Source organism: Xenopus tropicalis, chromosome 6 (genome assembly GCF_000004195.4).
Source record: "Xenopus tropicalis strain Nigerian chromosome 6, UCB_Xtro_10.0, whole genome shotgun sequence".
Lineage (NCBI taxonomy): Eukaryota > Metazoa > Chordata > Amphibia > Anura > Pipidae > Xenopus > Xenopus tropicalis.
The window spans coordinates 35,713,474-36,001,831 of NC_030682.2; the positions used below are offsets into that span (position 1 = coordinate 35,713,474).

The 288,358-nt window shown below is 39.3% G+C and overlaps 6 protein-coding genes across 10 annotated transcripts; 5 read left to right on the forward strand and 1 right to left on the reverse strand.

Moving 5' to 3' along the window:
• Nucleotides 1-292: 292 nt before the first annotated feature.
• tmem106b (transmembrane protein 106B) lies at nucleotides 293-15,171 on the forward strand. 2 transcript variants are annotated; one of them, XM_031903393.1, is made up of 8 exons: nucleotides 293-349; nucleotides 4,335-4,552; nucleotides 5,532-5,595; nucleotides 7,402-7,561; nucleotides 8,897-9,037; nucleotides 9,134-9,183; nucleotides 10,518-10,571; nucleotides 11,001-15,171. In XM_031903393.1, the coding sequence occupies exons 2-8, from the start codon at nucleotides 4,339-4,341 to the stop codon at nucleotides 11,131-11,133; spliced, it is 816 nt and encodes a 271-aa protein (XP_031759253.1). In that variant the 5' UTR covers nucleotides 293-349; nucleotides 4,335-4,338; the 3' UTR covers nucleotides 11,134-15,171.
• Nucleotides 15,172-18,466: 3,295 nt separating this feature from the next.
• vwde (von Willebrand factor D and EGF domains) lies at nucleotides 18,467-88,689 on the reverse strand. Of its 4 annotated transcripts, XM_002939011.5 has the most exons (31): nucleotides 88,370-88,688; nucleotides 74,464-74,642; nucleotides 71,135-71,366; nucleotides 68,386-68,448; nucleotides 67,162-67,412; nucleotides 63,771-63,860; nucleotides 62,360-62,504; nucleotides 60,691-60,905; nucleotides 59,643-59,716; nucleotides 58,469-58,742; nucleotides 55,233-55,441; nucleotides 53,707-54,671; nucleotides 52,938-53,074; nucleotides 51,486-51,641; nucleotides 50,350-50,454; nucleotides 49,124-49,238; nucleotides 48,621-48,871; nucleotides 47,217-47,436; nucleotides 45,830-45,964; nucleotides 45,023-45,115; nucleotides 28,120-28,653; nucleotides 25,491-25,586; nucleotides 25,306-25,401; nucleotides 24,266-24,361; nucleotides 23,483-23,578; nucleotides 22,531-22,626; nucleotides 21,340-21,435; nucleotides 20,572-20,667; nucleotides 19,917-20,012; nucleotides 19,722-19,825; nucleotides 18,467-18,953 (listed from the first exon to the last, which is right to left on the reverse strand). In XM_002939011.5, the coding sequence occupies exons 1-31, from the start codon at nucleotides 88,446-88,448 to the stop codon at nucleotides 18,939-18,941; spliced, it is 5,409 nt and encodes a 1,802-aa protein (XP_002939057.3). In that variant the 5' UTR covers nucleotides 88,449-88,688; the 3' UTR covers nucleotides 18,467-18,938. The 4 variants fall into 4 exon arrangements, with proteins under 4 accessions (XP_002939057.3, XP_031759788.1, XP_012821046.2 ...); XM_031903928.1 differs by lacking the exon at nucleotides 28,120-28,653 and having other exon boundaries at nucleotides 88,370-88,689; XM_012965592.3 differs by lacking the exon at nucleotides 19,722-19,825 and having other exon boundaries at nucleotides 88,370-88,689.
• A 30,535-nt stretch (nucleotides 88,690-119,224) lies between these two features.
• On the forward strand, nucleotides 119,225-129,748 carry LOC100495274. Its single transcript, XM_002939010.5, has 6 exons — nucleotides 119,225-119,416; nucleotides 121,283-121,761; nucleotides 123,284-123,368; nucleotides 126,649-126,785; nucleotides 128,435-128,512; nucleotides 129,211-129,748. The coding sequence occupies exons 2-6, from the start codon at nucleotides 121,300-121,302 to the stop codon at nucleotides 129,220-129,222; spliced, it is 774 nt and encodes a 257-aa protein (XP_002939056.1). The 5' UTR covers nucleotides 119,225-119,416; nucleotides 121,283-121,299; the 3' UTR covers nucleotides 129,223-129,748.
• Nucleotides 129,749-133,401: 3,653 nt separating this feature from the next.
• On the forward strand, nucleotides 133,402-156,460 carry LOC100496020 (adseverin). The gene is made up of 16 exons (XM_018094926.2): nucleotides 133,402-133,675; nucleotides 135,520-135,674; nucleotides 136,729-136,890; nucleotides 138,742-138,891; nucleotides 139,888-139,980; nucleotides 142,190-142,319; nucleotides 143,345-143,433; nucleotides 144,646-144,861; nucleotides 145,386-145,510; nucleotides 147,044-147,134; nucleotides 147,244-147,414; nucleotides 148,697-148,874; nucleotides 150,107-150,228; nucleotides 153,531-153,608; nucleotides 154,203-154,263; nucleotides 155,026-156,460. The coding sequence occupies exons 1-16, from the start codon at nucleotides 133,483-133,485 to the stop codon at nucleotides 155,157-155,159; spliced, it is 2,148 nt and encodes a 715-aa protein (XP_017950415.2). The 5' UTR covers nucleotides 133,402-133,482; the 3' UTR covers nucleotides 155,160-156,460.
• Nucleotides 156,461-169,646: 13,186 nt separating this feature from the next.
• On the forward strand, nucleotides 169,647-232,928 carry scin (scinderin). The gene is made up of 16 exons (XM_002939013.5): nucleotides 169,647-169,923; nucleotides 178,535-178,689; nucleotides 181,565-181,726; nucleotides 190,922-191,071; nucleotides 197,857-197,946; nucleotides 201,192-201,324; nucleotides 207,147-207,235; nucleotides 208,106-208,321; nucleotides 208,844-208,965; nucleotides 210,020-210,110; nucleotides 220,018-220,188; nucleotides 222,238-222,415; nucleotides 224,894-225,015; nucleotides 226,085-226,162; nucleotides 230,110-230,170; nucleotides 231,445-232,928. Exons 1-16 carry the CDS (start codon nucleotides 169,731-169,733, stop codon nucleotides 231,576-231,578), a joined length of 2,145 nt encoding a protein of 714 aa, XP_002939059.1. The 5' UTR covers nucleotides 169,647-169,730; the 3' UTR covers nucleotides 231,579-232,928.
• A 26,740-nt stretch (nucleotides 232,929-259,668) lies between these two features.
• arl4a (ADP ribosylation factor like GTPase 4A) lies at nucleotides 259,669-264,235 on the forward strand. The gene is made up of 2 exons (NM_001006710.1): nucleotides 259,669-259,737; nucleotides 261,545-264,235. The coding sequence occupies exon 2, from the start codon at nucleotides 261,635-261,637 to the stop codon at nucleotides 262,235-262,237; it is 603 nt and encodes a 200-aa protein (NP_001006711.1). The 5' UTR covers nucleotides 259,669-259,737; nucleotides 261,545-261,634; the 3' UTR covers nucleotides 262,238-264,235.
• Nucleotides 264,236-288,358: the final 24,123 nt, after the last annotated feature.

Genomic DNA, 288,358 nt, shown 5'->3' on the forward strand with positions numbered 1-288,358 from the left:
CGTTACTCTGCGACTGTAAGAGAAATTCAGTATTAAAGAAGCGTTGTCTGCAACTTTCTAAATACGTGACATAGGTAAAGGCACTGGTTAAAAGTACCGTTCTAGGTCACAGATACCAAAATGTTGGCTGGGTTGTTTCTACACTGCCTTTCTGGCAAATGAGTCGAACCCAGGGCTCACTTCCGAAAATTAAATGTTTGTACGCCGAGTTGTACAACGCGATCTAACTGTGATTGTCCTATGTCCCCTCCTGTAGTTCCTATTCTCTTAGGGTCACATGATCGGTTGCGGGCCTGTCAATAGGTTCCCGTGTTTTGTAGCTAAACATTGGCAGTAAAAGGAGAAGAAAGTGAGTGTGAGGTTCCTGCGGCTGCCTGTGTGAGTTCAATAATCTGCGTAGCCTGAGTACAGTGACTCTTATTACCGGGGCACATGCTAAGGGTATATAGGAACTCGCAAGGTTCCGGCCGCACGTCTTGTGTTATGCAGGCATGGCAACTTTTCCGTATGGGGAGAGGTTGGGACTGGGACCGAGCTGTGCCTACATGGGCTGCCAGACAGGGAGAGGTGGAAGGCTTCAGATAAACCAGTGGTGCCCTGCTTATTGCTAATGGTGGTGCCGTGCTGCCAGGACCTAATACTGCTATTGCTGTTATATAAAATCAAGCTGGAAGTGGGGAGCACAGGCCTGTGTTGGTATATCAGCTACAGAAATGAATTGCGCAGCTGTGCATGTACAGTGTTCCTATGCATGTATAGTGCGCCCTGGCACCATTTCTAAACTGAATTGCTGTTAAAAAAAACAATGTTTCTGTCTCTTACTACCTCTGCACTACTGGTTCTGACTGTTCAACAAAAAACACCCAAGGCCTGAAGCCTCCTTATCTTTGTCTATTCTGCCAGCATGGTTTTATGCGTAACAGATCTTGCCAGACTCATTTAGTCGCCTTTTATGAGGAGGTGAGCAGGAACCTCGATGCTGGAATGGCAGTGGATGTCATCTACTTGGACTTTGCTAAAGCGTTTGATCAGGGCCGGATTTAAGTTCTTGGCGCCCCGAGGCCGCCCCCCCCCACAAGTGCGCAGCGCAATCGCGCGGCGCCCTCTCCTCCCGAGCGCGCATGCGCGATCAATGCACATGCGCAATCGCACATTTAAACTCCCATACGGAGCAGTGGGGAGAGGTCCCGTGTAATTGGGCCAGTGTTGTTAGTGGAGTACCGCAGGGGTCAGTCAATGGTCCTTTGCTTTTTAACTTGTTTATTAATGACCTGGAGGATGCTGCCGCTTTACAGGGCGATGTGACAAAATTGGAAAACTGGGCAGCAAAATGGAAAATGAGGTTCAGTGTTGAGTGCAAAATTTTGCTCTTTGGTAGTTCGCGTTTATATTATTTCTATCTACTGAATGGTAGTGTGTTGGGGGTATCTTTATTTGAGAAGGATCTGTGGGTTTTTGTAGATAACAAGTTGTCTAAGGGCAGTGGTACATGGGGAGATTAGTCGCCCTGCGATAAATCTTTGTTACCACGGGCAACTTATCTCCTTGACATGCCATCCCACCAGCAAGAATGTAAATGGAATGGCATAGGTGTAGCTTCAGAGGCAACTTGGGGTACATTCCCGAGAGGCAACTTCGGGTACATTCTTGCCGGTGGGATGGCATGTCAAGGAGACTAGTTGCCCGCGGTAATTGAGATTTATCACGGGCGACTAATCTCCACGTGTGCCACTGCCCTAATTCCAGGCAGTGTCATTCAGTGGCTACTAAAGCAAATAAAGTGCTTGTATAAAAAAGGCATTGATTAAATGGATAAGAACATAATTTTCCTTATTTATAGGTCTCTGATAAGGCCTCACCAGTCTCACCAGGCCTCGAGTCCCTAAGAAGGATATTAAAGGAACAGTAACACCAAAAAATTCAAGTGTATAAAAGAAATTCCAATATAATGTACTGCTGCCCTGCACTGGTACAACTGGGTTGTTTGCCTCAGAAATACTACTGTGGTTTATATAAAGAATGCAGCTGTGTAGCCACGGGGGCAGCCATTCAAAGGAGAAAAGGCACAGGTTACATAGCAGATAACAGATAAAACACTATTGTATTCTACAGAGCTTATCCGTTATCTGCTATGTAACCTGTGCCTTTTCTTCTTTTTTCCAGCTTGAATGGCTGCCCCCCAGGGCTACACAGCAGCTTATTTATATAAACTATAGTAGAGTTACTGTAGCAAACATACAACTTTTACCAGTGCAGGGCAACAGTACATTATATTTCTTTTACTTTAAAACTCTTTAATTTTTTAGTGTTACTGTTCCTTTAAAGGAAAAGTAACATTAAAACTTTTTAAGTAAAAAAGCTATTCTACCCTGCACCAATAACTGCCCTATCCTGCAAACCGCTTTGTATTTTGAATGCTTTAATAGAAAATACCTTCTAAAACTTGGCTTCCTGTCAATTGAAATACGGCGATACGGCGAAGGAAGAAGCAGCATCCACTATGTGATGATCGATTGATCGAGTCTAGCCTGCTTCCTTCCTATACAGAAGGAAGTATTTCAATTGACAGGAAGCCAAGTTTTAGCAGGTATTTTCTATTAAAGCATTCAAAATACTAAGTGGTTTGCAGGATAGGGCAGTTATTGGTGCAGGGTAGAATAGCTTTTTTACTTTAAAAATTTTAGTGTTACTTTTCCTTTAATGAGCTGGAGAGCAGAGAGGTGCAACTAAACTGGTAAAGGGGATGGAAGATTTAAACTATGAGGTTAGACTGTCGAGGTTGGGGTTGTTTTCTCTGGGAAAAAAGGCGCTTGCGAGGGGACATGATTACTCTGTACAAGTACATTAGAGGGGTTTATAGGCAGATGGGGGATGTTCTTTTTTCCCATGAAAAATGATCAGTGCACCAGAGGCCCCCCCCCCTTTAGATTAGAGGAATGGAAACCTTCATTTCAAGCTGTGCTGGTGGTTTTTCAGGGTGAGGGCAGTGATGTTGTAATGGCAGATTCTGTTAATGCCTATAAGAGGGGCCTGGATGAGTTCTTGAACAAGCATAGTACCCAAGGCTATTGTGATACTAAAATCTACAGTTAGTATTGATGTTAATATATGGTAATATGGTTTATGTATGAAAGTGTATAGATTTGTGTGTGCTTGGAAGGGTTGAACTTGATAGACTGTGGTCTGTTTTTCAACCCTATGTAACTATTCAAATATGGCACTTTATTTTAAATGTCATTTTTGTGTATATATTTTGTCTTTCTATTGCTTCCCTTCCTTTATTTTAAGGTATATCTTATTGTATAGCTCTGTGTATAAAAGTAGTAAAACATAAATAAAAATATGCACAAATAGGACAATTTTGTACTTTTAGACTGAAATGATTCAACCCCTCAGGCATGAGTTTTGGGATTCAGTTTTGACCAGTGTGTTGCATGCTGTTATCCAGATCAAGGCTGTTGTTGAAGGAGGGGCTTCTGTGGGACTGGAGGAAGTTAATCCTGCTGCATGGAGTTTAAAGATATGATTGACTTATAGAGTGGGGGGTATTATTATTCCTTTTTATTCTGGCTAAAGAGAGAGACTGCATTGGGTCCCAAGCTACTACATGAACTCAGTTATAAAAAGAAAAGAGTCCTGCTGCCTTTTGGCAGGTTCAGAACTGCAGGTTGTTGTAATTGGATTGAAGGGTCTTTGTAAATGAAAAAACCTGGTTTGGAGATTGGTATCCAGACTCGGTTCTCTCATTACTTAAATTACACTTTTACATAGCAAATAATTAATTCTACTATTTAAAATGTTGTTCTTAAACCAGCAAATGTATTATTGGTGTGTAGGCGCCATCTCTGTGCATTGTGCCTGAGTCTGAGCTTTCAGAAGGAGCCAGCGCTGCACATTAGAACTGCTTTCAGGTAACCTATTGTTTCTCCTACTCCCATGTAACTGGAGGAGTCCCAAGCTGGACTTGGATTTCTTACTATTGAGTGCTATTCTGATATTTACTGTGAGCTGCTATCTTGCTACCTTCTCTTTGTTTTGCTGATGCGCTGCTGGGGGGGTAAAAGGAAGGGGGTTGATATCACTCCAACCTGCAGCGCAGTTGTAAAATGTGACTGCAGTTTATTAGAGCTCAAGTCACTGTGGCACCCTGGGAAATGAAGAATATGGCTAACCCCATGTGAAATTTCAAAATAAAAATAAAATGAAATATAAAAAAATGTATTTCAATGCAGGATTCTGCTGGAGAAGCTCTATTAGCTGATGCGTTTTGAAAAAAAAGTTTTCCCATAACAGTATTCCTTTTAAGTAATGTATTTCTCCTTTATTTAATACAGAATCATGGGGAAAGGGTTTTCACACATGCCTCAAAATGCCTCAAAGGATGGAACAAATGATCCTTGTTCACCCTCTGATGACACAAACTCACTGATACCACCAGATGGCAATGATAAGAACAGGGGTGGAGATGTATCCCATTTCCCATATGTAGAATTTACCGGGAAAGACAGTGTTACTTGTGCCACCTGCCAAGGAACCGGTCGAATTCCAAGAGGTAAGGATGGAAGATAGCTTCTATACGTATTGGAACGAAATGTTTTTTGTTGGAAAAAAACTATGTAAATCTGTAGTAGTTGTGCAAGTCTGATTCTTTAGAAGAGTTAAATACACAGAAAAACACTTAAAGAACCAGTCAGTCGCGATTCACAGGGGACTGACAATATATCGGGCACTGCCAAGTGATTTCAATTGAATTGCTACATTCATTAATGCACAGTGAACAAACATGAAGGACTAAAATGCAATAAAATCACAAAAATGAAATTACAAAATATCTTATGCAACAGCATAATTAGTGGTCAAAATACCCATTCCAATAGTCCATGCTGTGAATCAAACAGTTTTTTAGTTAAAAAACAAAAGAAGTATTTGCAAGTGTTTGCAAGCTTTAGTGTAACGTGGGCAGGGGGTGATGGGTGTCAAACAGCAGGAAGTGTGGGGGTGGCACTGGGGGCTATAGTAGAGGCGGAAACAGCAGACACATAGTTGCTCATTGTCTAGAGGGCTGTCTTCGCTCCTAACCCTCTGCACTGGCGGAAACACTCTCACTTTGAAGAAAGCATTTAATACGTTTTTGGCAGTTAGAGCCTTTTTCTTTTAATGCATATAGGAAATGTGTTTGGCAGGCAAAGCATTAAAGTTACATGACATTAAGGGCTTGGATTCAAGTTCAGCCTGGAACTCTGGATTTCTTCAAATCCTTCAAAAGATGCTTGGGTTCGTCTGAATCCTAGTATAAATTAAAGTGTTTTCAGATAAAATTCCGCGCTTGTATTACATTGTGGCTCCATACTGTACAGTTTGCTTATATGAGATGACCACTGGTTTTATCCAGTTATAATATTGTGGTTTAAAAAAATAAGAATAACTCTAAAAAACAGAGTTGAATTATATATATATTATATATAGATAAATTATGAGCAATTAGTCATATATATTAGTTGTATAGTATAAATGAACACTGTAATTTATAGGTCGAGAAAACCAACTTGTGGCATTGATACCATACAGCGATCAAAGACTACGGCCAAGACGAACGTAAGTTTACTTGTTTAGATTTAAATATTGTATTTTAGCACACACTTTCTACATGCCTTTACGTCCACACAAACAAGTACAACACTGATAAGACAATTAAGCTGGCCATATTGGCTGGCCACCTAAAGATCCACTTGTTTGGTTGGGTTAATCAGATTGTTGGTCTCCCTATTGGGAGAGGACTGCACTTGTCTATTGTTGTGGTCCTCATCCAACTTGATTTTTAGAACTGCCAGATATTCTTTGGGCAGACTGTGTTTGCAACTGAGGAAGGCTGGTTAGCCAAAATATGTTGTGCCACAAGTTCAAAATAAAAATAACACTTTATTACTAAAGCACACTTTCTGGGCAGTTTGTGTTTTTGACCTATAGACAGACCAATAAGTTGTTAAAAAAAAAAAAGCAAATGTCGCCATTTCTACCTTAAATGAGCTCCTTAGCTGAACAAGCAAGCAACAGAAGGGATTTATAATTTAAACAAGAGGAGCGATGGGAAAACCAGAATTGGAAAAAGGGGCAAGAGGTAAAAGAAGAGAGAAATTAAAAATAAGCAAAGAAGGGGGCACTGGAGAGGATAGAAAGGAACACATGGAAAAGACTAAACAATTAGGGCATGGCGCACATCGCAGTTCCTGGAGTTTTGTCACCCAACTGAATTGCCCTTCTGTTGGGCAGGTACCCCTGTATAAATGCCTTGACTGATCAGGTCCTCATGTGACCGGTCCCGTTGGCCTACAGTATGACCCAGTTGTTGGCCCTCAATCTTCTTAAAGGTTAATTGCATGTCAGGGCTTTTGTTGTATTCTCATACCCTTAGATCAGATCCTGTCAAGTCAGAGTCTCTTACACTGAATTTATTAGCATGTCCCAACATTCCCAATTTTTTGATATGCCCGAGCCATAAATTATCATCACTGTTTTAGACAGAGATTATTATTATCCTTTACCTACAACTGACATATCCAACAGTACTTTTAAAAGCTTATACATAATTCACATCAGTCCACCCCAAATCCGTAACATTTTTAGATACATCTAAATACCAAATCCCTCATATAAGATTTTACCGAATACTGAACTGAGTCCAAACCGTAATTTGCATATACAATATTCAAATATTGCTTATTTGGTTATTTAATATTATCAACTGGTATGGAAATTTGTTAAAAGCCAACAATACACTGACAATTAACAGATTTTAACCTTTATTTTTTAAGTGATGGATGGGAGGTGAAAGATATTTTTTTTTTTTACTTAAAGAGATACTGACACCAGAAATGAAACCTTTTTTTACGTCTTTCATAACATTGTCTTCGCATGAGCTTTATAATTTTGCCATAAACTTATTTCCTGAGGCTTTTACATTGCCTACCTGATTCCCCATGTTCCTCTATGAGGGTGCTGCCATATTTGTGCAGCAGGAGTCCGTATACATTAGAAGCTATAACTGAGAGGTTGGGAAGGGACAGTCAGGTTGGAAAAACAATCAGGTTTAGGAACTTCAAGTAACAATTACTTACAAAAGCAGCCCTATCAATGAAAAATGATCAACATGACCTATAAGTAAATTTTTATATAGATTAATATTTTAAAAAGTAGTTTTTTCGTGTCAGTATCACTTTAAAATTATGAACGATTTAGCAATTATTTGTGAGATATATAATATATGAACTTATGAAGTAATAACCATTTATGTATATGTGACCTATTAACATTGATAAATCCTCCGTCAAAGAATGTCCCCTTTAACTTTGACTGTTCCTTGTTCATAGACGGTTTATTCATTTTTTGTATCTGTTTTTGCAGAAAACTTTATGTCACCATTTCTGTCATAGTTTGCTTGCTCCTTTCATGCCTGGCTGTATTTTTCCTCTTTCCACGATCTGTTGATGTAAATTATGTTGGAGTTAAATCCGTTCTTGTCAGTTATGATGAAAAAATGCAGTTCGTCTATTTAAACATCACAGTGAGTATTTACTAAAAACAGTATTGATATGTTTAGAGTACTGATGGGCTCCAATACATGCATTATCTTTGTCAAGATGGAATTATGGTATATATTACGGTAAATATTATACATGGGATCAGAGTAAAGGCCCATAGATATCCCTTGTCTCTGCCTGTAAAACTCTCCTGAAAACTGGAAATAGTTTTTTCTATAAAAATAGCTGCTGATGTAGTCCGTTTTAAGCAGGGCCTCTTCCCTTCCCCATAACAAATCCCGCCTCCTGTGTTATATCGCCTTGCATTTATGAATAGTTTTTGAATTATTTTCTGACTTTTAAATAGGGGCCGCAGATCCCAGCAGCCAAACAGCTATTGCTCTCTGAAGCAATTTTATTGTGTTGTTACTTTTTATTACTTATCTTTCAGTTTAGGCCCTCCTCTGTTCTTATTTCTGTCTTTTTTTTCACACTAGAGGGCTGCTGAACAGAAAACTTGCTAATACTAATAGTTAATTTAAAGCAGAACAACACATACTATGTATGGACTCACGGTGATATGGTGGATTGTCACACTGAGACACTCCGATACATCACTTTTTTGTGCACCTATGTTTATTATTACACTTGAAAAGAGGCATGAAGCCTGAGACATGTTGTGTACATAAACACTGATTTGCAGAAAGTCCTGTTGTGCGGCACCTGCATCATAGGCTGATGGCCCGCTGTAAAAATCTCTGCTGCTGTGGGCGACTAATCTCCCTGAGATGCCTTTTCACTGGCAATAAAGTGAAGGGCATATGCATTGCTTCTTTTCCGAAGTGATTCAAAGTTTCCCTACTGCAGGAAACTGTGGAAAATGAAGCAACGCATATGCCTTTCCACCGGCGATTTACTTTATTGCTGATGGAAAGCCATTTCATGGAGATAAGTTACCCACGTTAGCATAGATTATCTGTGGGCGACTCATTTTTCTGTGGACCATTAGCCTTATAGTAACTCAGAGTGGCCTAAAAGTGCTGCTCTATTGCCCGCAATGGTAGTTGTCTCTAAGTGCTTGCATGTAACAGCACTTTAAATTAAAGAGTTTTATACATAAAAGGCCAATATGCTTTTGTTTTCTTACCCTAGCAACAACTTGTTTGAACTCACCAGCCCCCCCCCATACACTCTGTGCAATATGCTCTTATCCCAAAATATTACTTTTTAAAAATATTTATATTTAATTGCTATTATTGTGATATGTTGTATCCTTCGTGCTAAATGTTTGCAAGCACAAATTGTAACATTTTCAGTTGTCGCCTTATTGTTTAAGCATTTACATTCATAACACTCAGTTTGTGTTTCTTTTCTGCCAGAACACCATAAATATAACCAATAACAACTTTTATTCTATCGAAGTTGAAAATGTTACTGAACAAGTTCAGTTCTCTAAAACGGTCATTGGGAAGGCAAAACTGAACAATGTTATGAGAATTGGACCACTTGACAATAAACAGGTAAATATATTGCAGTTTTCTAAAATATTTCCATTGTTACTTTCAAAAATGTATTTGATTCATTCACTGATTATGCGGCATTTCCTTATTGTACAGATCGACTACACAGTACCTACCAGCATTGGGAATGAACTTAGCTACATGTAGTAAGTAAAATGCTATATTTGCAATGTAAATGTATGAATTATTTGTTCTTTTTAAGGTAATTCCTGTTAACCCATACTGGCATTACTTTAACTACAGTTATGGGGATTAATCTCCGTTCATTCTTTTCACTAGAAGAGCCGAATCATGCAGAATATCCAGAAATCTTTACTGGAGGTCATCGGGCTGGGTATGGACCTCCAAGAAAGTTTTATGGTCCCCAACCTGCCTGTGAACTACCTAGATGCATTTTGGCATGACATAACCATTTTAAAGGGAACTCAAAATCCCCCTAATCTTGTAGGCAGTAATATATACTAAATTGTGCCAGTTTCAGTCTGGGCTAATAACGATCATTATCTTTAAAAAATGATTTATTTATTTGAGCTACCCACAGATACTCTCGGGTCACTGTCTGAGTTTCGAATGAGTGGAGGGTGTGTTTTAATGGTCCTTGCCAGAAGCATACATGGTAGCCAGTCACAGCCCTGTACCAACACAATCAAAGATAGGCCACAGTTCTCTGTCCGCCTATCTGCTTATTGGCTGGCATCCTACAGTTTAAAATACTCAGAGCCCTTGGCACAACTGTACAGCCTGATAGAGCAGGAGATGGAACAGTTTGAAGGTGTTGGTACAGTTTTTGGAGACATTTTAAATAAAGCAGCACAAAGTACAATGTTTTTAGGGACATATACCATACATTTTGAGTATACTACAACGGCACATTCTTGTTTTTTTACACAATATCTCCCCTATTATAATGTCAGCACTGCCCTTCTTTTCAGTTCCTAACATTAACATTGGGGGCTGCACTGTCCCCCCCCCCATGGAGAATTTGTTGAAGAAGTAAAGCATACCTTAGTTTGCTGTTTTACCTGGGATACATTAAAATAGCCCCTTATACTGAAACAAACTATTTCCTTCTGGAACTTTAGTTCTCCCTTATCAAGTGTTTTCTGCAAAATCTAAATAACATGGCGCTAGTGGGGGTGGGGATAAGACACCTGTGTAAGCCATGGTACATACCATTACATTTGATGGTAATGTATCATTCACTTGCCCACTCTGTTTTGCATTGACTGATGGCTCACGTAAAGCAGAACTGGGAGAGATCCATTCACTTCCAATTCACCCCATATACATTGGAGACTGGAGATCCGTTGGTAATGCACGATAGTCTTTGAAAGGACTACATTCTCCATTGCCCGAGTTTCACCTTCACCATATAGGCCTTTTTCCTTCAAAAGTGGTTTGCTTCTTTTTCTCTTGTTGCTAGGCATTTTTGCATTGGTCCATAATTAACTGTGAATTAAAACTGTCTCTCATTCTACAGTTCCTTTTGCACATTATCAACTATAAAGGTTCACAACATAGTGATGGAGATGCAGTAAGTATTGTTTTTCCTATATGTATGTAGTGCATGAATATTATTTCTATGTGGTGCTCGTAAAGCTTGTCCAGTAATTACTGTGAAGCCCTTTCCAATTCTATAAATATATTTGATTGTATCGTAGGTGCTATATGCCCACGTTTGTAACTTGGATACAATAATCTGGACTTGTTTAGTAACACATTGTTTATATATGTTGTCCAAATATTTCACAGTGTACAACAGTGTAGTAAAAGCCATTAAAGGGTAGCACCCCTGTCATTGTTATAGACGTTGCACGGCAAACCCCTCTGCACAGGGTGCAAAGTGAAACCCCCCCCTTTATTTTCTCATGCTCTGTTATTACCTCGCCTGCTATACTATATATAATATAATAATAATAATTTATATAATCTGAGTATTATCTGATTCTCTTTAATATTTCAGAGTCACTGTCACTATTTCCTACTTGGGACACCCTGAGCAGTTATCTCAAGAAGTGTATCAGTATGTAGACTGTGGCGCAAATGCAACTTATCATCATGGCCAATCAGACCTAACCATTTTCAAACAACCATGATCAAAGTAATGTGGATTTCCTGTTAACCACTCGCTGTAAAGGTTTGCCTCTAAAAGTATTGCGCTTACAATTCTGAACAGAAATGTGTTCAGCCACAACCACTAATATGTTAAGAAAAAAAAGGGTAGCTAAGGCTCTGTTCCACCAACTCATTTTAATTTTTCTGGCATTTTAGTATTTTACCATTTGATTATGTAAAAATGATTGTAAATGTATCACTTTTTTTCTTAGAAGTGCATATTTTCTCATGTACATCTACATATGATTTTAATAGTATTAATAATTCAGGATTTTTCTGGATTTTGTAATGAGTGTTTTTTTTGTTTTAATTTATTCATAAATTGATAGTGATAGTGCAACTGTTTTGAAATGTTTTTGTTTTATGTTCTTTAGAACAGGTTTAATAATATGTTTATGGAAGCTTTATGATATGCAAGTCTAATGACAAATTAAATATATATTATATTTTTTTTTTTTCTTCAAGCATTTTGCTTGCCAGTAATCTATCTACAAAGATGTTTATCCACTTACCTAAATGTCACGTTTTAAACATAACAGCTCCTGTTTAGATAGATAGACAAATGTCTCTTGGGCTAGGCGTTTAGAAACCCGTGGCGCTTCCCAGTGATATCAGTAGGAAGCAGCTTATGGCAAGTAGTAGGCATTTTGACCACAACTGCATAGGGCAACAATAAAAAGCTGTATGTGCTATAACCTAAAACCAGCCAAATACAGTAAAGTACATGTCTGCCAAGGCCTCCGAACAAACAGATATTTTGTATTTGGCCAAATTATTTGAACCCAAGGCATTCAATAGGGGCCTGTGCAAGCCCATTAAGAGAGGATCACATCAGGTGCTATGCTGACTGGAGAGGATTGAATCAGTAAGTAGCCTGATATGGTCATTATGTGACCTGGTATAGATATTTGATTTATCTCCAAGCAGGTTGGTTGCTGAGACTAGAGACTCTGGCAACCAACTCTAGAGGAGCTAGAGTCGGCCTTTATGGTATATAAAGACCAAATAAGCATGTCCCTAATTGTCATTAGATAGGACACGTTTAGGATACATTTTTGTTAGTGCTGATGGGGCTTACTTCTAAAGGGAAAAGATACCCGGCAAAAGTATTCATTGCATCAGTAATCCCCAACCAGTGGCTCATGAGCAACATTGGCCTCAAAGTAGGTGCCCATTTATACATTTCTGGCTTGGGGGCAAGTTTTGGAAGCACAGAGACAGTTTTACTCCAAGTGGAGCCTTCTGCCTGCTAGCAGTTCACAAAATTTTCAATGTTCCAACTGGTTTCAGAATTGTAATACTGATTCAATCACCAAGTGCCACTGTGCAGACACAATAGTATTGTAAAGGTAAAACGTTATAAAAGCATAAAGCAGTCGTTTTTACTTGCAACCCATTATTGGGTAAATTTCTGCAGGCTAGCAGCCCTTTTTTGGCATCGCCAAAGGACTTTTTTCATGCATGTGTGGGCTCACCAACATTTTTTACAACTAGGCATAGCTCACAAATAAAAAAGGTGGGCAATCCCTGGTCTGCATAAATATATCTTAGTAAAAGCAGTTTATAACAAACACTCTTTAACCAGAATGCTTCTGGTCTGGGCGTTTTTGCATATGGGGATCCTTTCATAATATAGAGGAAGACATAGCTTAGATACCATCAGGTAAAATGTACTGTTTTTTTTAGAGAGAACGGCAAATCAATTTAACTACACTATGGAAAATGGGCATATATTAAAGCTTCCTGATTGTTAAGTTTCTTGATAATGTATCCCATTCCTCATTGTTTCTGCCATTGCACTAATTGGAATTTTACCCCATTTCTCTGACGTGTAGAAGTCACTGTGTTTCCATTATATAATAATATATATTATATAATAATAATTGTATTGCAATTAAGAGTGAGTGGTTTGATTCCTGTGTGCTGCTTAATGCTCCTCTGTTGTCAGAAAATGACCACAAAAATGCCTATGGGGGGCGGGGGTCTGCTCACTGCATTCTTTGTCTCCCCAACACCTCTTTTACCTTCTCTTCTCTGTATTTACATGTAAGAAAACTGAAACGCACATCCCAGTGTAAGTACTGTACATAGCTGTAGAAGGAAACCTGACTTTGTGTCTTGAGTTTTTTCAGCATTTTTTTTATCCAGTTGACTGATGATTTGTATGATATTGCACTACAAGTCCAAATTCAAAGTTTTTTATTATTATAGGGTAAAATTCTTTTCCCTGGCTATACTGCACTTTATAAAAAAGTTTGACATTTCGGTGCCATGTAGGGACACTTTGATTAAGATATACCAGACAGTTGTTGAAACCCCCTTTGCCTAAAATTTTAGGCAAATTTATATAGTATAAATTTGAAGCAAAATTGCACTGGAGAAATGCAAGTGTTTGTATTTTAGCACTTTAGATGCAGATTTATCAAAGGTGTACAAAATTCTGAAGGGGAAAATAGTCAAAGTCAAGTTGTCAAGAATTTACCCTAAATTATTTTTCCTAGAATCTAATAATGAGTGAATTCTTGAAAAAAGAAATGTTTCGGGCTTGCAAGTATCTTTGCTCAGCAGATAGAATGGTTTTTGCTAAGTAGACCGGAACTGAGATGAATGATACATAATCTCTGTAAAGCTCTGCGGAATTTGGTGGCACAATACAAATTAAGGATGGTGGTAACAATAAGTCGGGATACACCAAATCTACTATTTTGGGCTTTGGCCAAACCACAAATCCTTTGTGAAAGATTTGGACGAATACGAAACTGAATCCTAATTTGCAAATGCAAATAGGGCCATGGAATGGTTAAAGAGAAAAGGTGAAAGAGATGAAAAATGTTCAACTTCCGTGTTTATGTGACAAAAACTCAAGTGATTTTAAGCATTCGGTTTGGCCAGGAGTGTGGATTTGGCTGAATCCGAATCCTGCTGAAAAAGGCCCAATCTTGGCTGAATCACAAACCAAATCCTGGATTTGGTACATCACTAATTTTGTGGCTACTGAAGGATTTTTAAACTTTGTATTATTTTTGTTGTCGTCATGGTCTTCACTTAATTTTGCTGTTTTCCCATAAGGGGTCACTGTTTGTTCTATATTCACTGCCTGGTCTTGTTCTGCCATCTGTGCAGAGCTGTAGTGTCGCCTGTACCACCTGGTTATGGTGTCGGTGAGTTTGCCCCAGAGGAGCCAGTTGGGGAATCTTGCTGACACCAGGGAAAGGAAGGGTTACAGCCTACCATTTTTTTCTCCTTACTGAAGTACAAGAAAAGTGATATAGTGGCCCTCTTAGACTGTTAAATCTTCCTGGTTATTGTGTGTTTTTTTTATAACTTATAAAGCATTTGGCATCAAGGAAATGTTAAGGGATTATAAGCACTTTAAAGGTCTATAAATTCCTGACTATTAGGGCTAGAACTGGGGTAGGCAGAAGAAGCAAGTGCCTGTGGTGCAATTGTTGGTGGGGCACTGGGCAAATGCCTTTTCTGCCTACCTTCTCATAGTTCAGCTTTATGTAACTGGCTGGCAGCTGATGTAGCCCCCCCCTTGTTACACCCCTTTCCTGCCCACTGAGGGTTGGCGGGAATCCTTGCCAGCACTACCCACTATATAGAGTGGTGCAGCCTTCTCCTCCGTTGTAAATGTGTGGATGGCAGCGTTTATGTTATTATAATTAAGGCTTCTAATACCTTGAATTGGTAGCAGCAATGATTTTAAGGTAACCACAGACATTTTATCTGAAAATGGTACAGAAGATCTGTATCTGACCTGCATTCTGTTTAGAATAGGCAAAGATTGTAATATGTGTACATATTTAAATGTTCTAATTATTTTTTATAATAAAGCTAATGACTCACTTGTGGCAAATTCAGTACATTAACATCTGTGTTATGCCTAATCCTCTGCTATATCGCTTGAATTTCAATGAATAAATGTTATTTACTACAGTAGTTGTCTAACTGTAATAAAGTGTAGAATGTGTATTGTTCTGATTCATGTGTGTGTCATTAAAGTTTATTTAAGAGCACCTTTGCATCCCAGCACTCTCTTTTGTGTCAAAGAAATCCCTTTTATTGGTATAAAGTATTAAACTCCCTTATGATCATCATGTTATTTCTATAGAGAGCCAGCACTGCAGACAGCACTTATCCCAATAATGAATCCCACATTAAATGAATAAGGATTTATTATTATATACAGTCCCTGGATGTTAAGATTTACTGGGAATGACTGGATATATTTGCGCCCCCGTAGACTGCAATTTTTTCTTTTAATGTAAAAACTAGGTTTTAATGTATTCTATGTAACACACCATTGGTGTTCCAGCCTATGAAATAGTGTCCCCACTATCACATCAATTCTCCCAGTGATATGTCCACCATGTAAATTTCTGGTCTTCCACTGCTAAATACTGGTACATGGCAACCTCTGGTCAGTTGCCTAACTACACACATCTTGCACTAAGGGGCCCATTTGCTCATTTTCTTAATTTTTATTTTTCCCCACAATTCATGTTTTCTGCACAAAAAACATTTTCTTGGTGTAAAAAAAACAAAAACCTTTTCATTATGAAAACTGTCCATGTATGAGTCAATGGGAGCTGTCCCAGGCAAATTGTAACAATCTTTATTTATATTGTGGTTTTAGAGGTTTAGTTTTTTTTTTCTTTTGTAAAAACACATAGGGGGAGATTCACCAAGACACAAACGCTCGGATCGTTCATGCGAACGCTCTGAGTGTATTCTCGCCGTTTTTTTCTCGCAAAAAATTTGTAAAGGTTTTGGCGCTGTTCACCGATTCGGATCGGCAATATGATATTATCGTGACTAATACAATTTTTTCGGAAACATTTTCAGGATAGTAAATCTGCCCCTTAATCTTATGAAAATGAAAAATTTTAGGTTTTTGTGTTCTTCTTTCGTTCCGCATTTTAATTCGTTTGTGCTTTTTATATTTGCTTCCATTCATGGTTTCAGTGGAAGTGAATTTTATTTGTGGTTTCAAAAACCTCTGAAACAACAAACAAAAATCATAATGTTGATAAATCTGCCTCCACAAAGCTGATATATTATTGCTCTAACAATCAGTTACTTAAACTCACATGGGGTTTCTGTATCCGATTTCCTCAGCTTGGAGCCGAACAGGTTTTTATTTTTTCCACAAGTGGGTTAAATAAAAAGATAGGCAGGTTTTAGGTGGCCAAGCCATAATCAATCAGCCCCTAAGCAACATGAATTCTTTAACTACAAACCCTGCAGCATAATCATTTCCCAGTATTGCAAGGCAGCGACATTAGCCACTTTGTTACAATGCGTGCTATTGTCATCTAAACCACTGTAATGATAAGTACTGATATACAGCAGGCAAAAAAGGCAACTTTAAACCTTTTTGTCAAAAGACAAAACAATCTGCGTATTTAAAATTTAATAATCATTAATTTACTCCTGAAATTTATACAGAGATAAGGCCACTGACAAAAATACATAAGACAGATTGTTTATTTACCCCTTAATAGACAAGCACAGACATTTTACCAGGTCTAAAAATGACAAAATTCCCATTACTTGGTTTTTTTTTTTTTTGCTTTTTTTATTTTTGGAGTAATGGGAGTACTCATTAAATAACAAAGTTCTAGTTTTACTTTTCAAAAATAATATAAACTATAAAATTAGCTATGGAAGCTTTTATTATAAACCACCAGGCTGTACAACACAGGGTGTATATCCTATAAAAACATCTGCATTGTAAAATGTCCTTTTTCTGTATAAATATTTGCTATAATACAAAAAAGTGTACAATACAAAAATACCTAAACAATACAGGATGTTCACCATAAAAATAACATTTAGGCAATATAAATTCCAAAACTGTAGTACAATATCTTAAATCAACAATTCACAAGATTTTTTTTTTTCTGAAATAGGGTGGGGGTTTAATTTACTATTTGGTATCTCCAAGTGAGTTTTCATGTCCTCTTACACACTGGGCTCTTACACATTGGCGCTTCATCCCATATTTCCCCTGTGGTGAATTTTCTGTGCGTTCCCTGCAGAAAGAGATGCAGCCCATTCTTCCAGATCACTTTGTACTCACTGAGACACAGGCAAGCGCTAAATGCAGGTGGAAAACATCTTGCTTTGTGCCAACTGCATTCAGCGATTGAATGCGCCATAAAAGGTCCATGGAAGGGGAAGGCAGTATGAATTGCCTGTGTGTAAGAGCCCTTAGGCTAATACTTGCATATAAATGTCAAAAAAATGTATAGGATTGTTTTGCCTCCAATATGGATTCATGGCTCTTAGTTACCATCAAGTACCATGTATTGGACCTGTTAGCTAGAATGCTGGGACCAGGACCTGGGATTTTCCAGATAAGGGGTCTTTCTGTAATTTTAATCACTATACTTGTACTTTAATTCTACTAAAAAAATAATTTAAATATTAAGGGGGCCATTTACTAACATTCATATGTTATTTTTTTCATGGTTGGTTTTTTTTTTATGCCAAAACTTTGTTTTTTTTGTGAAAAAGCACAAATTATTCACCATTTATTACATCTCAGAAACCACTAATAAAAAAACTTTGCCATCTAAAAGCTGTCTAGGTCATGTAGAAGTCAATGGGAGTTGTCCTGGGCAAATTGTAACAATCTTTACTTAATTCGTAATTTTTATTTTCTTTCCGCAATTAAATGCTTTTTCAATTCAGATCTTTTAATAAATGACTAGACGTGTGGTTTCAAAAACCTCTAAAACCATGTAAATGAGTTTAATATATTAGGGATGCACCAAATCCACTTTTTTGGATTCTGCCGAACCCCCAAATCCTTCATAAAGGATTTGGCAAATACCAACCCAATCATAATTAGGTTTTGGAAAGGTTAAATATAGCGCGTGTTTACATGACAAAAAGTCATGTGATTTTTCGGATTCGGTTTGGGCCAGAACCGTGAATTCAGCCGAATCCGAATCCTGCCGACAAAGGCAGAATCTTAGCCGAATACCGAACCGAATCGGCGCACAAATGGGCATCTAAGTAAACCCAATAGGATTTTTTTGTCCCTAATAAGGATTAATCAAATCTTATTTGGAATCAGGTACAAGGTACTATTTTATAAATACAGAAAAACAAGAAATATGTTTGAAAATGTTGAAAATGTTATTTGGAACTTTCTGGACACTAGGTTTCCAGATAACAGATTGAATATTTTTGTAATTTTTTACAGATAAAAAGCAAATCTATGTAGTGGGACTTTCTGGATAACGGGTTTTTGGATAGTTGATGTTATATGGTACTAAAATGGAATTCTACAGGAGCACCCTATTTAAATAAACATAATCTTTATTGTATTTTATTATAAACAGAACCATTATATTTCAGTGTAAAGCACCGGATCTAAAAACAGTATAAATTATATATATCGGTGCCAAGGTGTGTGGGTACTCATATTCTTGTACAGGTGTGGGATCTATCATCCAGAATGCTCTGGGGTTTTCTGGATACCGGGGCTTTCTGTAATTTTGATCTTCCTATCCTTAAGCCTACTAAAAAAATAATTTAAACATTAATTAAATCCAATAGGATTGTTTTGATCTTTAGGATCAAGTACAAGGTTCTGCTTTATTATTACAGAGACAAAATGTTTCTGTAACGCCGCTCCATCTGGCCCGTCTTCTGCCATATCTTTTAAAGTCTTAGAGCTTTATAGGAAAATATTTTCTTCTCCATGCCATTCTTTTTATTTTGTCCATCCGTGCTTCCTAGATTCTAGCCCCTTCACACTAGGAAACCTCTCTCAACCACGAAACCCCTGTAAATTGAAAAAAAACAAAAGCAAGATTTAAAGGGGGTGGTCGCCCTTCAATCAACTTTATGTATGATGTAGACATTGATATTCAGAAGAAATAATGATAACAAACAACATAAGCTCACAGAGCAATTGTTATTTGGCTGGTAGGGTTGGTGACCCCCATTTAAAAGCTGGAAAGATATAGGGAAATAATTAAAAAACTATATGAAAAAATAAAGAAAAACACATTGTATATACTAAAACGTAAAGGTAAACCACCCCTTTAATCAGGTCTTGTTATTCAGTGGAAGGTAGTTTAGGGTATTTATTTTATTGTTTTTTTCTCTAGGAATGCTGTGACTAATTGTTATACTATCACATGGGAATATAGTGTTCCTTTAAAAAGAACACAATGGGGGGAATTCACAAAACTGTAGATAGCCCTTTTTTTTGGAGTAAAAGTAGTGGAAAAATTGGTGGAAAACCCTTTCTCCAGATTCACAAACAGAAATCTAAATTCCAACTCAACCGCCACTTTTCCATTTTTGGTGAAAGAAAGACAGTTTACCGCTTTGGGCTAGTGAGTACATAGAGCTGCAATGTATAGTAGCTTATAGGGGGCTAAATACCAGTACTTAGTAACACAGTCACTTGTATGTAGTGCACTCCCATTGCATTTGTCTGAGCATTCCCTGCCCTAGCACTTAATAGTTGTGTATTAGGTTTAAATATCATGGTTTATATGCATATACATTTGTGACTATCCAACAGCAATGCAGTAAACTTAACCTGTACTCTCTGGTTACAAGTTGTTCCAGTGTATCCTGCGCGACATGAGCATACATTGGGCAGTACACAGCGGCCTCCATATAAACATTTGTAGTTGCAGACAGCTGAACAAAACGAGAGGGAGATAATATAAACCCACCACATGAACACATGAATTTAGGAATGAAAGCATAGAAAATGTGTAGCCAAACTTACCAGTCTGGCACTGGCTTCCTTCCCACTCTGCTGGACAGTGGCAGGTATTGGGTCCCACACACTCACCTCCATTCTTACATTTTTCAAGGCATATAGCTGTTCAATGAAATTCTTGGTTTAAATCATGTGCAGTGACTTCTGATGTTTCCCATTCCTTCAATTTATTTTTAGGATCAAGGGCTTATTTCCAAACTGGATCCTTTTTTTTTCCAAAATGTTTTCCAGGATGAGAAATAGTGGTAGCAAAGCGCAAAGAGAGCACTGGTGTTTAAGGCTGCCACCTTGCCAGGCTGGGGCTAGTATTGCAGATTTACCGGTAATATAGTTGCCAGTAAATGTGTAATACCCTTAAGATTGGCCCCTGGCCCACCCCAATCTGCCTAGAACTTACTTTCCCTCTGGGTGTCACCATGTCATAGCTCTGCCTATTTTTCATCAAAACCCTGCCCATTTGATATGTTTGTCCCACCCCTTTTGTGACCTCCCCCAGCTACTTGTAAAATATCAGAAAGACGGCAACCCTACTGGTGTGACATGCAACAGTGCACTGACTGCTAGTAAAGCCAATCACAAAAACTAGACATGTCTTCTTTAAAGCAACTGGCAGCGTTTCTTTATCAGAAAATCCATGCATTTCCCCAGCCAATAGTCTTACGTGTATTGCATTGCTTCCCTTTCCATCCTGATGGGCAAGAACAAATATTGGGCCCCACACATTTCCCTCCATTCATGCACATTGGATTGCAGACACCTGTAAAGGAATGCAACAGTTTTTATATGGAAACAGCTTACCGTTCCAAAAGGCCTGATCATTTAAGGCCCAGGCACAGTTTAGATTTGCAGACCTTTATTATTTATGTCCAAAATACATTTAATAGCATGTAGCCTAAAGTATTGGCCAGCTTGATAGGAAAATAATTTTCTTCAATTTCTGCCAATAGCTGGAATAAGTTTGCATTGTTTTATAGGTGGCATTTCCAGGGACTCTTGTAATGTTTGTGTGAGTGATTTTCAATATAGAGCAGAATCTTGGTGGAAAGGCACAAAAGAGGTACAGGTATGGGATCCATTATCCCGAATGCTCGGGACCTGGGTTTTTCCGGTTAAGGGGTCTTTCTGTAATTCAGATCTCTTACCTTAAGTCTGCTCATAAAATTATTAAAACAGTAATGAAACCCACTAGGATTGTTTTGGCTCCAATAAGGATTAATTATATCTTAGTTGGGATCAAGTACAAGGTACTGTTTTATTATTACAGAGAAAAAGGAAATCGTTTTTAAAAATGTTTGATTAAAATGGAGTCTATGGGAGATGGCCTTTCCATAATTTGGAACTATCTGGATAATGAGTTTCCGGATAAGGGGTCCAATATCTGTACCTCTGTACACCCTCTCTTCTAAATGAAAGTCAAATAAGAACTTACTTTTCTGGCATCTTATTCCAGTGTATCCATCTGGGCACGTGCAAATGTTATTTCTCATGCACTGGCCGCCATTTTTGCAAGGAGGGCTACAGACCGCTAAAACAATAGAATATAAATCACCGTTATTTTTCAAAGGAGAGTTGTTCCGAGCGATCTTTCTTTCTCTTCTTTTCGCCAGGGCACTGGCATGCACATGTGCACTTGAGTGAAAAAGCCAGTGTTTCGTCTCTAAGTTCAGCTTTCACTCTTCTGTGCATGTGCCTGCCCGGACCGGAACAAAAAGGAAGACAAAGGAGTGCGAAGAAGATGGTATTGAGCTTCTTCTGCCAAAACACCCTGGGCCGGTGCAGATTTTAGCGAGACTTTAATCACTGGGGGGGGTGCCTTACTATAGTTGTCCTGTAAATATTGTTGCATTCATTTCCAAACAACAATTGTTTACTAGGTTTTATTTAGCTGTCCTAAATTATTTATCATTATCTTGCAGGGCCAAAGTTTGAATATAGAATTTTTTTTTTTACTATCCCTCCAAGAAAAAATACTTTAAATAAAGCCTTACACAAGAGCTAAAGCTCAAGAAAAAAATGATGCATGTTATGTCAAGGCAACCCCAGCCCTTTAGAAGGGAAGATCTGTCCCTCCAAAGATGCCCCAGTAGCTCCCCATCTTCTTTTCTGCTGATTCACTGCACATGCTCTGTGCTGCTGTCACTTACTGAGCTTAGGGACCGACGCACAATATACTGTATATATATATATATATATAATATAAATGTCCCTATACATGGATGATTAGTAATTAAGATTCACATTACATAGCAGAATATAAATCAAAGTATTTTCATTCAGAATGGATTAATAACCTGCCCTAAAGCATCAGCTTCTCTGACAGATGTAACCTCACTTTCTGGCAATATTTTTGATAATTTCCGATGCCCCTTAAGCTCAGCTTCTAAACTGCAGCCCAAAGCAGAGAGTGCATGTGCACTGAGCACTGACACCTAACAATATCCCAACATAGGGACAACTTACATTGGCATTGATCATTACAGTTATATGGCTGTTCAACGTCAACATAGCATTTCTAGCCGTATTCTTGTTTAACTGGTGATTTAAAGCTGCTCAGCCTGAGGCAAGCAACCATTCGAAGTATTGTATTCTACAAATGCAGGTTTAGAGGAAGAGAACTTACCATTCTGACACTGGGCACCATAGAATCCTTTGGGACACAGACAAATATTGGATTTCATGCAAGTGCCGCCATTAAGACAAACTGGATGACACATGGCTTGTGTGAAAAAAAGACATGTATTATTAGTAAGTGATATTAAATTAAATATATTATAAGTGTATTATATACCCCAGTACCCGCATAGATATACAGTAAATATCGATAAACATGCATGCATGAAACAATCTTAAATGGCATGTAAGCCCAATAATTACAATGTTGCCTGGTAAAAGAAGGGTTAATTGTAAACAACACATTCATTACACATATGTCTTTAAAGTCAAAACCACCAGGACAGGGAATGGAAAGGGAAAAGTGATAATGATATGATGTTTTCAATTGTAACTGCATTTACAAATTACTTTAAAACCACTGAAAATTTGTAATAAAGGGATTTCAAAAAGTTGCTCAGAATTGCCTTTTTTTTAATATTCCCTTGTTTTTCATGCACAAAATGTTGGTATTGGTTGGTATTACATAAGGAATAATAATAATCTACCTCCCAAGTTGGTTTTATATTCTAGTTTAATGCTCAGGTAAACTGGACAAACCCATGGATATAATGTTACGTTTATTGTAGCGAATACAATAAAATATGTATTCTGTACATTAAACTCAATATTATAAAATCCACCAAGCCATTTTAAAATACAGTTTGCTCTTAAAAATGGATATGGCTTTTAACTCTTTTTATGGTGTATGGTCTAATAGGGTTATGTAATAAAAGGCACTAAGTTTGCCCAGGAGCGTAACCCATAGCAACCAATCAGAAGGTAGCATTCACTAGTAACCTTAACCTTTGTTTAAAAAACAAACATCTAATTGGTTGCTATGGCTTTCTTCTCATGGGCAAACGTAGTGGCTTTCATAACATATGGGGGGAAGTCTCAATTCATTGCAGAACTGCAGTTACCTGTGCTGCATGTTGGGCCGTACCACCCAGGTTTGCACTTGCACACATCTGGAGCGACACACTCGCCACCATTTTCACAGTGCCGATTACAGACCACTGCAAGCAGAAGAGAGCATATTACCACACGTATTCATGATCAGAATCCATTCAGCAATGCACAAAGGTGTAGGAAAAATAACATGCAGATAGGTGCCCCTTATCTGAGGAACGAGAGGATTATGCAAACCTACGATTTTTATAGATAAGAAATTGCCCCATGGCCTTCAGTATACAGAGGGTGTTGGAAAATGCAGTTCAACAACAGCTTGGAGGGGGCTGCAGGGACATATCCCTAATGCATATAATGAATATGTGCTTGTTTCTCTGTTTCTCTCCAAATGGGAGCCCGGGGCAAGTGGTCCTTCCTATAATTCTTTACCAGCCAGATCCACCCATATAACCTAGAATAAAACCTGAAACCAAATGGCTGCATCATAGATTTTATAATCCTTGGCACTTAATCAAGCTCCATACAACAAATATGCGAGCAGACAGGGGTCCGGTTAGAAGCCACTGGAAATACTCTCACCTACAAGGTACACAATGAGGACTGCGTTGCTCACGCAGTGGAGTCACACACTACACATATACTGTGTACACAATGAATAGCTTAAGTAAATCCCCCTGAATTTTAAAAGACACACTAGTTACCTCTGTTGCTTAGATGTGATAACAATACCCCAGCGATCACTCTGCTATATACAAAATAACCAGTAGTGCTAGATACACTTCATGCATTCTTACTTGTTTCACATCTGGGTCCAACATAACCAAATGGGCAGGTGCAGACATTTCTTGCCTGGCAGGTCCCTCCATTTTCACATGGTTGGTCACAGTAGGCTGAAAAATGTCCAGACTTTTTTTTAAAAAAAAATTCCCTCTTGTATATTCATCTGCTTTACCTCATAGACATGTCATTATATTCACAAAATCCTACTGTATAAATCTCAATATTAATAAATAAAATGACCAATGAGAACAATTTCTATTAACTTAGCTACACATTGTGAATATCATATTGTAAGTACAGGTATATTTTTATTAAATACACCTTGGGTGGATTCTTTTGATTGCGCTCTACTGGGGTTATGTAATTAAAGGCACTAAGAGTGGCCAGGAGCAGTAACCCATAACAACCAATAAGCAGGTAGCATTTGCTGGTAACCTCTTTAAAAGCAAACATGTTATTGGTTGCTATGGGTTACTGCTACTGAGTGTCTTTTATTAAATATGGGAGTACAACCCAATTGTGTGCCACACAGATAACCTAGGAGACACAAACCAACTTCTGACTGTAAACTTGGTACAGGCATGGGATCTCTTATTTAAAAGCCTGATATTCCGAAAGCTCTGAAAGGCGATCTCCCATACAGTTTATATTAAATAAATACATGATCACGATTAAAAAAATGCACTTCATTTATAAAAGGGTGATTGTGAAAAACATCCTGATCAGGGTTTTTGTTTTTAATTGAGATTAGAAAAATTGTGCTTGATTTATCTTTTGATAAAGGACACAAATAAGATTTTTAAACATGATTTGCCCGATTCTCCATGGTTGAGTATTAATAAATCGTCCCATTTTTCTTGGCTGTAGCATGGCCAGGCCCACAAAAAAGTTTTCATTCAAATATTTTTGTCTCTTTTCCCCAAGTCTCATTCTCTGTAGGTGCGGAAGAGACTATTTTTGTATTTATATGTATTTATTAAAACACAGACATATTGGCATAGTTTCAGGTACATACAATAGTAGTAAGATGGCTCAGCAAGCAAAAAGTGCTCACCTTCTTCACATGTTTCTCCACCATATCCTGGGGCGCATACACAAACATTGGGTCTCACACATTTCCCACGATTCTTACAGTCAGGACGACACACAGCTGCAAAAGATCGGGATTAATTACAAGGAAGGTTTTATATTTGGCTGTAAACATTTACTGTATTTGGGCAAATTAGCAGGGACACTCACCAGTCTGGCAGTTGTATCCAGAGTAGCCATTTCTACATCTGCAAACATTTGGAGCAGCGCATACCATATTCTTTCCACATGGATGCCGGCAAATTGCTACACCGAAGACAAGCAAGTCAAGTTATAAAAGGATAAATAAAAATCCAAAACATTAACTAGTGGCTTACATGTGTGAGGAAGAGAGAAGTTATGTCTCAGATATCTTAAATACAATGGTATTCAAGGGGTGGTTCACCTTTTAAAGTGATACTGACACCTAAAATTAAACTGTTTTTTAGATATATAATAACATTGTCTTTGTGTGAGCTTTATAATTTTTCCAAACAAGTACTTCCTGGTGCTTTTACATTAGCTAACAGTTCCTTTTTGCATTAGAATTAGCATTAGAAGCCATAACTGACAGGTTGAAAAACAACGGTCAGGTTGGCAAAACAGTCAGGTTTAGGAACTTCAAGTAACATTACTTACAAAAGCAGCCCTATCAGAGAAAAATGATCAACATGAACTATAGGGAACGTTTAATGTACATTCATGTTTTAAAATAATTTTTGTGTCAGTATCACTTTATGTTTAGTACGTTATCAAATGCCCTATTCCTATCAAACTTGCATTAGGTCTTCATTATTTATTTTGTATAGTTTTTGAATTATTTCCAGGTTTCAAATAGGGGTCACTGACCCCGGCAACCAAAAAACTATTGCTCTAAAAGCTTTCAATTTTATTATTATTATTATTTTTACCCTTTACTCCTTATCTTTCTAGTCAGTCACTCTCCTATTCATATCCCAGTCTTTCATTCAAACCACAGTCTGGTTGCTAAGTTAAGCAAGACCCTAGCAAACAGATAGCTGCTGACATTTGAAACTGGAGAGCAGCTTAACAAAAAGCTAAATAACTGAAAAACAAGAAAAAAACAGAAAACAAAAACCAATTGCAAATTGTCTTAGAATATTAATGTCTATGTCACACTAAGGGGCACATTTACTAATCCACGAACGTCCGAAAAGCGTCCGAATGCGTTTTTTTCGTAATGATCGGTATTTTGCGATTTTTTTCGTAAATTGTCGCGACTTTTTCGTAGCGTTACGACTTGCGTGAATTGTCGCAACTTTTTCGTAGCCGTCACGCCGAGTACGAAAGTTTCGGATTCATTCAAGCTTCAGTATCGTGACTTTTCTTGGGCCAGGTTGGAGCTGCAGAGTGCCATTGAGCCCTATGGGAGACTTTCCTTGGGCTGGGTTGGAGCTGCAGAGTGCCATTGAGTCCTATGGGAGACTTTCCTTGGGCCGGGTTGGAGCTGCAGAGTGCCATTGAGTCCTATGGGAGACTTTCCTTGGGCCGGGTTGGAGCTGCAGAGTGCCATTGAGCCCTATGGGAGACTTTCCTTGGGCCGGGTTGGAGCTGCAGAGTGCCATTGAGCCCTATGGGAGGCTTTCCTTGGGCCGGGTTGGAGTTGCAGAGTGCCATTGAGCCCTATGGGAGACTTTCCTTGGGCCGGGTTGGAGTTGCAGAGTGCCATTGAGCCCTATGGGAGACTTTCCTTGGGCCAGGTTGGAGCTGCAGAGTGCCATTGAGCCCTATGGGAGACTTTCCTTGGGCTGGGTTGGAGTTGCAGAGTGCCATTGAGGCCTATGGGAGGCTTTCCTTGGGTCAGGTTGGAGCTGCAGAGTGCCATTGAGCCCTATGGGAGACTTTCCTTGGGCCGGGTTGGAGCTGCAGAGTGCCATTGAGTCCTATGGGAAGCTTCCAAAATCATGCAAAGTCTGAAAGGTTTGCCCGCCATTTACGAGCGCTCAATACGAAAAAGTTGCGACAATATACGAGCAAATCGTAACGGCTACGAAAAAGTCGTAACGGCGACGAAAAAAACGCAAAAAATACGAAAAAAGTAGCAAAATGTTCGTTTCCAATCCGAATTTTTCCCATTCAGATTCGTGGATTAGTAAATGTGCATCTAAAAGTTAATTTCATGGGGAACAAGCCCTTTTTGCTTTCCAATATTTGGCCATACATAAAGTGAACTTTGAGCAACATAAGTCATCAAGTTCATTGAGTAACTAACTATGAAACTAACTAACTAACTATGTAACTGGTTGTGCTGGTCCCTTTAAAAGTTACAAGATGCCATACTACTAGTATATAATGGCTGTTTAAAACACAGCAAAATTATGTTGAAGTAACAATAAGGGGCACATTTACTAATCCTCGAATCCGAATCCCAAATGGGAAAAAATCGAATTGGAAACAAAAATGTAGCGACTTTTTCGTCACTGTCGCGTTTTTTTCGTATTTTGCCCGACTTTTTCGTCACTGTCACGACTTTATTGTATTTTGCATGATTTTTTCATCACCGTCGCGATTTTTTCGTATTGAGCAATTGTAAACGGCAGAAAAACCAATCCGAATTTTTCGTGACGGTGACGAAAAAGTCAAGCAAAATACGAAAAATTAGCGACGGCGACGAAAAAGTCGCAAAAATACCGATCATTACGAAAAAAAAGTCATTCGGACGCTTTCGGACGTTCGTGGATTAGTAAATGTGCCCCTTAGTGTTTCTGTTCGACGAGAAAGAAACAAAATTCTTAAATCCACTACTTTATAAACAAAGTAGTTACTATTTAGACTGTACCCTTGCATGTTACACCATCTCCGTAGTAGCCAAAAGGACATCGTCCACATTTAAAGCCTCCGCTGATGGTTGGTTCACAAATAACTCCAGGATAACAGGGTGAATCAGCACATGTCCGTTTCGCAGACGCCATGGTAACTGCCTGATCTGTTCCATTCAATGTCGGTAAATAGTTATCTGTATGTTTTGTAAATGGCCATTCATCAGTCTTGTTCTTTGCTGGGCTTCCTGAAGTAACAGAGTGATGCTTTGAGCTGTTAGTCACTGTTGGTGCAGTAGGATATATATTAGTACTGTTCCCTCTGGAACTTGGCTTTATTGCATGACTGGCAAACAAAGCTGAGCGAGATAGGTTGGAGGTGGTCCTTCGACCATTTAGTAGCTTAGAAATAGTCGTTCTTCTTGCGGTACTGGTTGTTAAGCTTGATGAAAGACTCCGAGTTGTTTGGAAGGAGCGGCTGTCTGTTTGCCTGCTATATACTGTTGGACTTGGAACAGCAAAACTTGACTGGCCTACTGACTTTAATGCTGAACCTAAAATAAGAGCATAAAGTAAAAAAATTATTTTAAAAAATGGGCATACATTATTAATTCAGCGTTAGGCGATGTGGACATTCTAGGGGTCCAATTCACTAATGGTCGATCAAACGAGCGCTATTTATAGCATGCGTTAAAAACTGTAGCACTTCTTATTTTTTGCGAGTTAACGCTCGATTCACTAAAAGGACACTTGTCATAATTAAGAATCGACGCTCTTGGCGTTATTTATCTCGCGGTGACCGTTTTTTAAGCGATATTTCGCCTCGTGGGATATATTATGCAGCGCTCGCTATAACACACATAACCATTACTTTCTGAAAACTACTGTTCTGAAAATGCCTATTTCCCTGCAAACTGGAGGCTGCATCGCTCTAGGGCAGGGGTAGGGAACCTGTGGCTCGGGAGCCAGATGTGGCTCTTTTGATGGCTGTATCTGGCTCGCTGCCAAATCTTTAATAAAAAAAAAAATAACGAGGGCGTGGCCTGCGCACGGAGTATAGAAGACGTGTTCTAAGCCTTAGAACACATCTTGTATCCGCTGAGCGCAGGCCACGCCCTCCTCTGCATCGCATTCGCATCCGGCATCCTTGGGACCCACCCTAGCTTGCCCTGCCGCACCCGAGGCCAAACATATTGTATGGCTCTCACGGAATTACATTTTAAAATATGTGGTGTTTATGGCTCTCTCAGCCAAAAAGGTTCCCGACCCCTGGGTTAGAGCATGTTGGGTTGTATTCTTAAAGCAAATGTGTTCAATAACAATTCAAGCTCAGCTCTCTAGTGCCCACAGCTGTATTAATGGACAATAGTGCTCCAATGAGAATCCCAGCTAATCTGTGTAAATCTGGCTCCATGTTCTTTGTTGCTGTATTTGTAGCATTAAGCGCAGCCTTCCCAACATTAAACAAGTCTGTCCTTTATCCCCAAGTCTAGTTACAGTGTAATATAATATAGCTAATATTTGCCAAGTGAGGAAAGTTGCGGTCATGCAAAAAAATATTGCATGTGTTAAGAAAGTCACACACACACAAGTAGCCACATTTCACAATTTTTTTCGGCATTTCACGAAATTTTTCAGCATTTTCGCAAATTTATAGGCAAAGCGAAACAGGACAGATTCGCCCAATGTTAGAATTTACATATAAACCTACTGCATACTAATTAAAATGTACATTGTAAGAAGAACAGCATGTTTGATGCTTCATAGCTTTTTTCCACTTATTTGACGAGACTGTGACTTTTTGCCGGGCCAAATTTTTGCAGCAATGAAGGAGCTGCAGTTCAGCTCTTCCTATTGTTGAGAATGCCGATTCCAAACACTGTGTCAGGCATCTCTCTGCTACCTTACATACAGAGATTATTCTGGCATTTTGGCTCCATTATATGACACTGGAATCAGACATGGGGAGAAAAGACAGACTTGTTCAGGGCTGGGGAAACTGTGCTTAATGCTTCCATCAAATACAGATGAAAAGTGCATGGAGGCAGATTTATACAGGTCAGGTGGGATTCTCATTGTAGCATTTTATTGCAGCCGCTGGCTGTAGAGAGCTGGGGGCTGGGTTTTATTCAGAAATATTGCTTTAAGAAAACAGTCCTAATGGTGCTAGACTACAGCTCCCAGCATGCTTTACCCTTGAATATATGTTATATATAGAGAGAGAGAACAGAGAGGAGCACACCGTAAAAAGTCCAAATGCCCTGGGTGCAGGTTAACTGGGAAAATATATAGAAAGGGTACCGCACACACAGGGGCTTGATGCATAAGAAAAATGTATTTATTGAAAAAATTCCAATGTTTCGAGCACGACCGTTGTTCTTCCTCAGGGACAAAAAAATCCTCCCATGCCTGAGGAAGAGCACTGGTCATGCATCAAGCCCCTGTGTGTGCGGTACCCTTTCAATAAAATGATACTTTTAGGTAGAGAATTCTCCCATGCTCCTTATTATTCATTCTTTTACACATACTGATCACTTTCTTTATTTTAAGGAGAAGGAAAGGCTAGTAAAGAGTTAATCTCAAGCTGCAGGCATACCTTCAGTTCTCTCAATAATGCCCTTAAGACTCCCCATATTTCTCCTGTTCAGAGGACCAGAAGCCTCATAGGAAAAAAAACACTAAGCTGTGTAAAGAAAGTTCCCATAATGCCTCACTCCTGCACCAAGACCAAGACCCATGAACATGCTCAGTTGGTTAGACTATGGGGCTGATTTACTAAGACACGAATTCGAATCCGAATTGGAAAATTTTCGATTGGAAAACGAACATTTTGCAACTTTTTCGTATTTTTTGCGATTTTTTCGGCGCCTTTACGACTTTTCGGAAATTGTCATGACTTTATCGTTACCAATATGATTTTCGCGAAAAAACGCAAGTTTTTCGTAGCCATTACGATTCGCTCGTATCTTTTCGCGACTTTTTCGTATTGAGCGCTCGTAAGCGGCGGGCGAAACTTTCAGACGTAGCATGATTTTGGAAGCCTCCCATAGGACTCAATGGCACCCTGCAGCTCCAACCTGGCCCAAGGAAAGTCACCATACTGAAGCTTGAATGAATCCGAACGCTACGAAAAAATCGCAACATTTTGCGCAACTTTCGGAATGGCTACGAAAAAGGCACGACTTTTCGCGCAAGTTTTAACGCTATGAAAAAATCGTCAGATTTTGCGCAACATTCGGAATGGCAACGAAAATTCGCGATAATTTTCCGAAAAATCACCAAATACCGATCATTACGAAAAAAACGCAATCGGACGCATTCGGCCCGTTCGTGGGTAAGTAAATGTGCCCCTATGAGTCAGCTTCCTGCTGATTGGCTCAGATCCACATTCCTAGGGGGGGAGGGAGTTCTTAGCATTCTTGAGGGAGGGGGGAGCAGGAGAGAGGAGAGTGCTGCGTGTCTCTGGCACAGGGAAACAAAGAGGCAACAAATCCTGTTTCTTTTGACAGAGAAGTCAGTGCAGCGTTTCTGTGAGTGCTTATGGCTGTATTTACAGAGACCTTACTTGGTTTTTAAATTTCCTTCTCCTTTAAAGGGGTAGTTCACCTATAAATTAACTTTTAGTATAAAAACGACATTTATATTCTAAGACAATTTGCAATTGACCTTCATTTTTTATGGTTTTTCAGCAATTTGGGGTTTTGTTCCCAGCTCTCCAGTTTGGTATCTTAGCAGCTATCTGGTTACTATGCTGCAATTTACCCTAGCAACAGGCAGTTTGAACAAGAGTTGGGAATATGAATAGAGGAGGACCTAAATAGAAAGATAAGTAATACAAAGTAACAATAACAATGAATGTAGCCTCACAGAGTAATAGTTTTAGCTGCTGGGGTAAATCCCCTATGTAAAAGCTGGAAAGATTTAGAAGAGAATGGCAAATAATTCAAAAACTATAAAAAAAAATAATTATCAAGGTAAAACTGTAGTTTAGTAAAGGTATTGCAGGTTTTGAGGTTTCTAAAATAAAAGACTAGCCAACCATACAGCATAAGGGAACACTGCAAATGCTCTTCATGATACAAAATCTAGAGACAGATACAGACTTTACCTATTGAATTCTTTTGGTTTAAATTTAAAATGCTGCCTTTCTCACACTATTTATGTCAGGGTTCCCAAACTATGCACAGTCAGTCACTGGTTGACTACGTATTCAGGGTTAGAAAAGTGGGTGGAGCCACAACAGCCAACTACATTTCACCTATTTACTTTCCATTGTAAAGTGTAAAATGCTGAAGTGTTTATCCCTGAGTTCCCAAACTTTGCATAGTTGGTCACTAGGGGACTGCAGTTCAAAAATAGTAAAAGTGGGTGGAGCCACCAACTGCCAATCAGATGTCAATCTTTGACATTTAAATTGCTGCCATTCCGTCACTATTAAAACCAAGGTCCCCAAACTTTGCACAGTGGTTTTTACTGTATAACTGTGGTCCAAGGTTAGAAAATGTGGGCGGCATCAACAGCAGATCAGATTTAATTCAGTGACTTCACGTTTTTCAACCCAACATAAAGTTTGTTCTCAAACTTCCCTTTCTAGTTCAAGATTGCAGTCTCTAATTTACAAATTCAGCTTTGCCAAACTCAAATTTTCAAGATTTATCAGTAAAACATTCTTGAAAATTCGAATAAAGAAATGACTCATAACACATAAATTTGTATTTTTTCAGTTTTTACAGATGTCTTGTAAATGAATGGAACAATATGATCTTTGGTTTTGGCTCAGGGTCAGATTGGCCCACCCGAAAACTAAGAAAAATCCCAGTGAATCCCGGTCCCAATGAACCCTTCTTACTACACAGAGCCCGTCTCCCTAACTTGAACATCATTTAGAAACCCAAGTTATGGTGGCAGACCCAGGCTGCAATAGATCCCTGTACTTACCACCTTATGGCTCTTACGCCCTTAGTGCTATTGCACTTTTATCTGGGTCTTTGTAAATGATCCTCGTGTTGTTGATCTGAACATACAGTTAATCAAGTGTTAAAGCATGTTCAGGACTAGAAGTCCACAAAATGATCAAAGCATATTCCTTGTTCCCAGGTTTTGTTAGCAATTTATTCTTTGCAGTTTACCCATAAGAGTTGCTTCTAGACCACAGTGACATACAGTATAAACAACTGAATGACAGGTAACTAGGTAAGCAGCAAAGGTAGAAAAGGTACAGGGAGTCAAAATTCTGTTGTATCTCTGGATTCATAAAGCAGCGCCATGTTCTCCCTAATATTAATTTTATATTAACTTGATCCAAAGATGAAGCGTTTTTACATTACAGCATTGGCTTGTCAGATTAGCCCCATGTAAAAATGTTTGTCTACTTGCTCTAAAACTCAAGTAACCTCTTATATACATATCTTTAAGTATATACACACAGTTATACAACTTACAATTAATGTTGAACTACACCTCTCTAAATTGAGCAACTGTAGCTGGCAAGCATATATGAACTCCATATGTAGTCTCATATCACCCCTTCAGCCTTAGTCCAGACAGGTAAATGTGCTCACATCTGAATATGTTAAAAAAGGTTCTGGCTAAGTATGTAACACGCCTGCGCCATATGTAAACTATATGGGCCTCAATGTTCTCACTTCGAGTGTGAATCTGTATGCTGGGATGTAGATTGCACATGATGTGGTACAGATACATATAATGTACTAATGATAACTGAGATATGTTAACCCTTTGTAAGGAACAATTTCACCTCCAATGTATTCTTAAATGTATTTGTTTGCCAATTATGGAGTAAAACATCAGCGGCCTGAATTGATATTGATTTAACCATCTGGATTCAAGTGCAGCCCATAACCATAGTGGGATGTACATCATTTTAAAAATGATCAGTTTGGGTAAAAACAAGGGGCCCCTCACCAATCTATGACCCCATGCTTTGTGTTTTTAGGTTAGGGCACATCTAATGTTTATTTGTTTATGAATAAAGATGTACATTTATGATTTTTAACTATTGCTACACATTTGTATCTAATCAGATTTAAGCACATCCAGCTGTCTGGATTAGGTCTGAGGGGGTGGTATGAAAGTATACACAATTACACTGCCTGGCAATACAGTTCATACAGGTGTACAAGTATATGGTCACAGTAAAATAAACACACACTTGGCAATATCTGAGTCAAAACTATGTTTTTAACTAATGGCTTTTAGTCTGCATCAATTAGCTTTCATCATTTTATTATTTGGCACTGTAACAGTTATAAGATATTTATACACCCCAATAAATAAAGAATAACAAGTATGGGTACTTCTGAATTAAAGGCTGTGTTAATGTATCAGAATCAGTCACTGCAGCTAAAAATACTTGACTGTTCTCAAACATGATTTTCTGTTACATTGTCTTGTTTTAATTAATATATTTAAATATAAATTTTATAACAAATTTGAAGAGCTGAAGTCCATATACAGTTTATATTTGTATCCATGGCAACTGTTGACACATTTTGCTTGAGTACTGGATACACTAGAGAGGTATGCTTGGTCATGTGACATGATACAGACATTGCAACATCACATTATGACATCACAATGCCCAAGAAGGGTTACACACATCCCAGGCGCAGTGTGATCAGTCTATACTCAGACTTGGTGACTGGCAGAGGTGAGTACAAGTTGGTCAAATATGTTTATGTTTAATTTATTAGAAAGTATGTTGTTCCTATATAAATGAGCAAGCCTATGTAAACTAACCTAAATTGTGTTAACAAAGATTATTCTAAAAGATGTGTATAAACATTATAAAAATATATATAAACCTCAAACAATGAATAATAACAAAAGCACTTTCAATGTGAATTAAAGTCTGTATTAACACATACAGTATCAGAATTAGTCGCTGCAGCTAAAATTACTTGATGCTTCCCAAACCTGCCATTGTTGTACAGTCTTGTTTTAATATACTTCAATACAGCAATCCATATACATTTTATATTTGTATCTATTGCAGTTGTTCAGTTGTTCAATACATTTCACTTGAGTATTAGTTACACTAGAGGTATTTATATATATATATATATATATATGTGCCTATTATATATGCAATTGCATGTAATTTAGTTAAACATCATAAAGAGTCTTATAATTGTTACGATGACAAAACTGAAATTTCAGTTTTAGATTTTAATACTGTAACATTTATATGACTCGTTATGATGTTTATCTCTAGTACCACAATGCTTGGTCATGTGACATGATACAGACATTGTGACATCACAATGCCCAAGAAGGGTTACACACATCACAGGCACAGTGTGATCAGTCTTTACTCAGACTCAGTGACTGGCAGAGGTGAGTACAAATTGTGGCCAAATGTGTTTATTTTAATTTATTACAGTTTGCAAATCTGTATACACTGGCAGAGATGAACAAAAGTTTTAGAAAAGTTGTGTTTCAGAACTGATCGTTCTCTTTATTGCTTATTAGAAAGTATGTTATTTATACATAAATAAAGAAAGTCTACCATGAAATTACTATAAATAAATGTGTAATGACAAAAGGGCTTACAATTTGCATTAAAAGCTGCATTAACACATATTAGAATTAGACACTTCTGCAACAAATACACAGGGATTGACAAGTTCCAGCTACAAGTTCTAATATGCTTAAATATAGAATTGAATGCAATTTAGTACAGGTATAGGACCTGTTATCCGTAGTGCTTAGGATTTGGGGGTTTTCTGAAAAAGGAGTCTTTCCCTAATTTGGATCTCCATACCTTAAGTCTACTAATAAATAATTTCAACATTAACTCAGCCCAATAGGATTGCTCTACTTCCAAGATAGATTAATGATATCTTAGTTGGGATTAAATACAAGGTACTGTTTTATTATTAGAGAAAAAAAAGGGAATCATTTTTAAATATTAGAATGATATGGTTAAAATTGAGTCTATAGAAGGTGGCTGTACTGTAATTTGGAGCTCTCTTGATAATGGGTTTCCATAACTGTAGTGTTACACTTCTTTTGCATTTTATATTTATATTCATAGGAATTGTTTAACACATTTCACTTATTATTCTTAAGTCCTGATTACACAAGAGATTTTTCTGTATGTGTGTGTGTGTGTGTACATAAACACGTACAAAAAATTATAAATGCATTTGTATGTAAAAGTTAAAGATCTTAAAGAATCTTATAAATATTATAGCGACAAAATTTGCTTTAACCTGAACCTGATATTCCAATTGTAATTCTGATCTTTAATTCCAGTACCTAAATGCCTTGTCATGTGACATTATCATGACATGACTGTCTGTTTCTATAAATCCAGTATACACTAGCAGCATAAGGTTTTAGAAAAGTTGCGCTAAAGAACTTATATATAGTAATGAGCTAATTTTTTCAGCAGGCATGGATTCGCAGCAAATTTTGCCAATGGCAAATTGTTACGCAAAACTTCTGCTAAAATTAGGCGCAGTTGTGTCAAAATGGACATGACGGGTCAAAATAGATAATTTACATCACTATTCTTTATATTTAGATTTGGTGACAGTCTAAGAGGAGCAGAGGGTCAGAAATCCCAAGTTACTGTCATTTTTGTGTTGGATTAATTGTGCACCAGCTGTGTATGAGTGCATGATAGTTATTGTTACATTACACTAGTGATCATGAGAATTAGTAGACTTTGTAAGAACTTGCTTTTATAACATAATTACTAATTATAATTTATCTTTTCCACTTTAGACTGTGGTTATACCATGGCCTCTGTTAGGCGCTTTGGCTGTATCAGACGACTTTTTAAACTTTTTCAACTGTGTTCTATAAAAAATATAAGCAAAAATTCAACAAAAAATGTATGTAGTGCAGAAGATAAAGCAAAGACAAAAAAGCGTTCTGGATGTTTTTCAAAGTTTTGTTTTTTTAAGAAAACAAACAAATTAGAAGAACCGCAAACCTGCACCGATAATGTTGAACTAAACACTGCCTTATGCACCTGCATAACAGTGAGAAACGAGCTCCCCGTCCCCTGCAAAGCAGAGCAAGAAAGAAGCACAGACTTCAGTGCCTGCGCAGATGAGGAACAGATATGTGAGCTTCCCACCCTCTGCTTAATAGAGGAAAGCACCAAAGAGGTAGCAATTGTGGAATCTGTAGAAACCACAGAATCCAAATGTGAAGATGAAAAGAATCTCTCAAATTTGGAACCTGAAGAAACAACAGAATCTGAATGCAAAGATGAAAAGGAACAGAATCTCTCAACCAACAGCCTAGAGGAAGAGAGACCTGAGACATGCAATGAAAATCAAGATGATTCCACCACTTGCAAAAAGGAGGAACAGAAACCTGAACCTGATCCCCCTCTTTGCAAAATAGAGGAACATCAAAGCAAAACGCAGAAAAAGACCAGAAAGGTTACAAAGAAAGGAAAGAAAAATAAGAAACAGACCATCAAGGTGGAATTAGAAGAAAAACCCTCCACTATCTGCCTAACGGAGGGAAATAGCAAAACGATGGCCAGAAAAGAGAGGAAAGCTAAGAAACGCCTTATCAAGGCAGAAATACAGAAACAACCAGAATGGGACTCTGTGGGCTTATACAGACCCCTGTATGCCTGCACAAATGAGCCATCCACTGACAAATGGAAAACTGATCCAGATTTCACTCCTTGGATGAATAAGGAGCATGAAATCACACCCTTCTCACATGAGAGAAGGGACAAAAAGGAGGCAAGGAAAGGAAGAAAGTACAGCAGACAGACTATCAAGGCCGAGGAAAAGAATAAGAGAGAAAAGATAACGGATGAATACAAATCACGCTTCAGATTCTATGCAGATGAAGAGAATGAATTCTCTGATGATTCTTGCAAGTACATTGGAGTTCCAGGCCAGCCCTTCCCTGAGGGGACTGATGCCTGGATCCCTGAACTGAACCTGACACAAGAGCATAAAATGGCCCTGCGAGGCAGGGAATGTCTGGACGACAGAATCATTGATGCAGCTCAGTCCTTGCTGAAAATCCAGTTTGAGGCAGAGGGGCTTCAAAGCTGCCTCCTTTCCCAAATTGGATTTCATGCAGTTAAAGGACCATCAGTACAGATACATTATGACAGTGTAGAGAGACATTGGTTGACAAGCTGCTTTAAAATGGATCATGTGGAGATTGCAGACAGCGCTGTGACTAAACACCACGGTACCTTACTGAGGAAACAGATAAATGAATGCTATAGTGAACTAGTGAATGATCCTGAAGGAACTATGGAAATACTGGATGTTGATGAACAAGAAAACACTCATGACTGTGGGGTTTATGCTATTGCTAATGCATTTGAGTTCCTGTCCGGCGGAACCCCTATCTGCAAGTACGAGAGCAAGAAAATGAGAAGACATCTCATTGGTTGCTTTGAGAGAAGGAAGTTTACTGAATTTCCTAAAAAAGTAGATGCCTGTGTGGTTGAATTGGAACCCAAACTAAACATTACATGGCTGGATAGAAAATAAGCTGCAACATAATGAGAGAATCAGCTTCTGAATCTAATCTGCCAAAAGATGGAGATACTGTAAGTTACTTCTACTCATTCAAAAAAGGAAGGCAATATAATGGGAAAGGCCAGCCAAACGATATATTCTCCCAGCAACGTTAATCCTGGGATAATGAAGAGGCCGGAGAAGAGACTGACAAAACCCGCTCTGTAGTTGGGAATCTGATTGTTCTAATAAATTCATAATAAAAAAACACACAAATATTGTAGTATTGTATTAATAGAGTATTGTAGAAATGATACCTATATTGGCTAACAATAAAAATGCATTACAAGCTTTCGGAGCTCTAAGGCCCCTTCGTCAGGTAAAAGATTTTGTTCTTGGAAATACTTTTCCTTATGCGCCGGCTCCTATGAAAAATAACAGAATGCCCCATTTATTATTAAATACAGTTTTCGGAACGTATGGCAAAACAGGCTTTATATCTGTTATTTAAAGAAGTTCTAGTTATTTGCTAAATATGAGGTGCCGGAATGTGATCTGAATAATCAGGGGTGCATCTGAATCCTATGGGATAACATTGTTGGTAGCCAGGCTCCCACCTATCAGAGCAGAATTTTAATACTGACAAACATTTTCTTTAACATGAATCTGCCAAGGTCCCATGGGTTATGGGATGTCCCATACACTATGAATTCAACCTATGGTTTCCTTTATGTATTACTTCTATGAAATAACATAGGCTTACAAATAGGGATGCACCAAATCTAGTATCCAATTTGGATCCTAACTATTTGGTTGCTAATATCAAAATTACCTTAGCAACCAGGGTGTGATTTGTATAAAAAACTGATTTTAGTAGAGAACTTTAATAGAATAATAAGTACTAAAAAGTAACAATAACAATAAAGCTGTAGCCTCACAAAGCTATCATTTTTTGTCAGTGTCCCCTGCTTGAAAGGCAAATTATTCAAAAGCTTGTAAAAATAAATAATGAAGACCAATTGAAAAGTTGCTTAGAACTGGCCATTCGATAACATACTAAAAGTTAAACCACCCTTTTAAAATCAAGTGACTTTTTGTCAGAAACTGGGAAGCTGTTCGGGAAGTTGGACTTTTTCTCTGCACTGTGCATGTGATTCTCTTTAACCCTTCACAAATTATTTGGGGGTCTGGCCGAATCCCAAAATTGGGTGCATCCCTACTTACAAAGCGTTTTCTCATTTCCATGTTAGAATTTACTGCTGTTTGTATCCCCAAATCTCCATGAAGACCAGTTACAAATTTGTTTGGAATGGGACATTCTATAACATACTACTTAAAGGTGAACTGCCCTTAACACTCTCACAAATCTCACATATGATAAAGGGTTAGAGCAGGGGTAGGGAACCTGTGGCTGGGGAGCCAGATGTGGCTCTTTTGATGGCTGTATCTGGCTCGCTGCCAAATCTTTAATAAAAAGAAAATAACGAGGGCGTGGCCTGCGCACGGAGTATAGAAGACGTGTTCTAAGCCTTAGAACACGTCTTCTATCCGCTGAGCGCAGGCCACGCCCTCCTCTGCATCGCATCCGCATCCGGCATCCTTGGGACCCACCCTAGCTTGCCCTGCCGCATCCGAGGCCAAACATATTGTATGGCTCTCACGGAATTACATTTTAAAACATGTGGTGTTTATGGCTCTCTCAGCCAAAAAGGTTCCCGACCCCTGCACTAGGGCCAACACAGACTTGAATAAATCCCTCTGCAAAGTCCATATTGTGTTGCCAAAAGCTCACGAACCACAATTTTCTTTAAGTACCGCCTGCCCCAAGTAGGTGTTAATATTCGCACAGATAAATGCAATATTTTGCGCGTTTAATGCTTCATATGCTTTTGTGAATCATGCGTTAGTATTATTTCTATTCGCTAATTAACGCTTTGAGATTATGTGTTTTTTTTTGCACATGAGATATGCGGATTAACGCATGCGAAATGACTTTGATGAACCAGTACTTAATTATCACATTCTTTTTAACGCTAAAAAGCAATCGATAAGCGTTATCGACCTTTAGTGAATCGGCCCCTAAGACTAATACCATATAAAAAAAACTTTAATTACAATTTGTATGCAAAAACTTTATATTTGTTTTTTTAGGATAGATGATAGATAGACAGACAGACTGACAGATATCAGCTAGGCTGACCTAATAGGGAACTGAAGCCTGTCTTTGCTTGTTTGACTGCAGAGCTGTGATTGGCTCTCCCCCTCCTATTGCTTTTCTGGCAGGGGTTGTCCATTATGTCAAACAGGGGCAGGGATCTTAGCAGCTCTATAGGGAGCGCCTGTAAAGGGGTCATTTTTAAAGATAATAATATTTGTTAGCCCATTGCCTACAAGACTGGGAGGGGGGCTTCAGTTATGCTATATGCCTATTCTTTTATATTTTAGACTAAAAAGGTATTGACAAATATGATATGGTCTTTAAATTTGGGCCAGGCAAATTACCCCATCTGTTTCATGACAGTGGTGAGATAGGTAGTAAATTGCACACCATTGCCTCTTTATATTCACAAAGCATAAGCCCCATGCTATACTAGATGCTACTTTATATTTAGAATAATACAGCAATTTTCTGTTTAGGAGTACTGGCAACAGGGCATCTTAATGAGCAACGTCTAAAATAATAAAATCCCCTTTCAGATGTTATCTATGTCTGTAATTGAAATTTTGTACAAGAAATATATGAAATATAATGAATCTTCCATCTAAATATAATTAGTGTTATCATTATACAGGTTATTAATTATAAAAGATAACATGCATACTGTGTAACAAATCTATAATCTGTATTGTATTTTCTAAGTACAGACTTGTTGTGCCAGAGCCTATTTGTGATGGTCTGCAATGTCAGCCTCCATCTGTAATATGTTATCACAGGGAACTACTGACATCACTCTAAATTCCTACCATAGAGAGAGAATGTGTTTTGAATTTTCCCTTTCCAGTGGTGACACAGTCTTACCCCAGCCATCTGCAAAATGAATTCATATGTGATGATAGCCGAGAGCCAGCTTACGCAAACGTTTCTATCACAAACAGGATCCATATTTAGGTAAATAAAAAAGTGTATTAGGTCTCTATATCTCTCATGTTATTAGAATTATAATTAAAAAATTGAAAAGTGGGTTTATTTTGCTACAATATTCACCTTCATAGATGAACCAATCACAGGAGGATTCAGGGTCACAGCACAATAATAATTAAATAAAACTCGTCACATTAGTCCCTCATTAGACCATTAGGTTTTCAGAAATGACACATTTATTAAAAAAAAATCGTCAGACAAGCAGACAGGCTTCAGTTCCCTATTAGGTCAGCCTATCTGCTGTCTGTCAGTCTGTCCGTCTGTATATCTATCTATCTATCTATCTATCATCTATTTAAAAAAAAATAAATACAGGTATGGGATCCCTTATCCGGAAAACCATTATCCAGAAATCTCCAAATTACGGAAAGCTCGCCTCCCATAGACTCCATTTTAATCAAATAATACAGAATTTAAAAACTGATTTCCTTTTTTTCTGTAGTAATAAAACAGTACCTTGTAACTAATCCCCACTAAGATATAAATAATCCTTACTGGATGCAAAACAATCCTATTGGGTTTAATTAATGTTTTATTGAGTTTTTAGTAGACAAAGTATGGAGATCTAAATTACGGAAAAACCCCTTTTCTGGAATACCCTTGGTCCCGAGCATTCTGGATAACAGGTCCTATACCTGTATAAAGTTTTGCATACAATTAGTAATTAAATGACTGATGTAGGCAGTAGAACAAATGCATTTTCTTCGGGGTTGTAGTGTTTTGAGTAGTTCTGCAGCAGCACTGGTCAGTAATAGACATTCAAATCATTAATCCCAGGTGATAATGAGATTCCGGGATTAACAATCCAAACAATTATTTTCCATGCTAAAGCTAATTGTTCCCATGAGGAAAATAAATCGAAACCCTGGTACTGCTCAAAGGAACAATACAAACCAATACACTGGTCCCATAGACATACATTAGGGACAAACAGACCATAAAGTTTGCTACCGTTTTGCAGTTTTCATGTGATATTATGTGTTCCTCTATAGTTGTGGTGCTCAAACTGTGGTGCTGACCCCGCTCGGGGGGTACCTTGATCTGATGGCTAGTAAGGGAGAGATTTGGGGTGAATGTCTATTTGTCATTCTAGATACAAAAAGAGTGAGTGGGGTAAGCTCTTTTCAGTTCTGTACAGGCCCGGATTGGCAATCTGTAGATTGTGGCAAAAGCCAGAGGGGCTGCTGTAAGATACCACAGAGAGTCACTATTTATTGGGCTGGGGGGGAGCTGTGTGGGCCTCTGTGTACCTGAATTGCCAGGGCCTGTTTTGAATCCCAGTCTGGGCCTGGTTCTGTACTGTATATATTTTTGGAACATTGGCTGAAATGACCGATTTCACAATGCTTTTATATATCTGTAACCTTTTTATAAAATAATGGGGGGGTCTTCACCAAAAGTTAAAATTGGGGCTTCACATGGAAAAAAATTCTATATGTATCATTTCTCCTACATCACATTACTTACTTACATACACTCTCATATCAAACTCAAATACAGTTCTGTTGGGAAATGACAAAACTGTATGCAAAATCAGTTTATGTGTGACACTGGGCATATCAAAGACCATCTGGAAAAAAAGTTTTTTTTATATGAGGATCACTTTAACACATCTATGGCGTGCTATGAACACCATGATCCTGATAAAAACCAACTGCCCTGTAATGAAAGGCATGTGAAGTCTCCATATGAAGCATGGCTAATTCTTTAACACAGGAATTCCTTACCCGAGCTGAAAATGAATGGCTTGCTACTTGTACACTTGCACATCTGCTTTGAGCACAGTGACACTGAACAGAGGAACTATAATCATCTAATGGAAACTTTCTGTTCGGAGTTGCATTGGCACACAAAGATACCCTCTTCAAACTATACTTTTTACTTTTTTATTTTTGGTGGGGGTACATTCCAAAACACCTGTACATGTTTACAAGCTCCAAATCATTAGAGTTAGACATGATTATTCTATATCTTAGGGTTCAATCTATTTTATATTGTAAAACTATACCCCCAATCAATGTAGGTCTCTATAAAAATATAATGCATAAACAAGCTCATATGTAAAACCCTGCTTCATATAAATAAACCATTTTCATAAAAATATACTTTTTTTTAGTAGTATGTGCTATTGGGTAATCCTAAATAGAAAATTGCCATTTTAAAAATTAAGGGCCGCCTCCTGGGATCATAGGATTCCACAGTGCACACAAACAAGCCAAGGCACACATCCATGCTAGGTCAGCCAATGAATGGACAGAGTTCTGCCTTTTGCTCCCACACTACTTCCTGTTACAGTTAGAGCTGCATTATTTCTGGTCATGTGATCTCTGAGGGAGCACACAGCCCATCACCAAATGGTGGATCAAGGGAAAGGATGTAAAAGGGCAATATTTACTGATATATATAATACAGTTTGGTGAGATTCTTTAATAGGTCACTTAACATAATATAAACTATCTGTTGGTTAAGTATTCATTCTGGAGGTATAGTTTTCCTTTAACAAGGTGTAGAGGCTTTTTTATTTGAAAGCCAAGCATGCCTCTTAAATTGTATGTATTGTAAGCTATGGATCACATTTTGGAGTATGTTTAGCTGAGTGTAAAAAGATGTGTTTGCTTGGAAAAGCCTTTTTTATTTTTGACATTCTTTGGGAGACTACAATTTAATTGCTATTGTTACTTTGTTACTTAAATTTCTATTCAGGCCCTCCCTCCTCCTCCTGTTCATCTCTTGTTCAATCCACTGCCTGGTTGCTAGTGTAAATGGGACCCTAGCAACCAATTCCAATCTAGAAAGCTGCTAAACACATGGCTAAATAATTACCATTCAAGAATATAAAAAATTAAGATCAATTGCAAATTAATTTAGAATATAACTGTCTATATCATTTAATCCTATAAACCAAATATGTTTTATACAGTATATGACAAAGACATATTATCCAAAAAAAAAAAATTCCAGCTACATATGAGACACACTGGTTGCTAATTGCTAATGTTTTCGATATATAGGTAACAGCTTTGGCAATGTTGAGGGACTATAGGGATGGAGCCAATAGGCCTCCAACAAACCAGTCAGTGAGATATCAATACAAAACTCACTCCTCGGTGAACACTACATTTTGCTTTTGATATTGGGGATTGTTTATAGGACCTGATGCTCTATCTGTATAATGTTAGTCACAAAGGAAACTATACAATAAACTCGTGTATTGTTTTACTCATTCACTAAATAGTTGGCATATACTCCTGCAATATCTTTATCAGCTAGTTGTTGTGGCGTTTCAGTTTTGGTTCTTATGTCTTTTACCTCCAGGGAAGTAAAGTTCTTTTTTCCCAGCTTCTTTGGTAAAGATATCCGTTAACACCATTAGAGGCATCTGTGTTGTCAATAATATCTGTGCTGTATGACAGAAAAGAAAAAACTTGTTATCCAAATGTTATCCAAAATCATCCAGTCCGACAATTATGCAGTATACTCATCCTATTTTAAACTATTTTGCGCATGTTCTAATATGATATTTCGGGGTGGCAATATAATAGTGTGACATTGGCACAGTATATTTTAATACCAGCTGTTTTTCTCTCAGTATGTATACTGTACATATGCAGGACAAATGGCCACAATGAGAGCAGCTACATGGAGCTTTGCAAATAGGGTATCAAAGCTGTTACAGAAGAACACACAGAGGCCTAGTTATAAAAATTCCAGTTTATGATATTTTTTGTTATATTTTAATTTGAAAACATAAATGTAAAAACCATGAATATAAACAACTTGATTGAATTAAAGCATTAAAAAAAACTTGAATGCAGCAAATTCTCATTTTACTCATCGTTCAATGGGTCTGCAAACTCTCCCAAAAAACACGAATTGAAAATGATTGCTTACATTTTGCTAGGACAACTCCTATTGACTTCTGCATTACTTCAACCCGTAACCATTACAGTTAAGACTTAATAAAATAATGAACATTCAAGTTTTAGAAGCTCTAACTCGAATTCATGGGTTTTAGGTAAAAACTTTTTTGTATTATGATGATGGAAGGCAACAGTCTGGGAGTTGGTGTTTTCAAGATCTCGGAGCCCTATTAATAGGATACTACTAATTACTTACTACATATCTTTCCATCTCCTTGATAGCCATCTGGGCATTGCCCACATTCATATGATCCATAAGTATTTGTGCAAAATACACCAGAGTAACAAGGGCTGGATAAACACTCATCCAAATCTTCTTGGCATGTTATTCCTAAAAAAGAGTGTAGGAAATCTCAAGACAGCAGTTCCGCATTTCAGCAAGATATAAGCTTACTTAGAAGCTGCACTTTAAATCAGTTTCAGAAGCCATGAAGTTTGAGCTTTTTTATTTTGGAATTTTTTTTTTCATTTGCTTACAATGCATCAGCTTGTGTTTCATGTCAAAGTGATCTAGTTACTGTTTATATTCTAAGTCTAACACTAAGGGGAACATTTATGATTACCTACGCTTTCCTGTTCCTGTTATGTGGGTTTACTAATCACCCAATGTGAAAAAAGCTCATCAGTTTAAAATCTGCCAAAGTTTTTCTTCATAACAAAAGCCCAGGCAAACCCCAGTATTTTTCATTCGGTTTGGAAGGTACCATAGTTGTACTGCCAGAAGGTACATATTGAGATATAAAACATATTTTGATTTTACTTTTAGATAGTATTTTTACAGTTTGCAGGTTATGATAGGAAAAATAATTGGCTACAACCCTGTTCTTGATCTTCACAGGTTTCTCTATTCTGTGCCATATTCTGGTAGCATTCAGAATCCATTGATCAAAGAGAAGTAAATGTAGAATCTACCCAGCTGGCATGCTGGTATGTGATCCTTTATTGCCTGACCTTAAAAGTAAACTATACCTCTGAACAATGAAGGTCCCTATAAATATATATAATTTTATCTATATATATATATTGCATAAAACCCTGCTGCATCTAAATAAACCATGTTTTATATACCTTTTTAGTAGTGTATGCCATTGGGTAACCCTAAATACACTTTAGTGTATATAGTGGGTATATAGATAGGCTGTGAAAAATAAAAAATGTTTCTAATATAGTTAGTTAGGTAAAAATGTAATCTATAAAGGCTGGAGTGGGTGGATGTCTAGCATAATAGCCAGGATAATACTTCCTCCTTTCAGGTCTCTAACCTCTTAGTTAGTCAGCGACTTGGAAAAAAACATAAATTTTTACACTTAACAGTTCCTTTAAGTACTAAGGGCCACTCATTGTGATCATACAATTCCCCAGAGTTCTGCCTGTTGCCCCTACACTACTTCCTGTTACAATTAGAGCTGCATTATTTCCTGTCAGGTGATCTCTGAGGGAGCACACAGCCCACACAGCCACATCACTAAATGGTGGCTCAATGGAAAAGTGGTAAAAAGACAATATATAATTCATTATGGGCATATAGTTTTTCTTTAATGGTGGACTATTGCTCCCAAAAGCAGGAGAGGGCTGTTACTTACCTTTTAGCCCCAAAGGACATTCACAATGGTAGCCGTTCACTTCATCGGTACATTTACCAGGACCGCATGGATTAGACTTACATTCATCTATGTTTACTTGGCAGTTATCCCCCTCAAACCCATTTGGGCAAAGACACAGATATTCTCCTTGTCCAGGTGGAAAGTTAATGTTGGTTACACATGAGCCGCCATTAATGCAGCCACAGGGTTTTACTATGACCTGGAGGAGAAAGTAGAAAATGCATTCAATTATAACAATTTAATCCACAGTCAAAGAATATTAAAAAAAAAAACCCACAGTCTGATTGTTATATGTGTCATAAATGATAAAGTGAGTTCCTGCTGATGCCCAGTCCCTGGACTGGGATTAAAAACAGGCCCTGGTCCATACAGCCCCCCACCAGCCCAATAAATAGTGGCTGTCTATTGCATCTTACAGCAGCCCCTACAGATTTATTTTTTGCAAGTTCCAGATGTGCTTTCATATGGTTCTTTTGTGCCATCTGTCCATTCAGGTCAGTGTTATGAAGAGCTATTGATATGGTTGCCCTATACCTAAAATGCAGTGTGGTGGTGGTAAAAATTGGACTGTGGGGCTTATTTTCATAATAACGGACAGAGCATCTTGTTAAAATACAGGTAAGAATGGATTTTGTAAAATACAGGGGAAATATTGCGAGATGTGACCTAGTAATGCCCTAAAGCCGATCCTGGTGAAACACACCTTGGCGTTCTAAAATGTGGCTAATGGTGTGCTTGCAGAACCATGATCTATGGTGTCTGATTGGTCACAACAATGAGCAATAAACTTAAAGCCGAACAAAGAGCAGTGTATGTGATGAACTGAGTTTGCATGTTATGTGCTTGCACTTTGGTTTGTTACACCTATGGACAGCCCAATTCTTGAACTAAATAAGCCACTGAAAGGTCATGGTGCTTCTCAGTTGGTGTAGTTTATAGTAGTAATATCCAACTCATAAAGCATTGTTCCCGTATATGCAACTATGAATAGATTATTATTATTATTGAATACATTATTCATATTGCTCACCACCATCATAGACAAGTACACTGGTACTGTAATATTTCATTATATAGACTTTTGTAAATTTTAAGTATGACCAATAGTTCCAGCCTGCTGTGGATTGCTCTTTGCCCACATATCGCCACCAAACTGTACACAACACATATGTCACATATCTACCACAGTAACAACCTTACAAATCTAAACTGAACACAGAATCCCTCACTTGTGAAAATAGCAACTTGTGTGTTAATTGATCTACAGTAAACAAAAACGTCATTATAGATATACAATGTAATTACAGTGTAAAAGGCGTTCATTAGGGTGGGCATGTGTTAAAGGCAGTCAAAATGTTGATGAAAAAATAAAGGATACCATACCTCCACAATTACTTGAGTCTGAGCATTGCAGTCATCTGTTAGAGAAAACACAAATTCCTGCGTGACCGTCGACGTAACTTTCCATATGAGCAACCCTGCGGGGGATAAGCTGGAATTTTCAGGACCAGATTCAAAGGTAAAAAGGATGGCAGAACCTTCTGGATCTGCTCCCACAAATTGATACACAAAGTTTTCCCCATAGAAAGTTTGTAATTTATCTGGGAAAGAATCAATCACAGGAGGCTGGTTATCTGAAAAAAAACAATAGAAATCAGAAGGGAACTCAGCATTCTGTATTCATCACCAAAAATATTTTCCCCCTATTCTGTTTTTCATACTGGTAAAAACAACAATTATCAGCAGAAGGATTTTAGTAAATGCAACATTGTTGCATGAAAATAATTCTGATAATTCTACAAATATTTAGGGTATGCCTAAAACATTTGGAATTTATGATTTATATGCTAGCATACAGTATGAGCAAAGAAATGAAACCAACATACTTTCAGCAATAGACCATGTTAGCTTTGACACATCTGGTCTGCACAGTAAGCATGGGCTTGTAGGATTGGGATCACCCTCTCCGTAGCAGAGTCCATCTATATTACATGTTTTCTCCTGTAAGACAGCATAATGTAAATAAGAACTCATTTTTTTAGCATAATATAGGTTCAGGTCATTTGGAAATGTCATGTTGTACACCAGTGCTTCTACTTTTTACAAAATCACAATTTAATGTCAAAATATACACAGCGAGTTTTGTACAGCAGCTGTACTCTCTCACAGATCCACACCTGGGCTTCCATTATCCCACACAGACACTGAAGCTCTGATTTATGTCTGTGCAAAGCTCACATGGTATAAAATAAACAGAGGGTTTAATGTAGTCCATTATATACAGCTGTGGGTCCATAGTTCACCAGGGCTAATTACAACAACCGTAGGTGGGCAGACCAATCATACACTAGTGAAGCTTGATGTGTCTCAGTACTAAGTGCAAACAGCAGATATGGTAACAAAAAATATACATGGCCATTATGATTTTTCAATGGATGAGAGCGGCCTTCATAATAAGAGAAAAGAGTAATGAGTTTTAAGTTTACATCCATAATGTGGTATTTCCCAAAAGGTGAAAGGAGAAAAATAATTTTGGAGGGTATTTAAAATGTCGCTAGTTAGCACTGTCAATCACAATTTTATAGTTAACAAAACCATAGCAGACAGAGTGGATGTGTCTTGCCTTGGACTTTGGCCCTATAAACCAGTGGTTCCCAAACTGTGTGCTGCCCTCCCATGGTGCATGGAGTAGTAGGGATATACTGACTAAAGGTCAGTTAGGTGAGATATGGCGAGAATGACTAATTTTCTCACCTACCCTATTTTGAAGATCATTAAGTAGAGATTGGGGGGTCCAAATGTTTACTGACATAAATCATCTTGGAACTATGGTTGACTGATTAATATTATTGTAATATTTTTAGATATTTTAAACCTTATTATAAGTAAAGGCTTAAAGAGTGATTGGAGCCAAAAAGTCCAAAAACCCTGCTACAAAACACTGCTATATGCCAATATAACCATATCACATAATGCCGATTCTATTTCTTAAGTAATCCTTATAGTCTACAGAGTCAGGGGGTCACTCTATGGCATTATATGGATTGGAGGTATTTTTGTAAAGGGTGGCAGACAACAACAGTTTACACCATATGTAACACACACAACATACCTTTAATGTACACAGCACATCTGACAGCGCATCACAATTCTGGCATACTCCATCATATAAGGTCATTGTTTTAGCATTACTAAACATATAACCATCATTAGATACCTGTAGAAAATGTACAAATGTTAAAATACACTACATTAATATTATAATAAACATCTTTGATCTGTCTAAAGTGCTTGTTTTATTCCTCACCGGGGCACCCTAAGTTATGTGTGTAGTTTACTGCTTGGTAATTCACCACACCTTAGAGAGATACTGACACCAGAAATTAAACTAAACTAAATTTATAAATATATCATAACATTGGCTTTGCATAAGCTTTATAATTTTGACATAAAGGTGTTTCCTGAGGCTTTTACATTACCTATCTGATCCCCCATGTTCCGCTATGAGGGGGCTGCCATATTTGTGCAGCAGGAGTCCATTAGCATTAGAAGCTATAACTGACAGGTTGGGAAGGGACAGTCAGGTTGGCAAAACAGTCAGGTTTAGGAACTTCAAGTAACAATTACTTATAAAAGCAGCCATATCAGCGAAAAACAATCAACATGACCTATAGGTAACTTTTAATATACATTACTATTTTGAAAAGTCGTTTTTCGGGTCAGTATCTCTTTAATAAATCAATTCTTAGTACGCTGAGACAAGAAGGGGCAAAAACATCCCCTGAGAACTCAGAATTATAAAACTCAAACTAACACAATTGGTTGTTGAACCATAAATCCTGATTGATTCAAAGTCCAATTCCATGTGTCTTTCTCTTCACAATGCAAGTATTATGACTTGATTCCTGGCATTTCTATGTGAAAACAATGATGAACTTAGGAGGGACAGACATATGCCATTGAACTTTAAAACAAATAATATTCAACAAGAGACAGTGTTGGTTTGGGTTTGTCATCCTTAAACTGTACCCCCGGGCCAAAGATCTGATCATGCTGCGGTAATGACCCAGCAGAACGCATCAGCACAACAATGCAGTCCTCATTCAAAGGGATTTTCTACCCTGCCAAATTGATAGGTTGTTTCAGGAGTCAGAACCCAAAAAGCAGTGAAAATAAACAGCTAGACAGATTACTGTTTTTAATTGAAATTACATACTGAAAAATAAATAAAAACGATGTATACTTTACCTTAATTTGCCATTTAGCTATAGGTTTATCATCCACTGGCTCCATGCCATCAGACTGTTGCTCATCTACAGGCAATTGACAGTCTACAGTTCTAGGATTCCTGAAGGCAGCATCTGTTAGCACTGGCTCTGCAAAAATCCACTTTCCACCACTATACTGGGAGCATTGCAGGAGAGAACATCATACAGGAGTTGGTTAATAAAGGCAACACTTATAGCAGAGCAGAATATCTCATTGTAAGCTCCAACTATAAGACACACAACTCTCTTTAGCAAGGAGAGCTTTTTTAACATAACTTATAATAGGAGGGTATACTTTGTTCTTTAAATTTCAGCATCTGATAGAAATCCCCTTGTGCCTTACTGTGGATGACTGTAATTGCAGATAATAGATCCTATACTTGCAGAAATTAATTGTAACTTTTGTTCCTACTCTTGCCATAGTTCTGAGGAGCCCTAAATAAAGTAAATACTGATAAATGCTTCTTAGTGAGGTTGCTTGTGTCACATGACTTTGAAACTTTTGATATAATAAACTATATACAGGTAAGGGATCCCTTATCCGGAAACCCATTATCCAGAAAGATCCAAATTACGGAATGCCAGTCTCCCATAGACTCAATTTTAATCAAATAATTCAGAATTTTAAAACTGATTTCCTTTTTCTCTATAATAATAAAACAGTACCTTGTAATTAATCCCAATTAAGATATAATTAATCCTTATTGGATGCAAAACAATTGTATTGGGTTTAATTAATATTTTATTGATTTTTTAGTAGACTTAAGGTATGGAGATCCAAATTACGGAAAGATTCCCTTATCTGGAATACCCTTGGTCCCGAGCATTCTGGATAACGGGTCCTATACCTGTACTAAGCACTCAACCTGCTGCCTTGATACTTTATGTGGTCATAGTACTCCTTGGTAACTTATTTTTATATAGGGTCATTACATTATTTCTTATATATCAGAGATCTTGGATTATAATGTTAGATTTGTAATATCACTTAATATCACTTCATTACCAAAAATTAAAAATTCAAAACAGGACACATAACATTCCCATCTCTATGGCATATTAGCAATTGGTTGAGATAAATGCAATCCAGTGGGGTGTTGAGCATGCAGTTAATTTCTGCTTAACCCATTATTGGAGGATTCATAGGGGCTCTGTTATAAACAAAAGAGCTTTTCTTATGATATACACAATTCTAGATAAAGGTACCTCCAGCTCTAACTGAATGGCTAGAAGTGAGGAAGTGCGTGTGGCTAATATCTTTCCCGAGTCTTATAGTAGAAAAGTTCAGTATTATAGCATAAAACAACTTGGAGAATATAAAATCATACATTATACAGTAAATTAAAAATGCTTTTTAATAAACTGACTGCAATATTTTCTATTGAATCCATTAGCAAGTAAGATCAGTGATTCACATCACAGAAGAACATACCTGCTGCTTAGTAAATTCACACTTCAGGGTCGGTGTTTCTTTAAAGCCAAGACCGAATGCCCTTACAGAAGTGCAGGCATATTTTCGAATGTCACACAATCCCTTATTTTCAAGTTCCAAAATCTCAGGCACCTGATCTTTACAAGAGTAAAAGTAATTGTTTAGATGTTATTGGGAAGTGTAGCTTAGTTTGCAGGCTCTGTAGCAATAACAATGGAAAAAGGGGCACCACTGCACATATACATTCATTTAATATAAATAGCACTGCATGTTGCACTTTAGCAAAACATGGTTCATTAAAAGGCAAGTGATTACTTTATTAGATGTATTGCCCTTTCTTTAAAGCTATTTTATTCTCATATATTCCAATAAGTTGTGTCCCTTCCTCTAGTGTTTTAACTTCTAAATTGCATCATATTCTCACTTTTGCCTTCCACCATTGCCCTTGTCTTGTATTGTCTCTATAGATAGGTAGGTATTTTCATTTTCTTGTTGTTGTAATTGGTAGGGAGTGTAGGGGGATGGTGTACTGTGTAACCATGTACATATTAAAGAGGGCACTTCCATAAGCAAATGTTTTTAGCAGTAACTGGCAATTTGCCATTTTGTTTTAGTATCTAAATTTTTCCAACCTTCACAAATTTAGAAATTGTAACACAATTCAACCTATTGGCGAAGACATTAAAGCTTTAGCCTTTGTCTCTGGGTATGCTTCAGCACTGATACAAGAGCTATGTGTCTTACTACAGGTGGCCTTTGAGCTACTTACCTTCCAAAATGCTACAGTCGTAGGAACTGAAACCTTCGAAGCAAGCACATCCCCAGTCCATACATTGTCCATTACCACTGCAGTGATTAGGGCATGTCAGGGCTACCAAAATATCATTGATGGGTTGTTTGAAGAATTCTTCTCTGTGAAGTCCTAATTCTAGAACATTTCTTTCACATTCATTTTCCAGCAGGGCCACTCCAGCCTCTGCCCAGCTCAGGTCATCCTTTAACAGTACGTCCACAATGCACATCTGAACTACATCTTTGATATGTTTCTTTAGATAATCATTGCATATTTTTCCAATGGTTGAGTTGAAAACCGATTGATGGCAAAATTCGGAAACATACAAATGACTCAGGCCTGACGGTGTTGGCCAAGAAGGCAAAAATTTCTGAGGAACATCTGTGGAGTGGTCTTCAGGAAAAAAGTAGCTAAAACCTTCCAAGTCTGTTTGGCTAAGGCTTTGATATGGAAATGTTGAAATGTATTGATAATCTTGCCGCTTAAATCTGTTTTTAACAGCTTTCTTTTCAGGACTAAATCTATTGATGTGATTTGTATTGCCTTGGGTTTTTGTATCTCCATTATTTTTTGTGGAGATTGTGTTTTTTATTCTTCCATCAGTTTGCTCAGTAATGCTAACAGTTCTGATATTTTCATGCTGTTCAACTGCTGCAGGTAATGGTCCGTAGACAAGGCTATCAGCAACAGAACGCTTGCTTACGTCTCGGATTGTATCAAGGGCATTTATGTATTCAGATGTGATATCCAAACCTGGTATGAGTGCATGGAATCGAACGTTATCATTTCCATGGCAAGAAAACATATCAGTCTGAGGATTTAGAAGTTTGTTAGACTCAAATGCATCCAATCTGTCTGGATTGCAGTTGCAATACTGAGTGTTTTGTGACAATTGGGAAAATTGTGGGATTTTATCAAATAAACTTCCTCCAGCGGAAATTCTGTTAACAGAAAAATAACACATTATTACACTTTTAATAAGAAAGATATAACCAAAGTGCTATTTCGTTTGTTGGGGTTGTGCTCGGGACCAAGGGTATTCTGGATAAGGGGTCTTTCTGTAATTTGGATCTCCATACCTTAAGTATACTAAAGAATTAATAAAACATAGATTAAACCCAATAGGATTCTTTTGCACCCAATAAGGATTCATTATATCTTAGTTGGGATCAAATACAGGGTACTGTTTTATTATTACAGAGAAAAAGGAAATCAATTTTAAAAATCTGATTTATTTAATTAAAATGTCTATGGGAGACAGTTTATTTAATAATAAAACAGGCAAGCCTCAGCATATTGGACATGTCTGTTGGCAGAACAAAGGATAAATGATGGAACATGAAAGCATAGTTGACTGTTTATTTGATGTCGGAAGACAGTATAAGCAGACAAAGGAGTAAAGCTTGGGGATCTGTCTGCTATCAAGGACGATAAATATTTACTTAAAAAAAGAAGATAGAAAAGTGGTAACTTCTGATTAATGGGGATAAAAAGCATCTTACTTCCACTGGTTGATAAAATGAAGGTGGTTGTTTGAAATCCCTTCTAGTTGATCTCCTTTGCTGTTATGAAAATCATTGTCTGCATTTCCATCAAAGGTGCCACAAAGTCCCAATGTGTTCTGAAAATCTGAGCTTGGTGCCCTGAGAGTTAAACTCATTCCCCAGTCACTCACATCAGCTCGGATAAAAGATCCAGAGGAGAAAACCACCTAGAAGAAGCAAAATACCATGCATGGGGATTTAAAATCTATAATTCTTGGTTTTTAAAGCAATGCCATGTGTGTAGGAAGAGGCATGCATTTTAGGAATGCTTTTGTTGGATTTACTGCACAGTTGCGGCCATTTAAGGCTACTTTTGAACTTTCTGATGGTAAACATATTTAGTTTATCCCCAAGACTTAACTTTCAGCAGTTAATTTCCAATACTGTGCACTGATAAGATCAACACAGGCGGTCTATACGTTTGGATTTATGATTCTGAATTTCAAAGGACAATAAAAGGTAAAATCACTGCCAATTTGATAGGTCCCCATTGATTCCAGTCACTCACATATTAACATAGTTTGCCCAGGGCACTGTTTAATGCGTGCTGTACCGCTATCTTCATTCTGTTTTCCAGGCATCCTCCTTAGTAAGGATGGGTGGACAGTACAGAATTTTTTTTGCGTTCTACAGAATCATTGAGGAGGATGTCTGGGAGGAGAAGAAAATAGTGGTGAGGAGCTCTGCAAGCATGGCTCTGGGCTGATGCATTTTTTTGAATAAAAAGGGCAGAAGCCCAGGGAAAAGGTAAGCAACTATAACAAATTGGCAGCGACTATTGATTTCATTTTTTATTCTTCTTTAAGGCTGTATCCGGTCTATGATACCAGCAGTGCTGGATGCTCAAATGCTCAGTAATATGCATTGCTTCCTTAATAATGTAAGTGTAATCTGTATTTTTCTCATTTTTAAAGCAATGCTATATAACATGAGGGGGTATATTTATCAAAGAGTGAAGTCAGAGCTCACCACAGCCCATAAGAGTGAAATTCCTACACTCACCATTTCTTACTATGGGATTTTTAAATGAGTATTTATTAACAGATGAACATCAAACTTCATCCTTTGTTAAATATGCCTTTCAAAATGCCATAGAAATGAATAGAGAGTGGGGGAATTTCACTCTGTTGGACTGTGGTGAGCTCTGATTTCACATAAATATGCCCTATGGTGTGCACTGCATTTCTTGCTCAGTGGAGAACTTTACGGTTCCTTTGGCTTTCCTTACCCTAAGCTCACGTTTTTCATTCCCAAAAGCTATTACAGGTGTAGGATCTTTTATCCAGAATGCTTTTGACCTGGGATTTTCTGAATAAGAGATCTTTCCATAATTTGCATCATCATACCTTACGTCTGCTAAAAAACATTGGAACACTTAATAAAACTAATAGGGCTGTTTTGCTACCAATATGAATTCATGTGGCTTAGTTACCATCATGCACAAGGTACTGTTTTATTGTTACAGAGAAAAATGAAATCATTTTTATAAATAAGACTTATTTGCTCAAATGAACTCTACAGGAGATGGCCTTTGCGTAATTTTGAGCTTTCTGGATAATGAGTTTCTGAATAAGGGATCCCATACCCATTTTTTTTTATTAATCAGTTTGCTATTATTGCTTACTGTTAATATGCAGTGAACAGTTTTGGCCAAATACTAAACAGAATCCAAACCCTAATTTCCATTTGTTTAACATAAAAATAGCATCCATAAACTAAAAAATGGTGGGTTAACTTGTCCAAGTCACTTGACTTTGTGGGGGGGGGGGGGCAGATTCAGTTCACTTTATTAGTATTAGCACTACCATGTTCCACGGAGAGGTTCATTTTATTGTCTTTGAAATAAACATAGAAGAATACTGTTTATGTATTTCCATGATAAGAAAGAACATGTCTAGCCAGTCTAGACAGAAAAGAGCATGATAAGTAGACATCAGTTTGGATAACAATACCATATGTAGTTCTCATGTATGTTTACATACCTAATTACGTAATAATTTAGCTATAACATACAAACACTGTAAAAGAACTAACCCAAAATTGTGTTTTATTGCATTTCAAAAAATTGCTTCTAACTACGAATTAGCAGGGTGTGTTACACTGAAAGCCGAGAGCAGCGCACTCTGTATGTATAACTTTTAACCTTGGCCTCTCATTAGGAACAGTTAGGGAGTTTCTCTGCCATGACATACTAAAGACATCTGTTTCTAGCAAATAAATTCAGTCTTCCCACAGGCCATTATGTTAACCCCTGTATCCTCCAAGGTCATGAATCATATTACAAAGTGGTGTATTACCTTCAAGCAATAGACATGTTAATAATTCACGTGCAATTACTACCCAATATGAAACGTTTCTCCTCTTGATGAAACAATTAATACCCAGGTCATAAGTAGAGTTCCTTTAAACTATAATACACAAGAACCATAGATAAAAAATGTCCTTACAGCAGTTTCTTAGTGATATAATCAGCTATAATCTGTGCTATGTGATGTCACTGATGTCATAAAACATGAAATGTGTGCACTCTACGAAAAATGTTATTCCTTTGTTTAAAATATGATATTAGAAGTCACTTGATGCCTCATGCCTTTATTTGGTCATGGGACCACTTGGTGGCTTCTCATATGGATAGATATAACTAATAGGATGCACTATTCTCTACATAAATAAAGACAAAAGGGGATCGTTAACGTTACCCCAGGGGGAAATGTGCTCCCCATAGTGCTTACTTAAGAAGCTCAAAATGGTGCACAGGGGCCTGCAGCCATTCTTAAAGAGCAACACACAGTGAGTAAAATGCAAAAGAATGTCTGAACGCAGCCTTTTTTGTACACTGGATGGCAGGCCCACACTGGCAATCTAGGGATTGTGGCAAATGCCAGAGGGGCTGCTGTAAGATGCCAAAGACAGTCACTATTTATTGGGTTGTGGGGGCTTTTTGGGCCTCTGTGTACATGAAATGCCAGGGCCTGTTTTGAAACCCAGTCCAGACCTGTTGTATGGTGCATTGTAAATGATCCCTAATGGTTCACCCTCAATATAGGGAGTTTGTGTTCCCCAAACCCTCTCTACCCCACTGGTATAGGAAGTGCACCCTATACAGTTATATTTCTGTTAACTACCTATAAATACCTTGTCCATTTTAGGTTATATGTTTACCTGAGGTTGAACCAAAAAAAATCTGTACTTACTGTTAATTTCCTTCCATGATAAGATTCTGTAATTTTAAAATTAGTCGTTGTTTTATCTCGACTCTTTACTGACAAATGCGGCTGGGACTCGTGAAGCTGACCGCTGCACATATCAAAGGCAACAATGTCACCTCTTTCTTTAGCAACAAAGCCACAGTTGCACGAGGCTGGGTGATGAAGGCTCCCACAGTCCCACTGGCGCACATGGACTTCAAAATCACGAGATGCGCTTTTGTACAGCACAAAGGTTCCTGTATTAAAATTGTCATATGATCTGCACAGAAATAAATTGCAGTGCTGTACAATTTGTGCATTAAACATACACAACCACATTCACAGACAGATACATATCAGTGGGGCAATGGGGCAGGTATAGCTTGTGAAGCCACAGTTAAAGATATAATTACAATACAATGTTTGCTATAAATCGTTAGCAATGCTAGACAACGGAAGTGAAGGATGCAGAAGCTAGAGGCAGGGTTGTTTAGACTCAAACAATGGGCAGGGCTAGAGCACTGCAATGGCAGCTTACAATGAAACTGGAAACACAGGAGAACGCATATTAGTCAGCAAAAAAAGATAACGAGACATACTGTATTAGAATTGTCTGAAATACCCTTAAACATACAACATACACCTTTGTATACTGGGGAAATATTTCACTTCTGCTACCCTGAACAACAAACAATTGCCTCCAGAAAGGAATATTAAACTATATTAAAGAAAACTTTGTTTTGACATCACTCAGCTCACATGAAATGCCATGGCACAATATGTTTGGTTCAAGGGGAAAAGTAAAATAATGATCATTTAAATGGAGTGGCATGTGAGCCATCTGAGCCAAATGTCTAGATAAAGCTTGCTCTGTTTAAAGCCTTTATTGGAATCAAGATAAGCTTTTACATTGTTCATATTTCATGCACTTCATAGAACAGGCTAATAAAGAATTGCCTTCATAGTGCTGAAATTGCCATAAGCAGCAGTAGGGATGGCTCCGCTTTTACATTTTATCCAAACCCATCATCCAATACATATGAGAGATAATAGATACAAATTTAAAACTACCAAGCCAATTGACATGTGAATGCCTAATGGCACAGCATACCAAACCATATTCAATTAATATCCAGAACAAAATAGGTGTTGGAAATGGGATCATGACTGGGGGTGTTACCTTCCATCAAATGTGATTACATGTGGATCAGTAAAGGAATAGCAGTACGCAGTCGGGATATCCTTTACTGTAATCTAAATAAACACAAATGCAGTTGTTACATAACATTTCATAATTAACATGGTTCATTTCTGAACTATAACTGCCTGATAAACTGGTAATAGAAAGTCAATGGTTCCTAAGGGGCACATTTACTAATCCACGAACATCCGAAAAGCGTCCGAATGCGTTTTTTTCGTAATGATCGGTATTTTGCGACTTTTCTGAGCGCTCAATACGAAAAAGTCGCGACAATTCGCAAAAGTCATAATGGCTATGAAAAAGTCGCGACAATTCACGAAATTTGTAATGGCTATGAAAAAGTCGTGACAATTCACAAAAGTCATAATGGCTATGAAAAAGTTGCGACAATTCACGAAATTTGTAACGGCTACGAAAAATTCGCTAAAAATACGAAAAAGTCGCAAAATGTTCGTTTTCCAATCCGAATTTTTCCCATTCGGATTCATGGATTAGTAAATCAGCCCCTAAGGGGCTGATTTACTAAGACGCGATTTCAAATCCGAATTGGAAAAATTCCGATTGGAAACGAACATTTTGCGACTTTTTCGTATTTTTTGCGATTTTTTCGGCGTCTTTACGATTTTTGCGAAAAAACGCGAGTTTTTCGTAGCCATTACGAAAGTTGCGCAAAGTCGCAATTTTTTCGTAGCGTTAAAACTTGCGCGAAAAGTCGCGCCTTTTTCGTAGTGTTAAAACTTAAAAGGCGCGTTTTAAAGCTACGAAAAAATCGCGACTTTGCGCAACTTTCGTAATGGCTATGAAAAACTCGCGTTTTTTCGCAAAAATCGTAAAGACGTCGAAAAAATCGAAAAAAATACGAAAAAATCTCAAAATACCGATCATTACGAAAAAAACGCAATCGGACGCATTCGGCCCGTTCGTGGGTTAGTAAATGTGCCCCTAAGTGTTACTTTGCTAGCAGACAGATTAATTGCAAGAAAAGAGAAAATATGTTGGCACAATGGGAATGTAGTATCGTTCATACCTGCACACTCTGCGGAGAATACCCATTCCATAGGAAGTTAGTGCTCACAATAGGATCTACAACAATGTTTGTGAGTTTATCCCCATCCTCCATGAAATCTGTAACTGCTGTGTAATAAAGAGAAGTCTGGCTGCAGGAATGGTTTTGGCACGGAGATTGTAGGAGGTCCACTTGACAAGAAGAAAGAGCCAAATCTGAGTCACGATTTTCCTCAGCTGTTACAAAACAAAGCAGGGAATCATTATTGTGTAATGTTACCCTGGCTGTATATGTTAATACCACACATCAATTGTTTGCGGAAAAGCATGCAATCAAGGCTTCAGTTGGAACAATGTCTGCAGGTTCTTTGCACAGAACACACGGGGTCCCACAGTACAGTCTGCAGAACATACGCAAAACATCTAACATCCAACCAGAGATGGTTTTGTGAAGTTTTATGGTACGTTAGTGCAAACTTTGGTGCTCAGCAGGTAGGAAAACCATTCTGAAAGATAAATAGAATCCTGGGATACTTCACAACTTTATAAACAGTTTTAAAAGTGTCATTGTTAGCACAAAAACTGACATTTCAGGGTGACTTTGTACCCCTTTCTCAAAGTATCACAAAATGTTAGCTTTTTGCTACCAATAAAAGTTTATGAAGTCTTGGAATGCCCTGGGACTCTGTCATTTACTGGAAGTTTGAGGCTCCACCATCTGGTTTGCAAATAACAAAGTATGGAATTGCAGAGCAGTCAGCTGCACAAGTTATATAGTGTTGTGATGTGTGAGAGTTGCCTGGGTAAATGACGGCACTGGCTGAAAACAAGCCATCTATAATGCTGTGCTTCTGTTTAATGTACATATAGTATGCACAAAGAATTTTTAATGGCTGCATTAATGTAATGTTCTCTGTCACAGGTTAAAAGAACAGGGTGGAAAGTGGAATTTAGCTGTAGCATAATCAACATGCAGAAAAAATGATATCCAAGAAAGCTGTGTTAATTTATTAAGGAGACATAAAAAAGGTGATATGGGTAAAGCTGTCCAGGGTACCCCTTCTAACTGCCCCTATGTGTCACAAAAAGAAGTGCATGGCCCACTTGCACACATGCCAGATCACTGGTATTATCTTGCACAAAGTGTTTTTTGGTTTACTTTCCCTTAACTCATAATAAATTTACCGATATATACAATTACTGTAGTATCATCCATAAAAGACACTAACTAATTGATTCTAAATCCCACTAACTGAGCATAAGACTTGGCTTGTGGGAGTATCTAGCAGAGCAAATAGGCATTCCCACCAAAGCTCACCCTAGAAGGCCTTTAGGCAGGGCATTCCAACCATTGCTTCAGGACCAGCCAGGGGGGCCAGGCCCACAAATATAAACCTCTAATTTAAAGCTTAGCATATAAAGTATAGATTGATCATTTAGCATTCCATTCATAAACTAGGCTTACTTACTATATTTGTATGTATACTATTGTCTATTAGATTTTGTTAGTTGTCTTTTTATTGTGTTGCAATGCATTTCAGAATCTAACTTTTCCTTGCACAAGCATTGTGACAGTTTGTAATATTACAGTTTACTTAAAAAGCACCCACATAGTCTGCTGCACTGTACAAAATCATTTTCATATCATAACAAAATGCTAGAATGCACAGAACCACAACAAAATTGCTTACCTTCATTCACAGTGTGGAATTTCAATGTGACTTTACATTCACTCTGCAGCTGAATGGCCCCTAAGCACAGAACTGGCACTGTGCTCTCTACTGTCAGCTGGTATTGCCTGCCATCTTCCGTTATGGTGACAGACTCGGGGTATAGCTGGCAAAGAGTGAAAAAACAGTATTTCTTCATTGTAGAACATATACATTTGGTTTTTTTTTGCTTTCGCAGACAATTTACATCTAAATTTAAACAGTAGTAAGTCCTTGCCATAACATGTACAATAAACAAGATTTCACTGCTAGAATCTTCAGACCATAGTTAGTACAGGTATACTCTTTCTCTATACCTCAAAGTCAACACAGTAAAACAGAGTAAGATGAGGTGGGTCATTCCAAGTTCCTTTATAGACCTTGCATTGTCCTTCTAAAGTATATGGATTGGCATAGATTTGTGATATGTCCTAATGACAACACTAATATCTTAGAGATAGTGCAAGTAGGTTAGTAGACCTGGAATTTCGTCCATCACTAAAGATGATGATTTTATTTGATGGTTATTTTTTATATCAGGAATCCAAGACATCCATTGGTTTAGAATCACTGTAAAGCAGATTCTAAAGTGTTGATTGTATGTCAGATATTTTTACCTCATAGATTTACTAGGGTAAAGATAATAGTGCAAATGATGCATGAAAAACATCAAAGAATTTTTATTTTCTTGCACCTGTTCTTACCCATAATAGGAAAGAATCCATGAATAGTGATGAGCGAATTTTTTCGGCAGGCATGGTTTCACAGTGAAAGAAGCTTCAGCGAAAATTTGGTGTGAAAAAAATGTGTTGCCCATCAAAATAGTCGTGGTCACATTAAAATGGTTGCAATGGGGCACATGCGCATCAAAATGGGAGCAGTCGAGTAAAAAAGTCATGGAAGACAAATAAGTCGGGCGCGTCAAAATAGTTGTGTCAAAATGGTGTGTGGGCGCTTCAAATTAGGCGCGGACGCATTAAAAAAAGTTGCAAGCACCAAATAAGTAGTGCAACAAATGCGTTTTCAAATTTTTCAAATTTCGCGAATTTTTTTCCACGAAACGGGACAAAATTGCTCATCACTATCCATGAATAATGATTAAAAAATAGCAGAAAAAACTCATTGCTTTCTGCCAATATCAGAGAATATTGTTCCTCCAAGGAATGTGAAAAGTAAAAAGTTCTGTGTGCCAGTTCAACCCTAAACCGCTCATAGATACTAATCTGTTTAATTAGCATTTCTTCAATATTATTCTGCTTTGCAAAAGCCAAGCAGTATTTCTGAGAAGAAGGCATACTTCATTCACTAAGTCATTACTCAACAACAAAGTTTGCTCTGGTAACTATGCAATCTAGTAAAAAGAATTTATAAAAAAAAAAAATCAGCAAATTACCTTTATGCCAGTAAAAAATTCCTCGCTTTCTATTAGGGAGCTGTGAACATCTGGTTGTTCCAGAAAAAAGCTTGAAACACTGCAATATATCTGTTTGCACAATAAAATGGAAGAACGTTACAGAAGAGTACAGTTGCATGGCATCATATAATTAAGAGATGATTAATGTGAACATTTATCACTTTTTAAAGATTTGAGAGTTGGTTTCTTCAGGGGGATTGTGGCAATTAGTAAGTCATAACTCACTTATAGTAGTAAACAACTACACTAACTACAGGGCCTGCTTTCAGTGGATCATTGGCTTTATATAAAACCTTTTGACCCAATTTGTTGCCAAACCACAGCCACATTATTATTCTTCTACAAGTGTCTTAAATGGTTTGCATACATCTGATCAAACATATGGTCAAATATCTCATTACTTCATAAGAGATAAAAGATGGACTTGAAATTGTTTATGTACAATTGTGTCTAATCGCCCTAGGACCCTTCAGTGTTAACTTTTCCATTCAGTTTATTTATGAGACCACCCAATTTTCTATTGCATTTATTTATCAGTACTTCTACTAGCAATGTGGTTACAAGGCCTGTTTATTAAAATGTAATATCATTTTTTTTCAGTGATTCAGGGATATTGCAGTATCTTATAATGCAATATCTAATTTTTTTAAAGGGGACCTGTCACCCTAAGAAATAATTCTAAACTGATTTTCATTGTGTTTGTCAAGCAAAATAAACTTCACTTACACTATATAAATTATTTTAATCTTGTTTTCTTCAGTCCTGAAATTCAGAATTGCAGGCAGCAGGCAGGTGCCATTTTGTGAGCGCTGTTATTAAGGCAAGTTTTGCGTCCTGCCAAAATCTTGCTTCTGTTCCATTATGGGGGGACCTGATACCCATATCCATGCACTGGTTACACAATTAGATGGTAAGGAGAAAGAAAGAATTTGGGGAGTGCAGTTCTGAATGATAACTGAAATAAACTGTCTGATGTCAATCATATATTGCCTGCTCTGCATAGAGGCGGGGCAGGCAATATATAATTGACAGCTGGGATTTTTAAATGCTTTTATAATGGGTTTGGATGTGTTAATAAAAAAATGAATTTACGTTTAATTTGAAAAGGACTTTTAATAGACAGTTTTTATGTCTGGGTGACAGGTTCCTTTTACCGTATTTTTCGGACCATAAGACGCACTTTTTTTCCCCCAGAAGTGGGGGGGGAAAGTCCCTGCGTCTTATGGTCCAAATATAGCCTACAGATATACTTTAAAAAAAGGTTTTTTACTTGCCCTTGTGGTCTCTGTGCAGGGCCCTCCTCTATATACCGGCGCTTAGCTCTGGCGCTGTGCGCATGCACAATGACGCGCATGCCCATACGCATGCGCGTCATTCAAACTAAGGCAGCCAGAGGGACAGAGGCGCTGTGGTGCGGCACTGTGCGGCGGGGAAAACCATCCTGAGGCCTGAGCAGGTAGGCTGCTTTTACAGGAAATGGGGGCAATTCTTGATTGCTGCTGCTGGTACAGATGGGGGCAATATGTTGGGTGCTGCTGGTACAGATGGGGGGGCAATATGTTGGGTGCTGCTGGTACAGATGGGGGGGCAATATGTTGGGTGCTGCTGGTACAGGTGGGGGGCAATATGTTGGGTGCTGCTGGTACAGCATTTTAGGACACTATTTGTTTCAGAATCTTTTTTTCTTCATTTCCCTTCTCTAAAAACTGGTGCGTCTTATGGTCCGGTGCGTCTTATGGTCCGAAAAATACGGTAATTCAAGTTTTGCCTTAGAGAATTATCAATAAAAATTCCTTGAACATTAGAATAAAAAAAAATTCAATCTAGCGAGCATCTATATAAGTGAACAGGAGGTGTATTTTCAAGCTGTATTATTATTGAAGATTTATAAAACCTAATGAAACAATGCAATTTTCATTGCAATCAAGTTTTTCCTATTCATTTTTTTTGTAAATATTCTAGTAATAAAGAAAAAAATGTGACCAAATTTAACACAATTTTTTCCATGATCAAATTTAGAAAAAAACTTCAAAAATGAATATCTGACTCCCCATCCTGTTTGTTTTTGCAGAGGGTGGATACTCATAATACCCCACTAAATCTCCATCTTGTTTCCGCTAACCACCTTCAGCTGTGTCCATGTTTCATGTCTTGCCCACTGTTACATTTAGGCAGTTCTTTTCAGAATCATATCCCTTTCTATAGAGCTTATATTTTACCTTTTGATGTAGCTAACATATAAAATAATACTACATTTCATTAACTTGTGGTGACAATGATTTAATTAACAGGGTTCCAATCTACAATTCACTTAAAGTTGCTATTAAGCACATTTCCCTGACAAATTCCCAAGAACAAACAATTCACATGTTTAGCCTAATGAGTATTTGTGAGTGCAGGAGTCCCTTCTCATGGACCCTTCACTGAGGTCAGTGATAACTGAAACATAAGCCTGGTCTAAGGACAAATAATACATGAAGGTGCAACTTAGCCTGGCTATGAGGGTGATTGTCAGCCTGTAAATGACGTTGGCAGGCACATACCATAGAAAGTACAAAGCATCTGGTTATGTGTTCAGAAAGGCTTACTGGGGAACATTGGGAAAGGGCCAGAAGGGCGAGCAGGTGGAAAAGGGTGCACCATTTAAAGTTTATGGTAATAAATCATCTGAAATTAAACAACAGACATCTGATTGTATGTGGCTCACATTAGGCATGTCTAGTTAAAGGAGAAGTAAACCTTAACTAAAGAATAGGCTAGAAATTATGCATGTTATGTATGTTTTGGGTTTCTGTACCAGCCCAAGGAACCACAGCCCTTTAGCAGGGAAGATCTGTGCCCCCAAAGATGCCCCAGTAGCTCCCCATGTTCTTCTCTGCTGATTCACTGCACATGCTCTGTGCTGCTGTCACTTACCTGAGCTTAGGGATCAACTCACAATATACTGTATATATAGAATATAAATGTAAAAATATAAGGCTTATTAGTAGTCTATTCAAATTGACATAACATGGCAGCTCAGAAACCAATGCAATTAGCATCAGAATATAATAATCAGACCTGTAGCATCAGTCTATATGACAGACAAACCCTATTTTCTGCTTAATAAATTGGGACAACCCCTAAGTTTAGCTTCTCAACAGCTGCTCAGAGCCCACTGAGCATATACACTGCCCCAGATAGTTCTAACAGAATCCAAGATGAGGAGCTTCTGTGACAACTGTAAAGACCTATATCATTACTACTATAGAGACTTTAAGCTAGTGCAATCAGTTTAGTATATCAAATATGGCATTTCTAGCCATATTTGTCTTTAGGGTTTAGTTCTCCTTTAATGTTAATGAAAAGTTCCCATTTTTTTTATTCTTACTCGGTCTCCAAGTCTGACATTAATTCCATCCAGTTCTATAATGGAAAATGTCTGCACTGCAGCCTCTTGCCTCAGTTCCTCTTTGGCACCTTCTGCTGAGAGTCTTGACCATCCTATCACAAATCCCATGGTGCTGTTTGTAATGGGAGCTTTGAAGTCACATTTTAAAAGTACACTGTCTCCTGATATCTCAATGGAAATTTCTGGATTACTTGGAGGTTCCGGCTGCACAGGTTTGGCGATTACTTTACCTAAATGGATAAAATGAAAAAAAATGACTTCCCTGGCGATTTACTTTTCCAGACAAAGCTTAGAATAAGCCCTGTGTCAGCAATGGGGCCACCATTTGCAGAAAAATATACAAGTAGACCGGATTTTGCCTTAATAATGGAAATCAGTCAATGAGGAATAAGAATTATCTGTCTAGTGCTATTATTATTATTATAATGCAAGCAAATGCCAGATTACTTTATTGATTGTAGACTACTACTCTAGAGATAAAAAGGCATTTCTACATTTACCTTGATGCAATTATGCTATAGTGAAACTGCTTGCACTAATTAAAGATGTTCCCCATACGAACATATAGTAGTACAATTTTGAAGGCCCTAGTACAGAAGTATTTCAAATTAAATGGGCCTTTGCAGTAGAATTATTCATCGGGACCTTTTAGCTCACAAAGGTACAGAATCATAAAACATATAAGGGGTTGTGCAATAAAATGTGCAATGTTGCCTTGGGCTCTCATTAACTACAGCAACCAGCCAGTAGCTTTAACTGGTCATCTTATTGTTTGCTATGGTTTACTTCACTTGGGCAAACTTTGAGCCTTTTATTACATCTAGGGCAGTATAAATGTCACCATGTGTTAGTTTCAGGGGTTTTCAGAATAGCAAATACCACTATCCTAATAGTAAAAAGCCCAAACCAAACATGTAATAAAAAAGATTACCATTTGACCTCCACCCAGTCAGCTTGTTACAGTTCAGACAGATGTTTCATATCCATTCACTGTTGATACCAGAAGCCCATGTAGACTGATAAACACTGCAAGCAATTATAACTGTGTTCTGTGTTGGATTTTGGTGTCCACAGGATCTTCTCCTGGAGTCTGACTACATTTTGTTGGGTAATAGTGATGCCAAGGTTCCCTTGCTGTTACTACGGTATTGCAGCTTGGCTAATTCAACAAATATTGCAATATAAACTAGTTAGTGGACTTACTTGTACATTCATTGTTGGTGTCTATTTCTCCTCCATCACACTTTGATTTAGGCTCAGGGACAACTGAAAAATGTTTATTTTCGAGAGAAAAACAGATAATGTTTGTAATCTGCAAGATCCAGGGCCATAAATACAACATTTTATATTTTGATTTCATTGAAAACAGTGGTATAGCCCAACTAACTTACATATACATTATTATAAATATATCGAAGATTCTGATTGATTGTGCTCAGAGATTTGTGTGTTGCTCCTAGTAACTACAATATAAAACTATAACGCTGAAACAGCGTGAATTTATGCTGGATATCTCTGATATAAATGACTATAGCCAGCAAATTATGCCAGCATCAGTGTATATATAACCGGCCAATTTGTCTATGATAAGCCCAATCTGGCCAACAATTAAAGCCCAGCGAACCAATTATACAAATTAAGTTGAAAGGGAGAAATAAAAAAACAGATAAATACCAAATAATTGGTCTGACCCGGGTGTAAAGACCCCGAGTCAGTCTCTTGAGGTCTATATATGATAATAGACAAACGGTTCAAAGGCAGAGAATCCACAAATGCTCACCGAAGTTCTGTGATGGTCCGGGTGCCTGCAGCCCCGAACCCGCAGCTGAAGGGAGTTATCTCATAGATGTTGAAAGCGGACGACAAGCAATCCGGACTCAAAGGGATCTGTTAAAACTTGAACTTTATTCCAACATGCTTAAAAACTGCAAATGCCTGACGCGTTTCGTGCATAAGGAGCACTTAGTCATGAGCCTATGACTAAGTGCTCCTTATGCACGAAACGCGTCAGGCATTTGCAGTTTTTAAGCATGTTGGAATAAAGTTCAAGTTTTAACAGATCCCTTTGAGTCCGGATTGCTTGTCGTCCGCTTTCAACACCTAGTAACTACAAGGCTTGAGGAAGAATTTGTAAAATGTTGACCAGTAGCACCAATTGTTAGAACTCTGTACTCACTAGGACTACTGTACTTACATAATTCTCCATCATGTTCTAGGTTTTGTCCCAGAGGAACTTGCCAAAGCTCTGCCTAACATACCAATTCCCTTAACTTTAGTAATAGTCAACCATTCACCATATCTTCACCATAACATTGCCCTGAACTATTCTGGCCTCTTGATGTACCGCTCAAAAAGTAAAACAATATGACTCCCAAATTATCAACAATATCAACTAAGGGCCAATGTGATAACTTCTGAATACCAGACCCTTGTTTATATTTCCTATATATCCTAAGACCTACTGTGTATATGTTTAATGAGAAAATGTCATAGGCAGTTCACTCTTTAAGGGACCAGCCAAAGGCCACCTGCTTTGCTGAATATGAATTTGGTAGAAGAGAATAGGGATTTCAGTTGTTGCAGTACAGTGTTAAAGCAAGCAATTAGAAATAGCTAAGGAGGCCAGATACATTATAAATACTCTATATCAGTGCTGTCCAACTTCTGCGGTGCCGAGGGCCGGAATTTCTCGTGCGTACATGGTGGAGGGCCGCTAATGGAAGACAGTTTTGACCACTCCCCCTTTTAAACCACACCCACTTCAAACCACACCCATTTTATCACAATGGTGGTAGTGCAGCAAAAACCCAAATGCTTGGTTTTCAATGCAGGGATATCAACCATCATTCATATGTGAAAGAATTATATTATGTCATATTAAGACATACCCTAAAATCCATATGCCTCCTCCTCCCCTGTGGATAGCACAGCAACCCCCAGCATATAATTACACACCTTAGGGACCATTTAATGGCTATTTCCAACTGCTAACAAACTCCCAGAACAAACCCCTGCCAGGTTCACCTCTCACAGGCACCTACTTGTGTGTGCCATACTCTGCCTGCCCTATGATGCCTGTGTCTGCCATATGCTGCCTGTGTCTGCCATACTCTGCCTGCCCTATGCTGCCTGTGTGTGCCATACTTTTCCCTACCGTGCCTGTGTGTGCCATACTCTCCCTGCCCTATGCTGCCTGTTTGTGCCATACACTCCCTGCCCTATGCTGCCTGTTTGTGCCATACCCTCCCTGCCCTATGCTGCCTATATGCCATACTTTGCCTACCCTGTGCTGCCTACACACAGACAGCATAGTCCAGGCACTACATACAATGTATGAGGTGTGAACAGACAAACAATGTGGGTGATTACAGCCTGAGCCTGAGGTGTGAACAATGCAGGGGGTGAACAATGCAGAGATTAAAAGGTGTGAACAACACAGGGGATTACATATTTAAACAATACAGAGGGATTACAGCCTGAATCTGAGGTGATAACCATGCAGGGGGGCAGTTAATCTCAGTACTGAAACCATTTAAAGTTTACACAAGTGTAAACCATCAAAGCAGCCAGACAGGTGGAGGGCCACACAGAGGGCCGCCAGTTGGACAGCACTGCTCTATATAGTAATATTACATCATTTCTTTTATATATCTATTGAACCTTTAAAAGGAATTACCAAGGAAATAATCCACTGAATGTTTGAGCTGCACAGAATAAGAATTATTTGTCATATAAAGTCATATAAAATTAAGGTATTTTGAATAAAAGTTTAGAATATGATTATGGAGCACAAGGGCAGCATGGTGTTAATGAAAAGCATTTACAGTACAACTCTATCTAGCATTAGAATCAAAAGAATCTGCTTAGCTGCATTGGCAAACTCTATAATCAGACTGTATTGTAGATTTTTCATGATAGTAGAAAACACTTGCATTGCATGTTACTCTCATACCTTCTGCACAGTAGCCCATGCACCCCTGAGTAGGTTGCAACAGGTATACAAAGAAATCCCCGCAGTTTCTCACTGACACAGGGATGCGGAAGAGACAGCAATCTTTTGTGCTACTGAAGAAAAACTGCCAAGTCGCACAGGCGGTGAGATGTCGGATCTCCCCAGGTGGGGGCAGAGTCTCAGAGTCCCGTAATGACAGCCACACAGGGGCTTGTGTTCCGCAGTGATTCATCTGTGAAATGTGAGAATAAAAGAAAGATAGAACAACATTTTAAATTAAAAACAACATCATTATATAAGTGCACTTTAAAGCAATTCAATAGAATGCTATTAAAGGGGAACTCCAACCAAACACAACTTAAGCTTTTGAAAAGTAAACATAAGATCAAATAACTTTGCATTATAGATCCATGAAAAAATATGCAGCCTTTTCATGATTTTTAATGTAATCATTTGATTTGGAACAGTTACCTAAGCCTGGCCCCCTGTTCTCCTGCTGATCTGGCTGACTACTTGGAGACTCAAAAAAAAATCTAATAGTAGTCAACTGTTCTGAGCCTGCCTTCAGCCTGCATCCTCCAAATCCCACAATTCCCTGCACAGGTGATATCAATAAAGAAAGGAACATCACAGGACAGTGCATTGTGGGTTATGTAGTTCCTGCATGCTGTCTGTTGGCTGTGGAGAAGTAGTTACAATTTGCAACATCAATGTTTTAGTCCCTCCTCCCCTGCCAGGATTTCAAATAATGCAGAAAGAGAAGAACTGTTTTGCAGCTGGTTTTCAGCATATACAAATTGTATTTATTTTGATGAAATAGATGTTAGGTATATTAGGAGTTTCTGTGTTTTGTGGGGCTCTTTTACAAACTTTTTTACAAATTTTGGGTTAGGTGCCGGAGTTCTCCTTTAATGGTCTGCTAAGGGTGTGCTTATAACTCCTACTAGTTGAAGTGAATAAGAGAGGGACAGACAACTTTAGGATAGTGAGACACATGTAATCACTGTGTGTGTGTCCCTAAATAGACTTTAGTTAATAGACTTGGCAGCCGCCTCTATTCTACACAGCCTACCAGCCATTTAAAAAAGTCTAGAAAGCAAAATACTCTACAAACCAATGTATTGCTTCCACTTGTATCTGGTTACCAAGAGGTCTCACTGTTATAAAAATAGCATGCCTTAGTGAACTTCCATAGGAAGCAGTCAACCCACATACCATTTCCGAGCTTTCTCTATTTGGGCAAGGGGGATCAGGTTGGGCCACATAATATAAAAGCTAAAACAGCACAGTAACTCAAAATGATAGGTTAACCCTATTTTCAGTATTGGTCTATTCCCAGCATTTCCCATGTATTAGAAAATATTGCTGGGAAAGGATCCTTACATCACTCTCCACTGGGCGGTATCACTGCAGGTTGGAGGCTACTTGGGACAATGAACAACAATTTCAGCTACTTTCTTCACTACAGGTACGGGACCTGTTATCCAGAATGCTCGGGACCTGGGTTTTTTCGGATAAGGGATCTTTCCCTAATTTGGATCTCCATAACTTAAGTCTGCTAAAAATCATTTAAATATTGAATAAACCCAATAGGATTGTTTTGCCACCAATAAGGATTAATTATATCTTAGTTGGGAACAAGTGCAAGGTACTGTTTTATTATTACAGAGAAAAAGGAAATCACTTTTAAAAATTAGAATTAGAATTATAATGGAGTCTATGGGAGATGGCCTTTCCGTAATTTGGAACCTTCTGGATAAAGGGATCCCATTCCTGTACTACCTTGCAACTAGGCCATCTGCCTCTATGTTAAGAGTAATTGTTGCAGGCAGAATTCACTCTCAGCACCACACAGCCTACATTAGATGGCACACTATCCCTGTTTTATTCTATAGGTATGAATTTTATTACATACAAATCTCATTTTTTATTTTCCCAACCCATAACTTTTTACCCTACAACTAAAGGGCCAATTTATTAAAATGTGATATTACAGCTCACCACCGAAAAATTTACCTGCTTCCTATTCATTCCTATGAAATCTTTAGAAATGTATTTATCAATGGGTAAAAGTTCACCATTTGATAAACGCGCTTCTAAAATTCCCATAAGAATGAATAGAAAGTGGGTTCATTTTTCTGTGGTGAGCTGTAATATCACATTTTAATAAATCTGCCTCTTAGTTTCTTACAACCTCTTTTATAGGGCACTATTAGGAAATGTGTGAATTAGGAAGAAAACCTGCTGAAAATATTTGCAGGGTAAATCTGCCCAAAGCATTACATAGCACCTAACATGGCTTGTCTTGTTTGTCATAAATTCCAAATGTCTATGTGAAACACAAACATTCTGCATCCCATATATTTAGCTCAGAATGCAACTTATTCTTCTCTATGTAAGTCATTTAACGTACTTTTCTATTATCCTTCTAGTAAAAGCAGCCTACTATACACACGAAAGCTCATTTAGCATGTAATGGGACAGTGCAAAAATGTTTCACCTATTACTGCTCTTGTTCTTGTGCCTTGAGCTAAGCAATTTTATATTTGTGCTTACAATTTTGAAATTATACCAGAATGTCCATTTTAAATAACATGAGCATCTTTCTCTACCCAGTGCCCAGTCAGTTGAGGGACACACAAGAAAATAAATCCAATTTTAACCATTGGGGTTGTGGCCTTCCACATCTTATGCTCAATGATATAAAAGATATAAGAGATTATGTAATGAAAGGCATTGAGTTTCCCCCAGGCTTGAGCAATCATAAATCTGCCCCTTCATTTAAGTGTGTGTTAGTGAAAGGGCCCATTGCTACATCTTCTGAAGCAGCTGTTTGACTCCACATGCTCTTTGTATAATGCCAGTTTTTACAGTATTATTTCTAGATCATTGCCTATAATATAACTGGATTATATATATGAATGTAATGATTTTTTATTATGGTGTAATCACATACAGCAAAAACAAGTAAACTATCCCCTATATGTAATAAAGGGCACTAAGTTTGCCCAGGAAGTAACCCATAGCAATCTATAAGATGTTTGCTTTTAAATTGTAATCCAGTAATTGCTTCCCTGCTGATTGGTTGCTATAAGTTACTGCTCCTGGGCAAACTTGGAGCCAGATTTATAACTGCTCAAGACTTTAGGCTTGCGCAATCATAAGGAAACTGCACATGAATATGCTAACTCACTCTTGGTTTCGACTGTTTATCTAATTTTGGGATGTCTGATCCTGGACTTCCATCCAACTCACTTAACCCAAGCTTTTTAATATTTTTAATATGAGCAGCTCTAAATCATTGTTATCTAGATTAGTGGCACCAATACCTCCACGCACTTGGTTGGCATCTCAGCCGGCTTATCGAAGATCATGAAGCGATACCATCCAGGAGACAAGGAGTGGTCACAGATCACATCATGGATGGCTGACTGCTGCAGCTTCAGGGAGTCAAAATCCAGACTTCGGTATGAATTCTGCAGAATCTGATGCCCACTTGAGGAACATTCTGATCAAGATAAGCATTGTATTATTATACAGATCATAATCTTCAAATATGATGGATACAATGCGAGCAATAAAACAAAAAGCGGGGAATTGGTAACACTCAAAGTTAACTTTTTGTATAAGGTAAAACATCTGCAGCTGGTCTCCTCTTTATGTTTTTTTTCTGTTTTTTTTTTTTTCAATTATTTTCCTGTTTCTCTCTTCTGAAAGAAAGAGAAACAATTCTACTTGCCCTCTCTAATATAGTCCAGGGTTGATATGAAGGAATTAACATTAATGGAGACTAAAATCTACAAAACCCCCAGAGTGGATTAAGGGATTTACTAAAACCCAAACAGGGCAGCTGGGTAAGTCAGGGACTTTATATTTGTGCTAACAATTCAGCTTATGTCAATGTTCTCTATTATACCCAAACTTGTCAAATACCATATCTGTTAATGGCTTACATGAGAAAAGCAAATTGGCTCCAATAGTCAACAGCCGTCACTCGCTGATAAAATGTTGTGACAAGCGAGAACTCTAAAAGCAAGCCAAAATACAGCACTTAACAAGAGCACCCAAAAGAAAGGGCAGGCAAGGAGACACTATATGGTAAGTGAAGATAAAAAAGTGAAAGGTTCACTCAGTCCGAAACTATCTACTAAGCGACTCCTGAGGAGGTCAAACAAAACACCTCCTGGCCACAGAATAGCAATCAGGGATTTCCCTGTATTATGTCTCCTGATTTTGTGTTTTTATAGCCAAAAAGCTAGTAGATGACTTGACTGTGCTTAGCGTTCATACCAACAGCAAGACTTCTTTTTTGGGTCTTAGTGGTCACCAGTGTCTCTATAGCTGCATAGCTACAAAAGATCAATGGTCACTATTCTTTCATGTGTAGCTGTTCTTTAGGCCAACTTCACAGTAGATATTCTCAGGAACACAGTAAAAGACTTGTTTAAACATACCTTAAAGACCTCCACTGAAACCAAACCAAATCTGCTAAAATACTGATGAAAACACTTTCTGTTAATTTTGGTCAACCTGTGGCCCATAGGTCTTTTCTGTGGTTCAAAACAGCTGAAAGAATATGACACCCACACTTTCCTCCAACTCCCCACTCCTAGACATGTTCTGTTTTGTATCACGGTGTATATCTGAGTGTTTATCTTTAAGTTTACCCTCATTTTTTTTAAAAACATACATGACAAAAAAAGTCATGTCAAGGGATCATTCATTAACCCTAGAGTCAAAGCATTTAGGATGGAGCTTTCTTAGTAAGGAACCATATGAGATGCACCAAAAGAAGTTTCATTTCATTTTTCAACTAAAATGTGCAACGCTGCAATGTGGATGTGTAGATTTGACTGGTAAATGCTTTATTGTAATAGAATTGGTTAATGCTTCGATTGCAGCCATAACTTGCAGTCCCACTGACCATTTTCTTTTTTTTTTTCTTTATATTTGCACTTAGAAAAAAAATGAAGCAAGGGTTTTCAGCAGGGCCCTACAGGGCTGACATTCCAGCTCTTATAATAGCCCATTATCCCAATAATTTACAGTGTCTCCATAGGCAAATTATTTGGAAATGACCCATTATTTTACATAAGAAAATCAACCCTACAGTTGGGCAATGGCAATTTTTTGTAATTAAACTGCATTTAAGAGCAATTTGTGATCCTTCCAGGTCGTGCAATTATAAGAACACCATTAGAAGAACAAGAGCTTAACTTGGCAACATTTGCTATAACTGGCAGGGTACTACATTTTATTTGTAAATAGTCTTGAAACACACAGAAGCATAATTATAATTATCATGTAGTGCTCTAATGATCCACTCTCTTAGTTCCGCAAATACCACTAGCACTGCAATTTATCAGCCCTGGCCTGGCTCCAGGCATATTTATCTTTATTAGCCCTCAGCAGCAGGATTAACCCCAGATCCAAAAGCCATAGCTACCCTTATCAACCTCAAGCAATATTATCTTCTCCAGCTATAAAACAACTCCTTTTTATTCATCCCCAATAGTATTAAATCTCACATCCCCTTTTCAAACTTGTTCCTTGTTATCAAAATCTAGGAACTAGAACCGAGTCAGTATTAACCCTCATATCCATTCCCATTTAATATTATAAAAACTATTTCTTACTTTTTTCTTTTTTAGAACATTCTATTTATATTAAATCCCAATCCTTACATTTATTCTTGCGGTTATCATCAGACAATAGATCTGGAAATGGTTTAAACAAATGCTTTAAAGACCTTGTATCCCTTATCAAAAAGATTTTAGGGGTAAAGGTCAGATACTAGTTTAGTCTAATAATTCATTCCTCTGATGTTTTCGGCTTAATTGCACTGCAGGTTATCAAACACATCAACATTCTGAAGAAAATCAATTAGAATATAGTGTTACTTTTCAAACCTCTTTAAAAAATATAAAAGGTAACTGAAAACACGTGAAGATGACATCAAGACTCAAATCCCGACCTGATATCTTGGGGAGGAATCTGTTTTTAATAACTCCCAATAAAAGAAAGACCAGGACACATGGCTATTCCATTATATTGATACACTGTGAGGATTAGTGATCCCAGTGCAACTGGCATGCATTAATCTTTACAAAATAAATAGCTAGACAGAATGCACAGGATATCTGTTTCTTCTAAGAAAGTACCATAAAAATACAACTATTAAAGGCAGTGTTGTGCTTTAGGTCAGTGGTCCCCAACCTGTGCTTCGTGAGCAACATGCTGTTCCCCAACCCCTTGGATGTTGCTCTCAGTGGCCTCAAAGCAAGTGCTTATTTTTGAATTCCTGGATTGGAAGCAGCTTTGGTTGCATAAAAAACAGTGGTACTGCTTAACAGATACTCATTTAGGATTCCAGCCCACATAAGAGCTACCAAATAGCCAATCACAGCCCTTATTTGGCACCCTCATGAACATTTTTAATGCTTGTGTTGCTCCCTAACTCTTTTTACATTTGAGTATGGCTCACAGGTAAAAATTTTTGGGAATCACTGCTTTAGGTTATATCATATTGTGGACATCATAATTGGCAGCTACAAGTCCCTTCATTTGTTTGTCCTGCAATGCAGTGCTGCTATACAAGGGCCTTATACAGATTACAGTGATAACATAAAACCTTTGTCACTACACTAAAAAACTATGTCATGTGCTTGTTTTCAACTATGATCTAAAGCTATAATTGTTATACCAAGCAATCGTGGCACTCAGTTACATTAACACAACCTACTGCGGCACAAGTTACAGTAGCTGCCCTTAACTACCCTTTGAGATCCAAAGTTTTGCTTAAATATGCTAACAATAAAACCAGTAAGAAGACAGCAACAAAATTAACAGTTAACAAAATTTCTTCTTCTATACCAGTGGTTCTCAATCTTCTAATGCCGTGACCCTTTAATACAGTTCTTCATGTTGTTATGACCCCCAACCATAAAATTATTCCTAAGACCATTGGAAATATGTGTTTTCCGATGGTCTTTGGCGACCCCTGTGAAAGGGTCATTCGACCCCCAAAGGGGTCCTGACCCACAGGTTGAGAACCGCTGTTCTATACACAACCACTAAAATACTCTACTATCTAGATGTCTATTTGGGGAGACATATAATATGTCTTCTTATGAAATGCAAACCTTATGTTTTTAATATACAGTGTAAAGTTTCTAGTACATTTAGCCAAAGCATTCATGGCAATATATAACATCTCTTCTTTCTTCCACACTAATAACCCTTCAGTTCTTCAGTCCACCCACTCTTAAGTTAATTTACATGCTATTGATTTTTCACATTATTTCTCCCAGAATGATTTCATTGTCTAGCCTGAGAAAAGTCAAGAGCATCCTTCAATAAATGTTTTTGGTATCCCTTTATTTTGCCCCTGGTAATTACCCAACCAACAATACAGTTGATATATATAATGTCTTCTTCTGTACACAGTCGTTGCACTTCAATATTTTTAGGGATCAGACCAGGGTATGCAGACTTAACTGGCACATTATTCAGCCCACTGTCTCCTATCTATAACCTTCAAATTACATAAGAAGGGGTGGTGGGATCTTCTAAACAAATTGGACTAGTCAATGAGCCCTTAACCAACTTGCTAAAACTTTACTTCTTTCTCTCTTCCCTATTCCCCCACTTTAGGTGCTTACTGACCTGCAAGTATTGTGCTACTCAAGGCCCATATAAAAAAAATTACCAGTCATGAAAAGTCTCACTATCCAGGAGTCTAATCGGGGGTAATATGTCTTCTTATGAAATACAAGCCTTACATTATTATTGCACAGTTTACAGTTTCTAGTACATCTGCCTAAAGCATTCATGGCTATGTTTTACTTCTCTCCTTTCTTCCACACCGACCAAACTTCAGTTCTTCAGTCCACCCATTTAAACTCTATTTAAGTTCACCAACATCCAATTCTCTTTTCGCTTTATTTCTGCCAAAATTATTTCTTTGGCTGTCTGGCCTAAGAGAAGTTGATGGAGTAGGGACATCCCTCAATCCCTTTATCATACTTGCCAATATTCCTCAACTTAATCTCCAGTAATATTGTGTCCCATGTAATCACCCAACCAACACAACAGCACCTAAAGTTTTTTTCCCAAAGAAACGTAAGATAAACCCCTAAAACTATTATTTATTTCAACAGTGATCCTTGCAGCAACTCTTTACTTACATTATTCTGTTTGCATCTTTTCTAGCTGTAGAATGCTGGTTTCAAGTCATATGTAGTACCTGTTCCACAGTATATCAAACCAAGCACATACACTTCAGTTAAAAAGGTAACAGCGAACAAGAAGCACAGCTGTAATTTTACTACACTTAGGGGCTGATTTACTAAGACACGATTTCGAATCCGAATTGGAAAAATTCCGATTGGAAACGAACATTTTGCGACTTTTTCGTATTTTTTGCGATTTTTTCGGCGTCTTTACGATTTTTGCGTAAAAACGCGAGTTTTTCGGCGTCTTTACGATTTTTGCGTAAAAACGCGAGTTTTTCGTGGCCATTACGAAAGTTGCGCAAAGTCGCGATTTTTTCGTAGCGTTAACACTTGCGCGCAAAGTCGCGCCTTTTTCGTAGCGTTAAAACTTAAAAGGCGCAACGTTTCGCGCAAGTTTTAACGCTACGAAAAAATCGCGACTTTGCGCAACTTTCGTAATGGACACGAAAAACTCGCGTTTTTACGCAAAAATCGTAAAGATGCCGAAAAACTCGCGTTTTTACGCAAAAATCGTAAAGACGCCGAAAAACTCGCGTTTTTACGCAAAAATCGTAAAGACGCCGAAAAAATCGCAAAATTACCGATCATTACGAAAAAAACGCAATCGGACGCATTCGGCCCGTTCGTGGGTAATCCACGAACGTCCGGAAACCGTCCGAATGCGTTTTTTTCGTAATGATCGGTATTTTGCGTTTTTTTTCGCAACTTTTTCGTAGCCGTTATGACTTTTTCGGAAATTGTTGCGACTTTTTCGGAAATTGTCGTGACTTTTTCGTAGCGTTACGACTTGCGCGAATTGTCGCGACTTTTTCGAAGCCATCGTGCCAAGTATGAAAGTTTCGGATTCATTCAAGCTTCAGTATCGTGACTTTCCTTGGGCCAGGTTGAAACTGCAGAGTGCCATTGAGTCCTATGGGAGGCTTCCAAAATCATGCAAAGTCTGAAAGTTTTGGCCGCCGTTTACAAGCGCTCAATACGAAAAAGTCGCGACAATATACGAGCAAATCGTAACGGCTACAAAAAAGTTGCGACAATTCGCGCAAGTCGTAACGGCTACGAAAAAGTCGTAACGGCGACGAAAAAATCGCACAAAATACGAAAAAGTCGCAAACTGTTCGTTTCCAATCCAAATTTTTCCCATTTGGATTCGGATTTGTGGATTAGTAAATTAGCCCCTTAGGATCAGATTCAGTTCCATGACAAATCGTATGGTTTATCTCATGAAAGCTCAGTGGAAGTCTATAGGGATTTGGAATTGTATAAAAAGACAAGTTTTTCTTATTGAATTGAATCTGGCTCTAAGTTGGAATAAAACTTCATCTGTCCTGCGATTACAATCAGCAAGTCATTGCGACGGAATGTAAGCACACAATGGAAGCAGGAGACATGGCCAGTAAGCCGGGACTGTAAACATAAAAGAAGGAAACAAATACATTGCAGCAAACAGATGTAGCCGTATAAAATACACTAATGACCTACTCCTGCATTTGCAAATCCCATGCTTTTAAAAAATGCTGATTTAGTCAACAGAAACCAGGAAATAACAAAAGTAATTCTTTAGTATAATTAATAGGAATTCCTTCAGCTTAAGGGAGCACAAAGACTAAATACAAATATGTCAAATTATGTGCTATGTTTGTTTTAAATTCCTCCATTTTCTCTTAGTATGTGCTTTGAGAGCTCATTCTATTTTTCATTCTCGCTTAGATGATTTGAATGCTTTAAAATACATGTGACCGCAATTACAATACTATCAATCTAAAGACAAATCGACTGTAACAGAAGTAACAAAACCGAGACTCTTACATTATATTGTTTCTGTTACTGCCCCTTTCTACATGTGTACAACCAAAAAATTTGGTCAGGCAGTTTCGCTGACCATACTGCCAGTGTGGAAAGTCACCATTTATAATTATGAAGTCCTCATGCAATCCCGATTGAGGATTATTTGATGTGAACATTTCCCTTGGTCAGTCAGAAGTAAGTGAAGAGAAGCCACAGCTCTTCTTTCCTTCCTTCCATTCTGATCATTTGGGTGGTTAGCCCAACCGAGCAATATAATAAGGTGACCATATGTCCATTTATGTATGCTACAGAAGGGTACAGGTATGGGATCCGTTATCCGGAAACCCATTATCCAGACAGTTCTGAATTACGGAAGGCCATCTCCCATAGACTCCATTATAAGCAAATAATTCTAATTTTTAAAAATGATTTCCTTTTTCTCTGTAATAATAAAACAGTACCTTGTTAACTAAGATATAATCAATCCTTATTGGAGGTAAAACAATCCTTTTGGGTTTATTCAATTTTTAAATGATTTTTAGCAGACCTATAGTATGGAGCATGGAGATCCAAATCCCTTATCCAGAAAACCCCACATCCCGAACATTCTGGATAATAGGTCCCATACCTGTACAATGTACAAAGCACAAAAAACTCAACAAACTATATTTTGTCCCCAATTCTTCGTGTCCATTGCTATCAGACACAACTCTTTGGGGCACATTTACTAACCCACGAACGGGCGAATGTGTCCGATTGCGTTTTTTTCGTAATGATCGGTATTTTGCGATTTTTTCGGAAATTATCGCGACTTTTTCGTTACCAATACGATTTGCGCGTTTTTCGTAGCCATTACGACTTGCGCGAAAAAACGCGAGTTTTCCGTAGCCATTCCGAAAGTTGCGCAAAATCTGGCGATTTTTTCGTAGCGTTAAAACTTAAAAGGCGCAACGTTTTGCGCAAGTTTTAACTCTACGAAAAAATTGTGACTTTTCGCGCAAGTTTTAAATCGGCAGATTTTGCGCAACTTTCGGAATGGCTACAAAAAACTCGCGTTTTTTCGCGCAAATCGTATTGGTAACGAAAAAGTCGCGATAATTTCCGAAAAGTCGTAAAGGCGCCGAAAAAAATCGCAAAAAATACGAAAAAGTCGCAAAATGTTCGTTTTCCAATCGGAATTTTTCCAATTCGGATTCAAATTCGTGTCTTAGTAAATCAGCCCCTTTGTGTTTCAGCTATGGAGTGCAAAAAGTTGACTCTGAAAATGCCATGCTGGTGGGGTGCAAGTTGCACTCGATTTGGAAGGAATGTGGTTTTCTCCAGCCCCCTCCCTTTGTATAATTCACTTGTTGTACGTAGGAAAAGCCAAGGGACAAATTAAGAACTGTACTTACCACCTACTCAATGTTTGCATTATTTAAAGGGTGCCACTGCAACTCTTAGGCACTGTGCTCTGCACCTTGACTTGTATTTTCCATCCTATGTAAGGCATAGACCACAACAGAAGGGAACTCAGTAACACCAACCCCTACAGACCATTGGACTGGCAAATCTGCCTGACCAAATGTGGCCATGTATTTAATGGATTCAGATTGTAATAATCAGTCCTATGGAAAGAAATTATTTTATTCATTGTGCTTGTTCATTCAAGTGCGTGTCACCGTATAGATAACAATACAGGCAAGTTGCTGAAAACCTTCTCTAGCTGAAACTATATGAGATATAAAGCTTGCCTTTTCGTTCAAAATTATTTTTTTGTTTCCAAAACAAGTAACTAATATTAAAAAAAGACTCTACTGTAGTGATATTTTTATCCATTGCCTAAAGTTCCAAACACATGCCAATAACATGTGGCCAATAACTCTGGGATTCCGACAAATCATTTTGGAAAGACTTGAAGTTGTGCAAATCAGTTCCAAATGAATATGTCAGGTCACTTCCCAAGCCACCATTACATTAAATGATTAAATATACACACAGAAAGCCGGCTGAACATTTTAAAGAGCCAATATCACTAAAATAAATGTTTTTTTTTATTTAAGGGTTCATTTATGAAATTCCCTTCATATTTATACGGAAATATATAATTGTAGATCGTAAGCTCTTTTGGGCAGGGCTCTCTTCACCTCTTGTATCGGTTATTGATTGCTTTATATGTTACTCTGTATGTCCAATGTATGTAACCCACTTATTGTACAGCGCTGAGGAATATGTTGGCGCTTTATAAATAAATTTTAATATAAATAATATATATATATAGCATTATTATGCTATTAGTTAAGCCTCATCTTTAGATTCCTTTAATGAGGCTATGAGTTTTGGAGGCCAAGTTAATATGTAAAAAAAGGCTCAGCTAGGGGAGTTATATCATATGTGTAATGTTCAGACAGAAAGCCCTTTAAATCGCTGGGACATTGCATGGGTGTTTGACTGGTGGCACAGTATACATCGATGTGGGGAGTGAAAGGGTACTCGGTATATTATGGCACAGTGACTCTATCTACTATTGTACATTAACAGTAAGTAGTTCAATCCTGTAGACTCATCAAAAACTGTGGCATCTGGTGGCAAATTTGTCATGAAAAATCAAAGTCTTCAGCAAGTGAAATTATAATTTAGTGAATAGCGATTTGAGGCCCCACAAGGAAAATAAACACTATTAAAGCAAAACCTCTATATTGTGCTTTCTCTCTGGTTTTTCTGTTGGATTCTGCTATTTCTAGTCTTATTCTAGGGCGCCTCCTCACATTCCTTAGGGTAGTGGCTCTCAAACGGGGGGGCAGATTTGGAGCTGTTGCAGGAGGGTTTGACCTGAAGCCAACTTAGGGTAAGCCAACAATAATGCCAATTTGCTTTCCCAGATGTAACTATTCATAAGGTCAATTAGGGTGACGTTTGGGTTTAAAACGTATTTTTTACCCCCCTAGGTATGTAGGAACTAAGGCTGTAAGAGTTATAAAGTTATATATATACTGTCCCTATACCTGTATATCTTGTTATGAACTCAGGGCCCTAACCAAAGGCTGAACCCTCTGGAAGGCTTGAACTAAAGAAAGGCCAACAACCATTGCCTTAGGCCCAAAATAAGATAGTCATAACCCAATGCAGATCTACCAAACAGCTCCCAGTTATAGAAAAACAATTAAGGGGTAAGTGCAAGCAACTCTCACTATGCATCTACCCAGGGGAAAGTTAAAAGTACTGGGCTTTCATCAACACTTAAAAAAGGGACAAAAAAAGGGAAAGTAGACCCACTGACTACTGGAGACCCAGTGGAGCACTGAATTCTAAGCAAGTTCAATATAGAATTATGAAAAATGTCTTGTTCTCAAAGTTTGGGTGGGGGGTAAAATGATGGTTTTTTGGGGCCATCGTGCCACTACTTACTAAAGATTGATAATGTACCAGTTTTACCAGTACTCCTTACTAAACAGAAATATCCATAGGGATCTGTGTTTGTGCAGATATACTGGCCACTGGGTGTTTATAGACATCCAAACAATGACTCCTACCAGATGTGGTCAATTTATTAAAGTTAAAACACAAGCTGTGTATCTTCATGTTTATTTCTCTCAAGCTATCACTCACATATAGTCACAGCTTATGGGTGGGCTTATGGGTGGGCACTGGAACTGTACATTTCAGCTAGACAGAGGTTGCCCTCTTTGGTTTGCCTTCTTAATGGTTTAGACCATGTCACTTTGTATAAAGCAAAGTTGTACCATATTATTGTGCACTTCTATTCTCTATTACATGATTTCCTGGAGACAAACATTCGCTCACTCTGGTTCACTCTGCAGAAATGAACCCTACATGGGAAACATATGGCTTCTCTCAAGATTGCACAACTTGTCCTTTAGAATTTCAGCTCCCAGATGTGGATTAACGTGTATTCACATCTCCCTAAAGGGAAAAGGAACCATGATTTAAATACACAGCTTGGCAGACTTTTATCTTCTCCTAAGCAGACTGAAGGGCAAATTTATTCATTTTCAAGTGATGATTTTGCCAATTTTCTACAAAATCCCAATTGATTTTTTTTTCATTTGTAACCATGTTTTTAAAAATTTGTGTCTACTTTTTTTCTGTGATTTTTTTTTCCTGATCCAGTTTTTTCAAACTCCTGGCAAGTATTAGGTGGCGATTTTAGGTGGCAAACTGGATTTTATTTTTTTTATTAATAAACTTGATTACAAAAAAGGCTGTCAGCTAATACAAGAACAAATTCACAAACAAATGGGATCGGTAATAAATAAAGCTATTGAGATTTTGTTGAGAACATTAATACATTTGTCCCTAAGGGTGAAGACACACGGAGCAACTAGTAGCAGCTACTTGTCATGGCTACTAAAAAATACAATGCTAATCTTTTACTGCTAATTGTCTCTATGTGTGTTTTAGCAGAAGCAGTTCTCAGTATTGTCTATGGCAGGGTAATTTCTGGAGTTTAGTAGCCTTGAAACGTAGCTGCTACTAGTAGCCCAGTGTGTCTTCACCCTTAGGGCAAAGACACACAGAGGTACTCAGTAGCAGCTACTTGTCACAGCTGCTAAACGTCAGAAAACTCACCTTTTCACTCAAGCCGATAACCTAAACCCCCCCAAACATTCAATAACCACTAGTTTTCACCTCTCACTCCGGACTTACTGTCACTTTACACACCTACATGAACTGTAACACCATGCTAGTTACCCTGACCCTATGTCTCACCCCTCCCTTTTAGAATGTAAGCTCTTGTGAGCAGGGCCCTACCCCTAGTGTCTCTGATCCTTATCCAATGTAACTGCAAACCATTTTTGTGAATTGTTTATATGTACATATTAACTGTTATGTCTTTTGTACCCCTCTATTCTGTAAAGCACTGCGTAAATTGATGGCGCTATATAAATAATAATAATAAAGTACCCTGCAATAGACAATACTGAAATTGCCTCTGCTAAAACACACATGGTAACAGTTATCAATAAATGATCAGCATTGTCTGTTTTTGTAGCTGTGACAAGTAGCTGCTACTAGTAGCTCTGTGTGTCTTCACCCTTAGCATCTAAACACTGCATGTCAGTGGTGTACAGCACTACTCCCCCCCACAATAAAGCTATGGACCCACGGAGTGGTTCAGTCCCCCACAATAGATATCTGCTATCGTGGGCGACTAACTTCGGAATACCAAAGCGATGGCCTTTTCACCAGTGACTCCTATTGTTGCCAGTTGAAAAGCATTTTGGAGAGGTTAGTCGCCTGCTGAACTGCTCCATGGGTCCTTAGCCTTAGGCAGTACCCCCCAGCCACTAGTTTACCACAAATGACATCCCAAATAAAAACAATGTGAATGCTGTTTTGCTGGTTTCACATGAACTGCTGCAATACTAGATTTGCGTTAAAGCTCTGTGTATTGTGCGTACAGAATGATCCTACTCTGCCAATCAATATTCATGTGTAAAGCTGGCCATACACGCACCGATAATATCGTTTGAAACCTCGTTTCGTACAATATTCGGTGCGTGTATGGTAAGTTGGCGAGTCGACCGATATCGCAGGAGGCTGCTGATAATGGTCGACTCGCCGATCGGCCAGGTTAAAAGATTTTGATTTGGCGCCATAGAAGGCGCTTGATCAAAATCTGCCTTCAGGGCTGAATCGGCAGAAGGAGGTAGAAATCCTATTGTTTCTAACTCTTTATCTGCCGTTTCAGCCCTGAAGGTTAGTGGCCGATTGTACGAAAGATCGGAAATTGCCACGTGTGTGGCCACCTTAAGAGCTACAACATTCCTTATCCTTATCAACAGAGGTTTTTCTATATTATCTAAATAGACTATAACAACAGCAGCATCCCTAGTGCTTTTAAACAGTTTGTCTTTTGTAGTGCAAGGGAAATGATAGTTTTATCTCAGTATGGCAGCTCCCACATAAAAATATAAATGCAAATAAGAAGGACAGTGCAATCAATGGATTGTAGAAGCATATGTACATAAAGTGCCCCTGTATTCAAAGTTCTATTTACATGTAATATATGTTTCATTTAATGGAAAAACAAAGTTAGTTAAATCACATCATATTAATTAACAATTCTTTCTATTGACACATTATATATGTATTATATACTGCCCAATGTTTTTGCTGTGTGCCCATGTGTAATTAACTTGTACTTGGGAGGAACCTGAACCATCCTGGACAGACAACACTAGAAAATTCAGAAAACTTGATGTGGCCAGTCAGTACCATAAAATATAGTAGAACCCTGATTTTACATTTTCGGGAATTTATTTGCAAATGAATATATTCATTTTTCTGGCATTTTTTTTCACAGTCCCATATAGGCAAGCTGTTTGTCCTGTGTTGCTCCCCTGGGAAACATAAAATAGGGTTTCTACTGTATACATAATTCACCTAAACATAAGAACACCCACAAATTATGAACCCGAGTGTGTATGAAACAAATGTCACACATCAAGCTAGTCATATGGTGTTTCAGGGAGTCCTTGCTTTCTGCCATGTGTATATCAACAGTTGAAAACCCCAATCAGCTTAAAAAGATGCTATTTTTACAATAAGGGGCTGCTTGTATGTTACAGAATATATCTGCTCCCAAAAAATAGTCTTTTTTAAATGATTTGGTTAGAAAACATACAACTTCTCACAAATCTGATTGATCAGATGTTTCTTCACACTGTAAAATCAATTCCTTTGGACAGAGAAGGGGACTCTGCTTGAGGCAGGAGAGCCATGATGGATTGAGAGTGGCAGATAAAAGCTGGGCTGAGAGAGGATGTTCTCTACATCATTACCCTACAGACAGTCTGTGTAATGCACCCAGGGTGACTATAAACCTGACTTCATAAACATTCCCTGCTGTATCCTCACAGTTTGCTTGTACGTCCATGGGGCAGTGTCATAAATAACTTGCCCAGCAGTCTCTCTCTGCATCCCAGTGCTTACACCATGCCTATACTATATATACAATCACACAGATGTTAATGTTTCGTTTAACAGCAAACACTTGTATCTATATTTCTTTTGCTTTGCATGAAGTACAATACAAAGTAACTTAATTTACATTCTTTGTACTTGACCATTACTTGACTTACCCCCAAATGCACTTTACTTTTTTTAAATAAACTGAATTAACCCTGATATAAAAATATCTCTTTCTTACTCACCCCAGCAGCAGAAGGATAGATGAAAAAGACAGCAGAAGATAGTGTGGCCCCATGCTTACCTTGCTGAGCAGCGGCTGTTTGCAGAATAAGTAGCAGCACCCAGAGTGTGGCGCATCCCGGCTGTAAGTTCAGTGACATGGCTAGTGGTACTATAGGGAGACAGGTTGTGGCAATATAAAATAGCCCAGCTCCTGCACTTTCTCATAAGAAGATAAAATAAAAAGTTTCTGTTAGTTATATGTCCACTAAGTGATTCAGTGATGAGAAGCCTCCAGCTCGTCCCCCTCCCTGGGCTAAATCTCAGCCAAGTACATTGTCAGTATGTTCAGCCTTGTAACCACTCTCTGGCTCCTCCTGAACATTACAGTGAACTCACACTGTCCCCTTTGGTAATGATCTGTAATAGTAACCAGACCCGCCTCCAGCAACATGACAAACCAACAGCACAAGGCTTCTGGAAGATCTGACATGGATTCCTCTCTAGGTACTGGCTTAGCCATGGCCAGTTCAGTTCCCAAACCGACAACATGCATCTGTACTGAGCTTTAATAAACAAAGCATGTGCAATGTGGATATCATTGCTAAGTAAAACCAGGGGGAACACATGCCCGGGAGGAGATTAACTCAAAGGTTATTGCTTGCCAAAATCATCTACATTTTGAGATATTTACCTGTTTTAAAGGAATCTAGCAATAATACAATGAGACCTCTATAGTATAAGCTGTATGGCAGCTCCTATGTGTATTTCAGAAACAGAAAGCATAATTTACAAATGCAGCACAATTGCCAACAATGCATTAAAAGTATGTTTTGATGCATCGGAACTAAGGGGCCCATTTATTTTGGGTGTCTAAAATCACGATTGGAAAAAATTCGAAGTAACCACGATAATTTCTGATGTTCGAAAATTCTTTTCTCGGTCATATGAAAATATCATGGTTGCGTTCCGAAAGTCACAAAATTTTCGGATCCAAACATTTGTATGATTTTGGAAGCCTTCCATAGGACTCTACAGATCCAACCTGGCCAAAAAATAGTTACAATACCAAAGCTTGAATGAATTCTGAAATGGTCGTAGTCTTTGCGAAAAATACGACTTTTTCGTGGAAGTTAATGAAAACCACGAAAAAGTTGTGGAACTTCAACAATATTATTGGTTTAATGAATGGGCCCCTAAGGGACTCCAGGTTAAAGCAGCATTAGAGTGCCATTCTTTGCTGCACTTTTGGATACATCCTGCTGCAGCAACCCTAGAATTACCAACGCATTCAGGGTGGCGTCAGCTCCTGGGTTCCCTCAGCATCAATAAGCGACTCATCAGAAGAAGCAATGATGCTTAATGCAACTATACAGAAGTGCAAGGGGTGTGTTAGGACACAATAAATTTAATGAATAGTATAAAAAACTCCAACTAGGGCCAGGCCCGTATTTGTGGCGAGGCCACAAAGGGCCGGGCCTAAGGCGGCTGTGGCATGCCGGCCAGCCGAACCAGAATAAATTGCCCGCATGGAGTAATGGGGAGAAGAAGAGCGGAAACTTTAGCGCGTACTCTCCCAAATGAATGAAGGGGTGTGCATGCGCACCCGGGGGGAATTCGCATGCGTGAAGCTTGGGCGGCAAAAGGGGGTGGCCTCGGGGCGCCCTATAGGGAAATCCGGCTCTGGCTAGGGCTGTGTTAGTAAATAACTTCCGAAAGTATCAGCTCTCTGGATGCTGTCACTCAAGCTGTCTGAATCAGGACTACCCTCATTTGATAAATTCCAAGATAACTATGTAAAGTGTAAATGGATCTCGGACAGTACAGTGACATTAAACTATATATAAAACACATTAAACCTATAGCTTTATGTCTTTATATAGACATGGTGCTCTTCAGTATGTCACAACAGCAGTATACTTTACAACAGGCTCCTTTCCCTATTAGCTCATAGCAGGTAAATATGTAAAATATTCTCTCTTTTTGCTATAGCTGTAGCAATGCATGTGATACGGATACACCTGAAATCTCATTGTAATTGGCCTTCAGCCTAAGCCTCCCATTGACTGTCTGGGACCCCAGGAGTGTAGAGCTTTACTCTTTGGGAGTATGGCATGCCTTAGTCTGTGCAAATGAAAGACTGTGTAGCTGCATCCTAGTAGTAGCCTCAGCATGGTCATAGCAACAATCTGGAAGTAGCTATAGTGTAGTAGTAGCTACAGTGTGGTAGTAGCTGCTGTCTGATAATAGCAACAGTCTGGTAGTAGCTACAGTCTGGTAGAATCTGCAGTCTAGTATTAGCTACAAATTGGTAGTTGCTGCTGCCTGGTAGTAGCTGCAGTTTGTTAGTAGCTACAGTCAGGTAGTAGCCTCAGTCTGATAGTAGCTGCAGTCTGGAAGGAGTTAGCAGTAGCAGTAGCAGATGCAGTTTTGTAGTAGCAGATCCAGTTTTGTAGTAGCTACATTCTGGTAGTAGCTGCAGCCTAGTAGTAGATGCAGTTTGGTAGTAGCTGCAGTCTGTTAGTAGCTGCAGTTTGGTAGTTGCTGCAGTGTAGCAGGGATTACAGATATAAGTACATGGTAGCTGTGGTTTTTATATAACACCTCATAGACAGAACAGCAATGGAAACTACCGCAGGTAGATCAGTGAATCTTAAGCCTTCTGTGTTTTTTAATCACATAAAATATAATTGTGGAAAATTAATTAGTTCATTCTGCAACCCTCCCTAAAAAAATGAACGAATAAACAAACCAAATAAGATACTGAAATCTTATTCGCAGGTTCCCTGTTATAGTCCAGTTCAAGACAAAAGAAATATAAGCTCCTGCCATTCAAAGTTCCCTAAGCAGTGTAGCAAAAACCATGTAAAACATGTAGAGGCTACTGCTATAGGGTTTTTTAAAGGGATGGTATGAAACACCTTTTATATTTATACATCCTGTATATAGCCTTGATTGGCAGGGGTTACATCATTATCTGAATGTGACTACATGTACAGTACCACTGAAACAATGCTGCAGTAGTCAGATCTTCCCAACCAAGGCCGTAATAAATCTGGCATAAAGTTATGCAAAGTTTATATCTTCTTTAAAGCAATATGTATGTATACATTTATAGTTAAGTCACAACTGTACACAAGGCCCTTATTATCCTTATTATTCGCTAATACAACAGAATGTAGACTAGATTCAAGCCTATCAATTCAATAGGCAAATAGAAGGTGTTATTTTCTTAATTTTCTGGCCAATCAGACATGGCCCTTTTAGCTATACATTCAAGCACTAAGGGGGCCATTTACTAACAGTCGGATATTTGTTTTTAATCCAATTTTTTAGCGACAAAAGTCGCAACTTTTTCAAGATTTCAAATCCATGCCTGCCAGAAACCCCTTATCCAGAAAGCTTCTAATTATGGGAAGGCTATCTCCCATATCCCATAGACTTCATTTTAATCAAACATTCATTTTTAAGAATGATTCACTTTTTCTCTGTGATAATAAAACTATACCTTGTACCTGATACAAACTAAGATATAATTATTCCTTATCAGAGGCAAAACAAACATTTTGGGTTTATTTAATGTTTCAATTACTTTTTTGTAGATTTAGGGCTCTGGCACACGGGGAGATTAGTCGCCCGCGACAAAACTCCCTGTTCGCGGGCGACTAATCTCCCCGAGTTGCCTTCCCCTGCCATCCCACCGGCGAAAATGTAAGTCGCCGGTGGGATGGCACATGCTGCAGCGCGATTTCGCGCAAATCGCCGAAAAAGCCTCGCGAGGCAATTTCGGCGATAGGCGCAAAATCACGCCGCCGCATGTGCCATCCCACCGGCGACTTACATTTTCGCCGGTGGGATGGCAGGGGAACTCGTGGAGATTAGTCGCCCGCGAACAGGGAGTTTTGTCGCGGGCGACTAATCTCCCCGTGTGCCAGAGCCCTTAAGGTGTTTAGTAGATTAAGAATTCCTTATCCAAAAAAGCCCGGGTCCTGAGTGTTCTGGATAACAGATCCCATAATATTATATTATTATTATAGATGGCCTGTCCCTTCTGTAGTCTACATAGTTCTGTTTTGTCTTCTCACAATGTTAGCAACTCCTTTGCTATCCAAGATTCATTTCCCTGTGTCAGGTCTTTGGAATTGGCAAAGCTACGCTGGAACACCTGCCGCAACTTCATTTCTCAAAACTCTTCTTCATATTAAGTAATTTCTTGTTAAGGAATTGGCCATGCATTCTATGCAAGGAATTGGCAAGCAGTTACTAAATGAGTCAACCCCACGGGAGGCCATGATATGCTTGGGTTTACATTTCATTCTAAATACTTCACTGCATTTGTTTTGCAGATAAAAATTATGGATATTCAAAATACTCAAATGTGTTTCCTTTTTCCAAATATCCTCATGTAATACAATGACATGTGCTTTATTCATTTAATGTATATATTATAGTGTCAAAGCTTACTTTATTGAATATGCCCAGAAAGCTAAACACATTAAAATAAATGTACGGTAAATGCTGAGCATGTTCTTAGCTCTTCACACTTTCTATTCCTGTAAACTGAATGGCGAGAAAAAGTTATGGATGAAAGTCTGGATGCATGCTGGATTATTTCAGAGTGGAAAATAAATTGTCAAATATAGACTTACCAGTTATGTATAAGTGCAAGTAGAGATATTAAGGGGGACATTTATCAACTTTTTGATTTTCACACTACAGTTATGGGATCTGTAATCCAGAAACCCGGAAAGCTCAAAATTACAGAAAGCCCATCTCCCATAGACTTCATTTTAATCAAATAAGTCATATTTTTAAAAATAATTTCCTTTTTCTCTGTAATAATAAAACAGTCCCTTGGCAATACAATCCTATTGGGTTTATGTAATGTTTACAAGATTTTTTAGCAGACTAAGGGGCAAATTTATCAACATTCAGGTTTCCATGAATTTCAGTCATTTATCGAAAGATCCAAATGGCAAAAGTACGAACGAAAAAAGATGCAAAAAAAACGTAAAACTGTGACTTTTTTGTATTGTCACACAATGACAGGGTCAACCCCTCCCTCCAACAACCTCTAAAACCACAAAGCAAATAAAGATCTTCCACTTCTAAAAGGGCACCTGTCATTGACTTCTACATGATCTAGACAGCGTTTAGATGGCGTATAGCAAAATCATATATTGGCACAAAAAAATATGAAAACAAACATAAGTAACATTGGGCTTCCAACATATAGAAACTCTAGGAATGATGTTAAACAGATCACCTTCATATCCTTACCTTGCTCTTTGGTGTCTCTATTTATTAATACTTAGCATTGTTTGCTAGAAATAACTGCTACCAAATCAGTATATGGCCTTCACTGATCTTAAATAGAAAGAAGGAGATTGAACCTGAACCCTAGAGAAAGGAAAGCTATAAAGGATCATAGGCAGCATCAAGCAAAGGATGAACGCAGTTGATTCAGAAACAGCTGGAGAGAAGCAGTTTATGTGTTTCCCAGGGCTAATACATGCTAGTGATGGGCTATTAACTTTCAAATGACCTGGAGTCAAGTGAAAAACACTTTGAAATCCTATCACGGTGCCTTCCCCCTTACCAGTGCTCCAGACAAACCAAGGTGAAATATTTGGAGGTAAAAGAGTTCATCCTTCTCCAATGCTCATTGGTATCTAAAGGGATCCCCCAATGGTCTTTTTAGACCCTTCAAAACCTACTTCCTTGGTGGCTGTGGCCAACTTATGGCACTTTCTCTTGATATTGTGGAAAGCAGAGATAGAACTCTCCGTGTGCTATATGTAGTCAGTTACTGCAGTGCAGGGCCGGAACTAGGGGTAGGCAGAAGAGGCAGCTGCCTAGGGCGCAACGATTGAGGGGCGCCAGGCAGGAGCCTCTCCTGCCTACCCCTAGTGCTACTTTGTCATTGCCTCCGCCGCTTTTCATTAGCGGTGGAGGCAATGACCGATCTAATCGCACCACCCCCCTGCACCTCCTCCTGTGCTTTGGCACGCATGCGCCGTTCAGGGGGGTTGGGGAGGTGGGGGGATTTGGCCGACCAGGTTGCCTAGGGCGCCCGGTCGGCTTGGCCCGCCCCTGCTGCAGTGCTCCACATATTCTTTGTACCTACTATGGAAATATTACTGGTCATGGTTACTCCTGGAAAGCATTATGCAGAACATTCCTAGATCAGACCAAAGGAAGAAAAAAAAAGACAATGGAATCTTAACATCAAAACCGTCTTGTTTTACTGCTCTAGGTCATTAGCAGGGTACTGGTATTTAGCACAGTTTAACTTCTGCTAATTTTACGCTTTTAGGAGAGGTCAAAGTTGCTGAAGTTTATTGTAGTGTCTGGCACTAGGCTGAGTTATGTCTCCCATGTATAGTTTGTTAATATCTTTATTTCTGACTACTGGCACAGGTACTGTTACAGTTCATGATAACATATCTTGCTCATTTGTAGTGTAAATGGGATCTCTACACAAAAGTTGCATATTAAAAAGTAAATGCCAGTTTTAACAAATCTCTAATAAACATTTTTAAAAATGTTCAGTAGTTTCTAAGGTTATTTATAAATGAAATTGCAACTGAAAGCTGTTTCTATTTGGCTACTCATAGGGGAAGATTTATCAAAATCTGAATTTAGAATGGTATTCATCAAATGGTGAACTCTAACATTCACCCATTGATATGCTATTGAATTGAATATGCTATTAAAAATCCCATAGGAATGAATAGAATGCGGGTGAGTTTTTATGTATTAAGCTCTAAGATCTAAGCTCTAAATTTTGATAAATCTGCTCCATACTATTGCACCATTGTATTAGCAGCCAATTTTCCTCAAGCCAAGACTTTAATCCCACAATGCCTTGCATGTTCTGTGAAGGAGAATAACAGAAGTAATACATTTCATTATCTTATTGAAGTAGGGCAATACAAAAAAATGGACCAAATGCTTGTATATCTTTACAACAGTCTATCCTGTGAATATATAAAATGCCAGATAATTGGCCCACTACACGGCAAGCTGGATAACACTTAACAAACATGGGCCATTATGGGTCATTAATGGTAACCCTGCTGTTTGACACATCAAAAGACAACATTTTGGATTATCTCCATGCAGTGATGAATGTAGACCCAGAAAGTAATTGATTTTTATACTTCCAAACGGGAAGCCACTAATTACAGATTTCCTTCCGTAACTTTGTTGTTTCTTTAAGGTAATGACATCTGATAACATTTGGACTGGTGACTCATGGTGGATTAGGCAGATCGTTAGAAGGTTGCAGTTTAACTCTTGTCTTTTCTAATTATGGATAAATAGCTTTACATTCTCCTAGACACTGTTGGAAAGGGCACACACCATTTCTGACTTCTCTTTCACTCCAGTTTATTAGAATCAGTGAGACTTGGCATCAGTTGCAGTTAAATTTATTTCATTCCAAGGAAACAAGAAATATTTATAGAAATTGTGATCACATTTATTTGTTTAATATTCCCAATTCTCTATGAAACAGAAGAAACATAGAAAAAAGTTTGAAACTGTTTTATGTAAGCTACATGTATGGGTCCAGACCATTTTTTGGTTTGATTTGCTTACAGGTGATTATACAAATCTAGAGAATTCTAAAAATATAAATCTAATTTATAATTAACTCCAATAAAGTAATAATGTATTGTGTTATTCTTTTATATGTAATATGATATTTTTTAGCTGGTGTGTTACCCACTTCAGGTTTAATGTAACCCTCAATGGATGTCGCCTTCTTAATCCCCCAGTGCCACTGGTGTTTGACATGGCTCTGATGGACAGCGTCAAGTCTTGGCCCCAGTCCCCACCCAACCATTGACCCAACTCCTTGCTAAACACTCAAGCAGACACCTCTATGGGTTGAAAAGGCCGCAGCCAATTTCATCAAGCATAAAATAAATAATAACAATAACTAAATAAAGGGTGGGTGGAGCTGCAACGGTGAAATGGCACCTCCCCACAACCCATTTAAACCGATATTTTCCTGTTGCGACTACCTAACCCTGTCATGGGACCCATCCTTTCACGTTCATTTGGTCAACCATATCTATTTAACCTTTATTTTTCTGTTTGCAGCCATGTTATTTGTTTTGGTAAAATCAGGGATATACATTATACAATAATTAGACATACAGTCAACAGTAAAGAAAAGGATGAGCATCTCAAAGGTTCAGATTGCTTTGATGCAAATTTGAAGGATTTTTTTTCCCTTTGAAGCAAAGCTGTGGAAGAACTTAGACATTTAATAACCGCTGCTAATTTGTGCACTAATATTTGAGTTTACATTGCAATGCAGAATATGGTTATTTAAATCTGTAGTGCAGAAATGACTACATGTGATGAGTACTGAGGTTTAATACTATTTCATTCTAAGCTGGGATAGCTGGGCATGTACTTCCATTACAACATCACTCCGCTAAAGAGGAGGTAGATGTTAATCTGTGGATAGAGCCTATACTTTATTTTTATCATAGCTTAAATCCACATAGCTTTCTGCAATTCCTCTCACACCCCGTCCAGTCTGAAAACGACACCATTTGGCTCATAGAAAATACCTCCATAATCATCAGGCATTCTAATCCTAAAACATTCACCTGACTCAGACATTCCTTCACACTGACTTTTCTGAAAGAAGCAATGTATAATTCATTGAATTTTAAACAAATTCTAAAGCTGTTACAACTTATTCAGGATGAGAAGTTTAATAAACTAACAAAGCTAACTCCTTTTTAATTACTGGCTGAGGCCTAGTGACTGATGGTTTACTTGCACAGTAAATACACACTGGAGCAATGTACTTGTTCATATTACATTTGCAGCATAATATTGGCATTGTTACATGGAGCTGCTGAATATACACAATAATTTAGATTATAAGGGAGCTAAGATCCCTGTGAAGAGGCCCAGGGTAGTTATATAAATACAAGACCAAGATTTCTATACTGCGTCTCAGCTTTTCCCTATCAAGAAACCTACTACACTAATTAATGGACATAAAGTGCTTCACAGAAGCTTTCTTCCCCACTTGTTATTAGAAATAACCTACTGTTTACTGTGATGTCTTTTTAATACACACTCAACAATGGCTGTGCCTCGGTTTATGGGTTCTGTAAGGCTCCAAGGACAAAAACTCAGTTATTTGTGCTTCAAGGGGAAAAAACATGTTCCTTCTCGTCAAAGATGTTATTTAAGGACCGTAATGAGGGCCCTCAAACAGCAATAAAAGCTTTAGAGATATAATGCTCTGTTCTACAAAGACAAGGCAAAAAAATGTTGCTGTAGGGCTTCTAGCTTCCTGGCATAATTGGCTGCAAATAAGTGATCCTCATGACCAAAGGTTCTAAAAAAACTGATTATGTATATATATATTTGTTGTGCTAGTTTCCACAGGCATACAGCCCATACAGTCCCCTCATCTGTGTACACTTCCTTCCTAGGTTCCCCTGCCACTGCTGTCTTTATTTCTGGGACATGGTGTATGCATAGAAATCTGCCCAAGGGCTTGGTACCTTCACACCAGCACAAAAAGTACCCAGTGTGGCAGAACACAGAGCAGTAGGGCATGGAGGAGGACAGCTGCCCTAGAGGAACCATGAAAAAGCATATGGGTTATACCATTATATGGCAAGGCTCTCTGCTGGCTGTAAGAAGCGGCACAAAACTCCTAATAGGAATTAAAATAACCTTTCTTTATTGCAGGCTGCAGTTACCCTTTATAATACGTGGCTGTCTAAGTATGTTTCAGGAATAGCAGGAAACAGTGAGATTGCAATCTTGCCATTTAGAGATTAAAATACTTAAAAACAACTCCATAGCTCTGGGACCTCAATTAACTAAGACAGATGTTGAAAGTTAATTGTAAAACACAGCTGTGTTGTTGGCACCATTGCAGAATCCATGTTTTTTTGTAGAATTTCAGATACACACATATGCAGCCTGGTACATTTAGGGGCTGGTTTACCATCAGTAGTATATATTTGTATACTTTTCTATGTAACTTTTTATTTTCTGTGCTGGAATAAATTGGGAAATGATTGTCTGAATCATTATTTCCCACGAGCCCAAGGCAACCCCAGCCCTTTAGAAGGGAAGATCTGTGCCACCAAAGATGCCTCAGTAGCCCCCCATCTTCTTTTCTGCTGATTCCCTGCACATGCTCTGTGCTGCTCACTGTCACTTACTGTCACTTACCTGAGCTTAGGGACCGACTCACAATATACTGTTTATATAGAATATACAGTAAATGTAAAATATAAGGCTGATATATAAAAAAAATAGATTATTAGTACATGGCAGCTCAGAAATCAGTGCAATTTGTGTCAAAATTTGATAATCATCCCTGTAGGTTCAGCTTATATGACAGGCCAACCTTATTGTCTGCTTGATAATTTGAGATGACCCCTAAGCTTAGGTTCTCAACAGCTGCTCAGAGCGCACTGAGCTTGTTAGTGTCACTGAAACTTCTATCAGAATCCAAGATGGGGTGCTTCAGTAACAGCTGTGAAGGCCTGGATCATTACTACTATAGAAATGATGAACCTTCAGGCTGGTATATAAAATATGGCATTTCAAGCAATATTCATTTTTAGGGTTTAGTTCTCCTTTAAGACATGAAGTACTTCTTTTGGAAGTGTAGCTAGGTATGTACTGTTGGCTAGAGCCAGAAAAGCACATACGGAGCACAGAGTTTCCCTAGTAGTAGCAAGTACCATTAGGGAAATGCTTATTCCTTCAGGTTTGGTCAGATACATTTAGGTGATAGGTTGCACAGCATGCAGCTAGCTCTAGTATAGAAATTGTCATTGGGAGAAAACAGTATACAAGAGCAAAATGGTATATCAGTCTGCTTATGGTTCCAATATGGTTCCAAATTAACTGCATGTCTGCTATTATTTCTTTATTTCTTTAAGTTGGCCAGTGGGATGTTTTGGAATGGTTTGCACAACAAAAAACATCAGGGCTCATTTAGCAAGTGGAAGGCAGTGTGCACAAACTGGGTGCAATGAAAATGTTGCACCCTGTTTTGCATTGAATTGCTTTGGAGCACAGAGATCTGCTACAGCTAAATAAACATAGCACTGTTAATATAAGGGATGGGTGGGGGGAGGCATATAGGCTTTAAACCTCCTGCCCCCTACTCAGCCCCTAACTTGAACATCTAAATGAATGATGGTGAACTGAGGCAAAAAAAGGGGCTCTGTACTCCCTGTACTGCCATAGGGCAGGCGTTAAGGACATGGCTGGCCTGCACTGCTGGCTTTGTGCTCTGCATTTCACTGCATTTTTTTATTTAGCACAAGATGCAGAGCGCAGCCCTGGGCACAAGGAGAACACTCTTGCATCCCTTAATTCTCTTACATTTCTGCCCAGGGTCTTGGTTTTCTATAAGGCAATGCTGTGTTATATAGTATATTGTTGCCCAATTTTGTATAATACTTTTTAACCCCTTATTGAAATTGATGTTCAGTTTCAAAGGGCAGAAATAAAATATTAACCCACGTGATTGTGAGCTCCATTGAGCAAGACCTACTTTACCTCCTGTTTCGGTTGTATTTTTTGTATGTAATCTGTATTCTATTCTACAGTGCAGCAGAATATGTTGGCACTCTATAAATACATGTTAATAGTAACATGCTATTTCCAAACGAAATGTCATGTTGAATGAATGAAGCTTAGAAAATTTCTCATTTCATTTAGAAGTCATTGGCTATAAATTTCCTGTTCTTGTCAGTATAGTTTGTAGCAGTTTGACTGCTCATGGGAATACTGAGCTAACAGAAGGAACCAGCGGTATTTCTGCTCCCAACAGATGATCAAAGCGTTACCAAGTAGTAGGCAGCTCAAGATTTTGCGCAGCAGTAAAACCTTATTCTCTGCACTGTCATCAGGGATTTAAATACAGGTAATTTAAAACGGCTCACTGAGAAAAACATTCTCACTAGAGAAAAACATCAGGTCTGGATGTATTTCCTTTGGTGCCAAAAACAATTAGCTACTGCAATCACAGACCACTATATTCAGCATGCTTTTCACATACCATGCATTGTATATTGGTTGATATTTGCTTTAATTATATAAAACAGGACAAAATAGGGCTAACTTCTGGTAGAAGAGTGATTATTGTATCTTATAACAACTGTTTTATATTGTTTTCCTGCTGAGGAATGCAAAGGGCACTTTATATTTGAGAATTGCTGCATTCAATACTATATTTTGGCACCTTGCTTCCCATGAAAATCTGACCACTAGAGGTCACTGTCTATAGGTGAACGTCTTCTAATTGCTCTGATGTGCACTTGTTCCTAAAGCAGGCCCCATGTTAAAGGGGTTGTTCACCTTTGAGTTAACTTTAGTATGATGTAGAGAATAATATTCTGAGACAATTTGTAACTGGTCTTCATTTTTTTATTATTTGGTGTCCTTTTAATTATTTCACCTTTTGTTCATCAGCTCTCCAGTTTGGAAATTCAGCAGTTATCTGGTCGCTAGGGTTTCAGTTATTTTAGCAACCAGGGAGTGGTATAAATGAGAGATGATATATTAATTGGATATGACCTAAATAGAAAACTAAGTAATAAAAACAATAAAATTGTCAGAAGAGGAAAAAGGCAATTGACCAATAGAAAAGTTGCCTATTCTATAGCATACTAAAAGTTAACCACCCCTTTAAATCTCTTTTTCTACCATAACTTCACATTTGATTTCCCTACATTGGTTCAGCAGATTCATCCATTAATTACTGCCGATTTTACTGCAGATTTTAGCACTTTGTAGCAATGTATTTATCAGTGAGAGAGGAAGAGCAAATGATACTATTGAACTGCACACCCTATTGCTGTTTAGTTTTGTGGTTTGTGTGCTATGAAAGCCATTTGCTGCACTCAACTCACATTACAGTGGAGAAATAAGGCCCAGCTAGAATTGCAGTTTTATATTAATGTGCCTGCTCTATAAAATATATGGAAATGAAATGTCCTTATTCATGCCAAAGATTATCTTTGCAATGTTAAAACTCAGGCAGTTTGATCAATCAGATTTTCTGAATGGGTAATGCACAGGCCTACATGCTTTCCCGCAGTATTGTTCTGGAGCTTGCAGTAGCAGGGAAGGTGACAAAGGCCTGGGGTGGCAATAATAAAGTAAAAAAGTCAATCAAATTGATTATTTTAATCATGCTTATAAATTGGTTAAACCTTTACCATCTGTGGGTGGTTAAAGTAAATTTGCTTGTGTTAGAATAAAAATTTTATTTTCTGCAGCTGAGATACTGAGGGGGCCCATGGGTCATTTCAATATCTTCCTTGCTATAAATGCACAGTGACACCTAGGGACAGTCCCAGGTAGTGCAGCATGGCTTAAAGCAATGGTATGCTGATCACGGCAGGACCCCCAGCTCCATCTGTTTATTTGGGAGATGCTATCCAGATGTTCATTTATTTAAGCTGTACTATGCATGAAGTGAGTTAGAGATATGTACAGGTGTAGAAAAGCTATATTTCTCTTTCAGGAAGATACAAAATCATAAAACATGCACAGTATGAGCTACAGGGGTATGCTACAATACACAGGGAACTAATGTTTGCAATCTGTGTGTAATATGATGATGATGATGATGTGACTAATATGGATAACAGATGGTCAGCCATGTTTTCGTATAAAATAGCAGCACAGCCAAGTATAGCAGAAGTCACACTGCAATGTGCCTGAATGTGTCATTGTGTCCAGTAAAGGGCTGAATTAATATATAAATAACACAGGGCACAGACTACAGGCACATTAATGATCCAGTGCTTTAAAATAAACTGTCCAGAAATAGAAATGTGTAAGATATTGCACTGGGTGCAGACAGCAAGCTATTTATTTCATTTTGTATCCAAAGTGACCAAACGCAGCCTTTTCTAACCTACATAACGTTTGTGCTTTGAAAGAGGGAAGCATAACCTCATTTATTTAAAAATACAGGGCCCATTTACTACTGGGTACATGGTGTAAAGAATTAGCCAGGTTGTTACCCACAATGCAGCATTCCTTTTCTAGAAATTCAGCGCAGCCAGGGGCAAAATTATGTGCCAGATAGCCAAGAATTGGCCAGGGCATGGGTATGGGACTTGCACACACTTCAGTTGCATGCCCTTTAACTGGTATAACAGTGAGTAGTGATGGGCAAACATTTTCACCAGGTTTCCCTGAAAAAAATGCTCATAGACTCCAATGTAGTGTAAAAAAAAGTCACTTGACTTGGAAAAAAGGGAAAGATTTGCCTAACAGAGACCAAAGGCAGCCTTGTACCCACCGAGCTGAGGCAGGTATTAGGTCTCAGGCACAAAGTAGGCAGAACAGGCTCTTTTTCACATAACACTTGTATTTATTAGGACAAGTGAGCATTGACAATAGCATTTTAATGGGTAGAACTATATGTTCATTTTGCTGCCTAGAGCTGGTGATATATGTATCCTATAGAGGACTGATCAGGGAGTTGTAGTGTTTATACCCACACAGGAAGAATACCACCCCAAATATTAACTCCATCCCACCAAGCACACTTATTTTGTATAATATATAAAACTAGAAAGGGAAGTTTGAGAACAAACTTCATGTTGGGTTGAAAAACATGAAGTCACTTTCTCTGACCATGGACCACAGTTATATAGTAAAAACCACTGTGCAAAGTTTAGGGACCCTGGTTTTAATAGTGTCTGAATGGCAGCAACTTAAATTTCCCCACCGAATGTCAACGAGTGACAACAGTGATTGGCGGTTGGTGGCTCCACCCCCTTTTTCTAACCTGGAACTGCAGTTACCCAGTGACCAAGTGTAAAAAGTTTGGGGACCCCGGTGTTATTACTGTAAGAATGGCAGCAGGTTGAATTTCTGCCAAATTAATAGGTAAAATCTGATTGGCTGTTCACAGCTCCGCCCACTTTAAGGCATCCAACAATCTTCATATTTTCATTCAGACTGACCCCATGACTGTGTGATTCAAGTTTGGGGAGTGTAGCCTCAAAGCTGTAAGATTGGCAGCAGTTTCAATTTCCCCATTAAAGTCAACAGGTGAAATTTGATTGGCTGTTGTTGGCCCCTCCCACTTTGGGTCATCCAACAAATGTCGCTGTTTCATTCGGGGTGACCCCATGATTATGTTATTCAAGTTTGGGGGGTGCAGCTTCAAAGCTGTAAGTGTGGCAGCAGTTTGAAAATCTTCCCTGTCAAAGTCAATGGGAAAATTGGGGTTTGGGCGGCGCCACAAAAATACGGGGGGCCGGATCGCTTAGAAAAGCACAAGCAACCTGCTCCGCTATAGGGCGAAGATGTGTGGGGAGTTTGGGTGTTGTACCCCTAAAACTGTAGGAGGAGTAGCGTTTAGAAAATGAGGGGCGCTAAGAATAAGAAGGAGAAGCAGAAGAATAAGCCAAAGTGGAAGAACAGTCTGTGGGGTTTTCAACCCAACACAATTAGAGTGATAACTATTGAGGTACACCCCTCAGAAAAGTCATGGCACCCCATTCCCGAATAAGCCGCACAGTTTGACACCTCATTGCCCCCTGCTGGGGCAATTAACCGCCCACCCCTCAGAAAATTCATAGCACCCCATTCCCGAATAAGCCGCACGGTTTGACACCTCATTCATGGGTTACATAGTTAGTTACATAGTTACATAGTTACATAGGGTTGAAAAAAGACCAGTGTCCATCAAGTTCAACCCATCCAAGTAAACCCAGCACACATAACCCACACCTACCAATCTATACACTCACATACATACACTATATATACAACCACTAGTACTAACTGTAGATATTAGTATCACAATAGCCTTGGATATTCTGATTGATCAAGAACTCATCCAGGCCCCTCTTAAAGGCATTAACAGAATCTGCCATTACCACATCACTAGGAAGGGCATTCCATAACCTCACTGCCCTCACCGTGAAAAACCGCCTACGCTGCTTCAAATGGAAGCTCCTTTCCTCTAATCTAAAGGGGTGACCTCTGGTGCGCTGATTGTTTTTATGGGAAAAAAGAACATCCCCCAACTGCCTATAATCCCCTCTAATGTACTTGTACAGAGTAATCATGTCCCCTCGCAAGCGCCTCTTTTCCAGAGAGAACAACCCCAACCACGACAGTCTCACCTCATAGTTTAAATCTTCCATCCCCTTAACCAGTTTAGTTGCACGTCTCTGCACTCTCTCCAGCTCATTAATATCCTTCTTAAGGACTGGAGCCCAAAACTGCACTGCATACTCAAGGTGAGGCCTTACCAGGGACCTATAAAGGGGCAAAATTATGTTCTCATCCCTTGAGTCAATGCCTTTTTTTATACAAGACAGCACTTTATTTGCTTTAGTAGCCACAGAATGACACTGCCTGGCATTAGACAACTTGTTATCAACAAAAACCCCTAGATCCTTCTCCATTAAGGAAACCCCCAACACACTACCATTCAGTAGATAGTTTGCGTTTATATTATTTCTACCAAAGTGCATAACTTTGCACTTATCAACATTGAAGCTCATTTTCCAGTTTGCTGCCCAGTTATCTAATTTTGTCAAATCGCTCTGCAAAGCGGCAGCATCCTGCATGGAACTTATAGTTTTGCACAATTTAGTGTCATCAGCAAAAATAGAAACAGTACTGTCTATGCCCACCTCCAGGTCATTAATAAACAAGTTAAAAAGCAAAGGCCCAAGGACTGACCCCTGCGGTACTCCACTAACCACACTGGTCCAATTAGAAAATGTTCCATTTACAACCACTCTTTGTACTCTATCCTTCAGCCAGTTCTCTATCCAATTACAAATATTATGTTCTAGGCCAATATTCCTTAATTTGATCATTAACCTTCTGTGAGGTACTGTATCAAACGCTTTAGCAAAGTCCAAGTAGATGACATCAACTGCCATTCCAGCATCAAGGTTCCTGCTCACCTCCTCATAAAAGGCGACTAAATTAGTCTGGCAAGATCTGTTACGCATAAAACCATGCTGGCACAAACTAATAGTATTGTGAACTGCAATGTATTCAAGTACCCTATCCCTTATTACCCCTTCCAAAAGTTTTCCTACTACTGATGTCAGACTAACAGGCCTATAGTTTTCAGGCTGAGAAAGGGATCCCTTTTTAAATAACGGCACCACATTAGCAATCCGCCAGTCTCTTGGCACCATGCCAGACCTCAATGAATCCTGAAAAATTAAGTGAAGAGGTTTGGCAATCACAGCGCTCAGCTCATTTAATACCCTGGGATGAATCCCATCCGGCCCTGGACCTTTGTTTACCTTTACATGTTCAAGTCGCTTTTGAATTTCCTCCCGAGTGACCCAATTTCCTCCCGAGTGTCTACGACAAACGGTGGTTAATTGCCCCCTGCTGGGGCAATTAACCGCCCACCCCTCAGAAAAGTCATAGCACCCCATTCCCGAATAAGCTGCATGGTTTGACACCTCATTCGTGGGTCTACGACAAACGGTGGTTAATTGCCCCCTGCTGGGGCAATTAACCGCCCACCCCTCAGAAAAGTCATGGCACCCCATTCCCGAATAAGCCACACAGTTTGACACCTCATTCATGGGTCTACGACAAACGGTGGTTAATTGCCCCCTGCTGGGGCAATTAACCGCCCACCCCTCAGAAAAGTTATAGCACCCCATTCCCGAATAAGCCGCACGGTTTGACACCTCATTCATGGGTCTACGACAAACGGTGGTTAATTTCCCCCTGCTGGGGCAATTAACTGCCCACCCCTCAGAAAAGTTATAGCACCCCATTCCCGAATAAGCCACACAGTTTGACACCTAATTCATGGGTCTACGACAAACAAGTTATTTGCCAAAATCCCCATTATAAGTCAATGGGGCAAATTTGGGGAGCTCTCTTGCCCCGGGGGTAAAACTTATACCCTAGTGTGGGGTATCTTCAAACCTCTTCAAATGTGGTAAATTTCACGTTTCTAAAAAAATCCCTCTCTGCGCAACAATCCGTCAAATTTGGCCTCAATGTTAAGTTAATGGGATTTTTGGCCCCTGCGGGGGCAATTAACCGCCCACCCCTTAGGAAAGTCATAGCACCGCATTCCCGAATAGGCTGCACGATTTGACACCTCACTCATGGGTCTACGACAAACGGTGTGGGACTAGTTACGTACCGAACTTTTGTGCTGAAGAAGAAGAAGAAAAACTAGAGAGGTACATTTCCTGAAGAAAATGTGAGTGGTGCTTGCCGTGGCAAAACTCGTGCCCCAATATGTTTCCTTCAGTTCTCTGTGACAATAAGCCGCACGGTTTGACACCTCATTCATGGGTCTACGACAAACGGTGGTTAATTGCCCCCTGCTGGGGCAAGGGGCAAAAACGGTGGTTAATTGCCCCCTGCTGGGGCAATTAACTGCCCACCCCTCAGAAAAGTCATAGCACCCCATTCCCGAATAAGCCGCACAGTTTGACACCTCATTCATGGGTCTACGACAAATGGTGGTTAATTGCCCCCTGCTGGGGCAATTAACTGCCCACCCCTCAGAAAAGTCATAGCACCCCATTCCCGAATAAGCCGCACGGTTTGACACCTCATGCATGGGTCTACGACAAATGGTGGTTAATTGCCCCCTGCTGGGGCAAAAACGGTGGTTAATTGCTCCCTGCTGGGGCCCCCCCAGCCAAATAAATAGTGACTGTCTGTGGCACCTTACAGCCCCCCTGGCATTCCCAGTACCCAGAGGCACAAACAGCCCCCCCCCAGCCCAATAAATAGTGACTGTCTGTGGCACCTTACAGCCCCCTGGCATTCCCAGTACCCAGAGGCACAAACAGCCCCCCAGCCCAATAAATAGTGACTGTCTGTGGCACCTTACAGCCCCCCTGGCATTCCCAGTACCCAGAGGCACAAACAGCCCCCCCCCCAGCCCAATAAATAGTGACTGTCTGTGGCACCTTACAGCCCCCCTGGCATTCCCAGTACCCAGAGGCACAAACAGCCCCCCCAGCCCAATAAACAGTGACTGTCTGTGGCACCTTACAGCCCCCCCTATTCCCTGTTACTGGAAGCTGCCTGCCCAACACGGTGCTCGGACTTTGGCCATAAACTTCTTTAACCCCTTGGTGCCTGTACCCTGTACCCAGCTGCCCTGCCCCAGTCTGCTGTGCATGGGTGGAGGGTAAATTTGTTGTTTGGGGGCTAAAGTTGCCCATAGAGTGACTGAGATACAGGGGCTTCTGCCCAGCAACTAGGGGAATAGCACTTGTAGGGGATTCACATCCATAGAAACTGTTAACCCCAGAGGTAGGGCCTTCCTGTTTATGTTTTTCCCTATTAATAACATTGGCATCAAGCAACATGTTTTATTGTAAAATACCAGCCCTACCCGCGGGTCCCTACACCCCCTGAGCCTCTCCATCCACTTTTGTCCCCCTTAATTCCCCTTGATATTTTATGGGGTGTCGAGTTTTAAAAGGTGGGAGCTTGTTTGTTTACTGTTTGTGACTGGAAGCTGGTTGGTTTGTGTGGGAGCAAACTCTGCACTAATTACTGTATTTCCAATCCTGAAGGCTAAAATGATAAACTGAGGAAACATGAAGTCGAATCAGCTCTCAGTATTTAAGTCCCGGTACAGCTGAAAACTGATTGGATAGACTGGAAGCATTCACCCTGCAGCCCATCCAATCACTGTGCAGCTGTACCGGGACTTAATCTGAGGGGAGGCTGGGAATAAGGTACCGGTGCTTTATTCATTATCAGTCACGGCCCCTGATTTGAATTCCCTGTACCCCAATATCGCAGTTTGGGTGCCAGTGTGTATGTGCTGCTTGCTGATCCCCAAGGGGCTGCTGGGAACAGAAGGGGCACAGCTAAAGTTAGGGGGGGGCAATGCTGTCAGGCAGCTCTGTAGTTCTGCTATGGGGGGGGCACAGATAAGCTGGGGCGAGTGTCAGTGAAGGGATTAAAGAGGGGACACTGCTGCTAAAACGAAAAATTTAACTTTTAACAAAAATGTATAGAGGTATAGGACCCGTTATCCAGAATGCTCGGGACCAATGGTATTCTGAATAAGGGGTCTTTCCGTAATTTGGATCATCATACCTTAAGTCTACTAAGAAATCAAAAAACATTAATTAAACCCAATAGGATTATTTTCAATCCAGTAAGGATTAATTATATCTTAGTTGGGATCAAGTACAGGTACTGTTTTATTATTACAGAGAAAAGGGAATCATTTAACCATTAAATAAACCCAATAGGGCTGTTCTGCCCCCAATAAGGGGTAATTATATCCTAGTTGGGATCAAGTACAGGTACTGTTTTATTATTACAGAGAAAATGGAATCATTTAACCATTAAATAAACCCAATAGGGCTGTTCTGCCCCCAATAAGGGGTAATTATATCTTAGTTGGGATCAAGTACAGGTACTGTTTTATTATTACAGAGAAAAGGGAATCATTTAACCATTAAATAAACCCAATAGGGCTGTTCTGCCCCCAATAAGGGGTAATTATATCCTAGTTGGGATCAAGTACAGGTACTGTTTTATTATTACAGAGAAAATGGAATCATTTAACCATTAAATAAACCCAATAGGGCTGTTCTGCCCCCAATAAGGGGTAATTATATCTTAGTTGGGATCAAGTACAGGTACTGTTTTATTATTACAGAGAAAAGGGAATCATTTAACCATTAAATAAACCCAATAGGGCTGTTCTGCCCCCAATAAGGGGTAATTATATCCTAGTTGGGATCAAGTACAGGTACTGTTTTATTATTACAGAGAAAATGGAATCATTTAACCATTAAATAAACCCAATAGGGCTGTTCTGCCCCCAATAAGGGGTAATTATATCTTAGTTGGGATCAAGTACAGGTACTGTTTTATTATTACAGAGAAAAGGGAATCATTTAACCATTAAATAAACCCAATAGGGCTGTTCTGCCCCCAATAAGGGGTAATTATATCCTAGTTGGGATCAAGTACAGGTACTGTTTTATTATTACAGAGAAAATGGAATCATTTAACCATTAAATAAACCCAATAGGGCTGTTCTGCCCCCAATAAGGGGTAATTATATCCTAGTTGGGATCAAGTACAGGTACTGTTTTATTATTACAGAGAAAAGGGAATCATTTAACCATTAAATAAACCCAATAGGGCTGTTCTGCCCCCAATAAGGGGTAATTATATCTTATTTGGGATCAAGTACAGGTACTGTTTTATTATTACAGAGAAAAGGGAATCATTTAACCATTAAATAAACCCAATAGGACTGTTCTGCCTCCAATAAGGGGCAATTATATCTTAAGGTGGCCATACACGCACCGATAATATCGTACGAAACCTCGTTTCGTACGATATTCGGTGCGTGTATGGTATGTCGGCGAGTCGACCGATATCGCAGGAAGCTGCTGATATCGTCCGACTCGCCGATCGGACCAGTTTGGAAAATTTGATCGGGCGCCATAGAAGGCGTCTGACCAAAATCTCCCTTCAGCGCTGAATCGGCAGAAGGAGGTAGAAATCCTATTGTTTCTACCTCCTTACCTGCCCATTCAGCCCTGAATGGCCACGTGTATGGGCAGCTTTAGTTGGGATCAAGTACAGGTACTGTTTTATTATTACAGAGAAAAGGGAATCATTTAACCATTAAATAAACCCAATAGGGCTGTTCTGCCCCCAATAAGGGGTAATTATATCTTAGTTGGGATCAAGTACAGGTACTGTTTTATTATTACAGAGAAAAGGGAATCATTTAACCATTAAATAAACCCAATAGGGCTGTTCTGCCCCCAATAAGGGGTAATTATATCTTAGTTGGGATCAAGTACAGGTACTGTTTTATTATTACAGAGAAAAGGGAATCATTTAACCATTAAATAAACCCAATAGGGCTGTTCTGCCCCCAATAAGGGGTAATTATATCTTAGTTGGGATCAAGTACACCCATCAAGTGGGCCAAATTGGATAACTCCCAATAAAATAGGAGGAGTTGACAGGTCTGAATATAAGATAATATGCTTTCAATATTCATATTGTCGAACAATTGAATGAATTGTTCATGTCACTGATATTTAGAATGTTAATTCTGTTTTAAAACCACAGCTCTTAATGAGCCACTCATATTCCAGTGTAAGGGGAGGCAACCTAACTAAAAAGAGAAAGAATATTTTCTTAGTGTGTTTTAATTCTCAGAAGCAATAAACTGCAAAGAAGGGTGGGTTCTATGTAATTATTAGCCAAATACGAAGCAGGGGGCTTCAGAAATAAACATTGTAAAGAGCAGATCTCATTGGGTTTAGGTAAAACTAAACTAGCAAAACACATGAAAGAGTATAAAAATACTGAGGAAAAGACCAGAAACCGCACTGCATAATTTAATCATTTCTGCAACAGATAAGGCCCCAATGCAATAGAATTTGGAGGAACAAGCCAATGGCTAAGATTTGTAAGAAAACAGCAATCATTTCCAGAAGTGGAGCTGAAACATGCCTCTGGGAGCGAGAGATTCTCTAATGTGCTATCGCCATCCTGTGGCCATGTTCCAAAGTCGTTTTGTTAAGGATAATGAGAATCATTGACCAACTATAGAGCAGCTTCTGGAATACAGGCTATGTGTTAATATTTAATACAGGTATGGGTCCAGAAACTTGTTGTCCATAGATATCCAAAAAGTAGATTCATTTAACAGAAATGTTCCCATTTTGTCTGTAATAATAAGAATATTTTTGTGTCCAATGGCATAAACACTTACCCAGAAATACTTAATTCCATAGGGTTTACAAAATACATATATCCAGTTATCTAGTGATAGACAGCCAAACAACCAGGTTAGAATCAGAATGAAAGGGACTGCCTGGGAATAACCGAAGAGAAACTGGATGCATAGGACAGACAAAGGTAGTACAATATGTAGGCAAGCCATCCACACTCTGGCTTCTATATGCTCATGCAGAATCCTAGGGCTCCAGCCCTAAATTATTATCAACCAGTGGTTAAGCTAGTATTATTCGCAGTATTCAGTATTAAGTATACAGTACATACTGTATGTGTATCTTGGCTGCCGCATTTAAACTGCATGTGAGTAGTCCCTGCTTTCACCTGAATGTTTCTTAAAACAAACAAGGCACAGGGCCTGTGTAGCTCCTACATTTCTCCCTGTGTTCCCCTGCAGTGGAATGCACAAAGGGACAACAGTAGTGATGAGCGAATCTGTTCTGTTTCGCTTCACCGAAAAATTTGCGAATCTTTAAAAAGATCCGCGAAACGGCGAAAAATTCGCAAAACAGCGAAAATGTCGTGCGACAAAAAAAATTTGTCGCCCGCGGCTATTATTTTGTCGCGCGGCTATTGTTTCGTAGCCCGCAGCTATTAATTTGTCGCACGGCTATTGTTTCGTGCCCGCGGCTATTATTTCGTCGCGTGGCTATTGTTTCGTCGCCTGCGGCTATTATTTTGTCGCGCGGCTATTGTTTAGTCGCCCGCGGCTATTATTTTGTCGCGCGGCTATTGTTTCGTTGCACACGGCTATTATTTCGTCGCCCGCGGCTATTATTTTGTCGCGCGGCTATTCTTTTGACGCCCGCGACAATTCTTTTTTTACGCCGGCGACAATTTTTGGACGTGCGGCAAATTTTTCCGCTTCGAATTTTTTCATCCGTTTCGCGAAACAATCCGCCAATGGCGAAACGCGGAAATTCGCCGCGAATCCATGCCTGGCGAAACATTTCGCCCATCACTAGACAACAGCAAGGGAACACAGGAACAAACAGCCACGTGTAATGTAAACATCAGAGGGAGAAGTAAAAATCTCCGCTGCATGCTGGCTAATGCGCGTAGCTTGTCGGGTAAATTAGGGGAGCTGCAAGCTATTGCATGTATTGAAAATTATGATTTAATAGGTATCACTGAGACCTGGTGGGATGATAAATGCGACTGGGCTGCGAATTTAAATGGTTATACACTTTTTAGGAGGGACAGAGAGATTAAAAAGGGTGGAGGTGTTTGTCTTTACGTAAAGTCAGACTTAAAGCCATGTAATAAAGACATTACCAATGAAAACGTCGAATCTCTTTGGGTAGAAATTTCTGTAGGGCTGAAGGTCACAAAGAAAATGATCATTGGTGTATGCTATAAACCACCCCGTATAGATGAGGGGGATGAGGCCCAGCTATTGTTGCAAATGGAGGAGGCTTCAAAACTAGGTCAAGTTGTTGTTATGGGGGACTTTAATTATCCGGACATTGACTGGAGTAATGGGGTGGCTAAGTCAGAAAAAGCTAGTAGGTTTGTAAATATGCTAAATGACAACTTTTTATTTCAGGCAGTTCAAGAACCCACTAGGAATGACGCTATTTTGGACCTGGTGATTTCTAATAATAATGAACTTATCTCTAACATTTGTGTGGGTGAGCATTTGGGGAACAGTGATCACAACATGGTCTCCTTTGAGATAATGCTGCAGAGACAGCGCTATAAGGGGGTAACTAATACGCTCAATTTTAGACGTGCAGACTTTGCCAGTATAAGGGCATCTCTGCAATGTGTCAACTGGGAAAGGCTTTTCATGGGGTTAGACACAGAAGGAAAATGGAACATCTTTAAAACATTGCTTTGTAGGTATACACAACAGTATATCCCCCTTGTAAGCAAGGAGAGGCATCGCAAAGCAAAACCTTTATGGCTGAATAAAAGTGTTATTGTCGAGGTTGGTAAGAAAAAACGTGCTTTTAGGGCATTCAAGTTAGCTGGGACAGCAGAAACTTTCATCAGGTACAAGGAAGCAAATAAAGCATGCAAAAAAGCTATCAAGCAAGCTAAAATAGAAATGGAAAGGGATATTGCTGCTAGGAGTAAAAAGAATCCTAAATTATTTTTTAATTATGTGAATAGTAAAAAAATGAAGCAAGAAGGGGTGGGAACTTTATTATCACGGGGGGGTAAGTTGGTTGATGAGAATGGGGAAAAAGCTGAAATTTTGAACTCTTATTTTTCATCTGTCTATACATCTGAGGAGCCAGCTAATGAAGGCTTCCCTTGTAATATGCCCAGTTCTAGTAATTTAGCTACTGGCGCATGGGTCACTCGGGAGGAAATTCAAAAGAGACTTGAACATGTAAAGGTAAACAAAGGTCCAGGGCCGGATGGGATTCATCCCAGGGTATTAAATGAGCTGAGCGCTGTGATTGCCAAACCTCTTCACATAATTTTTCAGGATTCATTGAGGTCTGGCATGGTGCCGAGAGACTGGCGGATTGCTAATGTGGTGCCGTTATTTAAAAAGGGATCCCGTTCTCAGCCTGAAAACTATAGGCCTGTTAGTCTGACATCAGTAGTAGGAAAACTTTTGGAAGGGGTAATAAGGGATAGGGTACTTGAATACATTGCAGTTCACAATACTATTAGTTTGTGCCAGCATGGTTTTATGCGTAACAGATCTTGCCAGACTAATTTAGTCGCCTTTTATGAGGAGGTGAGCAGGAACCTCGATGCTGGAATGGCAGTTGATGTCATCTACTTGGACTTTGCTAAAGCGTTTGATACAGTACCTCATAGAAGGTTAATGATCAAATTAAGGAATATTGGCCTAGAACATAATATTTGTAATTGGATAGAGAACTGGCTGAAGGATAGAGTACAAAGAGTGGTGGTAAATGGAACATTTTCTAATTGGACCAGTGTGGTTAGTGGAGTACCGCAGGGGTCAGTCCTTGGGCCTTTGCTTTTTAACTTGTTTATTAATGACCTGGAGGTGGGCATAGACAGTACTGTTTCTATTTTTGCTGATGACACTAAATTGTGCAAAACTATAAGTTCCATGCAGGATGCTGCTGCTTTGCAGAGCGATTTGACAAAATTAGATAACTGGGCAGCAAACTGGAAAATGAGGTTCAATGTTGATAAGTGCAAAGTTATGCACTTTGGTAGAAATAATATAAACGCAAACTATCTACTGAATGGGAGTGTGTTGGGGGTTTCCTTAATGGAGAAGGATCTAGGGGTTTTTGTTGATAACAAGTTGTCTAATGCCAGGCAGTGTCATTCTGTGGCTACTACAGCAAATAAAGTGCTGTCTTGTATAAAAAAGGGCATTGACTCAAGGGATGAGAACATAATTTTGCCCCTTTATAGGTCCCTGGTAAGGCCTCACCTTGAGTATGCAGTGCAGTTTTGGGCTCCAGTCCTTAAGAAGGATATTAATGAGCTGGAGAGAGTGCAGAGACGTGCAACTAAACTGGTTAAGGGGATGGAAGATTTTAACTATGAGGTGAGACTGTCAAGGTTGGGGTTGTTTTCTCTGGAAAAGAGGCGCTTGCGAGGGGACATGATTACTCTGTACAAGTACATTAGAGGGGATTATAGGCAGTTGGGGGATGTTCTTTTTTCCCATAAAAACAATCAGCGCACCAGAGGTCACCCCTTTAGATTAGAGGAAAGGAGCTTCCATTTGAAGCAGCGTAGGCGGTTTTTCACGGTGAGGGCAGTGAGGCTGTGGAATGCCCTTCCTAGTGATGTGGTAATGGCAGATTCTGTTAATGCCTTTAAGAGGGGCCTGGATGAGTTCTTGATCAATCAGAATATCCAAGGCTATTGTGATACTAATATCTACAGTTAGTACTAGTGGTTGTATATATAGTGTATGTATGTGAGTGTATAGATTGGTAGGTGTGGGTTAAGTGTGCTGGGTTTACTTGGATGGGTTGAACTTGATGGACACTGGTCTTTTTTCAACCCTATGTAACTATGTAACTATGTAACTATGTAACTATGTAAGGGACCTTAAAAAAAACTTGGTGTCAGTGGGAGACCTAAATATAAATCAAATGACCAGATTGGTGGTAGGCTTGGGCTTTTAAAACTTTAGGGAGGGTCCTTTTGGTGGGAGTGGTGGGGCAGGACTATACCCGGTGACATGGAGTTTGACAGGGAAAGCACATAAATGTTAATGTAAAGAGAAATTTTGAGTCAATGTAAGCTAGTGTGCAATGAAACCAGGGTGTTAATTAGCGATGAGCGAATCTGTCTCGTTTATACGAGAAAAATACGAGAAACGGTGAAACAATTCACGAAGTGCCGAAAAATTCGCAAAACGTGGAAAACTTTGCGTGGCAAAAAAATGAAGCGCACGAGCAAGCACTTTAGATACTATGGGTATACAGCACTGTAAATTAATACAGAAAGTTCACCGTTTAATATGTTTTCTTGTCAAAACTGCCCAGTAGGTGGAGCAGTGATACTCTTTGTAAACATAGCTATACAGAGAATTTCATGGTAGTAGTTCAGGTATGGGATCCCTTATACAGAAACCTGTTATCCAGAAATTTCCAAATTATGGAAAGGCCATCTCCCATAGACTCCATTATAAGCAAATAATTCTAATTTTTAAAAATGATTTCCTTTTTCCCTGTAATAATGAAACAGAACCTTGTACTTGATCCCAACTAAGATATAATTAATCCTTATTGGAGGCAAAACAATCCTATTGGGTTTATTCAATATTTAAATAATTTGTAACAGACAAGTTATGGCGATCCAAAATAAGGAAAACCCCAGGTCCCGAGCATTCTGGGTAATAGGTCATATACCTGTATTTACAGTTGCACGGTAGAACCTGTATTAGTTATGTTTCCATCTAGTTTGGTTTGTTATCCTTTAATGGGGAACTCCACCCAACCTTTTCATGATTTTTAATGTAATAATATAATTTGGAAGAATTACTTAAGCCTGGCTTCCTGTTCTCCTGCTGATCTGCCTGACTACTTTGAGACAAAAAATAAATGTAACAGTAGTGTAACATCACAGTGCAATGCATTATGGGTTATGTAGTTCCTGCATACTGTTTCTAAGCCGTTCCATAGGGTTCCTACTTAATTCACTATTTAAAAGGCACCTCACGCAGCAAAAGTACAAATAATCACAATTACCGTGTTGGGCCAACTGTATGTTACAAAAATTACATAGTACAGTATTACACGGTACATAATTCATATCTTTTTTTTTTCTTCATTTTAGGGGCACATTTATCAAAGTCCAAATTTCAGACTTTGAAAAATACGTTTAAGAAAAAATCTTATCAAATACAAAAATTTCAGATCGCATTGTGGTCGTATGAAAATATTGTGGTACGATCCGAAAGTTCTGAAATATTCGTATCTGAACGATTGTAAAAGGAGGGAAAACCTTTCTGACTTTGAACCTTTAGTGCATGATTTTGGAAGCCTCCCATAGGAATCAATGGCACTCTGCAGCTCCAACCTGGCCCAAGGAAAGTCTCCCATAGGGCTCAATGGCACTCTGCAGCTCCAACCCGGCCCAAGGAAAGTCTCCCATAGGGCTCAATGGCACTCTGCAGCTCCAACCCGGCCCAAGGAAAGTCTCCCATAGGACTCAATGGCACTCTGCAGCTCCAACCTGGCCCAAGGAAAGTCTCCCATAGGGCTCAATGGCACTCTGCAGCTCCAACCTGGCCCAAGGAAAGTCTCCCATAGGACTCAATGGCACTCTGCAGCTCCAACCTGGCCCAAGGAAAGTCTTCCATAATGCTCAATAGCAAAAAAATCCAGTAGCACACTGAAGATGTAAATCGTGAAAAAATTGTATTTTATTTGCCCAAGTACATAAAAACAAGCAAAGAGCAACGTTTCGGGACCCTCCGGACCCTTTCTCAAGCTTGAGAAAGGGTCCGGAGGGTCCCGAAACGTTGCTCTTTGCTTGTTTTTATGTACTTGGGCAAATAAAATACAATTTTTTCACAATTTACATCTTCAGTGTGCTACTGGATTTTTTTGCTGTTGGATATTGACCCCCATGCAAGGTGAGGTTCTTCCAGTATTTGCACCTGATACCCGTTTGGGTAAGTTAACAGAGGGTTGAGCTCCCCAATACTGCTATTTCCATAATGCTCAATGGCACTCTGCAGCTCCAACCCGGCCCAAGGAAAGCCTCCCATAGGGCTCAATGGCACTCTGCAGCCCCAACCCGGCCCAAGGAAAGTCTCCCATAGGGCTCAATGGCACTCTGCAGCTCCAACCTGGCCCAAGGAAAGTCTCCCATAGGGCTCAATGGCCCTCAGCAGCTCCAACCTGGCCCAAGGAAAGTCTCCCATAGGGCTCAATGGCACTCTGCAGCTCCAACCCGGCCCAAGGAAAGTCTCCCATAGGACTCAGTGGCACTCTGCAGCTCCAACCCGGCCCAAGGAAAGTCTCCCATAGGGCTCAATGGCACTCTGCAGCTCCAACCCGGCCCAAGGAAAGTCCCCCATAGGGCTCAATGGCACTCTGCAGCTCCAACCCGGCCCAAGGAAAGTCTCCCATAGGGCTCAAAGGCACTCTGCAACTCCAACCTGGCCCAAGGAAAGTCTCCCATAGGGCTCAATGGCACTCTGCAGCTCCAACCCGGCCCAAGGAAAGTCCCCCATAGGGCTCAATGGCACTCTGCAGCTCCAACCTGGCCCAAGGAAAGTCTCCCATAGGGCTCAATGGCACTCTGCAGCTCCAACCCGGCCCAAGGAAAGGCTCCCATAGGACTCAATGGCACTCTGCAGCTCCAACCTGGCCCAAGGAAAGTCTCCCATAGGGCTCAATGGCACTCTGCAGCTCCAACCTGGCCCAAGGAAAGTCTCCCATAGGACTCAATGGCACTCTGCAGCTCCAACCTGGCCCAAGGAAAGTCTCCCATAGGGCTCAATGGCACTCTGCAGCTCCAACCTGGCCCAAGAAAAGTCACGATACCGCAGCTTGAATGAATCCGAAACTTTCGTACTCGTTGCAACAAATACAATTTTCTTGCACAAATTGTCACAAAATACGAAAAAGTTGGGGAAATTAACGAAAATATTGTAGAAAATACGCACAGTTCTAAAAGTCAGAAAAAAAATGCAAATTTTTTCCATTTGGACTAATTCGTACTTTGATAAATGTGCCCCTTATTCTTTATTAGTTACAGAATAAGAAGGGGAGGGGTAGAGAAATTTAGAAGGGTTACACTTTTAAAACAGTATGTCACAATTTAAAATATTTGTCCCATATATGAAAAGTAAAAGGACAATGAGTTAATTTCTATACAGAGTATACAGCAAACCAAGACTTATATACATATCATATACATATATATCTGTATCTTAACCCTTTCTCCTTGTAGATTGTAAGCTCTTTTGGGCAGGCAGGGTCGGACTGGGCCGACTGGTGGGCCCCGGCTCTAGTGGGCCCCGGCGGCCCAGACCTGACCCATGCCGGTGCTCCCCCTCCCGAACGCTCCTCCCCTGACGCGTCAAATTTATGCGCTTGGGGGAGGACGTCGGGTGGGGGCCCTGCGAGGGGGGTTAAGGGGGCCCCTAGAGGGGGGGGGTGATTTGAGGACGAGCCCGGATGAGTGCACCTGCAGGGCCCCTGGGACGGGAGCCCCGGTGGGCCCTTCACAGCCCAGTCCGACCCTGTGGGCAGGGCTCTCTTCACCTCTTGTATCGGTTATTGATTACTTTATATGTTACTCTGTATGTCCAATGTATGAAACTCACTTATTGTACAGCACTGCGGAATATGTTGGTGCTTTATAAATAAATGTTAATAATAATGTTAATAATAATATGAGCTGAATTACAAATCATAGAGAACATGACATGTATATAAATGACACCTTAGGAAGTAGTATTAATTCCTGGGGTGATACCTAAAGAGATATGATCCATATCTTAGTAACAAATGAATCAACACTTTGGAAATACAATACACGGTACACGCTGTACAAGGTAATTCTCACACTAAAAGCCACAGCATTTACAGTGATTCTCCCTTGCTCTAGAAATAGGCTTTTATTCTCATGCAATTTTAGTGCAAGTTCAGCAAGTTTTGTGCCTTGTAGCTAGTGAAACAATAGTGGGAAAGTGTTGCTAGGCTGCCATCGATGCAGTCTCTGCCTTGTGTTTACTTTTTGTCAATGATAGCTCAGATTTACTGTGTTCCTTAGCAACTCTTTTTAAAGAACAGATCCAGCCTTTCTCAAGAAAAGAAAGTGCTGAATAAATTCTACTGCTGGTAAATGGGTTGTTTCTCCCATGCTGCATAGTTTCATATTAAAGGTAAAGGCAAACTACTACTCTCAGACAGATGTCATTATAGAGGTAAGTGCACAAAGCTAGCATTGGAAAAAGCCCTGAAATGCGTACACGTTCAAATGAGCCCTATTAATGCACTGAATGACTGCAAGCAAATCTTTTAGGGTTTCAAAATTACTTTTCTATTTTGGTGCTTTTTGAACTACAGGTTTGGGATCCATTATCTGTAAACCCATTATCTGTAAACCCATTATACAGAAAGCTTCAAATTATGGGAAGGCCATGGCTCACAGACTTTATTTTAATCAAATAATTCTATTTGATTTATGCACCCCTCTGCTACCAACTAACTTTAATGCTCATTTACAAGTTATAAGCAAAATTGTGCCTCTTAAGGCCAATTAAGTAGCACTTCTGTCTGTTCTACTGAAAGGCGCAAGCTGCTATTTAAATCTGGGGCAAGGTGTAGAGGGCAGTTCACATGGGCACAAGGTGGCCCTGTACCCTGTAGGTGTATATGGTTCCCCAGAGCCTTGGGCCCCCTGGTTCTCCCTAACTTATGCCTTTCAAATGATGTACGAGCTGGGGCCACGCCAGGGGATGCTTACGTGCAAACCATTTTTTGCCCCTTCTATAGCTAGTGCTGTTGGGCATTTTAAAATAAATTGAGTCACCACAAAATACACATAACTCCCATATATTTATTAATATTGAATATGTTCAGGTGTTTATCTTTCTGTCTATGGATCCACCAACCTTCCAATTTATGTTACAGCAAGAGTAAATGAAGCGAGGATCTGTTTTCTTTTTTTACAGTAAAATGTGTTTATTAACTCACAACAGTTCTTTAGTGGCTGGAGCTTCGGGGCCAACTTGTTAGTAAAACAAGCCATATATAAATAGTGTTGAAATATGCTATACTCATGCTGGCCCACCCATACGATACTCTTGGCCTTTTTTATCTGAATGTCCAGCCATTCCAGCGTACACACACACACACATTGGGCCTCCACTGAAGCAATTAAAAAGTGTTCTCCTAGTGCTGAATGAACCATGTGGACCCTATAGTGGCATAATGCCTTTAGAAGTACTGATCCATCTAACCTAGATGCCAAAATCGCTTAGCTAGCTGGTCTACTACTGCTTCTTGCTGTCTATAATATGCCATAACAGGGACTATCCCACCACTAACTAAGCCTAAGGGGCACATTCATGAAAACACGCGTTCAAAATCCCAAATGGGATAAATTCAGATTGGATGCGAAAATTTCTGAAGATCGCAAATATCACGAATATGCTTACGAAAAAATCGAGTTAGTCACGATAATATTGTATTGTCGATCCGAACGTCACAAAATTTTTGTACCGTGGGTTTCATACAATGGACATACAGAATAACATATAAAGCTATCAATAACCAATACAAGAGGTGAAGAGAGCCCTGCGAAAAGAGCTTACAATCTACAAATCTTTGTTCCTTGGGTGAACATTTACTCATGGTTCGACCAATATCTGAATGAATCTTGTCAGACTGATTATTTTGGAAAGACCATTATTGTTGTCCCACCCATGGCCTCACTGGCTGCCAAATGGGCAGCTAATATCTGCCTGTGTATTAGCACATTAATATATGTATAAGAGAAAGAGAGATATGCTTGTAACAGGGAAAACACACTTCTATTCTCTTTAAAAGATCAAAGTCTAATATACATTTATTTGTAAATGCAATAGTAATTAATAGTAATTACCTTCAATTCCTCCTCTCACTGGCTATATGTACCATCACAACATTGCACTGGTAGTCAGCTTTTCTTGGATGGACATTCCCTTTAATATTTGTTAGAGACATGGGCAAAAGATGAATAACATTAATAATAATAATAAATGGTACAATAAAAGTGCTGACAGTATTTTTTTCCCTTATTCCCTTAGCTATTCCACACAAGAACATGAGTGATATAAGTCGAACTGAAAAAATGGGAAGTGACCAGTGTTATTTGTTTGCAAGAAAACTCCAGTTTACGGCAAATGAGAACCTGGCAGATGAACGGAGTGACATTATCACTAAACCAAAATGCATTCAAGACATGGATATTTGGAAAAAACCGCCACCAGACTTTAGTGTAAAACTGTACAAGTCTTCAAATTTTAACAAAAATACTTTGGAATCTAGAGACACAAAAGGGGGCAGAAGAATAAATACATTTCTCCCGGATTCTAGACAGACTCAGGTCCCTCAGAGGAAGACCGGCGATCACCTCCCTTTACTGGTGCCAAAAGAAGAGCCCGTCAATCCATTCCTAACAAAGTTTAAAGCTTTTGGGCCGTTTGAGGCCAGTATCTTGTTTGTGAAAAGTGGTGTTTACCCAAAAGACAGATACAAAGACCCAAAACCCCATGACTTTCGGCAGGTAATGTCTGAAACCTTATACAATGTTGGTAATTAATCCCAAGTTCTATAATTATAGTTGCAATGCTAGACTGCATTTTTAGTTTTAAACCAAAGCTGGAAATGATTAAAATAACTACCTTAAAATAACTAATCCCTTAATGGAATTTTAAAAGAAATTAGCATTTTGAAGAATTTATAAATGTAAAATATTCCAATTTTAATTAATTTTTAGTACCTATTTTAAGCTGCATGTTCCTGTTTGTATAATTAGCTTTCCCATTTTGGCTCTTCCAAACCTGTAACTGAAAATACTATATCATTGTCAGTCACTGACCATAGCAACCAGAACACAGACTAACACAGTTGATTTTGATATGCATTGCTATCATTTTCTAAAGCACTTCCTTTATACTATGACATTGGACTTTACCCAATTGGCAAAGATAGGGTGACATAGTTTTTTTCCCTTTCTGTCTCCAGGCATAAAGGAATAGTATATAAAGATATCACTACCATCAATTCCTTAGGACTATAGCACACAGGGAGCTTACTACTACAATTAGCTCAGTTATGCTTGAAGGCCATATAACTATAAAACACACATTTCCAAAAGTGCTCATTGTATCTATATCTGTGTAATTTAATCTTAGTATCTATTAGAAATTTTGATCTATTATTATCCTTATTGTATTAGTTACAATAATTAAATTGGTCTTTATTATTATTATCATTATTTTTTTGTAATAGATTTTTACTTATTTTTCTTGTCTCTTTCTAGCTTTCAAATGGGGGTCACAGACCCAGGCAGCCAACATCTATTATATTTTGTTACTTTTTACTATTTCTATTTCTATTCAGTTCCACTCCTATTCATATTACGGTATCTCATTCAAACCACTGCCTGGTTACTATGGTAGCAACCAAATAGCTGCTGAAATACCAATCTGGAGAGCTGCTGAACAAAAAGCTAAATAACCAAAAATAAAAAATTGCAAATTGTCTTAGAATATCACTGTCTACTTCATAGTAAAAGTGAATATAAAGGTGAACTAACCCCTTAATATGTGATTCTGATTATGTCATCCAAGATTTTTAATGAATGTAATTCTTTCCCACAATGTATTAGCTTACTTTTGTATGCAAATCAAATGGGGGTCAGCCAAAAACTATTGCTTTACAAGGCTACAATTTTATTCTTATTGTTACTTTTTATTATCTTCCTATAAAGACCCTCTCCTATTCATATTGCCATCTTCCATTCCTGCCACTGCCTGGTTGCTAGGGTAAATAGGAAACTAGCAACCACATTGCTGCTGAAATAAACTTGAGAACTGCTAAAAAAAAAAGCTAAATAACGACAAAATGATAAAGAATGAAGACAATGTAAGGTCCCTCCTACATTCACACACACTATGGTCAATTTTAGTCAGAAGCCAATTAACCTGCCTGTATACATACATTTGTTCATTAATTTGCTAAACAAAATACTATACTTTTTCAGTAAATTTTTTAATTATTGAAACAATATTTATTTCCAACAGTATGACGCTGGCATACCTGATTTCCATACAGGATACCCAAGGGATCCTCTCAACCTTAAATTAAAAACACAGCATTTAAGCATTGGTAAGTACAGTAACATATAATATACAATATACATATCTAACCGTTCATTCACTGTCTCCTATGCTAATAAAACCTCGTCTCCAGTTCCTCTTAATGTGGGGGTACCCCAAGGCTCTGTACTTGGGCCATTGTTGTTCTCCCTTTACACGCTGTCCTTGGGAGATCTTACCCGTTCATTTGGCTTTAAATACCATCTGTATGCTGATGATATCCAAATTTATTTGTCGACCCCTTCGTTAACAGCTGAAACTGAGACTCAAATCTCTCACTGCCTCCTGGCTATCTCTAATTGGATGAACCAACGCCACCTTAAACTGAACCTAACAAAAACTGAACTAATGATCTTTCCGCCTAAGCCTGGTCCTTCCCCCCCCTTTTCTATCTCTATTGATGGCACCCTCATCAACCCTGTCGATTCGGCACGTTGTTTGGGGGTGATCTTTGACTCCAGTCTCTCCTTTTCTAACCACATTAACTCCACTGTCAAAACCTGTCACTTTTTCTTACGCAATATTGCCAAAATCCATCCCTTTCTCTCTACTGCAACAGCCAGGCTGCTCATGCATGCTCTCATCCTGTCACGACTGGACTACTGCAACCTGCTATTAACCGGCCTCCCTTACTCCCATCTTTCCCCCCTACAGTCTATATTAAATACTGCTGCCAGAATTCTCCTCCTCTCACCCAGGAGAGTTCAGGCCCTTCCCCTGCTAAAGTCCTTATCGTGGCTTCCTATCAAACAAAGAATATCTTACAAACTTCTTCTCTTAACCTTCAAAGCCCTCCATTCCTCTGCTCCTCACTACATCTCTTCCCTTGTGTCTCCGTACGTTCCTGGCCGACTCCTTCGTTCCTCGCAGAGCAACCGTTTGGTTGCGCCCCCCACTACTACTGCGGTTTCCCGCCTTAAACCCTTCTGCCTTGCTGCCCCTTACATTGGGAATGCCCTCCCTGATTTCCTCCGGAGAGAATCCTCCCCCAGTCTTTTTAAAACCAAACTAAAAGACTACCTTTTGGAGCACTCACCCAGCACCTGATCTGGGAAATAGCACTTATATTGTAGTGTCACCCACTGTGACCTACAGCACTTATATTTGCCTATTTGTGTCTGTAAGTTACCCTCCCATATAGATTGTAAGCTCTACGGGGCAGGGACCTCCATCCTCTTGTGTCTTTGACTCTTAACTTATTGCAACTGTAACTGTATCTTGTATTTATTTGTATTTATTGTTATACTTTGTATTTATCTTTTATCCTATTAACCCCCTGTTTGTATTAATGTATTCTACTGTACAGCGCTGCGTACATAAGTAGCGCTTTATAAATAAAATTATACATACATACATACAAGGAAATAAAAACTGCTTTTACAACAAAATAACTTGCCAGTAACGTGTAACAATCCCATCTCAGACTACACCTATCCTTTCACTGTTGCCGCTATGGTAATTATACAGAGTACAGAGTCAGAGAGATACTGATAAGCAAATAAGATAAAGATGAGAGACAAAGTAGTAAAGTCAAATCACAACTACGATCAATTACAATAATATTGTTTGTCAAGCATGGGAAAGGGGTGACTTTGGTGCACTGATATGTGACAGCTCTGCTATGCTTCTGCATCTCTTATTCAGGAATAGCGCCAGGCCCAGGGGCCTTAGGGACCCTAAATAAAAAAAAATTACACTTTTCACCAGAGGAAACACAAAGCCAATGCGCACAATCACACAACTTCCATTTGAAGCAGCGTAGGGGTTTTTTCACGGTGAGGGCAGTGAGGTTGGGGATGATGTGGTAATGGCAGATTCTGTTAATGCCTATAAGAGGGGTTTGGATGAGTTCTTGAATAAGTATAGTATCCAAGGCTATTGTGATACTAATATCTACAGTTAGGGGCTGATTTACTAATCCACGAATCCGAATCCCGAATGGGAAAAAATCAGATTGGAAACGTACATTTTGCGACTTTTTCGTGATTTTTATGACTTTCGTTATGACTTTTGTTATGACTTTTTCGTATTGAGCGCTCAAAAAATTCCTGCTGCCCTCTAATTGGCCAGATATAACCACCTAGGACTATAAAAGTATAGGTGATTACCATCAGGAAGGTGCTTAATAAATATATTCTATCCCTAGGGATCTAAACTTTACAAAAGCAAATGGCTTCAAACTTAGTAGCTTCCATTATTCTTATTATATTATATTATATTATATATATAATATTATATTATATTATTGTTATTTATACGCTTACTTTTGGTATGAAGAGATGGTCAAAGGTTTCAGGTGACTACACTGCAGGGTTTTTTTTATAGGAGAACAAAAATAAGGCATTTTTACAGGTTGGCTACATGCTTACACTGCAGGTCTTAGGTGTTATTAAGGGGATACTGTCATGATTTTTATGGTGTACTTTTTATTACTTATTCTTGAACCAACATATATATTTATTTAGTTGTAATATTCGTGTGTAGGTGCCATCTCAGTGCATTGTGCCTGAGTCTGAGCTTTCAGAAGGAGCCAGAGCTACACAATAGAACTGCTTTCAGGTAACCTATTGTTTCTCCTATTCCCATGTAACTGGAGGAGTCCCAAGCCAGACTTGGATTTCTTACTATTGAGTGCTATTCTGATATCTACTGGGAGCTGCTATCTTGCTCCCTTCCAATTGTTCTGCTGATTGGCTGCTGGGGGGGGGGGGGGGGGGGGGGGGAATATCACTCCAACTTGCAGTTCAGCAGTAAAGTGTGACTGAAGTTTATCAGAGCACAGGTCACATGGCTGTGGCACCCTGAAAAATGAAGAATATTTGTGTTTTTGAAAAACAGATTTCAATGCAGGATTTTTTCCATGACACTATTCCTTTAACCTTACTCCTCAAATGACTGGCAAGTATAGTGGTAGAGATCAATGGACGGATGAAAAACAATTACAGTTTACTCAAAACCTCCTATAGACAGCCTTAATTATATTTGCAGGAGCAATTAAGTGTGTATTGATGCTATTCACAGAGCTACTATGCCCCAACAATCTGCAGCAACACTAAATTACCTGTCTAGCCTGTTCTAATGAATGACATGAAACTTCATGTACTGATGCAAGAGAGCCCCATTTCCAAAATGCGCCACTTAATTAATGAGAATTTTTACCTGAGTTCTAGACCTTGTGTTCTACTAATAAAGCTGCCACCCTAAACAAAGTTGTCAGCTTGTCATAATTTGTGTTTTTTCTGCTAATTTTGTCAGTTTGTTTTAAAGTTTTTCTTTCTTCTTTTTTTTAGTTAATGGACTTCGGCCTTTACAAGAGAAACGTCCACCAGCTAAAGGATTTATCACACATCAGCCTGCTGCACTATCATGGGACTCAAATCTAATTCTACCCAAAAATCCCTTCCCACCTAAATCTGCATCATATACTGTTAGTAAATATTATAAAATTTGGTTTAAACATTAACCATTGCATGTAGTAGAGGTCCCCTCAAAGGTCAATTGCCAGTTAATAAAAAGCAGAAAAGGTACAACTAATTATTGAACTTTGTATAAATTCCAAAGTTACTCTCAACTAGAGCTTTTAATATTTAATTTTTACTCTTGTTATCATGTGTAATCGGGCTATCAGTCTTCTATCCCAGTCTTCTCCCATGTTCAGTGCCATAGCTGTTTCCTATAGTAAAATATTACGATATCTGCAGGTTAGGGTTGGTTGCAACATATTCCTTTAGGTTAAGGCCCCACGAAAACACTTTCTTAAATGGTTAAGCAAAGCAATGTTTATTTTCATGCATTCCTAAAACAATTTTCTAATTTCTCTCATTCTGAAATAATGAGCTGCAGGAAGAGTCCACTTGAGGATCAGGGCCAACATTAGGGGTAGGCAGGTTAGGCAAATGCCTTGAGCACCATATCAGTGGATTGGAACTAGCTTTGCCCCTTGCTTCTGTCATCTACCTTAAACAATACATTAGTGAGCAGCAGTCTCAGACATTAGGTAGAGAACACGCTGCTCTGTATCCCAGGAAATGTGCAGCTGAGTTTTATAAGAGTAGGAGATATAGGAAGAGGTGGAGAGAAGGGGATGTGGCACATAGAGAAGAGAAAAAGGAAGAGAGAATGGAACACTGGGCAGAGGAAGAATGGAGCAAACGGCACATGAGGAAGTGCAACTATAAAAGGCTATGAGACATAGAGCAATATTTAGAGATTGTAAATTTATCAGAGAGTGAATCCAGAGCTCACCACAGTCTAGGGTGAAATTCCAATTCTAATCTATAGGGTTATTACGAACATAATTATCAAATAGTGAAAATAAAAGTGGAATTTTACTCTGCAAACTTTGACAAGCTCTAGTTTCACCCATGGATAAAATATTCCCCATAGGGAGGGATGGGTGGGGAAGAGAAGGAAAGTCAGAGATATAAGACCAAAGGGCAAACTTAGATAGAAAGTAAGAAAAAGAATAGAAAAACTGTAGAAAGAGGCATCCGAAAAATGGGTAGGGGAAATTAAAAATAACAGTTTAATAAGTAGAAAATCATTTTATTTTGACATGCATTTTCTAGCAAAGTGTAAAAGCACTGGGGCTGAGGAGGCAGGGGAAGGTTGTAGGTTTGCCTGGGAGGCCAAAAAACCCAGTTCTTTCATTGATTTGAAAGCACTTAAACTGACACTGACATTCTTGACTGGGGTGACCCAGCTTCACCTTCATTTTTAAAATATAATCATAAAAAATGCTGTACAGTGACAGTGAGGTCATATACATTGGTGTGTCCCTGCCATTGCCCATTTATTAGAGCTAATGGTCTTTCAAAATAGCAGACAATGACACAAAGCTACATGCAGATACAGTGTTGAATTTTTCACTGATGGTATTTAGAAAACTTCTTACTTCCTCAAGATAAAGCTTAGATTAAACGTTTATTTTCACAATACACAAAACTGTGATATGTTTCCTCCCAGCCCTTTAATCCATGCCCCACATTAGTTCACAAATTGCTTAATTATCTCTTAATTATATTGTAAATGCCTTTACACACCTCCAAGTACATGACATTTTTCTCTTTCTTATAGAGACACAGACGCCGCCGTGGGGTGTACAGTGCATTCATGGATCGCGTTGAAGAAAAATTTTCAGCAAGTATTCAAAAAGTAAGTAGCATATTTGCTTTGTACCTGGGCTGACATTTTTTAAGTTAAGGCAAGTTATTATATTTAGAGCTTGAGACAACAGACATATAACCTTGGCCCATTTTAATTAAAGTAACTAACAATACTGTAAATACAAACAAGTTCTTCTATCTGCCCATGAGGAAGTGATGCATAGCCTGGATGTAAAACGTGAAAATATGAATCTAGGTGCATTAGATTCTCATTCATAATGTAGAATGCAAAGTCCAAAAGAAGCTGCAATTGACCATTTTTTTGCACTTTGGACATTGCATGCTGCATTGTGTAAATTGTCATAGACCTCTTTGTCATCCTTGAACACACCAAGTCTGCTGTGAGAATATTTACTTAGACCATGCCTCCTTTTCACCATGCCTCTTTGGCCACACCCACTGAAGGCCACAAAATTCAGTTTAAGAAAATACAGAAAATAAATATGTTAGCATGTTATACTTTATGGCCTACAGCAGAAATGTAGGGCGGGTGAGCCTAAACATGGGGATATTCCTGAGCTAATAGCTGCAAATGGGGTCTATTTGCACTAGGACCAATATCCTTAAATGGGGACTGTTGGGAACCCTAAGCTGAGGGAGTTTTTTGGCAGGTTTATATTACCCTGTAAAACAATGGCTGATTTATATAACTGGTGTTTATATAAACTGAATGTTTTTATTTCACAGCAATCCCAGTAAAACATGGGAAACAGAATTTTCAAGAAAAAGGGAATACCCTAAAAGCAAATGGATGGAACATATTCCTTATTTATATAATAGAGCCTAACCAGTTGTGTAGTATCTGGCAATCACTGTATCCAAGGGAACTGAGGGGCAAACAATCACCGGCACCTGTTCTTTGCACTTTGCACCACACTTCAGTTCGGTTTGGCTGCAATAGATCCTAAGACCTTAGGCAAACTTTGCACATACTTTGTAGGTGCTTTTAACCCTTCACATGCACATATTTTTGAAAACTAAGGGGAAGAATTATGAAAGAACAAACTGGGGAATCCCAGCAGTGCCACCTATTTTGCAGTTTATTAAAACTTTCCTGACTGCTAGAAAAGTTTTTAAAGGTAAACTATACCCCAAATAATGTAGGTCTAAGCGCCATACATGTTGGGCCACATCAGACAATTTATGGACAATGTTCTGCCTTTTGCTCCCACACTACTTCCTGTTACAGTCAGAGCTGCATTATTTCCTGTCAGCTGACCTCTGAGGGAGCACACAGGCCATCACTAAATGGCGGCTCAAGGGAAAGGATGTAAAAGGGCAATATTTACTGATATAAATATTCCAGTTTGGCGAGATTCTTTAATCTCTAATTATTTAATAGTTTTCCTATAACAAATGGATTAATCTTTTTGAGCATATATGATCTTCTGCATAAAAAAGAGAGATCTGCATTAAGCGGGTTATATCTGTGCTTCATAAAGAGCAGAACATATTACAGATATTCAATATCAAGAAAGGTCAGAATTACAGGAAGGCCATCTTTCATAAAGTTCATTTTAAGCAAATAATTATAATAATAATAATTTTTGAAAATGATTTTTTCTCTTTATTTATAAAACAGCAGCTTGTACTTGATGGTAACTAAGGAGCACACATCCTTATTGGTGGCAAAACAATCCTTTTGGGTTTATTTTATGTTTAAATGATTTCTAGCAGACTTAAGGTTAGGGATGTAGCGAACATCGCCAAAAATGTTCGCGATATTCGCGAATATTCGCGAACTTTGCGAACCCCATAGACTTCAATGGGAAGGCGAACTTTAAAACCTAGAAAAGCCATTTCTGGCCAGAAAACTGATTTTAAAGGGTGCCACGACCTGGACAGTGGCATGCAGGAGGGGGATCAAGCAAAATTTCTCTGAAAAATACTTTGTAAAAAAAACGCAAAAAAAAACGCAAAAAAAAACCGCCAAAAAAAAAACGGCAAAAAAAAAACGCAAGCTATTCCTATGTATATGCATAGGCGATAAAATGCGGCAGAAAAACATGGCGGAAAAAACGCGGCGCCAAAAAAACCGCGGCGAACCCAAAGTGGTGAACATCGGCAAAAGTCCGCGAATTTGCGCGAACGCGAACACCCGATGTTCGCGCGAATTAGTTCGCCGGCGAACAGTTCGCTACATCTCTACTTAAGGTATCGAGATCCAAATTATGGAAAGATTCCTTATCCAAATGTAACCCTTTCTTGGCACACTCCCATAGAACAGGATCACACTTATTTTCCTTGGCTGTTAAAGGAGACATATTGGATAAATGGGAAAAACCCTAATTTTGTAGGCAATTATGAATAATATACGGTGCTAGTTTCACTTTGTGCTAAAAATTAATCCTATCTGTAACAATGGCCCCTTTATTGGAGCTCCCAATTGATCCTATCACTACTCTGTCCAGTGTGAAATTAAATCTACTAGATACTGTATATCATGACCTGGATGAATGAGAATCTTTATAGACACATTGCAGTAGAGCCTGAAACCTCTTTGCTTATGAAAGATAATGGAAACTGGGATGTGTAGCTCAGTGTCTCCACCTAGTGGCACCAAGGAGCACACCTCTGGGGAATTTACACTAGTATAATAACACACACATGAATTGCAGTAGCCAAGGTTACTTTATATAAAGATGAATAAAGCATGAAACATGTATTTATTATAACCAGTAATCCTGCCCTGGGGAATCTGTGTGGTGTATCAACCCCTGGCACAGTCTCTCAAGGTACCAAGGTAGCAGAGGCTTTATTATACCCACTGCTGGCCCATCCCATGGATTTGTCTCCAAACCCTGTCTCTCTGGGTCCTCCTCTTTTCCAGGAAGTGCGCTGGGGCTCCCAGCCAATTGGATTGCTCTGCAAGCTGGATGATGTCACAGAGGTCCCAAGCATTCCAGATAACAGATCCCATCATACCTGTTTAATGTTGTTGAAATCTACAAATTTGGCTGTGCCAGCAGATAACAGATCCCATCATACCTGTTTAATGTTGTTGAAATCTACAAATTTGGCTGTGCCAGCAGTACTGGGCAGTTTTTAATTATGCTTTGTGTAACAGGGATACTACTGACAGAATGAAAATGGTATATAGATACATGAAAGCACTGCATGATGTTGTATATTTTAAATTGTAAAAATTAAACTTTACTTCTGCAAAAATGATGGTCATACTTTGTGCTTTTTGTGCACTTTATTTCCTGGTACTTACATGACAGCAATTCTGTCTTACTGTATGGCTGGGATTCTAATGTGGCTACAATAAAGGTGAGAGCTCTGTCTGAAACAGACCACACAAAGCAGTGAACCCAGGCTGATCACACACAGGGTGTATTCTCTGATTCTCAGCCAAAGGAAAAGCACCCAAATCCAAAACTGCTGCTTCCTATCCATTTAAACTGGAAATGTGGAACAGAGCTGAAACTGGTGCTTTATAGCCCAAAAATTATTTTTCAATTAAAATAAATGGGAGACAGAATGAGCAATGTCAGGCATTTCGTTGCCATCTGGAAAATGCCAACAGAAAACATTTCCTGCTCGATATAGCCATTAAAATACATGAAATCCAAACCTCTAATGTGACAGGTACGAGCTATTATATCCTGTGTAGAAAATTTAATAGAATCACATTTCTTAAAACAGTAAATGTTCAGTAACAAAAAAAAGCCAATGCATATATGTTTTCTTTTCCTTATATTAAACTTAGACTGAAGGTGCTACTAGAGGTAATTTGTGACCATTTCTTTGCACTTTGCCTTCATCCCTTAAGTGACCGCCACAGGTCTCGGTGCTTCATTTCAGAGCGCAGAGACCAGCACCTTGCTCCATGAATATAGCGCTGCCTAGTAATTAATGAGGGGCAGGAGAGGGAAGGCACATGGACAAACCCCCCTCTATTCCCCTACCTTGCCCCTCATTCAGATGCACAACTTGGGGGAAAACACTGACAGGGAAGGGGCCTTGTTCTTACCACTGCTCTATACCCTAGGGCTGCCTTGTACTCTGCTAATAGAAATGTGCATTTATTCACATGAGTAGAAGATGCCAAACTGCTGGCCTTGCTCATGCAGCAAAGGACACCTATTTTCAAGCTGTTGCATGTGATGGTGTAGTTCTATGTTTTCCATGGAGACTGCATTATCTATAGTTTCTCCTATGTGAGTGCAAAATTAGTTATATACACTTTCCTACTACTAATAGCTAGGTATTAAACCCTGAGAAATAATGTGAACAGTTCTCACAATGCTGGTCTTTTTTCAAACATCACAGAATATCACTGGAGCATTACCATGATGGGTTAACTCAGCACACAAGGCTATTTTATAATGTGTGCTACAGGCAATACGTATATAAGAGGCAGGAAAGTAATTTTAGTGCAACTTGCATTTATTAAAGATGAATTTGCTACCAAATTTCAACAGAACTGGTTTCTTTGTGTGAATGATGAAGCAATCTTGCCTCTCTAAAGCTTCTGAGTATAATGAATGGTAAAAAGTCTCTATCCTTTGATAACTAACACACCATATAACATATGAGCAGAGCGCAAGACGTGTTAGGCTTTATTTAGAATGTTTTTTTAAATAAATGTTTTTCAGTTTTTATTGACCTGAGTGGATTCCTACTCCTAAAGGGACCCAGAAAGCATCCTGTTTGGCTGCTAATGGAGTTTGGGAAAGTAACACTGATGTGGGGTCTTTTGAACCATTTTAACTGACCACCTATTGTCTGAGTGAGAATGCACTTGTCATAAGTGTATTGATCTTTTCACATACAGCATATGGGCTCACGTGAGACAGGACAACGTGGGTGAAATGACACGCCCCTAGGCAATGAGCTGTCGGCAATATAAATCTGTGCAGAGATTATAAATGTGCACTTGATAACTGTCTGTGAGGAGAGGAACTCAGAGTTGCTTCCTTTCAATAAATACTAAGATCTTAAGAAAGAGAAAACATGGTGGTTGAACACAAAGAATTTGTCAATGCTGGAAAAAAGACTGGACTTCAAATATGGAGAATTGAGAAAATGGATCTTGCCCCAGTTCCAGAAAGCTTCTATGGCAGTTTCTATGTGGGTGATGCATATGTTATTCTCAATACAATTGACAGGGGGCTCTATAAAATTTACCATCTTCACTACTGGCTTGGTGAGTAGAAATCATTGTATATTTACATGTTTTCCCCATGCTTGCATGTGTTCCTCTAGGTACCCTGGTTTCTTTCTACATTCCAAAAACATAGAGGTATGTTAATTGGCTCTTGATAAGACTAATCACTGTGTGTAAATGAGAGTCTTTAGAGCAGGGGTGGGCAAACTATGGCCCGCGGGCCACATCCGGCCCCTTGGCCTTTTTAATCCGGCCTGGCGACGACGCCAAGTCTCATCACGCGAGACTTGGTGTCATTGGCGGGCTGGAATTAAACAGACTAAGGGGGCGTAACGCTGGCCTGGCCCTGCCCGCCCTGGCCCGGGGGTAAGTAAATGTGGTCCATGAGCCAAAAAGTTTGCCCACCCCTGCTTTAGAGTGTAAGCTCCACTAGGGCAGGCACTTATGGAAAATATGTTGGCACTTTACAAATCAAGATTGATAAGAATAGGCAAACAGTTCTAATTCATTTTGTTATATGGATATACAACATATGTATCAACCACAGAATCTATGATGACAGCGTGTGTATATGTGTGTGTGTGATTAGTAATTAGTATCTTGATTGCTTCAAAATCTGTTTAGTGAATTATAGAAAGCTGCCCAAACTTTTTGAACTTAAGCAGTTGAAAGTCCAAACAATATAACTCTGTATTCTGATGGTATTTCCATGCAATAATAAAACAGTAGCTTGTACAGGTATAGGACCCGTTATCCAGAATGCTCGGGACCAAGGGTATTCCGGATAAGGGTTTTTTCCGTAATTTGGATCTCCATACCTTAAGTCTACTAAAAAATCAATTAAAAATTAATTAAACCCAATAGGATTGTTTTGTATCCAATAAGGATTAATTATACCTTAGTTGGGATCAATTACAAAGTACTGTTTTATTACTACAGAGAAAAAGGAAATAAGTTTTAAAATTCTGAATTATTTGATTATAATGGAGTCTATGGGAGACGGGCTTTCCATAATTCGGAGCTTTCTGGATAATGGGTTTCCGGATAAGGGATCCGATACCTGTACTGGATTGTAACAAAGCTACATAAATCCATATTGGTGGCAAAACAATACCATTGGGTTTATTTCCTGTTTAAATCATTTTTTGGCAGACTTAAGCAGATCCAAATTATGGAGCAATCCCAAATCCATAATACTCTAGTTCCTGAGCAATCTGGATAATAAATCCTATACCTAAACTACAAACTAATCCACATCATCCACATAAAGGTTTTTGAGATTTGCAGTTCTGCATGCCAAACACCTGTTTTATGGTTATTTGTTTTTATGATGACTTGCTCTAGAGTCTATAATGATTAAAATAAAGTTGTAAAAGATGGATAACAGTCAAAAATTTTGTAATAAAGTCTCTGGCTTTCTAGGAGGGTGAGACAAACCCAGACTGTGTCATTTAGGGTAAGATCTGCCCTTACCAAACTGTTTACATCATTTGTTATGGGCCCCTTTATATATAAGTTAATGTTTTAGTTCTAAATCATGTCATATTATTATCTTTATCTGCCAGTGGTTTAAACATTAAACTTCATATGAAAATTGCAGGATGAAAGTAGCATTAAATCAACGAAAATAAACAGTGTAATGTATAAAATGCACATACTACAGTATAACCCAAAGGAGTTTGTGCAACTTTAATGAAAAATATACCAAAGTGTAGGTGATGTTTAATAAATCAGTTTCACCTTCAAAGTTTTTCCATATTCTATTGACTTTCTTCAGTTAGATGTTCTATAATACACATATCAAATTTCACCTACAATTGACATTGATTTTAAATTTCTTGACAAGGTTTTTATTATTTCTGGGTTTTATGTTTTTTAATCAGGCAATGAATGCACCCAGGATGAGAGCACAGCAGCTGTTATATTTACTGTCCAGCTGGATGAATACCTTGGTGGAAGCCCTGTTCAATACAGAGAACTGCAAGGACATGAGAGTACAGAGTTTCTTGGGCATTTTAAAGATGGGATTAAGTACCAGGTACATTGAAACCTGATTCAGCCTATGTCCAAAAGCAATTTCCATTCTCCTCAATAGTATCTGAATGAATGCCAGTGAGATTCAGGAAGTAGTGATGAGCGAATCTGTCCCGTTTCGCCGAACAATTTGTGAAACAACAGGAAAATTCATGAAACAGCTGAAAATGCACAAATTGTGCGTCTCGCGACTTTTATGTTGCAAGCTTTTTTTTTTTCCAGGTACATGGTACATTGACATGACTGCGCCCAATTTGATGTGACCATACCCAATTTGACGCACCTTTTTTTTATGCAACTGCGACTTTTTTTTTTTTTTTTGGCACGCAACAAATTTTCCCGCTCTGACTTTTTCACAGAAGTTTTGCGAAACAATTCGTCAATGGCACATGGTACATTGACATGACTGCGCCCAATTTGATGTGACCATACCCAATTTGACGCACCTTTTTTTTTATGCAACTGCGACTTTTTTTTTGGCGCGCAACACATTTTCCCACTCTGACTTTTCACAGAAGTTTTGCGAAACAATTCGCCAATGGCAAAATGCAGAAATTCGCTGTGAATACATGCCTGAAAAAATTCACTCATCACTATCAGGAAGCCCATCATGAAGCCTGTGCTTACATGGTCAAGTGTGAGCAGGTTGGGGGCCAATATCTTCCCATGTATAGGCGGCTTTGGTTTTTTGGATCTAATGTGTGGTTTTGTAAATGCAATAACTTGTTTGAATACATTGTGGCAGGTGGTTGGCTTGATTTCCTTTCCTACATCCAGATAAACAGCCCTGTGTGTCTATGATACAGACCTAAAATGCAGCTTTAAGAACTGGTTCACTAGCTTGGGGATACCCAGTTTACTAATGCAGTTATATGAAGTGAATGGATCCGACAGCATGGTTGCAGGCAGGAGGGAGGATGGCTAGGAAATGCAAGTAATTTCTGGGTCCCCCTGTGGTCACAGGGTCTGCTGATAGGTAGTTACACCACTGCTTATAAATATAAAACCTTATAAAGCTATTTAAACAGAAACAAACAACTGGCACATTTCTATTTCAGGCAGGCGGTATTGCGTCTGGATTTCAGCATGTGATAACGAATGACCTCAGTGCCCGGAGACTTCTCCATATAAAGGGAAGGAGAGTGGTCAGAGCTACAGAGGTGCCGCTTAGCTGGTCCAGCTTTAACAGCGGCGACTGCTTTATCATTGATGTTGGACCTGTAAGTATGAAAAGTTGTATTAAAGGAGAAGGAAAGGTAAAAACTAAGTAAGCTTCATCAGAAAGGTCTATGTAAATACAGTCATAAGCACTTACAGTAATGCTGCACTCTATCAAAAGAAACAGAGGATTTCTTGCCTCGTTTTTGGAAACATGTTCTTATGTTCTCAGAAAAATCCTTCCTTCCCAGGGCCAGAGTCTGCACAGTTCTCTCCTCTCTCCCTTCTCCTGCTCCCCATAAGACTTCATAAAACTCACTCCCTCATCCTGCTGCAGCTCAGATTACACATTTCTAAGGGTTGACCCTAAGGAATGTGTAATCTGAGCTACCAACGGTTTGAGCTGCAGCAGGAAGCTACGAAGACCAAGCTAAAATGGCAACTGCAATCTTAAACAAACAGAGAAAGCTTCTAGGGCTCTTTACTTAGGTATGATAAGGCTTTCTGCAGAATAAATATAGTGTTCTAGGAGGCACTAATGTGGCAAATCTATTGGCAGTAAACCGCCAAAATGACTTTCCTTTTCCTTTAAGTTATTGTCTACAGCTGTCATTTATCTTAGAAATATTTTAAATGGTATATTCATAAACAAGCTTTTACATTAAGAAAATATCTGAGCTGTCTGACATATTAAAGAAGTAATTTCAAGTAAATATAAAATGAAAGGAGCAATGAATAAAACATATATCTCTGCACAGACTCACTCCTTCCTATATTTTACGTAAAGTTTCTAATTTCAAGTAAAGCCAGAAGCTTAACTGGATGGAAGGGGCATAACTGGGTAGGCCAAGATAGACAGCATCTGGTCAGGAAGGTCACGTTGGAGTGCAGGATACCCAAAAGCAGTGATATCTGGGGTGCACGATAAAGCAGCATTTAGTTCCAGTACCAGTTTATATTCTTCTTTCTGTGCAGGAATATCAGGGGCAGTAATGAGCTAGGCAGTCTGCCCATCCTCCCTCCTTAGCATGGTTTCTGAGGGGGTTTGTGTGGGATGAGGAGCTCTCAGCATCAACATCTAAGAACATCAAGCCCTGCCTTGTTGTTTTTATCTTGTGTGCAAGCATAATGAAACCCAAGTAGTGCAGCAGGAGAACATTATGATTATCTGCCCCAATAACTTATTTAGTAGAAAACAATCAGATGCTTGCATGGCTTGTCTTATTAAAGGACTAATGCTCTATACCAATCTTACTTTCATTACTAAAAGAAACTGTACAGGTTAGTGCCCCACAATGATTTCAAACTCTGTTCTGGCTGTATTTGGTGCAAGGTCCTTCCTGTTAGTTATGTGTATTTATAGGGGCCAAAGGTACCAGCATAAGAGTATAATATCTGCTGATTTCTATATCTGAAGCAGATTAAATAACATTCTAATTCAAAGATCACTACAAGTTCCTTATTGCACCCTTAACAGTTGTAAAGCATTAGCCCAGGTTAAATTTTAAATGTATCTCAATCTTAATGTAAATCACTTTTCATTGAGCTATGTGCTTCTATCACCAAGGCTCAAATTAGCACCAATTCTCCACAGGGTGAGAAATTATTGCACTGTCTGGCCAGGTGGCATTGTTTTCTCATTACGGTCACTATCTTTTATTAGGGCAATAGTACATGGGTTGTTTTATACATGATTTTCGGCCAACCACACCAATCAGAATTTGTGTGCTGTGCTATGTGACACACAGTTACACAATGAGTTAGGCTGAAAAAAGACCAGGGTGTTCACCCTTTCCTTTCCAAAACCAATGCGGAGAAAAGCAAATAGAGGCCCCAACAGATTCCTCCTTGGTACAATATGTCCTGAGAGCTATGTGCTACCACTCACTCTCTCCCAATGTATTTTTATTCAGGAGATTTACCAGTGGTGTGGGTCCAAAAGCAACAAGTATGAACGTCTGAAGGCCGCTCAAGTTGCAACTTCTATTCGTAACAATGAGAGGCAAGGAAGGTCTAACCTGACTGTCGTAGAACAATTCAGTGAACCTCCATCTCTGATGCAGGTAAAGCCCTAGCTTTCCCTCTTTTTGACATGAACTCCCAAAGTAAATATTTGAACTGAAATATTTACTATTATGAACTGAACTTTCGGGAACCATAATTGTCTCTCTCTCTGCTTACAGTAACTATTTCTGCATCCCCTTTAGGCACACAGTTTCTAAAGGGTTAAGACTAGGTCTAATGATTCACCTTCTTCCTTTATGTATACATTAATGGGTCTATTCTTGTGGAAAGTTCTACCTAGAAGCTTAAGTCCCAACACTGTCCTTTTCAGTTAACTCGAAGTTTAAAATTGCTTAAAACTGCATTCAAAGGGGAAATTATGGGTTTTAAAAATCAATAAATGACTTGCGTGTCTTCTGTTGCTGAGTAAACCAAAGGGATTCCACAGATGAGAGATAGTGTTACAACAGTAATAAAGTAATATGAGCAATGTTCTTTTACTTTATATCACACTACATATTTACAGTATTACAGTGGGGTATTCTGCATAGTTCTGCATAGTCTGCATAGTATTACAAACTTCATTTTCTCTACTCATTTGTTTGCATTTGAATTTCAAAAGCAGTATAGTGAAGTTTTTATGGTCTCAAAGTTCAAAGGCCAAATCATAAAATCAGATATTTTGAATTATAAGGAAATGCTAAATATTTCATACCAGCTTTGTACTATATCTTTGTATTGTGGTATACTCAGCAAAAAAGATTACTAAGTCTGTTGCCCAATAAAAGGGCGTTAGGTAACTTACCCATGACCCAAAACTTGCAGATTTTTCTCCTCTCTCTATATACATACAATATCAGGCTTCCACCATTTTTTTTGGCACTAACTCTAATCAATAGGTGCCTATAAATATTAAGAACAGTCTATCTACTTCTGAATTGCATTCCCTTTCCCCCTCCAGTCTGCAGGCACCAACCCCTAGTATATCCTGTCACATATTATTTTCTAATGAGCTTCCCTCACTTATTGATTATTTTGTCCTTTCTCCTATGTAGATTTTAGGTCCCATGCCGGTGCTTCCTGAAGGGGATGATGATACTGATGTCACTGCCGACGTGACCAACAGGAAAATGGCAAAACTGTACATGGTACGATAATAACTGAATGTGTCATTCTGACAAATTCTAAAATAAGCACCATTAGTATAGGAAATGTTCACAAATGTATAGAAAAGGGCCTATGCAACATGCTGTTTGAGTTTTTATCTCTTTTTGCATAGTTAGTGATGATATCTAAAATATTATGCCTTTTAGTCCTACCACAGTCAGCTTAAAAGGAACAGTAACACCAAAAAATGAAAGAGTATCAGTGTAATTAATATATTACATAATATTCCCCCTGCTTCAGAAACCCTACTATAGTTTATACAAACAAAGCTGCTGTGTAGCCATGGGGGCAGCCATTCAAATTAAAAAAAGGAGAAAAGACACATAGCCAATAACAGATAAGCTCTGTAGATTCCCATTGAATTCTACAGAGCTTATCTGGTATCTGCTATGGAACCTGTGCCTTTTCTCTATTTTTAATTTGAGTGGCTGCCCCCGGGGCTACACAGCAGCTTATTTATATAAACTATAGTAGTGTTTCTGTAGCAAACAACCCAGCTGTACCAGTGTAGGAATGGCTGCCCCCGGGGCTACACAGCAGGGTATTTATATAAACTATAGTAGGGTTTCTGTAGCAAACACCCCAGCTGTACCAGTGTAGGAATGGCTGCCCCCGGGGCTACACAGCAGGGTATTTATATAAACTATAGTAGGGTTTCTGTAGCAAACACCCCAGCTGTACCAGTGCAGGAATGGCTGCCCCCGGGGCTACACAGCGGGGTATTTATATAAACTATAGTAGGGTTTCTGTAGCAAACACCCCAGCTGTACCAATGCAGGAATGGCTGCCCCCGGGGCTACACAGCAGCTTATTTATATAAACTATAGTAGGGTTTCTGTAGCAAACACCCCAGCTGTACCAGTGCAGGAATGGCTGCCCCCGGGGCTACACAGCGGGGTATTTATATAAACTATAGTAGGGTTTCTGTAGCAAACACCCCAGCTGTACCAATGCAGGAATGGCTGCCCCCGGGGCTACACAGCAGCTTATTTATATAAACTATAGTAGGGTTTCTGTAGCAAACACCCCAGCTGTACCAGTGCAGGAATGGCTGCCCCCGGGGCTACACAGCGGGGTATTTATATAAACTATAGTAGGGTTTCTGTAGCAAACACCCCAGCTGTACCAATGCAGGAACGGCTGCCCCCGGGGCTACACAGCAGCTTATTTATATAAACTATAGTAGGGTTCCTGTAGCAAACACCCCAGCTGTACCAATGCAGGAATGGCTGCCCCCGGGGCTACACAGCGGGGTATTTATATAAACTATAGTAGGGTTTCTGTAGCAAACACCCCAGCTGTACCAGTGCAGGAATGGCTGCCCCCCGGGGCTACACAGCAGCTTATTTATATAAACTAAAGTAGGGTTTCTGAAGCAAACACACAACTTTTACTAGTGCAGGGAAGCAGTACATTATATTTAAATTACTTTAAATCATTTTCATTTTGTCTGTCCCTTTAAAAAAGTAGTCTTTTTATCTATCGTATTGCCATGCCACAAATCATACACCACTGTTGTGCAACCAATCAGAAATGTGGTTAGTTTAGTCTACTGCAGGTAGAATAATGAACATAACAGTTTGTTTGTTGTGGGTTCTAATGCCACACAGGACTGATTCTTGTATGCAAGTTGAGAATCAGCCCCTAAGCTGGCATTAGCCTTTCCCTGTGCCTGCACATGGAGCCATTGTGTCGGCTTGGGTGAAGGCACACAGAGCAGATTTTGCCGCCAAAATGCAAACCCACTTTTCAGTGCCAAAATCCCTCTGTGTACCCAGGCTGATGCAATGGCTCCAGGTGCAGGTACAGGGAAAGGCTGATGCCAGAGCAGAGTTGTCAACTCTCCCGGATTTTTTGGGGGAGTTGCCCAATTTTGGCAACCCCCAGTCTCCTACCACCCTACTGCATTCTTCTGATTTTTAAGCTTTCTCCCAGTTTATTTAAAAGGTTCCCTACAGCTCTGCCTGCATAGGCCTGTGTGGCATTAGCCTTATGGCAATAGGGCAGAAATACCCACTGCTGAATAATAAGCCCCAGTGTGAGGCTGCAGCAGCTAGCTGTTGGATAAAGTGTGACTAGGCCACAGCAGATCCTGTAATAAAGTGTTCCGGGGGAAAATACACTTGTGAGTATTGGATTTTGGCTATTTACCATCTTGGATATATGTAACCCATTTTCGGTGTTGTATAGGTATCCGATGCGAGCGGCACCATGCAGACAACTTTGGTTTCTGAAGAAAATCCCTTCTCCATGCCCATGCTTCTCTCTGATGAGTGCTTCATATTGGACAGTTCTGATAAGAAGATCTTTGTTTGGAAAGGTTATTATTGTCTTACAAATACACGAGGGCCAATATGGAGCTTTTTTTTTAATGATTCCAGTCATAGGATTGTCTCTACCTTGTGCCTCACTTGCTATATTTCTACGCAGGCAAATCCCCTCCGCAGCACATGCACACATGGGGTTAATATACTAATATAGAAACTGGTTGGTAATTGCACCAGTGTAATGCAGTTACTTATAAGAACGTTGCTTTCATTTTCTAATTTGTGGCGAACTAATCAACACCTCTGGCTATGGGTAACAGCACTGATGTACTTTAGCTTCAGTGTTAGCAAAATAACCAGTCAATATGCAATAGACCACCATATCATGTGACTTGTTCAGCTTCACACTAAGAGGTTGGATATATTATGGGATGTGTCTGATGGTAGGTGCACTGGATATGTTATTGCAAGTAAAACAATGTTGACTTTTAGTGTCTATTGAGTACTATTTTATAGATTTTAAAATTTGCAAAGTGTTCTGCTAAAATTTACTTAAAAACATAATATTTTGTGAATTACAAATTAAATGATAAGGTGTGGGTTGTGGGTGCTGGGTTTACTTGGATGGGTTGAACTTGATGGACACTGGTCTTTTTTCAACCCTATGTAACTATGTAAATATTTGTTGCTGAATAGTACCTGATCAGTTGTGTGAGTGTGTTTATATGAAGGGAGATGACTGAGAATTAGTAAAGGCATGCCAGGAGTAGAAGGGAAACCTTAGGAATGTGCTGACACTAGGAACAAACTTATGCTGGTCATACATGGTGGGCCTGGTCTGTGTACTTGTGGCAGAGATGGAAATTCTGCATGTGATAGTATCTTTGGTCCTGAGAGAATAGTTGTCATGCTCACAGCATCCAGTAGGGGGCATTGGAAGCTCATCAATAAAACATTCTTACTACCCCCACAGAAATACAAGATATACTAGTCCTTCAGCTTATAGCTTTACAAGGAAAAGACTGTTTATATAATATTATTGCAAAATAGAACATATATGTCTTTCATTCTTTTTCAGGGAAGGGGGCCAATGTTAATGAGAAAAAGCATGCAATAAAAACTGCAGAGGATTTTATAAAGAAAATGAATTATCCTGCTACCACACAGGTATTACCTCAGGACTAAGGCTAGTCACCCTTTCCCCTATATTGGTTATATTTCCTTCTTTTTCACAACATTGGAATAATGTACCGGCTGGGCTGGCAAACCATTGGCCAGGTGGCAAATATAGAGCAGAGAACAGTGTGTGAAAGACTAAATTATCTATCCTGGTAAATTCAATAACAGATGTTCTCACTGAGCTTTAGAATAGCACATGTACTTACTTCTCATTTACTGAATAGATTTTCCCAGTTCCCATTAGGCCTTATGGGACAAAGCCTACATTTTGGAATGGGGGGAGATTGGTAAGTGAAAGCACACACACACATAGTAGGAGTAGTGCCCTGAGCCTTCATATCTATCGCTCGTTGGAGCATGTTATTATTTACATACTGGCAGCATGCCGCCATCAGCTGTGCACCTATTTTGTGCCTAAAAAATGAGCTCTGTGCCTATTTTGTTTTTTGTGCTTAAAAAATGAGCGGGTACTGGGAGTTGCAGCCCTACAGTGATATCTGCACTTATTTATTTTTTTTTTTTTTTGCTTTTATCTACACACACACGTGCTAGCTTTTCTTTTCTTTTCTGGTCTTACACTTGTCCTCTTTATTTATTTTTATTTTTTGGCAGCTTTATTCAGTGTTATTGTGCTTTACAGTCATTTGTTGTTATTACACTCCCACTTTATGACATCATTATGCTTTTGGCGCCACTGTTAGGGTTATCAGGGGGGTTTGTTTGCCACATCTGTACTTTGAGAAAGGCTTCTCAGGCAGCCGAAACGTCAGTCTTTGATTTAAATAAATCTTTATTGTTTTGCACCATAAGACCTGTGAGTGCGGCATATGCTTTCCAATTTTGTATGTAATTGTATACTGCACCCAGGCAAGCTACAATTTTGATATACGTGAGTGCCTGTTTCTATGAGTTCCTATATATATATATATATTGATATATATTATCTCTATTGAGGATTGTTACCTCTCAGTATATTCTGGGAGCATAGAGAACTTCTTTTGCATAGGGATTGCTCGATATGGGGAGTTTATTATTTTACATTTGGGAGACTGCAAACAATACAATCTCACAGGAGCAGACACTCATTTATAGTACTATATATTTAAATAAAAATAAAATAATTTTTTTTTTTTTGCAAATTCAGAATCTGTAATTTCTTGCACTGTAACTGATAATAAATAATATTTATTTCTGTCTTAGATTATCGTGTTGCCCGAAGGAGGAGAAACTCCAATATTTAAACAGTACTTTAAAGACTGGAAGGATAAAGAGCAGAGCGAGGGATTAGGGAAAGTGTTCACTAAGGAGCAGATAGCGCAGATCGAACAAATTCCATTTGATGCTACTAAGCTGCACACGTCGGCTAGGATGGCTGCCCAGCACAACATGCTGGATGATGGATCTGGTCATGTAGAGGTAGATATTTTTTATTCAATTGTAATGACATCTCTTAGATATTGTATTTTTATGAACTATTTATACAATGCCCCAATTGTTCACAATAAAGAGCATCGCATTGTCTACGCAGTTTGGGGGCAATATTCAAAAATGATAGCCAATATTTTACTTTTCAGTGTTACCGGAAAGTTGATCGATTATTGTTAGATAGACAGATAGATAGACAGACAGACAGACAGATCGATAGATAGATAGACAGACAGACAGATAGTTAGATAGATAGATGATAGATAGATCTATTTACAGTATGGCTGGTGCAATGGTACAAGAGCTTTGAAGAATTAGGGGCCTCAAGTCAGGGACAATTCTAGCATTTTCTTGCTGAATGAGGATGAGCCCTACATTACTGACTCACACCTTTATAAATTGTAATTTGAAGAATGCATGGAAGCAGCATAGATTGCACTATGTGTGGGAAAATCAGACCAAGGCCAATCGATACTCTGCTGGCAGATTTTTACACCTATATTTCAATTGTCTAGATATGGAGAATTGAAAAAAATGCAAGAGTACCGTTAGATCCCGAAACCTATGGGCAATTCTACGGCGGAGATTGCTATATTATCATGTACACAACTTTGAATGGACAGAAGATTATTTACACTTGGTAAGCTATTTAAAGAACAATCTTTGCAAACAAATCTCCATAGCTGAAACCACATCATGGCCCATAAATATTCACAGCACATACAGAATGATATACATTAACAATTAACTTTCCAAATGCAATTCAAACAGTTATACAAATTTGTTCAACTGTAACTTGTGCCATCCTGGTTTCCAATGTGTTCTGGCATTTACTTACATTAGGATTTTTTTTTTTTCACGATTCAGATTTTTTAGACACAGAACAAAAACGTTATTTTTTTGAGAATTTACTATGCGTTAAAAGCCTAAAAATCCAAATCCAATTTGCCAGGTAAAACTTGCTTACATTAGGTGGAAGTCAATGGCAGACGTCCCTTCCCTTCCCTGAAGGATCCTTCTTTCCCTTTGAAATCTTAGAGGTTTTTGGTTTTCTGTAAAAAAGAAGAGGTTTTGGTGTAAAAATACAAAAAATCTGGCATTTTTTCTGCAACTTTTTCCATGGGTACTTTTACAGTTCATACTTTTTAGTAAATATCAGACATTTGTGGAAACAAGTTTGTTTGAATTTTAAAATAAAAAAAATGAGACGTTAGATTTCTCCAACTGATACATTTGGTTCTTAAAATCCCATAGGAATGAATAGAACGAGGGTGAGTTTTTAAATATTAAGCTTCAAACTCACATTTTAATAAATCTCCCCCTGTGAACTTTTGCCTTGTGTAGGGACCCTAAGATTAAGCCCCTATTCCTGGTTTCCCCTTTAGACAGGCATGCCAGTGGGTGCACTTTGATGGGATATGGACACCTAAGGGTGGTCCTAATAGTGTGTGTACTATGACTATTCTTTCCAGGTAAAAAGAGAGTTTCCCCTGCAGTTAAGCAGTGACCACAAGGTGGTCTTCTACAATATAAAAGAGGGGTGACTCACAAGCCATGAGGTCTTCTTCCTGGGACTTCACCTCACTAAGAGGTAGCTACAGGAGCAAGTTTAGATAATACAGTAAGATATTTTATAGTCACTCTAGGAGTGAAAGGATAGACAGTGTTATTTAGTTGGGCAGCTTGAGGGCCCATCGAGGAGATTAGTGAGGTTATCACGGCCTTAACTGGCCGTAGTTCAGTAAATTCAGTGGTTAGCTCAGGTCACAGCATATTCCCTAGAGGGGAAATTATCTGGAGAAAGAGAAGCTCCTGGTTTGGATAATAGGGAGAGATACCTCTGAATGCTGTTTGGAATAAATAAAGAAGTTTGTTTGGTTAATCAGCAATCTCAAGTCTCCTGGGCAATTCCTCCCCAGGCGGATTGCCAGCTACCTGGTAAGCACTCACCAAGGCGGCAGCAAGGTCCCAGAAGTTGCAGGGAGTTGGCCAAGTTTGAGGCTTACACAAATCAACACAGCTCAAATAGCACACACGCTCAAGAATACTTCTAGCCATCACTCAAGGGTGCGCTACACTTGAAAAAAAGTCTACTAAAAACCTTCAGATAGTATTATTTGAGTCTGAATGTATCAAGTATGGTCTCTTCCTTGATTGTTCTGTTCTTGTTCAGGCAAGGAGCTAATGCAGGAAAAGATGAGCTGACATACTCTGCCTTCCTCACGGTGCAGTTGGATCGTTCCCTCAAAGCTGGTGCCACTCAGGTAAATTCATTCTATATTCTACTGTATATCAATTTCATAAGGTTATGATTATATGGGCACTATAGATTCTACAATTGCCAGCACTTGATTTTATTTTTAATTCCTCTAGACAAGGGTACCACAAGGGAAAGAACCTGCCCATTTGCTAAGTGTCTTCAAAGACAAGCCACTCATTATATACAAAGATGGCACATCGAGAAAGGGAGTTCAGGCTCCCCCACGACCCATACGCCTTTTTCAAGTACGAAAGAACTTAGGATCTATCACAAGAATAGCTGAGGTAAGAATTTTGTTAAATAGCAATAGAATCCTGTTTAGTAATATAGACTTAATTAACCTACCCCTTACAGTGTACTTATGATTTTAATGCAACATATATAAATTGATTTTCTGCACTATAGCTCAGTGATGTAAGACCCTGGGCCTGGTACTATAGGAGGTCTTCTCAAGGACAGGGGCAAGAGGGTCCATCACAGAAGAAATAAAAGGCAGGTACAGGAGAGGTTGAATAAAGGGTCAGTTAAGGAAGGCCTTAAAGACAGATTAAAGAGTGCCAAGTGCAGCATTTGTATTGTTAAACATTTGAGGAAACTTGCATATGGATGATAAACATGGTGAGCGGGCATTGTCCCAATATCTCTACCAGGGCCTGGCTATTTTATTTCTTGCATTGGAACCACATAAAGGACTGCAAACCTATAAAAAAGTATTTTATGTTTTATTGTCATAGAACATTGAACCACAATAGATTTCATTTTCTGCAAAGTGATTTAAATTAATATCAATAAAAAAAAACCAAAAATACCCGAATGCATAAATATATACTCGCTTCAAGCTGGTATTTAGTAGATGCAACTTTGGCAGCAATTCCAGCCTTGAGTCTGTGGATAGATCTCTATCTTTTTAAAGTCTAGCCACAAATTCTCTATTTTATTGAGATCTGGACTTGGCCATCCCATGACATTAACCCTATTGTTCTTAAACCATTTTTGTGTAGTTTTGACTTTGTGCTTGAAGTCATTGCTTGCTGGAAGACAAATCAGCTCCCAAGACTCAGGTCTCTTGCATGAGGTTTTACTCCAGGATTTCATGTATTTTCCTGCATTCATTCACATGCCTTCCAGCATGGTGTTTAGTCTCCTGGAGAATTAGCTTGATTTTGGTCATATCAGACCACAAAACCTTATTCCAATATTCTAGTGACGATCTCCCATGCACCTTCTGGCAAACTATAGGTTAAATGTCATGTCATATTTCATTAACAGTGGCTTTCTCCCAAACTTCTGTGAACAGGGGCATTCCTGCCATGAGGTAAGGTGAGAACAAAAAAAGCCGCTTCTGGTAACTCTAGTAGCCAAATTTTTGGTAAATAAACCAGAAATGTGTCTTTTCCAGTGCAGAGGTACAGCCCACCGGAAAGGCCACCTAGGGCGTTGCTAAGGAAAGAATCGCCCCTGGCTTGTAATTTCTTCAGGAATGATGGGGTTTCTTGTTCCCTGAACATTTCACAGGGAAGCAATTGTTCGGTTTCTGTTGATTTAATTCTGTAATTATATTTTTAGGTTGATGCAGATGCAACATCGTTGAACGCAAATGATGCTTTTGTATTAAAAATGCGAGACAACAGTGCCGTCATGTGGATAGGAAAAGGCGCAAATGAAGATGAAATAGAGGGAGCGAAATATTTAGTCAAAGTTTTAAATTTAAGAGCCATTAATATTGCAGAAGGGGAAGAACCAGGTATGAATTTATGGTTACCAACAAATGTAAATGTTCAACTGCTTTACAAAATGCATGGTGTGGGGCTTTGAAAAGGATATAAATATATTTATATTTTCATAATATGTAAGCAGCCAGCCACTAATTAATATTGCTAGATATTTAACACTTGTGTCTGTAAATAACAATGGTTACTGCAATGGTATTTTGGTTAATATTCAAGTTGTGGCATTATAGTTGCTGCACAGATCATGTTTGACATCATAAATGCTGATAATTGTTACCAAGATTTGAATTATCTCTAACTGCAAAGAGGTTCAAACCTCACAAAAGAGAAAGGAAATAAGGATAGAGAAAAATATATATTTATATTGTGCAGCATAGAAGCTCATGTTCATGTTTGTAAAATGTATTTTTTTAATATTAAAGTGACATATTTCCTTAATAACCTAGCCCATGTATAAAAATGAATGTCTTAAATCATTGGCGTAACAATAGTATACCCCCTTGCTAAAAAAACTTTATAGGGGCCTATCACGTACCTACCCGGCCCTCCCTCCACCTAGTGTACCTTGTTGCCCATCCGCTCGTGCTAAGTAGGTGAGAGATTGGCTGGGGGAGGGCCTTCTTACAGCTATAGAGGAAGCAGACCCCTCAGTCCAGCCCCACCCAATCCCCGCCCCACCCACAACCGTGGGGTTTGCTTCCTCAGTATCTATGTCAATGTCTTACATACATACATAGTCTCATGCTTAAATCTAATAAATATCCCAAAGTAAAAGCAAAGTTCAAATTCTCATAATATACGAGCAATCATGCTGTCATTGTAGTTACAAGAAATGAGTAAAATTTTATGGACATCATGTCCTTTCTGAAGCATCTTAAAGGCTTAGTACCCTCTTCCCAGTATTCCCTGTGTAGCCTACTAAAAAATACTCAGTATAAACCACAATGGTTCATAACTTAGTGTTCTCATGTGACCCAAAGGCTTTTAAATGATGTCATCTACCTTGGTTATCAAGTTGACTTCATCACATGCTATCCTCTGCCTTTACGCTTTTTGCTCGGAAGCTCTGAAGAATTGCTGTCTGCTTGTCTAGGGGAAAGCTTTGAGTCCAGCTCTGAGTCTGAGTGGCTGTACCTACTATGCACAAACTGCCAAACACCATTAAAGTCAAATAGTAAAATTAAAATTGGTAAAATGATTATTATGTGTAGGGTACATTGAGAATGCTACATTCATTTTAATACAGATATATTCTGGACTACACTTGGAGGCAAAAAGACATACCAAACTTCCCCTCTGCTTGAAACACGACTTGAGGATCATCCACCAAGACTGTTCGGTTGCTCAAATAAAACAGGCCGGTTTGTGGTAAGTGTATATTTTAAACAGGATCATGGCATAGCAAAACACAATTGTTATGAAATATTGAAAAGCTTATTGTAAACTATAATGGGTGGGTTTTAATGAAGGCTTGGGGAGGCTAAGCCTGTCTGAGTACAGAGTAATCATGTCCCCTCGCAATCGCCTCTTTTCCAGAGAAAACAACCCCAACCTCGACAGTCTAACCTCATAGTTGAAATCTTCCATCCCCTTTACCAGTTTAGTTGCACGTCTCTGCACTTTCTCCAGCTCATTAATATCCTTCTTAAGGACTGGAGCCCAAAACTGCACCGAATACTCAAGGTGAGGCCTTACCAGGGACCTATAAAGAGGCAAAATTATGTTTCCATCCCTTGAGTCAATCCCCTTTTTTAGACAGCACTTCTCCATTAAGGATACCCCCAACAAAACTACCATTAGTAGGTTCCTGCTCACCTCCTCATAAAAAGGCGACTAAATTAGTCTGGCAAGATCTGTTACGCATAAAACCATGCTGGCACAAACTTACAGTATTCTATGTATGTATGTATGTATATCTTTATTTATAAAGCGCTACTTATGTACGCAGCGCTGTACAGTAGAATACATTAATACAAACAGGGGGTTAATGAGATAATAATAGATAAAGCAAAGTATAACAATAAATACAGATAAATACAAGATAAATACAGTGTCAACAAGTTAAGAGTAAAAGACACAAAAGGATAGAGGTCCCTGCCCCATAGAGCTTACAAACTATTGTGAACTGCAATGTATTCAAGTATCCTATCCCTTATTACCCCTTCCAAAAGCTTTCCTACTACTGATGTCAGACTAACAGGCCTATAGTTTTCAGGCTGAGAACAGGATATTTGCTTTTGTTTTCTAACTTGTAGGTGAATGTTCAAATCTCATGGGTAACATTGCCGGTGATGTTGGCTTACACACTATAATAAATATGCATTGTTTGAATTGTTCATATAAAGTTTTCTTTATTTGTAGGTTGATATGAATTTGGGGGAATAATTTAGGGAAAAAGAATAATATTAATAACAATCATTATAATAATAACAATGATGCAGAGCAAGACTTGACTTGAGATAAAGGTAACAATAAGTTGGTGAGAATAGCTTATTATAAAGAAGTCATTATTCTTCCTAATGTTGTTGATTCTTGGGGGATAGAGAATGGAAATACAAAATCATAATAAATTATTCACTATAAAATAATAAACAGTACTTAAAGTTGTGATCCTTGGGGCCCAAGCACTTACCCAACTGCCCCTGGGACAATGATTTGTGCATTAAATCACAGGAAATAGAAAAAAGAGAACCACAGAAAGCAATGTAAAACAGTAATTAGAAACACATGATTTTGTATTGTTATTTACAGTATAATCAGTCACAATGTTGCAACTGGCAGTATAAGGCTACAGAAGAACACTTGGGCCAGCAAAAAAAAAAATATTCTGATTAAAGGGGAACTCCATCTAAACAAAACTTAAGCGTTTTGGAAAGGAAATATAATTTTAAGCAACTTTGCAATAAATATCATGGCAGGCTCAATGCAGAGCAAGTGAAATAATGACACATCACTGTGGAGAGAAGCTTGGGTTGTAAAGAACGTCCTTAGGTTTTCTTTCTCTGGTGGCCCAGATCCCATTCAGCAGACCTGGATCAGGGAGAACAAATCTAAGCCTGATACCCATGTCACTACTGTGGTCCTTTCACCAAGGCAGCAGAGCCTGTAAAGGAGATTACTCACAGCTATCTCTCCTCGTTGGAACAAAGAAGCTGCTCTTACTAACCATAACTGACTATCTCATGTTCCTAGAACATGCTGTTTCAAAAGATATCCTGCACTTACTAAATCCTCATTCATGGAGTCCCTGTTTTCCAACTTCATTAGAGATGATGGCTTTCTCTAGGGCCGAATACTTCTGGGCCGCGTGGATCCCAGGCTTCCTGGAGCACATCCACACAGCTGAACTGATGAAGGCCAAGAAGGAAGATCCACCCCCTGCTAAACACTATATTAAAGTGTGGCAGGAATTTGTTATGCCTATGGGCCAATAATGTAAATATATAAATAGGAAAAACAGATGCATGGGCTTTCGCCCAGTAACAGTGAAATAAGGAAGGTAGGGTTTAAAGCAATAGGGATTGTTAACCCTATAGGTCTCTACACTTTAAAACTCAAAATTTTGTCTTTTAATCTCATAATTATGTTTTATAAAGGCAGTTTTTTAAAATCATAATTATGAGATTAAAAGTCAAAATTTCACCTTTTTAAAGTCTTAATTATAAGTTTAATAATCAAAATTAACAGCTTAAATGTCAGAAGGAAGGTACTCTTCTGTACCAATCTGTAGGGCTGCCTCCAGCCTAGGAAGTGGCCCAGCATGAAAGCCAATGTAATTGATTTAGTAATTTACTCTAGCGTTTTTCTTGCATTTTTCGTAATTGCATTGTGTTCTAAGTTTCACATTGTTGTTGTTTGCTTGTTTAGAAGCAGGACTGGCAAACAATGGGGAGACCAGAACATAAGATACTTCATGGGAAGTGATATACACACAATAACACGCCCTAAATTTAATGCATGCTGTGCAGTAGTTCAATAAGAAGATTAATAGGTTAAAGAATAAGTAAACTTTTTTTTAAATCTCTAAAATTGCTCTGTACAGCTTCCATAATAACATACCTTTCTCCCTGCATCCAGATTTATTTTGTTTCCCTATTACAGATAGTTCACCTGCAGCTCTTTTACTGACTTCTTTATGTAGCGTGAAGCTCCACCCCCTTTTGTTTCTAAGCATTCTCTCTCTCTCTGACTACGATGACCTTAACGAAGTGCCTACTGGGCATGTCTGCTTGATTTAAATTGGAGCAGAGGCAGTGACCATGCCCAGTAGGCAAAAGGGGCAGAGCATCACACTAGAGAAGGAAGTCAGTAAAAGAGCTGCTGTTCAGCCACTTGTAATAGAGAAATGCAATTAATCTGGATGTAGGGAGAAAGGTATGTTATCTGAGGGCTGTACAGAGTAATTTTAGAAAAAAAAGATCTACTTATTCTTTAACCTATTAATCTTCTTATTGAACTACTGCACAGCAAGCATTAAACTTAGGGAGTGTTATTGTGTGTATATCACTTCCTATGAAGTATCTTATGTTCCGGTTCTGTCTCCCCATTGATTGGCAGTTTTGTTACTCTACAGAGTAATTTTAGGGGATTTTAAAATAAAAGTGTTTCAGTCTTACTATGTGAAATACAAACTTGATCAGTATTATTGCCACCAGTTTTGTATGAAATAGGTTGAAGAGGTTCCGGGGGAATTTACTCAAGAAGACATGGCAGAAGATGATGTGATGATGCTAGACACTTGGGAACAGGTATTATCAATATGCATTATTTATATAGTGATATATAATAGAGTATATATATATGATGACGATCCTGTGGTGATCGAAACGCGTAGATGGTATGCTGAAATAAATCACTGACTTGATTGATGCTGTAGCTGTGAGTGCTTTCTACTGTTGAGTTTGATGCATTATTTTTGTCAGCCCCCAGTCGTTGCCCCGATACTGGTGAGTGCCGATTCTTTACAAGACTATATATATATATAGTCTGCAAAAAATAGATGCCGCACTCACAGGACTTAATGGGAAAAAAAAAATAGTTTGTTTATTTAAAGTGTACAGCTAACGTTTCGGCTGCTTCCACAGCCTTTCTCAAAGTTAGCTGTACGCTTTAAATAAACAAACTATTTTTTTTTCACACTAAGTCCTGTGAGTGTGGCATCTATTTTTTGCAGACTTGATATCCTCCTTGAATTACTGCACCCAGGCAAACTAACACCGTATTTAACGTGAGTGCCTGTTGCTTTTGGACAGGCACTCAGCTTTTAGATGGCATATATCTACTTGCGGATTTGTTGAAGTTTTGTCATGTAAATAAATTCACTTTTTTATTTAACTTTGCAGATATTTTTATGGATTGGAAAAGATGCAAATGAAGTTGAAAAAAAAGAGTCATTGGTGTCAGGTAATCCATCTCTAGCGTTTTGAATGGGTCACCCTAATACTTTGTTAGGTTTATAGACAAGTAATAGTACTACAATACTATACCGACCACTACTGAGGGCCAAACTCCTGCTACTGCCTATCAAGGTGCACCCAATGTACAGTATATGTTAGATGGAAAGTAATCAGGAGAGGAAAGCACACATGGCACTCTGAGAAAATAAAAATAAAACTTTAAATGGCACATACTCTAAAAATAAAATTAAATTAGGAACAGGGGAAATACCTCCCCTGTAGTTGTGCCTATTCAATTAACATTGTACCACAAAGAGAGGGATACATATTATGGTAAGCACACACACTGTTATTTTACTACAACAACAGAAAGATTGGCTGAAGTTTCTTCCTACCCGCTCTCTATTTTGTCTCTGTGCCTATATACCCATGTATACCTTCTTACTGGGGTGCATTTCTTACTGGCAGGAGAGAAACCCTTTTACTCCTGTAGGGGAGGATTTTTCCCTGTCTCTATTAAAATCTTATTATTACAGTATGTGCCAGTAAAGATACGTTTGGCCCATTCACGTTGCACTTTATTCTTGCTACAAGGCATTGTGCGTGTCTAGCTTGAGACTCACTCAGTGGGGGAGAAGAGCACAGGGCTATAATCACCAGATAATGGAGTATATATTTATCTAAAGCTGATGTGAATGAATGAAAATATTTTTGCTGGCATACATTCAATTAATTAAGTTGATGTTTGTTTTTGTTTCTTTTCTTGTAGCCAAGAAATATCTGCAAACTGATCCTTCTGGACGGGACAAAGACATCCCTATTACAACTGTGAAGCAAGGAAATGAACCCCTGTCATTCACTGGCTGGTTTTTAGCCTGGGATTCTAATAAATGGCAGGATTAAGACAAAGATGTATTTGGGTTCAATGTTGCTCTAGGCACCCGGCTCTGACTGCCGTTCCCCTTGCCGATTGGCAGTTTGGAATGCACCGATTATCGAAGAGAGGAGTAGCTCTTCTTCCCCCGCAGCTATCCTGTGTAATGGCTGGCTGGGGGAATTCATTTTTTTAAAACTTTTTATCTTTGAACATATAGCACTCAAGGACTGCCCCCTAAAGCTGCTGGTGATATCTATCACCCCAAACAACCTTAAACTTTCCATTTTTATGAACTACTACTGACTAGTTATTGGGCCCCACAGCAACATCACTAGGCCCCTACAGTTATGCAGTTTGTGTAACTTATGCAAAAACTCATGGAACTGCAAGTCAACCAAAGCACATGTTTGTTTCTGTATTTGGACTGGTGGATGTATTCTATGTTTTGATTGGTCTAAACCCCCTATAGTTTGTACAGGGGTGTGACCACTAGCCTATGAGTAAGGGCCCCTATTAGTACAAAACTTGTTAAGCCACCTCCTAAATAAATATTCATTTTTATTTCTACTTACTACTGCATGTATTCAACAAAGATCTGACACTAGAATTTGCAATTAGTCTTCCTGTTGATTTTTTTTTTTTTTTAATAATTTTTTTCCCTCTGCCACTTGTAACTTCTGGGATGAATAGTACAAGCCCATAAATGGGTTAAAGATTAAAAAAAAAAATAATGGTAAATATTAACCTTCACAGATCTAGTTTTAAGGTTGCTGGGATCAGTGACTATGACATCCAAAGAGCATTTTAGGATGAAGGCTGCAAAAATATAAAATAAATGCACTAATTCAATAACCATAAGAAATAAAAATGAAATACCATCTAAAAAAATGAATTAGAATAGGCCTATCTATAATATACTCAAAGTTAATTCATTAATTCAAAGGTGATTTTGAAAACTGACCCACAGCTATTAGCTCAAGTGACCCCACACTAAACAACCAAGTCACTGGGTTTCTATTGTTCCCAGCCTGAAGCTGGGTTCATGTGTGGAGCCGAAATATTTCTGAAGGATAAATACTTTGATTCTATTTAGTCATATTAAAGCTTATTGCTTAAAATGGAAAATTCTGGAGTGGTCTAGGAAAATCTTCCAAAATGCAATTACTTTGTGAGTTATGCAGGAGAAAAGAGCCTAGCTCACAAATAATCAATCCTGGGTCTTTGTTAAACATTACGTCTTTTGTTGTGTTGTTTAATAACACTATCACACCCACTCAAGCAAATCTGCCAAAAAAAAAAAGAATCATCAAAGGTATACAGTTGTAGGGACCCATAGGGTTAATGTGCCCCTATGGCTTTAAACCCTACCTTTCCTTTTTCTCCTTGTCACTAGGCAAGGCTGAATGTATCTAGTTAGTATTTACATATACCTTATTATTGGCACAAGGCTAGACCACACCCTACCACACTTTAATATAGTGTTAGAAAATGGGTGGATCTTTCTTCTTGGCCTGCAGCATTTGATCTGTGTGGATACTCCTTGAAGCCTGGGATCCACACCAGCGCAGAAGGTTAGGCCCGAAGGGGACAAGTACCCTTAGTGAAGTCGGTGATCAGGGACCCCATGAATGAGGTGAAGCTAGAACAAGTTAATTACTATCAAAGCACTTTCTAGGAAAGTGAGACAGTCAGTTTGTATCTAGGAAGAGCAGCTTTCTTGCTCCACCCAGGAGAGGACACTCAATGAGTAGTCTCCTAACAGGCTTACTTGCCTTAGATTAGGGACACAAAAGTGCCAGGGACTAGGCCAGTCTTAACCCTGCCCAACCTCTTTATGAGAAGGGATAAACCGGTGGACTTACCTCCTGTCACTCTGTTGGTCATATTAACCCTGCTCAACCTCTTTATGAGAAGGGATGAACCGGTGGACACCATACTTTGTTGCTTAATCTGCTTTAACATCAATTGTATTGCTGAATCCTGTTATACCTCATCTGAGAGTGAGTATTGATTTGCCCTGCATTACCATCATTTGTCTTGGACAAATAAACAGTTATCTTTGTTTGCAAGAGCTCCTGGTGTCCACCTATTTAACGATTGCACTATTCACATACACGTTGCAGTGGGAGGTGTAGTTATACACCCTCCCTAAGCACCTTTCATATAGCAAAGGCCCATCCTGCTAAAACCGAGTCGCATGTACCCCATGCTCTATTCACTAGCTGGACTTATTTGACTTATACAGCCAAATAAGGGTTACACAGTAAAAAAAAAAAAAATGTTAAATTGCATTATAACTGGCAGAACCAAAAAAAGAAAAAGTCACAAAAATATAAATTCAAAGTTCAACTGTAGTTTTTTTTTTTTTTAGTTTAGACACGTGCCTCTCTGTTCCAAGACAGAAAAATAAGTGTAATCTTTTCTTTTAAATATGATATATAGAATATGTGGATGTGTTATTAATTAAACTTATGGCACTTATGGTTTAATATAATTAAACGTATGGCACTTTAATAAGGTAGTTGATACTGTCCCTTGAATTTAAAAGTGAGCATGAGGATGAGTATGCATGTGCTGCAGTGAGAATGAGTGTGAGTTTGCGTGTGGCTGTACAAACAAGTATAACAGTGTAAATATGTGTGTGGTTGTGAGTATGTGGATCAGGGTGAGCAAAGGATTCAGTGTGACTTGGGAATGTAAATGAGAGGGAGTGTGTATATTGTATAGTCTATGGATATGCAAAAACGTTATGGGTCACTTACATACAGTATGTGCAGTGTACAAAGTGCAATTTTGTCTGTAGCCACAATCTAAGCATCATAATGAACACAATTGTACTGCTTTTTTCTGTGATAGTGCAAGTTACATCTAAAATGCGGGATTGTGTTACTGTTGGAGGTCACTGCCACGTTCAGGGTAGCAGCAGGGCCATGTTTATATATAGGCACCCGAGTGCCTGTGCCTAGGGCAGCAGCTTTTGGGGGGCAGCCCTCAGGTGTCTATAAATAACATTTTTCTTATTAAATTGCAGAAAACAGAGTACTAGCTCATTATACCGGGGAGCCTAAGGTTGGCCACTTCAGAGAGCTATCTTGCAGAAATAATTAGGTTAGATAGTTCTAGGGTAGATTTGTTGAAGCTCCCTGCAGGTGGTGAGAGTCAGTGGAAGTTTGAGGCTCCAACGAAGAGAGAGACCAGTGTCTCGGCCATACCTTGGCCAGTTAGTTACCCCGTAGAAAAGCGACTAGGTGAAATAAGGCCTAGTGCCTAAAATTCAAGGTTGACCCCTGTGCTGACAGTCTGTAGGAAGGTACAGCGTCCCTGATGTGAAGAAAGCAGGCAGGCAGTAGGCATTAGGCTGTGGCCCAGTGGTCTGGGGACCCTTAGCTGTCTAGGTGCGTGAAAAGTGTTTATAATCAGGAACAGTGCTGGTCATACCTCCCAACTGTCCTGATTCTTGTGGTACAGTCCCAGTGTTAACAGCTCAAGCCGCAGTCCTGGATTCTTACTAAAAAGTCCCTCATTTCTATTTGATTTCCTGCACTGAATGCTAAAAAAAGATAGTAAAAAGGAAAAGGGAGAAATACAAGGAGACACCCAAACAGGTGGTCCCTGTCTAGACTTCAGAATTGTTGCACCGTTAACCCCAAAGAAAGAGAAAAGAGGTAAAAATTATAATCAGGTAATTCACTTGATCAGGTGTTGTAGGACATTAAAACTTAACCTTTATTGGTAAAAATTAAAAAGGTGAAGTATATCTTAGAATAATCCCCATTAAAAATCACCTGGGGTGATATTCAATTAAAGTACAAACTATGAGGTATTATAAGGCTGCTCAGAGTTAACCTGCCTCATTCAATTCACTAAATTGTTACAGCTTAAAAAATAACTATTGTGTCAAACACTCTCCACAAATCCACAGCCCTATAGAGGCAGCCAAGGAGAGATTGCAAAAAAACGCCGGCAACAATTGTTGCAAAATTATTGCCAAACAAGGAGAACTCGAGTCCAGTTTCCTTATGAGCTATATTAACTGCTGAGACAGGGTAGGGGATTCAGACCCCGTCATAGCTGTGTTAAAGTACAGAACTCTTTCAGCTATAGGCTGGAATTCAGCAGTTTTCTGTGCCCACCACCCCACCATAGATTGAGTACAGGTAGCTCAATGTTGCAGCCAAACCTCCCGTTTTTTACACTGAGGCGTCCCCGCTTATAAAATGCACATCAGTCGTGCAAACAAATCAGCCCACCCTTCCAAACCCAGAGCCACCCGCATCAACACCCGTTCCAACCCCCTACAAGCCCGACGCGCGTTTCGCCCCTTCACGAGGAGCTTTGTCAAGGACTGGCGCGCGCCCCCAGGATGTCGGCTTTTAAATTTGGTGTAGCAATTCCTATTGGGCAGCTGGCGTCTCAGCAGGGAATTCCCCTATGACATCATCAAAGGGCCCGGACTGCACATACTATTTTTAGTTCAGAGAAGGAGATGTGGATCTGCTACACATGCTGACACAAGGGAATTGCTACACCAAATTTAAAGGCCGACATCCTGGGGGCGCGCGCCAGTCCTTGACAAAGCTCCTCGTGAAGGGGCGAAACGCGCGTCGGGCTTGTAGGGGGGTGGAACGGGTGTTGATGCGGGGGCTCTGGGTTTGGAAGGGTGGGCTGATTTGTTTGCATGACTGATGTGCATTTTATAAGCGGGGGTGCCTCTATGTAAAAAACAGGAGGTTTGGCTGCAACATTGAGCTACCTGTACTCAATCTATGGTGGGGTGGTGGGCACAGAAAACTGCTGAATTCCAGCCTATAGCTGAAAGAGTTCTGTACTTTAACACAGCTATGACGGGGTCTGAATCCCCTACCCTGTCTCAGCAGTTAATATAGCTCATAAGGAAACGGGACTCGAGTTCTCCTTGTTTGGCAACAATTTTGCAACAATTGTTGCCGGAGTTTTTTTTTTGCAATCTCTCCTTGGCTGCCTCTATAGGGCTGTGGATTTGTGGAGATTGTTTGACACAATAGTTATTTTTTAAGCTGTAACAATTTAGTGAATTGAATGAGGCAGGTTAACTCTGAGCAGCCTTATAATACCTCATAGTTTGTACTTTAATTGAATATCACCCCAGGCGATTTTTAATGGGGATTATTCTAAGATATACTTCACCTTTTTAATTTTTACCAATAAAGGTTAAGTTTTAATGTCCTACAACACCTGATCAAGTGAATTACCTGATTATAATTTTTACCTCTTTTCTCTTTCTTTGGGGTTAACGGTGCAACAATTCTGAAGTCTAGACAGGGACCACCTGTTTGGGTGTCTCCTTGTATTTCTCCCTTTTCCTTTTTTCTGTATAATTTTACTTCAGTTGCACATTACATCAGTGTTCTCACTCCATTTCATACAACTTCAAGATAGGAGTGTAGATGGCTATAATTTGAATGTGTATAGTTAGTGAGGACGGTGCTAGCTCTCTCCATTCCTATATTAATAAGATAAGTAGGCGTTTGAGCCCAGAATACTCAACAACTGCACTGAGATACAATTGTAACTTTTACTATTGTAAGATAAACAGGTCTCTTGGGGGAACAGAGCCTTGCATCTTAAAGGACAATTTCACCTTCATTAGCAAAACTGTAATAATACATAATGTAAGAACCCAAAATCTCCAGAAATGTGTTTAAACTTTACAAAACCTGCCAAATTTTGTAAAATGACAGTGGTATTTAGGGGGTGTAGTGACAAAAATGGGTGTGGTCAAAAACATTTGTGCACTATGTGCACCATTTATTTTTGTCCCACTTTCCGAATGTTGGGAGGTATGGCGCTGGTGATTGGTAGCAAACTGTCCCTGAGTCCTGGCGTTTGTGAACCTCCAGTGTATTTAGTGAATATTACAAGTATCCCAGGAGGGCCTAGGAACCCACATTACATAGATATTTAAATATATATACTGTACAGAAATACAGACTGGGAGACTACTGGCTATTGCTGACCTGGGAACACTGTACGACTGAGCGCTTTAATATGAGGATGCTGACAGTCATGCAGATAGACAGATGGAGCAAACATTATATAGACATTATACAGGTGGCTCACCCCATCCTACCATAAAAATAAAAACAAATAAATTGTTCCATCTGTATATATACAGTGGCAGCTTTAAAGGGTAGTTGAACTTAAATTAACTTTTAGTGTGTCCTTTATTTTTTATAGTTGTTAAATTATTTTCCTGCCTTGTCTGACCCTTTCAAATGGGGGTTACTGACCCTCTAGCCAAAAACTGTTCCTCTGTGAGGCTACAATTGTATTGGTATTGTTAACATTTATTTTCTTTCCTTCAGGCCTTCAGGAAATTATCTATGATCTGATACTTTTTTGATTTGTGGAAGGTTGAATGCATTAAAATTGTTCCTGTGGTCAGAACAAGCCACTAGATGGCAGTGAATCTTGTACCCACTGAGTTCTACAGGCCTGACAATATTATGGAGCTGGAGAAAATGTTTTCCTTATAAGGTGTACCCTAACTACGAACTGAATTATTCACACATGATTTATACAACATGTATTTGGAGTTCTGTAAGACTAATATGTATAGACTTTCTGCAACTTCAGAGAAGGTCAGGCGTGGGTATAAATCAGCCACAGGTTGATTTGGGCTGGGAGAAGGTTAGGGGAGTTGTGAGTCCACTACATCACTATTGTATATAGTATAGTAAAGCTGTACAGGCCAGACGGTGCTTGTAGCTCTGGTCATAATCCCACAATTGTAAATACAGTGGTAGAGGGAAGTGGATAGAAGAAACAAGCTCATAGCATATTAAAGTGGCTAATGGTTATTTTTTTGCAAATGTTTATACAAAGCAGCAGCTGCTTTATACAGATCAACCACAGTGCCAGGCTGCTAGTTTGCATATAACAGCACAAGCTGGATATTACAGTACCAGGCTGCAAACTGCACTCACCTAAAACTTTGTACCCTTTTATTCTTTATTTATTTATTTTAGAAAAAGCAGTTAGTGGAAAAAATGTATTCTTTTTTTATAACAGGATAAAGAAAAAAAACAAAAGTAACCGACTGCAGAAAAGGCAAGCTCAAAAACTTACTTGTACTATCTGCCTTCATTTTGCCCACCCGCAATCCTTGAGGCACCATAAATGTACTCTTAAGTGTTTTGCAAGTCTCCCTGTAATAGAGTGTGAGGTAAAGGGTTAATTCTGCATTCACGCACATACAGGTATGGGATCCCTTATCCAGAAACCTCACAATTACAGGAAGCCCATCTCTCATAGACTCCATTCTAATAGAATAATTCACATTTTTGATTTCCTTTTTCTCTGTAATAATAAAACAGTACCTTGCTCCCAATTAAGATATAATTAATCCTTATTGGAGGCAAAACAATCCTGTTGGGTTTAACATTTATATTAGTTTTTAGTAGGCTTTTTTAGTAGGCTTAAAATATAAACCCAACTAAATTTTGGAAAGACTCCCAGAAACATTTTATGAAGCCTTGTAGGACAGTGATATCAGTGTAGCATAATGTTCATGGCATCTAGAAAAGCCTTTTTGTACTTCCATTTCCATTTTACACAATTATTTGTATGGTTTATAGATACATGGTGTTTAGGTGGGAAGTCGTTTCTCTGCATGCTGAACTACTTCTACAGCTGCATAACTGAGACATGAGGGGGCCCACATACCGCCAGGAATATTCATTTCTATTCCTAATACATTGCTGCATTTATCATGTTTAGAATTAGAACCAGTGTAACTAATATAACTTTTACAAACATTTAAATAAATTAAAGAATTACTTGGTTCACAAAATACCTAGATATAAGCATTCTTGAAACAGTTAAAACCAGCTCAGACCCTGCACATATGTCCCTGTCCCCACAGCAATCACCCATTTTGAAACTCCCCAGAAGCTGGTGGCAAAGTGCAGCGCTTGTATGGAGACATTCAGTAACCATGGGAGTTGACACCAACTAAAAGAAAACACAGAAGAGATAGGTCTTGATCGAGTTAAGTGTTTATATCTGCTTTTCTGGCTGTATTTACAAAGGTACTCATGGGCCAAGGTCTTGGGAACACCCACTTTGTGTGGGTGACCCTTACCTCCCAATATTTGAAAAATGAAAATAGGGACAAAAAGTTTTGGCGCGTGCAGCGCTGCAATTTTTTTGACCACGCCTACTTTTGTGGCCATGCCTCAATTACCACACCCCATCCATTTTTGTTTTCAAAAAATACTCCTTTTATATAGTTGAAATAGTGGGATCAGACACAAAATGTGCTATACCCTCATACTGTACTACCTATATATAGCTATATATAGCAATATATATACCTATATATAGCAACTCCTACATACAAATATAGAGAGAAGGCAGTCAGTTATAAGTGACTTATAACTATGTACCAGTTTTGCCCCCCCATACACAGTGCCCCCAATGGCCCAATAGACATTACCCCCATACACAGTGCCCCCATAGACAGTACCCCCCATACACATTGCCCCCATAGAAAGTGCCCCCAATTGCCCCCACAGTACCCCCCATACACAGTACCCCCCATAGACAGTACCCCCATAGAAAGTGCCCCCATAGAAGGTACCCCCCATACACAATGCCCTGATAGAAAGTGCCCCAATTTCCCCCATAGACAGTACCCCCATAGACAGTGCCCCCTATACACAGTTCCCCCCATACACAGTGCCCCCCATAGATGCTCCTTCTTCAGTGGCTCCTGCTCCTTATGCGGTGGCAACAGGCCCTTTTATAAGGTTGCACCCCGTGCGTATGTATGACGCCAATACGCACGGGGTGCAACCTTATAAAAGGGCCTGTCGCGGCCACATATATAGCAATATATATACCTATATATAGCAACTCCTACATACAAATATAGAGAGAAGGCAGTCAGTTATAACTATGTACCAGTTTTCCCCCCCATACACAGTGCCCCCAATGGCCCAATAGACAGTACCCCCATACACAGTGCCCCCATAGACAGTACCCCCCATACACAGTGCCCCCATAGAAAGTGCCCCCAATTGCCCCCACAGTACCCCCATAGACAGTACCCCCATAGAAAGTGCCCCCATAGAAAGTACCCCCCATGCACAATGCCCTGATAGAAAGTGCCCCAATTTCCACCATAGGCAGTACCCCCATAGATAGTGCCCCCCATACACCTGCTCCTTATGCGGCGGCAACAGGCCCTTTTATAAGGCTGCGCCCCGTGTGTACACGTGACGTCATTACGCACGGGGTGCAACCTTATAAAAGGACCTGACACGGCCGCATAAGGAGAGGAGCCACTGAAGAAGAAGGAGTGCCCGGCTCCAGCCAGCGCATCCCACTGTTCCGGATAGTTCAGTGAATGCCCCGCATTTCCAAAATCTATTATGGAAATGTGGGACATTCATGGAACTATCCGGGACAGGGGGATGCGCTATTAAAACTGGGACAGTCCCATGGAAAGCGGGACAGTTGGGGGGTTTATGACCTTCTGCGGCCTATATATAACCTAGGTGGCAAGCCTAGCTGTAGATACTTGCTGTGAAATCTGGCGATGATTGCATGGAGTTTTGAGCATGCACCAATCACGTAGGAAAGGTTAGTGGCTATAGGGCAGCGTCAGCTATACATTTGGTGCTGTAGACGCACAGAAACAATTAGAGCAACTAACACATGAATTTCCAGGCAGTAGGATTGCCACCCTCACTTTAATACCGGCTACAAATTAAATCCATAACCTGCATGGCTGGTTAGCAATTACTTTTGATGCATACTGCATGGCAACACATATATCAGTTCAGTCTGCAGAATGCATCTAAATGAATTGCTAATTAGCCATGCAGGTTGTGGATTCAATATGTGGCCGGTATAAAAGGGGTGAGATTGCAACCCTACCAGTGAAACACATAAAAATCTACTCTGTGTCACACTTGGTATGTGTCTGTGTGTTGGAAGGACCTGCGTGACATCGAAACCTTTCTGTTTTCCCAGATGATTCCTAATGAGCCTCAGCAATCCATTAATGAGCATCAGGCACAGCTCATTCCTGATCACTCCCTGTAGGCTCCATGTCATAAATATTGTGTCCCACCTTCTATAATATTTACCTATAAAAGCATTACGAGTGGATAGTAAAATGCTTGTGTAATACTGACAGATGAGTAATTCCAGTCTATCAGCAAATACATGTATTTCCTGTATATTGGTGTCTTGTGCCCCAGTATCTAATCTCTGGCATGTGGAACACACCATTTTGTAATATTACAGAGCAGTTAGAAAGTGTAGGATGTGCCTGATAAAGTATTGAACAACATCTGAGGCCTCTGGGCAGATTATAACGATTTCATAATAAGGGAAGAGGGAACACATTAAGCGGATTTCCCTTACTCTTCTTTACAGCAGATTCTACTATATTCTATTCTATGAGGCACCATAAAAGGGAACTGGGTGATTTTAATATCTTTTAAAGGGGCTAAGTGCACCATTTGCAAACTGATAATGCAGCCAATTAGTGCTCCACGAGGTGGGAATGTAATTGCACTCTCCCTTAATTTGTTTCTGTACCAAAGCTTGTCAGGCAATGGTTCCCCGGGAAACATTTGTATGGGGTTTTTTAGGTTATTAAATATTAATTGCAATGGCCATGTTATTTATCTGTTTAGCAGCATTTCATGTGTCCACAGATTAGTCTCTCCTTGAAGCTCTGTATACCTGCGCTCAGCACACTATGTCAGTCCCACCACCGCTTGCAAATCTTGCACACTGCATTTATTTACGCAGGCCCTCCCTGGATCTATCGCCACCCTTGAAGGTTCCCACAGTGGCCTTCATCAGGTTCCATGGTAAACTTGCACCTAAAGAATGAGGAGCAGACTTCATTTTGACGCTAAGCACTGGAAATGTTAATAAGCAGTGCAACTGAGTACAATGTGTGGCAAAGTGCACTGTGCAACTGTACATATCTGCGCACATAGAGCATAATGGCATCAGCCACAGTATCAACTGCACTGGAATTGTGGGGTAAAAAAACTGCATTGTGGGTAAAAAACATTGTGACTTGTGCCGGAAATAACAATTGACACACTGCAGATGTGGTCATAAATTACCCCTATAGGACACTGGTAGTATTAGCTTATGTGTCAGAATATGGAAGAACGTTGTCATGTGCATTTTTCTAATATATCTAGCTGCTAATATTTGGAGAATACATATTTTTGCACCTTGGGAGAAAAGTAATTTTTGTTGCAAAAAACCTTTCCTTCCTGACAATGGAGTAATGTAAAACCACAACAGAGCTTATGTAATAGCTCCCAAGTATGTGTATAAAACCCCACATACATCATCTGAAAGGGCACATCTAACCAACAAATGCTTTGTATGCTGTGTTTAATATTTATAGTGTAATTCTTGTAATATACATTTTTGCAGAAGGAAGAGGAAAGAGTGAAAAACATCCCATACAAAGACAAAATACTGGGCAGTATCTGAGATCCAAGGCAGTGTGATCCTAGCTCGGACAGCTGACTCCTGAACATTCACAGCTGTGAGCTGGACTGGGCACTGTGTGTGGCTCCTGGGTGTTTTTGTTGCAAAAAACCTTTCCTTCCTGACAATGGAGTAATGTAAAACCACAACAGAGCTTATGTAATAGCTCCCAAGTATGTGTATAAAACCCTACATACATCATCTGAAAGGGCACATCTAACCAACAAATGCTTTGTATTTGTATGCTGTGTTTAATATTTATAGTGTAATTCTTGTGATATACATTTTTGCAGAAGGAAGAGAAAAGAGTGAAAAACATCCCATACAAAGACAAGATACTGGGCAGTATCTGAGATCCAAGGCAGTGTGATCATAGCACAGACAGCTGACTTCTGAACATTCACAGCTGTGAGCTGGACTGGGCACTGTGTGTGGCTCCTGGGTGTTTGGCCTGCTCCTACCTCGGATAGCATCTATATGTCCAACTGCAGGCCAAGCCTTGTGCTTTGTCTGGGCAAGTTCTCTCAGGCCAGCTCCAGGCTTCTCTTCGATCTAGGCCTGCTTGTTTGACAGCTAAAAGTCTGCAGGATTTTGAATGAGGGTACCAAGAAAGACACCCTGAAGGCCCAGCAGATGGCCTTGTGGCTAGTTAGTCTACACTGGAGCCTCAATGTATATGAAATCATATAAGAAGAAGAAAGGGGAGACTGAGTTCAATAAAGTTCCAAAGAGAAAAAAGCCTGAATGCACCTGAATAACCAGTACTTCCGAAGAAAAAGCAGAAGACTGATGCCCTCCAAGAAAAAATATTAAGGAGCTGGTGCCAAAGGGCCTCTCCTAAAACAGAAAATTGAACCTTCATAACCAGGACAAGTTTAAATAAAGGGGCCAAAGGGATAAGTACTACCTGAAAATGTAGAAACGTTCTTCAGATACGGTAACCCTTTGGGGAGTGTCCCAAAGCTACAGTCATTTCCCAGAGGCTATTATCCCACCGCTACTATAGGCACAATCTCTCCCTACTATACCTGCTATCCCACAGCCCCAGTCCCTTCCCAGAGGCTATTATCCCCCCCCCTGTTACTATAGGCACCATCTCTCCCTACTATACCTGCTATCCCACAGCCCCAGTCCCTTCCCAGAGGCTATTATCCCCCCACTGCTACTATAGGCACCATCTCTCCCTACTATACCTGCTATCCCACAGCCCCAGTCCCTTCCCAGAGGCCATTATCCCACTGCTACTATAGGCACCATCTCTCCCTACTATACCTGCTATCCCACAGCCACAGTCCCTTACCAGAGGCTATTATCCCACTGCTACTATAGGCACCATCTCTCCCTACTATACCTGCGATCCCACAGCCCCAGTCCCTTCCCAGAGGCTATTATCCCACTGCTACTATAGGCACCATCTCTCCCTACTATACCTGCTATCCCACAGCCACAGTCCCTTCCCAGAGGCTATTATCCCCCCACTGCTACTATAGGCACCATCTCTCCCTACTATATCTGCTATCCCACAGCCCCAGTCCCTTCCCAGAGGCTATTATCCCACTGCTACTATAGGCACAATCTCTCCCTACTATACCTGCTATCCCACAGCCACAGTCCCTTACCAGAGGCTATTATCCCACTGCTACTATAGGCAGCATCTCTCCCTACTATACCTGCTATCCCACAGCCACAGTCCCTTCCCAGAGGCTATTATCCCACTGCTGCTATAGGCACCATCTCTCCCTACTATACCTGCTATCCCACAGCCACAGTCCCTTCCCAGGGTGGCAACATACAGTCAGGTATATAATGGTTCAAATTAAGGAATATGGAAGGATTCCTAGCAGTATCTCTTGGTTGTTGCCACTTAGTACAAATAACCAATGGTTCATTAATTGGCCCCACAGTATTATATTGTGTAACAATGGTCTATTATTTTATTATATTCATCAACTATATCAAGCCTGCGGCCCTCCAGCTGTTGATCAATTGTAGGATCAAAGGTTCTACTTTCCTTTAAAACATCAGTTTTTACTACTGGAAATTGTGGCCTCAGACTTCCTTCAATGCTTAGGACAGCTTCTAGACAGAGCCAGCCTTAGGCCAATTAATCTCTAGCCCAATGCCCAACAATGATTGCTCAATAATGCTGATATGTGTTTTGGGACATTAAACACAAAGGTTAGCACTGCATTCATACTGCTACCCCCAGAGTATGCACGTCTTGAGGGGCCAATAATCACTGTTACACACTGTATATAGTATGCTTGGTATGTCAGTGCCCATTGCTTGGGGGCCACATTGTGCCATGAAATGTTGGGGCCAATGGAACAAGAGAAAGGGAGGTGAAAAGGCAGGTTTACAACATCAGTCACAGAGCGAGATGCAGGGACTATTTGCCCACCCAGCCCTGGAACCCAATGCCAGCTGACAATACCTCATGTAGAGGGAACCGCCAAAATGGTCCCAATTCAGCCCCACAGTTTTTAAGACTGGCCCTGCCTCAAGACATAATAAATAAATAGGGGTATATATCCATCATACACATAAGGGATAGTTAAAATTGTATAGAACCAACAGGGCAGGAGAGAGAACCTTGATGACACAAAGGGAAAGTGCTTTTAGCAGTATGAGAACACTAAATACATTTAGCATGTAAGACACAGACTGTCAAGCACTATGATAACCAGATTTTAAACCATTTCATATGAAAATTTTCTATATGCTTTTGTGTAAATACCTTTGCAATGAACATGTATCATTATGTTGTTACAGTTTTATTCCACTGATACCTAGGAAAATGAGCATGTCCCACCATAAACCAGCATGTTTCTGTTTATACAATATATATATTCTTGCTGAAACTCCAGAGGGGGTTTATTCTATTACAGGCTGTGCTCGGAGTCTTGGCAAGCCCTAGTGCACAAATTAACTGCAGTAATATGTGAATTCACTAGAGAACACGCCTTTCCAGTTCACTCCCCCTTCCTGCTCTCTCCATAAAGCTCTGTTCATTGCAAGATTTGTTTTACAGTTCTGCCAGTGTGCGACTGCTGAAGTTTTCCCTTTAGCTTAGTCTTGAACCCATCATGGTCGTGTATCATAAACAGTTTGAAAATGCTGGCCAGTCAACAGGACTCCAGATCTGGAGAATTGAGAACATGGACCTGGTACCAGTCCCAAAGACCTTGTATGGAAACTTCTATGTGGGAGATGCCTACTTGGTGCTGAACACCATAGCGAAGAACAACAGCAAGTATTATGATCTGCACTACTGGCTGGGTAAGTGTACTTTGCCTACTTTTATGGGACAACACAGTGCTAGGATTGTACCCTTTAATTCTCCTACTCCCCAGGCTTTGGTGCCGTGCCTCTCTGAGCAGCAGCGCTGACATGCAGCACACTGAGTTGTTGTGATAACTTGTTTGTTAGAAAACATGTGAGAACTGGCAAGTCAGCTCTCAAGAGGATTACAGGGCACAAAGCAACACAGAGCACAGGTATTTAATATAACCTGAACGCAATTCCCAGTATCTGTTCTCTCTGTATTCTAGTAATTATCTAAATAAGTGAACCCATTAGGCATAATATATATATATGGATATGATGCAGTGAGAGATGTCAGAGGATGCTGGGTGCAGCTCATCAACAGACAGAGGATAGCAGGTTGCAGAGCTACAATTATATGTCATAGAAGAATACTATGCAATATCTAAACATATTATCTAAACATAGCGTTGTTATAAACTTATTTTCATAGAATACTATTAGCCATTGAGCATGGTTAACTAGAGCATTGTTAGTTTGCTCTGGCACAGCCTTGTAAAATTTATATTTCAAAGCAATAAAACTCAAAATTAATTTTTAATGGGTCAGAATCATAAGATGAGGAAGAAATTTTGCAGAAATAACAGCATTAAAGACCATGTTGAAGGGATTTAAAATGTTTTAAAGCATTAAAATAAATATGGGATTTAATGGTGTGATTCTCTTTACGCCTGATTTTATACCATCCACTGCCATTTCTGAAATTAGCAGGCGGATTCCATTTGGGATGTTTATAAAGCTGTGCCTTTGGGTTGACTTTAGAAATGTACCCTCAGACTTGTGCAACTCATGAAAATCAGTGAGTTTTTCGAGTCAGTATACACCAGCTTTGCACACAGTCCAGCAGCAATTTCAGCCCTATTGTTCCATGCACATTTGCTACAGGTGGTTGGACAACACTTCTCTATTTAAGAAGTGACGCAGATTCTCAGCTGGATTAAGATCAGGGCTGTGTCTGGGCTGTTGGCATGATGCTACCACCATATTACGTCACTGTAGCTCTAGTGGTTTTTGTGGTGTAAGCAGAGTTAGATTCAGAATCTTTCCTCACTTTGTAAATGGGCCACTCTCATGCTTAGAGGGAAACTCCTTTCACATTGTTCCTTTTTGAGCAATGGCTTATTTTGTAACACCCTTTCATAAAGGGCAGTGTTATGTAGAGTTCTTGATATGGTCAGGGGTATTTCTGGGGACCAGTGCTGACTCCCCTCATTCTGCGCTTTTGTTTTCAGCGTCGGAGAGAGTCAAGGTGGGGTGGAATCAGTCATGCAAAGAGCATGGAATTCTTAAAGTTATCACAGGTGGCTTTTTGCTGCCCCTGGTAACTGTCTACCCACTGCCACCTGAGGCAAGGATCTCACCCTTGGGTGATAATAATAGTACTGTGGCCCAGAGATTGAGCTTACATGAACAACCTGTAGCAAATTTAGATAATGGGTTTCTAAATAATGGATCTTGTATTATAATAAGTGAAGCAAAGGAGCTGCCTAACATTTGGCACCCCCCAGTGACTGAACCTTTCCTTCACCTTTAAAGACATATATCATTTATTTCAAGCCATTTCCAACCTGCCACAATAAAGGGGGTACAGATGAAACAAACTACATTTGGGGTCACACTGCTGACATATAACACAGCATTCATTCCAATTCAAGAGAGATGTGAGAATGATCTCTTTCTCTATTAGTAATGCTTTCTGACTTCGACATGGTAATAGAACCAGTTCTTGGATCAACACTAAATTATATATATGTTCTAATAAATACTAAAAGACTGGCTTATAAACAAGATGGTTCCCAGATAAATCAATGGAATGTGCTTAAGTTCTTTAACTTCCTGGTGAGCTTTTAATTATTTTTCAAAAATCTTTTATCAGTTCTATCCATTCCGCCAAACTCAATTTTCAGTCATTAATACATTATCCCAAACTGTATATAAATTGTTTGCTCAAATAATTCCTCCTTACTTGTCTTTTAGTTGCTCAATTTATATAATGATTGCAATGGAGGTCATTCACTAAGGACCATGGTGCAGACACATTTGCAATCATTAGCAAGTGATTCCAATATTTGGGTAGTACAATGAAACGTCAATGGAGGGTGCCATTCCTAAGGAAAAAGGCCATTCAAGCCAAAAGTGGGAGCTGACTGTAGAGCAGGTTTATGCATTTCTGTCCCTACTAATGGTGAACGTCTTCTATCACTGCCGCTCCGCCATCGCTCATGGTGAGATGCCTGCAACCATGCTGCATCTGTGCATCAGGACACATGATGGGGGCGGGGCTGCACAATAGAAACCACTGTTTGGAGCAGCTGTATTGACACTGCATAGTGATGTCTTTAATTGTGATTATACACCGGATCTGTGGAGGAAGTACTTGTACCAGTGTTATCTTACTTGAATGCATGGTTTGTTCAAATGTTAATGCTTGGAAAAACCAAGCAGGTATTGGTCATTTTGCCCCATAAAGGCTTGTGAATGAATTTATATTCCCAATCATGGCTGTTCCCTCCATCATCAACAGAAACAAATACAGCTCCTTAGTAGAGAACGAACCAGAATGTTGAGGTAAACACTTATAAGAGAATTAAATGAATATTAAGCAATATATCATTTATACTGTCCTTTGCTTGGCATGCAGCTACAAAGTAACATACGGTAGTAAGTTAGGTTGAAAAAAGACATACGTCCATCACGTTCAACCATAATGACTATATATAACCTGCCTAACTACTAGTTGATTCAGAGGAAGGCAAAAAACTCTATCTGAAGCCTCTCTAATTTGCCACAGAGGGGAAAAAATTCCTTATCTCCCATAACCCTGTATTTCTTCACTTGCTAAAAAGCCATCCAACTCCTTTTTAAATCTATATAATGTATCAGCCAGTATGACTGATTCGGGGAGAGAATTCAACAACTTCACAGTAAAAAATCCTTTCCGAATATTTAAACGGAACATCCTATCTTCTAAACGGAGTGGGTGCCCTCGTGTCCGTTGGAAGGACCTACTGGTAAATAAAACATTAGAAAGGTTATTATATGCTCCCCTTATATATTTATACATAGTTATCATGTCACCTCTTAAGCGCCTCTTCTCCAGTGTAAACAGACCCAACTTGGCCAGTCTTTCTTCAAAACTGAGACTTTCCATACCCTTTACCAGCTTAGTTGCCCTTCTCTGGACCCTCTCTAACTCAATAATGTCCCGTTTGAGCACTGGAGACCAAAACTGAACAGCATATTCTAGATGGGGCCTTACCAGCGCTCTGTAAAGGGGAAGAATAACCCCCTCCTCCTGTGAATCTATACCCCTTTTAATACAGCTCAAAGAGTGCAATAATAGGCCAATAATAGACCGATCACAGTGTCTGCTTCCCTTAGAATAAAAGTTCCCCAAGGTGTGTACTGCAGGGATCTTGCTGATCACTGAAACACTGTTATATAATAATATCTTGTGTGTATGTGACAGGGATTTTTGTTTGGGAAATAAAAGCTGCGTGCAGTCACCACACCTTCAGCACAAACACATCTGTGAGCTTTTTTGTGGGATGTGGCAAGGAGAAGAGGCCTTTGTGGAAAAACTGCCAGGCTTGTGCACAAATGTACACAGACGGGTTATACTTGGACTGAGCGACCTTTTGCAGCTTGTGCACGCCTATTCTTCTAACAGAGAGATCCTGTATATTCCGAAGCAGACAAGGAATAGTTAATGGTGACCAGACACAAACCATGGCTAAAGCTTCTATTTAACAGAACAGATATTTGTGTAGGTTGAAAATTGTCCAGTAGTAAAGCCTCTGCTTTATTTCTGGTTGGAACTTGTCCAGTACTAAAGCCTCTGCTTTATTTTCATAGCATGTTAAACCTGAGGCTGCATTAAAGGTACAGTAACACTATAAAATGAAAGTGTGTGTTTGCTTATATAAATAAGCTGCTGTGTAGCTATGGGCGCAGCTGTTTAAATTGAAATAGGACTAAACGGCACAGGTTACATAGCAGATAATAGATAAGCTTGGTAAAACACCATTTACAGAGTTTATCTGTTATCTGCTATGGAACCTGTGCCTTTTCTTTTTTCTTCCAGCTTGAATGGCTGCCCCCATGGCTACACATCAGGGTATTGTTATAAACTTTAATTTTTTGGTATTACTGTTCCTTTGAAGAGGAATCAAGGAGCAAATCAACCCCTCAATTTTAATTTTTCCGGGGGACCAGAAAAAAAATCCTAAAATCTGGGAAAACCTTTCTGTAAAAATGATATAAACTACAAAAAAATAACTTAAAATGAAGGAAAAGTAAAATTATGCGAGAAAAATACAGTCTGGGAAATGCTTCCACTGAAATGCATTAGAACATGAAACAGAAAATTAGAGAAAACTTAAAACAGGGGTAAGTAAAACTGATTTGAAGATTGGTCCAGAATATCACATCCTATTACAGTCAACCGTTTCTAAGGCTGAGAAAATAGTTGGCATTTAATGTTTTGGAAAGCTGATGGAAATTTTCCAACTTTCTGCTAATCTGTTATATTGCAAGCCCTAATGAGCAGGGCCCTCTTACTTGCTATTTTTAGTGAATATTTGTATGTAATCTGAATGTGCCGTATATACACCCTTCTACTGCCCAGTGCTGCTGGGGATGTTGGCGCTTTATAAATGCTTGCTATTGATAATGTTACATGCCTTTTTAAAGGCAGTTCACCTTATAACTAACCTTTATCACTTTTTGTAACCAATCAGCAGGAAACATTTACCCCTCACGTATTTCAAAGCAAATATCTCATTGGCTGCTATGGGATCGGAGTACACCCCTATTTTAGTTGGGGGTTGATAATTACATGTGTTGTTATAGGTAACTGCACCTGGGCAAACTTTATTCCTTTTATTACATACAGGAGTTTGTTTTTCTTTACTGTACTGCGCATGTTCCCAGACTGAATCAGTGCAAAGGATATCTAGGAGCAAATAAAAAGACGGCAGTGATGGCAGTACTGTGGGTCAGTTAGTTTTTCAAAGAGGTTAGCCTGGCATAAAAGGGTCAGCGAATTGTTTTACTTTTGTTCTCCTTTAAACTACTATCTGAATGTTAGGCTATATTAACCTTGCAAGACAACAGTTACAGGTATCTGACCCGTTATCCAGAATGCTCGGGACCTGTAGTTTTCCGGATAAGGGGTCTTTCCGTAATTCAGATCTCCTATCTTAAGTCAACTAAAAAAATTATTTGAACAGTACAAGGTACAGTTTTATTATTACAGAGAAAATGGAAACCATTTTTAAAATTGTGAATTATTTGAATACAATGGAGTCTAAGGGAGATGGTCTTTCTGTAATTCGGAACTTTCTGGATAATGGGTTTCCAGACATGAGGTCCGGTACCTGTACTAAGTAAGAAGTGGACCAGGAAGAGTAAAGAGCAAAATAAGAAGAGCAATAAGAAAAAAAACCAATAAAAATTAACTTAGGGGTAGGCATGTGTCTAGGGCACAAATGGTGGTGGATGGGTTGTACCTCTTCTGTCTGCCTACCCCTTCTTCAGGCCCTCATCCCCCCACCGGCCACTCATCAGTTGCGTCATCATCACGCTTGCACGTACACTTGTTCACTTGCTATTAGGGGCGGTAAGGTGGGGTGAGGTGGCCGGCTGGGCCCGGCACTGATTTACCTTAGCAACACCAGATTATACTCATATGATACTTCAGTGATATTACAGTCCAAGACATGTGGGACTCTCTCAATGACAGCCATCACTTCCAACTATATTACTTTGATCCCTGTAAATAGTCCAGAGTCCAGAGACATTTTCTAAGAAAAACGGAGTTCCTCTGCTGCACTAGTAGAATGTGTTGCAGATAAGGGTTTCGAAAGAAGGTTCACTATGGCTAAAGAGAAAGGTAATGGAAGTGAAGTCGAGAACTGAGGGTAGGATGTAGTAAATAAACAAAAGGACCAGAATAAAGGGAGGCAAGGGAATAGGAGAAAATAGAAAAATGTTGCACTTTGCGTCTGGAAAAGTCAGTGTTACCTATTGCCCATAAACACAAATAGCATTTTCTTCATTGATGAATATCAATTGTCAGAGAAATGCCCCGTGCCACCCAAACGCCACCTGTGACAAGTGGTGGGGGAATAAAGAAGATTCGCTACCAGCTTTCTGCAACATAATTTTATAGTTCACATGAGGACTTTCCTGTACAACGCCTCTCCTAGAGGAGTCTGTGAATATTATCTATGGCAGTGCTGTCCAACTGGCGGCCCTTGGGCCCCACTTGTCTGTCTACTTTGATGGCCTAACTTTGTGTAAGATTTAAATGGTATCAGTACTGAGATTAACTGGCCCCCTGCATGGTTCACACCTAAGGCTCAGACAGTAATTACCCACATTGTTCATCTGTTCACACAGTGCCAGCATTGTGTCATTGTATGTACTGCCTTCCCTATGCTGCCTGTGTGTATGGTACACACAGGCATCATAGGGCAGAAAGAGGCAGAGTTGGGCAGACAGAGTATGGTGCACACACAGGCAGGGTTGGGCAGACAGAGTATGGTGCACACACAGGCAGTATAGTACTTCCTGTGTGTGCGATACTCTGTCTGCCCTATGCTGCCTGTGGGAGGTGAAACTGGCAGGGATTTGTTCTGGGAGTTTGTTAGCAGTTGGAAATAGCCATTAAATGGTCCCTAAGGTGTGTAATTATGTGCTGGGGGTTGCTGTGCTACCCACAGGGAGGAGAAAGCATATTGATTTAAGGGTGTGTCTTAATATGACATATTATAATTCTTTCACATATGAATAATGGTTTGATATCCCCCAGTGAGCACCAAGCATTTGGGATTTTGCTGCGCTACCAAAATTAATGTGGGTATAGTCTTAAAAGCTTGTGTGGGTGTGGACTGAAGTGGGTGCGGTTTAAAAAGGGGAGTGCCTTCCATTAGCAGCCCTCCACTATGTATGCTAGAGAAATTCCGTCCCTCGGCACTATAGAAGTTGGACAGAATCACTTATCTATGGTGTCTATTTCTGTGAATGGTAAATGCTATGCTAAGTTCTTTCTCTATGAAACTGAAAATGTATGTGCTGAGCAATTATCATTAACTACAATGGAAAGCACTGGACATTGATTTCTCCAATTAAATGATGGTGATGGAAAATTGCAGTCAAGATCAGTTTCTGAACTTGAATTGCTGCAGAAATGATTTCTACTCGTGCAACAGCAACTCACAATAGGGCGTGCCATTCATTTCTAACCCAAATGAATGTGTTGTGTAACAGTAGCATTTACAATTCTCTCCTTTGTATAAATGATTGCTGATTGCAATAAATTAGCACTATGGATTTGCCCTAAAGCAAGTAAAACAGGTGATAGGTTTTCACATGTCCACATGACACCAGGGTTTCATATCGGAAGAAAATAAAAGTACAGGTATGGGACCCATTATCCAGAATGCTCGGGACCTTGGGCTTTCTGGATAAGGGGTGTTTCCGTAATTCGGATCTCCTACCTAAAGTCTGCTAAAATTATTATTTAAACAGTAATAAAACCCTATAGGATTTTTTTGCCTCCAATAAGGATTAATTATATCTTAGTTGGGATCAAGTACAAGTTACTGTTTTATTATTACAGAGAAAAAGGGAATCATTTTTAAAAATGTGAATTATTTGATTAAAATGGAGTCTAAGGGAGATGGCTTTTCTGTAATTCAGAACTTTCTGGATAATGAGTTTCCGGATAAGGGGTCCGATACCTGTACAATACTACTCCTATTCAATGCTTTCAATTCATTATAACCATGGCATATTGTAATCCTGGGTGTCAAATGGGTTTCCTTGCTTTGTTTCTTCAGGCATCACAACAGGTCAGTCCGGTTCTACATTTAATGATTTGTTTATAATGGGCAGCATGTAAGTTAGGTATCAGATACCGGACATTATTATAGCACTGTATTTTTATCAAGTGTTCCTGGCCTCAGTTCTAACTACAGTTTTTCATTCAAGTTATTTTTGGAACCAGTATGCAAATGCTTCATGCCCCATTTATTATTATGAAAAGTGAATCAAAAGTCTGGAACCTCAGAAGCTCATTTACAAAAGATGGATTGTGGCAAATGCCAGATGGGCTGCTGTGAGATGGGCCTTGGTGTATTTGAAATGCCAGGGCCTATAGTGAATCACAGTCCAGGCCTGGATTTATGCATTAGTTTTCATTTGTACATTCCTATAAATATATATTTTCTGGATGTTATGTTTGTTGAACTACTAGTTTCCAAGAATTTTTTGCAGGTTGGCTTTGAGTACAAGTGATAGTCTATGGATACATACAAACATATTGCTTGTTTATTATAGCAGAAATCAATAAAATAGAAATTGAAATCAACATCCTGCCACAAATGCAATGCTCTTAAAAGCTGGAGTTTCCTTGTGAATAATCATTATACAGTAATATGTGTGACTACTCTTTTGCCATTGTATATATTTATTGTTATTATGTGCATAAAGATATTTTTTCTACCCGACAGAATAGAATCAGATTATGATAAACTCTCCGAATTCTTATTTTGTATTGTAGGAAAGGAGTGCTCTCAAGATGAAAGTACGGCTGCTGCCATATACACGGTGCAGCTGGATGAATTCCTGGGAGGGAAACCTGTGCAATACAGAGAGATTCAAGGACACGAGTCAAGTGCATTTGTGGGCTACTTTAAAGGTGGAATAAAGTACAAGGTAATTTGAGGATTGATGCTAAGAATGAAGTCACAGAACATTAAAAACTAAATATATCTAAATGAATCAATATATCTCATGCACAGCTCAAACTTTTAGCTTGCACAAATGGTTTATATCTCCTGTACAGATACTAGGGGGCTGATTTACTAATCCACGAATCCGGATCCCGAATGGGAAAATGTCGGATTGGAAACGAACATTTTGCGACTTTTTCTCGATTTTTTCGTCACCGTCGCGACTTTTTCGTAGCCGTTATGACTTGCGCAAATTGTCGCGACTTTTTCATAGCCATTATGACTTTCGTGAATTGTCGCGACTTTTGCATAAACATTATGACTTTCGCGAATTGTCGCAACTTTTGCATAGGCATTATGACTTTCGTGAATTGTCGCGACTTTTGCATAACCATTATGACTTTCTCGAATTGTCGCAACTTTTTCATAGCCATTATGACTTTCGTGAATTGTCGCGACTTTTGCATAGCCATTACGACTTTCGCAAATTGTAGCGACTTTTTCGTATTGAGTGATCGAAAAATTGGCGCCAATTAGCGAAAAAGTTGCAAAATACCAATCATTACGAAAAAAACGCATTTGGGCGCTTTTCGGAAGTTCGTGGATTAGTAAATGTGCCCTAGGTGTAGCATTTATTTATGCATAGGGTGCAATGTGCAAAAACAGGCACTTTGCCCCTCGAGTTGCACCCAGAGGTGGAACTATTCGCACTCCTAGAAAGGAAGCCAAAGAGTTATTTTGCACTTTGAAGCTTTAGCACTGCCTGCATACAGTGGCACGCCATTGAGTGCACAAGGTTGTTCTCCGAACCCCTAGTTTGGGAGGGAGCCATTCATGACCATGTTTGGTCCAACCAACTAATTAATTCCTACATAAACCAATCTATTTAAAGTGCAGTGTGGGCAGTAATTGGGCAGCACAAGGTTGTTCCCTGAACCCTTAGTTTGGGTGTCATTCACACCGTTTATGGTTCAAGCAATTCATTGCTTCCTATATAAGCCAATCAATATAAAGTCTTCAGCTACTCTGACATCTGAAAACTCTTTCTCTTAAGTTCTCCTTTGACATATGGTCATTTCTACAGAAATGGCAGCCAATTTCTGCTAAAACAGAAGTGTGTTCTGAATACTTTTAAAATGCTTAGTTTTAGCTTTATTTATGAAGCATTGAGACATGTAAGGGGTTAACCCAGCTATAGTAACATAGTAACATAGTAAGTTGGGTTGAAAAAAGACATACGTCCATCAAGTTCAACCATAATGCCTATACCTAACCTGCCTAACTACAAGTTGATCCAGAGGAAGGCAAAAAACCCCATCTGAAACCTCTCTAATTTGCCTCAGAGGGGAAAAAATTCCTTCCTGACTCCAAGATGGCAATCGGACCAGTCCCTGGATCAACTTGTACTAAGAGCTATCTCCCATAACCCTGTATTCCCTCACTTGCTAAGAATCCATCCAGCCCCTTCTTAAAGCTATATAATGTATCAGCCAGCACGACTGATTCGGGGAGGGAATTCCACAACTTCACAGCTCTCACTGTAAAAAATCCTTTCCGAATATTTAAACGGAACCTCCCTTCTTCTAAACGGAGTGGGTGCCCTCGTGTAGTAGGAAGGACCTACTGGTAAATAAAACATTAGAGAGGTTATTATATGATCCCCTTATATATTTATACATAGTTATCATGTCACCTCTTAAGCGCCTCTTTGTACTTTTGTTTGTTTTCGTTTCCTCTTTCAAATAGTCTCACTCACTGGGGTGTTATTTTTGGCTTCAAGTCCTTTGACCTTTTTATTTTAAGTAGTAGAGACCCCACTAATAGTTTTTTTGTAGAGTCATTTATTATGTGCAGGACAGGGTGCTAACTGCAAAAAACAGGCACCGTCTGCCATGTGTTAGCCACTTTGTGCCCAGACCTGCATATAGAAAAATTGGTCTCAGCATCCCCCCTGATAAATACAGCACTGCAGGGCAGCACTGTATTCACTGATGGGGTGGACATCTCCAACCCTACCCCTACCCTAATTCATGTGTCATTCAAATACTTAGGTAGCGCTGGCAGTAAGGATAGGTTTCTGTTGCTCCCTCCATGACACTGATGCACTGTGACTGAGCACTAAGGGGCTCCCATTTGTGCCCCATAGTCATTTTGCACTTCTATCTGGGCTGTCTGTAAATAACCACTATAGTTTGGGCTATAGTTTACAATGGCAATTGCACCAATATTTGCTAAACAAGAGTGCAACAACAATGCATTTGCTTCATGGGGTAGTTAACATTCCAAACCATTTTTTTTTTAGTTCAGTTGTTTTAAATAGTGCACCAAAAATACTTTTTTGCTGTTTATATTTTTATTATTGACCATTTCTGAAATGATGAAATTAAGATTTAAGTTTAAAGTGTCATTTTCTACATTCTTATGTTTCCTGTCCCGACTGAGTATGCTCACATCAACTGATACATTAGCCTTTGAAAAAGATGTGCTGTATTGGGCAGATGGAGTTGTTTAAATGCCCTGTATCTACAGCTAAGGATGGTGTCTAGTGATGAGTGAAAATGTCGCGCGTCAAAAAAAAATTGTTGCCCGCGGCTATTCTTTCGTTGCCCACGGCTATTATTTTGTCGCCCACGGTATTATTTTGACGCGGGCAACAATTTTTGGACGTGCAGCAAATTTTTCCGTTGCAAATTTTTCATCCATTTTGCGAAACAATCCGCCAATGGCGAAACACGGAAATTCGCCGCAAATCCATGCCTGCCGAAACATTTCGCCCATCACTAATGGTGTCTCTTCAGAATGCTAAATCTATTAGATACTAATTAGATACTAATGGTGAGTGTTATTTTCCCCCTAAGGCTGGTGGAGTTGCATCTGGATTCCAACATGTTGTTACTAATGAACTTGGTGCCCAACGACTTCTTCATATTAAAGGAAGGAGAGTTGTCAGAGCTACAGAAGTGCCGCTTAGTTGGTCCAACTTCAACAGCGGCGACTGCTTTATCGTCGACCTTGGAGCTGTAAGTAGTGTAACCATCACCCTCTGTTACATTTTACAGTAGATCTTAATGGCACTGTACTTAGCTGTATTTCTATTGTGTTGCTGGTTATTGCTCATCTGTTGGCCTAACAATATGACAAAAGGGTCATATTATTACTAATATTATTTGGAAGTCTTGCAGTTTATACAATATGGCCTCCATAAGTGTTTTAGGCAATAGTTGTCACTTTTATACATTTTGCAATTGAATTTTACTCCTGTAAGCAAGAGATTAACTGATGGAATTAGACAGAATGGAAATGAAAATAGGCTCATGTCCCACAATCAGCACCAGAATAATATGATTAGATATACGCTTATATGAAATAAAAGCTGCAAAGATTACTGCATGTGTAGTTACCTATAAAAGCCAATCAACAGGTAACATTTACTGTTTAAAAAGCAAACATTGTATTGTTGCTATGGGTAACTAAAGGCTGGCAACCTTTTTGCCTTTTATTACATATGTGGAAAATCCCCCCTACACTTAAAAAATCTTAAACTTTACACCTTTTTATCACTTATCCTTACTTTATCATTTATAATTATCACATAGACTGTTACTACTTCAGTGTGTCAGAAACTTATTTGGCGCTCATGTTCCCAATAGTGCAGTTATGTAGCAATGGTGTCATACACTGGATCATCCATTTCTTTGGTAAGGTTGTCAGAGAAGTAGATCTTTGTTCTTGGGGCAAATTGGGTAGATCTGGTCATTTCAATCCCAAGTCAAAAACTCTATTACCAAAGTCCCACATGTGTGTTGGCAGCTAGCATTGGCCTGTACATGGCAACCTTCACAGTATTGTTCATTTTAAGCTGGCCATATATAGGCAAAATTCTTGATACACAAGTATGCTGAATAAAAGAATATAAAATATTGATTTACAAGAAATGGAGCGCTGGTCCTTATGAACATTTACTTATATATATATATATATGAATGTATCAGAACAGAAGTGACAGGGAAGTTACACTCCTTTCACTTCTTTGGCTAGTAGATAAGTGCAACTATGCAGACCAGAATGCTTTGTATGGACATATAAACACACAGCAATCTGCAATCAGGATAAACTGCCTACACATGTCCAGATTCGGGCAGATAATCCAGGCAAATAATCGTGCAATCCTGGTGGATCTAGGATTATTGTATACATATATACACTGGTTGCACTGTTTGACTCCCTCCCTGTGGGAGGCCGAAATGGGAGAAATGGGAGGCAAAATGAACCTTTGGAGAACTGATTCAGCAAATCCCGTGAGTTCCATTCCCTGAAATGTTCTATAAACTTTGGAAATGTTGGTTGAGTAAACATAGGGGTGATTCTATTAAAAATGTACATTAAGCTATTTGATACAGATATATTTTGCTGTCGAGGTTATTCTTGAATGGTAATGATCCTGTCACGGTCGGCACCCAATACCAGAACAAGTGCCAAACACCCTGGTCTCGGCTCGTGCTTCACCAGTAGCGTGACCGCCTTTGGCTTTGGGAGGAGCCCTCAGCTACTCGGATGCCACCTGGACTTATACGAGAGGTGCAGAGCAGGAGTTCTGGCTAGCAATGGGGCACGACGGTAGAAAGTCTTAAGGCCAATGGTCACGGTACAGATAGGAGTAGGCAAATACGTGGTCAGACAGGCTGGGTCGAGGCGGGCAGATAACTAGGATCGTCAGGCAGGCAATGGGTCAAACCGGATAATCAAACAGAAGGATGAGGCAGAAACAGTAGTCAGGGACAGGCACGGATCAGGATACAGAAATCAGAGTCGTCAAAGCCAGGCAGGGTCAAAACAGGAGCAACAGGACGCATAAAGCACAAAACAGGCACCAGGAGTAAAAACCTATCACGGGCAATGAGTAGCAAAAGAAAGGCCCTTAAATAATTCAAATTTGGCGCCATTGCGCGCTGACGTCATGCGCCATGCGTCATGACGTCATCCGTCAGCGCGCCTGCGCCTTTAAATAGGAAGAAGGCGCGCGGCGCGCGCACTAGCAGCAGGCCGGCAAGACGGGCGGCGCGGCGGGCGGCCCCGCCGATGGCAGCGCGGCGGGCGTCCCCGCCGCACCGGTAAATTTATTACAGATCCCATATCTTCAATGTGATCCCGATAATTTGTTTACACCTTATATCTGGGGTAACAATCAAGTGTAAGTTTGTTTTATAATTGTTGTGAACTCTTTTATCCCTTGGAGAAATTGTTAATCATGATTTGTGAACCCAATAGTTTAGAAAGATATAAGAATCAATAGGGGTTATGTAATAAAACACACTAAGTTTGGCTAGGAGCAGTAGCTTATAGCAACCAATCAGCAGGAAGCCTTTACTGGTCACCTGTTTAAAAGCTAATATCCTATTGGTTGCTATTGGTTACTGCTCCTGGGCAAACTTGGTGCCTTTTATTTCATATGGGGGTTAATATATAAGTCTTTTTGTTAAAAATTAATAAAATTGATTATGATAAAAAAAAAGATTTGCCTACTCTCAGCAATCCTGCACACAGAGAGTATGGTACACACATGCAGCATAGGGCAGGCTGTGGGAGGTGAACCTGGCAGGGGTTTGTTAGCATTCGGAAATAGCAATTAAATAGTCCCTAAGGTGTGTAATTATATGCTGGGGGTTGCTGTGCTATCCACAGGCGAGTAGGAGGCATATAGATGTAAGGATGTGCCTTAATATGACATAATATAATTCTTTCAAATATGAATGATGGTTGATATCCTCGCAGTGAGGACGAAGCAGTTGGGTTTTTGCTGAGCTACCACCATTGTGATAACATGGGTGTGGTTTGAAGTGGGTGTGGTTCAAAAAAGGGGAGTGGTCAAAACTGGCTTCCATTAGCGGCCCTCCACCATGTATGCTAGAGAAATTCCGTCCCTCGGTACCACAGAAGTTGGACAGCACTGTGCTAGAGTATACAGCCAAGTGGGAACAATGCTCACATGGTTTCAATTTATAGTTTCACAATGAGTTTTTATGTTCTCCTTGTGTCTGGGTAGCGGTTCTCTGGTTTCCACCCACACTCCAAACACATACAGGCAAATTAAATGGCTACTGATAATATTGACCTTAGTGTGTGTTGTAGGAATGTGTCAGGGAAATGTGCATAAACATATCGGTACCATATGTAAATAATGTGCCCTTTAATTTTATTTCTCAAACCTGTAGAAACTGGCTTAAATAAAAACTCAAAGCTATTTCTTATCTTAAACATGAGATAAAATCTTGTAGTCCATTTGTTTGGGAGTAGAACTTCCAGTGCAAGAACCAGCACATTATTCTTAAATAAATGTATTTCACCCTATCTACATTTCACCATTTTTGCAAATATCTCAAATGGCTATCTTACTTCCTTTCAGCCAGATCTGAAGATAAGTTGGTGGTTTTGAGTTTACATCATGCACGCCACAGACTTGCTTTAGAGCTGCCGGGATATCTTGACTTTAGCTTTAATGATAATGATTGTATCTGAATCTAAAGACAGTACAAGCAGAAATAAATGGAAAAAAATTAACTGAAACACAATATATTTTGATATTTTATATTACAGATTATCTGTAATATCATGAGCACTTGTGCGCTGTCTCAGTATGTACTGTAAATTCTCTTAATATGTATTTGCTCATCAGTTTTACAGTACCGCCCTTCAGCATTATTGATTCTGACTATTGATTTATACAGGGCAGTGTCGGTGCTGGCATAGCCAGTATATATTTATAGCACCTCCCATTACAGTTTATGATAAAACCATAGGCGTTGTCTTTGCCGTGAGAAATGCTGTTTATGGCCCGGTGAGGCTTACCACCCCCATTGACATATCTTGCATCTGGATTTGCGTCTTATGGTTTTATAGGATTATAAACACAATAGAATCCCTGGGGGAGGTAATAAAATGCTTGTAGCTAGCCTCTCTGTGAAACAGTTCAGGCTCATTTAACATCATTGGGCAAGTTGCACAGTACAACACAACCGATCGGTGACAGCTGCAGGTCCAACAACTAAAGCAAAAATGCAATTGGTTACAACAGGTTATGACCCAGGTGCAAATTTGCTTGGTGCTGGTAAACAATCCTGACTGGTTGCTGAGCCAGAGATACCTTCACAGAGGAACCTTTATATACTTTCATTTGGCAAATCCATTAGGGAGATAAAAAGCAAAGGTGCACTGGCCCTTTAAGCATTCAGGCTATCACTAATAACTTTAATCTATCAGACTTTGCTGGTTACTTCATCATCTGACATCCTTGTAGGCACTAAACTAAACAGGGGATGGGTCCGAGCAAGTACACTGGGCTATGGGGGATCATGCATAATATTCTTGGCAATACACAGTATATTATTTGAACTGTCCACAGTTTAGGGGAATGTTACTTGGTTTTCTTATTTTTTTTCAAACAAAGAATGTGGGAATGCAAGTTACTTATTAGTTACCAAATGCAATTCTAAATCATTGAGGTTATAAACCAAGGCTATAAATAACACTGTAAAGTGCTTGACTCAACTCATATATTGCTCAGTTTAGCCTTGAGCATTGAGATGTGCATCCGATGCACAGTATTTGCAGGGTCGGTACTTACAATGATGACTGGTATGTGGCCACAGTACAAACACTGGTACTGGTATCAGATCAATCAGGGCCCCTCTCCCCAGTGCAGTTCCAGTATAAGCAAAAGCCTTGCTACTTCTGTGCACAAATTACTCTCAAAAACATTGTCCCTGGAGCATGTGTGTCAGGGTGTGGATTGCCTTTAATAGCAGCCACAAACCAGCGTCTTAGAGAAGTACAACCCAGCCCCAAACAGACTAAATCAAAATGAAAGGTGCTTTTGCCTTTTTTACCAGACATGACAAAGCCAGAACTTCCTTGTTGCTCAAAAAAGAATCTCGTTTTGCTTCAGTTAAATAAAAGAAGCCATTCTGGGAATTCTTTGTAAAAGGCATAAGATGGTGTAATAATTCCATAACATCTGTGTAACGGGCCAGTACTGATACAACGGCTGGATATTTAATGTTTCCATAAACCTGAACTACAGAGGGAGTATTATTTACAGGTGGTGCAAGTCCATTTTAGCACCTGTGGCTCTTGCAAGTAAAGGAAATGCTATGTGCTAATGTATGGCTGGATTTTGCTCTGAAACACCTTTCCCCACATACCTTGTCCAACTGTAGCTGTCTAGTAGCCCCTTCATGGGCAGCATCAATTTGACAGGCCTCCCAACAATACCATGCTTAACCTCCTTTTATTAAAATAACATACAGTACTGAACTACATGAAATACTTTGAGTGAAAAAGGCTGCAGCTTGTTTATTAACAAACATACATAAATAAACAACCAATAAATGAATAACATCAGTGAAGTGTAAGGCCAATGTAATCGCTACATCCTATATTTAACAATTCATTTTCCCTGTAACCTCTGATAGCCGCTATAACTAAGAGGTTATCACTCCTACATGTGGCTTTCCCCCATAACTCACCCCCTTTCACCAGGCTCCTTCCATCACTTTGGCCCCATGCCTGACCCTGCTACAACCTAAGTTTATAACCCTATCACTGGCTCCACCCCCCAAGGGAGTCCCTCCTGCTGCAACTCTACGCCATTTCCAAGCCCTAATTTGCTACCCTTGCTCTGGGCAATGGCAGGCGGGAGCTGTTCAGTGTAAAAGAGAACACCAACTTTACAACACCCATTCCCATCTTACTGTCATCCAACTCCTTAATTCCTAAGACTCTCTTGTTTTTTAGTTCTTGGCGCATTCCCCACAAGCATTCTTTCTAATCCATTAAATCCCCCTTCTGATAATCTTCCTGTTCTCCTTCTCTATAGCTCCCCACATCCCACTTTCACTTCTCCTCTAATGTCCATTTATGTTTGTGCCTCCCATCTAGGTTGCCTGACTCCTTTGCTTATGGGAAAAAAATACAGAATAGAATGAATGTGACTGAAAGGGGAGAGTAGTTGTGCTATTACTATTACACAGTGTGTCTCACTGTTTGAAAGCATGATGATGATCTACAACAAAGAAATGTATTCTAACCCTGAATAGCAAGAATTGCCCAGCAGTGAACCTTAAGAACAGTCAGTATTGTACCTGCAATCCCTAACACAATCATTCATGCAGCAGGGTATTGTGTTGTTCCCCAGAACCTCTCAAGCATTGGTGGGATGCTGCTATCACAAGATGTGTGTGCTGGACATATACTAGTGTTGCATCTTGTTGTGGGCCGCTATATTCTGAGGAAGTCTTGCTGTAGTTACAACAGTGTCTTATCAAAATAAACAACATTTGTGTTGTGATGGTGTGGTTTTCAGTCCCTTCGACTGTGTTGTGCTGGTTAAATCTATTGCTGCAGGTTTCTCACGCACGTATCATAACTGATATGTCCGTATGAACGTAATATTAGGCTTACTGAGCTGCTACTGGAGAAAAGTTACATTTATTTTTTAAAACTAACATTTTAGTGAACATTATTACAAAAGGTTATTATTTATGGTGTGCAGTTAGGGAGCAGCAGAGGATGTGTGCCACAATGGCAGGCAGTAAGTACAGGGTGCACCCTGGGCATGGGCAGAAGTGAGAAGTGCTCTGTGGCTGAGCATTATGGGGTGCACTCTTGTTTGAACTTCTACCCAGGGCATTTGTAAATGAACCCCTTGTGAAAATGAACTGTACATTTAATATCTGCTGGAAAGCAGTCCATTGTAGTCTTGGAGGATGAGAAACAAGACCTGTTTTTTTTCTCTGGAATAGAAAGGCCTGGTTTATAAGGCAGATACTAATACACATCTACTATCTGAAAGTCAGCAGCAATTAACACTGCAACCGCAACAACAAATCCATAAAAAAGGTAAAAGCAAAAAAGGCAGCACTGTGGTAGCAGAAAATAACGATAGGAAGAGGAATGCATTTAGGTTTCGGTTAGAACCCCTCAGCTCCACAGCAGTAATTAGAATACTTTCAAGAAAAGCACTTGGTGAAATGCCTTAATGGAAGTTTCCAGAAGAAAGCCAAGGCACTTTGTGGTGCTAAAGCTTTGTTTTTGTTGGCTTGCTTATCTTGTTTTTTTTTTTTGCAATTTAATAAACAAACATAAAAATAAATAGCATCTAATGTCACAATCACAATCTGAATTTACTTTGAAAGGAAAAAAACTCACCACTGAGAACAATGACAGATCGCTGGCTTAGGTTTATGTCAAACAGGAATGTTTTAGGTGCTGATTTTACCCATAAGGCTAATTTAACACTGGGTGGTTTGACCACTGCTGCCTTTAAGACTGATGCCACACCAGGAGTAAAAGCTGAAAAACGCTTGCCGAAAATATGCACACCATATGTCCCCTACCTGCACCAGAATGAATGAGATTCGCTCAGGTGCAGGCACATGTAGCTGATATCTGCATAAAAACGCGAGAGAATGCAAAGTCTGTAGTTTTCATGCGTATTTCGGCTACATGTGCCTGCACCCGAGCGTATCTCATTCATTCTGGTGCAGGCACAGGTAGGAATGTATGGTGATATTTTCGGCAAGTGTTTTTCAGTATCTCATTCATTCGGGTGCAGGCACAGGTAGGAGCGTATGGTGATAATTTCGGCAAGTGTTTTTCAGTATCTCATTCATTCGGGTGCAGGCACAGGTAAGAGCGTATGGTGATATTTTCGGCAAGTGTTTTTCTGCTTGCCAAAAATATACACCATACGCTATGTGTGGCATCAGCTTAAGTGGACACAGTGGTGGCCAAAATGCTCCCAGCTGTCTGTTACTACTCCCAATATTAATCTATGGGAATATAATGCAGCACCTGAATCTCACAAAGATTAGATCAAACAGGTCAAACTCTGCTCTAAACCACTCGCCTAAGCAATTGTGAGCAGAGGTCCACGTGTCACTGCTACATGTGCTTCACGCCTCATATTTCCCATACATATATATAGGCAGTGGTGACAGGTAGAGGAACTTTTTGACCATCATGATGGCTGCGAGGCAGCAACAAGCAACTTAGCCCATGTGACATTATCCTTAAAAATGGAGTAGATTCTTCTAATCTCTCATAATCTCTGTGTTACACAAGCCTTTGGTCCTTTGCACAAGGGACATCTTCTCTGCTGGTCTGTTTCAACCAGGAAAAAAGTGCCCACACTAATATCAGAGAGATCTGTGCAAAACGCAGATGCTTATCTGTAGTGTTGCCCCAGTATTACTAACACATAAGGAATCACGTACAGCTGCGCTCGGTGCTTTTACTTCCTCTGTTGATACACTACTTACTTCCCCTTTCTAAGCACCTACAAATTCAGTGGTTTTTGACCAATGAATTGCATCTGTTTTCAGTGGAACCATGTAGTAAGAGAGGGTGCTGTACTGTGCAATATCCAGGTGGCTTTTAACAGGGCCAGTTTAACCAGAACAACATTAAACCTGGGGAGAAATCAATGATGAGGCTACTTATAGCTCCCTATCAGCTTCTAGGTAGCTGATAGTGACAGTTTGCATAGTCAGTAGTTGTCTTTGCCTTCAAAGCATGCATTTATTTAGGGCAAGATGGGCAAAAGCATAATCCATTCAGGAGCAGCAAGCACAGTGATAACAAAATTAAACTTATGTCCGTGGCCAGTCATTTAGGATTCAGAGAAAGACATCTTTCATAGTATTTTAAACAAGAACTGGTCAAGGAAACTGCTTTCAACCAAGGTTTGCACTCAAGGGGAGCAAAAACCTAAACCCAATTATTAAGTATATGGCTTTAGTTCTCTGCAAATACAGAGTTTAAATTGTTCAAATGTAAGGCAAACTGTAGCAATATGCATATCATGTAAGAGGTGTATTTTAGATAAGGTAGCTACTTTCTCAAGCAGCTAGTGCAAACGGACATGAATTTTCTTGGCATAAATATTTCTGTGCCACTTTGTCATTGGGCTGTATACATAATATGATTCTTATCCATGTACTCTTTTCTGTTGGCAGCAGTTCTGCTCTTTTATTGGAGAGGCTTTATTTCTTGGTGTTATGGTAGGAGAACAGCTCGGTCCTCAATTTCCCACAAATATCTTAATGCACTGATGTGGCATATTAATTAAACAAAGAAGGTTGTTTGAAAACTGCTATACAACAGGGTCTTGCAGGTTGAGATCTGCCAACAAATGAATGGTCTTCTCTTGTTCATTTTAGGTCATTTATCAGTGGTGTGGCTCCGAATGCAACAAATATGAACGTCTCAAAGCTGCACAGGTTGCCCATGGGATCCGTGACAACGAGAAAAATGGAAGAGCTCAAATCATAGTAGTGGAAGAAGGAAGTGAACCAAATGAACTCACTAAGGTATCTTTATGCTCTATGGGTAAAAATGTTTGGGGACACCTGCATTAGAAGATCATAGCCAGAATATGCACCAGAATATGCACCAATACTTGCTTGGCTAAAATAGGCAAGGCCGGCTTTAGCTGTTTCTAGTTATGAATCTGGGCACACTTGGGTGATCTTGAGACTTGTGAATGTGATTTCTTAGTAACAGAGCGAGTGATACTGAACAGCACTGATTTGTACGTAGGTGTTGTGAATTAAAGGCACAGGAAGCAATGAATTATAATGTTCCTCTAGGCACCTTGCACACAGTCATCTTTCATGTTTCATGTTTCATTCCAACATCTTATGAACAACATTTAAGAAACCACAGGTACAGTTTTAAGCAAACAGAGCTGAAATTGTTACGCAAATAAGGGTGGTTCCCACGGCCATTTCAGGTGAACATATTTGCTAATTAATATTGGCTTTTGCAAAAGCTGTCTGTTTGCTGTAAAAAAAGATAACATTATCCAGAAATAAGAGCATAGTTCAATATTATTTTATATCTAATGCTGGTGATCTGTCAGGACTACTTATATACTATATTTTACAATAGGGGGTACTTTATTCACTATAGATATCTGTATCTAGATATTTATCTATTAATGTATAAACATTAATAGATAAATATTTAGATACAGATATATATAGTGAATAAAGTACCCCCTTTTGTAAAATATAGGGATAGTATAAGTCACAGAGGAGTTCCATGACCATATAAAAGAACAAAGCAGAAGGCCGAGAGCTTTTATACAGGTCATGGAACTCCGAGGTGATTTCTAATATCCTCATATTTTACAACAGGGGGTACTTTATTATAATAGTTTTAGTGAGTCATGTGACATTACATTACATTACATCACTAAGCTCCGATTATAACTGATGACATCCCTAAGCACCGTTTATAAGGATATAACTTACAGTTTGGTCCAATACGTAAATGACCAAACTGTATATATATATATATATATACATACAGTATATATAAATATGTACTCACATTTGGCCAGCCTTATATCTGTGAGCTCTGCACACCATCCATCCAGGGAAAATTGGAAAAAAACATAATAATTATAAACTCATAGTTAAATAATTATAAAAACAGAAGATTATTACATGAGTTAGCTGGCCAGAACTGATGCACAAACAGCAATACACTTCAGATCCAATGATTCAATAACATTTACTATCGCTGCTAAATATTCCAGGTAAATTATGTTAATAATGTAATTCTAGGTCCAAAGCTTTAAATGCCATGGGTAGATGATTTAATATACCACCTTTTTGTGAGCTGGATTATAGAGGAATGACGATACAAATCCCACAGAGGGCTGAATCTGGCCCCTGGTTTTTCAGGTTGACAGCTCAGTAAAAATGAGTCCTTATTTGTTAAAAAGGATTGTGAGCAACATGGAGCAGGTACCATGAATGTTTAAGGGTCATGATAGAAAAGTTTAATTATTTTGCATAGGAACCCCACAATAATAGAAAAGATTTTGCATAGGAACCCCTAATAAGGAAGAAAGTTTTTAGTCTCGTGTTTCAGTTGAGAAATGATGCTACTTCTGTATAAAGATGCATTTGAGTTTGTGCTTGTGTGCTTAACCACAACCTCCACTTCCTTCACAGTAGTAGCTACACGCTATGGTTCAGGCTGATTTCATGTTTAAGTATCTAAGAGTTTTTTGGTTTTTTTTAAATGTATTCTATACTGATGGATAATGTGGCACATAATTAATTAATTCTTATTAAAAGCAGTCTAAAACATATGACTGGATTGTTATCAAAGCTAAATCCTTTTTCTCTAGCTGATTTCTATATTTATCAACTGGATATTATCAATCCCACAGGTTATACCCTAGCCGTCATTCAACTACACTACTTATAATATTAATTAAAAGTACATTAGAAATTATTTACACTGCTGTGGGCCAATAATTCTTAGTGACCCTGAAGAATGGGCATATTCAGCTGGTGAACCTTAGTGATTTTGTAAGAATTCAGTTGAATATTAGAGACCACCTGTAGTCTGTTTGGCTGCTACAGCGAGGCTAGAGAGTCCTGCAGATGCCATTTTGGGACCCCTGGCTTTTTGTACCTAAAGTAGGTAAAGCACCTAAAGGGATCAATTCTCATTTGACTGCCTATATGGCAGACAAAAGAGTGAACATTGGCACACATTTAGGGCCCCGAAGAGAGCTCGGGTGTTAGGACTACTGGCAGGCCCGCACTGGCAATTCATGGGTTCTGGCAAATGCCAGAGAGGCTGCTATAAGATGCCACAGACAGTCACTATTTAGTGGGCTGCTGGGAGGCTGTCTGGACCTCTGTGTAGTTGAAATGCCAGGGTCTATTTTAAATCTCGCTGGTTCCAGGCTAATATCAGGGCAAACCTCAAACAGCAAAAATATGTGAAACAGTCAAGCTTGTGGATTACACACACCATTATTTATGTGAGTCCTGTAACATGTCAGTAGCAACCCTAGTTATAGTCATAGCTGTTGATGGATAACCGCCACACTAGTTTGTATGCCTTAGATCCCCTATGCAACTGGGTGAATCTAGAGGACTTCAATTAATCACTCCATACCAGAGTCCTTACTGAGCCATGTTTCCACAGGGATTAATGGAAAATGGTGGGGAAAACAAGTGAGAGTAGTTAGGCATATGTGTGTTGCCAAAAAATATGCTAAGAACCTTCTACATTCAACTAGGTTTTGGAGAAGCAGGTCCCTATTACCCTTAATTATGGTTCCCTGCACAAAATAGTCTGGACTGTTACGCAAACATAGTGTTTTATGTCTCCAAACAATCTTCTTGGTTTCTCACAAGACAGATATTCCCTGTATCCATGCTGCCTGTCTTTTGTCCATTCTTGCTCTATTTATTCAAAGTAAGTGCGAAGCTATCTGGGTGGCCTTGGTATCCCACAAAATAGTTTTATTTTCAGTGACGTATTGCATTACATAAATATCGTTAATAAAACATGAGTGTAGGCTATTGCAGTACTGAAAGATTTTAATTTAGAGCATTGTATTGATCAGTGAACTGTATGTGTTGTTTAAACCAAGGATAAGTAGAGGAGAAGAGAAAGGGATGTGTTAGCAGTTTAAGAAACATTCTTTTTAAATGGATACTGTGTCTGTAATACAGTATACAAGGAGCTTGGTTAGAACTGAATAAAATTCATAAATGCATAGGTAAACCTATAATACCATACATTCATCAGATTCAGAACCAAGCAACTATATTCACTGATGTACTATAAGTGCTGGTCATCAGGGCTGTAAATTGCTGTGGGAATGTATTTGTACCAGAGTAATTAGCTAATTATATATATATATATATCTGTTCCACTGACGGCACTCACCAATCGCAGGCCACGCGCCGGGTGCTCACCAAAAATATTCACATAGCTGCAGTAGAAAGCACTCACGGCTCCAATTGTTCAAAAGTATCAAAAAAGTTTTATTGCTCCACACTCACATCAGGATCCTGACGACGGTCCCTTGTGGATCGAAACGCGTCGATGTGAGTGTGGAGCAATAAAACTTTTTTGATACTTTTGAACAATTGGAGCCGTGAGTGCTTTCTACTGCAGCTATGTATATATATATATATATATATATATAAATATGGACATTTTGTACTAAATTAGAGTAGGAAGAATACAACTAAGAACCAATTTATTAATCCTATGCTGAAAAGGAAATTCTTATTTCCATTCTACTCCAATAAAATATGCATTTGGGACATAAGTCACCATGATATCTCTTTCCTCCCATGCTTGTGTCCAACCCTTTGGCTACTACTGAACCGCACCTACGTATCTCCTGGTATATACAAAACATAATAAAGCAGCTAGTAGTTTAGCAAGATATGGCAATTCCCGTACACGCAACTATTTACAGTTGTTAACGGGTTTTCTCTTATGTTGGCTGCACTATCTCTGAGTATCAGGTGACTGCTTATTCAGCTTTTATGAGTGCCTTTTACAATGACTATTGATTTGCTATTTTGGGAGCAGAAGTGCTGCTGATCTACATTAAACGTAAAAAAAAACATAGAATGCTATCACTAAAAAGGGCACACACCATGAATTTTGTTAATCTGTCACACTCCTTTTGTGCCTTCAGTAATAAGTGGAAGAAGTGAACCATATGTATGATATATAAGGAATTGCTTATGGCCACCTTTACGCTGATAGAGACATCTGTCACATGACTCAATACTCAAGTTTCCCCTGATGTTCACATGGTTGTCATTTATCAACACTGGGAAAATTTGCTTGTGGGCAGTAACCCTTGGCAAACAAATAAATTGTTGCATGTATTGCTCTAACTGCAGCTTGCTAAAAAAGTCAATTACTAATTGGTTGCCAAGGGTTACTGCCCACAGGCAAATTTGCCCAGTGTTGATAAATAAGTCAAGCGAAGAAAGAGTGGTGCCTTGGCACTATGGTCATGGGCAATCACTGGCTTCAGATAACAACCAGCTCCCCCACATTGACATGAAACAGTGGGACAAAGTTTCTTCTTGGCTTTATTATTCACTTTACAAGGTGACAAACATTTATTAAGTGATGTCAATAAAAGGCAAAGGAGGAATGTTTCTGTCATTTTGGTTTAAAAACTCTGCACTCAAATTGGAAACAACCATGTGGCCCATAACCCTAAAGATACTCTTACAAAAGCCTATTTATGCTACTGACTCTTTCCCATTAAAGCGAGTAACTTATTGGCCCATTTGAAAACCAACTATATAATACCAACTACCTGACCAATAGGGGTACAATGTCTGAGAAAATTACAAGGCACTGGGCATTGGCCTGTTAATGCAGTGTCTCCAGATGGAGCAGCATAAGCCCCCGATTATTATGGGATTTGTGGCCCAGTGGCTAGTCAGGGGTGGAAATCCACTTAGTGCTGGAAATCAAGTGTTCTAATAACAGAAGATTGCTTTTAGTTAGAATTGACTCGTAGAATAAAACTGCATTATACACATAGATGCAAACTGGGATTTTTCTTTAAGATTAAATAAAACATTTAATTAATAAAATATTTTACAATCAACACATGATAGATCTAAGGGACCCAGAATTTTCTTGTGACTAGTTGGTGTGGCTGGCAGCATTCCATTTTTGTTAGCTGGAGGTACCAGTAAAATAGAATAGGAAAGTCACCCATCAAGCCTCACTGGCTTCTACAATCTCTGACTTACTGCTCGGGGCAAAACCAGTGAAGCCTGTTGTGCAGGTCACCTAGGGGAAGGGAGGCTCTGCAGATCTAAATTCACATGCAAAGTAAACATAAAGTCATTGTTGTAGTTCACTAAGTTCGCTTTTTTATGCATTTAAGCTATAAAGCCATAAAGGTTAGTTATTAGCAGTTACCATCTGTTATAAGTGGAACACCCAGCTGTTTCCAGCCCTAACATTCAACATTGACTTTAAGTTTTTCCTGATAAGTATAATACTACGAGGAGATTTCATTGAAATTAGAAATAGGATGCTACCTCTGAGAAATCATAATTTCTTGACAAATTAAGGTGCAGCATATATATTGCTTCTATAGTTATGGGATCTGTTATCAGGAATGCTTGGAACCTGGGGTTTTCCCGATAAGGGATCTTTCTGTAATGTGGACGCACATATTTTAAGTCTAATAAGAAATCATTTAAACATTACATAAACCCAATAGAATTGTTTTGCCTCCAATAAGGGTTAATTATATCTTAGTTGGGATCAGGCACAAGGCACTGTTTTATTATTAAAGAGAAATTTAAAAAAAAAAATGAATTATGTGATTAAAATTGACATAAAAATAACTAACATAATAATTATTAGTGTGGAAATTAGCAGCTGCAGTACTCTTTTGTAAACGAAATGATTATGGGGCCAAGACCTAACATAGTAACTTAGCCGGAATATCTGCTGAGACAACACGTGCCTCATGAAATATTAACCAGCTATAGTATCCTTATTTACAGCAAACAAACCAGATCAGCACGTAGCCAGATGGCTATTACAGTAATGGCCTAAAGCAAAGTGCTCCTACACATTCTACATTTAAAGCACTAAATACTGTATATATCCTTCTCACTAAACCTGTCTGAAAGGGCTTTACTTTTGGGGAATACCATATATAAAATTAGGGTTTATCATCCCATTATTTTCTACTAGTTATACAATAAATTACAAGATTATAGATATTTTGCATAGAGTATTCCCCTTTTGTATATATACTTGTAAAGGTATGGGATCTGTTATCTGGAAGCCAGTTATCCAGAAAGTCCTGCATTATGGGAAGGCCATCTCCTATAGACTCCATTTTTAGAAATGATTTCCATTTTCTCTGTAATAATAAAACAGTACCTTGTACCTGATCCCAACTAAGATATAATTAATCCTTATTGGAGGCAAAACAATCCTATTGAGTTAAATTAATGTTTAAATTATTTTGTAGTAGACTTAAGGTATGGATATCCAAATTACAGAAAGACCCCTTATCTGGAAAACCCCAGGTCCTAAGCATTTTGGATGACAGAATTGTCCTCATCATGCCAAACATCAAAGTAATTGTACGGTGAACTCTCTTCTTAATTTTCCTACCGAGTCAACATCTTACAATAGACTGCAGGCACAACATCAATTATGGCCCCAGACAGTAATTATGGATTACTCAGTTGTTTTGCTTTTACACTGATTTCTCAACGTAAATCTATGAGAAAACACTCATTTGCTTTATGAATATTTTCTGCAGGTTTTGGGAGCCAAGCCCCAGCTGCCTGCAGGAGATGATGCTGATGACGTGGCAGATGATACCAATCGGAAGAACGTTAAGCTTTACATGGTAAGACTATATGCACGAAAACTAACACTTCTTACAAAATATATAATGCACTTATTTCTAGAAAGTTGATAGCTGATTTGTTCCTAAAAGATATAATTTCCTGTAATGAGAATACAGAGCCAATACATAATTGGCAAAGATGATTATCTTCTGCTATAAATAGTATTTCATTGTTTCAGTAGAAGACATTGAATATATTGTTACTGCAGCTAATGCTGGTAGGTGACTGAGTATTATGAACAAACAAACTATTTAAATCATCAGAATTTCCTAGGTGTGAATCATTAATACTAATATAATAAATAAGGCACAAAGTTTGCCCGGGCATTGTAACCCTTAGCAACCAATCAGATCCTTGTTTTACGCAGCTGCTAAGTAAATGCTACCTGCTGATTGGTTGTTATGGACTAGTAGGAAACATTGCTCATTTTGTTAAAGGTCCATGACCTGTTTTATTCCAAATAGAAAAGCTAACTGTGCCCTCTGCTACAATTAAATTGTGTAAAGGGGTTGTTTGCATTTAACTTTAGGCATGGCGTATAGAGGGATATTCTGAGAAAATTTACAATTGGGTTTTATTTTTTATGATTTGTGGTTTTTGAGTTATTCAGCATTTATTTAACGGCTCCCTAGACCCTAAACTGTTGTATCTGTACTGTATTCTGACACTTTTGCCTAATACACTGTAATGATGCAATGCCAAGTGGCTGGAGTTTGCACCACAGTGAAGCAAGTCTGAGCAATACAATGTTGAGCAATTCACTCATGAGAATGAATAACGATTGGGCACCCACACATGGGTGACCCAGTGGCTGTACAGTACAGTACTGGTATAGTTTCCAGTGTCCAGAAACCTGTTACCTAAAAACCTGGGATGGCCGACTTTTATAGACCATTTTCAGAATAATTCTAACTTTTTAAAAAAATATCTCCTTTTTCTCTGTAATAATAAAGCAGTAGCTTGTACTTGATCCTAACAAAGCTTCATAAATCCATATTGGTGGAAAAACAATCTTATTGGGTTAATTTAATGTTTTTATCATTTTTAATAGACTTAAGGTATGGAGATCCAAATAACACAAAGATCTCTCATTTGGAAAACCCTAAGCATTCTGGATGATAGATCCCAAGCATGTTTTAAAACTAGCATGTAAGCTTCCACATCTACTGATGCAGGAAGAGTCCATTCATATTCTCTTTTCATATCAATATTCTAATCTTTATTATATTTTAGCTATAATGCAGAAGTAGGGGCAGCCGTGCGCTACACAACGACATACAGGCATAGTGAGTCATGATGTAGTGGGAGCACCAAACCCATATGGGAATCCACAATAAATGTCAAAGTGAACAAGCTGAAACCTGTATCGTTTAGTGTTTTATTGAACAGAGTTCATTGTTTTGGGGATTTCCCTTGTACTGTTAGTGAGCAAGTTTAAGAGGAGTGTCACTATTGTACCTGTGTACAAGGACATAACAAACACGTGTCATGTTTTTCTTGCAAACTACAATGTAAAGTAGTGATGCAAATACAATATTGGCTGGTTTGGAACCTTTATACATTGGATCTCCCAGTGCTGTAAACAGAAGTCACTGAGCCTCCAAAGCAAAATCATTTTAGGGCCCCCCCCAATAAGACATTTTTCCTAAACATATATTGACACCTTCTGGGTACCCCTTTCCTCTCTAATTACCACCCTGGATATAGCAAAACATTACTACCCGATTTATGGTGAAGACACACAGAGGTACTTGAGTAACTAAACTCCGGAAAATACCCAGCCATAGACAATACTGCTCAAACACACATAGAGACAATTATCAGTAAATTATCAGTATTGTGTATTTTTGTAGCCGTAACAAGTAGCTGCTACTAGTAGCTCTGTGTGTCTTCACTCTAATAGAGTAACCAGGCATCTAATACAAAGGCTCAAGTTATTCCTCATTGAGGAGGTGATCCTTTCTCTGCTGTTACAAAGCCACTATCCTTAGAAGGAATAGTAAGAGAACAGACACCACAAGAGGCGGTAAGTTTAAAAACTTAATATAGGTGAAAAAAAAATTATTTTAAGTCGAATATCTCCAAATTCCTCCCAAAATCCATCACATATGGCATTAATCTGGAAACACAGGCAGTATTTGTCTGTCAACATTGGAGGAGACATCGGATACAATCAAACAACCAGGGGGGAAGAGATTTGTTTATATACAGGGCTGAAATTGGAAACGTTTGGACTGTTTATTTAACATGATCAGATTATGAATTTCCTTCAAAATACTAAAGAACTTTAGCAATAATCAGACTGGTTAACCCGGTTTTTATTTACCTGTGGACTGCACCGGCTCCAGAGCAACGCAGAATAATAATGGCTTTTTTTAACAATGATCTTTAGATTTCTCTGCGGGTGCGGATTAAAATAACTGAAATTACTCACATATATGCCTTTTGCCTTTAGGCTAATGCCAGACAGGGCTTATACTTGGGTTGGACTGGGGTGTGCGAGGCACACTGGGGCTACTGCCCCACACCCTCTCTGGGGCCTTGCTGCCTGCCCACTCCCCTACCACCGCGCCCGCACTTTAGACTTACTTTTGCTGCAATCGGGGGGAGGGCAATTGGGGAGCGATAGGGAAGAGCAGGGAATCAGGTCTGGGTTGGCGGGGCCCACTGGGAATTTTCCCGGTATCCCACCAGCCCAGTCCAGCCCTAGCAAGATGAACATAAGCCCCTATGCTGGCATCATCCTTTCCTTGTGCCTGCATCCCCCCAAACCAATTGCTTGTTCCATGTTTTGGAAGTCTATTATCAGTGGTAGAGGAATGTCTGCCAAGAGAAAGACTTTTCATGCAGCTGCAAGAGTGTGTCAGCAGCAGTATTCTTCATTGGAAAATCATCGGCCATGGCCCACATTGCGTAGCGCCTGAAGAAAGCACAGCTATACCAAATACCCATGCTGGCACACCCTTGAACTTAGCTCTGTGTACTTCATTTTGTAGCTACGGATATCAATGCACTGGGAGCCTGCTAGCCATGCAAATGCTACGACCCTCTCTTTATGGGGCACAATTTTAGTGTGATCTAACTTTCAAGCTCTTTGCCTCCTCTACACATAATCATAATACAAAATGTGCCTTTTTAGTGATCTTATAAGCTGCATGACTGCTGCTGAAAAGTGATCGGTAACCAGCTGGTAATATTTACATAGACTTTTGATAACATAGACAAATGTTGTGTTGTTTTGTAGGTGTCGGATGCCAGTGGATCTATGAAGGTCTCAGTTGTCGCAGAGCAAAGTCCCTTTTCTAAAGCCATGCTTCTGTCCGAGGAGTGCTTTATTCTGGACCATTCTGGTGACAAAAAGATCTTCGTCTGGAAAGGTCAGACTTTAACTGTATCTTTATTTCTCTTCCTCTCAGATCATCTTGCCGGAAGGAAGCAAAACTGTAGTAGTTGGGTAATACATGCATTAGCACTAAATAAAGAATGTGTATCACCGGTACAGATAATTATTATTTGTTATCACCTTGAATCACCTTGTTATCTGTTTCATTATTAACTATAATTGCACCATATTGGCAGCCTGATCATTTGGGTTATGAAATCTTCTCAGTTTTCTTGGAAAAAATGAAGACTCAGAGAAGGCAGCAGTAAAGTTAAAACACATGTATGATTAAATGCTTAATATACCTTTAATATGACTTTTAGTATGATGTATACATTGGTATTCAAAGACAATTTGCAATTTGTTAAGTATTTCAGCAGCTATCCAACTGCTATGGTCTTACTTACCCTAGCAACCAGGCAGCACTTTTAAGCGAATGATGGGACTATGAATAGGAGAGAGCATGCATAGAAAGTAATAAAAAATAACAATAACAATACAATTGTAGCCTCACACAGCAATAGTAATTGGCTGCTGGGGTCAGTGACTTATGGACATGATATATGATACATTGCATTCCATATCATACTAAAAGTTGACTCAAGCGTGACCCACTCCTTTAAGGTCGACTTTGGCCAACATGCCAAGCACAGGCCACTTGTCCATGTCAGTAATGTCACCCTGCACTGGAAGTAACTTCTTCTGGCAACATGGAACTCTGCTGTGGAGAAATCTGTGAAGAAAAAAGCTTCCAGTAGGGTATAATTATAGGTAATAATAGAACAGATAACATTTGTGACTCAATAGAGAGCATTTGTACCTGTGTTACGCAATGTTTACTTACTGATAATATATCAGTCCATTATAGTCTTGCTTCAAATTATTGTGTATTGTATAGCACCTCGGTTCCCTGTAAGTGGAACAAAATTTTTAAATGCAGTGTCCAGCCAGTGTAAAGGCACCCATGTTAGGCTTACAGATGGCAATCATAAATAAGATTGCCTACTCATCTCTCAAAAACAGATATATCCATTCAACATGCACAGAAAGTTCCCCATTAACACTGTGCCCTGGCAGTCCAAAAGGCCGCACACAATCTCAACATTCGCAGCATGGTACCACCTACACAGAACAGGCCCCATACCTCAATATCCCATCGTACAGTCCATTCTAACTAAGGTGATACATTGGAAGAGCTAAACACAGTGGTGATATAGTAAGCCCTTAAACTTGAATCTGTTCATGATGGAAAAGGTGAAACAAATAGTAATACTCCTGTTAGTGAAATGGAACAGAAGCTGTAAAAAAATCACAAAAATTCACACTTGACAATGTAAAACTCTCTCGCTTACCTGACACCCCCGGCCGGTGCTCCTGATAGCAGAAAACTGCACCGACCAGGTAAGCGTTCCTCTTCCTTCCTGCTCCTTTGCAGTGATCCCAGGGCGCACACATGCACATTTGAGCGAAAAAGCTGGCTTTTTGTTAAAGTTTGGCTTTTCCCTCTACTGCGCAAAGACACCCCGTCCGGTGCAGTTTTCTCCTAACAGGAGCACTGGGTGGGGGTTTCAGGTAAGCGATTACAATCACTGGGGATGCCTAACACTTTGGCTCCACCCAGTAATTGTAACTTTCCTTCTCTTTTAAACAGACTGTGTGAATGCTCATTGTGAATAATGCATTATAGAGAACTGCTTGAAGGTGGAATATGGTGACTTTCATTAGTAAGAAGTTTTATGACATACAGTACAAACATTATGGCTTTACTCTGTGCTAATGTTGTATCCAGGCCTACTGGTGAGTGACCCATGAGACTCTGGCTAATTCTTTACTCGTCTCCAAACCCTTAACCTATATTACTGATCCTTATGCAAATCTACTATCAGTGTCTCACCCTACCAGCTTGAATAATCAGAATAAATCAAACAATCGGTGAGTAACAAAAGAAGTTGGAATTCACCACACTAAGGGGCAGATTTAGTGTGAGTTTAGATCTAAATACATAAAAATTCACCCATGTTCTATTCATTCCTATGGGTTTTTTAGAAGCATATTAATCAGTGGGTGAAAGTTAGAACTCGCCATTTGATAAATACACTTTTAAAAATGCCATAGGAATGACTAGAACATGGGTGAGTTTTTATGTATAAAGCTCTAAACTCACATTTTGATAAATCTGCCCTTAGTGGGTGAATTCCAACTTCTAGTGTTACTCACTGATTGTTTGCTTAATTCTGATTACTCAAGCTGGTAGGGTGAGACACTGATAGTAGATCGGCATAAGCACTTGAACTGGAAAAGAGCTGCGTTTGCCAACCATTAAGGGCATTTTGTTATCGCTTTTGTTGCACCTGCTACAGATTTGCTGAGCTATAGCCACGTAGTTGCACGGGGAAGCTCGTCACTATAAATAATCATTTAACAATGCAACTGACTGCAACTGATCCAGCAGTTGTGTACATGAATCATTACCCAAGAAAAGAGCCACTCAGTCAGATGTCAAAAAAACCTTGAATATTGCTGATTCTTGAGTTAGGGGTGTGTTGCTTCATAGATCTTGCTGGCAGGCCCGGACTGGCAATCTGTGGATTTTGGCAAATTTCAGAGGGGCTGCTGTAAGATGCCATAGACAGTCACTATTAATGAGGAGCTGTTTGGACCTCTGTGGACTTAAAATGCCTATTTTCAATCCCAGTCCTTGTCTGCTTGCAGGTAAAGAAAGTGACCCATTTCCCTAGTACATTATACCTAGCTGGTCCCTAGTACTTTATAGATCCAGTGGTGTAACTATTGCCCCCAAGTGAATTCTATGGGGCACATTTACTAATCCACGAATCCGAATGGGAAAAATTCAGATTGGATTTTTTGCGATTTATTCGTCGCCGTTACGACTTTTTCGTGGCTCAATGGCACTCTGCAGCTCCAACCTGGCCCAAGGAAAGTCTCCCATAGGGCTCAATGGCACTCTGCAGCTCCAACCCGGCCCAAGGAAAGTCTCCCATAGGGCTCAATGGCACTCTGCAGCTCCAACCTGGCCCAAGGAAAGTCTCCCATAGGGCTCAATGGCACTCTGCAGCTCCAACCTGGCCCAAGGAAAGTCTCCCATAGGGCTCAATGGCACTCTGCAGCTCCAACCTGGCCCAAAGAAAGTCTCCCATAGGGCTCAATGGCACTCTGCAGCTCCAACCTGGCCCAAGGAAAGTCTCCCATAGGGCTCAATGGCACTCTGCAGCTCCAACCTGGCCCAAGGAAAGTCACCCATAGGGCTCAATGGCACTCTGCAGCTCCAACCCGGCCCAAGGAAAGTCTCCCATAGGGCTCAATGGCACTCTGCAGCTCCAACCCGGCCCAAGGAAAGTCTCCCATAGGGCTCAATGGCACTCTGCAGCTCCAACCCGGCCCAAGGAAAGTCTCCCATAGGGCTCAGTGGCACTCTGCAGCTCCAACCTGGCCCAAGGAAAGTCACGATACTGAAGCTTGAATGAATCTGAAACTTTCGTACTCGGCGCGACGGCTACGAAAAAGTTGCGACAATTTGCACAAGTCGTAATGGCTACGAAAAAGTTGCGACAATTTACGAAAAAATCGCGAAATACCGATCATTACGAAAAAAACGCATTCGGACGCTTTTCGGACTTCGTAGATTAGTAAATGTGCCCCTATGTGTTGTTCTACACCCGCTTGATGCATTTCCCTATTATAACATCCCTACATAAATCCTTTGCAGTAGAAAGAACTGTATTCTCAAAGGGTTTCCAGCTCATCTTGGCTCTTAGTGAAACTTTTGTCTCAAAACCAAATTGTACTTATTCTGCTACAAAAAAAGACACAGGCGAGAGAATGAGTACTGGGAATATGCATTATTCATAGAATAGAAAAAGCATTCTTTAGACATGACTAATTTGCTTTGTACAGACATTTGATTTGTTTCAGATTTGCCAGAAGACTTTAATAAAGTAACATATTTAGTGTTTGGTTTGATCTGGGATGCCTCAAGCAGCCAATTTTCATCATGACGCTAGTAATTATACAATATAAACCACATCTTACCATGTTTATTATAATGGCACAAATTATGTGCAGTCTTATAAAAAGACTCATTGGGGCTCAAAACTGGAGGGACACAAATGGTAAAGAAATGTTGCAATTGCACCATGTACTGACAAGGAAATAAGTACAGGGTTCCCTTTGAGTGTTGCACTCAATTTGGTGCCACTAAAATTATACTGTATATATAGAGAGAGATAGACAGACAGACAGACAAACCAATATCTCTAAAATGAACCCTAAAACCCATTGATGACATTCTGACAAATGACCAATCACTTAAAAAGAATAAAACACACATTTCATATCTATGGCCCTCCAGTGTTTTACCCACTGTAACCATCTGTTTCTATTTAGTCAAACTTAAAAAGGAGTTTTCCCGAGTATGAATAATTGATACAGTCTTGCTGCAATGGATTGGCTGCGCTTATGGAAATTAAATTCTGTTATATTTGCACACAAACAGCACCGACTCATTCCAGCCAAATCAAGCATACACTGAATATTTTATGTATTTCTTAGTAGCCTTGCATGTTATGTGATTAACAGACTTGAAATGAAGGAGAATTGCAGTGTGCAAGTCATTGTGGGAATTAGACTAGGCTGGAGGCGGAGAGTTGACTAGTTCTACATTGTTCTAGTTGTACATGTAGTCAGGACTAAAGGTGGCCAAACACTGGGAGATTTAAGCTGCTGACTTGGGCCCTTCAGACTGATTTGGCAGCGTATCTGCCATTTACGAGGCCCACCGATTGGACATGTTTGACTTTTCCGTTGAAATGAGGACTGCATTGGCTCAATGATGTGGTCCTTACCCTGCCGACCTGTACCCCAAGTTATTGTGATCCAATCTATTTGGCACTAGGGCCAAATGATTGGATCAGCCTGATATCACACATATCACTGTGGTATGTATATCGGGAAAAGTCCCATGCATTCAGTGACTCGCCAACAAGTGGGCAGGTTTGTATAGCCAGGTTCAAGCTGTGGCTAAACACAGATAAATGCAGTCTGAAAATGAGTCTGAACAACTTTGCTTCAATCAGGCTACCCGTGTGCCTGCATCCAGGCTCCATGTCCAGGCACAAGGGGAAGGCTGGTTGGAGCACAGGACTGATTTAGCCTGGTACGGGCCCTTCCCAGCTTCCTCCCCAAAATGCACCTAGGTGGCCAGAATCAAGCCAAGAGCCCCTCGTTTGCTAATGTTGTGTATGGCATTTAGGCTACTGTCACACACTGTACTTTAGGCTGTATGCATTGTTAGGACTGTTATCCACCTGTCAATGCATACAATGCATTTTCTGGACAAAATCTGCTCCATGTGTGCACAGTTGGAAAGGGGGCTGAATCGGAGTTATCTCCACTAGCAGACAGTTGCCTTTAGTCCTGACTACGTGAATCATTAAAACAATGTAAGTAGTCAGCTCTTTTTCAGCCAGGTCTCCAACTAGAGAAAGTGTGACGTATGAGAGTAGCCTAAAAGTGCACAGAAAAGCAAATGACAGACACTGCATTCAATAACAATTACATTTACATATAACTTCATCATGGAAGAATTGGAGTAAATCTATGCAAGAAAGTTGATAAAATTACATTTGCTTATATGCCAACTGTAATATTTCCGTTTCTTTCCCCTTGACACCAATGATCTGCAATGCCCATGGCTAATGTCTCAAATTGCTTTTTTTTGCTCCAAAAGATATTTTTCCTCTTGACTGTAGTTGATATATTAAATCCTACACTTTTTCTAATGAGAAATTTGGTTTGCAGGCAAGAATGCAAATACTGAAGAGAGAAAGGCTGCCATGAAGACCGCTGAGCAGTTTATCCAGCAGATGAATTATCCTGCCACTACCCAGGTAAGTCATTTTCACGGTCATGTTATATATAATGTATGGAGAGGGGGCCCTCTGGTGTCTGTAAAAATGATTTCACATTAGAAATCAATCAAACGAACCCTTTCTATGCACTGGTTTGGTGTTCTAAAATTGCTTAGGTTCAATTTGTTATAGCTTCTGATTTTAAAAATTTGTATTCTAAAATGTGCGAAGAACAATTTTTTATGGTATAAGCATTCCTAAGAGATTTTGTGAAGCCTCATTTCTTCCTCCCAGACTAGAGGTTTAATGGTGCAGCTACAGTGCCCCCTAGTGGCAGAAAGGTTTATTGGCTGTTTTATTTTGAACAATATTGATTGTGATTGAATATATAAAACAATTGGGCCCCTTTAACAATACCCCACGCAGAGTGCAAAGAGCAAAAAAAAAGGATGGAATCTGCATATTTTGTATTGTGTGAATAGCTGCAGAGCACAGACCTGCAGAAAGCTCTTTGAATCTAGTGCGGCCTAGTTAGGCATCCCTCTCCTCCTCATCCTGGAACTGACTTTTGATTTGGCACTCTGTAACCTCGCTGGGCACATCTTCTAGTAAATGAGCACTAAGGGGCACACTCTTGCACCTGTGCCCACAGGCACAGGTTGTACTGACTGTTTTAAATTATATTGTCCTCATATACTAAATAAGAATTATTTGGGACAAAAGTTTATTTCAGGGGCTAAAAAAAATATTCTAGCAAACAAAAGAGAATGTGACCTGTCCAGTGATATTAGTGTCATCTACATGTCAATACGGTTTTCACATCTGAATGGTCGAAGTTTGCGACAAGGATAAGGAAAATGCAATATACAAAATGAAACTCCATTTGCTGTTCTCATTTTATCTATTTAGATCCAAGTTTTACCAGAAGAAGGGGAGACTCCCATCTTCAAGCAGTTTTTCAAAGACTGGAAGGAGAGGCACCAAAGCGAAGGATTTGGCCAAGTGTATGTGACGGAAAGGATCGCTAATATCAAACAGATTGATTTTGACGCTTCCAAGCTGCACGAATCTCCAGAAATGGCGGCTCAGCACAACATGGTGGATGATGGCTCTGGAAAAGTAGAGGTATCCTGACAATTCGTTCTTATTTGTTTTTAACTAATATTGATTTTCATTTCTATAAGTAAAACAGATATTCTGAGCCTTTATTTCTCTATACATTTAAGTGGCAAGTCCCTTACTGGTTAAAACTATCACTTGCTGCACATTATTAAATAAGGGAACATTGCTTATGTACATCAGAATACCCCTTGCAAACAATGATAAAGAAAAATTAATTTTTTAAGAAAAGACTCCGTTTGGGTGCCCTGGCCCTCTCACTTGCAGCCATGTTGGGGCACACGCGTCTGCTTAATAGTCAAAGCAACATCTTGCTTATTATGTGCACGTGTGCTTCCCCTGATCCTGTATCATACGTATGTGCCTAAGGGGCAAGCAACTGAGCTTATTGTGAGCATAATATTATTCTAATATCTAAAATAATATCTCTTTATTATATTTATGAACCAATAATTGTATATAATTCTTTTTCAAAAAGAAAAAAAAGCAAAAACAAAAATGGATTTGTTGTCTTTGTTGATTCTTTAGATCTTTCGTGTAGAAAGTTGCGGCCGGGTTCCGATAGAACCAAACACATTTGGCCAGTTCTATGGCGGAGACTGCTACATTATTCTCTATACCTATGCCAAAGGGCTGATCATCTACACATGGTAAGTTGTCACACACAGTGTTTATTATTATTTATTGTGTAAGGTCAGTCTCTACCTGTGTACAAACGCTGGATGTGCCACTGGCCTTATTTCATCTAGCACCTGCCCAGCTTCTGGCTGCCTTTGTCCTAACCACTGGGGAAACAAGGTAGCCAAAATATATTTGGGCTTGCCACCTGCCTTCTCTAATGTGAATTTCAAATCCTGCACCCTGACTGTTCATGAAGGGACAGCCAATACAGCCAAATCCTCCTTATTAAAGGGGAACTCCATCCAAATTTTTTTTTTTTCCCCTGATCTGAGCATTCTGTAAGGGATTTCTTAAGGGGTCAAATCTCCAAAGTGAGGCAAGTGGCAGTTGTGAATATACAAAATCACAAAGATGCAGGCACTTCAATTGCAACTACCGCACAATGATGCTGGAATTGTGGGAAAGAGGTTGTTTGCTTCTGCGATTGCACTAGATATTTGTGTTACAATGATTGGAAAGATGCTTAACTCTTCCTACAAAATCAAACTTTTTATGCATTGTGACAAATAATATGTTTTTTATCAATATTATTTTCTTGATTCAGCCCCCCCCCCGAACAATCATACTGTGGGTGTACGGTACACTGTACACTGTACCGAGACCTGTCAGAAAAGCACTGCATCATTGTGTTGATGTGCTCTTTGGCCAATGGGATTTTCTACTTTGCCTGGTAGATATCTGCAAAGATTTTCATCCAGACGTCAATTGGGCAAGCCACTGGGAGGGCCCCAAACACCAGCCAGTAAACTGCTGACTATGTCTGAAAGGGGCTGAATTGACAATTTTTATCAGCCTATGTATGGCCCCCATAGGTAATGTCATTTGTCCCAGAAAAGGTTCCATAGATGTTGATTAAAACTAATGTTTGTGGGATTCTTGCATTTCAAAAGAGGCAAATACACCAGGGTATCTCTTGTTACATTTATTGCCTGTTGTGCTAAACAGTGCTTTTCATTGTTGCTGTGGTTAAACAAAAGGCTACGCAAATCATCAGTGCACCTTTCCTATGTTGGCTTTGTCTAGGCAAGGAGCCAAGGCAACGCGGGATGAGCTCACAGCATCTGCTTTCCTCACCGTGCAGCTGGATCGCTCCCTCGGAGACCAGGCTGTTCAGGTTTGTTTCTTTTAGCACCCCAGGCTGACATTAATGTAAAAAATGTATATTAGCATTATTAAAAGTATTATTCATATAATTATGTGTTGATAATTCTTAGTTATTATTATAATAATGATCTACTTCTATTTAAGGGAACAATACAATCTAGAACAGTGCTGTCCAACCTCTGTGATACAGAGGGCCGGAATTCTTCTGGTGGAGGGACTATAATGGAAGCCAGTTTTGACCACTCCCCTTTTTTAAACCGCACCTACTTCAAACCACACTCATGTTCATCACAAGAGCTTTTAAGAATATACCCACATTAATGGTGGTAGCGCAGCAAAAACCCAAATGGTTGGCACTTACTGTAGGGATATCACCCGTCATTCATATGTGAAAGAATTATATTATGTCATATTAAGACACACCCTTAAATCCATATGCCTCCTCCTCCCCTGTTTATAGCACAGCAACCCCCAGCATATAATTACAAACCCTAGGGACCATATAATGTCTATTTCCAAATTCTAACAAACTCCCAGAACAAACCCTTGCCAGGTTCACCTTCCACGGGCAGCATAGGGCAGGCAGAGTATGGCACACACAGGCAGCATAGGGCAGGCAGAGTATGGCACACACAGGCAGCATAGGGCAGGCAGAGTATGGTACACACAGGCAGTATAGGGCGGGCAGATTATGGCACACACAGGCAGCATAGGGCAGGCCACCAGTTAGACAGCACTGATATAGATAAATCATACCTGTCAATAGGGCAATGCTGTCTTTTAGTGGCACATAAGGAACAGATGAGGACAGACAGATATGGCTTTCAATAGCAATTCTATTTTCACATAACTTCAAAATGTAAATATAATGGAAAGCTGCTTACAATTATATTTATTTCATTAGGCAACATTTTATTTAATGTGATAGACAATGGTTTGTGATTATGTCCCCATTTCCACAATTGCATGATCTAAACGTTTTAAAAGCTTTATCCCAGGTAACCAATTTATGGGAAATGAATCCAATCTGCCCCAGTACTTAACCAATTACAGATTCCTGATTCTTTGTATTTATTATTTTAATAAGTTTGAGTTTCCCCCATTGTACTGTAGAGAAACTCAGCTTGGTTGCTTGCTCTTCAGCCTGCCTTACCCTATGCAAACATTTTTTTGGAGAAAACAGCATCTGACATGCACAAAATCATGGGTCATCCCGTTTTTCTGGGTTCCCCCATAGTCATAAGAGGTCTGGCTTAAAGAGTAAGCAACATATTTGAATAAGGCTTTCTAGAGGGTGGTGCAAATGCCCATATAGCAGAGTTGGCAGGTACTGAAGTGCTAGTGTGTATGGGATAGGTCACAGTTGAACATCCTCTACAGAATGTGCCTAATCTCTGCCTTTTATTGTCCTTTAAGCAGGCCTAGACTGGGTTTCAAAATAAGCCCTGGCATTCCAAGTACACAGAGGCCCAAACAGCCCCCCAGAAGCCCAATAAATAGTGACTGTCTGCGGCATTTTACAGCAGCCCCTCTGGCATTCCCAGTACCCAGAGGCACAAACAGCCCCCCCCCCAGCCCAATAAATAGTGACTGTCTGTGGCACCTTACAGCCCCCCTGGCATTCCCAGTACCCAGAGAAACAAACAGCCCCCCAGCCCAATAAATAGTGACTGTCTGTGGCACCTTACAGCCCCCCTGGCATTCCCAGTACCCAGAGGCACAAACAGCCCCCCCCAGCCCAATAAATAGTGACTGTCTCTGGCACCTTACAGCCCCCCTGGCATTCCCAGTACCCAGAGGCACAAACAGCACCCCCAGCCCAATAAATAGTGACTGTCTGTGGCACCTTACAGCCCCCCCTGGCATTCCCAGTACCCAGAGGCACAAACAGCCCCCCCAGCCCAATAAATAGTAAATGTCTGCGGCACCTTACAGCAGCCCCTCTGGCATTTGCCAGAACCCACAGACAGACAGTTCAGGCCTGCCCTTAAGCCAGGGAAGGGAACACCCTGAGTGAGTAATAACAAGAGCATGGGCAAATTTGGTTACTCAATAAACAGACTGTAAATAAAACTATATAATGGGAGGAAATGCAGTGGGCATGCCTACAATACAGGTGACAAGCATACAGTGGTGAAACATTAAGCAGCTAGGCCCCCTTGCAAGAAAATATTTGGAAGGGCCTGCGCTCCTGCAAACCCTCCCTGGTCCTTCCCGCTGCTACCTGCTTACGTCCCTGCTCCCTGCAGCTTGGGTCCAGGTATGAGAGCAGGCCAAGGAGGGGGATTTTCTTTCCTATAGAGGGAGCAGACCCCCGATCCGGGCCCCCCTGTCCCACCTGTGACTGCGGGGTCTGCTTCCTCTATAGTTGCACAACTGCAAGCATATGGCTAGAAAGGAATCCCCCTGTAGTTACCCAGAGGTGTCAGAGCTTGTCACTTAGGAATGTGTTACTACTGAAATGAATATATTACTATACCAACCATTAGTATTATGGTAACTATTTAGGTATTTATTCCAATTCCGCTTGATGGTGGCTCCAACCAACCACTTAATTCCTAACCAGGAATATATGAACAATAATTAAGTGGAATTAAAATACCCTTTTTTTAATTCATCGCATTAAAAACAACAGTTTATATACTTAATCAGTGACTGGTTAGTCTACTAATTCATAACAATAACACATTTTTCGATTAAATATAAAGATATATTAAAACCACCCATATAGAAAGTATAAATTCTTTCAATTGAACCTGAACTATCTGCATTTTGTTCCCCACATTGTGCTGCACTGAGATTGAATGGTTTTACTGTCCCTGCTAAGCTGGTTTATTGTAAAGTAAGGTCCCTCCCACTGTTTGAAGTATTGCATGGAACAACATATGGCAAAATGTGTAGAAAAGCTGGTGAAATGCTAAATTATGTATTTTTGTGCCAAAATCTTCCCTGCGGGTGTGCTGATGGGCTGGTTTTTCTACCCCAGCAGATAAAATGCTGTGTGCCACTTTGCCTAAAATGTGTACGCAATAATGCTCATCAGTGCTCTTGGTAAAGGCCATAGAAATTTATGGTCCAAATCTGTAAATCCCATGGATCGACAAAATAGGACTGGTGACTGGAGCATGAACAATTTATCCCCTTGCTCTTATCAACCAACTTTGTATACTAATCACTAGCATATATTTATTCATATACAGGTATGGTATCCCTTATCCGGAAACCCATTATCCATAAGGTTCCGCCATCTCCCATAGACTCCATTAAAAGCAAATAAGTCCAATTTTTAAAAATGATTCTTTTTTTCTCTGTAATAATAAAACAGTACCTTGTACTTAATCCCAACTAAAATACAATTAATCCTTATTGGAAGCAAGATACTCCTATTTGAGTTATTTAACTTTTTAATAAACTTTTAGTAGACTAAAATTATGGAGATCAAAATTACAGAAAGATCCCTTATCTGGAAAACCCCAGGTCCCATGCATTCTAGATAATGGGTCCCATACCTGTACAAGCCTTTTATTACCTTTTCATTTATTTACTTTATTTATTTAATATCTACTCTTTATTTATGTAACAGCACTAGCATCATTGTCTGTACTGTAAAACGTATATATGGCGATATTCAGTTTTCAGTACCATAATGATGTTGTGCAAATAAAATCATATACACATTAAGCTCCAGAGGTGTTTACAGTGTTTTTTTTAGCAATCTCTTTAATGTAAACTGCCTTCTGGGGAAACTCCAGATAATAAATTCCCCTAACTTCAGGCTATATCTACTGTGTATTCAGCTGCGATGCTTGCAGCGACACATTCGGAAGTATGATTAATTCATACTCCCCCAAGTAATATCATGTGGAATCTGGGTCAGTGATATCATTGTGCATGCAGTATTATGATTCACCACTAGATGTCACAATAGTCCTAAAATACTTGTTCAACTGCTCAATCCACAATTAGTTTTTCCTCCTAAATAATTGCAGCTTCCTTTGCCCCTGTCAGTATAATATTATTATAGCTGCTCTTTAGCCTTGTGAATGTAGTCTAGCTGCACTCAGCACATGCTCCTCCCTCACTCATATTGTTAATAAAACTCTTCTCTTTCTACTACTGTTTGTACTTAAAAAAAGAATCATGCAGGTAATATTGTTGACACCACTGGAATATATTGGAACTGAGGTAGAATTTTAGCACCCAACACAACAAAGGACCCTGACCACCAGTTAAGACTGACATCTTTTATATAAAATCTTCTATGAATTAACTTTTAGTCTGATATAGAGAGTGATATTCATCATAACCTTTTATTGTATGTGTTTTGTTTTTTTAATCATTTGACTTTGTTCAGTAGTTCTCCAGTTGAATTTCAGCAGCTATTTGGTTGCTAGGGTTTAAATTACCCTAGCAACCAGGCAGTAGTTTGAATGAGAGGCTAAGGGCTCTGGCACACGGGGGAGATTAGTCGCCCGCGATTTAACTCCCTGTTCGCGGGCGACTAATCTCCCCCGTGTGCCAGAGCCCTAAATGATGAATAGAAGGGGGCCCGAATAGCATGATAAGTAATACAAATTAACAGTAACAAAAAAATTAACAATAAAACTAGCCTCACAGAGCAATAGGTTTTTGGATGCCAGGGACAGTGACTAATAAAAAAAAACTATAAAAGTTAAAAAATGAAGACCAACTGAAAAGTTGCTTTTAACTGGAAATTCTATTACATACTAACAACTACTATACTACACCTTTTAAGCAGTATAAAATGTATTTTTTCCTAAATTGTAAACAGGCTGTGTTGCAGTGTAGAACAATGCAAACAGAATAATTATGAAGATGTTTCCATAGGTACAAGTAGTAATGATTCATTTCCTGTCTAGCTATCCAACTATTACCCACATGCAGACATATCAGTGTTTCTGAGATATCAAGAGCCTTCTGGTTTTCACCTTTTTGTCTCCTGACCCTTTAATACAGTTCCTCATGTCCCTCAACCTTAAAATTATTCCTAAGACCATTGGAAATATGTGTTTTCCAATGGTCTTAGGCAACCCCTGTGACCCCCAAATGGGTCCAGACCCACAGGTTGAGAACCGCTGTCCTACATGAAGGAGATGTTACATGAGAATATGCATGCCTGGTATCTCTAGGCCAATGGGACTGTTCATACGCCCCCTTATTTCTGATATTTGCTCACCAAATATGTCTTCTTATACACACTATCAGTGGATATCAAGAGACAACTACTAAGAGAAGACAATGATCCCTCTGGGTAGACATTGGATAATCAGAAATAAGTGACCCTTTGACTGGAAGTCTTATTTTGCATAGTAATAGTATGGTCTCTCAGGAAGGTGCCTTGATTTGTTTAATAGAAGTCTTGTTAATAGGAGGGTAGCAGCCCTCTTTTGAGCACTTAGCACCTATTAGATAGCATCTTTAGGGATCTACAAATGAGAATGCGTGCAGCATATCCCTGTAGTTTGTACTGTATGTCATTTTAGGCCTCATGATTACGCCAGGGGTACAGAGATGTTAGGAACTGGAGGGCTCGTTGGAGGTGTCAAGAAAAGGAAAGGCAACTTGGCTTATGGGGGGGGGGGTACCAGATACAGGAAATGCAGGTGGACTTATGGGGGCTACAAAGGAGAAGCCAGATAGGAGGGCTCATGAGATGTACCAGGGAAAGGATAAGCAGGGTGTGCTTATAGGAGGCTATCTGTGACATGAAAAGCAGTGGGGTTTTATGGGTGTCATGGAAAAAACACCCCTAAAAGACACTTGATTTACAAGAGAGGGCAAGATATTACAAAAATAAGAAAACAGTGTTAGCGCTGGGCCACTGTGGTCTTTATATCTATACTTCTGAGATGCCATTGCTTGTGTATCTGCACCTCAGGGGCATTATGGCCTCTGCCCCTGTACTGTTGGGTTACATGGGGCTCTGCATCTGTACTACTCTTTCCCTGTATTGATGGGATACTGGGGGCTTTGTATCATATCTATGATGGTGGGTTACTGTGCTATATCTGTACTGCTGGAATAATGTGAGCTCTGTGTCTGTACTGCTGGCACACTGGGGGCTTTGTATTTCCTTTGCAAAAATACCCCCATGTCTTAAACTATATCCACCCCCGCCCCACCCCATGCACAGTTAATCAGTCACGCCCACCATTTCTCTAATTCCCCTTCTCATCGGTGGATATCTCTGCATAAGGTCGCACCACTACATGCGTTAATGGATAACATCCTGTTAAAAAGATGATGCTAAACAAAAAACCTTATTCTCCTGGGGCTACAGAAATCCTGGAGCCCCACATCTGGACCCTGTGTCTTCAGATGGAAAGCATTATGGTCCATGAATATAAGGATTATTCCACTGATTTCTGCAGGCAAAATAAGGAGGTTTCTTTTATGAATTGTGGGTCTTGGGCTGGTTGTGGTGCTGCTGTACAGGATTATATACAAGAGCTGCAGTTATACACCAACATCCCTTAGATGCCGGTGAAAGAGGATTTGCATGGATTTAAACATGAGGCTATTTTCACATGAGCTATATTCACATGACCTTTGGTTCTGTAACTCCAGTAGCTTGGCTTCCATTGTAATGGCTGAGAGTAGGAAAGAAGAGGGCCAAGTTGGGGGGAGGCACAGATCTCAGGGGCAGAGTCCCTACTGATTAACTATTGGTAATTAAAGTGACAAAGCGTTCATGTAACTCAGGGCAATTTGTCTCCAACAGGGCTGTCACCACATGCACTAAATTACCTTTAAAAGCCCTTTGTCATGAAGAACATGCAGTGTGGCCTCTTGCCATTGTTTGTGGGGACCTCCAAATGGGATTATTATGCACAGCGATAAAATGGCTGCAAATCAGTCTGAGCAGAAAGGAAAAATACGAGCTCAATGCGATAATTCTGCCATTTAGCAAGGTCCTTATTTAACAGTGGTCCTCAAAACTTCATGATTTAGGGTTGCAATCTAGAACAGACAGCTTTGCAGATAATGTTTAATCATACAAAGCAGCTCTGTCCCAATAAAGCTTCCACCAGGGCTGCAAAATAGCAATGTTTTCCACTCGTGGGGGCCTATCTAGGGTCACCATAACCATTAGAAGTCTTTTGGTGTTTGCTTTCCATCACTATCAACAGGAAGCAACCTCTAGTGACTGCTACAGGTATGAGATCTGTAATTCGGAAACCTATTATTCAAAAAACTCTGAGTTACGGGAAGGCCATCTCCTATAGACTCCATTTTAATCAAATAAATATTTTTTTTTATATTATTATTTTTATAATATTATTTCCTTTTTCTCTGTAATAATAAAACAGCACCTTGTACTTGACTCAAACTAACATAATTTATCCTTATTGGATTATTGGTATTTAGATACCTATAGCTATAGAGATCCTAATTATGGAAAGATTTCTTATCTGGAAAGTCCTAGGTCTAGAGCAGTGGTTCTCAACCTTCCTAATGCCGCGACCCTTTAATACAGTTCCTCATGTTGTGGTGACCCCCAACCATAATAATTATTCCTAAGACCATCAGAAATATGTTTTCCGATGGTCTTAGGCGACCCCTGTGAAAGGGTCGTTTCGACCCCCAAAGGGGTCCCGACCCACAGGTTGAGAACCGCTGGTCTAGAGCATTCTGGATAAGCGGTCCAATACCTTTACTTAAACCCTATAGCCCTAAGGGATACTGGAGGTATAACAGCTAAAGAGAACATTAAACATATATAAAATGCAAATATTGTCATTTTCATAGACCTTTTAAAACTAAATACTGTTTTCAGAAGAGAATTCCTTTAAGAGTACTAGTAATATTAAGCGTTAGCCTGAGCTAATGCATTTCCCCAGACAGCACTATCAGCATGTAGCCTTTTTATTCTCTCCCATTAACACTCCCTAACCTACACCGGCTAACAAAATCAGCTTAGCATGTACCGTCCCGAATAAGTAGACAGAGCTCTGGCTAAGCTTTAAAGGAATTGATTCTATGTGTACGGCTTATCTCAAAGATCAGAAAAAGGACCTGCTAAGTTGCAAAGGACCCACTTTGTGGTTTGTATGCGTGAGAACAACTTTGGAATTATTCCGCAGAACAAAGGCAAAGTCGCTGAACAAAAGCATAAAATTCTAAGACAAATCTACCACTAAAGTATGTGCTGCTATTGAAAGAACAGATTGCAGCACTCCAGTATTCATTTCTGATTTATATCTTTCAGCAAAATCCATGGAAGATCCCACAGACCTTCATTTCTTATTGCTCATTTGTTTAATGGAAATATTAAGAGGGGCCAGTTTCATTATTCCCCAAATATCTTTTTCCTTAGCTCCAATGAATGTGTCATTGTTTCAGCTTTTAGGTTTGGCTTTGCCTCAGCTGCACGGCCACAGACTTCATTATTGCCTTTATTATTATCATGTTTTTAATTTATATAGGCCTGTCATGTTAGGCAGTGCTTTACAGGGGTTTTCCATCATTTTACCAGTCCTCTCCCCAGTGGGGATTATATTTCCATATCACATTTACATACACACCAGGGTCAATTCGATCAGGGGACAATTAACCTGCCTGTATGTTTTTGGAGTACTGGAGGGAGCTGCAATACCCAGAGGAAACCCACACAAGCATGGGGATAAAGTACACACTCTGCTGATAGTGCCCAGGATTCAAGCCAAAAGAGGAGAGGATATGAGCTGGGGGGGGGGGGGGGGGGGGGGGGAGGGGCATTGCATTATTATAAGCCAACATCACTGGTGAGGTTGTCCATAGCTACCAATCAGCACCTAGATTAGATCGGTCACCTACAAGTTAGAAAACAAAAGCAAATATCTGATTGGTTGCTATGAGTAACATTTTGTAGGCTTACACACTATAATAAATAATTAATGTACAATAGAGGGTAAATTGATTTTTTGATTGATCAAGAGGAATAAATCTTCCTTTGCTTGGTAATTGTATGATCTCTCGTAGTGGTTCATTGAATTGTTATATAGCAGCAATATCTACAGGTTATACAGTATCTCTCTTTCTATCTCTTTCTCTGTCTGTCTTATTGATCTGGCCTTTTGTCTGTCTGACATTTTTGTCTGTCTGCCAGTCTGTCTATCTATCTATCTGTTTTCTAATCTGGATATCTATGATTGTCTGTCTATCCATTTCACTGTCGATCTGTCTATCTGCTAGTTTGCATATATTTTAGTAATCTTAATAGTTGTTTGTATACGTGTGCTTGCATGCTTTCCTTAATTAGAGATGTTATTGGTGCCTATGTAAGTAACAAACATGATTTCTAAGGGTTATAAGAGAAGGGGCTGTATAACTTTTCCATGGTTACTAAGATCTCTATAAAGTGCAGCTTCTGCACACCCTTTGTTTTGTGGTTGAATGCACTTTCTCCACAGGACTGTGTGTGTGTCTCTCTTTCCTCCATTTATGTGAAATAGCTTTTGTTGTAAAGTAGGTCAGTAAGACAGTATCATACAACAACCAACTGGAAGTATATTTAGAATCAGTTGTGCTGGTGCCAAACAGAAGCATACACAGCTTGGCCCTGTATCCATCTAACCTTATTTCTCTTACTTGAGAAAAACATTGCTTTATTATTTAGGCTTAATGGCTTTTCTGTTTTAATTTCCTTCCATGTTACAAGCCTGGGTAGCTTACAATGATTTTAACTTAGTCTTTGATCAAATAAACCTTGTGCTTATGACGACACAATTCAGTGTTGTGTCTGTGCAGAATACTAGGGCTGATCAGATCACAGACTGAATTTATTTTGTAATTTAAAACCACTTGGTAGCTACAACTGAAATGTTCTCAATCAAATCTTTGTAATCAATGTTATTTTTAGAAAAGTGAATCTAGTTTATTTTAATATTTTTCATCATATCCCATTAAATGAATAGGTACGCGTTACGCAAGGGAAGGAGCCTCCTCATTTACTGAGCTTGTTCAAAGACAAACCGCTCATTATATACAAAGATGGCACTTCAAGAAAAGGAGGTCAGACGCCACCTAGTGCTGTACGGCTGTTCCAAATCCGCAAAAACTTATCCACTATTACTCGGATCATAGAGGTGAGAATCCTGCTTTCATTTATTATTTTCAGCTTATTAAATTAATGTTTAACATTAAGGGGAATGGCACATATGGAGATATTGGGTGTTTTGCCCACTGCCTTTGTCAGTAAACCACACAAAGGGGCCCAGATGATTGGTACTGGTCTCCATTAGTTCCTATGAGAATATAGGCTGAAAATGTATTCAGTCTATTATTTTCTTTATAAAGCAATAACAGGTGTTTTGTTTAAATTAAGATACTGTGCAAAACTCCTCCCTTTCCCCTGTGTCTTATGACAAGGTGTTTCACCTCAGAATCCTGATGAGTGATCTATCATTTGTTTTAAAAAAAACCACAGGCAGTTTCCATTAATACTAATATCAGGCTCATCTGCTGGGTTTGGAGCCCCTCTCTGACAGCTATCAATATGTCCTGTGTGCTGTGAGCCTTATGCAGGGTATTTATCTGTGCATTAAAGGAACAGTAACACTAAAAAATAAAAATGTTTTAAAATAATTAAAATATAATGTACTGTTGCCCTGCACTGGTAAAAGTTGTGTGTTTGCTTTAGAAAGACTACTGTAGTTAATAGAAATAGCTGTTGTGTAGCCATGGGGGCAGCCATTTAAATTGAAAAAAGGAGAAAAGGCACAGGTTACATAAGAAGATACCAGATAAAGTGTGTAGAATACAATGGGAATCTATGCTACTTATCTGTTATCTGCTTAGTAACCTGTGCCTTTTCTCCTTTTTTCAATTTAAATGGCTGCCCCCATGGCTACACAGCAGGGTATTTATATAAACTGTAGTAGTGTTTACGAAGCAAACACACAACTTTTACCAGTGCAGAGCAATAGTATATAATATATTAATTATTTTTATACACTTTCATTTTTTGGTGTTACTGTTCCTTTAATAATTTGATTATTTGTGCCTCAACAAAGACGGAGTTCAGGGTGCCTAACACCCTGTCTCCCTCGCTCACCCAAATGGGTGATTTGGGTGGTGGATGTTGATGGGAAGGGTGGTTGTTGGCTGGATGTCCTGGGTACAGCGCTGCGGAATATGTTGGTGCTTTATAAATAAATGTTAATAATAATAATAATAGCACCTAATTGATTGATACACTTGAACTAGTAGGCTTACTAAAAGAACAAGTAGGATCTTCAATGTGTCCATTTCTATTTCTTTGGTGCAACATGTGGTAGCTGATACTTAGGGGCACATTTACTAACCCACGAACGGGCCGAATGCGTCCGATTGCGTTTTTTTTTCGTAATGATCGGTAATTTTGCGATTTTTTTCGGCGTCTTTACGATTTTTGCGTAAAAACGCGAGTTTTTCGGCGTCTTTGCGATTTTTGCGTAAAAACACGAGTTTTTCGGCGTCTTTACGAAAGTTGCACAAAGTCGCGATTTTTTCGTAGCGTTAAAACTTGCGCGAAATGTCGCGCCTTTTAAGTTTTAACGCTACGAAAAAGGCGCGACTTTGCGCGCAAGTGTTAGCGCTACGAAAAAATCGCGACTTTGCGCAACTTTCGTAAAGACGCCGAAAAACTCGCGTTTTTACGCAAAAATCGTAAAGACGCCGAAAAGCTCGTGTTTTTACGCAAAAATTGTAAAGACGCCGAAAAAATCGCAAAAAATACGAAAAAGTCGCAAAATGTTCGTTTCCAATCGGAATTTTTCCAATTCGGATTCGAAATCGTGTCTTAGTAAATCAGCCCCTTAGGGTATCCTGAATACCACCATTACCATCGTCTCCTCCTCCCACTGAACTATCCTAAATACATTATCGGCATAGGAACACCAGTACCAATGATCTACCTTAGAATTTTAATCATTTTCTTTTTATGAAATAATTTTCTATTTTAATGAAGTATTAAAAGTTTTATTTTATTTTTGCCATATATCTGATGTGGCAAAAGTGAGTGGTGCAAATTTTGGATTGCTTGGGGTTCTCCCCACAAGTATAATTTGCTTAGCTTACAGACTATGTAGTGAAGCATATATTCCAACATAACAATAACAGGATGGAATAAACTAACATTATGTTTGCTGTTTTAGGTGGACACAGATGCTTCTTTGCTGAACTCAAATGATGTTTTTGTTCTGAAACTAAAAAATAACTCTGGCTACAAGTGGATAGGAAAAGGAGCGAGCGGGGAAGAGGAAAAGGCAGCTGAATACATAGCAAATGTCCTCAGGTGCAAAGTTTCCAAAATAGCAGAAGGGCAGGAGCCAGGTGGGTAATCTGTTTTTCATGGAACTTCTGGGTCACCCACTCTGGGGCTCAGCCGGAACAGACACATAAATGGGAATTTTATTTGCAGACTAAACCTAAAATTTTGCTGGATGGTGCCAAGAGAGCACTATAGCACATGTCCAAACAATTTCAGCAACAGTTTAACTGGTAACCTCATTCTAATGCTGATATATACTTTGTGTTGGTTATGTTACGGGAATGGGGTCAGACAGGATGGAAAGATAGATACGTCATTAAGAGTGTTTGGCAAATGTTCTGTTTACTGCTCATTTTCAAGAAAACTAAGGGATTCACAAGTAACTGTAAAAAAAAAAAAAAAGGAAAATTTGGCACCAGGTTAGCTGTCTGTATACACAAGAAGCTAGGTCTGTCTTATCTGCATTCTCCTGCCAGGCCCTCCAGACAGTAAGGCACATGCAGTGTTTTCTCCTCCCCCTGAAATATGCCCGTCTGCCATTAGTCTTAGTCCCTTGATCCTGCCACCTACTATTGACTTGAATTAGAAACTGAAAGTGCCAGTTCAAAGTCCAAAGACTTTGGTATTCCATGTAACTGTAGTTATAAGGCCACTGTCAGACATTGCATGAAAAAAGCTTATAAATAAGACTACATATCAAATTTTAGTACAGGTATCGGACCCCTTATCCGGAAACCCGTTATCCAGAAAGCTCCGAATTACGGAAAGCCCGTCTCCCATAGACTCCATTATAAGCAAATAATTCAGAATTTTTAAACTGATTTCCTTTTTTTATGTAGAAATAAAACAGAACCTTGTAATTTATCCCAACTAAGATATAAATAATCCTTATTGGATGCAAAACAATCCTATTGGGTTTAATTAATGTTTTATTAATTTTTTAGTAGACTTAAGGTATGGAGATCCAAATTATGGAAAGACCCCTTATCCGGAATACCCTTGGTCCCGAGCATTCTGGATAATGGGTCCTATACCTGTACTTCCCTTTCCCATAAAAACATGAACAGGAGGATACAATGAGGGGCCCCTCCCTAATGCTGACAATTAGTGATAAAATTAAGATCCAGTGAACTATTATTGATGTCGCGTAAGGTTTGGCAGCCATTCATCCATAAACTGGATAAGTATAATTTTATGTACTGGTTACACAGTGGAAACCTGGGTGCTATTTGTTTATACAACTTCATAATAAAAGTACAATATAAGTAATTTTGTGACAAATATGATTGAATAAGCTTCCTTCACAGGAGCTACAGTGACCATTGAACATTGGTGAGAGTAATTTTTAAAAAGTTGTTTGTATCCACGGCTATAATGCCTGTACAGACATTGTTAAACTATAACTTTACCTGGAGGCTGCACAGCCCGGTACCGGGATTTATCTAACGCCACTGATCTTGAAGATCACTTGATGTTGGTATAACTGAGCACCAGGATTGATTTTAACTTAGCCTTTTTATCCTTTTGAAATTTGAATCCTGCATAGTGGTTGATAATTGTGCTTGGTGATACCCCATTACTTTTATTTTATCACTAATTGGTAGCACATTCTAAAAATTAGGGAGGAGCCCCTCCTTGTATCCTCCTGTTCATGTTTTTATGGGAAAGGAAAGTACATTATTGAAGATACTTAAAAAAAATTTGATATATGATATATTGAAATTTTTCATGCAATGTCTGATAGTGGCCTTATAACTACCAGGTGAACGGTTTAATTGGTTTCATAAAGGTTATATAATTAAGGCATTCCATATGCATGTAAAGGGGAGGCAAAAGGGAGGTTTTGGGCACTACTAATCTGAAATATGCCAGCAGACATAAAGCTGAGTGTGGCATCAGCCTAGAAAGTCTATGGCTAAAATTCCATGGGCATTTTGACTGTCACTCCCAACAGCCAGAAAACAGCTCATAGTAATCTATGCAAAATGTGGCTGAAGCACACAGTGGTGATAAGCCATAAGGTAAGTACAGAGCTGTGCCCCTTGCTCTGACTGCAGGTTGTGGACAGGGCTTTGAATGTGCGTTGTGTTCACAGATACTCCAAAATGCCTTTTAAATACCTTGTAAATGCATCAGAAGTCAGGGGCATTCAATGAGAAGACTGTGTTCCACCCTTTCCACAGAAGCACAACTGACAATCAGATTCATCCAAAAAGCACAAAGAGATGACATTACTGGTTCCAAAAGGGGTACATATTGTTCTATACATGTGTGCTTTTTTAGGACTTTGAACCATGCTCAAAACCATCCTTAATAAATAGCCACATTGCCTCTGTGGTAACAATTTTATTATAATATGGATTTAACAAACTATCCTATATATACAATACAAGCACTTTTCTCAGAAAGAGAGAGAAAGGGAAAAGAATCTGAACATTTTAAATTATACTGGAATGGCAGTCACCCCCAAAATCATGGTTTAAATCTTATTAAATATATGTTCTGATAGCTAAAGCTTCTGTACATGAATTTCTTAACAGATGAATTCTGGAGTGCTTTGAATGGAAAAAAAAAATACCAGACCTCTGCATTACTGGAATCCAAGTCTATTGTGAACCCTCCAAGGCTGTTTGGATGTTCAAACAAGACAGGAAGGTTTTTGGTACGTTCTGCAAACTGCCATTTATTTATTATTATTCATTTTGACTGTGTTCATTCTAGCACCGAGCATCTAGACCACAGTGGGTAAACATCAGCTTAGAAGACATTTCATGAAAATGAATAAAAAATGGACTCAAAAATGGTCTCATATCATAGAGACCCATCCTGTTTTGCGTGTTAATGCGGTGGGACTTTGGTCACTATTCATGTTCTCCTGATTATAAAGGCAATGGCACATGGTAAGATATGTCGTCTGTGCTAAATCTGCACTACTGCAGCCCACAAACCTCACAAATGCCTAACATTGCCTAACATTTGGATCTCTATGAGTAATGTTTTGCTTTCAGCAATCCAAATGTTAGGCAACGAAAAGGCATTTTTGGGAGATTTGTAACTTGCAGTAGTGCAGATATACCACAGCTGATACATATTCCTTTTTGCCAGGTGCTGTCAATTTAAGATGCCCATACAAAGACATATCTAGTTCCATTCTTTAGTAAATGTGCAAACCAGTGTTGCCACATTAGCCCACCTCGACAGTGGGCCAGAAGAACTGTTATCATTTTGCTCCCAGGCCAATTATTGGATCACAAGAGGGCCCATGCATATTGAAGAAGACTGCATCCATACTGATGTGGTGAACCCACAATGGTTTCCTTAAAGATCTGATCAAGCCCCAGTTAGTTATTGACTAGTGAGGATAATGTTTTACCCTCATATATGGGCAATGGTGTGCAAACAGGTGTGGAACAGCAACCAATATAGTACGCTACATTGGCAGCTTTATTACAAAGTAAAACAACACTTCAGAATGATTTTGGTCTGACAGTGTAAATAATATTTTACTCTAATATTAAACTGGTCGTTGAAGACATTTAATAAAAGTACATAAAACACCAGATGGTAATTATCTATTAAATGAAATACAACAACGCTCACTAAGCGATGCAGTGGAATATTGTAATGGAAATTGGGGGCCGGTGTTTCCCTAAGGAAATTAATGTCAATATTATGTACTGTTTATTTTCCACTCCTGTGACAGCTAAAATATTTTTTATTCAAACACATAGATTGAAGAGGTCCCGGGAGAATTTACTCAGGATGATTTAGCAGAAGATGATGTTATGTTGCTTGATACACATGAACAGGTAACAAATGATTTTTCTGCTCCTACAGCCTCCCTTCTATACAGGATCAGTACATCTGTTTTAACTATAATGAATTAAAGATCTTAAAGACAAAATGACAGTTATAAAAATGCACAAGGAGAATATTGTCCTAGAATGAAAGTTATCTTTCTGAACAAAAACGGGGTACAAACATGCACATATTAAGGGCATTATATTGTGATAGAAAACTGGCTCTGTTCATTTGTATAGTACAGGTATGGGACCTGTTTTCCAGAATCTTCAGCTCTGAGGTTTTCTGGATAAGGGGTCCGTATGGACCTCCATACTTTAAAAACTACTACAAAATCATTTAAACTCTGAATAAACCTAGTAGGATTGTTTTGCCTTCAGTAAGGATTAATTATATCTCAGTTGGGATCACATACCGTTATAGGACCTATTATTCAGAATGCTCAGGACTTGTATGTATGTGTGTATGTATGTATAACTTTATTTATAAAGTGCCACAAGGGTACGCAGCGCTGTACAATCTTACAAAATACAAAATTACACACAGGGAGGACAAGTGTTATAATAAATAAATACAATAAATATATATAAATACACAGGAAGTAAGTGCCATGTGGTATGAGACACAGTAGGAAGGAGGTCCCTGCCCTGTAGAGCTTACAGTCTAAGTGGTTGAATAACATACAGGCACAAATTGGAAGGTAAGAGTGCACCAGGTATGGGCATTTGCCCTTAAGTGTAGGACTAGGCAAAATAATGTTTTAGTGCTCCAGAAGGTAACAGCTAAGCTTTTTCTTAAAGAGAGTTAGTGAGTGTTCCGTACGGAGGGATTCAGGGATAGAGTTCCAGAGGTAAGGAGCAGCGAGATAGAAAGGTTTAAGACGAGAGAGCGCAGTGGGTGTCGATGGTGTAAAAAGACAGAGGCTCTGAGAGGAGCTGAGGAGACGACCAGGAACATGCAGGGAGACCAGTGAAGAAATGTAGTGAGGAGCAGAGGAGTGAAGGGCTTTGAATGTTAGCAGAAGGATTTTGTAAGCTATCCTTTGCTTAACAGGCAGCCATGTTAGAGAGCTTAATTGAGGCTGAACAGGTTCCCTCTTCAGTGAGAGCAGGAGGATCCTGGCAGCAGAGTTTAAGATTGATTGCTGGGGAGAGAGGTGGAAGTCTGGGAGGCCGGTTAGTTGGAGATTGCAATAATCTAAGCGGGAAAGGATAAGGGCATGGATTAGTGTTTTAGCTGTTACTTGTGAAAGAAAGGGGCGTATCTTGGCAGTATTGCGGAGGAAAAAGCGGCAAGTTTTAGCAGTGTTATTAATATGGTTAGAGAAGGAGAGTGACTGGTCAAAGATAACCCCAAGGCAGCGTGCAGAATTAACAGGGTTGATGGTCATGCCATCAATAGTAATGATGAAAGGAAGAAGAGGAGCGCTAGGTTTGGGCGGGAAGACCATGAACTAGGACTTGGGGTTCTGTCCGTAATTTGCTGCAAAGTCAGGAACAGGGCCATTACAGCTTGGGGCAGGGATAAATTGAGCCGATGCATAATCACTAAGTAGGCAGAGTTTGGGGGCAGGGAGAGGGAAGTGAGGGTATAAGGGTAGTTTTTAGGTGGGCTGGGGCTAAACAACTAGGGCTTACACATTTACTGGCAGCTACATTGCAAATAAAATTATAATACCAGCCACAGCCTTGGGTGGTATTTTAATAGTTAGGCCGGTAAAATACCAGACAGGTGGCAACCCTAGTTGACATGCTTGGCACATACACTCCCCAGAAACGTTCATGCTTGTGATAGAAACTGATACTTTTATTCACCAAGGCAGCATTCAGTTAATTAGAAACTATAGTCAGTACGTAGTCATTCTATTAATCAAACTTCACATTCATCAGAATTTTTCATTTGAGGCAATTCTGGATTTGGAGATTTTTGGCGTTCAGCTGAAGATATTCAGTTCAGTAGAAGGTTTAATCCATGCCCTCTGTAGTACTTCCCATAGGTCTGACAGGTTTGTAGGGCATTTGTCTCCGACCATATTCCTGCAAGAGGTCCGGTGACTGTGCCGGACAGTCCTTACTTTTGCTTCCCATTTCTTTGTATAGCTTATAATTATGCTTTGAATGACTGAAATCTGCAACAATCTAGTTTTGACCATATAACATTGTAAAAAACTTTTTTAGTTATTTTAAACTTTTGAACATGTGCATGTAGCTTTATGTAGGCATCAATGCACATTTTTTCCAGGAACATTTACCTTCCTCAGGGGCAGTTTCTGTACACAAACAAGGTTTCACTATCACACAACACACCAAACTGACATCCTTGTAAGACAATATGGCCTATATAAAAACCATGTGCAAATATACCATATTTTGTCACCTTAAAGCCATGGTTAGTGGTGTTAAACCATATATAGTTTTAAAGCTGTGTGGTGAATTTGTTGGGCATATGTGTAGCTAAGTGTAAAATTCTGACAGAAAAAGAGGCGATAGAGTGGCAAAAATGGCAACTTAAAAACCCTGCACTGAGCGCAGCTGTTTCTACACAATTTTTTACAACACTTTTCATGTCAGAGATTCTTCAGCACCTGACCTTGTTCCATTAACATCAAATTGCTTTTTCAAGGTGTGGTGTCAAATAATGCATTAGTCTGGATTTAAAGAAAATACACACCTTTTGTCCCAAATAGCAAAGTCAAAGCAAACCTGAAGCCTCTCTATAAATAAACCCCTCCCTTCCCACAGCCTGTAAAGTTGTAAGGTAAGAAGCAAATAAAGCTGGTCATATGTTGACTGATCTGCTAATTTGGTGATGTCACCAAACAAGCAGATCTTTCCCCAATATTAGATATAAGGTGGGCAATATTAGACTGATCCGATCATTGGGCTCTTTGGGGCAAAAGCTGCAATCACATTGATGGATGCGCATTCTGACAGGAATCTTAAACTTACTGCCATCAAGATCTGGCTGATTTTCAGCTTGATACTGGCAGGCAGGCCCATCTGAGAGTTCCATACACAGGATAGGATGCTCTTCTCTTCCCAACCGAATGTTATTGAAATTTTTAAAATGCATTTTGTTTGTCTGCACCAAAATCGGCTTTGTGTGTCTGCACCTGGACCGATGCAATGGCTTTGGGTGCAGACACAGAAGACAGCAGATATGATCTGAGCAACACCGACTAAGCCCAGTGTGGAACTAGCCTTAATATACAAAGATAAGTAGAAGTAAAATGTGACTTAATTTCACATTTTGCCCTGTTTAGTTAAAGAATTACAAAAAACATAGATGATTCCTAACTAAAACAATATGTAAAATATATGTTAAATGCAGGCCCTATTTATTGAGACAATGTTAAAAAAGAGGGCATACTGCCCTTTTAAGATAAAGAATGTTAAGGCTAATGTCCCACGGAGCGAGTAAATGTGGCCATACACGGGCAGATATTGGTTGCCGATTCGGGTCCTTCAGACCGTTTTGACAACTTATCTGCCCTTGTATGAGCACCCAGGATCGGGGACCACATCTGCTTGTTGATGTGGTCCTTGATCTGATGGCGCCTATGCCCATCATTGTCATTCGATCATTTGTCTGTAGGATGGCATATCAGGAGACAATACGCTCGTTTGGCGACCTTTAGTTACCCGCGATATATCTCTGCTACCGTGGCAACAATAGGAGTCACCGGTGGAAAGGCATATGCACTGCTTCTCCAAAGTCGTGCCTGAAGAAGGAAACTTCACGCTACTCTGGAAAGCAGAAGTGATGCATATATTATAAGCCTGCAGTTTATTAATTTATTTACATGACAAAAGTTGTAGATATTAGAAAACAAACAAGAGAATATGACGAGAGAAACCCTTCCAGGTATTTTACAGTAAAATATTATGCTTAACGTCGTGTTGAGAATAGCTTTCACACAGAAGTTCTCATGATTCGTTTTCTGTTTCACCTGAAGGTGTTTCTGTGGATTGGAAAAGATGCCAATGAACAGGAGAAAAAAGAGTCCTTGAAATCAGGTATGAAAAAAAATAGACCATGGCCATCACACAGTTTTTCTGGGACAGAAATTCTAAGCTTCTTAGATAGACACAACATTGCTCCTTTTTCACCACTTAAGCTATGCTAACTGAAATCATCTTGCAGCACAAACTGATATACCAGGAAACAGTTTAGCTTCCTTTGTAAAAGATTCTACGTGGCACAACTGAAATCTTATCAGTGTGCAACCATGCCCATTCTACAACCTGCACATCTTAGGGGAAACCTTGGTAACGTACAGAAAATATTCATGTAACCAGGGTGTGGCAGAGAAAGATAGAGCACATGTAGCACTAATCTAAGAGTGGAAAGAACACATTGGGGGTTGTAGGGAGCCCTTAATAGGGATGGTCATCCAAGAGTGATTAAAGGAGAACTCCATTTTCAGAACCAAAATTAGTTAAAGAGCCCCACAAGACAGAAACCCCTCATATACCTATTACTGTAATCTTTTTTTCAAAAAATACCATTTTTATATGCTGAAATCCAGCTAGTTATTGTGCTCCACAGCAAGATCATTGGGCTCCTAAATGTATGCAGTTTACATAGCTTATGAAAAATCTCATGTGAATTTCCATATCAAGCAATGACAGTGCAGAGCAGGGGCAGAAAGGGGTGTAGTGTTTAAACTGAGGGCAAACTCCACTGACCCCCAATGAACTGACAGTATATTAATTACTAATAAAAAAAACCACAAATACAAGAGTATTGTAGAAATGATACCTATATTGGCTAACAATAAAAATACATTGCAAGCTTTCGGAGCTCTAAGGCCCCTTCGTCAGGCAAAATACTTATTTATTACTAATATTTTGCCTGACGAAGGGGCCTTAGAGCTCTTAAAGCTTGCAGTGTATTTTTATTTTTAGCCAATAGAGGTATCATATCTACAATACTCTTGTATTTGTGTTTCTTTTTCATGATTTTTGACACTGGCTAACACGGTACTACAATTGTTGTTTTATATTAATTACTGGAACTCTTTATATGAACTGCTTATTATAGAGTAACATCAAATGTTTATATTGCACACACAAGGGGCATGGCCAAAATTTTATCACTGTGTTGTGTTCATGGGGGCCCCATATAAATAATTTATACGTGACCCCCAAAGATTCTAGCCATCACAGGAAATTGCTTGTATATAGTCCCATTCACTGACCATAGTATCTGCTGCTAATGCCTACACATAGGTGAACAAACAACAGCTTATTCTGAATAATTTACATTACTATCTTTGTTTTTTTCCCAGCTAAACAGTATATTGAAACAGACCCTTCTGGAAGGGATAAAGGTATTCCAATTGTTTCAGTGAAACAAGGACATGAGCCTCCAAACTTCACTGGCTGGTTCATGGCCTGGGACAGCAATAAATGGCAGAGCTGAGAAAAGCTACAGAACCCGCAAATCATTTAGAAACTGGTTTTCTTCAAACATTCCTTGCATTTTTTTGTGTGTGTGATTTACTATAACTGTGGGGCATGGGACATACATACAGGTGCAGCGCGCAGGCCAATGAAGTACTTAGGCTATTTTTTAAATATATTTGTATTTTATGCAGAAATTATAATCTAAATAAAAAATATTAAAAGCTTATGTACCATGTTGTACACACTGTAATGTACCAAACAGAAAATGCCAAGCCAAGTTTTATAGGCAACTAAAGGCAACAAAGCTGAGCTGCAATGTGAGGACTGATCCTCTTCCTCACCCAACAGACAAAGAGAAAATAAATGATTTTTTTTTATTTCAGATTTTCATTTTCATTCCACTTTTCCCTGTGCTCACTAATGCTTTTCCCTTGGGAAAGTTCCTAGGGCATATTTCAATCATTACCCTGTGTCTAGATAATTCCCTTGGCATCCCCTGTCAAAAAAGATGATCATTTTAAGGTTATACAATGTCTGGAAAACACCTTAAAGCATATGTCAGATTCTTCAAATAGAATGACTCTATGAATGACAATGAGATCAGCAGGTTCCTTCGACAAATGTATTTACCAGAATAAGCAAACTATTCTCTAACCTATACTTTTAATGAGACCTATGATGTGATTTTTATTGGAGCATCATAAATTCTGGTAATGAAAAACCAGTTCTAAAATAGTCAAGTAATCTAACAATGACTGAAAAAATATCAGTGATACAATACTAGTGTGTAGCTACTCAAGGCAGTATTTAAATACAGGGACCCATGGGCCCATGCTTAGGGCCACAGCTTTTAGGATAGCTATATATACACATATAAAAAGTGCATGAGTGGGAGGGAGGTGCCTCTTACTGGGGGGAGCGGTGCTTAGGGCACACCCGACCAACCAAAATACAGCCCTGTAGCTAATGTACTATGTTATTTTATAAACTTCCTTCATGAGAATTTGTGTTTTACATCAAAATTATATGAGTGGCAAGCTTTCCAGGAAAACACTGCAATAAGTGGAATAAGCCATTTGGGGAACACATTTCTTTTGTAAAACAAAACTATTCCAAAATGTATTGTCTGTATATATTACACTTGGGTTCATGTGCCAATACCATTGCCAAACTTGAATTATTGCCCTCGGTTTGCTATATTTTGATACATAATTGTTGCACACAGTGTTTTATGTTTTTTTAAATGCCTGTTTTACTGTTTCTTTTAAATATTCCATTCTGTAAAGGCTGTGCTTGAGCATTTTCTTAGCGTATGTAACATTTCATGTATTTGTTTTACTCATTAAATGTGGCAGCTTCTAAAATGTGTGTGCCTCACTCTTATTTTTCTGCAACAGCGATGAGCTCATTTGAACGGCGGTCATATCCTCTTGCTAGTTACTCATATAATATTTACATCGCTATATTTTGGGGTTGCAGAAGGATTTTTGGCAGTGGTGAGGCTGTCATAGTGACAGGAGTACAGAAGAGCACTACTGTGCCAGGATTCAAAGGCCTTAGAAACACTGGCTTTGTCAGAAGCCCTAGCTCTCTTTGTACTGTACAGCTGGAGCATGATAAAAAATATATAAAAAAGAAAACCAGCATACAGATTTGTATCCCAAATTAGAAACACAGAGAGCTATTAATGCTGGCACTGTAATTACCATAAATACAAACCTATTGATACTGAACATATCTGTAATCAAGAGAACAGCTGAATTTCTGTACTTTTTCTTTGTTTTTCACACCAAGAAACAGGTAGGATATCAGGTAGAATACAGGGAATATTATAAGCAGGTACTTTCACACAGGTCAGGTTCCCATGTGTATTGATGAACAACCCTTTTGTTTAAAAGTCATGCACACAAATGCTGGCTCGATGTTTTGGCTAACAGAAAAGACCTGAAGGACTTATATGATGACAAATATGAGGTCTCTTAAGCTGGCCCTACATTATTAAGATCTTTCCCCCGATATGCCCACCCCAACAATGGGGATACACATTGTCAGAGCAAGGACTGCATCAATAAAACAATGCAGTAATCGCTCCAACAATTTTTTAACCTTTCCGATCAATATCTGCCAAATTTTCAGCCAGATATCGGTTGGGAAGCCCTGTTGAAGTGCCCCATATAAGAGCAGGTAGGCTACCAACTTAGACTGAAGGAGCCAAATCGGCAGCTTAAATCTGGCAGTGTATGGCCACCTTTAGAATCTGTGTATGCACCCCACTAATCCAACTATTATTTACAAGTACCCTATGCAAGAGTGATACCTATAAGGACAACAGAGAAGGATTTTATCACTCTTTTTTCCATATTACACATAAAAGGGGCAGAAGACCACTGTCCTCTTAAAGGGGTAGCTCACCTTCAAATTAACTTTTAGTATGTTATAGAATGAGCTATTTTAGCAACTTTTCAATTGGTTTAATTTTTTATTTGGTTTTCAAAAAATGTATCTTCTTCTTCTAACTCTTTAAAGCTTTTAAATGAAGGTCACCACCCCAGAAGCCAAAAAAAAACTATTGCTATGTGAGGCTAAAATTTTATTATTGTTGTTATATTTTATTACTTTTCTTACTAGTCAGACATCTCCTATTCATATTCCAACATTCCAATTTAAACCCTAGCAACCAGATAGTGGCTACAATTCCAAACTAGAAAGATGCTAAACAAAAAAGTTCAAAAAATAATAAAAAATGAACACCAATTGCAAATTGTATCAGAAGATCGCTCTCTACATCCTACTAAAAGTTAAATTAAAGGTAAACAACCTATTTAACATATATGCAAGGGTAATATTTCTGTTTTAGCAAGCGTTACTTGCTTGATGATAAAGTAGATGAATTCTTGAAACCTTGGAATTGGTTCCTATTGGTTCCTTTTACAATGAATATGACAATATCAGAGGACAAAGTCTTGCATAGGATAATCTGGGCAAGCAACAAGGCTTGCAGGTACAATATCATAGGAAGATATGTGACAGTGTTCAGAAAGTTGTAGGTAGTAATGCCATGACCCCCCCCCCCCATCTGTATAGATTAAAACAAAAGTGAAGAGGGAACCCACCTACCATGCATTTCACTCGTGTGAATGAGTTTTAAAGACTGGATGCAACAAGCCCCATGTCATTCTTTTGCTTATCCTTAGGGAACATTTTTAATATTTACTGGAGGCTATTTTTAATTTTTTTAAAGCATTAAAAGAGAAGGTGCTTTACTGGTTCTCTTTAGGTGGGCAAGCAAAGTCAGTTAGCCTGGGCAAGTGCCATACATCTGCAAAGCAATAATTATGTACAAAGAAACGACAAGGAACCTTGTATGGAAATTCCCTGACAGGATGACAGCATTAGACAGGACAGCTGGAAGGGTCTTGATCACATCATCCAGAGCCCTTGCCCCCAGTCTGCCTTGGTCAGTATTTGACATAATACAGGTATAGGACCCATTATCCAGAATGCTCGGGACCAAGGGTATTCCGGATAAGGGGTCTTTCCGTAATTTGGATCTCCACACTTTAAGGGGCTGATTTACTAACCCACGAATCCGACCCGAATTGGAAAAGTTCCGACTTGAAAACGAACATTTTGCGACTTTTTCGTATGTTTTGCGATTTTTTCGGATTCTGTACGAATTTTTCGTTACCAATACGATTTTTGCGTAAAAACGCGAGTTTTTCGTATCCATTACGAAAGTTGCGTAAAAAGTTGCGCATTTTTCGTAGCGTTAAAACTTACGCGAAAAGTTGCGCATTTTTCGCATAAGTTTTAACGCTACGAAAAATGCGCAACTTTTTACGCAACTTTCGTAATGGATAGGAAAACTCGCGTTTTTACGCAAAAATCGTATTGGTAACGAAAAATTCGTAAAGAATCCGAAAAAATCGCAAAACATACGAAAAAATCGCAAAATACCGATCATTACGAAAAAAACGCAATCGGACTCCATCCGACCCGTTCGTGGGTAAGTAAATCAGCCCCTAAGTCTACTAAAAAATCAATTAAACATTAATTAAACTCAATAGGATTGTTTTGCATCCAATAAGGATTATTTATATCTTATTTGGGATAAATTATAAGGTACTGTTTTATTACTACAGAGAAAAAGATAATCAGTTTTAAAATTCTGAATTATTTGATTAAAATGGAGTCTATGGGAGACGGGCTTTCCGTAATTCGGAGCTTTCTGGATAACGGGTTTCCGGATAAGGGATCCCATACCTGTACAACATAAATGATTGGCACATATTGCTTCAGCTACAGGTATGTAGCTAAGGCATAATGAAACAGGGTTAAATCAGAAGGAAAGCTACTTGACCCTGAATTTTAGTGTTTTATCTGCCTGACATTTGTTCACCTATAATAAAGGTCACCATATTCATAAACCTTTTCATTTATTTATTGCATACTCCAATAGGAACTTATTAGCAATTTCCCTGCATAATGCAATCAGCACCAGACATACAAAGCTTGATGTTTTCTTCTGCTATTTTTTTTTTCTTTACTGCGTTCTGCTTTGTGGCTGACGTCAGTAATACTTTAATTGAACCTTGGGGATACAATTAACAATTTACTATCTCAATGTGTTTTGCTTCCTACAAGAGCAAACTATATTGTTTTAATAAAATTAATGCCATAATATAATTTCTTCAAATGCTGAACAATATAATAGGTATAAATTTTAACGGTTATTTTAACAATCTTTCCCTTAGAACACCCAAAGCCACTTGCAGATTATATACAGGTATGGGACCTGCTATCCAGAATGCTCAGAACCTGGGGTTATCTTTCTGTAATTTGGATCTCCATACCTTAAGTCTACTAAAAATAATTTAAATATTAATTAAACCGAATAGGATAGTTTGCCTCTAATAAGGATTAATGATATCCTAGTTGGGATCAAGTAGAAGGTACTGTTGTATTTTTACAGAGAAAAGGAAATCACTTTTAAAAATTACAATTATTTGTTCATAATGGAGTCTATTGCAGATGTATTGGAGCCGACCTGTATTGATGTCATAAGACTATGGAGCCCTTAAAATCCTTGGGGGGCAATAAAAAAAATCCCATGTAGGGCCTTATCAGGTGCATGGACCTCTAGTTGGATAGCCCTGTTTTACATCATTTTCTGTTCCTTCATTATATTACCTGACTTAAATAGGAACAATTATTCTCTGCATTTAATTCTATATATTTATTAGTAGAGTCACTTTTTTTCAAGCAAGTTAGACTTTTTAAAATCTGAAATATAACTCTCTCTTTTACTTGAAGAGGACAGTGGGCCCGCTCTGCTATTTTCTTTCCATTTTTACCAAAATAATCATCTTGCTCTCTCCTTTAGCCATGCTGCCAGTTTCTTCATAATTATTTAACAAGAAATCAGCCGCAGCACATGCCCTAGCAACGGACAGTGATTTATGTCATTTGTGGGCCTGACCAGATGAAAGAGACCAGAATCTACATAGAGCTGGCACAAGAAAAGACAGAACTAACTGTGCCAAACAAGGGCTGATATTTCTAGCTGATTTAGCTATTTTTGACATTAAATGGCACACCACTAGTTAGTGATGGGCAGGAGGAGCAGCCCACAAAACCAGGCAGTAATAATAAGAATAGGGCTTAAATGCACCTCCTAATGCTGCTCTCTGCAATGAGCGCCGCAAAGAGTAAAGTGAAATGGAGCAATGAAGCATGGTCAATTGCTTCCTTTTGTGTTTTTTTAACATAAATAACCCATTGTTTGTGTTTACTTTTCCTTTGAAGTCATTTGTTCCCTAACAGCAGCAACTCATATACCTTAAATTTCAACATGGTAACACAGCTTTGTAGTCCCATGTGTATCTGGGCATACTGTATATATATATATATATATATATATATATATAGGTGCTTGAGAGAGGGTCAGCACTCACAGGACTTATACAAACAAATTATTTTATTAAAGAGGAGACTAACGTTTCGGCTAGCACTCTAGCCTTTTTCAAAGTGGTGAATACAACAAACACAGTGTCTAAAAAGCACAAAGTGGCGGGAAAAAGTGGAGATGACGTCATCAAACGTCGCCAGAGACAGAATACCAGAGATAAATCAATAGAAAACTGAAAACATGCAATAAAACAAAAAAACAAAAAACAAAAAAGAAATAATCAGTACAAGCAAGTAATCAGGATTTCTAAGCAGCAGCTTATATATATATATATATATATATATATATATATATATATATATATGGGCTCATTTATTAGGGGAAACATTGTGCACAATTTGTACACCACTTGGTGAAGATTTAGTAAACAGCACATAAGCCACCATAGTTGGGGCACTGAAGCTATACAGACGTCTGTAACCCTCCCACCAGTCTGGCCCACTGTACGATTCACAAAGTGTAGAATGCAGCAATGCTACATTATCCTGCATGCATGGAAATACTTTGTGCTTAGCACCAGAAATATGGATAGTTAGTGCTTTGCTCAAAAGTCCTAAAGCATACATTAACAGTAAAAATAGATGTATTAAATTTGGTGCTCAAAAACCAAACACCACTTACAGGGATCTCTTATTAATCCATCCTTCCTCTTTACTGCTGTCTTGGCTCTGGCATTTATCCATTGCTATTCTACACAGGGTCATGATCCCTACACCTGCTGTTGCTGGCATGAAACAGAGTATTCTAATGAGCAGCGAGCTAAAGGGGGTTACATAAGGTAAACTCTCAGCAGAACCACTGATGGTGTAAGCTCTGTGCGTGTGTGTGTGTGGCTACTAAAACGGGGCAAAAATGAAGCATGAGTTAACAGTGGTCAGCAGGCACATATTGCTGTTTAGAATCTCTAACAGATATAAGAAAATGTGCCCTTTAAGCATGTTTCTAAAAACCAAATGTATTTTATAATTATTTCATTAATTGCATTTTTTTGCTTTTAAGTTCTTTTAAGGGCTCTGGCACACGAGGAGATTTGTAGCTGGCGATTTTTAAAAGAGCGATTTGGCGACAAGACGAGCGACAAGACGCCAATGCTAACTCAATGGAAATCGCCAGCATCAAAACATACGAGGCTACTTCAAATCGCCTGCTGTTTCAAATCGCACACAGACCCTTTTCTGAGCGACTTGAGTAAACATGAGGGGGGGGTTAACTGTTGAGTGTACCATGGGTAGCAGATCGCCTGGAGCTCAACTCGCATGAAATCTCTTCGTGGGTATTGTTGTGGCGACTTGTCGCCAAAGCGCCAGGGGGAAAAAACGCAGGTGACAAATCTCCTCGTGTGCCAGAGCCCTAAGCAAGGCCATCTTTATCTTTTGTTTCAGTAAGAGACTGTTTGTAATTTGTATGTTTGATGCATGCATGAATCTATTGCATTGCAGGATATGTTGGTGCTTTATGAACACATAAGAATAAAAGGGTTGTGTAGCCAAGCAGCCTTAAGCTTATGGCACACAGGTCACTTTTCCAATAGCTGAAAAATGTTCTAAATCACCTCTTCTGCTTTTAGCTTTCAAAGGGGGATCACTGACCTTGACAGTCAAAAAAACTATTGCTACAATGTTATTGTTAATACTTCTATTATTTAAACCTTCTCTTCTTCACATTCTAGTATCTCATTTAAACCATTGCCTGGTTTGGTATTTCAACAGCTATCTGGTTGCTAGAGTAAATAAGACTATAGCAATAGGATAGCTGCAGAAATACCAACCTAGAGAGCTGCTAAATGAAAACTTGAATAACTAAAAAACCACAACAAATAAAAAATGAAGACCAATTACAAAATGTCTCAGGATATCAAGGTCTACATCATACTAAATGTTAAATGTTTAAGGTGAACTACCCCTTTAAGAACCATTGGCACACAGAAGGCAGAACAAAGGTGCTAAATTGCACCAGTAGCAACTAATAAGTAAATTATTTAGAACTGCCAACTACACTTAATGCAATGGCACCCTGATCCCAGCTCTACAGGCCACAAACTTTCATTCAGCGTTGGTGTTTTAAGTCCCCTAAAGCCTTGAAAGTCATATCCAGTCTTTATAGTAACTTCTTTATGGCAACTAAACCTGGAAAACTGACACTCATCTCAATATAGCAGAAAGATATAAAATGCCAAATGGATATAAATGAGCAATATAAAATGCCAAATGGATATAGATGAGCAATATAAAATGCCAAATGGATAAAGATGAGTCCATCTGACTTACTATTAAGAGTTCTTCCAAAAATGTCTCTATAAACCAGTTATAAAGTTCTATTTAGTTGGTACCTGTCCCTGCTCACTTAGAAGAGTTTGCCCCTATGGTGCTTTAGGGGATGTGGACATAGGGGCACCATATTTGACATATGGTACTGGATCAAAATCTATAACATGGCACATTCAGTGGTTCACATTTTGATTCCTAAACACCCTAGTACAGTCTTGTTATGCAAAAAAATAAGAGGAATTGTCTCATGTTCAATCTCCGTTGTTTATTGCTTTAATGAGCACAGCAAAAAAGGACAGTTGCAAAGGAATAGAAAACCAAATCTCCATTGACATTAAAAAACAAAAAGTGGTCTGGATCATGACACAGGAGAAAATGTCTAGTATTCTGTTGGATTCCCATAAAAAAATTCTACGGGTGTTGACTCCATGGTAACGATAATCCTGTCACACTTTTGAGCAAATGAATTACAATTAACCTTTCTTTGAAAACGGTCCTTTGTTCGTCTATAACATCTGGGGGTTCTGCCACTCTACTCTACTAATCTACTTAACATTTTAGTTCAGACGGTTGTCTGATTGTTATCACTTTTGGTAACTTATAGAAATGCTAATAGAATTAAAGCTAATGTTCACTTTGTATAACGGTTTTATATTAAAGTTATGGACATGACATCTCATTGTAAATTCTGTCAACTTTATTAAGGTTTGCAAAACTCAATAAAAATAATAGATGTAAGAAAAAAACCTGCCAACTACAAGTAAGAAAATGAAATCAAAGTCCTGGTTGTTCCTGGAAACTCAGAAGTGCAAGTTAGCACTTTTGTTAGTAAATGAGCCCAAGTGTATCTATGTTTTGATTTAGGCCTAGACATAGATGTCCAAACTGCTTCCCAGCAGCCCAATAAATAGTGACTGTCTATAGCAGGGATCCCCAACCTTTCTTACTCGTGAGCCACAGTCAAATATAAAAAGACTTGGGGAGCAACACAAGCACCATAAAAGTTCATGCAGGAGCCAAATAAGGGCTAAGATTGGCTATTAGGCAGCCTCTATGCACACTATCAGCTTACAGGGGCTTTATTTGGTAGTAAATCTAGTTTTTATTCAACCAAAACTTGCCCCCAAGTCAGGAATTCAAAAATAACTATCTGGTTTGGGGGCACTGAGAGCAACATCCAAGGGGTTGGGGAGCAACATGTTGCTCACGAGCCACTGGTTGGGGATCACTGGTCTATAGCATCTTACAGCAGCCCCTCTTGCATTTGCCAGAATCAACAGATTGCCAATGTGTCAGTAATATACCATGGTCTTTCTCTGTGTGTGGGGGTGTCAGAATGTAATCTATGCTTTAGCGATAGACTCTCTAATAGGTAATTAGGATCCCCGTTTGCAATAGTATTACCCTATATAATATGTAACAATACCATTGTGCTCTGCCAGTGCCTAATCTCTTTATATGTCCTTACGCACAGACTACCTTATGAATACTTTGGTTTGTTGTCTGCTAGCGCTGGAGTAGACAGGCAGACAGATTGAACAGACAGGCAGTTGTGCCAAGGCTGAGTAATCCTGGCAGTAACTGGTAAACACAGCATGCTGCTTTTCCACAGTTGGAATTGTTAGCAAGAGGAAAGCTGCACATGCCTGTATATAACAACTGAACAGCCACAGAGATATCCATTATTCTCACAATGAGTGCATTGCCATCAATATTACAAGATCTCACCAGAGGTTGAATTTTAGCTGCATTTTAACTTGGATTAAAAAACCTGTCTGTGCAAGCTTGCCCAGTCTACCAACTTAAAGCACATGATTCAGTGGTTTTATTCAGCTTCACTAATTTAACCGCTTAACTGTCTGACAATTTTTTTTATATTGCTGTAGTTTTAACTCCCATCACAATATTTGGTCTCTACTCAAGGGATCAGAGATCTAGAAAGCCCAGCGGGGCCCTTCCAAATGGTTTGGGAAGCTAATTGGGTGTTGCTGTGGTTCTAGTTATGGCACTGCCTATAACGGGACATTAAAGCAATTTCAAAACTAATAAATATTTTCATGGAGTTCTATTTGTTTACTTCTGTTTAGCATTGCCCAAATATCCATAAAGATAAAAAAGCAAGGTGGTGAGAAACACCTTTGGGAAAGACATGATTCAGTACATATGTCTGGCGGGCAGGCCAGGACTGGCAATCTGCTGCTGCTGTAAGATGCCATAGACAATAATTATTTAGTGAGCTGGTGGGGCCTGTTTGGGCCTCTGTGTACTTAAAATGCTATTTTGAATCCCAGTCCAGGCCTGGTGGGGGGTAGCTCTTACCTTAACTATAACATTATATCATGGAGCCTGTAAACAGCTTGACACGTCTGAATACCTGTTCTTATTGCTAAAAACAACCCCCACTGCCATTCTGTAATTTGTTCAGTGGGACTTGGCACCACCATAGGCTCTGTTACATTGGTGTCTGTGAATAATATTTCATGTTACTTTGGCAGAGGAAGCACTATATCAACCAGACCCATTTTGTTTAGCATAGCATTATAGCTGTTTATACTAATGAAATTCTGTAGGAAAATAAATTGAAATCTTGCCCTGTTTTATTAGGGCATATTTTCCATTACAGTACCATAAATACAATGCCCTATGAAGCATTTTAGCTAGCTTGATTCCATACCTGATCTTAACCCTGAAATTACTTTGAGGATTCCAACACAAATATGTAACGTTTGCCTAGTGACTTCCAGATATCTAACCTTAAATGCACTCTGACGGCATCAGTTCTTTTTTTTCTGACAATTTCTGTGCCATCTTTGGCTCAGTTTTCACGAATTGTTTTCACAGTTTTCACTCCTGATTCACTTTCTCCATAAATTGTTTATACTATAACCCTCTCTTTTTCTGTCAAAACCCTTTCCTTGCTTTTGTCCTAATATGGCAATAGTGCCCAGAAACATTTTCTGAGGGAAAGTCTTCTATTAGTGGTTCTCCTGTTCTCTACTAAGCACAGATGGTATTCATTATGAACAGAATGCACCACCCCAGTAACAAAAAAAGTGGCAATAATAGGCAACTGTGTTTTTAATTGTATAATTAACATGTTTAAAGGATCAATGAAGGTAAATAATGAAAAGTAAGGTACTATAAATAACCTGAATTCTGTAATAATGCACAGGGCCAGGTTCCTGACACAGCACTGTTGTAAATATTGCTCTCTGTACTGATAACTTCTTTCTGTGCCAGGAGCCAGGTCTGGACTAAGATTCAAAATAAGCCCTGGAAGTTCAAGTCCACACAGCCCCCACCAGCCCAATAAATAGTGACTGTCTATGGCTTGCTACAGCAGCTCCTCTGGCATTTGCCAGAATCTACAGATTGCCAGTCTGGGCCTGCCAGTAGTACTAATACCTGAGCTCTCTTCGGGGCCCTAAATGTGGGCCAATGTTCCCTCAGTTTTCATTAGTCAAAATAAAAAGAAAGTGAAGAGGAGCCACGTGTGCTGTTTTGATCATTGTGGTGGTCAGCCGCAATGAACAGGACAACAGAGGGGCCTGGATGAGTTCTTGATCAATCAGAATATCCAAGGCTATTGTGATACTAATATCTACAGTTAGTACTAGTGGTTGTATTTATAGTTTATGTATGCGAGTGTATAGATTGGTAGGTGTGGGTTGTGGGTGCTGGGTTTACTTGGATGGGTTGAACTTGATGGACACTGGTCTTTTTTCAACCCTATGTAACTATGTAACAGAAAGGTGGGCCTACATGTGTATAGCCTGTCATCAGATAAAGTGCAGATCGGGCCGTATATGGCTACCTGTAATTTATGTATACCAGACTAGCCCTGAGCTAATCATGTTCTATGATTTAAATACATATATATTTAGTTTGAAACGTTATTTGTCCATAAATACATGTGCTCATTTTATATCACATTTTGTCTTAAAAAGAAATCAGCCACTGAGAGGGGGAGGGTTATTCTTTTAACCCTGACATCTGGAAAATATCCCCTTTGCAGTAGTGTAAATTGCCCAGGGAAAGAAAAATAAACAGACCTTACATTTGTCTTTCACCTGTTGTAGTGCTGCTGTAAATCACCAGATCCCCCTTCCTCCCTAAACAAAACAGAAAACAGCAAAAAAACTTCTTGTGCTATTTGTCAATTAATATGATCCTCAAATAACTTTTTTTCAAAATTAAAAGTATTGTTGATTAACAAAACACTTAATTCTGCAGAAATAATAGCATCCCAACATTCATTTCTTTGGTCATGTGGAACATTTTGAAAGATTGTCAGCTGTTAGGTGAAAATGGGACACCTATTAATATGGCTGACAGAATGTTTCTTTGAAATCCAGTGCAGACATCAGCTATAAATGAGCAATGTGTTACACAATAAATAATAATCTGTAATCCTCCCACCAGACAAGGTCAGTCAATTTGTTTTTAGCCTAATTACTGTATTTTCCAGGGGCACTTTCCTCGAGAATAGATCCTTTATTGTGCTGAGCTTAGCCGCGGTATTTACGTTGGTATTTGGGTATGTGGGGAAAACTGGTATAATATGGTTATGTAGTTTTCACCTGTCTGAGAGCATTTCATGCTTTCAGTGCTGTGGTGGTCCAAATGCCATGTTTATTAGTAGCCTAAAGCTGTCAGGAAAGTGTTTGGAGGCATTTACCCATCAATGATGACTTGTGATTAGCCTGTAGGATCATGTATATGGGTGCTGGAATAGTGAAGTGTTAATAAATAAGATCTGGGGTGTATATGGTGCAATAGTTGGCTTGTATATTTTCTCTTGTTTATATCCTTCTTATGGCATAGAGTTTTGAAGTCTTTCAAAGATTACTATCACACTTTGCAGTCTGGCTGTGTTTTGTCTCAGCAGTTTTTGCTACAAATTACTTCCCATAACAATCTGTGTTTCACCCTTGATTATGTTATTATACAGTATATGAAAGGGTCATGTCTCAGTTTTCACGCTACAATCTTTCTTGTGTGCCTAAGGCTATGAAAAAACAGCCAGTTCTTTGCATTCTGCCCTGCAGAGATTGGGTGAGTTAGCAAAGGATCATGTCATTTTCCTCTGCATATATACACAAGTAAAGATTACATTGACTGAGTGATAGTACCACTATCAGAGACACACTGTGATTTGGCCACTAACTGCAATGCAATCACACCGATATTGGTAGGCCAAAGCATGAAATTGGTCCATCCGATGACCCAATTTGGTGCATGCATGCATCCGATAATGTCGGCCTGCACCAGTTTGCCCTTCAGAGTGAAACATAGATCAGGTCTGTTTGCCTATCAGCAGCCTGCTCAGTAACACCAGAGACACTTTTCCATTAAAAACAGCAACTGTTTGGGCCACCCAATGTTTTACATCATCAAGCTAATAATGCCTCTCCTTCACAAGGAAGCACATCACTTATTACTCTATCCACGGCTGTTTCCAGTTGTCAGGCACACATGTATACCCTGAAGCAGATATTATTGCATCATATTTATCATAACTGCATAACACAGAGAACATGTTTCTTTTAAGCCCTACAGAAGCCCTGAGGTTTTCTTGTTGATGTCTGGTCACACTGGGTACCTGAGATTCAAAAGCTAGTAAGAAATGGTGAGCAGCTACAGCAGATACATCAATTCTAATTCATCAATAGCATTTTCTGTGTTTTCTCATAAAATGAAAGAAAATAACTCCAGGTATTCTCTTAACTCAGTTCCTATCAGAGACAATGAAATGATAATAGAGATGATGCCTGTGGCACGTAAAAGCAATGTTTGCCTGAAAACACAGGCCATTGTGACACTGAATGAGCTGCTTACGTGCTGCAATCACTCTTAGTGCCATCCTTTCACACATTTAATAGCAGACATTTAGATAAATGAATACTATATGCAATATTAGTTCCAGTGATAACCCCTAATATGCATATATGATGGATAACAACCTCAATTGAAAAGGCCTGTGGAATAACAGCACTAATGTTGTGTGCCCCTTTACAGGAAGCAGCGCAGTGTTGCAAATCATGGATGCACTCACGCATCTTATAGAACGGGTCAGTGAAAAGCAATCATGCGCATTAACAAAACTACACAATTTAGTGAAGACAAAAACATAATGGCTGAGAAAGACTGCACATAAAAACAATAAAAGAGCTTTTAATGCTCCTTGTACCATCTTAAGAAATACACGACAGCTTCATTCCCTAATGCAATGGCATGGGGGAGTTTTTGAGTGTGCAACTGCCCTATGGCTGATGCCACATGAGGCTGATTCTCAGGCTGAGGAAAAACACAGGCCAAGAATCAGCCTCTATGCTGGCACCAGCCTTCTTCTTGTAATGAAATAAAAATTCACAAAAATAAAAATGCAAAAAAGTTTTAAGCCTTATATTTATTATGTACCCAATATACAAATAGGAGGCAGGATGGACAAATAAGCAAAACAGTTGAGTCCATTTTGGCACAACCTTGCTTGTTGCTGCATTCATAAAATACCCCTTTAGCCGCCCCAAGGGTTTCCCTCCCGATGCACTATCATGTCTCATAGGCAGCATGTCATTTGAATGGGAACATCAAAAGGAAAACTTCATATACAACTATTTTCTGCCCTTTTTATCTCCCTCTTTTTTTATTGCCGGCATTTAACTCCTGCATAGTTTTTAGTTACATGCAAAGAACCTCTACATTTATATATATGTATATATATATACAGTACATTCCACATTGATATTATTTACATTGGTATTTGCAAATTGAAGCACATTAGAGGTGTGAATTGACCTCCATCAGCCTAGTTTAAATTGTTTGCCTTTGATTAGCTTAACTACACCCCATGTGACTACTGAATAGAATAAACATTGCACAGAAAGGAGATAAACAAAAGGCAGACAATCAGACAATGGATATAGAACTAATACCCTGCAGAGACGTAAAAAAAACAATCACATACAGTTTATCCCACTGGCATGCAGACATTTCTAAGCACTGTACTCTGCATTATTCCCAGAGAGAACTTTAGTTATCAAAATGCCAATTTCCAGCATAAACCACATCCCATTAACTTGCATGGAAAATGTTCTGACCAATAACAGACACCAGCGCTGTCAAGTGGGTATTGCACTTTTAGGGGCCATATAAGCAAAGGGTTGTACGAGTCCCCCATCCCCCTGATTGCCAGAGACCTCAAAAGCTCTTTGACATTTCTAAAAGAAACAAGTGTAATCACCAACAAACCTATTTTAAATTTCAAAGAGCGTTCATATCTGGTCCCTCCAGACCAAGTTGTCAACTTATTGGCAATGTATGGGTCCCTTCTGACAGCTTGCCAAACTGATATCTGGCTGAAAATTGGCCAGATGCCTATTGACTCTTGGGTGTGGTCCGTTGAGGATCTGATGTTTGGGTCTGATGGGTGGCCAAATCAGGCAAGGATCCACTTGTTGGGTAACCTTGCCTAACAAGCATTACCGACTATTGCACCAAAGCTGAAGCATGCAGTAAAAGGCAAAATACACATGTTACCATAGTGTGAACATCAATAGAAGTCCATAAGTTTTATAATGAACCAATCAATGTACATAAATTCATTAATGATAGGTAGGGGGTGATTTATCACATTCATGATTCCATTTTTTTGCATTAAATTTCAAGTTATGGTTCAAAAACTTGAATATCTGTTATTTGTTAAGTGCAAAAAACCCCCAAAAACTTGAATGCAAAAATTTGGCAGCTAAAAGCTTGCCTCATTTACATAAGTCAATGGGCATCCTAGGCAAAGTCAAGCCATATTTTCAATTTGAGATATTCAAGTTGTATTTGAAAATTCGAGGTATTCAAGTTTTTTATTAGAGCAAGTTTACCATTTTATTAAATAAGCAAGAATTTGGGGCTGATTTACTAATCCACTAATCCAAATCCGAATGAGAAAAATTCGGATTGGAAAACGAACATTTTGCGACTTTTTCGCGTTTTTTTCGTCGCCGTTACGACTTTCCCGTAAATTGTCGCGACTTTTTCGTAACCGGTACGACTTGCGTGAATTGTCGCGACTTTTTCATAGCCATAACAAATTTCGTGAATTGTCGCGACTTTTTCATTGCCATTATGCCTTTGGAGAATTGTCGCGACTTTTTCATTGCCATTATGCCTTTGGAGAATTGTCGCGACTTTTTCATTGCCATTATAACTTTCGTGAATTGTCGCAACTTTTTCATAGCCATTACGACTTTCGCGAATTGTCGCAACTTTCGTATTGAGAGCTCGAAAAAGTCGCAAAGTACCGATCATTACGAAAAAAAAACGCATTCGGACGCTTTTCGGACGTTCGTGGATTAGTAAATGTGCCCCTTTGTGTAGTTTTAAAATATATTTTTATTCAAACTAAAAAAAAAACCTCTCAAATTCACAAATTTGAAAGTTGATAAATAAGCCCATTAGTATTACTAAGGTTATTCTCAATATGTCCTTGGGTACTGTAGTTGACAATGTTCTACCTTTCCAATCAAGTTTTGTGCTTCTGTCCCAGGTTATTACTGTCTGGTATTTGTCCTGTAAACCAGCAGGTTCATTTCAAGGCTCTATAAAGTGCATGCCATTGATCCAACTGTTTGTTTATTTTGCCTTAATGAGTCACTGGTGCCTGTGTGAGCAGATCTAGGGCACAGTGGTAAAGTGATAAGGGGAAGTAGAGCAAGTCATACTGATGGGAAAAGTCAGCATGGTGTAAAAACAAAAAACAGACACAGAATAGTTACCTGAGTTGACACTTCTGCTTCAGTGGCAGATGCTATGTATCAGATATATCAAATCTATTAGGAAAGGGATACTAATGAGGAGGCCATTAGGTTGTTTAATCTACATTCCCCAGCCCACTATTATAACCAAAGACAGCCGTCAGTCTTGCGCTGCGTAATCTCGGGGAGATTAGTCGCCCGCGAACAGGGAGATTTGTTGCGGGCGACTAATCTCCCCGTGTGCCAGAACCCTTAGGTGCTTTACTTCAACAAAGGTTGCAGGTTGGATATCATGGGATTACATGTTAAAATATGAGCTTCTAGGAAATCTGGGACACCGATAAAACATTCCGTTTTGAAGTCTGCTCTCATTGTAAATTGATAGGGTTTTTCAAATGCATCTCAGTCCTGCTTTATTGGAGCCATGTTAATTGCATTTTTGAGATTCACAGAATTGATATGATAGTTTTATACTAAGAAATGACATAAGTAATGGTAAGACAGGAGGTTTGCCCTACATTTGGACTATGGTGCATTCCACTATATTGTAACAATTGCTCACTGGTATTTCAACTCTAGCATTAAATGCAACATTGCTGCAGCATGAAAAGGGGATAGCTGCATAAAACACAGATTGCATTTTGACATCTATTCATTAGAGTTTTACACATGCACATGTAAACATTGGAGTGTGCCACACAAGGAAGTTCCTATAAGTCTTGCTCCTGTGTCCATGGGTTTCTAGTTCCACCTTTGTCCTATGAGTTAGGTACTAGACATGAAAACCCTGAAACAGAGGCTTAAGACCTGCGGCTCCTTTGTCCCATAGGACAAGCAAGGATCTGCCAGATATCAGTGACAACCAAAGGGAATTTGTTGGGTGAATCAGGAAACCATAAACATGCTAGTTTAATACAAGATATAACAAATAAAAAAATTGCATAGTTGTTGTTGCCGTTGGAATTTATAGGTCTAGAGCAAGAAAGATACTAAATAATAAAGCAGAGTGGCTAACGTGAAGATGCTAAATAATACAACAAGGCAGAATGGCTAATGAAATTAACTGTGGAAGATCCATGGTACACTTTTTTTTCAGCCTGTTTTACAGTGTACTAGAAATACCCAAAATTGGCCTTGTCCAAAAAGCACCAGTACTTGCACTTCTACCAATAACCACCATGGCTGATTACCACCTGAAAATTGTTTATTTTGCCTTTTTTAGGCAGCAATTTTTTGAAAAGAGCCAGTGCCCACACTGGCTCTTTTCAAAAAATTGCTGCCTAAAAAAGGCAAAAAAAGGCTTTCGGTCAGCTGGCATTTAACTGTACAAGAAGCAGGATAGTCAATTTCTAAAAAATATGTTTATCCATCCAAAGACAAGAACTCTTGTCACCACTTGTTATATGATTTACATTCATGTCTATGGGGGCTTATTGTGTACTTTAGTACCATGCTTTCATACTATTGACAAATGAAGAACTAGGAGTAGCCCTGTGTGCCATTTCCATTAGTCCCATATGTTTAGCTGTCATTTTGGCCCTCCATGTGTTTGTGTATATGAAACTTAATTAGCAGACATTTAATTGACTGGATCTTACTGTGTGTGTGTAGCAAGCTAAATTCTGTGGCAACGGGTTGGATATTATAATGCTCTTACTGGCAACAATTAGGGTCTAAACCTGATCACTTTAAGCTGGTAACATAGACAAATAAGCAAATGAAAAAGGTGCTTACAACCCAATGCAATTAGCAGGGTACACAGATTTAAATATAGATAAAGTAGCAATTAGTGCAGACCAGATAACATTTCACAGTAACTTAAAATATTCAGGAAAAATATTATATGCCTTATGAATTTTGGATGCTGCTTTTCTAATTTAGGAGAAGCACCCATTGAACTATTTCTGCGAAAGGCACTACTTAAGTCCAGTTCTGACTGTATGATCACATGTGTAGAAAATTATAATACCAAATTTTAAACATATATTTCTAATTCTCTTAATACAGTTCTCTCCTAAAAATGCACACTGACATATTGGCCCCACATGTTTTGCCTACTAAAAAGAGTGGCAAGCAAAACCCATGTGCCATCAGCTTTAAGGTCAAAATGTTTCCTATATTTAGCATCCCTTGCCTTAGAAACCTTAAATGAATTCAATGTTAGTGCCAATTATTTCAGAGCTGCACATATACTATAAGATCCACTCATTTGTCAATCTTTCGCCCTACATGCACACCACAGGGAGGTGATATTGGGCTAATCCGATTGTTCGGCCCTAAAACCATATGACTGGATTATGACGGGAGTACTAGCTGTTGCATTGAGGACCGCATTAACAAGTTGATGGGGTCCTCGATACAAAGGGAAAATCAAACTGGCCCAATCGATATCTAGATGTTTTTTGCCAAAATATTGGTTAGGTAGGCCTGTCGCAGGGCCCCATTCATGGCAGATAAGTAATCCAATTAGTTTGAAGGTCCTGAATCGGCAGCTTAGATCTACCCATGTATGGCCACCATTTGTATATGTGGTGTAAAATGTTATACTGATATGCTCACCTGCAATTAAATTAGAATTCTGGAAGTTGCCTTGTTAGTAGGAAAAATGACAGACTATGAAAAAATGTTGACAATAGGTGTATAGGTTTAATAAATGAGACCTTATAAATTAAAGGTATACTAAAGATAAATGGAACATTTGAAATACAAAAATACACAAGGTAAAATGCACTGAAACTGAAACTAAACTCTACCTCCCCTTTCAGTGACTGCTGACACTGGAATTGTTTCCTGCAGCAGTGCCTTTATTTGGTCTAGGCTTTAATGTACTTCAACTTGTCCGGTATACTGACCATACAGAAGGGATGACTCGGGAACTGTTGTAGTTACCCATGCACAGCTAACACAGCAAACAGAGCATAAACATGTTAAAGTTACTTTCTGGCTCATGAGAAATTGACACCAAACGCCACTCAAGTTCAAACAGATCCTGTTTTGCTTTCTCCTAGAAACCATATGTTTATGGTGGATAGAAAGGCATAAGGCGTGACTGGAGGAGGCGCTGGAAAGCTTTATTTGCAAGGGACAAAAATCATTCACTGTCACCTGCTGTTGAGGTTCTCAGAATTTCCATGCACAGTGGATGAGAGAATTCCTGCTGCTCCAAGTCATTATGCAGATAAGGCAGGGATAACAGTGGGGGTAGCCTAAAAACTCCCTTCCCCCTACCATCAAGCTGAGCCCTCCTGGTATCACCCAACTCTATAAATACTAAGCAAGCATAATATATCTCAGTACAGAGCTTTCTGGATAATGGGTTTCCGGATAAGGGGTCCGATACCTGTACTATATACATTACTTAAGAAGCATGACTACCTGAAATCGTTTAAAATGTGCTTATTTGCAGAAACTGTAGTTTCCAAGCAGTCTTTTACTCATGTAAAGGGTTTCTCCACTGAAAAACTATTTTTTTTGTTGCATAATTAAAGAAAATGTCATTCTACTCAAATTTTTAATACACACTAATCAATAAATGTTAAATGGTTTTACTTGTAAATTAAATTGCAGTAGAAATAGTATTAGTTTATCACATGTTCTGTCATTTGATTCTGTAGCAGTAAAAAGGAAGGTTAATTGACTGTGATTAAACTGACCCTATTGTGCATGTTATATGAATGTAATAGAGGACTTTTCTTGTAAGTTCCAAAGGGAATTATGAACAATCTCTGTAAAAGAGTGTGCAACATTTTGGCACTATATAAATAGAGGACAGCACTATATCTCAAAAAGACTGGTATCATCACGTTTCAAAGTGCTGTGTACTTAACATTGCCCCTGAGGCTGTGTGCATTGTTTCAAGAAAACAGCAACATCAAAAGGCTGATGGAAAGGTGTTGTAGGTCACAGCTGCAAAACTGACAATTCCCTGCCATATAAAGTTCCTTTCCTACAGAGTTGGGGTATGGTGAATAATATACAGATAAACCATTTGGTAGAGCACTCCCTGCACTTGCTGTGCTAGATCTGTTGCTGGATACAAGGCTATGTTCCAGTGCAGAAATACAATAAGCTTTGCACTCGTCTACCGTTTCAATAGTGAATTGATTGAGCCAATTTTGCCAACCAACTTCAGGGTTTCACCCCCCTCCCTTTTATTTGTATGGTAACTCATCACACTGGTGTCCATGGGACGCAAACTGTGGCAAGAATGAACTTTGAATAGCACACGTTGTGAGACATTAACCTGGCATTTCTGTCTGGCCGATCAGCTCCTGACTGCCCTGCTTTTTGTGGGCACTGGCATCGGGAGTTTTAGACTACGAATTATAACCCAACAGTATCACTGAGACTGGTTGCTGACAAAAAAAGAAAAATTATTTGTCAGATCATCTGACAACACGACAAACATTCTGACAACATTACAAATCCAAAGGCTGAAAGACACATTGTGCTGACCAGATCTTTCACATGTGACAAAGAAAAAATAGAGCTAACAGTGTTCACTAGTGAATATCATGGCTTGCCTGCAATAGTTCATGGAGCAATTTATTCTTCCTTAAGTGACTTTGCTTGGCATTTAACCCTGGGAAATCTGCCATCACTTAACAGTTGTAACATGAACAAGAACCATACATATCCTTGTTGCACAGTAATGTAATGAATGCAGCTAATGCCAGAGCTAAGGCAAGGGGTAGTAAGCCATATAATATCGATACAAATAATACGCAGTTCACTGTGCATTAAATTGCATCTGTTTTGAAAGTGCATACGAGCATGTAATATCCATATGGCAGTAAATCCTGATTTATTACTGCATTTGCCACCGATAAGGATTTAACCGCTGGATGAACCTTATGCACATTTGAGAAATTACAAGACAATTAAAGTGATCCAAATGGAAGAATCACAGCTATGCCACATGTGAGTGCTTATCACTACAAATCTCCCATATTTGTGTTTCTTTCTAATACTCGCCGGAGTCACAAATAACATGACTCTAATTTTTAATCTGATTCTCACCCTGAGGAAAGACCTCGGTGATCCATCAGTCCTTTATATATACATCATGACACTGGTGGGATAGGTATGGATATCAGTGTGATTGATGGCTCACCAGAGAGCAACTAATTATTATTTCTGATAGTTAGTACTTTTCATATCTCAGTTACATTTAGTATAATAAAAGTTTTACACAACCCTGCAAATTGGCATGGCAAGGTTGTAAATGTGAATGATCAGAGCTGATATAAAGGTGGAGTATTGTAAGAGTTAAGGCTGGTTTTCAAGTTTTGATAATTGCCATCATTACATCTTAATACCTTGTCTATCAAACTCTGCATGATTGAAAAGAGTAGTCTGCACGGACATAGCTGTTTAGTTTACAAATATTGGGTTTGCCTACTAGACATGCACAGCCCAACTAAAGGTGGTAATACACAACCCAATAAAAGCTGCTGACAGACTTGTCAGCGGGTAATTGGCCCATGTACGGGTCCCTCTGAAAATCGGGCAGCTTTAAAAATCCTGTTGGGGTGAGAAACACATTGTCTTGTTGATGCAGTCCTCACCCCGATGGCCTGCTTGTACTACATTTTGACTGGGTCAGCTCGATATCACCTACCTCAAGGAGGGCATTAGTAAAAGATCCGCTCCTTTGGTGAGCTCATCAGACAAGTGGTTCTTCAGAAGAATTTTAACAAATAAATGCTAGAAAAAAATAGGTAAATGTCAATAGCTTTCATAAAACATACTGGGTAACCAGACTAAGAACAGCATAAATATAGAGATAGATAGATAGATGATAGAAGGCTTCAGAAATAAGGGGATTAGTATCAGATCAAACTAGCAAAGAGGCAATCAGATTGTTAGGGTCACAGGGACAGATAAATGAGTATGCTCTTTGCTCTTTTAGCTTGCCTTAATAGACAAATCTGCAGCTTGGATCCACACATATGTACACTCTAAAGTTCAATCGAGCATTATTTGGCTAAAAATGTCCTACAGATGCCATTACCCCTTAGAAACTTTCAGCTGTTAAGAGCTGTAGTTGAAATACAGCTAGCAGGCTGTAAGCTGAACACCACCAGAATGTAAGGGATATAGAGAAATGTGGCTACCAGTCTAAGGATTCCTGCTACAGGACAATGTTCTTGGTTTAAAAAAATTTAAAAAAAAAATGTTATGGTTTAAAAAAAATTCAGTTACATAGTTAAATTGCATTGAATACGTGCAGAGTGCTAAATTAGAAGATACAATTTGTTTTCCTAAATATATATTTCTTCCAGGGATTCGGTTACAGCAGTACAGTATGCCATTGAAAGTGCCTTCCAACGCTAGCCATAGGGACTGTTTGTACTGCACACAAAGCACGCTTTTATCCTTGCCCCTGGCCCTTGACACATACGTCAGATCATATTCACACAGTCAGATTAATATAGGACACATTCATGATGAAATACAAACAGGATAGTTTGTGAAGCTGTCTGGATCTGTATTAGAGGAGACAGAACTTATGTAGATGTGAAGTATGGTAGCTTATTGGAAGAATGTATTATAGAAAAACACATCCACTTTTTTTTTTTTACCAAACAGAAAACAAAAACTAATTTGTGCACAGTAATGACATTTACTAAGTACTGCAGTCATTTTTTGGTTTTGTTTCATGCTACTACAGTAATGTTAGGGAGCTTTATACCTAATGCCAGCACTGTTTGGGTTCCACTATAGCATGCTTTTAGGTCAGGGGGCTCAAACTCAATTTACCTGGGAGCCGCAGGAGGCAAAGTCAGGATGAGGCTGGGCCGCATAAGGGATTTCACAAAAAAAAGTCGGGAGCTGCTGATTGCGGAAATGACGTTACGCCATCATAACAGTTATTATGGGAAGACGTTCTGTGTGCACAATTAGCTCCTTACGTCTTCCCATAATAACTGTTATGATGGCATAACGTCATTTCCGCAATCAGCAGCTCCCGCCCGCCGTGCCTTGCATTATCCCTTGAATCGCAATAAAAATCGCGATCCATTCATTTGGCGTTGGTGCGGGCCACAAAATATTGTACCGAGGGCCGCAAATGGCCCGCGGGCCGCGAGTTTGAGACCCCTGTTTTAGGTTGTCTAGTGTGGCTAACCCAGTGATCTACAGTATATAAGCCCTTTACCTAATACCTTTCCTGGTTCTGGTGCTACTATAGCATATGATTGATATAAGCCCTCTGCCTAATAGCATGACTGACTGTGGTGCCACTATAGCATGTGCCCTATGTGAACCCTCTACCTAATACAATACCTAATTCTCGTGCCACTATAAGCACATTATCTATATGAGCCCTTTACCTAATAGCATCCCTAATTCTGTCCAACCCAGTGATTTATATGAGCCTTCTTCCTAGGGTTTGACCACAAACCAACCATTTGATATTTTCATGGTTTCCCCTATTAATACCATTGGCGTCAAGCAACATTTTTACCATAAAATACCAGCCAGTAAAATACCGGGCCAGGTAGCAACTCTACCTCTCCCTCTTAATATCCCTGATTCTAGCACCTCTGCAGAATTCTTTATATTAATCTGGTGTCCAACCCAGTGATCTATATAAGCCCCTTCTTAGTACCAGCCTTTTGACAAAATAAAAAAGTGTGATTGTATCACAGTCAATAGCTCAGCGGAGACTTCCAAGCAGACGGAGCCACACTCCTGTAGTGATTAACTTAGTTCTCTAAAAGGGGCTAATTAGCCCAATATTGGCCAGGGGAATATATAGTAATTGGGGTTGGTCAATGCTCATAAGTACACTGGGAAAAGCACAATGTAGCCTTTATATACAAGGGCAGTGCAAGAGCCTCCGTAACTTTATCAACTGTCATCAGGCCTAGATTGGAAATCTGTGGGTTCTGGCAAATGCTAGGGGGGCTGCTGTGAGATGCCATAGACAGTCACTATATATTGGGCTAGCGGAGGGCAGTTTGGCCTCTGTGTATTTGAAATGCCAGGGCCTATTTTGCATCCTAGTCCAGACCTGCCTGTCATTCTCCAACAACACCAGTAAAGCAGTGCCCCCAGAGGTCAATGCAAATACGTGAAATATTCTAAGCAACATGTCAAAATGCATTCATTAAAAGTGCAAAAGTCAGTTCTACTATAGTTTATGGGGCTGATTCATCAAAGTACGAAAATGAAATGGGTAAAATTCGGATTAGATGCGATAATTTCTGATGATCGCAAATGTCATGAAAAGGCTTACGGAAAAATCGTATTAGTCACAATAATATCGTATTGGCGATCCGAAAATCACAAAATGATCAAAAACGCAACGATCGTAAATGGCGGGAAAACCTTTCTATGATCCTTCTGTGCATGATTCTGGAAGCCTCCCATAGGACTCAATGGCACTCTGCAGCTCCAACCCGGCCCAAGGAAAGTCTCCCATAGGGCTCAATGGCACTCTGCAGCTCCAACCTGGCCCAAGGAAAGTCTCCCATAGGGCTCAATGGCACTCTGCAGCTCCAACCCGGCCCAAGGAAAGTCTCCCATAGGGCTCAATGGCACTCTGCAGCTCCAACCCGGCCCAAGGAAAGTCTCCCATAGGGCTCAATGGCACTCTGCAGCTCCAACCTGGCCCAAGGAAAGTCTCCCATAGGGCTCAATGGCACTCTGCAGCTCCAACCTGGCCCAAGGAAAGTCTCCCATAGGGCTCAATGGCACTCTGCAGCTCCAACCTGGCCCAAGGAAAGTCTCCCATAGGGCTCAATGGCACTCTGCAGCTCCAACCTGGCCCAAGGAAAGTCTCCCATAGGGCTCAATGGCACTCTGCAGCTCCAACCTGGCCCAAGGAAAGTCTCCCATAGGGCTCAGTGGCACTCTGCAGCTCCAACCCGGCCCAAGGAAAGTCTCCCATAGGGCTCAATGGCAATCTGCAGCTCCAACCTGGCCCAAGGAAAGTCTCCCATAGGGCTCAATGGCACTCTGCAGCTCCAACCTGGCCCAAGGAAAGCCTCCCAAAGGACTCAATGGCAATCTGCAGCTCCAACCTGGCCCAAGGAAAGTCTCCCATAGGGCTCAATGGCACTCTGCAGCTCCAACCTGGCCCAAGGAAAGTCTCCCATAGGGCTCAGTGGCACTCTGCAGCTCCAACCTGGCCCAAGGAAAGTCTCCCATAGGGCTCAGTGGCACTCTGCAGCTCCAACCCGGCCCAAGGAAAGTCTCCCATAGGGCTCAATGGCACTCTGCAGCTCCAACCTGGCCCAAGGAAAGTCTCCCATAGGGCTCAATGGCACTCTGCAGCTCCAACCTGGCCCAAGGAAAGTCTCCCATAGGGCTCAATGGCACTCTGCAGCTCCAACCTGGCCCAAGGAAAGTCTCCCATAGGGCTCAATGGCACTCTGCAGCTCCAACCTGGCCCAAGGAAAGTCTCCCATAGGGCTCAGTGGCACTCTGCAGCTCCAACCCGGCCCAAGGAAAGTCTCCCATAGGGCTCAATGGCAATCTGCAGCTCCAACCTGGCCCAAGGAAAGTCTCCCATAGGGCTCAACGGCACTCTGCAGCTCCAACCTGGCCCAAGGAAAGCCTCCCAAAGGACTCAACGGCACTCTGCAGCTCCAACCTGGCCCAAGGAAAGTCTCCCATAGGGCTCAATGGCACTCTGCAGCTCCAACCTGGCCCAAGGAAAGTCTCCCATAGGGCTCAATGGCACTCTGCAGCTCCAACCTGGCCCAAGGAAAGTCTCCCATAGGGCTCAATGGCACTCTGCAGCTCCAACCTGGCCCAAGGAAAGTCTCCCATAGGGCTCAGTGGCACTCTGCAGCTCCAACCCGGCCCAAGGAAAGTCTCCCATAGGGCTCAGTGGCACTCTGCAGCTCCAACCCGGCCCAAGGAAAGTCTCCCATAGGGCTCAATGGCAATCTGCAGCTCCAACCTGGCCCAAGGAAAGTCTCCCATAGGGCTCAATGGCACTCTGCAGCTCCAACCTGGCCCAAGGAAAGCCTCCCAAAGGACTCAATGGCAATCTGCAGCTCCAACCTGGCCCAAGGAAAGTCTCCCATAGGGCTCAGTGGCACTCTGCAGCTCCAACCCGGCCCAAGGAAAGTCTCCCATAGGGCTCAATGGCACTCTGCAGCTCCAACCTGGCCCAAGGAAAGTCTCCCATAGGGCTCAATGGCACTCTGCAGCTCCAACCCGGCCCAAGGAAAGTCTCCCATAGGGCTCAATGGCACTCTGCAGCTCCAACCCGGCCCAAGGAAAGTCTCCCATAGGGCTCAATGGCACTCTGCAGCTCCAACCTGGCCCAAGGAAAGTCACGATACCGAAGCTTAAATGAATCCGAAACTTTCGTACTCGTTGCGACAATGTGATTTTGTCGCGTAATTTTTGACGCACAGTAAGAAAAAGTTGTGCAAATCAACGAAAAAAATCGGCGAAAATACGCAAGGTACAAAAGCTCGGAATACGATTTTTTTGTATTCGGAGCCGATTGTACTTTGATAAATGAGCCCCTATGGGTTAGTGTCTGCTAGCGTTTCAGGAGTGAAATCATGAGACAATATACCCAGCCACAGAAACACTGCTTTTAGTCTTAAACTGCATTTAGAAACAACTTTGAAACCACTCAAAATATTGATTGAACATATAGTGTGAAATTGCTTAGAAATACATTCTATTTAATTTATCCTGAAATTGTCAGCTGCTGATCTCTTCTCAAACATGAACTGCAGGTTTTTCCGCTATTATCATTATACATAATATAATTATATATATTATAAATAGCTATAACTATTGAAGAGTCGTGTCGCCCCTACACCTCCCCAGATATAACTATATATACCACGCTACACCCCCTACAGACTCCGCAGATAAAAGCCGTAGCTCCCCCACCTCGGCAAAAACAATTAATACATGGAGTTCGGCTCTCTGTTACTTGGCGCCAATGGGAGAGGCGGAGCTACAAAAGGAGACTGGCAAGTGCGCTGCCCAATCCGGGATAGGGAAATGAATGCAAGGGAATGCACCGTCTTGTCCAATCCGGAGCGGAGTTGCGAGGAGGGCGTGGTTTGGAAGGCAGTCACTTGCCTGGTAATGCGCTTGTATTCAGTGCTCGGAGCTGGCTCAGCAGCAGTACAGATGCGCGTACCCTGCGGATAACACTGCAGCACGGCACGGACACGCACTGAAGGGCACCAAGCGGCTAGACTTGAGGTGTGTAATACTTAATGGGGTACACAGGATAAATACCTAAAGCGCACCCCTAGTAGGGCCATTAAAAACAGGGGATACCCCCGCAGCGCCAGCACTCTGTATGCCGGGCGTGTGTCCGATCTTAGCGCATTGGAGAACGTCTGCGTCCCTATGGCTAGCAAAGGCTATTGAGCGTTGTAGGGGCATGACGGGCCAGACCCATTTAGCATGTCTTGTGTGCGGGCTACCCATTCATACTGTAAGGTTACCCGCTGCCAAATCGCCGTTGGTCCGGGCTAATCCTGCGCTACATTTGGCCTTATCGCTGGGAGTGATACCGCCGCCTGTAGGTGCAAGCTAGAAGGTGCAAGGGCCGGTGTAAGGGCAATTACTCCCCTGGCCCCCTGTGTCACTGGGATCCCTAGACGACAGATGGGTAACCTTCTAGTAATTGTACAGTGTTTATGGAGTATCAGAATGGCCACTGATCATTTCTAAAGTGCATACTATGTGTCTTGCAGCGACTAATGCGTCTGTCGCACTCATACTCATGTATATTGCATGGCCCCAGATTCCAGTGATGTTTTGGTAACTATGTCTGTGCGTGTTTGTTTCATATTTTGAAGACTTGGGAACTATTATCTTGAACCTTTATATTCCAGTTAAATTGGACAGGTGGCCCCCAGCTGATTATAGTTCAGCAGATCTGCACAATATCCAGCCCAGTAATAACAATCACATTTTATATGATGTCTGCCTCTTGCTCTGCTTAATCTCTATGCACGCAAGCCTTGCAGTTTTAAGTAAATACAGGCCAACACCCCTTTCCCTGAAGGGCTGACTTGTACGCATGTAAGCTCTGTCTTGGTACTCACTGTATGTAGTTCAGCAGGGCTGTGTTCCTCCCTTTGGCTCTTTTTGTTCTTGTACTCTGAAATCACACAGTTATTTCCCTGTACCTTTTAAGCATTGGATATGACAGATCTAAATTAGGAATTTGTAGGTACTATCCATTGTTGTAGTGACAATATTATTTCTGCATTGCCCCCAGTCAGTTACCAGAGAAACTTGTGTTATTTAAGCCTTGAATGTTTTAGCCCTGCAACGTCCATTATTGTACCCTCTGATAGGAATATAACCAGACTTGCATCTTCATAAAATGCCTTATATCCCTGTCTTTTGTTAAAGTGCAGCTACTTATTTTGCCTAACTTCACACTTGTCTTATATACAAGTCTCCTTTTGAGTCATCAATGTAACTATCATTTTGAGTGTGTGTGTACGTATGTTATATGTATACACCCTTCTCCAGATACTAGGTAATAATAGTATTTTCCTATGGAAAACATAGTAGGCCAGTCTGTATTCGGTGGTTTAGGAATTGGTGCTAGCCCTGAACGGGTGCCAAGCTAAGATTAGTTCCAGTGGGCAGATCAGACTCATGGGTGCAATAATGATGCCCTGACAGGTCCTTTACAATAGCCACTCCTGTTTAAACAAGTAGTTAATTGCGCTTTGTGCCTGCAAGCATGCAGGCAACAGGTTGCAATCTTAAGGGCTTTGTGCGTGTGTTGGACAACTTTCTTGACATTTAATCAACACAGGAATGTCATGCATTGAGGTCCAGTTAGGAATATATTTCACTTGTTCTCTGGTACTTAGTCCACAGTGTGAACAGGCTCATAAAGTTCAATGAAAAGAAAAAGGAATTTTGTTTCCAGCTGTAACACTTGCAGCTAAAATAAGTTGCTAGAATTCATAGTGCTACTCACCATTTGCTATTGAATAAAAGTAAAACTCAATTTGTGTTTTTTTTGTTTTTGTTCTAGGTATCTCATTACACCAAGACCAACTGAGGATTTTGTTGGCATTTGGATTTACTTTTACATGTGTTGTGGCTGATCAACTCACACTTAAAAATGGGAAATGGACTTTCAGAACAGACTCCTATTCTCTCTGGCTTATCTCCGTTTCAGGCTCTTCACATTGCCATTTTGGGCTTGGACTGTGCTGGCAAGACAACAGTGTTATACAGGTTACAGTTTAATGAATTTGTAAATACAGTTCCAACCAAAGGATTTAATGCTGAGAAAATTAAAGTATCACTTGGTAACTCCAAAACAGTGACTTTCCACTTTTGGGATGTTGGTGGACAGGAGAAACTAAGGCCTCTTTGGAAATCTTACACAAGGTGCACAGATGGAATTGTATTTGTGGTGGACTCAGTGGACGCTGAAAGAATGGAGGAAGCCAAAACCGAACTGCATAAAATTACCAAGATCTCGGAAAACCAAGGAGTCCCTGTTTTAATTGTTGCTAACAAGCAGGACTTGAGGAACTCCCTGACTCTCTCAGAAATTGAGAAGTTACTGGCACTAAATGAGTTTGGGTCATCAACTCCATGGCATCTTCAGGCGACATGTGCAATCATTGGAGATGGACTGAGGGAGGGAATAGAAAAGCTATACGAAATGATCATTAAGCGACGGAAAATGCTCAGGCAACAGAAGAAGAAAAGATGAACTATCCTTTTTGTAGGCATTGCTTTCTAGTATGACAAGTAGTTCTGCTGTCAGATTTTGCCATACTCGGGTCTGTATCAGATGTCTGGGCAGCCTGGAGTGATGCTGTTTAAGATTCATGCGCCTTTATTTTCAGCTGGGCAGGCTTCTGTTGGAAGCTCTGCCAATCCAGCAGCACAGTGTCTCTCAAGTTTTCGTAAACACCAGGAAACCTAATGTACGTCAGAGGCTGAAAGGCAATCTAGTCATTGTGAGTGTAAACTGTGAATGTGTGCAGGGTGTTGAAACAGCGGAGGGTGCCTTTTCGAGAAGAACTGCTTTTTTTAAGGATGAACAATCGGTGTGCGTTTGAAACAGTGCAATTTGCAAGGGAGCCACACAGAGGCTGCAAGTTCAACTGTAGTGAATGTGGCCACAAATGTTACAATTTTCATACTCGATTACAAAATTCTTACGTTAGAAGAATATAGCCTCATTATGTTCAGCATCCTTTTAATATGCTGTCACCTCACAGGGAGTGCTAGGCATTTGTTTTCACTATGTCCAATTTAATTGGTGGTTCATTAAGCTACCTTCAGGCAAAATTATCTTTAGAGTTTCAACTGTTCCTTTTCAGGGTTGCATTTAGGTTAATCTTGTTCTCTGGATTGCTGCATTTAGAATATCTCTAATTCAATTAAAAGGTACCATACACTATCCCACACTTGACAAAGAATATGGTTTTGTTTAATAGTGCTATTCCAGATGAGTCCCTTCTCTCACCCACCCCTCTTCCTGTATTTTACTTAGATTTATTTTAATTTTACACTTGAATTACATGGTGGAGCACTGTTATTTTATTCTCGGAGACTTATTTTGAGGACCCTATTTCTGTTTGGCCTATTTCAGGGGTATTTTTATGAATTTCATAAATGTAATACGAATATAGCAGTATTTTTTTTTTTTTTTAATTTCATTAAAACCTTTCTGCTCCCTGGATTTAATACTCTAAACTAAAGCCGTGCTAGTTTGTTGTAACTGCAGTAAGTGTATGTATGTGTTTCCTGAGAGAACACTACAGACAGGGTCGATAGCTGACCCTTTAATTAGTCACTGGCATAGGAGCCTGCTAGGTTACTGATTGTGGTCACCTAACAGTGATAACAACTACCTCCCTTCTCTCGCAATGGAGAGCACTTGGCATAGTAGGTTCTTTTCACTTGGAAGTCGCAATTCTTGTGATAGATGCTTCCATGAGTGATAACCAAAGTACTGACCAAGCAGCCCAGTGTGATGTTTGCCCAGGACCCGCCAAGCAGCCCAATGTGATATTTGCCCCGGACTGCATATTTGTATCTACCTTTTGTGTAGTTGTACATTCTGAATGGAGCAATGAGGCACTGTTTGCTTATCTTGTATGATCTTTTCACTTTCCAGCATAGATTAATACATTCCCTTTTTATTGGCTTACAATTCCAGGGATTTTTTTTAAAGAACAATCCCCATCTACTAAAGATCTACTAGTTGTTGAATGCTTGGAGTTAAGGACCATAGATGAAACTTTTTGGGTCAGTTATACCCACCACATAGGCAGTCCTGCCTTCTTGAATTCTGACCGAAGCTACCCTAACAAGCACCTGTAGTTTCAGCATTGAATTTGACAACAGTGGGGAATATAAAAACTGGAAACCTTGTTTCCTACAGCCTGACCATCTTTAAAGCATCAGTCTAAAGCTACCTTTACCTTTTCCGCTAGTTTGTTTGCACATCCATTTTATTAGCATGTCTGCTGTCACATTCATTATTTTTATTATCAATGACAAACTGCACTTTACTGTTTTATAAGAATGAATGGACAGCTGGGTAAGACACTGATCATTTTGGGTTTATTTGAATAGCTCCTAGCAGAGCATCTTTATGTGTATTTCTATGTAGCTGCATTAGTGATACAAGTCACTGGTTCAGAAATGTCTATTTATAGAAATGTGGATATTGTCCTCAGATTCAATAAACAAGTCTAATAATCTCCAGGAAAAAGGTGTGGTGTTTGTTTTTCCTCCTTCCGCTTGTATTGTATTGCGCAGTTGAATTGTACAAATGCAGTATCCTATTTGCTCAGTCACAAGCCCTATTGGTAACTTTGTAAAATCACGTCAAATAAGCAGGGTTGCAACATTTAATGATTTCATCCTAATGTAGGTGTGGTTTGCATATTTTGTACCCTAACTGTACTTGATGAAATATCTAAACTATTCCCAAAGCATAACCTTTTATTATGAGGGCTGACATAAGGAGAAGTGCTTGACCCCATCAAGTCTTTCTTTAAAAGGGTGAACCCCTAGTTCAGGTATAGGATCTATTATCTGTAATGCTTGGGACTTGGGGTTTTCCAGATAAGAAGTCTTTCTGTTATTTTAATCACTATTCTTCATGGCTGCTTAAAAAAAAAAAAAAGGTTAACTTTAAATAAACCCAATAAGATTGTTTTGCCACCAATATGGTTTTATTCAGCTTAGTTACTATTAAGTTTATTGTACTGTTTTATTATTGCAGAGAATAAAGGAAATTAGTTGCCTAAAATGGATTTATGGGAGATGGTTTTCACCTAATTTTGACTGCAAGGTAGTAATGCTAACCACACTTCTACTCTATCCAACAACTACTTCTCTGATAGCTTCCATAGATAACACACTTGCTTGACACGCTCTCACTTGGCCTACAGGGAATAAAGTACAGAGTAAGTGAACGTTGTAATGTTCAGATAATTCACGTTTTAGACTGGAGGGGTGCAGAAAGTTATTTATAGCTTGTGCTGGAGGCTGACACCACTTTGTGTGAGTTAAGCCATAAACATATTTTTCCCCTAACCATTCCAGATGTTTCCTATTCTAGTTCCGCCCTCAGTCATGACCTGTAGAAGAAAGTTAGTAAATAACTGTAATGATTAAGGGGGGATTGTATCAAATGCTTTTTATTTTCACCTAAAACATCAACCAAGTTAAGGATTGTCAGGTGTATGTATATTTTTATTTCTATAGCTTTACTTGTGCACACAATAATAACCAGTATAGTATTTTTTTTATCATTGTTCTGTTGGAGAGAAATATGTAATAGTATTTATCTTTTATAGTGAGAAGGTAAGCTGCTGTTGTTGTTCACTTAAATCCTAGTATCTTGCTTATTTATGTAGCACTGGTGCATTTACACAGCACTGGGCAGAGTTTATTCATGATTCATTCCTTGCCCCAGTGGAAATTACACCATAAAGTCCCTGTTAAAATTCATCATGAGCCAATTAACCTGCCTATATGACAACCCATGTAACATAGTAACATAGTAAGTTGGGTTGAAAAAAGACATACGTCCATCAAGTTCAACCATAATGCCTATACCTAACCTGCCTAACTACAAGTTGATCCAGAGGAAGGCAAAAAACCCCATCTGAAACCTCTCTAATTTGCCTCAGAGGGGAAAAAATTCCTTCCTGACTCCAAGATGGCAATCGGACCAGTCCCTGGATCAACTTGTACTAAGAGCTATCTCCCATAGAATATGTAGAATATGCTAACCACTGTGCTTCCCTGATTGATATATAGCCTTCAGTAACAGTTGGAAGTCTCCATATTGGACAACCCCACTGTGTATATACTGGAAATAATGATGATAATTGTTACAAAGCACAATATGCTGCCTTGATGCTGATCACCCTCTGCTATTCCATGGAACTAGCCCTATTTTGCTCATAAAATTTGGGTTTTTGTTCTTCCCAGATCCCTTAAACTGGCCATACATACACTGATGAATTGGTGTGGGCTCCAAATTATCATCCCAATAATATTCTTACCATGGCAATCTGTCATTTAGTTGATCGGACTAAATAATCGGACAGTTCCGGTCAGATAATGGTAAAATCTGTGCGTGTATCTGACGATATCCTTGGGTGACCTACAATACATTTCCAGGAACATTGCTTTGTATGATTGTTGTCTGGCAATGTATTGTATGTTCAGAACATCCTCTGACGTTAATCCTACAATTTCAGTCTGAATGTTAGTTTTAAATCTTTGCATTAAACATACAAACGATATCCGAACGTTCATCAGAAGAATACTAAAATCTCCACGTGTATGGCCACCTTTATCATTCTGTCTAACAGCACTTGCTGCAACCATACCCTACTCTAGTAGGCCACAACCTAAATGCCAGGGGCAATATGGGACTATTGGAAGGCAGTGTTTACACTTTTGTCTACATAGTGTCCAGACAAGGGTTCTCAGACCATGTGTGTCTCCATGTTAGTGTACATTGCATTTGATTAACTTGTTTGCCATTTGGCTATATACGCTTCCCACAGCTCAACAACTCATATGTAAATTCTTATCCTCATTCCCTGTGGGTCTGTGTTTGCCTGCCTTTAGTGTCAGTCTCTGTCAAACAGGACCAACAGGAAAAATGAGGTCAGTATGAGTAGCCACAAGGTAGTGCATTGTGATGCACTTGATTTGAACACCATAGAGAATCGAGTTCCTTCTGCCTTTATGGATCTGTATCCAGTATGTGAGACATCAGCAGTACTGGACATAGTAAACACCAATCAAGGCTAGTTTTGTTTTATGTTTATCAGTGGTCTCTGCTATTGTGGATACAGTTTAGTCAGAATGAAATCAATCCACTGCATTGGTCATTGGTATATACAGGTATGGGATCTGTTTTCCGGAATCCTGTTATCCAGAAAGCTCTGACTTTAAGGAAGGCTGTCTCCCAAAGACTCAATTTTAATCAAATATTTCAAATTTCTAAAAATGATTCCATGTAATAAAACAGCACTTTGTACTTGATCCTAACCAATATAATCAATCACTATTGGAGGCAAAATAATCTTTTTGGCTTTAATAAATGTTTAAATGATTTTTAGTAGACTTACGGTATGGAGATCCAAATTACAGAAAGACCCCTTATTTAGAAAACAAACCCTAGGTCCTGGGAATGCTGGATAACTGGTCCCATACCTTACCCTATAAGAGTGCAGCTAGCATCAATTTGTTGATATTTTACATACCCTTTTTTATCCTTTTCAAATGGAGGCAGTGGGAAAAACTGTTTACATGTCTCTGAGTTAGTGTGTTTCATTCTGTGTATTGAGCTAATTAGGATGAATCTACATTGTGATATGCCACAACCTGAATTCCACCAAATGGATCTTCAGTGCAAAAAACACACTTATGTGTAATGTAACCTGCAGTTGGGATTTCCAATTTATTCTCTCCATACCATGCATGCTTTAAATTCTAATTCCAAATTAACATTGCTGTAGTGCTCAAGGGCTTGGTGCAAACCTCCTGTGTTTATCTAACAAGGCTGCCATGAGAGTGTGATAGAACTCTGCATGCTCAGAGAAAGAAAAGGAATTCAGGTGGCGGAACATACTCAACCTAAGCATTATGACATTATGTTATAGATTTAACAGCCCACTGCACTTGCCTCCAGCAACCAATCAGCAATTAGCATTAAACAGTCTACTTAATCTACTATAAACAGTCTATAGAACATAATGCCCTTGGTGCCATGATATAAAAATACAGTTAATGTGATCTTAGTTAGTGTGATATTTGAGTATAGTGCCAGAGATCTTTATTCTAGCTTCCAGTCCCCTCCCTTCAATCACCAGAATTTTTATTTTTTATTATGTTTTTGAAAACTTTTTTAAAAAAAAGTGGTCTGGCTCAGGCATTCTCCATTGTTTTTTCAATGTATATGAATATTAAGCCTGAATAATATGAATATTAAGCCTGCTGGTTTCTACTCTCCTACCCCTTTGCACATTTATTTTATCCAGAAAGTATTGATTGAGAACAATGTTGGACAATGGAGGTATGGGACCTGTTGTCCAGAATGCTTGGGACCCGGGGTTTTCTGGATAAGGTGTCTTTCCGTATGATCTCCATACCTTAAGTCTTCTAAAAAAAATATTTAAATATTAAATAAACCCACTAGGATTGTTTTGCCTCCAATAGAGATTAATTATATTTAGTTAGGATCAAGTACAAAGTACTGTTTTATTTTTATGGAGAAAAAGGAAATAATTTTAGATATTTAATTTGAATGGAGTCTATGGTTGGTGACCTTCCTGTAATTCAGAGCTTTCTGGATGACAGGTTTCGGAATTACTGACCCCATACCTGTGTTTCGTTTAGGGGAACACGTGTTGCTTTTAGTGGAATATGGAGCAGTTGGCATTTAAGAACCTTTTGTTCACCAAGGCTCTTCCTGCAAGGACTATGGAATTCAAAATGTACTATGTAACAAAGGAAAAAATATACTCTAGTTATATCTTATATTTTCCCTGAAATAAACAGTACAATATAAGAGAGTGGTTTCATGCGTGCAATAAGTAATCTGAGCATTTCTGCATGTATACACATGAATGCGTGCAGCTATATTGCTTGCCAGGGCTGAGACACTTTCTGTACTATTCAATTAAAAGTAAAGTGCATTTTTTTCCTTATGACCTTGTTGTGTGTTTAAACATGGTGAGGCATTGTTTTTTGGATTTTTTTACTACAGCTTTTTGGAAACTTATATTGAAAGTTGCATTTACAAAGCAGCATAGAATCAGTCCTATTAAATCAAGTGGGAAAACGTACATGGAAAGTGGAATGTTCATAAAGACAGTTGCTCAAAATTGGTTCACTTCTCTGTGCAACAAATAATGCTAAGCAGGACAAGTGGACCTGAGTGTCAGATGTCAAGAGGATGGTGATCATCATTAGGGATCATCATTATAGGATTATGGCTCTTTTGAACCCTTTATGCAACAGTATTGAGAGAGAATGGGCCAATAAAACTAGATTTTCTTAATTTGCAATACAGAGACTGAATATACAGCCCTAGGGTCTCAGTTCTAAACAAAGGAATGTAAGTCAACACCAGTTTAGAAAACACTGTGGAACGATACAGTTTGGCTGCACGCTAAGGTACATGTCAAGACTTCCTTGGAATGTCAGCAATAATATCGTCACTATAAAGATTCCCTTAGTTGTTACGTGCTGGAGAAGCTGATTGGCTAGTTGGCAATACAGGTAACAATGTAAAAAATAAGTCTCTGTTTTAGTTTCTGTTTCAGATCTTAGATTACATAAACTCATTAACAATCCTGGTATCCAAATGATTATGGCACCCTTCAATTTTAAAACTGATTTGAAAGGAAAACTACTCCCCCTACACTTGTGTTTTAAGCATCAGCCCCCAAACCACATCTCTGTTACTGTGTAAAACCTGTACCTTGACTCTAAATGCTGAGTACGGCAGATCTGGAGGTTACCATGTTTTATTTTCCATATAACTAAGATTTATTTATGATATACATAACAGCAGTACATTTACACCAATGACAGATGAGGAGATTAGCCGCTCTGTGATTAATCTCCTCGAATGCTTTACTACTGTCGAAAATCACATTGTGTTTTCCTCCCAATAAATTCCTCATGAGACAACTTCAGGTGACTTTGGAAAGACAAGTTGACACATACGTTTTCTTACCAGCGATTTACATTCGTGCTGGTAGGAAAGCATTCAAGAAGGTTATTCACCACCACTAGAGGAGATTAATTGAGTGGTGACTAATCTCCTCCTGTCATAGGCATAAAGGTGGCCATACACATTCAGATTTTAGTCTTCTTCTGACGAATGCTCGGATATCGATTGTAGGTTTAACAACAATCTAAAACTAACATTCAGACTGAAATTGTAGGATAAAGCCTTAAAAGTAACAAATCGGAGGATGTTCTGAACATGAAATAGTTGGCAGACATTAGTCATACGTAAAGGTGGCCATACACGCACCGATAATATCGTACGAAACCTCGGGGAGTCGACCGATATCGCAGGAAGCTGCTGATATCGGCCGACTCACCGATCGGACCAGTTTGAAAATTTTGATCGGACGCCATAGAAGGCGCCTGACCAAAATTCTCCCTTCAGCGCTGAATCGGTAGGAGGTAGAAATCCTATTGTTTCTACCTCCTTACCTGCCAATTCAGCCCTGAATGGTGTGTGGCGGATCCCCAAGGATATGGTCAGATACACAATACAGGTGCAGATTTTATCGTTATCCAACCAAAATTTTCTAACCTGTCTGATCAACTAAACGACCGATCGACACTGAACGAAAATTATTGGGACGGTAATTTGGAGCCCACACATGGTCTGAAAATTGTACAAAACTACGTTTAGTTAGATTATATCAGTGCATGTATGGCCAGCATAACAGGTACAAGTGCAGACTGATACAAGCCCTGCTCCCTAGGACTAATTGAAGCATAATATATATTATTATTGTAAGCAAGTATAACATTACTTCAGGACTTAACAAAAATGTAAATTATAGGGATTTTTACAAGTAGTAGCAACCTAGTTATGAAATAATTCTTTGCAAAACATGCTTATTAGTTAGTGGAGTTGAGAATGGCTGCGAATAGTCCCAGGTAATATGCGCTGAATACTGCCAGGGGCAAGCGGCTGGCTCCCCACTGCCAACAACAAATATTTGTGCATTTGTGAGTCATATTTGGAAACCTGTGTTGGCAGGTCCTAAAGATGAGAATAAAAATCAGCAGCAGAGAGCATTATCATTATCAGATCTACTTACTGAAAAACAGTTCTTATAATCACAGTTAGCTACTGGGCTTCAATAGTGAAGCCAATTTAAGCACATGAAAATCTAGAGATATTAATGGGGATTTTCTCTTTAATAAGCCAACACGTAGTTTGGATTTGCATAGTTTATTGCAAAATACACCCCGTGACATGATTCTGAATATGCTGCAGGGAAAACGCTGTGCAAAGAAACTTCTCAGTTCCTGTTTTAGAGTTATTTTTTCTGTGATTTAACTTAGAAATAGGGCGTGGGAGAAGCCTAGTTATAGATGACTATTAATTTAAGTAACAGTCAATGTTGTATAAAGCCCTGTAAAACAAATAGAAGTAAAAAAAAGATTTATTTATTTATTTTATTTTTTTAAAACCTGTCAATTAAATTATCACTTGTCTGTGTTACAATGTTTTTCAGTCTCCAACTCCACACTGTATTTATTGACCATTTGTATCAAAATGTGAAAGGGCAAAAAAATTTGCCCTTATGTTATTAGCAGAGTTCTGAAATTACAAAAAAAGAGTACTCTGTGGAACGATATCAATGTTTTGTGAGTTGCCATGCAAGCTCAAAATTAATAATAAGAGCAAAGCATTGTCTATTTCCGTAGCCATGGCAAGTAGCTGCTACTAGTAGCTCTGTGTCTTCGCCCTTAGAGGTTTTCTGTTTTTTTTCTCGTTTGTAAGCGAGAAAACAAGAATTTCAAGGTTTTCGCATTCGTTCTGCATTTTTATACATTTGTGCTTTATATATTCAAATCTTTTAATACAAAAGTCAACATTTATTCTTTTTTAATTTGTGAGTTTATTCATGGTAGAAAAAAATCTCTAAAATTACACAAATTCAAATATTGTAGGCCTTTAAGATTCTGCACTGTATATAAATCCAATCTTCTTTGGTTACTTGTTGCAGTCTTCCCTATGTTCCATAAGATGCCAAAGAAGGTATGGCATTTTGGGGGTGGCAAACATTAACAGCCGGTTCTGGAGGTCTGTATCTTGTGTCTGTAATATTATTCAGCAAGGAAATTATTTAAATTAAATTAAAATTAATTAAATGAATTGTGGCACACCACTTTCCCTTGTAACAAAAATGGTACTTTGCATGGGATGCTGACATCTACATGCCAAATTAAGTGAGATTGTTGGTAACTTCTGGACTTTCATCCGAATGGTGCAGCAATGCCCTGTGTGGCCCACAACCAGTTTCTCTAAGCAATAGATATGTAATTCTATCCCATCATCTGGTGACCCACTCTTCAGAATACATTTAATAAAAGGTAAAAATAATATTCTCCAGAACTTCCTGTGAATATGACTTCCTCGCCGAATTTTGTGGAGTCTTGCGCGGTTTGACAAATATCCTCTGAATAATTCCACAATCTGATCTTTCACCCCTGCAGGCTGACCATGCACATATCTGGCCAAATAGTTCATGATCCATGATCTCATTATCATCTTACATGAGAATCAAGCGGACATGCTGATCATTAGTTAAGGGAAATTCTCAGTTACATTTTGTGCTTACAATAATATCCTCCCTTAAAATGAATGGACATGGGAAACAGCAGAAAAGATATGTTTTCCTCACTGACAAGATTCTTTTTATTGATATTTGTTGTAGACATTTCTATACTGTGCTAGACATTTCTATACTGTGCTAACATATATTTCACAACAAAATAACCAAAATAAAGTTTTTTTTATAGGTATTTAGATTTTTTTGATGATAAGAACTAATTAAATTAAACAAAAACAATTAAGGAAATGGCTGTAAATAAGGAACACACTTTACCAGCATTTAAAAGCAAAATGGATTATGCTGCTACCTTGTAAACTGAAAACTGTAAATGAAGTAATGTAAAGGAAGAGGTGCGCTATCATCGCATTTGTGTTTGTGAGGTTGTATTTTGGCTGTTTGTAAAAGAAAGAGGCCATTTGCAGTTTCACACTGATCACACGTGATGTTAAGGGTATTCATATGCATTATACTCAGCCTTAATCTAGTTCAGGTTACCATGCCTCTTGTGTTTGTGAAAACTAAATCATATGATAGCGAAACTAATTTTGGTCAAAGCAAAGCACAGAGCCTGGGGTTGGGAGTGTAAAAGTGTTGGAAGAGCAGTGACAATCTTATGCTTGTTTCTCTAAGTACCACTTTAGGCAAGGAATCATGTGGCACATAACTCTTATACCATCAAAGGCCCAGTAACTGAATGTTTCCATGTGTCTGCAGTCCCCTTGGGACAGATACACTGGTTAAAATTAGACTGCTGTAGTTAAGTGTTCTACTCTACTCACTAAACTCATATACAGAACCATAAAAATTACTTATTTAAGGACATTTGTTGAAAATAATTTTTCAATATAACCATAAAGTATACTAAAAGTGCAAAAATTCTGAAGATACAGTGGTGCTATTAACTCCACCTTCATGTACCACAGAATAAAACACAAAATTGCTTCAAGGCTGTGGTGGCAATACATGGGTCAAAAAGGCTGAGTTGACAGCTTATTGGCCCATGTGTTGAGAATTATATCAATCAGCAGGTTAGGAAATCCCTTTGGGCAAGGACTGCATTGGTGCATTGAAACAGGGTCAGCATAGGCTTTATTAGGATCCAAGCATTGGCCTGGACTCCAAACAATTGGTTCAACCCAGTTTTAGCTCAGTACTTAGTATTTAGCTCAGTACTTAGTATTTAGAATAATGCCCCCATATATGCAAGCTTAATAAGTTTCAACTTATTATGTAGTAATGTTGTTACAACTCAATCACCAATCATTATAGCCAGAGATTAACAAGTAGACCACATAACATTAATGTTAAACAGAATAATATGGTCTATAGACTGGGAAAGAGCATGAGAGAGAGAAAAGGGAAATGGCAGGGTGGTTGTCCGGAAAACGACATTGTAATTATAGGCCTGTGAAAAGTAATGAAAACATAAGAATGTGAGAAAGAGATAAAAGGGAGTAGCAGTGGCAGGAGAGACATTTGTGAAGTCATGGATAAGCCATCCAAACAATGCTGTGAGCTCAAAGCAAAGAGCCTTTCCTTCCTGCTCAAAAGACAACTATTTATCAACAAATCAGGGAAAACCTTTAGAAATGACTAGAAAGGGAGAAATTGTCACCACAATTTAGGTAACATTTTCTTTCTCCATGCATTTTTCTTTATGTTTATGGTTTTACCATATTTTTCTTCTCAGTATGTTTTTTTTCTCCCAATACAGCAAATTAGCGGCACTGACTGATTTATTTTTTAAAAAGTGGCAGTTGCATGGAGAAAGAGCTTTCAGCCTTCATATCTGTAGTTCTGCTATCTCATGTGGTTTTACCATTTCTGTTTTTCACAGTCTCTGGACTATAATGAACCGTCTGCACAGGATGTAACTGCTAGGGGATGATAATGCAAAGAAAGGGGCTGGGCTGTAAATAGGCTCAGACTGCTACTTGGGGCGATGCAGAGTTCTCATGAAAACATGCCAGTTGTACTAAAGTTGCTTCTTATTTTTGCACACAAATATTACAATGTATATTATGATGTTTTTTTGCATTATTGTTACTTAGGATGAGATTGCTTTGGAAGAACAGTTCAATGTTATATTTACACATACATTAATGAAATCCTTTTTAAAAGTAGTATTAATTGAAGGTTATTCCTCTAAATGCAAAGTATGACAGTATGGCTTATTGCGTTGAATGTATATTTTTCTATCACTGTATATATATATAGGTAGTAGAATGGGACTGACAGATAAGAAAGGAGAGGGAAAGGAAACTGAATACAAACCTGAGGCTTGGGCGTAATTACCGTATATACTCGAGTATAAGCCGATCCGAGTATAAGCCGAGGTACCTAATTTTACCTAAGAAAACTGGAAAAACTTATTGACTCGAGTATAAGCCTACGGTGGGAGATGCAGCTGCTACTGCTAAGTTTCAATAATCAAATTATTTAATAAAAGGACACTCACAAGTGCTTACATGACTACCATATTAATAAACACAAGGTATGGGCTGGAAAATGAGGCGCAACCAACATAAGATAACCATATGCAAGGTTGTACAGGTTAATATCTCATTTAATTTTACATACATAATGAAATTTTGATGTGTAAATTTGTTATTTAATTCTTATATAGTTCTGTATACTTTTTGGGGTGAGTGATGTAGAATCACAAGTTTAAGTTTATCTAGAAACTCTGGCTCCATAACTGCAGCCTGAAAGGGAAACAAAATGTACTTCCTTGCAGCTAGAGCATGCAAATGCAGGGAAATATATATATATACATTCACATGTATAGTTGTTATTCCAAAATTGTATGTGCAAATAATCTGTTAGTTAAGTCTTATTTCTGGCGGTATAGTTTTCCTTTATACTGGCTATGTACTCTGACTACTACAAGCACTAAAGGTCAGCAGGTAAGACATCCCGTCTGATATAGATACAAAGGAGAATATTTTCTAAAGGGTACAAGTTAAAAATGTGGACTATTTTAGTCAAGATAAAAATTTCCCTCAGCATTTTACTTAATGACGAATACAAAAAGCTACAGTGAATTACCAAAATTTAATGCTATCACCAATAATTCGGTAGCTGTACACCAGAAGCTGGCTGTAAACTTTATTTAACCCTTTGTGTGCTTGGTACTTTGACCTTTCTGCACTGTGAGTTGCAGAAAACAAATACAGAAAGCAGGTGTATGTTTTGTAACTTACTGTTTTCCTCTTCGCCCAAAAATGCGCTTCCAGCGCGATGCTTAACAACCAGCTCCTCCACTTCCGGCTCCCTGACACGCTGTACTCCATGTGCGCCGTAACTTTAAGCGTCGCGTAACCATGGATACCGTACGATCTACTGTGTTACAGGAGCGCAGAACGTAAACTACCGTATATACTCGAGTATAAGTCGAGGGGCCCTTTTTCAGCACATTATTGGTACTGAAAATCTCGGCTTATACTCGAGTATATACGGTAACTCAAGCACTACCATATACAGCAGGAATTTACAACTGTACATATATGTAAATTTTTATTTATACAGCACTACTTATATATGCTGCACTGTATATTTATTTGACGACTTGTAGCTACTCTATAAAAAAATGCTGTATTGAGTAACCTGTAATGATTAGCAGCCCAAACAAAATTCAAAAACAATGCTGGAGTTACTCAATTTCTATTTCTACTGTGTTCCTAAAATTTACTATTTAAAAAATTATTTATTTTTTTGTCTTCCCGTTGGATCAGGGGCAGTATTGACTCATTGACGTGGTCCTTGCTCCGACAGGTCCTATTCTTGTCATTGTCATTCAATATTGCCAACCTTAAGGCCCCCATACACGGGCCGATAGAAGCTGCCAATATCGGTCCCTTGGACCGACTCGGCAGCTTATCTGCCCGTGCAGGGGCAGAAACGAGCGGGCTGGCCGACCGATATCTGGACTGAAATTGGCCAGATATCGATCAGCCAAGTTAGAAAATCCAGTCGGATCGGGGACCGTATCGGCTCGTTGATGCGGTCCCTGAACCGACTGCCCCATTGCTGCCTACATAATCCGGTCGTTTTGGCCCCAGGGCCAAACGATCGGATAATTTTTTTTTTTAACTTCAAGCTCCCCGATATTGCCCACCCAAGCGAGCGGATCTTACCGTGTATGGGGACCTTTAGGTTAGCATATCGGTGAAAAGATCTGCTCGTGTAGATCTGTGTCCATTGTCTGTCATTAACAGAGGTTGGTGCACAGATTACTACACTTTCAGAACTTTGCTATTCCTGACAGGCAGAAGTGCAAGCTGAAAGTTTTCTTCTGACTTAAGGCTGATGCCACCCGAGGCGTAGGGATGATTTTCGGCAAGCGGAAAAACACTTGGCGAAAATTCAGCCCTACGCCTCATGTGGCATCAGCCTAAAAGTGTCCTACTTTCTTTGCATTATAATTAAAACAGGTTATTTCACCTGTAGCGCAGACTGGAGTTTGACTGGTTTCCAGGTTGCTATTTTTAATGCCACTGCAGAGCTGGTTACACGTAACAATAAATGCAAGGTTTGCTCATACAAGAACAGTTTCATGAACTGTTTCCTGAATGGGATGATGCTGTCATCGCGTCTATTGTTGAAATATTGCACCAATGGAAACAGTTACTATGCTTGTTTTCTTTCTACATTGTGGTTATTACACTGATGTTCCTGTTTTGGGAATAGCCTTAACACTACAGCAAATTAGGCTCTGGCTGATCCATGTACTAGTACATGGATCAGCCACTACACTAGTACAGTTTTCAGTTTCAGTTCAATACCCCATGTGCCACAGGACTGAGAAACGGCTCATAGAGAGAGAGTGAGCCAAATAAAATAATTTTGAATATTTTTTTTAAAGGGGAGCCAACTCCTCTATAAACCCATTGCTTTAATTGTGCCTTCTTACTAATGCTCAGTACTTATCGGGAAACTTAATTAACTGCACTAGAGTTTAGACATCTAGTTGGCCTGTTGCACTCTGGATCTCCACCAACATTGTGACAATTATGCCAATTGACCATGGCTGAAAACAACGTTCCCCAACTAGTGGCTTGCGAGCAACATGTTACTCACCAACCCCTTAATTGTTGCTCCCAGTGGCCTCAAAGCAGGTTGCATAAAAGCCATCTGTAGTACCAAACAGAGTCTCTTGTAGGCTATTAGTCCACATAGAGGCTACCTATAGCCAATCACAGCCCATATTTTGCACCCCAGAAACCTTTTGTATGCCTGTGTTGCTCTCCAACTCTTTTTTTAGATTTGAATGTAGCTCACAAGTGAAAAAGTTTGGGGACCCCTGGTTTATGTTATATTCAACAAAAAGAATAATAATAAACAAACCCCACATGTCTCTTAGCCCTGCAGGTGGCTGCTTATAAAATAGATTTTACATCTCTGCTATGTTTGCTTCTGTGAACATAGCAAGATTGCCTCATGAAGCCTTACAGAGCCTCCAGACAGCTGATGCAGAGGGCAGAACATGATTATTACAGCTGGGATTCTTATCAAGTACTGTCATATGACAGAGACAAGTGTACCCAAAGGGCTGGGCATTGACTGGAAACACTGACACAAGGCTCATAGAGTTATTCTGTATGTTCTACTAAACTCAGCTCTATTGAGTAATAGTTCTGGTTACATTAAAATTAATCATGAATCACCGAGGCATTTGAGGCATTCACATCAGCCTGTAAATGGTTCTGATATGATTCTCACCATATTTGCATTGCATTATGAGCTTAAATTGTATTGTGATACTGACTGATTTGTACTGATTATAGTTGAACAATTATATACTTATCTGTATGGTTTGTCATCTCTTCCATTTACTATTACTATTGTCATACAGTGGCAACATGTTGCTGGTGTGTGACTATAATTTTAAGGTGAGGTGTAGATGACCTATGTTCCTGCAGCGTGAGGTCTGGAAGCATAACAGTGCTTTAGGGTGCAACCAGTCACTTGGAGGCTCCTTATGATGTCAGCAGTCAAATATACCTATCCCTCAACATTTACCCCCCCCCCCCCCCCCAGTAAGCAAAGGCTTAGTTATCTTTGCAGCCCTGGTCCAAGAGTGCAGAAATCATAAAGAGATTTATGGTTGCATGTTATCTGTTTTGTGTGATTGTAGGTTATATAATTAATGGGTCCGATAGCAGAGACTGATACAAGTGGGAAACACAGATTCACAGCTCCTCCACCCTTGTGGTCAATATACATGAGAAAAATACACTTTTTGATTAAATGATAATAGTTCAAAACTAAAGTAAGTATCTGCATTGATTTGCTTAATGTTAAACTGATCATGCCATTTTGTTTCCTAGCATCTATTTTTCTTCATGGATGGCTGGCAGTGCAATACACTGTGCATAAAGGCCCAGAGGGAACAGAATCTTTTCTCATCTCCAGCATTAACTTGGACTCAGATTATTCTGTTTGAGGTTATTGGCAGGGCAAAACAGGGAAATTCTTTCTCTAGCTGTCCGCACTTTATCTAAGCTGCAGAAAGAAGCCATCAGTTTTCTGTGCCTGCCCACTGTAACACCAGTTAACCCAAGAAATAGATACTCACAGCGAGTACCTGCAAGCCCATTGCTATTATTTTGAATTATATTATTGTATTTAGTCAATCATAGCAAAACATAAACATATGCTTAATTTAATAAACAATAAAAGGGAGACCCCAGTAGTGTATTCACTGAAGTGTTACATTTTATTGAACTCTTAGATCTCAGAAAATCATTTTGAATAAAAATTGTTAGTTCCTACTGTTTCTTTCCAATGTCAACTGCATGCAAAGAATTGGTGTGCAGCAATATCACACCCCCTGCCGATCTGCCAGAAGATAGTGTATGCATATAAGCTCCATAAGGACACGTGAAGCTTGTATTTTAAGCACTATAGCACACACAGTGCTTTACTGGCCCCTGCTTATGCCGGTGATCATTTTCCTGCTACTCCCAGATCACTTTTCATTCAGTTGAATAGGGAAATGCTGCTGGTCAGCTGGAACTCTGCCATTAGTAAATTTTAAGCATTAATCTCAGGTGTTGAGAGATCAATGGGAGATCCTTGGCAAGTACCAGCTTAGGCCATTCCTCCTAGGTAAGGACATATTTACCATCGGTATAAAGTTTGCTGCCAAGTCATGTGACATTAAGACCCCAAGGGTTAAGACCTTTTTTCACAAGGAACTTGAGAAACCATCAGCAGTTGGTATATGGGTTGATGTGACATTGCATAACAGTACAATAACAGGCATCATCATCATTTTAATTCAATTATATTTTTTCCATTAGTTGTACTTAACTGCTGTTTGTGGATAAAGTAACATCATTGCCCACTGTGATGGCCTCAACACTGAGCATTAACATATTGCTTTTCATCATCCACATAACCCTATATGTACTACGTGTACATATAACATCCTAAAATTTATATAGGGAATTTGGTAGCTCTCCTGTACCTAGTGAGTGGCAGTGAGGAAACATTTTATGCAGCATTCACCAAAAAGTGTCTAGGCTTGGTGTGACTACTGTTTTGTTATGGCCACAGGGATCTGAGGGTAGCATTTTTAGCAATTATAATCTGCTATTTAAACATTGTGAGAAAGTTACCAGCCTGGGCTTACCCTTACAGAAGATGAAGAGATCCCTGCAATAGGTACATTATACCTTAGTTTCTTTATAGATTTCCCTTATTCACAAGAGGTTTTGTGATGCTTAAATGGCAAGAAAATTGCTCTCTTTGTCTACAAGTCTATTTGAACATATACCTTGTCAGATGCTATTTTTATTACTTATATAGTCACATTGTAATCTCCTGCACTTCCTGTGCAACATTACTAACAGTAAGTAAGAGTGAAATATGATTATGTTTTTATGATGGCATAAAACTACACCTCATGTACAGCATGTGACCTCTGTACTTTGTAACTTAAATTAAAAATAAACTGGTGGTGTCAAAGGAAAAAAAAGGATCATCTCCAATACCTTTTGGCAATTAGTTTTAACCAGAATGACACATGGGGCCAAAACAAGTAACAAGGTGGAAAATCTTTTTGGTCTGCAGTAACACAGGCCCACATATTGGCTGAAAAGGTTACTTACTCCCTGGTATCTCCGGGGATTTTGGCCCTTTTCTTCACTGGCCAGTTTCGCTATTTATTTATTTGTGACCAAATTGTCACCTGATCCACCCGTAGTTCAATATAGCCATCATAATGCCAATTGCCCAAGGGTCGTATTAATCACTAGGGCAGCAACGTCCAGTTCATATGAATGGGACAAGCCTTTGTATTGTGCTGGATACACAAGAATATCAAGATGACGGGTATGAAAACATCCACATGAGCATGACTTCCACTAGTGATGAGCAAAATTTTTTGCCAAACAGACGTTGCCGTGAAAAATCATCCATTGACTTCAGTGCATTTTGCAATTTTTTCAGCAAAGTGAAACAGGACAGATTCGCTCATCACTACTTTCCACATCAACATATTTGTCTTCCATGTACCAGAAAGGGAAAGTGCTTCCTGCTACCACTTTTACTATAACTTTTAATACATTGTAGAGAGTGCTATTCTGAAACAAATTGCAGTTGGTCTTAGTTGTTTATTATTTGTGGTTTTTGAATTATTTAGATTTTTATTCAGCATGTCTCCAGTTTGGAATTTTAGCAGCTATATGGTTGCTAGGGACCAAATAACCCTAGAAACCAGCCAGTACTTTGAATAAAAAACTGTAATATGAATAGGAGTGGAGTCTGAATAGAAAGTTAAGTAATGAAGAGTAACGATAACAATTAAATTGTAGCCTCAAAGAGTATTTTGGCTGCCAGTGTCAGTGACCTCCTTTTGATAGCTGCAAAGAGTCAGAAGACGAAAGCACATAAGTAAAAAAAGGATAAAAAATGAAAAAAAATCAAGATCAAACTGAAAAGTTGCTAAGAACTGGCCAATCTATTACATACAAAAATTTAAAGATGAACCACCCTTTTAAAACCCGCTGTATGTGTATTTTGTACTCTTTGCTCTCTATATGTTTTGTGCAAACAATTGATGCCTGAATATTTTTATTGAATCATTTATATCAAATCAGGGACTTTTTTTTTAAGAAACAAAAGGTTTTTATTTACCTTTTGCTCCAGATGATTCAGACTAGTTTTATCTAATAATTCCCTATGACAGGTATATGAACGTTTTATAAATAAGCGTAGGTGTCTAATACTTTGTTCAGTTACCAAGAAACTCTCACTGCTGTACTTACAAGATACGCCTCCCAATAACCAAGTAACCTTTGTACGCAAATTTACCAGCAATGTCTGAGTCAGCTTCCAGTCTGTTGTATAAATGTCCTATTTTATCTCTAATGTGATGTCAGAAACACATATTCACGTGACCGACATTGGACTGACCAGTGAACAGTAATTGAATTCTGGCTGTATGAAGATTGCACATTATCTTATCATTTTACATTTGTTTAGTATTGCAAATCTTCTGAAACAACATATGCAGCTTTATTATATATAATGGCCTACCGTGAAATCAGGAAAACTCCAAGTGAGCCCAGATGTCAGTGCACCCTCATGTTCACACAAATATTTGCCTTGTGTACCTATACATGGCCATTTCACATTTCTATATGAGAACAAAGAGGAGAAATACAGGAAAGGATAGATGATAGGTATGTAGGAAGCAATTAAGAGAATAAAGAAAGTGAGTAAAGAGAGAAGGAAAAGTAGATTAGAGAGTGGACCTACAGTCTAAGGTTTTCTGGTGGGCCCCTGGCACTCCAGTCCAACACTAGATTAGGGAGCAGATTCATCAAAGTACAAGTTTGAATCCCGAAATGGGTAAAATTTGGATTAGATACGATAATTTCTGATGATCGAAAATGTCACGAAAATGCTTACAAAAAAATTGTAATAGTCACGATTATATTGTATTGGTAATCTCAAAGTCACAAAATTTTCGTATCTGAACGATCGTAAACGGCAGGAAAACCTTTCTGACTTTGATCCTTCTGTGCATGTTTTTTGAAGCCTCCCATAGGACTCAATGGCACTCTGCAGCTCCAACCTGGCCCAAGGAAAGTCTCCCATAGGGCTCAATGGCACTCTGCAGCTCCAACCTGGCCCAAGGAAAGTCTCCCATAGGGCTCAATGGCACTCTGCAGCTCCAACCCGGCCCAAGGAAAGTCTCCCATAGGGCTCAATGGCACTCTGCAGCTCCAACCTGGCCCAAGGAAAGTCTCTCATAGGGCTCAATGGCACTCTGCAGCCCCAACCCGGCCCAAGGAAAGTCTCCCATAGGGCTCAATGGCACTCTGCAGCTCCAACCTGGCCCAAGGAAAGTCTCCCATAGGGCTCAATGGCACTCTGCAGCTCCAACCTGGCCCAAGGAAAGTCTCCCATAGGACTCAATGGCACTCTGCAGCTCCAACCTGACCCAAGGAAAGTCTCCCATAGGGCTCAATGGCACTCTGCAGCTCCAACCTGGCCCAAGGAAAGTCTCCCATAGGGCTCAATGGCACTCTGCAGCTCCAACCCGGCCCAAGGAAAGTCTCCCATAGGGCTCAATGGCACTCTGCAGCTCCAACCCGGCCCAAGGAAAGTCTCCCATAGGGCTCAATGGCACTCTGCAGCTCCAACCTGGCCCAAGGAAAGTCCCCCATAGGGCTCAATGGCACTCTGCAGCTCCAACCTGGCCCAAGGAAAGTCTCCCATAGGGCTCAATGGCACTCTGCAGCTCCAATCTGACCCAAGCAAAGTCACGATAACGAAGCTTTAATGATTTTGAAACTTTCGTAATTGGTGCAAATATGATTTTGTGGCGCAAATTGTCGCAAGGTATTCAGATTCAATTGTACTTTAATGAATGTGCCCCTGTGTATTACAAAACTTAAAACAACTCCTTATGCTATATTAAATCCTAGATTGTCACAGAAAACAGTGTGTTTTATGTACACAAATGAGCTTTATAAGCTTAGAAGCAAAGTAATTAAAATCAAAATGAATCTGAAATTAGCACAAAACAATTCTGAATTGTGCAGAATGATAGCCACAGAAAATCATAATCAATTCTTACAAACAGCCTCCTATGAGACAAGACCTGTCTGCTGTGCCACCTGCAACAAAGAACATGTCGGCACAATTGAATTTGTGCTGCAACAGCCATTAGGAGTCCCACTAGGAGGTATAATGGGCTCATGCCCTGTTATGTGACTTCTGTATTCCTCTGAAACACAGTAACAACTGTAGCTGAGTAACTGTAGTGTCATTTTTTTTTAATTACCCTTAGTCTAACACATATTGGTCTTACTATTGGGCAATCCAGTTATTTGGCCCATGGGATTAACCAACAACTACAAAAAGTACATTAGTTTATAAAAGTTAATATTGGACAATTATTTTACATTTTGATGAATGTAGGCCAAAACAATCATGTAGACTCCATATAAGGAGGATTAGACAAACAGTTTGATTGAAAGCGGTCAATTTGGCTGACCTATCTATCTATCATCTATCTATCTATCTCTATCTATAAAGAATAATAATATTTGGTTTTTTTGCAGGTTAGAGGTAGTTTTTTCATTTGTGCACATCACTTATCTTGCTAGATATGTAGGGGACTCAATTCTGAAAGCTCTAACCTTCATTTTCGCACTATATATATATATATATATATATATACATTACAATATTTTCCTGCATGAGAAGGGTTCAGGGTAGGATGGGGATGTAAGCAAAGATTCTGACAGGGAGTCGTGTTTGTCATTTGCACTCTCGGATTTAAAGATATTAGATGATCCTCCACCAAGCAGAAAATTCTGCTGATCCCTAGAGCAAGCCACCATCTGTCTAGTTTCTGACCACAATCACCCTGCTACAGCTGCTGGGAGTGCTGACTCTGATATTTCCTTGGGAGACACGTTGACAGTGGTTTTAGGCTAAAAACACCCTCACAAACATCACATTTTTCTATTCTGCATTAGTTTTAGCGCTGTTGCAGCACAAATTCTCTGGGTTTTCAATGCTATAGGTACTTGAAAAGGCGACACTTCTCATAATCATAATATGGAGCTGTACAGTTAGTTTCCTAATTTTCCTGGCATGAAGTCTGTTCTATTGTAACAAGCAAGTATCCATACTCTGTTTGATGGAGATATGGTTTATAGGTTGGATACCTCCAAAGCAAAGGCTACCAGTATATATCAGTTACATCAATGTTATTCTCTAATGATTCCAAGGACAATTGCTGGCCAAAGGGCCCCTGCTGTGTCTGTAGAGGGGGATGGTGCAGAGCAATAAAACTAGTCTTGCTTCTTGTCTGTGCACAAGGCAGGCATGAAGCTCTCATGGCCTAGAGGGCTGAAGCAGTCCAGGTAATTATTTTACCCTTATTAAAGAAATGTGATTTAGTCAATGCGGGCTCAATGCTTGTTTAACCTGACCTGTTATTGCCTAGAGACATTCACTCCTAGCTCACGTAGGTCTGTCACAATGATGAGCTTCATGTAGTTCTGTCTACTTTCAAACCGTGATCTCCAAAATTTGCACTGGGGTGGATCAACTGTACTGATTTTGAGCTGATGTGATCTCAGTGTAACCAGAAAGCACTTCACAGCCACTTAACTGCATAAGAACTAATGATGATAACTCATACAGTATTAGTCCTTCAGGCAATAGGACAATCAATTGTACTTATTGCCTGGAATAGGCCACATGGCCCAACAGCATGTCAGCAGGGTGTCAGCACTCCCTAACGTACAGGAAGGTTGACTGGCTCCTGTAAAAATTCATATAAGGCAAAGACACACAAAGCTACTTAGTAGCAGCTACTTGTCATGGCTACTAAACACCAGAAAATCCCCTGCCATAGACAATACTGAGAATTGACTCTGGTAAAACACACATATTCAGTTATCAGTAAATGATCAGCATTGTCTATTTTAGTAGCCGTTACTAGTATCTCCGTGTGTCTTCACCCATAATTGCTTTGGCACATGGGGAGTCGCCGCGCCACAAATCTCCCTTGTCGCGGGGGACCAATCTCCCAAAATGCCATCCCACCGGCTAAAATGTAATGCATCAGCATTTTTTACATATATATATATATACTGCAAAAAACACTAGCAGCAGCAAGATTTCTTGTAAAAAATCAAAATGCGTACTTAAAATAGCATGAACAGCCAACGTTGCACACAACGTTGGTCACAAGAAAAGCCATACATTAGGATACAATATCCTACTGGGGTTATTTAATGTTAAAATGATTTTTAGGCGAAGGTATACTGATCCAGAAAGATTCTTTATCTGGCAAAACTTATTTTGCAAGCAAACAGAATTTCTAAGTGGGGTTTATTTTTAACATCATTATTCTTGTCTTTCCACAAACCTTTATTATAGGCAGAAACTAACTGTATAATATTTGAAAAAATAAAATTCTTACCCATAGGAAAATATCATTACGTCTCAACTTAATCCCACAGTACATACATCTCTATTTACACAAGCAGAAAGGCAACATTCTTCAGCTCAATACATATCAGAGATTTCCTTCTGCATATACAATTTGGCAACATTTTTGTACAAAAACAAAGATTGCACCTGTCACCATTAAATGGCTTGTAACATGCAAAGGACAATCTAGTTATGCAGCCACCAGCACTGACAAAAAAACACATTAAAGGAGAACTTCACCCCCCCCAGCTATAAAAGCCCCCTTAACTAGCCTGCCTCAACCTCCCTCACTTCTCCCTTATCACATACTCTGTAAGTGATAAACCCCAACCTAAAAGAGCAGCGCAGCAGCGTACCTGGGCGCCATCTTACGGTCAATCGTAGAAGCTTTGGGTCTCACCGAAGACAAAGATCCTGCTTGAGCATGCACACTTGAAGCTGATTTCCTCACTGCCCCAACTGCGTATGCTCAAGCAGGGTCCATATCGGCGGAGAATCCCGAAGCTTCTATGATTGGACGGAAGATGGCGTCCAGGAACACTGCTCTGTTCTTTTAGGTTGTGGTTTGCGATAGAGGCAGTTTTTTAATTTACAGAGTATGCAATAAGGAAGAGATGAGTGGGGACGAGGCAGGCCAGTTAAGGGGGCTTTTATAGCTTGGGGGGTAAAGTTCTCCTGTAAAGCGGTGCTATGCTGCTGTGTCATTGCCTATAGACAGCAGTGATAAAGGTTTGTTCCACATTTTTTCCATTGATGGTGTTATGGTAAAGTTTTCTGGAGCATAGGTTAAGGAGACCATACATTATACGATCTGCTCATTTTACGACATCACCAAAGAAGCCGCATCAATGAGTCAGGGCCACATCAATGAGTCAATGCAGTTCTCAATTCAACTTGAAAATCAAGCCTTCCCAATCAACATCTTGACGTTTTTGGTCAGATAAGCTGTTGACAAGCAGCTTAAATCCGCCTGTGTATGGCCATCCTTACAGCCACCACTACAGCAGTGAGGTCATTCATACCTGAAATCTTCATTTCCTTGACTGGCAATCTGTGGGTTCTGGCAAATGCCAGAGGGGCTGCTATAAGATGCCATAGACAGTCACTATTTATTGGACTGGTGGGAGGCTATCTGGGCCTCTGTGTACTTGAAATGCCAGGCCTACATGCAATCACAGGTTACTCTGTTTGTTTGCTGTCATAATTCCCAAAATAAAATGTTATATATTCTGTATTTATACTTATTTATTGTATTTATTATGACACTTGTCCTCCCTGTGTGTAATTGTATATATTGTAAGATTGTACAGCTCTGCATATCATTGTAGCACTTTATAAATAAAGTTATACATACCTACATACATATTATTTCTCTCCCACTAAAATTACCTCTAACTGTCACTGTGTACAACTGCACATTTGACTAAAACCTAGTTAGCCTATCTTCAAATGCTCATGAAAAGTTAGTTTTTCAGAACATATATATGCACTGTGCATGATATAATGGTAAATGTCAATAGTAAAAATATTCAACACAAATGGAGCATAGTGCATTGTGTATCAGCCATACCCAACTGCTCCATCTGTTGAAGCTGCTACAATCCCAATGGACAGGTGAAAGTCACACCTAATAATTTAAATACATAGAAGGTTGCATAGATATGTATAACTAATAATCCTCATAAGCAAATCTACCATGAATCTTAGAAAGCCGATGACACTGATGTGCAAGAAGGCTGTGTCAGTTTGTTATAGATAATGAAATTATGGAATTAGACTGTGGTTTTCTTAATTATTCATTACTTTTTACAAGCTGCCCTTTTTGAAACATCATTTCCTGAAAGGCTGTCTTTAATAAATGCCTATCTTCTATCCCCTGTTCTTTATAGCCATTTCCTCCTGTGTTTTACCCAAGCCTATATACATCATGTGAGTAGAGTTTTTTCCACATGCACAAATTACAATTTGTATGTCATTGTATTATATGTCATTGTATTGTATGTCATTGTTCAGCGTTGGTGCTGTTCTCTGGAAGAGAAAGTGCTTACAATTGTATTAATAAAAAATCCTAAAAATAAGCACTTTTCCATACTTCTGTCTGGTATTAGAGAGTAACAGCATGAAACAGACTTAATTAATCCTCCCTTCTATATCTGAAATCCTTCTCAACCTAAGAATGTTTTCTGAAAAAACCCAGCTACATTTCCAATCTCCAGAGGAACTCCTCTCTCATAACCTATTGTCAGTTTTGTTTTTAAGTCTTCTTCTAATCTGTGGCTTGATATTCCCCACCATACTTCTTTATCTTAGTCTCTGTTTATATTTAAACAAAATCTGAAGCATATCATTCAAAGATGCATTCATGGCTTGCTCTCTGTACGCAGTAATTTGATCACCACTTTCCGTACTTCAGTTTCAGGTAGGACAAAGGCCTGAACTACTTATCTGAACTGTTTGACAAACTTCAAGGAAAGATGTGTTTAGCAAATACAAATGTATCTACA

Coding starts and splice junctions, on each gene's coding strand:
- LOC100495274 (XM_002939010.5), top strand. CDS start 121,300: ATGAGTGATATAAGTCGAACTGAAAAAATGGGAAGTGACCAGTGTTAT. Junction 121,762..123,283: donor AACCCCATGACTTTCGGCAG/GTAATGTCTGAA, acceptor TATTTCCAACAG/TATGACGCTGGCATACCTGA. Junction 126,786..128,434: donor CTAAATCTGCATCATATACT/GTTAGTAAATAT, acceptor TCTTTCTTATAG/AGACACAGACGCCGCCGTGG.
- scin (XM_002939013.5), top strand. CDS start 169,731: ATGGTCGTGTATCATAAACAGTTTGAAAATGCTGGCCAGTCAACAGGA. Junction 201,325..207,146: donor AAAGATCTTCGTCTGGAAAG/GTCAGACTTTAA, acceptor TTTGGTTTGCAG/GCAAGAATGCAAATACTGAA. Junction 222,416..224,893: donor AGCAGAAGGGCAGGAGCCAG/GTGGGTAATCTG, acceptor ATTTCTTAACAG/ATGAATTCTGGAGTGCTTTG.
- vwde (XM_002939011.5), bottom strand. CDS start 88,448: ATGTCACTGAACTTACAGCCGGGATGCGCCACACTCTGGGTGCTGCTA. Junction 67,413..68,385: donor CACCAACAATGAATGTACAA/GTAAGTCCACTA, acceptor TTATCCATTTAG/GTAAAGTAATCGCCAAACCT. Junction 59,717..60,690: donor ATTCTCCGCAGAGTGTGCAG/GTATGAACGATA, acceptor GTGTTTATTTAG/ATTACAGTAAAGGATATCCC.
- tmem106b (XM_031903393.1), top strand. CDS start 4,339: ATGGGGAAAGGGTTTTCACACATGCCTCAAAATGCCTCAAAGGATGGA. Junction 5,596..7,401: donor AGACTACGGCCAAGACGAAC/GTAAGTTTACTT, acceptor CTGTTTTTGCAG/AAAACTTTATGTCACCATTT. Junction 7,562..8,896: donor TCGTCTATTTAAACATCACA/GTGAGTATTTAC, acceptor CTTTTCTGCCAG/AACACCATAAATATAACCAA.
- arl4a (NM_001006710.1), top strand. CDS start 261,635: ATGGGAAATGGACTTTCAGAACAGACTCCTATTCTCTCTGGCTTATCT.
- LOC100496020 (XM_018094926.2), top strand. CDS start 133,483: ATGGTGGTTGAACACAAAGAATTTGTCAATGCTGGAAAAAAGACTGGA. Junction 139,981..142,189: donor AAATGGCAAAACTGTACATG/GTACGATAATAA, acceptor GGTGTTGTATAG/GTATCCGATGCGAGCGGCAC. Junction 153,609..154,202: donor TGCTAGACACTTGGGAACAG/GTATTATCAATA, acceptor TTAACTTTGCAG/ATATTTTTATGGATTGGAAA.